Source organism: Chlorocebus sabaeus, chromosome 6 (genome assembly GCF_047675955.1).
Source record: "Chlorocebus sabaeus isolate Y175 chromosome 6, mChlSab1.0.hap1, whole genome shotgun sequence".
In the NCBI taxonomy this organism is placed as follows: domain Eukaryota; kingdom Metazoa; phylum Chordata; class Mammalia; order Primates; family Cercopithecidae; genus Chlorocebus; species Chlorocebus sabaeus.
Window position 1 is genome coordinate 51,724,408 of NC_132909.1, and position 234,427 is coordinate 51,958,834.

A 234,427-nucleotide genomic window follows, 5' to 3' on the forward strand; every position below is an offset into this window, starting at 1 on the left:
CCCGCCTCAGCCTCCCACAGTGCTGGGATTACAGGCGTGAGTCACCGTGCCTGGCCTTTTTTTTTTTTTTTTTTGAGGCGGAGTCTTGCTCTGTCGCCCAGGCTGGAGTGCAGTGGCACTATCTCGGCTCACTGCAAACTCCACCTCCTGGGTTCACGCCATTCTCCTGCCTCAGCCTCCTGGGACTACAGGCGCCTGCCACCACGCCCGGCTAATTTTTTTGTATTTTTAGTAGAGATGGGGTTTCACCGTGTTAGCCAGGATGGTCTCGATCTCCTAACCTCGTGATCCACCCATCTCGGCCTCCCAAAGTGCTGGGATTACAGGCTTGAGCCACCGCGCCCGGCCTTTTTTTTTTTTTTTTTTTTTAATGTAGGGTCTCACTCTTTCTTTTTTTTTTTTTTTTTTTTTTTGAGACGGAGTCTCGCTGTGTCTCCCAGGCTGGAGTGCAGTGGCGCGATCTCGGCTCACTGCAAGCTCCGCCTCCCGGGTTCACGCCATTCTCCCGCCTCAGCCTCCCAAGTAGCTGGGACTACAGGCGCCCGCCACCACGCCCAGCTAGTTTTTTGTATTTTTAGTAGAGACGGGGTTTCACCATGTTAGCCGGGATAGTCTCGATCTCCTGACCTCGTGATCCACCCGCCTCAGCCTCCCAAAGTGCTGGGATTACAGGCTTGAGCCACCGCGCCTGGCCCCTTTTTTTTTTTTTTTTGAGACGGAGTCTTGCACTGTGCCCCAGGCTGGAGTGCAGTGGCGCGATATCGGCTCACTGCAAGCTCCGCCCCCTGGGTTCACGCCATTCTCCTGCCTCAGCCTCCCGAGTAGCTGGGACTACAGGCGCCGCCACCACGCCCGGCTAGTTTTTTGTATTTTTTTTTTAGTAGTGACGGGGTTTCACTGTGTTAGCCAGGATGGTCTCGATCTCCTGACCTTGTGATCCGCCCGCCTCGGCCTCCCAAAGTGCTGGGATTACAGGCTTGAGCCACCGTGCCCGGCCGGGTCTCACTCTTTCACCCACACTGGAGTGCAGTGGTGTGATCTCATCTCACTGCAACCTCCGCCTCCCAGGCTCCAGCGATTCTCCTGCCTCAGCCTCCAGAGTAGCTGGGATTACAGTTGCCAGCCACCCCGCCTGACTAATTTTTTTTTTTTTTTTTTTAGACGGAGTCTCTCTCTCTTGCCAGACTGGAGTGCAGTGGTGTGATCTTGGCTCACTGCAACCTCCATCTCCCAGGTTCAAGCAATTCTCCTGCCTCAGCCTCCTGAGTAGCTGGACTACAGGTGCGTGCCACTACGCCTGGCTAATTTTTTGTATTTTTAGTAGAGATGGGGTTTCACCGTGTTAGCCAGGATGGTCTCAATCTCCTGACCTCATGACCCGCCCACCTCGGCCTCCTGTAGTGGTGGGATTACAGGCGTGAGCCACCATGCTTGACCTAATTTTTGTATTTTTAGTAGAGACAAGGTGTCACCATGTTGGCCAGGCTGGTCTCAAACTGCTGACCTCAGGTGATCCTTATATCTATACCTCGGCCTTCCAAAGTGGTGGGATTACAGGTGTGAGCCACCAGGCCTGGCCAGTACTGGAATGTTAATGACAATTTTATTTTATTTTATTATTATTTTTTTCATGACGGAGTCTCATTCTGTCACCCAGGCTGGAGTGCAGTGGCTCATTGCAACTTCTGTGTCTCAGGTTCAAGTGGTTCTCCTGCCTCGGCCTCCCAAGTAGGGGGGTTTATTCGGCGCACCCCCCCCACCATACCCAGCTAATTTTTGTATTTTTAGTAGAGACGGGGTTTTGCCATGTTGGCCAGGTTGGTGTCAAACTCCTGATCTCAGGTAATCTGCCTGCCTCAGCCTCCCCAAGTGCTGGGATTAGAGGCGTGAGTCACTGTGTCCAACCTTTTTTCTTAATTTTCTTGTAGAGTGGGGTCTCATTATGCTGTCCAGGCTGGTCTCAAATTCCTCAGCTTAAGTGATCCTCCTGCCTCAGACTCTCAAAGTGCTGAGATTACAGGCCTGAGCCACCATGGCTGGCCAAATATTTTAATTTCGAATGATGAAGATTTTTGTTTGTTTGATTGAATATCTGATAGCAAACCAGGTCGTGTAGTCTGCCCTCCTGCTGAGAACTAAAAGAGCTATTCCAGGAAGTTTAATTTTGGCATGATAGGCATTTTGGCTTAGTTGCTTCTTGGTTGAGGGGGATTTCCTGTACATGGTAGAACGTTTAGCAGCTCATTAGATCCCAGTAACACCCCTCCTCCAGTTCTGACAACTAGAAATGTCTCCAGATATTGTGAAATATTTCCAGGGAGGTCAAAATTTCCCCTGCTTGAGAACCAGTGGAGAAAACAAAACATTTAATTAATTAATTAATTTCTTTTTTTTTTTTTTTTTTTTTTTTTTTTTTTTTTTTTTGAGGCGGAGTGTAGCTCTGTCGCCCAGGCTGGAGTGCAGTGGCCGGATCTCAGCTCACTGCAAGCTCCGCCTCCCGGGTTCACGCCATTCTCCGGCCTCAGCCTCCCGAGTAGCTGGGACTACAGGCGCCCGCCACCTCGCCCGGCTAGTTTTTTGTATTTTTTAGTAGAGACGGAGTTTCACCGTGTTAGCCAGGATGGTCTCGATCTCCTGACCTCGTGATCCGCCCGTCTCGGCCTCCCAAAGTGCTTCGATTACAGGCTTGAGCCACCGCGCCCGGCCAATTAATTAATTTCTTTATTTTTTCAGACGGAGTTTCACTCTGTCGCCCAGGCTGGAGTGCAGTGGCGTGATCTTGGTTCACTGCAAACTCCGCCTCCCGAGTTCACGCCATTCTCCTGCCTCAGCCTCCCAAGTAGCTGGGACTACAGGCGCCCGCCACCACGCCCAGCTAATTTTTTGTATTTTTAGTAGAGATGGGGTTTCACAGTGTTAGCCAGGATGGTCTCGATCTCCTGACCTTGTGATCTGTGCGCCTCGGCCTCCCAAAGTGCTGGGATTACAGGCGTGAGCCACCGTGCCAGGCCAAAACATTTAATTTAATATATATTTAATATATTGTTCTTTTTTTGTGGCTTTTCTTTTGAGATGGAGTCTCGTTCTGTTGCCCAGGCTGGAGTGCAGTGGCGGATCTGCAGTCCAACCTAGGTGACAGAGCAAATCTCAGAGAAATGCTTTCTCTTTTTTTGTTTGAGATGGAGTTTCACTCTGTCGCCCAGGCTGGAGTGCAGTGGCGTGATCTTGGTTCACTGCAAGCTCTGCCTCCCGAGTTCACCCCATTCTCCTGCCTTAGCCTCCCGAGTAGCTGGGACTACAGGCGCCCGCCACCACACTCGGCTAATTTTTTGTTGTATTTTTACTAGAGACGGGTTTTCACCGTGTTAGCCAGGATGGTCTCGATCTCCTGACATTGTGATCCACCCGCCTCGGCCTCCCAAAGTGCTGGAATTACAGGCGTGAGCCACCATGCCCGGCCTCTCCCTCTTTCTTTCTTTTTTTTTTTTTTTTTGAGACAAAGTCTTGCTCTGTCGCACAGAATGGTGTCAAAATCCTGGGCTCAAGCGATCCTCCTGCCTTGGCCTCTGAAAGTGCTGGGATTACAGGAATGAGCCACAGCGTCCAGCCTTGCTGTTCTCATGGGTGTGACATGTTATCTCTCCCTCTTTTTTTCTCTTCTTTTTTTTGAGATGGGGTCTCGCTCTGTCACCCAGGCTGGAGTGCAGTGGCGCGATCTCAGTTCACTACAACCTCTGCCTCCTGGGTTCATGCCATTCTCCTGCCTCAGCCTCCCAAGTAGCTGGGATTACAGGCATGTGCCACCACGCCCAGCTAATTTTTGCATTTTTGGTAGAGATGGGGTTTCACCATGTTTGCCAGGCTGGTTGCAAACTCTTTATATCAATTTGAAGTTCAGGGATCCCCAAGACCCTATTTTTTTTTTTTTTTTTTTTTGAGACAGAGTCTGGCTCTGTCGCCCAGGCTGGAGTGCAGTGGCCGGATCTCAGCTCACTGCAAGCTCCGCCTCCCGGGTTTACGCCATTCTCCTGCCTCAGACTCCCGAGTAGCTGGGACTACAGGCGCCGCCACCACGCCCGGCTAGTTTTTTGTATTTTTTAGTAGAGACGGGGTTTCACCGTGTTAGCCAGGCTGGTCTCGATCTCCTGACCTCGTGATCCGCCCGTCTCGGCCTCCCAAAGTGCTGGGATTACAGGCTTGAGCCACCGCGCCCGGCCCCCAAGACCCTATTTAGGGCTGGTAATTTGCTAGAAAGACTCACAGAATTCATTGGAAGCTCTTGGTGCTCACGGTTATGGTTTACTACAGGGAAAGCTACAGATGGGAATCGGCCACAGGAAGAGGCTCACAGGGTAGCATCTAGGATGATTCCAGATGCAGTTTCCAGTAGTCCCCTCTATGGAGCTGTGGAAGCATGAACTCCTCTTGGCAATGATGTGTGATGACATACATGACTCCATACTCACACTCATTGCCAGCCACAGATGCTCACCTTAGCCTTGGTGTTCAGAGTTATATGGGGCTCATCATGTGTACAAATAATGGATTGATTGACTGGCTATAGGTTGATCTCAATCTCCAGGTCAACCGATACCACATGACCCAATTTCCCTATCCTAAACAGTGTCTTCCTCCCTCCCTCTTTCCCTCTCTCTCTCTCTCTCTCTTTCTTTTTGACAGGGTCTCATTCTGTTACTCTCAGGCTGGAGTGCAGTGGCATGATCTCATCTCACTGCAACCTCTGCTTCCCAGGTTCAAGCTATTCTCATGCCTTAGCCTCCCAAGTAGCTGGGATTACAGGCATGAACCACCACACCCAGCTAAATGTTTGTGTGTTTTTTTAGTAGAGATGGGATTTTGTCATGTTGGCCAGGCTGGTCTCAAACTCCTGACCTCAGGTAATCTACCACCTTGGCTTCCCAAAGTGCTGGGATTACAGGTGTGAGCCACTGCGCCCAGCTCCTGCATTTTATTTCTTTTTTTTTTTTTTTTTTTTTTTGAGACGGAGTCTCGCTCTGTCGCCCAGGCTGGAGTGCAGTGGCCGGATCTCAGCTCACTGCAAGCTCCGCCTCCCAGGTTCACGCCATTCTCCTGCCTCAGCCTCCCGAGTAGCTGGGACTACAGGCGCCCGCCACCTCGCCCGGCTAGTTTTTTGTATTTTCAGTAGAGACGGCGTTTCACCATGTTAGCCAGGATGGTCTCGATCTCCTGACCTCGTGATCCGCCCGTCTCGGCCTCCCAAAGTGCTGGGATTACAGGCTTGAGCCACCGCGCCCGGCCTGCATTTTATTTCTTTATTCCTTTTTTTTTTTTTTTTGAGACGGAGTCTCGCTCGTCGCCCAGGCTGGAGTGCAGTGGCCGGATCTCACTGCAAGCTCCGCCTCCCGGGTTTACGCCATTCTCCTGCCTCAGCCTCTGGGAGTAGCTGGGACTACAGGCGCCCGCCACCTCGCCCGGCTAGTTTTTTGTATTTTTTAGTAGAGACAGGGTTTCGCGGTGTTAGCCAGGATGGTCTCTATCTCCTGACCTCGAGATCCACCCGTCTCGGCCTCCCAAAGTGCTGGGATTACAGGCTTGAGCCACCGCGCCCGGCATTCCTTTTTTTTTGAGACGAAGTCTGGCTCTGTCACCCAGGCTGGGATGTGTAGCGGTGCAATCTCGGTTCACTGCAACCTCTGCCTTCTGAGTTCAAGTGATTCTCCTGCCTCAGCCTCCCAAGTAACTGGGATTACAGGTGTGTGCCACCATACCCCGCTAATTTTTTTGTTTTTGTTTTTTGAGATGGAGCTGGAGTGCAGTGGCGCGATCTTGGCTCACTGCAAGCTCCGCCTCCCAGGTTCATGCCATTCTCCTGCCTCAGCCTCCTGAGTAGCTGGGACTACAGGCGCCTGCCACCACGGCCGGCTCATTTTTTTTTTTTTTTTTTTTTTTTTTTTTTTTTTTTTTTTTTAGTAGAGATGGGGTTTTACTGTGTTAACCAGGATGGTCTCGATCTCCTGACTTCATTATCCTCCCGCCTCGGCCTCCCAAAGTGCTGGGATTACAGGCATGAGCCACTGCACCCAACCAACTTTTTTGTATTTTTAGTAGAGACAAGGTTTTGCTATGTTGGCCAGCCTGGTCTTAAACTCCTGACCTTAGGTGATCAGCCCGCTCCAGCCTCCCAAAGTGCTGGGATTACAGGCATGAGCCACTGTGCCCGGCCCCTGCATTTTATTTCAGTGGAAGAATGTCTAACTTAATTTTCCCACAAATGGTTTCCAGATCAACTCTCACTCAGAGCAAACACTAGATCAGGCCTCTGCAAGGAACCACAGATTAGTGCAGCTGGGAAATGGGTAACGCCCACCTGATAGAGAAAGGCGGTTCTTGCTCCCTCTAGTGTTCACCACACACTACAGATGTCCTGCTGTTCCCCTGTAAGGCGACCAGTAATACCTACCATATCAGCTTTGAAATGACCAAGATGTCACTAAGTAGGTGGGTGAATAAACTAACTGGGGTCCATGCAGACAATGGAATATATTCCGTGAGATAATATATTACACTAGAAAAGAACTAGCTGCTCAGAAGGCTGAGGTTGGAGGATCACTTGAGCCCAGGGGTTCGAGACAAGCCTGAGACTACATCTCTATGGGGAAAAAAAAATTAGCTGGGAGTGGTGGCACATGCCTGTAGTCCCAGCTATTCAGAAGGCTGAGGCAGGAGAATCGCTTGAACCCGGCAGGTGGAGGTTGCGTGAGCCGAGATTGCGCCACTGCACTCCAGTCTGGTGACAGAGCGAGACTCCATGTCAAAAAAAAAAAAAAAAAAAATAGTCCAGGCGCAGTGGCTTACGCCTGTAATTTCAGCACTTTGGGAGGCTGAGGCGGGCGGATCACGAGGTCAGGAGATATAGACCATCCTGGCTAACACGGTGAAACCCCGTCTCTACTAAAAAAATACAAAAAACTAGCCGGGCGAGGTGGCGGGTGCCTGTAGTCCCAGCTACTCGGGAGGCTGAGGCAGGAGAATGGCGTGAACCCGGGAGGTGGAGCAGTGAGCCGAGATGCGGCCACTGCACTCCAGCATGGGCGGCAGAGCGAGACTCCGTCTCAAAAAAAAAAAAAAAAAAAAGACAAAATATTAGCCGAGCGTGGTGGCGGGGGGCCTGTAGTCCCAGCTACTAGGGAGGCTGAGGCAGGAGAATGGCCTGAATTCAGGAGGTGGAGCTTGCAATGAGCGGAGATCGTACCCCTGCACTCCAGCCTGGGCAACACAGTGAGACTCTGTATCAAAAAAAAAAAAAAAAAAAAAAAAAGGTCCACAGGTAGCTACCCTGTGTTCACTTTATCTTATGGAAAGTGACAATTTACTGGGCGCCAGATGAATACATAATTGACTATCCCCCTACCTGCTCCTTTTTGGTAGGAATAGGTGAATTACATGTGGATACATTGGGGATACATTACATATATGGATTATGTTACATATGGATACACTACTCTCCCATTTGCCCTCCAGCCCACTTTTCCCCTTTAAATACCGAAGCCTGGGCCGGGCGCGGTGGCTCAAGTCTGTAATCCCAGCACTTTGGGAGGCCGAGACGGGCGAATCACGAGGTCAGGAGATCGAGACCATCCTGGCTAACATGGTGAAACCCCGTCTCTACTAAAAAATACAAAAAACTAGCCAGGCGAGGTGGCGGGCGCCTGTAGTCCCAGCTACTCGGGAGGCTGAGGCAGGAGAATGGCGTAAACCCGGGAGGCGGAGCTTGCAGTGAGCTGAGATCCGGCCACTGCACTCCAGCCTGGGCGACAGAGCCAGACTCCGTCTCAAAAAAATAAAAATAAAAATAAATAAAATAAATACCGAAGCCTTCAAAATAAGTTGTGGAGAAAGACAGATTATGAACTGTTTCTGTGATTCTGTGTTTTTTCTCTTTCTTTTCTTTCCTTCCTTTCCCTCCTTCCCTGCCCCACTCCTTCCTCCCTCCCTCCCTCTCTCTCTGTCGATCTCTTTCTTTCTCTCCCTCTGTTGCCCAGGCTGGAGTGCAATGGTGCGAAGCGATTCTCCTGCCTAAGCCTCCTTAGTAGCTGGGATTACAGGCACCCGCCACCATGCCTGGCTAATTTTTGTATTTTTACTAGAGATGGGGTTTCACCATGTTGGCCAGGCTGGTCTCAAACTCCTGACCTCGGGTTATCTGCTCACCTTGGCCTCCCAATATGCTGCGATTACAGGTGTAAACTACTGCACCTGGCCCTGTGTTTATTTCTTCCAGGCATGTCCTAAACCTTGGCAAAATGAATTTCTAATTTGATGGAGACCTGTCTCAGATACTTCAGATACTATTCATTTTCAAATAATGAATAGCTATTCATAATCATTGCTTTGGGACAGGCGTAGTGGCTCACACCTGTAATCCCAGCATCTTGGGAGGCCGAGGCAGGCAGATCACGAGGTCAAGAGATCGAGGCCATCCTGGCCAACATGCTGAAACTCTGTCTCTACTAAAAATACAAAAATTAGCTGGGCACGGTGGCATGCACCTCTAGTCCCAGCTACTTGAGTCCCAGCTACTTGGGAGGCTGAGGCAGGAGAATCGCTTGAACCTGGGAGGTGGAGTTTGCAGTGAGCCAAGATTGTGCCACTGCACTCCATCCTGGCAACAGAGCGAGACTCCATCTCAAAAAAAAAAAAAAAAAAAAAGAAAAGAAAAAGAAAAAAAATTGTCGCTGTGGCCTGCTACAACATGGAAAAGGAACACAGCATCCTTGTGGCTGCCCTGAGGGAAACCTCAAAAGGCAAGTCTAGGATGTCTTCTATGGATGGCTGTGGATTCCCCAGAAACTCCTTCTGGTAGGACATGGTTGTGAACCAATGTTCTCTGAAAAGGAATTTGGAGGGAATAGATTGTATTCTAGTCAACAGTTTGCAAACTGAAGAGACACAGCATTTGGTGTAAAATGAAGGTGCATTCCAGAGAACAAAGGGAGGGTTCAGTTTTTTTTGTTTGTTTGTTTGTTTTGTTTTTTGTGAGACGGAGTCTGCTCTGCCACCCAGGCTGGAGTGCAGTGGTGCAATCTGAACTCACTGCAACCTCTGCCTCCTGGGTTCAAGCAATTCTCCTGCCTTAGCCTCCGGAGGGTTCAGATTTTATAGCAAAAATTCCAGCCCAGGTTCCCAATCAGGTCTGTTTATGCAAATGAGGGAGTCAAACTTGCCTAGTTCTGATTGGTTGACACATCTGAGTTCTGACTGATTGGTCCAGGAGACCTCTGAATGTCCAAAAGTTAAAACAAAGTTGTGTGTGGCCGGGCGCGGTGGCTCAAGCCTGTAATCCCAGCACTTTGGGAGGCCGAGACGGGCGGATCACGAGGTCAGGCGATCGAGACCATCCTGGCTAACCGGTGAAACCCCGTCTCTACTAAAAAAAATACAAAAAACTAGCCGGGTGAGGTGGCGGGCGCCTGTAGTCCCAGCTACTCGGGAGGCTGAGGCAGGAGAATGGCGTGAACCCGGGAGGCGGAGCTTGCAGTGAGCCGAGATCGCGCCACTGCACTCCAGCCTGGGCGACAGAGCGAGACTCTGTCTCAAAAAAAAAAAAAAAAAAAAAAACCAAGTTGTGAGTTTTGAGGCAACTGAGAATACATGTGTGACCTCTATTCAGCAAATGGTTGCTTGGGTCTATTTAAAATTGACCCCACTCTGCCACTCCAGATCCATCTTGAAGGACTGGCTCTTTCAGGTTTATATTCGTTCACCTGGTGAATCAGTAACAGCATCTGTGAGATGCCTGTGGCTCACCAGCTACAAATAAGATTGCAAGAACAAAAGAACTGGCTTCTTTGCACATCCATTAATGAAACAACTGACCTGGGCATCCATCAAAAGTGATAAAATCGGGCCAGGCACAGTGGCTCACACCTGTAATTCCAGCACTTTGGGAGGGTGAGGCGGGTGGATCACTTGAGGTCAGGAGTTTGAGACCAGCTTGGCCAACATGGTGAAACCCTGTCTCTACTAAAAATACAAAAATTAGCCAGGTGTGGTGGCAGGTGTCTGTAATGTAATCCCTGCTACTCAGGAGGCTGAGGCAGGAGAATCACTTGAACTCAGGATGGGGAGATTGTACTGAGCTGAGATCGTGCCACCACACTCTAGCCTGGGCGACGGAGTGAGACTGTGTCTCAAAAAAAAAAAAAAAAAAAAAGTGGTTCTCTGCAACACATCAAAAGTGTATGCATAGGGAGCACTCTTCTAGGTTAAAAGAGACTTAAGAGGCAGGGAGCAGTGGCTCACGCCTGTAATCCCAGTACTTTGGGAGGCCAACGCGGGTGGATCACGAGGTCAGGAGATCGAGACCATGCTGCCTAACATGGTGAAACTCCATCTCTACTAAAAATACAAAAAAAAATTAGCCCAGCATGGTAGCAGGCGCCTGTAGTCCCAGCTACTCAGCAGGCTGAGGCAGGAGAATGGCGTGAACCCAGGAGGCGGGCGGCGCATGCAGTGAGCCGAGATCACACCACTGCACTCCAGCCTAGGCGACAGAGCCAGACTCCGTCTTTTTTTTTTTTTTTTTGAGATGGAGTCTCGCTCTGTCTCCCAGGCTGGAGTGCAGTGGCCCGATATCGGCTCACTACAACCTCCGCCTCCCAGGTTCAAGCGATTCTCCTGCCTCAGCATCCCGAGTAGCTGGGACAACAGGCATCCGCCACCACTCCTGGCTAATTTTTGTATTTTTAGTAGAGACGGGGTTTCACCATATTGGCCAGGCTGGTCTCGAACTCCTGACCTTGTGATCTGCCCGCCTCGGCCTCCCAAAGTGCTGGGATTATAGGTGTGAGCCACCGCGCCTGGCCCAGACTCCGTCTTTTTTTTAAAAAAAAAAAAGACTTCAGGTTGGGCGCAGTGGCTCACACCTGCAATCCCAGAACTTTGGGAGGTCAAGGAGGGAGGATCACCTGAGGTCAGGAGTTAGAGACCAGCCTGGCCAACTTGACAAAACCCCATCTCTACTGCAAATACAAAAATTAGCTGGGTGTGGTGGTGGGCGCCTGTAATCTCAGCTACTCAAAAGGTTGAGGCAGGGAGAATCACTTGAACCCAGGAGGCAGAGGATGCAATGAGCTGAGATTGTGCCACTGTACTCCAGTCTGCACGACAGAGTGAGACTCCGTCTTAAAAAAAAGGAGATACTGAAAAGTCACAACAACCAGATACAATATGTGGATTTTGGATCATGAATGAAACAAACTAAGTGTAAAAGGACACTTGAGATCCGCAGGGAAATGCAATATCAGATGATACCACATACTAATTGTGGACTTTGAGAGGTGTGACAATGCTAGTGTCATGATATAAGAAAATGAAATTATAGGCTGGACGTGGTGGCTCACGCCTGTAATCCCAGCACTTTGAGAGGCCAAAGGGGGCAGATAACCTGAGGTCAGGAATTCGAGACCAGCCTGACCAATATGGTGAAACCCCCGTCTCTACTAAAAATACAAAAATTAGCTGGGCATGGTGGTGGGCACCTGTAGTCCCAACTACTCAGGAGGCTGAGACAGGAGAATTGCTTGAACCCGGGAGGCGGAGGTTGCAGTGAGCCGAGATCACACCACTGCACTCCAGCCTGGGCGACAGAGCAAGAATCTGTATCAAAAATAAAAGAAAAGAAAGGAAAAGAAAATGAAATTATAGGGGTAAGATGACAGGATATCTGGGATTTGCTTTAAACTACTTTGGTTGTCAGCAGTCATATTTGGGACCAAAGAAAAAAAAAAGAACTTCTATTGGCTGGGTGTGGTGGTTCATGTCTATAATCCCACCACTTTCCAAACATTGCTTGAGGCCAGGAGTTCAAGATCAGCATAGTCAACTGCAGCCTCAACTTCTCCAGCTCAGGTGATCCTCCCACCTCAGCCTCCCAAGTAGCTGGGACTACGGGCACACACCACCACATCTGGCTAGTTTTTATATTTTTTTGTAGAGACAGAGTCTCACTATGTTGCCCAGACTGGTCTCAAACTTCTAGGCTCAAGTAATCTGCCCCTCTCAGCCTCACAAAGTGCTGGGATTACAGGTGTAAGCCAGGGCACACCCAGCTCATCTTACACGTATTGTCTGATGTCTCATGTCTCCCTAAAATGTATAAAAGTGAACTATGCCCCAACCACCTTGGGCACATGTTCTCAGGATCTCCTGAGGGCTGTGTCACAGGCCATTGGTTACTCATATTTGGCTCAGAATAAATATCTCCAAATATTTTCAGAGTCTGGGCCTGGTGCAGTGGCTCACGCCTGTAATCCCAGCACTTTGGGAGGCCGAGGTGGGTGGATCAGCTGAGGTTGGGAGTTTGAGAGCAGCCTCACCAACATGGAGAAACCCCATCTCTACTAAAAATACAAAACATTAGCCAGGTATGGTGGCACATGCCTGTAATCCCAGCTACTTGGGAGGCTGAGGCAGGAGAATCGTTTGAACCCGGGAGGCGGAGGTTGCGGTGAGCCAAGATGGCACCATTGCACTCCAGCCTGGGCAACAAGAGCAAAACTCCGTCTCAAAAAACAAAACAAAACAAAACAAAACAAAAATTCAGAGTCTGAATCTTTTTGCGGACATAACTAGGTCAAGGTGCAGGTTCCAGAGATGAAGGTGGCCCCTTCCTGGGGCCTTGACTTCTGCCATCATCTATCCAATTCCAAGGCGCAGTAAACAGGTGCAAGTAGAAGCTGCAAGACTTCCACTTGCTGCTGAACCAGCCATTCCCACGGGGCTAAGTAAGGCAGGGCGGAGCCAGCCACGTTCTGTCTCCAAACTAAGTCTCTGATGCCCTCTGCTGGTCTTTCTAATCACAACCGTGGGAAACATACTTTTTTTTGTTGTTGTTAAGATAGAGTCTTGCTCTGTCTCCCAGGCTGGAGTGCAATGGCACCGTCTTGGCTCACTGCAACCTCCACCTCCCAGGTTCAAGTGATTATCATGCCTCAGCCTCCTGAATAGCAGGGATTACAGGCGCCCACCACCATGCCCAGCTATTTTTTATATTTTTAGTAAAGACAGGGTTTTGTCAAGTTGGTCAGGCTGGTCTTGAACTTCTGACCTCATGTGATCCTCCAGCCTCGGCCTCCCAAAGTGCTGGGATTACAGGCATGAGTCACCACACTTGGCCAAAAGATACTTTTCAAAGGACGTGCTGGAGGACAACTCCTGGGCTAGGCTGGAAAGCAGAAATAATTAAAGCTAACCAAGAATATTTTATTTCTTTGGAAGGCTGAAGCAGGATAATCACTTGAGCCCAGGAGTTTGAGATCAGCCTGGGCAACATAGTGAGATCTCATCTCTACAAATAACTTAAAAAATTAGCCGGTGTGGTGGTGTGTGTCTGTGGCCCCAGTAGCTTGGGAGGCTGAGGTGGGAGGATTGCTTGAACCCAAGAGGTCGAGGCTGCAATGAGCCGTTACTGTACTCCAGCCTGTGTGACAGAGTGAAATCCTATCTCCAGATCATGCCCCCCCACGCCCCCACCTTTTTTTCAAGGGAGAACTCGGGTCGGGTGCAGTGACGCCCACCTGTAATCCAGCACTCTGGGAGGCCAAGGTGGGATCATTTGAGCTCAGGAGTTCAAGAACAGCCTGGGCGACAAAGAGAAACCCCATCTCTATAAAAACATACACAAAAGTTAGCTGGGCATGGTGGCTCTCACCTGTAGTCTCTGCTACTTGGGAGCCTGAGGTGGGTGGACAGCTTGAGTCCAAGGAGGTCGAGGTTGCAGTGAGCCGAGATTGCACCACCGCACTCCACCCTGGGCGAGAGAGTGAGACCATCTCAGAAAACAAGGTGTGGGGGAGAACTCGGAAATGTTCATATTAGATTCAGCTGTCGCTTGGATCTGAGAAGGAAGCGTGCCTTGGCTCTGTCCTATTAGATGTTGGGCCCTCCCTAAACAGTGGCTCTGCACCACTAGGCAGGGTGCGTCAGCCCCTCTGCAACCACTTAGGAAGGTCACGGCATGGATTCAGAGCCATAATCATCTCCACACAGCCACACCACGGACTGTGAATGCCTACTCTGTACCAAGTGCTTTAGTGACCTTTTACATTTTTCTGACAAGCCCACACTTAAGAGATAAGGAGCTCGGCCAGGCACGGTGGCTCAAGCCTGTAATCCCAGCACTTTGGGAGGCCGAGATGGGTGGATCACAAGGTCAGGAGATCGAGACCATCCTGGCTAACACGGTGAAACCCTGTCTCTACTAAAAAATACAAAAAACTAGCCAGGCGAGGTGGCGGGCGCCTGTAGTCCCAGCTACTCGGGAGGCTGAGGCAGGAGAATGGCGTAAACCCAGGAGGCGGAGCTTGCAGTGAGCTGAGATCTGGCCACTGCACTCCAGCCTGGGTGACAGAGCGAGACTCCATCTCAAAAAAAAAAAAAAAAGAGGTAAGGAGCCCAAAGCAAGAAGTGACTTCACTCACAAAGCAAGGAAGTATAAAAGCTGAGTTCCAAACTCTGGCTTTAAAGCCCACTTATCCCTCCTGTCCTCTGCCTTACACCAGAGCATGAGCTAAAGTACAGTAAGACTCTCCTCTAGGAAAGGCTGACCCTGGGACCAAAGCCAAGACACAAAGCCTTCAGGCTGCCCAAGCTCCACAATTCCTACCAACAGAGCCGACCACTGCCCTCAGCTTCACAGCTCCCAGCAGCTTCAGATGATCTTCCTGGAACACACCCTGGCGAGAAGTCCAAAGTGGCATTTAATAACTGACTCAAGCAATGATGGTGTGGACCCTTTCCAATACTTCTGATCAGTGAGAAACAAGTGCCTTTGATGACAATACATCTTAAAACCCTTCCCTGAAGTTGGCTAATGTCTAACAGAGGGCAGATTTGGGGCCAGAGATTTTTGGAATGTAATGGTGTAGGGATAGTATTTAGTTAGTATCATTTCAATGTCTTTTGTTTCCTTTCTTTTTTGGGGGATAGAGGGGAGACAGGGTCTCACTACGTGGCCCAGGATGAAGTGCAGCGGCATGACCAAGCTCATTGCAGCCTCAAACTCCTGGGCTTAAGGGATCCTCTCACCTCAGCCTCGCAAGTAGCTGGGACCACAGGCATGCGCCGTCTCACCTGGCTTTTAAAGTTATTATTTATTTATTTATTTATTGAGATGGAGTTTTGATCTTGTTGCCCAGGCTGGAGTGCAATGGCGTGATCTCGGCTCACTGCAACCTCCCGGGTTCAAGCAATTCTCCTGCCTCAGCCTCCTGAGTGGCTAGAATTACAGGCATGTGCCACCACGCCCGGCTAATTTTGTGCTTTTAGTAGAGACGGGGTTTCTCCACGTTGGTCAGGCTGGTCTCGAACTCCCAACCTCAGGTGATCTGCCCACCTCGGCCTCCCAAAGTGCTGGGCATGAGCCACCACACCCAGCCTACATATGTATTTCTATATCCAATTATTATTTATGGCAAGTGATAGCAGTATTTAACAATTTCTGAGAAGAATTATTAGGATCAAAGATAGTCCACAAGTTTGAGGATTAAGTCACAGTTGGGAGTTACAGTTTGAATCTTGGTTCTGCCACAGCCTTGGAAAAATAAATTTTCTGAACCTCAGCTTTTCCTCTGTAATGCAAAGTGAGATGCTGACTTAAATTAATACCTGTTCAACCCACTCATTATGAATGCAAGGGTCAAATGCCAAAACTTGAAAGTAGCAAACACACAAAAACAAGTACCACAACAAAGACAGTTGTTTTATCACCTGGCTTTATTAACTTGCCACAGGCCACTGAGGTAGCATCACTCCCTTAATACTTCAGTTTTATGTTATTTCTTTTCTTTTTTTTTTTTGTGAAGGAGTCGCACTCGGTTGCCTAGACTGGAATGCAGTGGTGTGATCTTGGCTCACTGTAACCTCCGCCTCCCAGGTTCAAGTGATTCTCTTGCCTCAGCCTCCCGAGTAGCTGGGATTACAGGCCTGTGCCACCATGCCCAGCTAATTTTTGTTAGACGGGGTTTCACCATGTTGGCCAGGATGATCTCGAGTTCTTGACCTTGTGATCTACCTGTCTTGGCCTCCCAAAGTGTTGGGATCACAGGCGTGGGCCACCGAACCCAGCCTTATTTTTTCTTTATTAATTTATTTGAGACAGGGGCTTGCTCTGTTACCCAGGCTGGAGTGCAGTGGTGCAATCTCAGCTCACTGCGGCCTGAAACTCCCAGGCTCAAGCAATTCTTCCACCTCAGCCTCCTGAGTAGTTGTTAGTACAGGTATGTACCACCATACCCAGCTAATTTGTGTGTATTTTGTAGAGACAGGGTTTCACCATGTCGCCTAGGCTGGTCTCAAAATTTCTGGACTCAAGCGATCATCCCACTTCAGCCTCCCAAAGTGTTGGAGTTACAGGCATGAGCCACGGGCCAGCCATAAATTACACTTAGAAAAGAAAAGTATTGGCTCAGTGCAGTGGCTCACGCCTGTAATCCCAGCACTTTGGGAGGCCGAGGTGGGAGGATCACTCGAGGTCAGGAGTTTGAGACCAGCCTGGCCAACATGGTGAAACCCCATCTCTACTAAAAATACAAAAATTAGCTGGGCATCATGGCACATGCCTGTAATCCGAGCTACCCAGGAGGCTGAGGCAAGAGAATAGCTTGAACCCAGGAGGCAGAGGTTGCAGTGAGCCGAAATCGTGCCACTGCACTCTAGCCTGGGTGTCTGAGTGAGACTCTGTCTCAACAACAACAAAAATACAATTTACCATAACCTAGCTAAGTACCAGCTGTGTACACTAACTTATTTCTTTTCACAGAATCCTGTGTTTCAGGGTTACTGAAGTACAACATAACCAGAATCTATGATTCCATATAGATTTCCAGACCAGAAAATGCTTTATCCTTCCAAGCCACCTCCAGTAACTTATAATACTCATCTGGTAAAACCAGGTTGTTTTTGCAAGAAACTTCCCTGTAACATCCCAATAGTCACGACACTGTCAATTCCCCGGTTTTGTATTTTTAATAGGGATGAGGGTCGGGCGTGGTGGCTCACGTCTGTAATCCCAGCACTTTGGGAGGCCGAGGTGGGCGGATCACCTGAGGTCAGGAGTTTGAGACCAGCCTGACCAATGTGATGAAATCCCATCTCTACTAAAAAATACGAAAATTAGCCAGGCATGGTGGCATGAGCCTGTAATCCCAGCTACTCAGGAGGCTGAGACAGGAGAATTGCTTGAACCCAGGAAGCGGTGGTTGGGGTGAGCCGAGATCGTGCCATTGCACTCCAGCCTAGGTAACAAGAGCAAAACTCTGTCTCCAAAAAACCAGTCTCTATTATTTTTAAAATTTTCTTTAAGACTATATTTAAAAATAAAAACTTTAAAAAAACGAAAATGTTATTTTATTTTTTTGAGACGGAGTCTCACTCTTGTCACCCAGGCAGGAGTGCAGTGGTGCAATCTCCGCTCACTGCAAGCTCTACCTCCCGGATTCACGCCATTCTCCTGCCTCAGCCTCCTGAGTAGCTGGGACTACAGGCGCCCGCCACCATGCCCGGCTGATTTTTTGCATTTTTAGTAGAGACGGGGTTTCACCATGCTAGCCAGGATGGTCTCGATCTCCTGATGTCGTGATTCACCTGCCTCGGCCTCCCAAAATGCTGGGATTACAGGCTTGAGCCACCATGCCCAGCCACTTATTTTACTTTTTGAGACAAAGAGTTTCACTCTGTTGTCCAGGCTGGAGTGCAGTGGCACCATCATGGCTCAATGCAGCATTGAACTCCCAGGCTCAGGTGATCCTCCCACCTCAGCCTTCCAACTAGCTGGGACTACAGACATGGTCCCCTATGTCTGGCTAATTTTTCTATGTATATATATTTTCAATTCTCATTCAACACCTTTGGTAAATTTTTGTATTTTTTGTAGAGACGGGGTTTCACCATATTGCCCAGGCTGGTGTTGAACTCCTAGGCTCAAGTGATTCGCCTGCTTTACCCTTCCAAATATTTTAGTTTTTGAGAAAGGTCTCACTATGTTGCCTAAACTGGTCTTGAACTCCTGATCTCAAGCAATCCTCCTACCTCAGCCTCCCAAAGAGCTGGGAATGGCAAAAATGTTACTTATCAAAATGAAAGGCCGGGTGTGGTGGTTCACTCCTATAATCCCAGCACTTTGGGAGTGCGAGGCAGGTGGATCACCTGAGGTCAGGAGTTCAAGACCAGCCTGGCTAACACAGGGAAACCCCATCTCTACTAAAAATACAACAATTTGCCGGGCATGTTAGCACATGCCTGTAATCACAGTTACTCCGGAGGCTGAGGCAGGAGAATCGCTTGAACCTGGGAGGCAGAGGTTGCAGTGAGCCGAGATGGCGCCACTGCACTCCAGCCGGGGAGACAGAGCAAGACCCTGTCTCAAAAAAACAAAAACAAACAAAAAAAAGGAAAACAAAACGAAACGAAAGAGAACAGATCACAGAATAAAAACATTTCAGCTCAAATTTTATTTAGTTAATTATTATTCTTTTTTGTAGCGACGGAGTCTTGCTATGTTACTCGGGCTGGCCTCAAGCGATCCTCTTGCCTCAATTTGGAAAATGCTGGGATTACAGACGTGCATCACCACGCCAGGCCACAACCCAAACTTTAAAAAGAGAATCTAAGTGGTCTTAGAAGAGTTTGCAAGTCACCTGACCAGTGTGGTACCTCCTTAAGGAGGGCCTCTGAGGCCCAATGAAAAAGGCTTATATAAAAGGCTTATGACCAGCTCTGCCGGTGATGAACAGGTGTCAAGTCGTTCTGCTGTCCCAACTCCTGGACCAAAGTGGCTCGGAATTAGCTTCAGCTAATAAAGAACAAAGACGGGGGGCAGAAAGGCTCCCCAAACTTGCGCAAATCCAGTGAGAAAACACTTTGCACATCATCTGTCTCAGTTGTTCTGCAGGTGAGGCACACTCACAGCTGCACTACCCCAGGCAAGCAGTTTGCCAGGACTCGGGGACCTCAGGGTTTCATCTCGGGGCCTCCGCCTGCACCAGCGAGTGGGCCTGGCTCAGGGCGAGCCTGTCCTTTTTTTCCTTCTGCAAGACCTGCTCCTCCCACAGCGCCTGGTCCACCTGATCGTCGGTGAGCACGACAGGCTTGTACTTCTCATCGAAGAGCCGCTCGTTGGTCTCGGAATGCAGCTGCTGGGGCCCGACCACGCGCAAATGCGCCGGCAGGTGCAGGAATTCGTCGTCGTTGATGTCGCAGTCACGCATCCGGGCCCCTAGCACCCACCAGCGACCCACAAAGCCCACGTCCAGGACCCGGCCGGGGAAGTCGGTCCAGCGGGGCTGCAGGTAGCGGCAGCGCGCCTGGTAGAGGCTGGCCTGGGCGTCGAAGGGCGCCTCGTACACCAGGGAGCAGAGCCCTAGGTTGACGTGGCGCAGGCGGCCACGGCCCCGCAGCCAGAGCAGCCGCTGCACGAAGGTTTCGGACTCGCGGTTGCGGGTGGCCGGCGCCAGCAGCAGGAGGGTCCCCGACGCCTCCAGCAGCGCCTCCTCGAAAGCACCCTCGCTCGGCGCCAGCGTGAAGCAGGCCGCCGCGCCGCCCAGCAGCCCCACATACACGGCCGCGCGCCCCGGCCGGGCACTAGCCTCCGCCGCCGCGTCCCTGCAGGCCTCGGCGTAGTCCCGGAGCAGCGCGCGGGCCCAGGACCCTGAGGGGAGAGGAGCGCGGTTAAGAGTGATCCGGCAGCGGCGGCCACCCACCCTGCCGCCTTCCGCCGCTACTTACCCAGCCGCGCCCACACTCCCGGCTTCGCCGCTGCAGCGCCGCCCGCCTCTGCGCGGCGCCGGGACCAAAATCTCCTCAGAGCCGCCGCGGCCATCCTCTTCCGTCTTGGGGGTCCTTGCTCCGGGAAGAAACTCTTGATACCCGAAGTTAAAAGCCCGGGAGGCTCTTCTGCGCAAGCGCCAACTTTACCGGAAGTGGCTTCCCAGCGGGAAAGGATAGAAAGAGGACCGGCGCCGGATGTTGCTGTCCGGTCCGAGTCGGGTAGACCCTGACGGGTAGGCCAGCTGCGCAGTCGCAGAGAGCCCCAGCCACGCCGGCCCAGGTGGCCTCCGGTGAGGAGGGCGGAGCGCACCTGTGGCGACGGGGCGACGAGTTCAAGCCTCCGTGGGTGCAGCTGGCCGCCAGGTAGGGCTGAGGGCCGAGGGACCGGCGTGGGGGCGTGGGGGGAGCGTGCCTGACCGGTCTCTGTCCTCAGCGAGGGATGCGGAGACGCCCCTGAATGACCATGGCATCGGCTGACGAGCTGACCTTCCACGGTGAGTGCGGCCCCGACGAGGCCGGATCTCCTACTCCCGCCCCTTGCCAGAACCTCCCCCCCATGCGGCTTCCAACTTCTCTACCCCGAACCCTAGGCGGCTGTGAACCCTGACCCAGGAGTGAGACCCATCCCTGACCCGAACCCCGCCCCCGCCCTGAACTCAGACCTCAAACCCGAGCCTCATGTCTCCAGACCCTGACCCCATCCCAGGGCCAACCCTAAGTTGCAGTTCCACTTTAGGAGGAAGGGAACAGACGCCCTCCGGATGCCTCCAAACTGAGGAAGTTGGGCCCCACCTTGGGGGAGATCAATGGCTCAGCAGAGCCTCCGCCACCAGATGAGCATTGACTTGGCTGGAGCCCAGTCGAATTCTTTCCACCCCTCAAGCGTGCGTATGTCCCATGTCCCTGCTCCACAGAATTCGAGGAGGCCACTAATCTTCTGGCTGAGACCCCAGATGCAGCCACAACCAGCAGAAGTGATCAGCTGACCCCACAAGGGCACGTGGCTGTGGCCGTGGGCTCAGGTGGCAGCTATGGAGCCGAGGATGAGGTGGAGGAGGAGAGTGACAAGGCCGCGGTGAGTCCCTGTGTCCTGCCTCTGTGCAGCTCCCGGCTGATCCACGCTGTCGGGGCAGGCGCTGAATGCCCGCAATGTGCAGCTCCTGCAGGAGAAGCAGCAGCAGCAGCCCGGATTCTGGACCTTCAGCTACTATCAGAGCTTCTTTGACGTGGACACCTCACAGGTCAGGCCTGGGGAGGCAGGTGAGGTGGGGCTCAGAGTTACGCTCAGGGTTCAGTCACACTTTCCCTGGGCAGGGTGCTGGTGATGGCGAGTGCGGGTGAAGGAACTGTGGTGCTCTCAAAGGGTTATGGTGGGACTGGTTATGGATCGGGACTGTAGGAACACAGGGGACACACACAATCTCGTGGGTTAGAGAAAGACCTCGTGGAGGACGTGAGGAATTGGCTGAAACCTAAAGGAGAAGGAACGCTTCCCAGGGAATGGGGGAGGGGAGCTGAAGTATGTTCCAGGCAAAGGGAACAGCATATGCAGAAGATCAAAGATGGGCTGGGGGCAGTAGCTCCCGCCTGTAATCCCAGCACTTCCGGGGACCGAGGTGGGCAGATCACCTGAGCTCAGGGGTTCAAGACCAGCCTGGCTAACATGGTGAAACCCCATCTCTACTAAAAATACAACAAAATCAGCCAGGCTTGGTGGCAAGGCCCTGTAATCCCAGCTACTCTGGAGGCTGAGGCAGGAGAATCGCTTGAACCTGCGAGGCAGAGGTTGCAGTGAGCTGAGATCACGCCAGTGCACTCCAGCCTGGGCAAAAAGAGTGAAACTCGTCTCAAAAAAAAGAAATAAATAAAATAAAAATACAAACATTAGACCGGGCGTGGTGGCTCACACCTGTAATCCCAGCACTTTGAGAGGCCAAGGCAGGCAGATCACGAGGTCAAGAGATCGAGACCATCCTGGCTAACACGGTGAAACCCCGTCTCTACTAAAAATACAAACAAATTAGGGCATGGGTGCAGGCGCCTGTAGTCCCAGCTACTTGGGAGGCTGAGGCAGGAGAATGGCGTGAACTCGGGAGGCGGAGCTTGCAGTGAGCCAAGATGGCGCCACTGCACTCCAGCCTGGGCGACAGAGTGAGACTCTGTCTCAAACAAAACAAAACAAAACAAAAATACTAAAATTAGCCAGGTGCAGTGGTTGGGCATCTGTAATCCTAGCACTTTGGGATGCCGAAGTGGTGGATCACTTGAGGTCAGGAGTTGGAGACCAGCCTGGCCAACATGGTGAAACCCCATCTCTACTAAAAATACAAAAATTAGCCAGGCATGGTGGTGCATGGCCTGTAGTCCCAGCTACTCAGGAGGCTGAGGCACGAGAATCGCTTGAATCTGGGAGGCGGAGGTGGCAGTGAGCCAAGATCATGCCACCGCATTCCAGCCGGGAGGACAGAGTGACACTCTATCTCAAAAAGAAAAAGGGGGCTGGGGCTGGGCGCAGTGGCTCACGCCTGTAATCCCAGCACTTTGGGAGGCTGAGGCGGGAGGATCACAAGGTCAGGAGATCGAGACCATCCTGGCTAAAACGGTGAAACCCCGTCTCTACTAAAAATACAAAAAATTAGCTGGGCATGGTGGCGGGCGCCTGTAGTCACTGCTACTTGGGAGGCTGAGGCAGGAGAATGGCGTGAACCCGGGAGGCGGAGCTCACAGTGAGCTGAGATGGCGCCACTGCACTCCACCCTGGGTGACAGAGCAAGACTCCATCTCAAAACAAAAAAAAGAGGGGGCTGGGCACGGTGGCTCACACCTGTAATCCCAGTACTTTGGGAGGCTGAGGTGGGCATATTACCTGAGGTCAGGAGTTCGAGACCAGCCTGGTCAACATGGCAAAACCCTGTCTCTACTAAAAATACAAAAATTAGTCGGGCGTGGTGGCACACGCCTGTAATTCCAGCTACTCAGGTGGCTGAGCCAGGAGAGTTGCTTGAGCCCAGGAGGCAGAGGTTGCAGTGAGCAGAGATCGTGTCACTGCGCTCTATCCAGCCTGGCCGACAGAGTGAGACTCTGTCTAAAAAAAGAAAAAAAAGAGGGAAAGGCTGAGTTCTTTCAGGTTGGGCATGGAGACAGGAGGTTGGAGGTCAGCAGGAAGGAGTCTCTCAGGACAAGGGAGAAGCTCCTGGCAGGCCTCCATCCTTGACCTCGGCCTTGCCCCCAGGTCCTGAACCGGATCAAAGGCTCACTGCTGCCCCGGCCTGGCCACAACTTTGTGCGGCACCATCTGCGGAATCGGCCGGATCTGTATGGTGAGTGAGGTGCATTTGGTTCCTTGATGCATCACTCAACAAATGTGGCCTGAGTTGCAGACACCAGTGTACAGCTGAGGACAAATCAGTCACTCAGAGAGTGTGACTTACCTGCTGTTCAGGGAGACAGACATGAAGGACTGCAGAGGATGGCGGGTAGAGAGCATATAGGAGGAGCGGCCTTGCTGTTTTGCAGGGTGCAGCAGGGCAGGCCTCCCTGAGCAGGGTGAGGGAATGAGCCTTGTTGGCAACGGGAGGGGTAGGGGAGACCTAGGAAAAGAGGGTTCCAGAAACAGCATAAGCTTCATGGCAGGAACTTGCATGAACTGCAGGGCGGCATTACCACTGGAGTAAATGAGCTGCAGGGAGGTCACAGGTGGGGGGACTCTGACTGTGCCCCCCATCCTCAGGCCCCTTCTGGATCTGTGCCACGTTGGCCTTCGTCTTGGCTGTCACTGGCAACCTGACGCTGGTGCTGGCCCAGAGGAGAGACCCCTCCATCCACTACAGCCCCCAGTTCCACAAGGGTAAGCAGGCGGGCAGGACCAATGCCTGGCAGGGCCCCGGGGGGCAGGGGGTGACTGCTCACCTTGCCCCCAGTGACCGTGGCAGGCATCAGCATCTACTGCTACGCGTGGCTGGTGCCCCTGGCCCTGTGGGGTTTTCTGCGGTGGCGCAAGGGTGTCCGGGAGCGCATGGGGCCCTACACCTTCCTGGAGACCGTGTGCGTCTACGGCTACTCCCTCTTTGTCTTCATCCCCATGGTGGTGAGTGTGGCCTGGCGCGGAGTGGGTCGTGGCTGTGTGGGGACACTGGCATGGTCACCTGCTGCCTCATCCCCATGGTGGTGAGGGTGGCCTGGTGCGGAGTGGGTGGTGGCTGTGGAGACTGGCATGGTCACCTGCTGCCTCATTCCCATGGTGGTGAGGGTGGCCTGGTGCGGAGTGGGTGGTGGCTGTGGGGACTGGCATGGTCACCTGCTGCCTCATTTCCATGGTGGTGAGGGTGGCCTGGCGCGGAGTGGGTGGTGGCTGTGGGGACTGGCATGGTCACCTGCTGCCTCATTCCCATGGTGGTGAGGTGGCCTGGTGTGGAGTGGGTGGTGGCTGTGGGGACTGGCATGGTCATCTGCTGCCGTGTTGCTCCCAGGTCCTGTGGCTCATCCCTGTGCCTTGGCTGCAGTGGCTCTTTGGGGCACTGGCCCTGGGACTGTCGGCCACCGGGCTGGTATTCACCCTCTGGCCTGTGGTCCGTGAGGACACCAGGCTGGTGGCCATGGTGCTGCTGTCTGCGGTTGTGCTGCTCCATGCACTCCTGGCCGTGGGCTGTAAGGTACAGGTCTGGGGTGGCCACAGGTGTACCTCAAGTGGGGCTGAGGGGCTGGGGGGGCGTGGGCTGGCCCTGCCTCTGACCCCAGGGGTCTTGTGCAGTTGTACTTCTTCCAGTCGCTGCCTCCGGAGAACGTGGCTCCTCCACCCCAAATCACATCTCGGCCCTCAAACATCCCACTGCCCCCTACCCTGCCGCAGTCCATGGCCCCCTCCTAGAAAGGCCCGGGTCCCACAGGTAAGGACTGTTCCCAGCTGGGCTAAGGGGGCTGCCCTCCCACCCCCAGTCAAGGTGAGAGGTTCTGGGGACACTCCCAGACAATTCTTTCTTTCAGGCAGCACCTAAGTGGACCAGCCCCTCTGCCTGTCCTGCCCCCCAGATGATGACTGAAGGCTCCCTTGACACCTTGAGATGACTCTGCTACTTTCCAGACTTTTCTTACAAAGCAAACACTTTTATTTTCTATGCAAAGGTGATTCAGAGAATTTATATAAAGGCGGGAGAGGGGCAGCCGAGCAGGGAGCTTTGGGACAGGGCTGGGGCCCCCATATCCCCCTGGGCCACCTGCTTTCCCTCCCATGGCTCCCCTGGAACAGGAGAGAGAGCCAAGGGGGCGCCCCAGCCTGGACAGCACCCGCTCCTGCCTGGGTGCACACATGGCGGGCCTGGGTCCGGGCCTGAGCTCCAGCATCTGAGTTTGGGGGTGTCAGAAACAGGGGAGCAGAAGGAGAAGAAAACTGCCTGTGCTGTAACACGTTTCCTTGTTTATTTTTTCTTTCTTTTTCTTTTTTTTTTTTTCTGGAGGGAGAGGTCCCTGCAAGGTCCCTTCCCAGGCAGGGGAGGGATGGAAATGCCGTCACAGTAGTAGGGACTGGAGCGTCTACAAGGATGGAGGGGAGCTACTCAGGCCTAACATTAGCTACAAGGAAAAAGGACGCCTTCCGTGACAGATCTTTGAGGTGTCTGTGTCTGCCCCAAGTGGCCGGCAGTGGCCTTCCCTCCGGGCCCAAGGCCTGCAGCCACCTGCTTTAACTCTGGGTGGGGGGAGCTGGGGGGACTGCAGGGGCTCGGGGACAGGACAGCAGCAAGAGGCAGGGGCCGAGGACGGAGGCCTTCCCGACAGTGGGGTGGGTTGTACATTCAAGTGTGAGGTGAACCCTTTGGTGGGGAGGGGGCCCCTGAAGCCTCAGCGGGGCCACCCCTCCCCGCGGCGCCTCTGAGTCTAGGGAGAGGGGCTGCTGGCTCGGCCCGGCCGGCCTGGCTTCACAGAGGGTCTGCGGATTGACACTGGTTCTTTTCGTAAAAAAATAAAATTAAAAAAAGCAGCATGTCACGTTCGTTGTGACCAAGGCCTGGTCGTCAAAGGGGAGGCCCCGCCTGGCCAGGCTACCTTCCCACTGGAGACAGGCAGGGGAACAGGTGCTAAGGGAACTGGCAGGCAGGGCTGGCAGGCCCCATGGCGCCTGTTCTAACAGATGACAATCCCAGGTCAGGGTGGAGCGGGCAGGAGGGGGACGAGGGCTCCCACGACATGATTTTGTGTAAAATATGGCAGCGACACACGCTCAGGGCTGGGAGGTGGGGGTTAGGGTGGGGATGGCGGCAACATCGTGTAAAAAAGTGTCCCAGTTCCCATAGCAAAGAGGGCTGTGACCGGGTGTTCGGGCTTCTCCAGTACAAGGGGGAAAGCCGCCCGGCGGGGGGGCGGGCGGGGACATCATTTGGTTTCCTGGTGCTGTCAGTCCGCGGGGCAGGCCCCTAGCTCCCGTAGTGCATGGTGTTGGTCGGGATGGACATGGGCGACGCCATGGAGATGGCAGGGCCGCCCATGGTGAACTGGCTGTTGACTGCATAGTGGGCACTGGTGCCGCCACCACCGCTGCCCTGGGCGCCAGAGGACCCTGTGGGGCAGGCGATGGCAGTGAGGGGCTGCCCTGGCCCACCCAGCCCCCAGGCAGAGTCACAGAGAGAAAGGGCAGGCAAGAGGGCAGGCGGGCGGCCGGACAGAGGATGGCGACTCACACGCTAGCTCGGCCCCCACGGGCCCTGCCCCCGCCACCCTCATTACCTTGGACAATCCCCGTGCTCATTATGGAGCCCATCCGGGAGTGGGTGTGATTGACAATCCCTGTGTTGGCTGCGCAGCAAGAGGGAGGAAAGAAGGAAGGGAGACGGCGTCACCGCCCCCAGCCACCCAGCCCATGCGCAGCAGCAGGCTGCAGAGCGAGGCAGAGAGGACGGAGGGCCTCGGCCGAGAGCCCCCTGGAAGAGGAAAAGGCGAAAGGACCAAGCACAGGCCAACCCTGGTTGCCACAGGCCCTTCCCGGCCTCTGGGCAGTCCTGGGCACGGCTCTCTGCTGACCCTGGCCCTGGGGGACACTCACCTAAAGGAATCAGGTTGTTGTGGCCCACGCTGGAGCCACTGGCAATAACACTGCTCAGGTCATAGGCGGTCGGCATCCCTGTGCCCAGAGAGGGAGACGTCAGGGCTGGAGGCAGAGGGGCCAGGCCTGCGGCGAGGGCAGCCTCCCAGGTTGGCTGGGCATTGGGGCGTGCCCTGCTCACCTGCCACGGCCATCCCGCTGCTGAGGTTGTAGGTGCTGCCTGTGTTCCACATGTTTTCCGAGGGAGATGTGTAGTGGGAGCCGGGTGGGGGTGAGGGTGTCGTGCCCGTGTATCTGTGGCAGAGACAGAGCCATGGGCAGGGGCAAGGGGGCTGCAGGGCCGGGGCGCCCCCGCCCCATGCAGGAAGGGTGCCCCTCCTACCTGAAGAAGGGGTTTTTCAGATCCAGGAGGTTACTGGACTTAGAGCCGGTCTGGTCCACCTGGGCCACAATACTGATGTCGTAGCTCTGTCTGTGGAGAGGGTGCAGGCCGAGGCGTGAGTGGCTGGGCAGATGGACCCCTGCCCCCCACCACCAGCCCCAGGGAGCAGTCACACCTCTTGTTGGCAATAAGCAGACATGTCCCTGAGAGCGTGTCCCCTGCCTTGGCGAACAGTGGTGACTGGAACAGGCACCGCACCTGGTACCAGTGAGTCAGGGGCTCTGTCGGGGCTGTGGACAGCCACACGGTCATTCTGTGGAGCAGGGACAGGCACGTACTTGACTGGGCCAGCGCCATCACTGGAGCCACCACCTTGTATGCCTTGAGTCCTCCCCAAGCACCTGCCCCCTCTGCCAGGGACCCCCTGGGACGGGCTGGCCCCCAGGCATTCCCAGACACATACATGAGCAGGCATACATGTACACACGAGGGACCTGCAGCCGCGAGATCCCTACTCACCCTGACATGTGCCAAGAGACAGACCCAGGCCCATGAGGGACAGACACTGGGAACACAGGGCACACAGGACACACACACCCCCCACCCACAACAGTCTCTTGCTCTGAGACAGGCTCTCACTCCCACTGGAAGGGATGGTGGAACCTGGAGCCACGTTCCACCCTCCCAGGCAGGTTGCAGCTGCAGGAAGCCCTGGGAGTGGGGAGGAGGCAGCATGGGCTGCTCTGCGGCACTCACATGGAGCCGATGAAAGCAACGTCAAACCAGAAAGCCAGGCCATGGACCAGCCCTGAATGCAGCATGTGGAATTTGAATGGGATTTCTATCCTGGAAGGCAAAGGGCAGTGGCTGCTGGGGAAGCCAGACAGGCGCTGCCAAGAGAGAAGAGGGGGTGCCAGGTGCAGAGGCCCGGGGCCCCCGCCCACCACCTGCCCTGGGACGGCAGGATGTCGGTGGCCCTGACCTTCGGCCTGAGACAGGCCTGGGAGGATGGAGTGTGGGTGCCGGTACCTGTGCAAATCTCCTTCTTTGGCTTCTAAGAAGTTCACCGTGTACTTGACAGACTTGGCCATCAGGATTCGGATGTCAAATGTGTCCTGGGAGAGACAACAGGTGTGACCTGGCATCTGGTGCCAGGGCCGACATGGAAGGGGAGAGCCCTGCCCCTCCCCCTAGGTCTAGCCACGGCTTCTAGGCTGTGCAGCTAAAACTAGCTTGCTCTTCTCAGACACGCTGCGAGGAGGGTGAACTGGCACAACGCCACCAAGGGCAATTAGGTGACAGCTCTCAAAATGACAAGTGTTTATCCACATAAAAGATTTGGCACTACAGGAATTTAACCTCCAGATATATGAATACATCAACAAACTTACATGTATAATTACAGATTGTCCGTGGTAGCGACACACTGGAAACCATCTAATTAAACCAATGATGGCTCACCCATCAAAGACCATGCAGACGTGAGAATGAAGAGGCTCTTTATGAACAGATGGGGAAAGATCTCCAAGCTAAATCATTAAGCAAGTTAACCAAAAAAGCAAGTTAAAGAACTAAGTGCTAGGCGGATGTGGAATTGCATGCCTGTAACTCCAGCTACTCAGGAGGCTGAGGCAGGAGGATTGCTTAAGCCCAAGACTGTGAATCAAGCCTGGGAAACACAGGGAGACCCTGTCTCTTAAAAACATAATCAACAACAACACTGTTGCTGCTGTCCACTCCCAGCGATGTTTATATCTGACTAACACACCTGCCATGAACTATGTCAACCAGAAAAAATATAAAAAAACAATAAACCAGTTGTTGGAAGCACTGGTGACCAACCAGAGCAGCCAGGACTTTGGGGATCAAGCTCCTGGAAAGGAGGGAAGTGCCGTTTCTGGAGGGAGCCCTTTCTGGCCTCTGCCTTTCCCCATGGGGAGGGCAGAAAACGGCCACCTCGACCTTTCAGCAGCTTCCCTGGGTGGGGAAAGCAAAATGGGAGCTCAAGGTTACCAAGGCAGCTTGGACTCAAGGGGCCGTGATGTCAAAGCAAAGGGAAATAAGTGCAGGAGGGCGAGGTGGGTGGTGCACACTCAGTGCACTTGTGAAATTGGCCAACTCCTGAGCTTCAAGTGGGGCAGGGCATCAGAGGCTAAGACACCAAGCAGAAAGCTGCTAATAAGAGGCTTAAGGCCAGGTGCAGTGGCTTACGCCTATAATCCGAGCACTTCGGGAGGCCGAGGCGGGCGGATCACCTGAGGTCAGGAGTTCAAGACTAGCCTGGGTAACACAGTAAGGCCCCACGTCTACAAAAAATAAATTGGCTGGGCATGGTGGCTCACTCCTATAGTCCCAGCTACTTGGGAGGCTGAGGCAGGAGGATCACTTGTATCTGGGAGGTCGAGGCTGAAGTAAGCCATGAAGTGATTGAGCCACTGTACTCCAGCCTTCGGAACGGAGTGAGACCCTGTTTCAAAAAACAACAATAAAACCTAACGGGTGGTTCAGCAGCATATTGGTAAGGAGGCTAACCACTGGGCTTGCATTAAGAGTACTGAGGGCTATACCTTGAAGCAGCCGCTTCTCAAACTGTGGTCCCTTCCAAGGCACCCTCATAATAATACAAAATTTTCATAATACCACCAAAATATTTCCTGCTTTTTTCACTCATTCACTCCCCAGTGATATCACAAAAGACTGAACACACTGGGCATAGTGGCTCATGCCTGTGATCCCAGCACTTTGGGAGGCCTAGGTGGGTGGATCACCTGAGGTTAGGAATTCAAGACCAGCCTGGCCAACATGGTCCAAACCCCATCTCTACTAAAATTACAAAAATTAGGCGGGTGTGGTGGTGCATGCCTGTAGTCCCAGCTACTCAGCAGGCTTAAGGGAGAGAATTGCTTGAACCCTGGAGGCGGAGGTTGCAGTGAGCCAAGATTGCGCCACTGCACACACCAGCCTGGGTGAAAGAGCTAGACTCTGTCTCAAAAAAAAAAAAAATATGGGGGACAGGGCTGGGTGTGGTGGCTCACATCTATAATCCCAGCATTTTGGGAGGCCAAGGCAGGTGGATCACCTAAGGTCAGGAGTTTCAGATCAGCCTGGCCAACATAGCAAAACCCCATCTCTACTAAAATTACAAAAAATTAGCTGGGAGTGGTGGCAAGAGACTGTAATCCCAGCTACTCAGGAGGCTGAGAATTGCTTGAGCCCGGGAAGTGGGGGTTGCAGTGAGCTGAGATCATGCCACAGCACTCCAGCCTGGGCAACAGAGCAAGATTCCGTCTCAAAAAAAAAAAAAAAAGAAAATGGATGGAAAAGACAGAAAAGAGTATAAGAATCATCTGAGATATGGTGAAAAGGTCCACTGCACATATAATCGGAATCCCAGAAGGAGAAAGAGAATGGGGCAGAGGTAGTGTTTAAAGAGAGATTATCCAAGATTGTCCAAGAGTTTCCCAAAACAAATGAAAAACATCAAGAGCAGGGAGAAAACAGAATAAACGGAACCTTTTTTTTTTTTTATTTTGAGACAGAGTCTCACTCTGTTACCCAGGCTGGAGTGCAGTGGCGCGATCTCGGCTCACTGCAAGCTCCGCCTCCCAGGTTCACGCCATTCTCCTGCCTCAGCCTCCCAAATAGCTGGGACTACAGGCGTCCCCAGCACGCCTGACTAATTTGTTTTGTTATTTTTAGTAGAGACGGGGTTTCACCCTGTTAGCCAGAATGGTCTCGATCTCCTGACCTCATGATCCACCTGCCTCGGCCTCCCAAAATGTTGGGAATACAGGCATGAGTCACCGCGTCCGGCCCAGAACTTATTTTTTTAAAGGAAGGCAAAAAAGTAAAGAAACAGGTCAGATTAATAGAAAAATAAAAGATCATAGATTTATACCCACACAAGTTTATTAAATGTAAATGGTCTAAATATTCTAAAAGACAAAAATGTTCAATCTTGTTTAAAAAAAAAAACTCAAGACCCAATTGTATGCTACTTACAAAAAATAAATCTTTTTTTTTTTTTTGAGACGGAGTCTCGCTCTGTCGCCCAGGCTGGAGTGCAGTGGCGTGATCTCGGCTCACTTCAACCTCTGCCTCCCAGGTTCATGCCATTCTCCTGCCTCAGCCTCCCGAGTAGCTGGGACTATAGGACCCCACCACCACGTCCGGCTAATTTTTTGTATTTTTAGTAGAGACGGGGTTTCACCGTGTTGGTCTCAATCTCCTAACCTTGTGATCTGCCCAGCTCGGCCTCCCAAAGTGCTGGGATTACAGGCGTGAGCCACCATGCCCAACTTTTTTTTCCTTTTGATTTCTGAATCATGGATGTATCAAAAATCTCAAGTAAAATCAATCAATAAATCACATCAGCTCACCAAGGATAAATTCATCTAGTAACGATTCTTTTTTATTTCTACTATTTTAATTTTAAGAATAGTGATGGAGGCCGGGCGCGGTGGCTCAAGCCTGTAATCCCAGCGCTTTGGGAGGCCGAGACGGGCGGATCATGAGGTCAGGAGATCAAGACCATCCTGGCTAACCCGGTGAAACCCCGTCTCTAGTAAAAAATACAAAAAAATAGCCGGGCGAGGTGGCGAGCGTCTGTAGTCCCAGCTACTCGGGAGGCTGAGGCAGGAAAATGGCGTAAACCCGGGAGGCGGAGCTTGCAGTGAGCTGAGATCCGGCCACTGCACTCCAGCCTGGGCGACAGAGCGAGACTCCGTCTCAAAAAAAAAAAAAAAAAAAAAAAAAAAAAGAATAGTGATGGTGTCTCTGTGTTGCCCAGGCTGATCTTGAACTCCTGAGCCTAAATGCCCCTCCTGCCTTAGCCTCATCTAATAATGGTCCGCATGTATTGCATGTTTGCTGTATGCTAAGTGTCTACATGTATTGACATTTTTGGCCCAAATCTTTGTGAGAGAGCTCTGTGCAGGGCAGAGGAGAGGGCTCAGAGAGGGGTGGTAGCTTCCTGAGGGCTGCAGAGCTGCAGAGCAATGGCAAGTGATCACTGCAGCAGTGCCCTGGAGGCCCTACTCACCACCACAGGCTGCCGGAAATACTCATCCACCGCGGCGCCTCGGAGGGCCGACAGGTCCACTCCATGGAACGATGGCTGGTACCTGTGGACAGGCCCCAGCCCCACAGCAAAGTCAAGGCTGCAGAAGAGGCAGGTGGGGTAGCCCTGCCTTCTCTCCCAGTCAGCCCTCATCTAGCCCAAGCCTTTCAGAAAAAGAGGAGTGGGGGCCCCCGGGGGAGCTGGGCTGTCCCTGAGAAGGCAGGCTGTGGGGCCCAGGCGGGACACCAGGGCACACTCACCAGAAGTTGGCCTTGGTGAACTGCTCCATGTAGAGCTGCTCATCCGTGAAGGGTGCAAGGTGGACGTCACCAATGGTAGGAAACATGTTTCCTGGGAGTGGGGCAGGGAGGGGTGCCGGTGTCAGGTGACGCATCCCACAGTGCCTGGCAGAGCTATCAAAGGACATCAAGACCCCCAACCCTGGGTGCTCCCAGCCTGTCATCCATTCGTTCCTGCATTCCTGTGACAGCAGCACCGAGCGCCTATTCTGATGAGTGTTTCATCACCATCCCGGGCACTTGACCTGCACTAGCTTATGGATTCCACCTGAGACTGGGAGGCCGGTGGCTCATCTTTATGTCCCATTACTAGGCCTGGGAGCTGTGAGGGACCTGCTAGAGCCTCACAGGGAAGCGGGCAGTGCCCAGGATGTGTCCAGGCGCTGCCTCTCAGGCCCTGCCGCCTGTGCACGTATGCAGCCAGGAAAGCAAAGCAAAGTTGCTCTGGACAGAGGGAGGGTGGGCCCCGGGCTACCCCAGCACCACTGGGGACCTCAGTTGAGGCCAAGAGCCGGTGGGGGAAGCTGAATCCACACCATAGGGGCTGCCTAGGTTCTGGCACAGGCACCCAACCGGCAGGGTGGGCCACTTGGCCTGCCTGGTCTGGGCACACAGACTGAGAGGGAAGGGCAGGGCCTCCCTCTGTGACTCAAGGGCAGACGCATGAGTCAGGGCCAGCAGCAGGGAGGCCCAGGGCCCCACAGCCCCGCCTGCCCAAAGGAGCACCTGGCCTCCAGATGTGGGCCCCCCAGCCTGGCAAGCCGGGGGAGGAGGTCCTGAGGTATCAGTGGGACTCTGCTTCCTCCTTACGCCACCAGGCTGTACCTGAGGCAAGAGCTGCGGGGCTGCAGCTGCTGAAACGGGGAGGGAGATGCACATGCTGTGGCTTCTGCCCTGGGGTACCTGGGGGCACCATGGGAAGTGAGCCAGCCTGGAAGGAACCTCTGGCTCCTGCTGACCAGGAGCATGTGACTGGGAGAGGGGAGGACTGCCTTTAACCCCTGGAGCACCCCCCCCAACAGGCTCGGCCTCCCCCGTCCCCACAAGCTGGCTGCTGGGCCGTGGGGGGTGCATGCAGCTGCCCACAGAGCCTGACTCCCGTCTGGCCTCACATCCCGTTAGAAGGGGCCCCCTCTGCTGGGGCTGTCTCCACCCCCACTATCAGGGCAGAAGGGGAGGAGAGTGGGGCCCACAGCCCCTGGAGCAGCCTTGCCTCCCATACTCAACCCGAGACATGGGACATAGCTGTGGGACGCCACTTCCCATCTCCAGGAGCACAGCCAGTCAGGACCCTAGGGCCTGGATCCAGGGAGGGCCAGATGGAAGCTTTCCCCCGCCCCTGCCTGCACAGGCCCTACCAGCCTGCTGCTGCCCACGCTCCATCCCACGGCTGCTACCCTGGCTGGGGACCTGTCCCCTGCCACACACACACAGCTGCTTGCCTGTACAGAAATGCTCAGACACGCATGTACCTAGCATGAGAAGAGCCACAGACACATGCCTCAGGCGTCAGGGCTGCAGAGACCCCAAGACAGATGGGCAGATAGAAACAGTCACGTAGGCCAGGCACAGTGGCTCACGCCTGTAATCCCAGCAGTTTGGGAGGCTGAGGCGGGTGGATCACCTGAGGTCAGGAGTTTGTGACCAGCCTGACCAACATGGTGAAACCCCGTCTCTCCTAAAAATACAAAACTTAGCCGGGCATGGTGGTACATGCCTGTAATCCCAGCTACTCAGGAGGCTGAAGCATGAAAATCGCTTAAACTGGGGAGGTGGAGGTTGCAGTGAGCCGAGATCGCACCACTGCACTCCAGCCTGGGCAACAAAAGTGAAACTCTGTCTCAAAAAAAAGAAACAGTCACCCAGTGACCAGAGGCCATACCCAGAGGCACGGATGGGAAGTGACAGATAGGCTTGCCAGACAGCTACCTCACCTCCTCACACATGTACACCCGCAGCCACACCCCTGCATTTGTACACATGTTCGACCCCCCAACGCCTGGACTGTGAGGAGAACAGGGCTTGGTGGGGAACTGCTGATCACAGAACCTGTCCCAGTCCCCACTCGCAGCCACAGGCTGTCCCGCAGGAGCAGGACATGGGATGGCAGAGGTGCCAGGAGCTCCTCCGTACCCTGTGCGGGCGGGTGGGCAGCTGGGTGTCTGGCTGTGTTTGGGGCCCGGGACTCCAGAAGCCACAGCTGGCTGGAGTGGGGCTGGGGTGGGAGTGTGGGGAAAGCCCAGGCTTCCCTGCACCCTGGGCCACCGACAGCAAGCAGGGAGCTGAAGCACTGACAGCCTGGCTCTGCGGCAGCTAGGGGCTCCACCGAGGGGCCCGGCCTGTGTACCCCCAATGCTCACCGCTGGGCTTCAGGTACTTCTTGGCGTGGAGGTAGCTCTCCAGCATGCGCTCGTTGAAGAGCATGTAGCCCATGGGCTCCGAGATGATGATGTCCACCTGCTCGGGGAGCGACACCTCCTCCACCTTGCCCGGGATGACCACGATGCGGTCTGTCAGGTTGTTACTCTTCACCAAGACCTGCAGGCAGGCAGGGCCGTGTGGGCTTCCCTGCGTCTTCCTGTCGTGGGGCCCTCCCTAGACCACCTCTCAAAGGACAGCCTCCACCTGCACATGGCCATCGGGTCCCCCTCTGCCTCCTTCGCTGGTGCCCCAACCATGGCTGTGATTGGCCATAGCCTGTTAAGAGCTCACTGTGGGCCAGGCACGGTGCCTCATGCCTGCAATCCCAGCAGTTTGGGAGGCCGAGGCAGGCAGATTCCTTGAGCTCATAAGTTGGGAGACTAGTCTGGCCGACATGGCAAAACCCTGTCTCTACTAAAAATACCAAAAAAACACACAAAAAACTGAGACAGATTCTCACTCTGTTGTCCAGGCTGGAGGTAGTGGCGCCATCTCGGCTCACTGCAACCTCTGTCTCCCAGATTCTAGCGATTCTACCACCTCAGCCTCCCGAGTGTCTGGGACTACAGGCACCCACCGCCATGCCCGGCTAATTCTTTGTATTTTTAGTAGAGATGGGGTTTCGCCATGTTGGTCAGGCTGGTCTCAAACTCCTGACCTCAGGTGATCCGCCCGCCTAAGCCTCCCAAAGTGGTAGGATTAGAGGACAGCAGCGTCGGCCATGTGAAGACCTGGAAGGAGTCTGAATGTCACTACAGACACAATGCAGCTAAAGCAACAGCAGCACGGCTGGGCATGGGGGTGCTCTGCAGCTGCAAGACAGAGCAAGGATGGCCCCTCCATGACCCAGGCGACCCCAGATCCATGGGAGAGGCAGAGCAGGGAGAGGAAGGTGCAGCCTCTGCTGCTGTGAGAGGACGCTCACGTCTACAGCCACAGAACAGCTTTGCTCAGACTTTATGGCCGAAGCTCCTCTCTCGTGATGGGGCTGGGGGGTGGGAGCAGGGGTCGGTGAGGACAGCATGCTGTTTGCTCTTTTTTAGCTTTTACATTTTGAACTTTGTGAATGAAGGCTTCAGTGCAAAAAAAAAAAAAGAAAGAAAAAAGAAAACAGGGAAATGACCTGTGCCCCTGACTGCCGGTCATGAGGGGAAATCATCCCAGGCCCTGAAGCCCCTCTCTGCAATGACCGTTTTGGGGACAACAAAGAGATCAAAGCACAGAAGTAACGTCCCCAGCCCCGCGGGGGTTCCCAGGCTTCTCTAGGCTGGGGCCAGCATGGCACTCATGGGTAAGGATGAGGCTGGGTGGGCACCAGCGGGCCACTGACCTCGGCGTGCTGGGCCATGGTGCTGGCCTCCACCGCGTAGATTTTCCGTGCTCCAGCTTGGGCGGCAAAAAACGACAGGATCCCAGAGCCACAGCCAACGTCAAGAACGATCTAAGGGAGGAGTGGGAGGTGAGAGCGAGACACAGGAGGTGATGGTGATCGGGAGGTGACAGTGATCATAAGGGATGTGCAAGTTATGAGGCGTCAACACCTGGGTCTGTCTTCACTCTCAGTGTTTGCCCTTTATGGACTCTTGGTCAAAATGAAGCGAGAACTCAAGATGAGCCATGGGCCAGTCCTCTGGGAGAAGCCCTGGGGAAGCTCCCGTTCGGCCCCAACCCTGGGGCCTGCAGGCCTCCGGATCGTCTGGGGCGAGAGGCATGGGCCTCCCCTAGAAGCGCACTGCCAGTTGAAGAGCATTTTTCCAGGACCTCTGCAGTTTCAGCACGGAGGAACGGGCCCGAGGCGTCGGCGGCAACGTCTCCCAGTTCCGTGCTGACTCGTGGTGCCTGGAGAAGCAGCCTGTCTTGGCTGGGGTAGGTGAGCCGCCCAAGCCCCGGGGCCAGCTGGGTTCCCCGCAGGGCTACTGGCTCCTGTGATGGTCACTCATGGCAGAGTCCAGGCCAGGGTCTGGGAGAACACACCACCTGTTCTGGATTTGTGGGATTGCTTCCACACGAGCAGACCAAGGGCAGACATTCCTGGTGGTGACAGGCATGAGCTTTTGAAGGACAAATGTTCTGGGCACGGTGAGTGCCTGCAAGGGAAGCTGGCGTCAGGTGGGAAGGCCTCAGGGTACCGCTCAGAGCTCCAGATGAATCAGAAAATGAATCTCCATCCTCAGGGAGCGGGAAGGGACTTCACCAATAGAGGATGCCCTTCCCAGACCTCAGCGGCCAGGAGGAGGCTCGGGATGACCCAGCCGGGGCCGACACTCCTCCTGTGTCAGGACAACCCCTCCCTGGGGCCCAGGGCCTGCCATCCTCTGGGATGGTAAGCGATGCTAGGGGGGCATGACCCAGATGCTGGATGAGGAAGATCCACGTGGAGAGATCCCCAAAATACTCGGAGGAAAAAAACAGGCTCCCATTAGATTCAAAAGAGAAAACAGGCCGGATGCGGCGGCTCACGCCCGTAATCTCAGCACTTTGGGAGGCTGAGGTGGATGAACTGCTTGAGGCCGGAAGTTTGAGACCAGCCTGGGCAACATGGCAGAACCCCATCTCAACTAAAAATACAAAAATCAGCCAGGCATGGTGGCATATGACTGTAATCCCAGCTACTTGGGTGGCTGAGGCACAAGAACTGCTTAAACCCAGGAGGCGGAGGCTACAGTGAGCTGAGATTGTGCCACTGCACTACAGCCTGGGGGACAGAGTGATAATCTGTCTCAAAAAAACCCCAAAAAACAGAAAGAGAAAACGAAAACTGAGTAAGCCGGGTGTGGTGGCTCATGCCTGTAATCCAAGCATTTTGGGAGACTGAAGTGGGCGGATCACGAGGTCAAGGGATTGAGACCATCCTGGCCACCATGGTGAAACCCCGTCTCTACCAAAAACACAAAAATTAGCTGGGCATGGTGGTAGGCGCCTGTAGTCCCAGCTACTCAGGTGGCTGAGGCAGGAGAATTGCTTGAACCTGGGAGGCAGAGATTGCAGTGAGCCAAAATTATACCACTGCACTTCAGCCTGGGCAACACAGCAAGACTCCATCTCAAAAAAAAAAAAAAAAAAAATTAAAAACTCTGGCAAATGGGATGAGAAGGGACTACATTTCTACCTTTTTTTTTTTTTTTTTTTTTGAGACAGAGTCTTGCTCTCTTGCCCAGGCTGGAGTGCAGTGGCACAATCTCAGTTCATTGCAACCTCTGCCTCCCAGGTTCAAGCGATTCTCCTTCCTCAGCCTCCTGAGTAGCTGGGATTACAGGCGCCTGTCACCACGCCCAGCTAATTTTTGTATTCTATTTTAGTAGAGATGGGCTTTTGCCATGTTGCCCAGGGTGGTCTCAAACTGCTAACCTCAAGTGATCCATCTGCCTCAGCCTCCCAAAGTGCTGGGATTACAGGCGTGAGCCACTGTGCCTGGCTGATTTCTACTTTTGAATACAGACGCTCTGCTCTGCTCTCTCTCTTTAATCATGAGTGCACGTTATTTGGTGATACTAAAAAGCTTATTTATTAATTTTGTTCTTGAGGAAGGGTCTCACGCTGGGGCTTAGCCTGGAGAGCAGTGCCCCAATCACAGCTCACTGCAGTTTCAACCTCCCGGGCTCAAATGATCCTCCTGCCTTGGCCTCCCAAAGTGCTAGGATCACAGAGAGGTGTGAGCTACTCTGCCCAGCTCAATAAAATAATTGTAAAATATACGCTGATGTCTGCATAGGAAAAAATCTGGAAGAAGAGACCTCATACTGAGGGGCAGCAGCTGTCTCGGAGAGAACTGATAGAGGCCTCTCAAGTCTATAACGTACATGCTGTGTTGAGTTTATATATTAAATGCATTTGTTTTTCTTTTTTTTGTGTTTTTTTTAAGAGACAAGAGTCTCGCTGTGGCCCAGGCTGGAGTGCAGTGGTGCAATCATAGCTTACTGAAGCCTCAAACTCCTGGTCTGAAGCGATCCTCCTGCCTCAGCCTCCACAGTAGCTGGGATAAATGCATTTCTAATCTGAGATTTTTGAAGATAAAATCAATGAGCAAAGAAAAAAAAAAAAAAAAAAAAAGGCAGAAGCAGAGAGGTGGGCACATGCACGGGCCGCTCACCTTGTCCTTGAAGTCCGTGTGGTTTTGCAGGATGGCGCGCTGGTAGGTGCCTGTCCGCACGTAGTCCTGCATCATGTTCTGCTGCTGGGACAGGTAGCCATAAAACTGGAACAGAGACACACCAATGGCACGGGGCACATGGTGGCACGAGGCAGTCAAGGCCCTGGCCAGCCCTGTGATAGAGCAAGGGGCCATCTTAGGCACAAACCTCCCTCAGGAGGCCGTGCACCCTCTGCCTGGGCCCCACTAGCAGCTCCAGGAGAGGGAGCAGGAAGCCGGAGGGCAGCCCCCAGGAGGACACCGCCACTATCACTGCAGCCGACGGCAACAGCTGGATGCTGCCTGGACCTGGAAGCCACCCAGGGGAACTCAATATTTGCCACAGGCAGGCTTCTGGCATCGGGGGCCACCTGCCCCATCTTGAGGGCCCCAAAGGAGAAGAGAAGCGGATCGAACAGAGCCCTAGAACTCAGAGCGCCAGGCAGGTGAGGTGTGGTGTCTCTCTGTAAGACAACGGGCGATCGGGAGGCAGCGTGGCACCTGGGCAGGGGCACAGGCTTTGGCATCAGGCAGACCTGGCTTCCCATCTCGGCTCTGTTGCATAATAGCTGTGTGACTTGGAGCAAGTCACTTAACCTCTCTGAGCCTCAGTTTTCTCATCTGTAAAATGGGGACAATAATAGCACTTACCTCCTAGCGTTGTTGGGAGGGTCCAAGTGCTTCTGTGCACGTGACAGCGCTTAGACCAGGGCCTGGCATGCAGGGAGCGCTCAGGGCATTGCAACTGCTCTACCGTTATTCACAACGCCTGTGGCCCTGAGCTCCACCTGTGCTCAGATCCTTCCAGCAACCCTCTCAGGCAGGCACCTGCATCTCCGCTTCACAGATGAGGAAACTGAGGCCCAGCCAGCGGAGGAAACCTGCCCAAGGCTACATGGCCAGTAAGGGACAGAGCCAGGATGGGAACTTGGGTGGGCCTTCCCTGTGCTGCGTGGCCTCCTGCGGGCGGGTGGCAGGGGGGCTGCCGGGGGGAGGCGGCCTGGCTGAGGGCAAGTGTAACCCACCTGGAAGTATTGCACAGCAGAAGACTCCTCCGTCCGCTCGCTGAACACGGACCGCTCCAGGGTGTGGCCCCGGCAGGTTTTCAGGATGTTGTAGAAGGAACAGAAATCTGGAACAGGGAAGCCAAGTCACTGGGGGGCGGTCAGCAACCTGGCATATGGCCATCTGGGAGGGAAGGTTCTGGATGGCCACATGTCCTGACGTTTCTCCCTTGAACATATGGGGCTGGTGATTTCTCTTCCCCGAAAAACAATTTTCCAAGTTTAAAGAAAAGATGAAGGGCAGCCATGCCTGCACCCTGGTGACTGACATGAGAAGAAGACAGGTATCCTGCACGTGGGGCTGGTGTCTGGTGGGAGTGGGCCTGGGGATTCCTCACCAAAGGGCAGCTGGGTGAAGCTCTCTCAAGCACACGCCCACTGGCCTGGGAGTCGAAGCTCTGGCACATAAGCCCAAGTCCACCCAGAAGCTCAGGGCAGCATCTGTGTGGGGGCAGCAGACACTGCAATGTCCAGTAAAAGGGGACTAGACAAACCCCAGGGGCACAGAGAAGCACAGCAGAGGCCAGGCGCAGTGGCTCACGCCTGTAATCCCAGCACTTTGGGAGGCTGAGGTGGGCAGGTAAGTTGTCAGGGTTTTGAGACCAGCCTGGGCAACATAACAAGACCCTGCCACATTAAAAAAACAAAAACAAAAACAAGAAATAGAAAAGGAAAGCAAGGCAGAGAATCACCAATCACTACCCTTCCCCGAGATGCAATGGTATGTGGCCCTTTAAAACAGGCTCTATCTATTTGGCTGGGCACAGTGGTTCTCAACTGTAATCCCAGAACATCGGGAGGCTGAGGCGGGTGGACTACTTGAGCCAAGGAGTTTAAGAGGCCAACCTGGGCAATATAGCAAGACCCTGTCTCTACAAGAAATAATGAGCCAGGCATGGTGGCTCATGCCTGTAATCCTAGCACTTTGGGAGGCTGAGGCGAGTGGATCACTTGAGGTCAGGAGTTCGAGACCAGCCTGGCCAACATGGTGAAACCCTGTCTCTACTAAAAATACAGAAGTTAGCCAGGGGTGGTGGCGGGTGCCTGTAAACCCAGCTACTCAGTAGGCTGAGGTGGGAGAATCGCTTGAACATGGGAGGTGGAGGTTGCAGTGAGCCAAGATTACGCCACTGCACTCCAGCCTCAGCAATGGAGTGGGACTCTGTCTCAAAACTAAACTAAACTAAACTAAACTAAAACAAAAGCTACATTTATTAACATAGAATGATAGCCACTAAATTATATCAAATAAAAAACAAAACAATATTTAAAAGACAATCTCTTTAAAAATTAAAAGACACGGCCGGGCATGGTTGCTCACACATGTAATCCTAGCACTTTGGGAGGCCGAGGCAGGCGGATTACCTGAGGTCAGGAGTTCAAGACCAGCCTGGTCAACATGGTGAAACGCCCCCGTCTCTAGTAAAAATATAAAAAACTAGCCAGGTACAGTGGCATGTGCCTGTAATCCCAGCTACTCAGGGGGCTGAGGCAGGAGAATCGCTTGAACCTGGAAGACGGTGGTTACAGTGAGCCAAGATCACGCCACTGCACTCCAGCCTGGGCGACAGGGCGAGACTCCATCTCAAAAAAAAGTAAAAGACACAGTTTGGGACGAGCAAGTTCTGGAGATGGGTATTAGTGACAGTTGCCCAACAATGTGAATGTGCTGCTTGCTACTAAACTACACACTTTAAAAGGGTTAAAATGACCAAATTTTGTTATGTAGATTTTAGCACAACTTTTAAAAACTGACAGAACTGAAATAAAAAATATTAAAATACAAAGTCTTAAGAATGGAAATGGCTGGGTGTGGTGGCTCACACCTCTAATCCCAGCACTTTGGGAGGCTGAGGCGGGTGGACCACTTGAGGTCAGGAGTTTGAGACCAGCCTGGGCAACATGGAAAGACTCCATGTCAGCTGGGCGCGGAGGCTCACGCCTGTAATCCCAGCACTTTGGGAGGCCGAGGCGGGCGGATCACGAGGCCAGGAGATCAAGATCATCCTGGCTAACACGGTGAAGCCCTGTCTCTATTAAAAATACAACAAATTAGCCGGGCGTGGTGGCGGGCACCTGTAGTCCCAGCTACTCTGGAGGCTGAAGCAGGAGAATGGCATGAACCTGGGAGGCGTAGCTTGCAGTGAGCCGAGATCGTGCCACTGCACTCCAGCCTGGGTGACAGAGCAAGACTCCATCTCAAAAAAAAAAAAGAAAGAAAAACTCTATGTCTGCTATAGTAAAAATACAAAAATTAGCCAGGCGTGGTGGCACACACATGTAGTTCCAGCTACTCGGGAGGCTGAGGCATGAGAATTGCTTGAACCCGGGCACTTCAGCTTGGGCACAGAGTGACACTCTTTCTCCAAAAAAAAAAAAAAAAAAAGGCCGGGTGCAGTGGCTCACATTTGTAATCCCAGCACTTTGGGAGGCTGAGGCGGGCGGCTCACTTGAAGCCAGGAGTTTGAGACCAGCCTGGGCAACACAGTGAAAACCCATCTCTACAAAAAATTAGCCAGGCGTGGCAGCTTCACACAGGTGGCCCTGAGGGCTCAGACTGCCCGAGGTACATCTGGGTCATTGCACAGCCTCCTTGAGACAAGGCGGAGGCTGGCAGTGGCTACGGGTAGGCAGCCTCCCCACCTCCAGCTGTCCCTGCACCAGCCCGTGTCAATCACTGGGCTCACTTCACCTCTCTGGTAAATCAAGCCTGAGGCGGGACCTTCAGACCGTCTCCAGCCCTGGGCATCCTCGACACCTCCACTGCTACTCCAGCTGCATCTACCTGGGGTTCTCCCACCCCTAGTCAGGAATCTTGTGTCTCCCTGTGTCCCCAAGGTGGGTCCGGTTAGGCCCCTCTGGTGGCTTCTCTGTGCCATGAGCAAACTCTTCCTGCCCCTACGACCTCGTCTCACTCCATCCCCTAAACTCCAGTCACAGCTGGCCCAGGGCTGGCCACTGCCAGAAAGACTGGGCCCAGGTGGTCAGGATGGGCTTCTTGGAGGTGGGGACATAAAAGCCAAGCCCCAAAAGACACGAAGGAGCTGGTGAGGGAGGGTCTGGGATCCAGCGTTTCCCCAGGCAGTGGACGGTCCTCTGGACACATCTGCGTGTGGGAATGCGGTTTGGAGGGCAGCGGAGCATTGTCAAGGATGCATGGGCCGCTCCTTAGCCAGGCTCCATGCCCCTGCCCACCAGGGCTCTGGGCGCTCTGGGCTGGTGTCACTGGAGTGGAAGCAGGGGCACATACCGTTGGGTGTGGCGAACTGGATGAGGACGCTGTTGCAGCCCAGGGTGATGATGAAGGACTGCTTGCCCACGCGGCTACACTCTGTCTCTCGGGACACCGAGCACTTAAAGACACACACATCTTCATCTATGAGAGAAGATAGGCTGGCGTGAGCAGTACAGCCCTGTCGGCTGCCTTCTTTTGAGCCCGGGTCCCTGACGCCCTCCTGCTGCCTCCCGTTGGTGCCCCCAGATTCTTCCAGAGTGCCACAAAACCACCCCGGCAGCACTGCCGCGTGCGCCGCCTGCCCAGCCCGCACTGAGGACAAGGGAGCGGCTGATCAGACAGCAGCGATACAGTCTGTGTCCTCAGGATGACCAGGGCTGAGACAGGGAGACGGTGAAGGCTGAGGTGGGCAGACAGAGCCACCAGGCACGGTGCCAACCCACAGGGCCTCAGAGCTGGAGCTGCCTCTGCTCCACTCGGCTGAGCCCTTCTGTTCTTGGATGGGTGCAGTGCAGTGACTGCATGGGGCCAGTGTAGCCAGACTGCCGGGTTCACACCCCACCCATGCCGTTTGTTCACTGTGACACAGGCAGGTCCCTCAGCCTCTCTGGGCCTCGGGTTCTCACCGTCAGATGGGGCTCATGGCAGGGCAGTTGTCTAGTGAATTACGACACTGTCTCCCTGTACCCATCATGATAGCTGTTACTAGTCATTCATTCCACAAACCTGTGGCCACTCCACTCCAGCCAAATGGTGAAACTGAGCGATGCCAGGAACGGGCCGGCCCAATCAGGCACTGTGCCCCCGCCTGCCATACTACAGTGGGACAGATGCCTCATCTGTAGTATTCTTGGCAAAAATGTTTGACCTAGTCCCATCTTCAAGGGACAACAGAAAACGACAGGTTGTTGGGCAGGCTACAGGACAACCAGGCTGGTCTCCTCCAACAGGCCAGTGTCAGGAAAGACCAAAACGGTGGGAGCTATTCCAGAGTACAGGAGACAAGAAAGGGGGGAGTGCCCAATGCGATGCAAAGTGGGACCCTGGGCTGAAGCCGCATGAAAAATGTTTTAAAAAGTTATAAAGGACAACTGGGGAGACCGGACCCACACCTCTAATCCCAGCACTTTGGGAGGCCAAGGCAGGAGGATCACTTGAACCCATGAGTTGGAGATCAGACTGGGCAGCATAGCAAGACCCTGTCTCTACAAAAAAATTTTAAAATTAGGCAAGCGTGGTGGCGTGTGCCTGTTGTCTTAGGGACTCAGGAGGCCGAGATGGAAGGATCACTTGAGCCTGGGAGGTTGAGGCTGCAGTGAGCCATGACTGTGCCACTGCATTCCAGCCTGGGTGACAGAGCAAGACCCTGTCTCAAAAAAATAAATAAAGGACAACTGGGGAGCTGGACAGAGTAGCCCCCACCTGTGGTCCCAGCTACTTGGGAGGCTGAGGTGGGAGGATTGCTTGAGCCCAGGAGGTTGAGGCTGCAGTGAGCTATGATGGTGCCACTGCACTCTATCTAGTCTAGGCAACAGAAGTGAGATCCTACTTTAAAAAAAAAAAAAAAAAAAAAAAAAGACAACTAGGAAAATGTGAGTGTGGAATACATATGCCATAATTTTAAGTTACTTGGATGTGACAATGGCATTGTGGTTTTGTAGAGAAATGCCTTTGTTCTTAGAAAACAAATGTGGAAGGATTTATGGCAAATTCCCATGACATCAGCAGCTTGCTTTTCAATAGCCCATCACAACAACAACAACGTGAGTGCAAATGTGGTAAAAGTGTTCCCAATCACCCTGAATAGCCAAAACAATCCTGAAAAAGAATGAAGCTGGAGGATTCCCATGTCTCAATTTCAAATTTTACTATGAAGGTACAGTAATGTAAACAGTGTAGTGGTACTGGCAAAAGAATGGAGACACACAGATCAATGGAACAGAATCAGAGTCCAGAAATAAACCCTTACACTTATCCTCAATTGATTTTTGACAAAGATTCCAAGAACATTCAATGGGGAAAGAATAGTGCCTTCAATAAACACTGCTAAGAAAACTGGATAATCACAGAGAAAAGAATGAAGTTAAACTCCTACCTCACACCATATACAAATAAAACAGAACTCAAATGGAGCAATGACCTAAACAAAAGAGCTAAAACTAGAAAACTCTTAGGAGAACTATTTGCAAATCATCTATTGCTAAGTATTTAGTGTCCAGAATATATAAAAAAACTCTTTTAGGGTCAGGCCTGGTGGCTAACACCTGTAATCCCAGTATTGTGGGAGGCGGGCAGATCACTAGAACCCAGGAGTTTAAGACCAGCCTGGGCAACATGGTGAAATCCCGTCTCTACCAAAAATATATAAATATTAAGTCAGGTGTAGTGGCGTGTGCCTGTAGTCCCAACTACTTGGGAGGCTGAGGTGGGAGAATCACCTGAGCCCAGGAAGTTGACACTGCAGCAAGCGGAGATGGCAACACTGCACTCTGGACTGGGTGACAAGAAAAAGACCCTGTCTCAAAAAAAAAAAAAAAAAAAAAGGTTGGGCACGGTGGCTCACACCTGTAATCCCAGCACTTTGGGAGGCCAAGGTGGGTGGATCACGAGGTCAGGAGATTGAGATCATCCTGGCTAACACGGTGAAATCCTGTCTCTACTAAAAATACAAAAAAATAATAAAATAAAATAAAATTGGCTGGGCACGGTGGCTCATGCCTGTAATCCCAGCACTTTGGGAGGTCAAGGCAGGCGGATCACGAGATTGAGACCATCCTGGCTAACACGGTGAAACCCCGTCTCCACTAAAAAAATACAAAAAAAAAACTAGCCGGGCGAGGTGGCGGGTGCCTGTAGTCCCAGCTACTCGGGAGGCTGAGGCAGGAGAATGGCGTAAACCCGGGAGGCAGAGCTTGCAGTGAGCTGAGATCCTGAAATGGTCTCGATCTCCTGACCTCGTGATCCGCCCGTCTCGGCCTCCCAAAGTGCTGGGATTACAGGCTTGAGCCACCGTGCCCAGCCACAACAATTATTTTTTATCTCATTTTATTATGTTTTTATTTTTTGAGATGGAGTCTCACTCCATTGCCCAGCCTGGAGTGCAGTGGCACAATCTTGGCTTGCTGTGACCTCTGCCTCCCAGATTCTAGGGATTCTCCTGCTTCAGCCTCCCGAGTAGTGGGGGAACTACAGGTGTGCGCCACCACATCCAGCTTATTTTTGTACGGTCAGGCTGGTCTCGAGCTCCTGAGCTCAAGTGATCTGTCTGCCTCAGCATCCCAAGGTGCTGGGATTACAGCGGTGAGCCACTGTGCCTGGCTTAAATATATTTTTGAGACAGATTCTTGATCTGTTACCCAGGCTGGAGTGCAGCAGCACTATCTTGGCTCACTGCAACCTCCGCCTCCTGAGTAGCTGGGTTCAAGCGACTCTTGTGCCTCAGCCTCCTGAGTAGCTGGGATTACAGACATGCATCATCACACCCACTAATTTTTGTATTTTTGGTAGAGATGGGGTTTTGTCGTGTTGGCCAGGCTGGTCTCAAAGTCCTAGCCTCATGTGATCTGTCTGCCTCGGCATCTCAAACTGCTGGGATTACAGGCATGAACCACTGGGCTGGGCCAAGAACTTTTTAAACTCAACAACAAAGAGATAGCCAGGGCTGGGCACAGGCTCATGCCTGTAATCCCAGCACTTTGGGAGGCCAAGATGGGAGGATAACTTGAGGCCAGGAGTTCAACCTCAGCCTGGGCAACATAGCAAGACCCCATATCTACAAAAAAAAATAAAATTAGCTGGGCATGGTGGTGCATGCCTGAGATCCCAGCTACACAGGAGGCTGAGATGGAAGGATTGCTTGAGCCTGGGAGCTCAAGGCTGCAGTGAGCTATGATTCTGCCTGTGAACAGCCACTGCACTCCGGCCTGGGCAACATAGCAAGACTCCATCTCTTTAAAAAAGCAAAAACAAATGCCAGGCGCGGTGGCTCACGCCTGTAATCCCAGCACTTTGGGAAGCCTAGGCGGGCAGTTTACGAGGTCAGGAGATCGAGACCATCCTGGCTAACATGGTGAAAAATGGATCTCTACTAAAAATACAAAAAAATTAGCCGGGCGTGGAGGCGTGTGCCTGTAGTCCCAGTTGCTGGGGAGACTGAGGCAGGAGAATGGCGTGAACCCAGGAGGCGGAGCCGGCAGTGAGCTGAGATTGCACCACTGCACTCCAGCTTGGGTGACAGAGCAAGACTTCATCTCAAAACAAACAAACAAACAAACAGCTGGCCAAGCGCAGTGGCTCATGCTTGTAATCCCAGCACTTTGGAAGGCAGAGGCAGGCAGATCACCTGAGGTCAGGAGCTCAAGACCAGCATGGCCAACATGGAGAAACGCCATCTCTACTGAAAACACAAAAATTAGCCAGACGTGATGGCGCGTGCCTGTAGTCCTGGCTACTCAGGAGGCTGAGGCAGGCAGAATTGCTTGAATCAGGGAGGTGGAGGTTGCAGTGAGCTGAGATAGCACCACTGCACTTTAGCTTGGGCAACAGAGCAAAGACTCCGTTTCAAAAAAAAAAAAAAAAGGCCAGGCACGGTGGCTCATGCCTGTAATCCCAGCACTTTGGGACGCCGAGGCGGGCGGATCACGAGGTCAGGAGATCAAGACTATCCTGGCTAACACGGTGAAACCCCGTCTCTACTAAAAATTAAAAAAATTAGCCAGGGGTGGTGGCAGGCGCCTGTAGTCCCAGCTACTAGGAAGGTTGAGGCAGGAGAATGGCGTGAACCCGGGAGGCGGAGCTTGTAGTGAGCCGAGATCGTGCCACTGCACTCCACCCTGGGCGACAGAGCGGGACTCCGTCTCAAAACAAAAACAAAAGCAAAACAAAACAAAACAAAACAAAACCAACAGATACTCGTATGCAAGCATTCATAGCAGTACTTATTCACGACAGACAAAAGATAGAAATACAACCCAAATGCCCATAAACTGACAAACAGATAAAACACGGTTTATTATAAAATGAAACATTATTCAGCCATAAAAATAAAGGAAGCACTGAGCCATGCTACAACATGAATGAATATCAGAAACATCACACCGAAAGAAGCCAGACACAAATGATTCTATTTGTATGAAATATTCACAGAAGGCACGGTGCTGGTGGCTGAGAGCTAGGAGAAGGCAGGAATGGGGAGCAACTGCTTAACGGATGTGGGGTCTCCTTTTGGGGTGATGACAATATTTTGGGAGTAGACAGAGGCGATTGTTATGCAACATTGTAAAAGAGTTGATTTCATGTTATAAAATAACAGCTCTTGACCTCCCAGGCTCAAGTCATCCTCCCACCTCAGCCCCCCGGGTAGCTGGAACTTCACGCGCATGTCACCACCCCTGACTAATTTTGTTTATTTTTTTGTAGAGATGAGGTTCTTACTATGTTGCCCAGGCTGGTCTGAAACTCCTGGGATTCATGTGATCCTCCCACCTTGGCCTCCAAAGTGTTGGGATTACAGGTGTGATTTTGCTTCAATAGACAAAGAAAAATGGGCCAGTGTGGTAGCTCACGCCTATAATTCCAGCACTTTGGGAGGTGGGCAGATCACTTGAACCCAGGAGTTTGAGACACGCCTGTCCAACATGGCAAAACCCTGTGCTCCCAGCTGTAAGTGGGTCCCAGGAAGGCACATCCAACCTTGGCAAGGTGCCCACGTTCATAACCGTCCTGGGGCAGGAGATACTGTCGATCTGTTGGCCATGCCTGGGCGACAGCAAGTGGGCACAGGGAGGCCTGTTTACCAAGCAGCCTAGCAACCCAACCAGTTGCCTGAGGCGCCCCTCTCTGACCTGGCGCCGGGCAGGCAACTACAGGACCTGTGGCCAAGTAAAGCCTGGCTGTGCCCAGCCAGGGCTGGGGCTGGGCTTGGGCCAAAGATGCCGGGGCTGAGGGCAAGTGGATCGCTTCATCACAGCAGCAGCTGCTGAAGCCCACGGAGCCAGCAGCTTCTCAAAGTCACAGCTCTATCCCCAGGTTAGTCTCTGGCATACAGAAGACACCTGGGAAATACTGACAAACCAAAAAAAAAAAAAAGAAAAAAGAAAAACAACAAGCTAGACCATGTTCCTCCCTTTGTTGGGGAGACACCTGAGCTTCTGAGCTCTGTGCCCATCATTCCTCATGGCTGTCCCCGCCTTGGCCCCCCCCCCTCACAGACATACTCAGCCCTCTAGTCCCTACATGGGCCAGGCCCCAGGCCTCTGCACATGCCGTTCCCACTTTCTCCCTTCCTCTCCCCTCCCTCTGCTACAATGGGCCCAGTGGGCCATTGCACACCTGGCCCAGGGTCACCTGTGAGCAGGCAGAGAATGCACAGCCTGTCTCCTGGCTCGTGAACCGCACCCCAGGAGGAGGGCAGGAGGGAGCCTTGGGGCCCGGGACGCACAGGCGTCTGGATCCAGCAGTGGCGATTCAGTGCCCACCACAGATGCAGCCCTGCCCATGGGAAACTCACTGTGGCATCCTCTCAAGGCCAGTAACCACCTCCCAAAGCAGCCATTCTGCTGGGGAGGAGCAGTATGGGAACCGCGGAAGGGGGCAGGACCCCAGGATTCAGAAAGGCCCTCTGTGTTGGCCTCTAGAGACTAATCCAAAAAGCACCACTGTTGCCGCATCAGCCGGCGCACATTGGGGACTGTGTGCACGTGGCCAGGAGAGGTAGGGGACAGGCTGCAGGGCTAGCAGGCAAGGGTGACCAAAAAGCAGACTCTGGAGCCAGGAGGCTGTGGTGACTTCAGGCCAATTGAGGCTAGGCCACAGCTGGGGTATGTGTTTGTTTTTTTTTTTGAGAAGACGTCTCACTCTGTCGCCCAGGCTGGAGTGCAATGGCACAATCTCAGCTCGCCACAACGTCCATCTCTCAGGTTCCAGTGATTCTCCTGCCTCAGCCTCCCGAGTAGCTGGGATTACAGGCGTGCACCACCACACCCGGCTAATTTTTGTATTTTTAGTAGAGACAGGGTTTCACCATGTTGACCAGGCTGATCTTGAACTCCTGATCTCAGGTGATTCGCCCACCTCGTCCTCCCAAAGTGCCGAGATCACAGGTGTGAGCCACTGTGCCTGGCCCAGAGCTAGGATTTTTTTACCCTGCAGTAAAAGGAACGGGACTGGGATCTTCTGGTGGAGTCTCCAATGGGGAACGTGAAGAACACGAACCTGGACTGAGTGTTATGCTTCGGCCACCCCTGGACCCACCCTGCAGCTACTCGCTGGCCTGCCACGCTTACTCGGCCCTGATGAAGCTGTGGGGCCAAGGGAGGAGGGGCTGGAATTGCAGGGAAGGGGGTAGAAAAACTGCCCCATCTTTGAGGCAGCCTTTCTTGCTCCCCAGGAAGCAGCCCCCCACCATGTGAATCCAGGTCACAAACCCCCAGTTGCCATGAGCCAGGCCTGCCCACACCCTGCGGAGGCTGGGATGTCACATGATGTAAGAGTGACAACACTCTAAGGGCCAGGCTCTGTTCCAGTGCCTTATGTCTAACCCGTTTCCTCTTCTCATCACCCCTGGGAGTATCTACTCTCACTATGCCCTTATTTGCTCAGAGAGGTTAAGTATCTTGCTCAAGGTCACACAGCAAGAGTGGCCGAGGTGACTGGCACTGGCATCCCCATTCCTCACCAATGCACCAGCCGACATCTCTGCGCTTCCTAGAGCAGGGTTTGGCTGACTTTCTGTGTAAAGGACCAGACAGTAAATATTGTGTGCTTCCTGGGGAATCTGATCTCTGCTACAATGATTCTATTCTGCCTTGCAGCAGACAATATGTAAACAAATGAGCATGGCTGTGTGCCCATAAAGCTTTATTTGCAAAACCCAGCAGGATTACAAGTGCAGAGCAGAGGCTGGATCCTCAGCGTCCTCGCCACCCACTTCCTTATTTGCTCACCAGGCAGTGGGCAATGGAGACACGCTCCCCATCCTAGAGGCGGTGAGGACAGCCGAGTGGCAGACTGACAGGGATCCCCAGGTGGTGGACTCTGTAGGTGGCACCTGACCCAGCCTGGGAAGGAGACTGGGGACAGATCTGCCAGTGAGGGGAAGAGCACAGGGAAGACAGGGAAACAGGGGTGGCAAAGACAGTGTGCAGTGAGCCCTGGGATGTTGCTGGGACAGACCCCCGTGCAAGGTGGGTTGATGTGGGTAGGGGCACTGTGGAGGGACTGCAAGAGGCCCCAATGGATTGGTGGCTCAGCTCTGGACAGCACTGGGAGGGACCTTGCGCAGGGTGGGGAGAGACCCACCGCCACACAGGATGAGGCAGGAGCCAAGGGCTATGGCTGGCCAGGTAGGAGGCAATGGAGGTGAGGAAGAGGGCAGCTCTTGGGGGAGCAGCTGCTGTTCCCCACCTGCCTTAGAGTCAGCACCCTGCACATCCCCTCCTTATTGGCCTCCCAGGGCAGCACAATCTGGGGACTCTAAGGTACAGCGACTCCCTAGCCCCAGACTTAAACAAAATGCACTAGAGAATGGTGGGCGGGGCAGCAGCAGCTCCACGGCAGCCCTGGGTCCCACCCAGCATGCAGGAGGGTCTTGGAAGAACAGGGAGACGTCACTCAAAGGTCTCACTGAGCAAATGGTACCGGGGGACGTACCATGCCTCAGTCATCTCCCAGTCCACCCTTCAAGCCGCACAGTGTCTAACACAACCCGCCTGCTGTGCTCTTGCCTCACACCGCCCCATGGTTCCCCAGCACCTTCTGGAACCAGCCCTCTACCAGTGTCCGCAGTCTCACTGCTGCCCCCTGGGTCACTCCAGCCAAACCTTGCTGGCCTTCAACACTCCCTCCCAGTCAAGATCATGGGCAGAGGTTCTCTCTGGCCTCTGATGATCCTTAGAGATCACCCTCCCGCCTTCCCCTGCTTCCCTGTCACCTCCTCCTAGAGGTCCTCCAGCATTTTCCAGACAGGCCCTCATTGCCTGGCAGCTCCTTATTTAATGCCTACCTGACAGCCCCACAAAGCGCAGATGCAGGGCTCTGGGCATGACCCACACAGTACCTAGCACACAAGGGGCACTCATGGGTACCAACCAGAATGCCCTCCCCGGGATAGGGGTAGGGGAGGCCCAGCCTCTTCCCTAAGCACAGGGGGCAGTGGGTGCAGGGGTCCAGGTGTCTAGGTCAGAATGCTAGCCTGCCCTCACCGTGAGCACGGCCTTGACTGGGGAAGTGGATTCACCATGCAGAGAGGTTTAGCATCAGGTGGCCACACAGCAGCACTGTCTATTCACCTCCTGCCCCTCCCCCTTGCTTCCAGAAAGCAATGGAACAAGCAGGGGATCCTTGGGCCCCTGAGGCTCGTTAGACCTGGGTCAGGGGGACCTGGAGTCCCTTAGAACTTCCCATCCCTAGGCTGGGCACAGTGGTTTGCACCTGTAATCCCAGCACTTTGGGAGGCCAAGCCACGTGGATCGCTTGAGGCTAGGAGTTTGAGACTAGTCCGGCCAACATGGTGAAACCTCATCTGTACCAAAAATACAAAAATCAGCCAGGAGTGGTGGTAGGCGCCTGTAATCCCAGCTACTTGGGAGGCTGAGGCAGGAGAATAATCTGAACCTGGGAGGCGGAGGTTGCAGTGAGCAGAAATCATGCCACTGCACTCCAGCCTGGGTGACAGAGCAAGACTCTCTCAAAAAGAAAAAAAAAGAGAACCTCCCATGCCATTGTGACATCAGGGCCACATTCTTTGGCAGACAGAGAACAAGGAGGCCGGCTGGGAACGGTGGCTCATGCCTGTAATCCTAACACTTTGGAAAGCCGAGGCGGGAGGATCACTTGAGCCCAGGAGTTTGAGATCAGCCTGGGCAACACAGTGAGACCCCATCTCCTACAAATAATAATAAAAAAATGAGCTGAGCATGGTGGTGTGCACCTGTAGTCCCAACCATGTGAGAAGCTGCGGAAGGAAAATCCCTTGAGCCTGGGAGGTCAAAGCTGCAGTGAGCTGAGATTGTGCCACTGTACTCCAGCCTGGGCAATAGAGTGAGACCCTATTTTAAGAAAAAAAAAAAGAGAGAGAGAGAAAACACAAGGAGGTGGAGGGCAAGAAGAAAAGCAGCAGCACCAGCTGGGGGGAGAAAGGCCACATTTCAAGCTCTTGCATCTCCAGGGGGAACACAACTGTAGCCACCAAATGGAGGCATAATTAAAGCTATTTATCTCAGTGGACCTGGGGCGGGGGAGTAGCTGGTGGCTGTAGAAGCCGTCGTCCAAATGGTACATCTTTTATTAAATCGCCTCCTGCTGCTAAAGATGACATGGGCTCTTCACCTTCCAGAGGAAAATATTCCCGATCAAAGGAGGAGAGTTAGGTAAAAAGAGGGAGACACCCCCCCGCCCCGTGGCCAACTCCCATCCCACAGGCACAGAAAAAAACATGCTTTCCGAAGCCCACTCGGCTGGCATCTCTTTGCTCAGCCTGCTCCGCCCGGACCACACGCAGGCACAGAGGACCTGGCGGTGAACCAGAGAGCCACCCCCGGCCCTCCCATGATGGGAGTCCACAGTGGGAGGCAGACAGCACCCAGCAGGGCAGTGAGGAGACGGACAACAGAAACTGGCAGTAAGTGCTGAAAGGAGGGAAAGCACGGGAGCTGACGCACGCGGACCGGGCCCAATTCAGATCCAGGCAGACTGGGGAGGAGGCGACACCTGAGCCAGGCCCCACTGCCCTGGCGGCGGTGACCTTGTTTCCACACTGTGGGCACCAGAAGCTTCCCCTGGTCCTGTGTGGCTTGGCGCCCATGTGCCCAAGAGGCAGCAGAGATGACCCAGCAGGGAGGGACTGAAAGGATAAAGGATGGGCTTTGGCATCAAGGAGGACTTGGGTGTATCAGGGAGGGGCTGGGTTCAGGGCCGAACCCTCTGTTCTCCAGCCCTGACCTCGGCTTCCTCATCTATCCAATGGCCACCCTGACACATCCCAAAAGGGTGAGGTGACATAACCCATGTGGAGGGCCTGGCAGCCCGGCCCCAGGGCACCGTCCTGGAACTTCACTAGGTCAGAGCCCACGTGCAGCAGGGCCCCGCAGGGCTTGGATCCCCTGAACTAGCAGCTGCCTTCACCCCTGGCCTCAGGAACCCCATCTATAAAATGGGCACAATGGCCGGGCGCGGTGGCTCACGCCTGTAATCCCAGCCCTTTGGGAGGCCAAGTCAGGCAGCTCACAAGGTCAGGAGATCAAGACCAGCCTGGCTAACACGGTGAAACCCCATCTCTACTAAAAATACAAAACAATTAGCCGGGCATGGTGGCGAGCACCTGTAGCTACTCAGGAGGCTGAGGCAGGAGAATCGCTTGAACCCAGAAGGCAGAGGTTGCAGTGAGCAGAGATTGTGCCATAGCACTCCAGCCTGTACAACAAAAGCAAAACTCTGCCTCAAAAAATAAAATAAAATAGGCACAAAATAGGAATGAAAACTCCTCCCTGCAGTGAGGATTCCCAGGTAATGGAGGGAGCGGTAGGTGTTAAGTACTTCATAAACAAGAGCAGCTGCTGTTACCATCATCGGCAACAGATCAATGCCAGCCTCGGAAGAGAATCCCAAACCCCAGAACCCTAGCCCGGCCTGGCCTCCCTCTCCTGCCGTAACCTGAGTCGGATCCTCCAATGTCGTCCGGAATCCCAAACCCCAGAACCCTAGCCCGGCCTGGCCTCCCTCTCCTGCCGTAACCTGAGTCGGATCCTCCGATGTCGTCCTCAGAGAAGCTCTGGAGCAGTTGTTCCACGGTGCTGCCCAGCCCCGGGTATCTGAGGACCATGAGGTCACCCTGGGCTCCTCTGGCCCAACCCTGGCCTCTGGGCGAATCCCAACCCTGCTCCAGCACTGGAGCTGGGTGTCCAGGAGCCCTGCAGCCATGGCTCTGAATGGGCACTGCCCCAGCACATCAGAGCTATGTCTGAGCAACTGATCAAAAACTTCCGGCCCCGAAATCCCTTTGCAGGGCCTTATGTATGCTACAAGCTGTACTTGCAGAGATATACCTAGATCTGAATGCGCCCAAAGCAGAAAACTGAAACAGTCATGGATTAATGAAAGAATGAGTAAAGGAAGATGTGGGAAATTAAAAGAAATTGATTTCCATCTGTACACACTGACGTGTTAAATGACCAAGCCACAAGGTAAAGGACAGACAGAGTGGTGTAAAACCTATGCACCACAGGTGTAGAGATGGGTGGGGAAGGGACAGAGGGAGGGGCGGCTGTGCACTCTGTATTCATGGGGCTTGTCTGGAAACACAATAAAGTGACTTCAGTGCTGCCTCTGGGAAGCAAGTCATACTTTTCAATCCGCACCCTCCTCTGCCATTGTGTGAACGTGTATAACGTGAAGCCCAGTAGGTTCGAGGAGAGATTTATACATGCACGCTTGTATGTGCCTGAAAAACCAAAGGTCACGGGCAGTGCGGAGGGAAGGAGAGACTGACTTTTCATGTTACACCCTCCTGAGTGGTTTGAATTTCTCCCTTGTACATCAAAGATAGCCAGACAAAAGGTAATGGCGAAGGCTGGGGGCAGGAGCGCCGGCGTCTACGCAAGTTGTCTGGGCCCCTCCCTAGAGTGGACAGGCCGGACGGGGAACCACCCCCGCAACATCCTTTTGGACGCTGCTGGCTGGGGGAGGGGAGTGGGAACAGGCCCTGAGCCTCTTCTGTGACCCAGCTGGAGGCTGGCGGACAGCCCTGCTTTCCTCAGCTTGGAATCTCCCAGAGCAAGCCCTGCACCCACCCCGCAGCCCTCAGTGGGTGTGATGGAGGTGGGGCGGTCAGCCCAAGGGCAGCGGGGCTCCCTGACCTGCATTCCAGTAAGGGAGGCTTCCCAAACGAGCCAGGAGCAGTAAGATTCAGGTTTGAACCTGAGCTCTGCCACCTGTAAGTAAGGGACCATCACCTCCCGACACCTCAGCTTTAGCGTCTAGAAAAATAAAATAACATGTGGTTCAGTGGGGAGCCATGAGGACGAATCCACCCATGCCTGGCCCAAGACCCATGGGCACACAGTAGTGTGGCATTGGCACAAAACACCAGTCTTAGTCCCTGTGTCCCCAGAGTGCTCCAGTTCAAAGCAAAGGGTCAAGAGAAGGAGTCATGGAGACAGTTCTGGACACAAGGCCATGTCAGGCCCAGAACAGGTGTCTGGCCCTGTCCCCCAGGTGGCCACCCTGGGACCCAACCCATCTGGCACGTGGCTGACAGAGAATCAGCTTCACACACTGCTTGGGAACACTCCTCATTTTTGGTCTCCCTCTGTCACCCAGGCTGGAGTGCAATGGCCCGCCCAGTCACAGCACACTGCAGCCTCGACCTCCTGTGCTCAAGAAGCAATCCACCCACCTCCGCCTCCTAAGCAGCTGGGACTTCAGGTAGAATAGAGCTATACCAGGGGAAAAAAATACACACACATATATATGTGTGTGTGTGTGTATATATATGTGTATGTGTGTATGCATATGTACACATGTGTATATATGCATGTATGTGTGTATATATGCATGTATGTGTATATATATGTGTGTATATATGTGTATACATACGTAAATAAAACAAAGTAGCTGGGACCACAGGTATGTACTACCACACAAAACTAATTTTTAGGCTGGGTGCAGTGGCTCACACCTGTAATCCCTGCACTTCGGGAACATCTGAGGCCAGGAGTTCGAGACCAGCCTGGCCAACATGGAGAAACCCTGTCTCTACTAAAAATACAAAAAAAATATTAGCCAGGCGTGGTGGCGCACACCTGTAGTCCCAGCTACTCGGGAGGCTGAGGTGGAAGAATCCCTTGAACTGGGGAGGCGGAGCTTGCACCAAGCCGAGATTGTGCCACTGCACTCCAGCCTGGGTGACAGAGCGAGACTCCGTCTCAAAAAAAAAAATTCTGAAATTGCGCAGTGACAACACGCTGGGAGGCGTGTGGGCAGGGTTAAGAGGCGGCCACCTAGGGGAGAGAGGTGTCTACGGGTGTCCTGTTGGCATCTCAGGTAGGCCAAGGCCTCCATGGTGCCCCCAAGCACTATTTGGGGCAGCTGCCCTTTCTCCCTGCCCTGGGCTGCCAGGTCAGATCTCAGGAGATGGAGCACTCAATGCGCGCCCCATCTAGGTGGGCTCTGGAGAAAGCCCCCTGAACTGAGGACACCCAAACCTCATAAATCACCGTGGAGATTCTTGAGTCAAAGGCCTGGGGGGCACTCAGTAGGGGGCTCCCTCTAAAGGCTGGTCCCCAAGCTCCACCTTCAGGGGCTGACAGCTTCCCCCTGTAGTCCTGGCCTGCGGGCAACAGTCCCTTCAGTTGCGGGGTGTGCGAAGGGCAACCCTAGGAATAGAAGGCCAAGACAAAGAAAGAGCTTGGTTTTTCTGAAAAAGACAAGGGGCACCCCCTTCATTGGGAGCTATTACATGCAAATGTCTCCGGCATCCATGCTAATCAGCTGCCACCGCCGGGGCTTTGTGCACTACAAAAGAGACAGCAGATGTGAGCTGGGGTTCCACAGCCCCAGAAAGCGCAGGAGCTTAGCGGATAATTATGAAAAGCACGGGGTTGGTTGGGGGGGTCACAGTGCAAAGCCACAAAACCGGCCTGCACCAGTCCCCCTTGCTCCACACGCTGTCTGCTGGGCCAGCTCACCCAGTCTTTCTTCTCCTGTGGGCCAAGACTTTGAAGCTGTGATTTATGGAGCCCCAGGAAGCACTCCTAGGTGTTGGCTATGCAAGGCCTTGGTTAGTGCTCAAACCACCCTCCAGGTCGACCTTAGTCCTATTTTTAAGAGGGGAAACCAAGGAACAGAGTGATGACAGGCTCCAGGTGGCTCAGCTAGGGACCCAGACGCTGGTCCAAAGACAGCCAAACTCCATCCCAGTCTCCACAGAGTCCAGTCGGGAGGTACTGGGGGCCAGGCTCAGGGGACCAGGTTCCACCTGTGCTCTGGGCCTGGGCAATGCCAGGCCAGGCTAGTTGACCCCTGAGCCTCACCACTACAAGGAGGCAATGGAGCCTGCTGCCTGGCGCTAAAAAGGGTCCATCACATTGTGACACTTGGCAGGAGCTGGGCCGCAGCTCTCTATGGGGACTAGGCCAGCAGGAGAAGCCCTTTGCAGAGAGGACACCCACAGTGGCCTGGAAGGTAGGGTTGAATGAGGCGTGTCATGGAGCAGCAAGAAAACCCCAGGTTGCTGAGGGGGATCATCTCCCAGAGCGACTGGGACCCTCCACACCCTGGCTTTCATTGTCAAGGACAGAGAGCTCAGTGCAGCAAGCTGGGCTGCCGCCTGCCTTCAGGCGGATCAAAGGGCCTCACCCAGAGGAGGGGGTGCAAGCGGGCGCTCCAGAGAGGCTGGGGCAGAGGCAGCCTCCAGTGGAGGAAACTGCAGTTGGGTCACGGAGAAGCTGCCCTGGTCTGAGGCCCACTTGAAGTCCCTGCCTAGTGCACATCTTGAAAGAGTGTGAGTCAGAGCATGTTGGCACATGCCTGTAATCCCAGTGCTTTGGGAGGCCGAGGCAGAGAGATGGCTTGGGACCACAAGTTTGAGACCAGACTGGGTGACAAAGCGAGACCCCATTTCTACAAAAAGTAAAAGATTAAAAAAATAAAGAATAAGGAAAGGTTTTGACCATCAGCCAGAGAAACAGGATGTCCTGGGCCACAAAGCTGCAGGAAGGGCCTCTGCCAGGCCCCAGGGCGCCCAGGAGCCCTTCTGGCCCCACCGAGGCTCAGAGAACAGTATGTTTGGGTTAGGAGGCCGCCTTCCGCCCCAGGACCTGCAGGCTGCTTCACCAGATGTGATTCCAGATGTGGCACAGCCGAGGGGGCAGACACTACCGACGCCACAAAGAAATCAGACACAAGGCAGGAACCAGGGCAGACGGGAGACTGGCTTTGGTGAGCTCTGGAAGAGGTCGCCATGGCCAACACGGTGACACAGGACAAGGACCAGGAGCAGGGGTGAGCCTTGGACAGGCACTTCCTCCATGGCCTTGTGCTGCCCTGTGGAGGAGTCAGAGACTGGGAGAAGTGGCAGGAGGGGCTGCAGGGCTGATGGCCAAGTGAAAGGCTCAGGGCCAAACCGGGGTTCACATCCCAACTCTGCCACCAAACTTTTAGTGCCTCAGTTTCCTCTTATAAAAATTAGGGAGTGAGCTGGGCATGGTGGTGCCCCCCTGGAGTCCCAGCTCCTCGGGACACTGAGGGATGAGGATCATTTGAAGCCAGGAATTTGAGACCAGCCTGGGCAAAATATTGTGACCCCATATATATATTTTTTTCTTTTTCTTTCTTTCTTTCTTTCTTTATTCTTTTGAGATGGAATCTCATTCTATCACCCAGGCTGGAGTGCAGTGGAGCAATCTTGGCTCACTGCAACCTCCGCCGCCCGGGTTTAAGTGATTCTCCTGCCTCAGACTCCCGAGTAGCTGGGATTACAGGTGCCTGCCACTGCACCTGGCTAAATTTTTTTGTATTTTTTTAGTAGAGATGGGGTTTCACCATCTTGGCCAGGCTGGTCTTGAACTCCCAACCTTGTGATCCACCTGCCTCGGCCTCCCAAAGTGCTGGGATTACAGGTGTGAGCCATTGCGCCCGGCCCTCATCTCTAAACAAAAAAAAAAAAAAAAAAAAAAAAAAAGATTAAAAAAAGATAAAAGATAAAAATGAGGGAGTGGGCGGGGCATGATGACTCATATCTGTAATCCCAGCACTTTAGGTGGTCGAGGTGGGAGGACTGCGTGAGCCCAGGAGTTGGAGAGCATCCTAGGCAACACAGTGAGACCCCATCTCTACAAGAAATACCAAAATTAGGCCGGGCACAGTGGCTCACGCCTGTAATCCCAGCTACAGGCTGGGAGGTTGAGGTTGCAGTGAGCTGTGTTCACACCACTGCACTCCAGCCTGGGCAACACAGCAAGACCCTGTCTCAAAAAAAAAAAAAAAAAAGAAAGGAAAGAAAGGAAGGAAAGAAAGAAAGAGAGAGAGACAGAGAGAGAAATAAATAAATAAATAAATAAATAAATGAGGGAGTGAGCTGTAGCTGCTGCGGCTCCCTGTGGGGAGCTGTCCTGATAGCAAAACCAGTCAGTGGACATGAAGCTCCTGGAACCAGGCCTGCCTGGCTTGTCACTCGTGCTCAGCAAACGTTAGCTATGGTAGTGCCTGGTAGCACCAATAAGCAGGACTTGGAGTGTGTGAGGGGGACTAAGAACCGAGCATCCCATCACCCCCTATCTAGGGGCTCCAGGGCTCAGAGGCAGAGCCAGGCTCCTTCAGAGGGTCCCTCAAGGGCACAGGATGGAAATCTGGAAGCTCCAGCCTATCTTCGCCTTCCTGTCCTGTTCAAGGAAGAATGTGGCAAATTCTCTGGAATGTCCCTCCTCAGTCTGCACGAGGCCCCCCAGTCTTTATTTATTCAAATGCCCCCAGCCCAGGATGGGTAACAAGAGCATCCCGCTTTCATGAGAGCACTGATTGGCCAGGGGCAGTCCTCGCCAGGAGGAGCACCCATGCCCACACCGCCAGGCAGGTTTTCTATACGTAAAACCACTATGCTTGCACATGTGTAACACATCCGGCAAAATGAACCCCGGCTCCGAGAACACAATTAGCGGGAGAAAGACCTGCCAACGACTTAAAAGAAAAACAGCTCAGACCCGCGCCTGCCAAGGCTAATGAATAGCTTTAAAGAGACAGACAAAAAGGAAGAATAAAAGGGGGTTCTCCTGGCAGGGGTTGGGGGGCACAGAGACCCCCAAACAAGTCTGGACCTGTTTACAAGAATGCCCCGCCTGGCAGCAGGGGACAAACGATGAGAGGAACAGACAGGGAAAGAGGGGCTGTCCCACTGAACAAAACCTACCCAGAGGGGAACAAGTTCCATGTCTGGTTTTGGGTGGTGGTGACGTGAGTGTCCGTAATTGTCAGAAGCCTCAAACAGAACAACTAAGGCCTGGGCGTCTGTGTGTACTGACTAAACAATGATTAAAATAAATAAGCGGCCGGGCGTGGTGGCTCACGTCTGTAATCCCAGCACTTTGGAAGGCCAAGGCGGGTGGATCATCTGAGGTCAGGAGTTTGAGACCAGCCTGGCCAACATGGTGAAACCCTATCTCTACTAAAAATCCAAAAATTAGGCAGGCGTGGTGGTGCGTGTCTGTGATCCCAGCTACTTGGGAGGCTCAGGCAGGAGAATCACTTGAACCTGGGAGGTGGAGGTTGCAGTGAGCCAAGATCATGCTACTGCACTCTAGCCTGGGGGACAGAGCAAGACTCTGTCTCAAAAAAATAATAATAATAAAAATAAAACAATAAAATAAAGAAGTGATGCAGAGAATCTATACCAGAGGAGACACAGGAGGGGCCCAGAATCTCCAGACCCAACTGCTTCAGTCCTGGGTTAGGCCTGTTCTCCATTTCCTTCATTTAACTGTTTTTCAGGGAACAAAAGGCAGGTACAGGGTGAGGGGGGCAATTGCGGACTCCAGATTCCTCAACCAAAAGTCATAGTCGTGTAGTGTCAAAGCAGCAGGCTAGGCTGGGCACAGTGACTCAGGCCTGTAATCCTAGATCTTTGGGAGGCCAAAGAGGGGAGGATTGCTTATGTCCAGGAGTTTGAGACCAGCCTGGACAACATACGGAGACCCCATCTCTACATTTTTTTTTTTTTTGAGATGGAGTTTTGCTCTTGTTGCCCAGGCTGGAGTGCAATGGCGTGATCTCGGGTCACCACAACCTCCATCTCCTGGGTTCAAGAGATTCTCCTGCCTCAGCCTCCCGAGTAGCTGGGATTATAGGCACATGCCACCATACCCAGCTAATTTTTGTATTTTTAGTAGAGGCGGGGGTTTCACCATGTTGGCCAGGCTGGTCTTGAACTCCTGACCACAAGGGATTCACCTGCCTCAGCCTCCCAAAGTGCTGGGATTATAGGTGTGAGCCACCACACCCAGCCAATTTTTTAAAAATATTAGCCAGCTGTGGTGGCGCATACTTGTAGCCCCAGCTACTCGGGAGGCTGAGGCAGGAGGATTGCTTGAGCCCAGGATTTAAAGGCTAACAGTGAGCTATGATCACATCAGTGCACTCCAGCCTGGGGAACACAGCAAGACCCTGTCTCTTAAACCAGACAAAAAAGTGGCAGGGTAGGCACCGTGGATTTTCTGGGCAGATCTGGAGGCTGCTGAGAGTCCACCCTGCACAACTCTTGAGACTGAATCGTGAAGCTCCCCAAGCAGGTCACTAGAGTGAGATCAGGAAGCAGATCCGCAAGGTGCCTGAGAAGGCCCCTGGGACAGATAAACGGGGGAAAGGGACTCCTCCTCAATCACTGGGATGAGGGGTACTCGGGCAGGATTCCCAAGGCTAGTCTGTGTCCTATCTACCCCAACAGCTGGCCGCCCTGGGATACATCTTCTCTTCCAGGCCACATAGCAGGCTTAGGAGACCAGGGATTCACCTATGTTGGGTATGGGCCAATCCTCGAAAGCCCCCTCCATTTAACGGCAGGAAACTGAAGGAAGAACCACAGTTTCTTGGACAAGGTCGCAAGGTCACGCCAAGGTGGGGCTCCCATGTATGCTAATCAGGACCGCCTGCAGCCTCTAACCCAGAGAGTGCTGGGCAGCCAGGGACCGCATTCCAGCCAGGAAAGGCAGAGAGCAGCAGGGCTGACCACAGAGACCCTGCAGGCCCCTGGGTCCCCCACCTTTGCAGCTCACCTCTCTCTGACCAGGCCAACCTCTCCCCTACCTCTCCTTAGCTGCCATTCTCTTCAATTTTTCCCTGGGCCACTTCCCCAGCAGAGGAGATGGGGTTCTCTGTCTGCCTTCTCTCTGCTCCCCAAGACTGAGGTCGGGCGTGGTGGCTCATGTCTGTAATCCCAGCACTTTGGGAGGCCAAGACAGGCGGATCCACTTGAGGTCAGGAGTTCGAGGCTAGCCTGGCTAACATGGTGAAACCCCGTCTCTACTAAAAACACAAAAATTAGCCGGGCATGGTGTCACACGCCTGTAGTCCCAGCGACTCGGGAGGCTGAGGCACGAGAATCGCTTGAACCCAGGAGGTGGAGGTTGCAGTGAGCAGAAATCGCTCCACTAGGCTAGGCGCGGTGTCTCACGCCTGTGATCCCAGCACTTTGGGAGGCCGAGGAGGGTGGATCACAAGGTCAGGAGATCGAGACCATCCTGGCTAACATAGGGAAACCCTGTCTCTATTAAAAATACAAAAAAAATTAGCTGGGCGTGGTGGCAGGCAACTGTAGTCCCAGCTACTCGGGAGGCTGAGGCAGGAGAATGGCGTGAACCCTGGAGGCGGAGTTTGCAGTGAGCCGAGATTGCACCACCACACTCCAGCCTGGATGACAGAGCGAGACTCTGTCTCAAAAAAAAAAAGGAAAAAAAAAAAAAAAAGACTGAGAGTGCGCTGGAGACTGGGGTGCTGTGTCTGACTTGGGCACATACAGTCCAGGCAGATGTCTACTCTGGCTTTTCATCGGGGAAGCCACTCACCGAATCCTCCCACCAATAAGGAAGCTGGGGTTCGGGGACACTGAGGCATTTGCCCATGATCGCCCTGCCAGGAAAGCACAGCGGGCCAGAGCACGGCTGGAGCCCAGCCTCCATCACAGGCGTCCCTTGCCTCCCCATCCCCCTCACTGCGTGCCCTTGGCCATGCCAGGCCCACAAGTTCATTCCCAGAGCAGGTCTTCCCTCCTGCAGCGCCAAACGCTATTTTAAGCACTTTACTTCTATCAGCTCACCACTCACAGCAACCCTCTGAGGTAGACTGTCAAGATCCACAACTGATAGCCAAGGAAACTGAGGCACAAAGTGGTCATCGGGATGCTAAGGAGTGGGTCAGGACTTGCCAGCTGGCCCCTGCTAGTGCTCTTACCACAAGCACCACTGTGCCCTCAGCCTCCCTCTAAGCAGAGCCCCTCCTCCAGCATCCTGGAGTCCCTCAGCTCACTTTAAGTGATTGCTGATTTAGCGCTCCTCATGCAATGTCCCCAGGCCCGCAAATGTGGGACCTTGTGTTTATCTTGGGTGTCACCACGTCCCCGGGCTCCTAAAACAGTAACTGGTGCACAGCAGATGCTCGGTGAATTTCTGCTGACCATTTAAAGCTGGTTGGATGGGAGCTACCACGCTATGGAGACCAGCGAGTCCACTTTCGCTGCATGTTTCTGGCTGAATGACTGAAAGGGTGGGTCTCAGTGGGCTGGGAAAGGTCACCGTCCCCCCTGCTTTCTCTGCAGCTCCACTGTCACCTCACCCAAGACCTGCCATCTGGCTGGCCCCTCCCCCACCCCAGCCCTCCAGGAGGCTGCTCTCTGAGGTCACCTATGACCTCCTGATCAGAAATCTAGTGACCGCCCCTTGGCTCCCACTCTGATCCCTCACAGCATCTGACCTTGCTGACCTCTCCTTCCTGCCCTTTCAAAGCTTCTCACCTGTCCCCAGAGAGGTGTCCCGGTCCTGCACAGAGTCCCCCAATCCCTTACCAGCCGGGGCAGTCTTCACTCCCTAATATGGTGCTGTCCTCCAGGGACTGGTACCGTTTCTCAGTCACAGATCCCTCTGAGAAGCTGACTGCAATCAGGGAAGGTTCTGCACAGAAAAATGTGCAGAGAATCCACAGCTATACCATGGTCAGTTTAAAGAGCGCTTACTTGGGGCCAGGCACTCAGGGCAAAGCTTTTCTTTTTTTTCTTCTTTTTTTTTTCTGAGACGGAGTCTCACTCAGTCGCCCAGGCTGGAGTGCAGTGGCGCGATCTCGGCTCACTGCAAGCTCCGCCTCCAGGGTTCACGCCATTCTCCTGCCTCAGCCTCCCGAGTAGCTGGGACTACAGGCGCCCACCGCCACGCCCGGCTAATTTTTTGTATTTTTAGTAGAGACAGGGTTTCACCGCATTAGCCAGGATGGTCTTGATCTCCTGACCTCGTGATCCACCCGTCTCGGCCTCCCAAAGTGCTGGGATTACAGGCGTGAGCCACCGCGCCCGGCCCTTTTTCTTCCTTTTTATATATCATAAATCATCAAGCAAGAAGCATTTTTTTTTTAGAGACAAGGCCTTGCTCTGTTTCCGGGGATGGAGTGCAGTGGTGCGATTACGGCTCACTGTAGCCTCAAGCTCCTGGGCTCAAGCAATCCTCCTGCCTCAGTCTCTGGAGTAGCTGGGATTACAGGCATGTGCCACCATGCCGGCTACAGTTTCTTAAATTATTTTTTAAGAGATACAGTTTCACTGTGTTGCCCTGGCTGGTGGTAAATTCCTGGACTCAAACCACCCTCCTGCCTCGGCCTCCCAAAGTCTGGGATTACAGGCACGAGCCTCTGTGCCCAACTGGGGTGAAGCATCTTACATGTGTTTCCTCCCCTCCATGGAAACCTCCAGGGAGGTGCCACTGTCACCCCCTTTCAGGGAGGGAAAGTGAAGCTCAGAGGCTCATCCAAGGTCACAGCCACCGATTCTTGTCCTTTTACCCCTTTGCAAAACTGTGTCCAATTGTGAAGGGCTCATGGGACCTCCCCCAGGGGCCACCCACAGACCAGATTAAGAATCTGAGCTCTGGAGCCGCAGGTGCCATGACTCACAGCTGTAATCCCAGCTTTCTGGGGGCCAAGGTAGGAGAATCGCTTGAGCCCAGGAGTTTCACATCAGCCTGAGCAACATAGTGACACCCTGTCTCTATAAAAAAAAAAAAAAAAAAAAATTAGCCAGGCACAGTGATGCACGCCTGTGGTCCCAGCCTGTAGAGAGGCTGAGAGTGGGAGAATCCCTTGAGGCTGGGTGTTCAAGGCTGCAGTGAGCTATGATCATGTCACTGCACTCCAGCCTGGATGACACAGCAAGACCCTGTCTCAAAAGAAGAAGAAAAAAATGCTAGCTCTGAGCTGACAGAACTGATGGAAGCCCCTCCCAGCCTCAACTCGCCACCTCGAGCAGCCAGGTGTGCCCTCCATCCTGCCCCTGCTTACGTGGCTGCCTCCCCGGATGTCTCTGCAAACTCACCACCTCCCAGGTTCTCTAGCAGACCTTAGAAGCAGAGCAGGTTTCGGCAGAAAGGAGACACAGCTGCCACAGATCTTCCTGAGCCTCTCCACCTGCTAAATCCAACCTGCTCTGAGGTGTGTGAGGCCTGGCATCTCAAAGTCATCAGCAAGTTCACACCACACTCCAGCTTCTGTTGAAAGGCCTTGCCCTCCCATCTCATCCAGACCCCCCACACAGAGGGCCAGCGCGTGGTGACCAGGAGCTGCTCACAGCACTGGTCACTTTCCATTAAGATTTCACCTGAGGCCAGGCGCAGTGGCTCATGCTGGTAATCCCAGGACTTTGGGAGGCCAAGGTGGGCGGATCACTTAAGTTCAAGACCAGCCTGGCCAAAAGGGTGAGACCCCCATGTCTACTAAAAATACAAAAATTATCTGGGTGTGGTTGCACGCACTTGTAATCCTAGCTACTCGGGAGTCCGAGGCAGGAGAATGGTTTGAACCTGGGAGGCTAGAGGTTGCAGTGACACGAGATTAAGCCCCTGCACTCCAGCCTGGGTGACAGGGTGGGAATCCATCTCCAAAAAAAAAACAAAAAAATCCTCGATTTAGACCCAGCCCTGTTTCTACTTATAGCCCCTACACTCCTCACAGGGGACCCTGTGCTCCAAGCCAGGTGGCTGTCTCCAGCCCTGGCCCACTCGAGCACCTCTCCATAACCTCTCCAGAAACGTCCTTCCCAACATTCTGGCCAGGTCCAGATCCTACCCACTGTGGCCAAGGTGACTCCCCGTATGTTCTCCCTTTGTCCATGGAAACTGGAACCCTAAATTCAGCTGAGCACATGGCCGCTCAGACTGAAAACTACATTTCCCAGGATCCCTTGCAACTGGCAGTGGTCATGTGACTACATTCTAGCCAACAAAATGAAAGCAGAACCACCTTGAATCAGCTACCGGGAACCTTTCTTAAACACCTGGATGTGACCTTTGCACCCTTTCTCCTTTGTCCCTTCCTGTGTCCTGCTGTCTGGAAGCCAGGGTGTAATGGCAGGACTCCAGCAGCTATGCTGAAACATGAGGACAAGACCTCACCTTAAGAATGGTGGAGGATGGCCCGGGGCAGTGGCCTGTAATCCTAGCACTTTGGGAAGCCGAGGTGGGTGGACTGCCTGAGGTCAGGAGTTTGAGAACAGCATGGCCAACATGGCGATACCCCGTCTCTACTAAAAATACAAAAATTAGCCAGGCGTGGTGGCACGTGCCTGTAGTCCCAGCTACCTGGGTGGCGGAGGCAGGAGAATCGCTTGAACTCGGGAGGCAGAGGTTGCAGTGAGCTGAGATCGTGCCACTGCACTTCAGCCTGGACAATAAGACAGAGTGGACAGAGCGAGACACCACCTTAAAAAAAAAAAAAAAAAAGTGGAGGACCTGGATCTGGGAACTTCCAGGAGCCCAGGAGACTCTGGCACCTGCCAATCTTCACACTTTAGCATGAGAGCACAGAAAATAAAATGTCATCGTGTTTAAGCCTTTGCTACTTTGGGTCTTTGTGGTGAACAGATAAACTGAATCCTGATCACCTTTCCAGTCACTGACCCACTTATATATGCAGTTCAGGTGGGCATCCAGTCGCCCTGAATGGCAAAGCCATCTCCGCTGCCTGCCAACCACATCACTTTGGCCAGTCAAGTTCTTTCATTTCTGTTTTTCCACTAGTAAAATGGGGTTGGCATCTCTGACCTCGCAGAACTCTTTTTGGAATAAGTGGTAACATACAGTAAGCGCCACAACTGGCACAAGGGGCTCACACGGTTCAGAAGTGTGCTCTATTCGGCCTGAGCGAGTGGGACCCTTCGCACCCCAAACAAAGGATGTTCTGCTTTCTCTTTTGGTTGGGGCCAAGCTCCCCACAGACCCCAACTCCTGCCTGCCTCATTCATTTAACCCAGGGGGCTACAAGCTTTCCCTGCCTTGGGCTAGTGAGTAAATATTTCAGGTTTTGCAGAACACTGTGGTCTCAATTGAATATCGTTGTTTGTGGATTGGGTTTTAGTTTTTCTTTTCCCAAATCAATCTCTCAAAAAACGTAAATGCCTTTCTTAGCTTTGTATAAAAATAGGCCACACTGGGCACAGTGGTTCGTGACTATAATCCCAGCTACTTCTGAGGCTCAGGCAGGAGGAGGATGGTTTGAGGTCAGGGGTTCAGGGCCAGCCTGGGAAACACAGCAAGACCCTGTCTTAATTTAGCCAATTAAGGCAACTGCTTAAATTAGCCAAGGGTGGTGGCATGTGCTTGTAGTCCCAGCTACTTGGGAGGCTGAGGCCAGAGGATCACTTGAGCCCAGGAGTCAGAGGCTGCAGTGAGCTACTAAAATACAAAAAATTAGCTGGGCATGGCAGCATGCGCCTGTAATCCCAGCTAATCGGGAGGCTGAGACAGGAGAATCGCTTGAACCTGGGAGGCAGAGGTTGCAGTGAGCTGAGATCGTGCCACTGCATTCCAGCCTGGGCGACAGAGCAAGACTCCATCTCAAAATAAATAAATAAATAAATACAGGCTGGGAGTGGTGGCTCGCACCTGTAATCCCATCCCAGCATTTGGGGAGGCTGAGGCAGGCAGATTACTTGAGGTCAGGAGTTTGAGGCCAGCCTGGCCAAGATGGTGAAACCCCATCTCTACTAAAAATACAAAAATTAGCCAGGCGTGGTGGCACAGGCTTGTAATCCCAGCTACTCAGGAGGCTGAGGCATGAGAATCGTTTGGACCTGGGAGGTGGAGGTTTCAGTGAGCCAAGACCATGCCATTGCACTCCAGCCTGGGCAACACAGTGAGACTCTGTCTCAATAATAAAATACAAACACAGATTAAAAATGGGCCGCAGGCTCAATTTGGCCCATAGGCCTAATTTACACCACTGCCCTTTCCCTAGCTGCCCCCAAGGTCAAGCATTTGGAGTCAGCACAAGTTTATGCACAGTCTGGTACACGGTAAATGCTCAATAAATGACAATATCCATTAGCAACATGTAGGCACCGCTGAAACACAAATGCCTTTCTGGGGTTACTAACTTTCTCTGTCCCCCAGCTGCCAGGGGGATCCCAGGAGTGTAACCAAAGGAAGTCACAAGGGCCCTCGGTTCAGTGACAGCAGGCCATTCTTCACCTTCTTTAGACAAAGGGTTTTTCTCTGAACTTTCCACCCCCTGGCAGCCCCCCACAAACTGAAGTTGACCCCTGACAGAGCCCAGGCTGCTGTGTAAGCTTCTTAGCCAAGGGGATGGGAGAGTCCAGAGAACCGGCCACACTGACTCGTGCTGACCAAGAAAGAAAACTAACACAGTCATTTCCAGAAAGAGCGCCACGGGGCTGGGGAAGCGAGAGTTTGTTCTGTTCTCTTTCCCGGCACCCCTCCCTGAGAAACTGCCTCCTTTCCAAGGGAGGGCTGCCTATGCCCAGGAACTCCAGAGGCCATGCCAAAGCTTCCTGAAGCCCAGGAAGAACACGCCAAAGGGCCTCCCCCTCTGCCCAGGGAAAATGGCCTGGTGTTGGTAGCTGCCATTTGGCCAATCTCATGGACGTAGGCCAGGGTGACTTCAGATGGCAAGAAGGGCTGGGTAGGGTAACTGTTCACTACAGAGTGACTGATACAGGCCCTTCTGCAGCTGTCACCCTTCCCCTGGAGGGTGCAGACATCAAGGAACGGGGCTGGAAGTCCTCCTCCTCACATGCCTCTCCTGGACCTCCTATGTTAGGTACAGGAGTCCCTCCCATGGCCGGTGAGCCAAGACAGTGGGGCAGCCCTGGAGCAACGGGGCTCCTTCTAGAAAAGCTAGCTCATTCCCATGCCACACCAATGAACACTGCTGTCAGTAACATGGACACAAATGTTTATTGGCTAGGCACCGTGGCTCACGTCTGTAATCCTAGCACTTTGGGAGGCCAAGGCAGGAGGACTGCTTGAGCCCAGGAGTTCAAGACCAGCTTGGGCAAAATAGTGAGACCCCATCGCTAGAAGAAACTTAAAAATCAGCCATGTGTAAGGCTGGTGGCAGTGGCTCACGCCTGTAATCCCAGCACTTTGGGAGGCTGAGGTGGGCGGATCACCTGAGGTCAGGAGTTCAAGACCAGCCTGACCAACATGGAGAAACCCTGTCTCTACTAAAAATACAAAAAAAAATTAACTGTGCATGGTGGTGCATGCCTCTAATCCCTGTAATCCCAGGACTTTGGGAGGCCAAGGCAGGCGAATCACTCGAATCTGGGAGGTGGAGGTTGCAGTGAGCCGAGATTGTGCCACTGCACCCCAGCCTGGGCAACAAGAGCAAAATTCCATCTCAAAAAAAAAAAAAAAAAAAAAAGAAAAAGAAAAAGAAAAAAGAAAAAAGACAGACATCCAAGTTGTAACCCCTGGAATCTGTGAAGGTGACCTTATTAGGAAATAGGGTCTTTGCAGATAAGTATCTTGAGATGAGATCATCCTAGATATAAGTGGGCCCTAAATCCAATCCCCAGCATCCTTATAAGAAAAGAACAGCTGGGGCCAGGCGCAGTGGCTCATGCCTGTAATCCCAGCACTCTGGGAGGCCAAGGTGGGCGGATCACAAGGTCAGGAGATCAAGACCATCCTGGCTAACACGGTGAAATGCCCTCTCTACTAAAAATACAAAGAATTAGCCGGGCGTGGTGGCGGGCGCCTGTAGTCCCAGCTACTCAGGAGGCTGAGGCAGGAGAATGGCGTGAACCCAGGAGACGGAGCTTGCAGTGAGCCAAGCTCGCGCAACTGCATTCCAGCCTGGGCAACAGAGCCAGACTCCGTCTCAAAAAAAGAAAGAAAAAAAAAAGAAAAGAACAGCTGAGGTGGGAGGATCACTTGAGCCTAGGAGTTCGAGACCAGCCTATAACAGAGTGAGACTCCATCTCACTTAAAAAGAAAAAGGACCGGGCACGGTGGCTCACGCCTGTAATCCCAGCACTTTGAGAGGCCGAGGTGGGTGGATCACGAGGTCAGGAGATCCAGACCGTCCTGGCTAGCACAGTGAAACCCCATTTCTACTAAAAATACAAAAAATTAGCTGTGCGTGGTGGCGGGCACCCGTGGTCCCAGCTACTTGGGAGGCTGAGGCAGGAGAATGATGTGAACCCGGGAGGCAGAGCTTGCAGTGAGCCGAGGTCGCACCACTGCACTCCAGCCTGGGTGACAGAGTAAGATTCCGTCTCAAAAAAAAAAAAAAAAAAAAGGAAAGAAGAGGACACAAGACACAGGAGTGAAGATACAGGCAGAGACTGGAGTTTTTTTTGAAGCAAATCAAGCAACAGTTGGAGCCACTGGAATCTGGAAGACGCAAGGATTTTCCCGTAGAACCTCCCCAGGGAGTGTGGCCCTGCTAGTACCGTGATTTCAGAGTTCTGGCCATGAACTGAGAGAGACTCCATTCCTGTTGTCTTAAACCATAAATGTGTCATAATTTGTCATGGCAGCCATGGGAAATTAATACACCCAGCACCGATCACCTCCAACTCCAGAACTCATGCTTTTTTTTTTTTTTTTGAGACAGGATCTCGCTCTGTCACCCAGGCTGACATGCAATGGTGCGATCTCAGTTCACTGTAACCTCTGCTTCCCTGGTTCAAGCGATCCTCCCACCTCAGCCTCTGGAGTAGCTGGGACCACAGGCGCAGGGACCAGCACATCTGGCTAATTTTTGTATTTTTAGTAGAGACGAGGTTTTGCCATGTTGGCCAAGCTGGTCTCAATCTCTTGACCTCAAGTGATTCGCCTGCCTCAACCTCTCAAAGTGCTGGGATTATAGGTGTGAGCCACCACGCCTGGCCAAGAACCCATGCTTTTTATCTCCATGCCAATGTTACTTAAGGATAAAGAGGGGCGGTGTGGTGGCTGATGCCTGTAATTCCAGGACTATGGGAGGCCAAGGAGGGAGGATCACTTGAGCCCAGGAGTTTGATACTGGCCTGGCCAACACAGTGAAAACCGTTTCTCTACAAAAACTACGAAAGATTAGCTGGGTGTGGCACACGCCTGTGGTCCCAGCTATTGGGGAGGCTGAGGTATGAGGATCACTTGAGCCCTGGAGGTCAAGGCTGCAGTGAGCTGAGACTGTACCACAGCACTCCAGTCTTAGCAATGGAGTGAGGCCTTGTCTCAAAAAAAAAAAAAAAAAGAAAGAAAAAAAGGAAAAAGTGGGAAAAAAATTCTTTCAGACCCCTAAAGATATATCATCTGGGACTGAGGATCTCTGAGGAATGTGGACTTTCTCCTTTTTATGAATGCTTCTGGTCAGGTGGGGTGGCTCACACCTGTAATCCCAGCATTCCGGGAGGCAGGAAGATCACTTGAGCTCAGAAGTTGGAGAGCAGCCTGGGCAACACAGTGACATAGCGAAACCTTGTCTCTAATAACAAAAAATGTTTCAGTTACCTCTATAAAACCAAAATTGTTCCTAAAAAAAATTTTTTTTTTGAGACGGAGTCTTGCTCTGTCTCCCAGGCTGGAGTGCAATAGCATGATCTCAGCTCATTGCAACCTCCGCCTCCCAGGTTCAAGTGATTCTCCTGCCTCTGCCTCCCAAGTAGCTGGGACTACATGCCACCATGCCTGGCTAAGTTTTGTATTTTTAGTAGAGACTGGGTTTCACCATGTTGGCCAAGCTGGTCTCGAACTCCTGACCTCAAGTGATCCTCCCACCGTAGCTTCCCAAAGTGCTGAGCCACCGCGCTTGGTCCTAAAAAAATTTTTTAAAGCTTTATTTTAAAATGATAGCCAACTCTCCCGGAACTCCTTTGAGGCTAAGCCCTGGGACCCTAGTTTTAGAAACGCTGCACCACTTTGTTCTGTTCAGGACAGAGTTGGCTACCAATGCTTGCCCAGTGAATAGGTTTTGCTTATGATCTGGGGTTCTGCTGAGCTGAGTGTCTGCCTAGAACTCTGAAATACCCTCCTTGCCCTCTCCTCATCTGGGCCAAGAAGACCCAGGTTCTGCCCCAGCAAAAAGGGATGGCACCCTCGGGTGGCAGACACAACTCCTTCAGTCCACGTTTTCAAAGTCGAGGTGCAGGGAAAACCCAGTGTGAACGGACTGCTCCTCGGGCTTTCCTTTAATCGGGCTGTTCCCAAAGTGGCAAAAAATTCACACAGGACCCAAGCCAGCTAGAGGCCTCCTGAGGGGTTCCCCGGGGCATCAGTGCAAGAAGCTCCGAGAGACAAAGCCAAATGACACAGAGTAGCAAAATGTGAACTAGGAATCAAAGAAAACAGATAAGAAAAGGAGTAACAAGAAGAATGAACTACAAAGACTGGGAGCGGGGGTGGGGGGTGCTGGCAAACACATTTGTGATTTTCTTTCCCCCATAGTGAAATGTCAGTTTTGAAAGCAGCTTCGGAAAATGTAACCAGCTTCTCACATCCCCCAAAAGAAGACGGGAGGAGGCTGTTACCCCTTGCTTCGAAGCCCGGCATCAGGAAGGGGCCCGTCCCGTCCACGTTTCCACGAGGAGCTCATCCTGCGTCTCCCACCGTCCTCGCATAGGCCCTCTCCCCAGGTCCCGAAGTTTCCCACTCAGGGGTCCTGAACACCACGCCTCGCACAGCGGTGGAACTCGGTCCTACCGGGCGCCCCAGACCAGCGAACACTTTCCGACCGTCCCGAGCTATCCAGGGGGTCCCCAGAGGGATCCCGGGCCGCCCACGCCCCACCCTCCTCCCTGCAGAGGCGGCCACACCCGCCCCCGAGGCACCCACCTCTCCCGCACCCCGGGCCTCCCTCCCCCACGCTTAAGCCCCCACGCCTGGTGTCCTCCAAATTCCCCTTCCACTCAGAGCCCCCCACTTCCTGCCCACCCATCCCTCCCAAATCTCTGGCCCCTCACTCCCCATTTCGCGCTTCCCTGCTCACTCTGGGCACCTCGCCCCTCCAGCCACCAAGCACGCCCTCTTTTCTCTGTCCCCTGGCACCGACCCTCCACGCTCCCTCCCTGCGGGCCACCGGCTCGGCCCCAGGGACCCCACGCCAGGCCCCCGCGCTCAGGGCCCCTCCCCGCCGGCCCCCGCCCCGGGCCGGCCTCGTGCGCAGCCCCGGCCCTGCGCCCGCCCCGGGGCCCCGTACTCACGGCTGTAGAGGGCGATGCCCGCCGCGTCCGGGCCAGCGCGCACCTCGAGGCGCAGCGCCTGCTGCTCCGCGTGCCGCTGGATCTCGCCGTTCGCGTCGCCGATGGTGAGGAGGCGGGCGCCGGGGAACACGGACACGGCCGCGCAGGGCCCCGCGCCGCCCGGGACCGCCGGCCCCGCGCCGCCCGCGCCCGGCCCCACCGCCGCCGCCGCCGCTGCCATCTTAGATCCGGCTCCAGGCCCCGCCGCCGCCGCCGCTGCGCCCGGGCCCAGGCCGCCGCCGCTGCCGCCGCCGCTACCGCCGCCGCTGCCGCCGCCGCCGCCGTGCAGGCCGAGGCCGAGGCCGAGCCGGGCAGCGCCGCCTGCCGGCCACGCGCCGCCTCACCGCCGCCGCTGCCGCCGCCACCGTCGCCGCGACCCGGCCCCGTGGCGCAGCGCCCCCTGCTGGCCGCCCTCGGCGCGGGGAGCTAGTGAGCGAGCGAGAGGGCGCCCCGTGGGGCGGGACCGGCCTCGCCCCGCCCCGCGAGAACGGTCGCCGCTTTGTGAGGTGGCTCCACCGCCCAGGAACTGCGGGGCGGGAGGGTACGTCGGGGGCGGTGCTCGGACGCGAGGACACGCCCCTCGGAGGACTGGGCCCGCCCCCAGGCTGGCGCCTCATTAACGGCTGCTTTCGAGTGAGGCGGTGCTGGGATGGCGGGGGCGGTGCTCGGTCGCGCGAACACGCCCTGGGCCCCGCCCCGCAGGAGCAGCCGCGCTTCGTGATGCGGCTTCCCTGCCCCGACATGGACACTCCCCTGAGACCGGGCCCCGCCCCTCGCGCCCTCCCGGCTTTGTGAGGCAGCCCGCAGGGAGGCGGGGCCCAGCCGCGACGAGGCCCCGCCCCCGTACCTGCCCGCGCCCTCCCACCCGGACTCGCTTTGTCAGGCGCCCCGCTCTGGGGACGGGCGGGGGAAAAGGCGTGGCCAGCGCCCGGGACACGCCCCCACCCCTTGGCCCCAACCTTTTACCCCGGCCCCGCGCACCGACCATTTCCGATGAGCCCTGGCCTCCAGGCGCAACCTGAGCCGGGTTGAAAGGACCCCTCCCCGACATTGGACCGATCCTCCTCCCTTCCCCATCATCTCTGCCCACACTCCCTTCTTAATCCTTAATGTTTGTCTCCTTTCGCACAAGATATCCTTTGACCTCCTCCCCACTGAGCCCCTCCTCCAACACTGCTGAGTCCAGCCGGGTCAGGCGCAGGGCCCCTCTCCCACCACACAAACCCGTCTTCTCTCCGCATCCCCCTTCATTTTGGGTGACTCCATCCCTTTTGGGCGATACAGTGGGCTTGGGCCACTTCCCAGCGCCCCAGCTTTAACTCTTCCCTAGACCTCATTTACGCCTCATTCTTTTTTTTCTTTTTTTGAGACGGAGTCTCGCTCTGTCGCCCAGGCTGCAATGCAATGGCTCCATCTCGGCTCACTGCAACGTCCACCTCCTGGGTTCAGGTGATTCTCCTGCCTCAGCCTCCCGAGTAGCTGGTACTACAGGCATGCTTTACCACGCCCAGGAATTTTTTAATTTTTAGTAGAGAGGGGGTTTCACCATGTTGGTCAGGCTGGTCTTCAACTCCTGACTTCAGGTGATCTGCCCGTCTCGGCCTCCCAAAGTGCTGAGACTACAAGCATGAGCCACTGTGCACGGCCCCTTTTGTTTTTTGAGACAGGGTCTCATTGTGTTGCCCAGGCTGGAGTGCAGTGGTGCCATCACAGCTTACTGCAGCCTCGACCTCCTGGGCTCAAGCAATCCTCCCGCCTCGGCCTCCCAAAGTGCTGGAATTATAGGTGTGAGCCACTGCGAGGGGCCCTCATTCTCCTTCATGTCCCTCCACCCCTACACCCTTGTCATTCCACCTCTTAAACCCTCTAATCCAAGTACTGTTGCAGAGACCCCAGCATGGCACTGCTGCACTCCCCACACCCCTAGGAGCTTCCGCACACACCACCCTGACTGCCCCTGAGAGATGCTTCAAATTTGGTGAATTCAGGCATGCCCCACCCCCCAGCCATCCAACCATGGGATCCAGAGGTCCCCAGCTTGAAGGATTCCACTCCATAGAGGCCTGGGAACACCTTGACCCATGTTATAATTAATAACTTAAGCAAGCCAGCAGGCAGACACACAACACACCCAAGGGCACCCTATGCTCAAAAACCCAGCAGGGAAGGGAGGAATTCCAGGGGTGTGCAGAGACCTGAGACCTCTTATGGCCCAGCTGGGGGACAAGAAGGGGTCCTGACATCTTCTCTGGTGGTCCTGAGGAGCTGAAGGTCGAGAGGGGAACTTCCTGTTGTCTGTCCAGTGCCAGGCCCATGCCTGTGTTCCCTTTCCCACTCCTCTGTGATGAAAATCCCCTTCCTTTCCTCTGTGCAATTCCCTGAGAAAGCAGCCGACAGAGTCCCCCAAGAAGTAGCTGGAAGGACCTCAGGTCCCCGAATGCCTGGAGACAGGAGGGGGCCCCCAGACCTCAGCCTCACTGGCAGGCCCGGAAAGTGCTGAATTCCGGGATCTCAGGTGAGGAGGATGTAGAAGTGGGTCTCTTCCGGGTCCTGGAGTTGCTGGGGGTGGCAGTGGTGCCTGAGTGATCATCCAAGGTGGCCGGGTCTTCTTCTGGCATAGTTTTCTTTGTCAACGGAAGAAGAAACACAGAAGTGGGTGATTTGGGGTTTCAGGATCTAGGGTTTCTCCATATTCTGAGCCTGAGACTCTGCCCAGCAGGTCTCCTCTCATCCTGCCTCCACCCACACCCACCTGTCCTGGTCTTCCCTTCTCCTGCCTTCCTCTCTGCTAAATTGGGGACCAGAGAGCCTGGATTCAAACCCCAGTTCCATCACTTTATAACAGTGTAACCTCAGTTGTGTGGCTTAACCCCTCTATACCTCAGTTTCCCCTTCTGCAAAATGGGGAGAATGCTAGTACCCACCACTTCCTAGCGATTCTCTTGCCTAAGCCTCCCAAGTAGCTGGGATTACAGGCGTGTGCCACTATGCCCAGCTAAGGGCTGCTATGAGGCTTAAAAAAGTAAAACAGATAAAGCAAATGGCACATCATAAGCTCTTTGCTAAGTGAACACAACTGTTAACATTATCTCCTCTGTTGGGCGTGGTGGCTCACGCCTGTAATCCTAGCACTTTGGGAGACCAAGGCAGGTGGATCACCTGAGGTCAGGAGTTCGAGACCAGCCTGGCCAACACGGTGAAACTCTCTCAGAAAAATACAAAAATTAGCCGGGTGTGGTGGTACAGGCCTGTAATCCCAGCTACTCAAGGCTGAGGCAGGAGAATCGCTTGAACCTGGGAGGTAAAGGGTGCAGTGAGCCGAGATCCTGGCACTCCACTCAGCCTAGGGAACAGAGTGAGATTTTGTCTCAAAAAATAAATAAATAAATAATAAATAATATTGGCCTGGCGCAGTGGCTCACGCCTGTAATCCCAGCACTTTGGGAGGCCGAGGCAGGCAGATCACGAGGTCAGGAGATCGAGACCATCCTGGCTAACACGGTAAAACCCCCCTCTACTAAAAATACAAAAAATTAGCCAGGCGTGGTGGCAGACACTTGTAGTCCCAGCTACTTGGGAGACTAAGGCAGGAGAATGGTGTGAACCCGGGAGGCAGAGCTTGCAGTGAGCTGAGATCACGCCTCTGCACTACAGCCTGGCTGACACAGCGAGACTCTGTCTCAAAAAAAAAAAAAATAATAATAATAATAATAATAAAAAATAAATAAGCCCAGGCGTGGTGGCTCATGCCTGTAATCCCAGCACTTTGGGAGGCCAACGTGGGCGGATCACAAGGTCAGGAGTTCGAGACCAGCCCGGCCAACGTAGTGAAACCCCGTCTCTACTAAAAATACAAAAAATTAGCCGGGCGTAGTGGCAAGCACCTGTAGTCCCAGCTACTCAGAAGGCTGAGGCAGGAGAATGGCTTGAATCCGGGAGGCGGAGGTTGCAGTGAGCTGAGATCACACTATTACACTCCAGCCTGGGTGACAGAACGAGACTCCGTCTCCAAAAAAACAAATAAATAAATAATAAAAATAAAATAAAATAAATAAATAATATTATCTCCTCTTCCCTTCCCATTTTGGGCAAAACATTCCTCAAAAGTCTACCACCTCTTCTGCCTTGGAAGTTTCTGACTCTGATCCTAGTTAAGGAGAGATGAACTTCTAGAACTGAAGCTACTCAGTTGACATCAGTCTGGGGGTTCCACCCACAGTCCTGTTCCTCCCAAGCTGGGTGACCCTAGGCCCATTATCAGCCTCAGTGTCCTTGTTTGTAAAAAGAAAATAGTGGATCCCACCTGAAAGGGTGTTACAAAGTTGTATATCAGATACCTTCAGCAAGGTAATGGGGAAAGCTAGAGACAGGTCAGCTGCTGCCTTATCATTTCAGCCAACAACAAAGCTGTATAAGGCTTCAAAAGGAAACCAGAAGTCAAAGCAGAGACTCCAAAAGAAATCTGCATACTCATGGTCATGGCAGGGTTCTGCACACTAGCCAAAAGGTGGAAACAACCCAAGTGTCCGTCAACAAAACTTGGTGCATCCATACAATAGAATATGATTCCTTTTTAAAGGAAGAACAGGCCGGCAAATCCCAGCACTTTGGGAGGTCGAGGCGGGAGGATCACCTGAGGTCAGGAGTTGGAGACCAGCCTGGCCAACACGGTGAAACCCTGTCTCTACTAAAAATACAAAAATAAACCGGGCGTGGTGGCAGGCACCTGTAATCCCAGCTACTCGGGAGGTTGAGGCAGGAGAATCGCTTGAGCTTGGGAGGCGGAGGTTGCGGTGATTCGAGATCATACCACTGCACTCCAGTCTGGGCAACAGAGTGAGAACCGTGTCTCAAAAAAAAGAAAAAAAAAAAAAAAAGGAAGAACTTTTTTTTTTTTTTTTGAGATGGAGTTTCACTCTTGAACCCAGGAGGCAGAGGTTGCAGCAAGCCAAGAGCACACCACTGGGCAACAAAGTGAAACTGTATGTTAAAAAAAAAAAGACATCCCAGCACTTTGGGAGGCCAATGCAGGTGGATCATTTGAGGTCAGGAATTCAAGACTAGCCTGACAAACATGGTGAAACCCCATTTCTACTAAAAATACAAAAGAAAAAAATTAGTGGGGCGTGCTGGTGCTCGCTTGTAATCCCAGCCACTCGGGAGGCTGAGGCAGGAGAATCGCTTGAACCCAGGAAGTTGAGGTTGCAGTGAGCCAAGATGACGCCACTACACTCCAGCCTGGCTACAGAACGAGAGTCCGTCTCAAAAAAAAAAAAAAAAAAAAAAATTAGCCAGGCATGGTGGCAGGTGCCTATAATCCCAGCTACTTGGGAGGCTGAGGCAGGAGAACCACTTGAACCCAGGAGGTGGAGGTTGCAGTGAGCCGAGATCATGCCACCCTTTACTCCAGCCTGGACAAAAGAACAAAACTCTATCTCAAAAAATTAATAAATAAAATAAAATTTAAAAATAAAAATAGGCCGGGTGCGGTGGCTCAAGCCTGTAATCCCAGCACTTTGAGAGGCCGAGACGGGCGGATCATGAGGTCAGGAGATCAAGACCATCCTGGCGAACACAGTGAAACCCCGTCTCTACTAAAAAAATACAAAAAACTAGTAGGGTGAGGTGGCGGACGCCTGTAGTCCCAGCTACTAGGGAGGCTGAGGCAGGAGAATGGCGTAAACCCGGGAGGCGGAGCTTGCAGTGAGCTGAGATCCAGCCACAGCACTCCAGCCTGGGCAACAGAGCGAGACTCCATCTCAACAACAACAACAACAAAATAAATAAATAAAATAAAAATAAGAAAAATAAATAAATAAAAAGAAGAAAAATAAATAAATAAATAAATAAAAATAAATTAGCCGGGCATGGTGGTGGATGCCTGTGGTCCCAGCTACTCAGGAGGCTGAGGCTGGAGGATCTTTTGAGCCCAAGTGATTAAGGCTGCAGTGAGCTATGATGGTGCCACTGCGCACTGCAGCCTAGGAGACAGAGCAAGACCCTGTCTCAAAAAAAAATTGGCAGGGTTGGTAGATGAAGGTACAGATCCACCTCTGCGTGTGTTTACCACATGCGGCTGCTAACAGTGGTTACCTGCATGTCTGCAGAAAGGAATACCAATGGATGAAGAGGCGTGACTTAGTAAGAAAACTTTATTGTATATTTTGACAGGTGAATGTTTTTCATACTGGCATTTTTTGTTTGTTTGAGACAAAGTCTTGCTCTGTCACCCAGGCTGGAGTGCAGTGATGCAATAATAGCTCACGGCAGACTCAACCTCCCAGGCTCAAGCAATCTTCCCACCTCAGCCTCTTAAAGTGATGGGATTACAGGCATGAGCTACCACGCCTCGTCCTTAAGAAAAAAACAAAAAACAAGTAAACAACAAATAAAAGGCTGGGCACGGTCACTCACGCCTGTAATCCCAGCACTTTGGGAGACCAAGGCAGGTGGATCACCTGAGGTCGGGAGTTGGAGACCAGCCTGGCCAACATAGTGAAAAGCCATCCCTACTAAAAATAGAAAAATTAGCCAGGCGTGGTGGCAGGCACCTGTAATCCCAGCTACTCAGGAAGCAGAGGCAGGAGAATCGCTTGAATCCAGGAGGCGGAGGTTGCAGTGAGCCGAGATCATGCCACTGCCCTCCAGCCTGGGTGACAGAGCAAGACTCCATCTCAACAAACAAACAAACAAACAAAAATAAATAAATAAAAACTACCTCAAAAAGTGGGGGGGGGGCGCATCACCAGTCTGGTGTTCTGCACAGTGTGGATTCTCATGGAAACATTTAAATCGAGCCCTGCCTGCCGGGTTTTTCTTATGGCCTCAGGATTTATTCTGGAAGCAAAGAACTCAGAGGGCTGCATGGGCCCATGCCAAGCCCCCTTCCTTCCTGCCATCTGTATCCCGGGCACTCCTAGTCTATCTCTAGAACTGACCTCTCTCCGGAACTGCAGACTCCCCTCTCCATCTGCTCCCAGGCCGTGGACGACTCTACGCTCCTGATCCTCCAAGTCTCGCCCTCCTTGGCCTCCCTCTTCTCCTTTGGCCCCCTCATCAAAAACCAGCTCTGTGCTTTCTCTCCCCTAACCTGCATCTGATCACTTCTTCGAACTCCACTGCCAACATTTTGGGCCAAACCACCCACCCCTTGGTGCACCCTTGGCCCTGCTCTTCCGTCTCCAGGCTCCTGCCTTCCCCTGATCCCTGCTTTCCCCAAATCTGTCCTCCCTGCAGAAGCCACCAGAGGGCGCCTGTATGCACCCCAATCCGGTCCCCTCCCTCCTATACTGGGAACCCTCCCAGGCTCCCAGCTCAATAGCAGTCAAGTCAAAGCTCCCCATGGGGTCCCCTCCGACTCCTCACTCCACCCCAGCTTCCTGGGCTGTGCCAAAAATGTGTCGTCAGCCTGGATCAATCATCCCCAATCTTCCCCACCTCCTGCTTGTCACCCATCTCAGACTTTACTGATCTCCTGTCTAAAGCAGCTTCCGCAGCCAGCCAGCACGGTGACTCACGCCTGTAATCCCAGCACTTTGAGAGGCCGAGGCGGGTGGATCACCTGAGGTCAAGAGTTTGAGACCAGCCTGGCCAGCATGGTGAAACCCCGTCGCTACTAAAAATACAAAAATCAGCTGGGTGTGGTAGCCCGTGCTTGTGATCCCAGCTACCTGGGAGGCTGAGGCATGAGAATCACTTGAACCCGGGATTCGGGAGTTGTGTGAGCCAAGATCACGCCACTGCGCTCCAGCCTGGGCAACAGAGCTAGACTCCGTCTCGAAAAAATAAAAAAAAATTCCTCCCCTCTGCTTTTGGGGGGTATTGTTCCCCAACATCACACAGTGTCAGAGCTGAGATTTAAACCTGGGTCTGTAGGACTCTCTGCACAGCTACATTTTGGGGTAATCTTGGCATATTTACTTTTTTATTTTTATTTGTTTCTTTGTTTGAGAGGGAGTTTTGCTCTTGTAGTCCAGGCTGGAGGGCAATGGCTCAACCTTGGCTCACTGCTACCTCCACCTCCTGGGTCCAAGTGATTCCCCTGTCTCAGCCTCCCAAGTAGTTGAGATTACAAGCATGCACCACCACGCCCGGCTAATTTTTTGTATTTAGCAGAGATGAGGTTTCACGATATTGGTCAGGCTGGTCTCAAACTCCTGACCCACCCGCTTTGGCCTTCCAAAGTGCTGGGATTACAGGCGTGAGCCCACCATGCCCAGCAACTTCACTTTCTTTATACCCAGAGGGAACTGATCACAGCATGCATCAGATTGTCACAAGTCTCCATGAATAACCTGAGAGAGGCCACCAGGTCACCCGGAATCTTCTGTCACCATTCTGAGGGGCAGTAAAGACTGAGACCAAAGGCAGCACTGACCAGCCCAGGACATACCCCCAAGAGGCCTGCCTGTGGCCACACAACAGCCTGACGTTACCACCTTCAATCCCCACACCCCCTGGGATTTTTCAGAGCCAAAGCGTGGCTCACCGAGTCCCTGTTTAGTGATTCTGGGCTTTTCCTTGCCCCCCGCAGCTTAGAGACAGCAGGTCAACTTAGCCTCGTGGTGCCCCTTGAGCCCACCCCATTCTCCAGGTAGGAAGGTCAGCAGAAAACTGGTTCCAAGAAAAAGAACCACTCACCGCGGAGACGGTAAACAGGGAGTTATCGAAGGACATGTCTGAAACAGAAAGAGAAAGAAAACCCAGGATTGGGGACCAGTTGTAACTTCCCTGCTCCCTGCCATCCCCGCCCACGGGGAAGCAATTAGGGTCCATCTCCCAGCATCCTCTGTGGCGCCCTTTCAACCCATTCTGCATGGTGAACTGTTCACAGCTACAAACGGAACCTAGTCCTTCTACACACAGCCTTCCTAGGGGGGATCTCACTGCCCTGGAGAAAATGGGAATCTTATCTCAGGCCTTCCAGAAGGAGCACCTGCCAGCTCCTCCTCCTCCCCAGGCTCTCCTCCAATTGCTCCATCACCCATTTTTTTGTTTTTTTTTTCTCGTTTTTGAGAAGGAGTCTCACTCTGTTGCCCAGGCTGGAGTGCAATGGCGCAATCTCGGCTCACTGCAATTTCTACCTCCTGGGTTCAAATGATTGTCCTGCCTCAGCGTCCTAAATAGCTGGGATTACAGGCATGCACCACAACACCCAGCTAATTTTTATATTTTTAGTAGAGATTGGGATTCACCATGTTGGCCAGGCTGGTCTCGAACTCCTGGCACCAAGAGATCTGCCTGCCTCGGCCTCCCAAAGTGCCGGGATTAGAGGTGGGAGTCACCGCACCTGGCCTCCATCACCCATTCTTGTAGGTCTCTGCTTAAACATCACTTCTAGCCAGGTGAGGTGGCTCACGGCTGTAATCCCAATGCTTTGGAAGGCCAAGGAGGGAGGATCACTTGAGCCCAGGAGTTCAAGACCAGCCTAGGCAACACAATTCTTTGTCTCTAGAAAAAAAAATTTAAAAAGTAGCTGAATGTGGTGGTGTGTACCTGTGGTCCCAGCTACTCAGGAGGCTGAGAGGGGAAGATCACTTCAGCCTAGGAGGTCAAGGCTGCAGTGAGCTATGATTGAGCCACTGTGCTCCTGTCTGGGTAACAGAGCAAGACTCTGTGACAAAAACAACAACAAAAAACAGGCCCGGGCGCGATGGCTCATGCCTGTAACTGCCTGTAATCTCAGCACTTTGGGAAGCTGAGGTGGGTAGATACCTGAGGTCATGAGTTCGAGACCTGCCAGGCCAACATGGTGACACTCTACCTCTACTAAAAATACAAAAATTAGCTGGGCATGGTGACTCACGCCTGTAATCCCAGCTACTCGAGAGGCTGGGGCAGGAAAATCGCTTGAACCCGGGAGGCAGAGGTTACAGTGAGCTGAGATCAGGCCACTGCACTCCAACCTGGGCAACACAGCTAGACTCTGTCTCAGAAAAAAGAAGGCCGGGCGCAGTGGCTCACGCCTGTAATCCCAGCACTTTGGGAGGCCGAGGCGGGTAGATCACCTGAGGTCGGGAGTTCGAGACCAGCCTGACCAACATGGAGAAACCCCGTCTCTACTAAAAATACAAAAATTAGCTGGGCGTGGTGGCGCATGCCTATAATCCCAGCTACTAGGGAGGCTGAGGCAGGAGAACTGCTTGATCCTGGGAGGCGGAGGTTGTGGTGAGCCGAGATTGTGCCATTGCACTCCAGCCTGGGCAACAAGAGTGAAACTCCGCCTCAAAAAAAAAAAAGCAAAGCATCACTTCCTTAGGGGACCACCTGCCTTGTCCCAGACACAGTCTGGTGCTACCATGGGCTGTTCCCCATTGGAGAATGGGCTTGTGCACAGAGCGTACATCTGTCTTGGTTATAAAAGGACCCTCCCAGACCTCAGCACACAGGAAGTGCTCAATAAATGTGTGTGTCAGACCAGGAATGAAATACAGAGAATACATTTCTCTGCTTAGGGTGCCTTCAAGAGAACATCCTATGTGACAGACTGGCTGCCTCTCACCCCCTTGGGGAAGCTGGCAGAATGACATGTTCTGGAAGGCAAGTGTGGCCCCGGAGTCCCCGAGATAGACACGGTCCTTTCCCCATGGAGTTGGCTGTCCAGCAGAGGAAATGAGTATTAAATATGCAAGCACCCAATGATCACTTAATTCTGTTTCATTTTTGTTTCTTTCTTCCTTTTTTTGAGGTTCATTTTTGTTTCTTTCTTCCTTTTTTTGAGGCAGAGTCTTGCTCTGTCACCAGGCTGGAGTGCAGTGGTGCCATCTTGGCTCACTGCAACCTCTGCCTCCTGGGTTCAAGCGATTCTCCTGTCTTAGCCTCCCAAGCAGCTGGGATTACAGGCACGCGCCACCATGCCCAGCTAATTTTCGTATTTTTAGTAGAGACAGGGTTTCACCACGTTGGCCAGGATGGTGTCGATCTCCTGACCTTGTGATCCGCCTGCCTCAGCATCCCAAAGTGTTGGGATTACAGGCGTGAGCCACCACACCAGGCCACCTAATTGTATTTCTACCAAGGGGTAAGAAGAATGGTTGGTCCTGGGGTTCTGTAAGTAGCAGGCACAGACCCTGTCTAGGGAGTCAGGGAAGGCTTCCCAGAAGAGGTGACCTTTAGGTTAAGTTAAAGGAGAGAAGGTGAGAACCCAGGGGAAGAGGTGGTGAGGGTGTGTTTTGACCCTAAAGGGAACAAGCAGTCACAGAAATTTGATTGGCGTGTGATGAGGTCTGATGGCATTTGGAGGTGTAATCCTTTCCCCACCGGAGTCAGGAGTGTGGAGGCACAGACCTGTGCTGTCGAAGTTAATCTGGGCCCAGCAGGATTCTCGATCTCTGCAAAGGAATTCAGGAGAAAGTGACAGGGACCAGGGTTGCCCCTTGAGTCAGGAGGCTTGATTGGGAAAGCTCTAGCCCCAAACCACAACCAAAACATAGCCTTTGCTCCCCACCCACTGACCGATGGGTCTTCCTCACAGAAAAGCAGTAACATCCTGATTTCTGGAGCTGTCACACTGTAGGACAGCCCCTCGGCCGGGGAAAGAAAAAAAACATGGAAATTCTCTTGGGCCAGGTGCGGGGGCTCACACCTGTAATCCCAGCACTTTGGGAGGCCGAGGCAGGGGGATCACTTGAGGTCAGGAGTTCAAGACCAGCCTGGACAACATGGTGAAACCCTATCTCTACTAAAAAATACAAAAATTAGCCAGGTGTGGTGGTGCATGCCTGTAGTCCCAGCTACTCCAGAGTCTGAGGCAGGAGTATCTCTTGAACCTGGGAGGTGGAGGTTGCAGTGAGCTGAGATTACGCCACTGCACTCCAGTCTGGGTGACAGAGTGAGACTCCGTCTAAAAAAAAAATACATATATATATTCTTCTGGGTAGAAGGTCCACAGCCAGGTGAAGCTGGGATTCAATCTCCAGAGCAGGTCTTTACCACCAGGCAGCAGGATGTCTCCCCACTCTCAGAGGAGAGAAACTAAGGCCAGGGCCAGTTAGGACATCCTGGCGCCCAGGAACCTGGGCCATCGCCTATGGTGCAATTGGGCATCGCACAACCCCAGGGGCATTTTTTTTTTTTTTTTTTTTTTTTTTGAGACGGAGTCTCGCTCTGTCACCCAGGCTGGAGTGCAGTAGTGCGATCTCCACCCACTGCAAGCTCCACCTCCTGGGTTCACGCCATTCTCCTGCCTCAGCCTCCCGTGTAGCTGGGACTACAGGTGCCCGCCACCACGCCCGGCTAATTTTTGTATTTTTAGTAGAGACGGAGTTTCACTGTATTAGCCAGGATGGTCTCGATCTCCTGACCTCGTGATCTGCCCGTCTCGGCCTCCCAAAGTGCTGGGATTACAGGCGTGAGTCATGGCACCCGGTCACCCAGGGGCATTCTTTAGAAACTGCTTGTGGGTATCTAGAGTGATTGTGACCATTTTCTAGCAGCTGGGGGTAAAGGGGTATGGGGAAGGGCCTCTCCCTGGGCAAACTGCTCACTCTGTGACTCAGCGCTGAGCCTCAGTCCTCTCTTCTGTAAAACAGGGCTATTCATAGAGCCTGTTTCCAGGGCTGCCATAAGGATAAGGAGCTCCAGCTTCAGAGAGTCCTAGCACAGTCCTCCAGCACACAGGAGGCACTTAATAAATGGCACCTGTTCCCATTATGCAGCATGCCCACCAGGAGGCGCTGTTTGTGGGGGGGGGCGTGGAGTGCCCACCCCGCCAGGGAAGTGTCCATCTATCCCCAAACCACCCCTCTGTGGGTCTCCAGGGATGATCTCACCTTTTCTTCTGTAAATTTTTGAGTTTAACTGGAACAAAAAAGAAATGAGCATGTGTTAGATTTTGGTCCTAACTATATCCAGCAATTTCTTTTTTTTTTTTTTTCTTAAGACAGAGTCTCACTTTGTCACCCAGGCTGGAGTGCAGTGGCTCAGTCTTGGCTCACTGCAACCTCTGCCTCCTGGATTTAAGCGATTCTCCTGCCTCAGCCTCCCGAGTAGCTGGGACTACAAGTGCGCACCACCAGGCCCAGCTATTTTTGTATTTTAGTAGAGGTTTCGTCATTTTGGCCAGACTCGTCTCGAACTCCTGACCTCGAGTGATCCACCCGCCTCGGCCTTCCAAAGTGCTGGGATTACAGGCATGAGCCACCCCGCCTGGCCTGGAAGGCCTCAGATTTTTGTTTTTTGTTTTGTTTTTCGAGATGGAGTCTCGTTCTGTTGCCCAAGCTGGAGTGCAGTGGTGTGATCTCGACTCACTGCAACCTCCACCTCCTGGGTTCAAGCAATTCTTCTGCCTCAGCCTCCCATGTAGCTGGGACTACAGGTACACATCACCACGCTCGGCTAATTTTTGTGTTTTCAGTAGAGATGGGGTTTCACCATATTGCCCAGGCTGGTCTCAAACTCCTGACCTTGTGATCTGCCCACCTTGGCCTCCCAAAGTGCTGGGCCATCCTGGACAACATGGTGAAACCCTGTCTCCACTAAAAATACAAAAGTTAGCTGGGTGTGGTGGCACGCGCCTGTAGTCCCAGCTACTCGGGAAGCTGATGCTTGAGAATCGCTTGAACCTAGGAGGCGGAGGTTGCAGTGAGCCAAGATCGTGCCACTGCACTCCAGCCTGGCAATAGAGCAAGTGAGTCGAGATCACCTCACTGCACTCAAGCCTGGGTCACAGGGTGAGACTCCATCTCAAAATACACACACACACACACACACATAATTTGGTTGGGCATGCTGGCACATGCCTGTAATCCTAGCATTTTGGGAGGCTGAAGCAGGAGGTTCACTCGAGCCCAGGAGTTCAAGACCAACCTGGGCAACATAGCAAGACCCTATCTCAACAACAAAAAAAATTTTTTTTTTGAGACGGAGTTTTGCTCGTTACCCAAGCTGGAGTGCAATGGCACAATCTTAGCTCACCGCAACCGCCACGTCCTGGGTTCAAGTGATTCTCCTGCCTCAGCCTCCCGAGTAGCTGGGATTACAGGCATGCGCCACCACGCCCAACTAATTTTGTATTTTTAGTAGAGATAGGGTTTCTCCATGTTGGTCAGGCTGGTACTGAACTCCCAACCTCAGGTGATCTGCCCGCCTTGGCCTCCCAAAGTGCTGGGATTACAGGTGTGAACCACCACACCCAGTCAACAAAAAATATTTTTAAAAAATTAGCTGGGTGTGGTAGTGTGTGCCTGTGGTCCCAGAACTTTTGGGAGGCTGAGGTGGGAGGATTGCTTGAACCCAGGCATTACCCAGCCTGGGCAACATAGCAAGACCCTGTCTTAAAAAAAATAAATAATTAGCTGCATGTGGTGGTACGCACCTGTGGTCCCAGCTACTTTGGAGGCTGAGGCAGGAGAACTGCTTGAGCCCAGGAGGTCAAGGATGCAGCGAGCTATGATCCTGCCATTGCACTCCAGCCTGGGTGACAGAGCAAGTCTCCAAATACAAAATTTTTAGGCCAGGGACTGTGGCTCACGCCTGTAATCCCAACACTTTGGGAGGCCGAGGCGGGCAGATCACCTGAGGTCAGGAGTTCAAGACCAGCTTGGGCAACATGGCGAAACCCCATCTCTACTAAAAATACAAACATTGGCCAAGCATGGTAGTGCACACCTGTAATCCCAGGTACTTGAGAGGCTGAGGCAGGAGAATCGCTTGAACCTCGAAGGCGGAGGTTGCAGTGAGCCGAGATCGCACCACTGCACTCCAGCCTGGGCAACAGAGCGAGACTCTGCCTGAGAAGAAAAATAATAAATAAATAAATAAATATTTTTAAAAGGGGTGTGATGAACAAATTATTGAACCTGAAAACAAAATGGTATGAGTTGTGAGTGTAAGCACATTTTCACGTTCCAGAAGTTGTCAACTGGCAACTTGTGCGTCAGGCTTTCTTTGCATGCTGTTACCTCTTCTGACCACCAGGGCAATAGCCACCAGCCCAGCGAGGAGGAAGATGGCACCAGCCAGGCTCAGGGAGAGCACCAAGATCCAAGTGGGCACTGGAGGAAAATCAGAAAAGAGAGTGGGCAGGTCAGTACCATCTCTCCAGGTAACCTTTAAGTAGCCAGCCCTTACCCCATAACCCCCAACCAAAGAACATGAATGTAGATGGACCCAAGAGACTTAGCAAACTTTGTGTCTGGCCAATTAGCATATCCCTCACTCCTGGCTATTATGATTGGTTCAGGATGAGCACGTAACCCAAGTGGAGCCAATGAGAGCTAAGTCTGGGACTTTGGAGGTACCACTGGGAAAAGAGTTTTACTCCTCTGCCTAGCATCCCATAGGATAGATCTCTTAAGCCAGGAGCGGTGATTCATGCATGTAATCCCAACATTGTGGGAGCCTAAGGCAGGTGGATTACTTGAGGCCAGGAGCTCAAGACCAGTCTAGCCACAGGGAAATTCCGTCTATATTAAAAACATAAAGGCCGGGCGCGGTGGCTCAAGCCTGTAATCCCAGCACTTTGGGAGGCCAAGACGGGCGGATCATGAGGTCAGGGTATCGAGACCATCCTGGCTAACATGGTGAAACCTCGTCTCTACTAAAAAATACAAAAAATTAGCCGGGCGAGGTGGCAGGCGCCTGTAGTCCCAGCTACTCGGGAGGCTGAGGCAGGAGAATGGCGTGAACCCAGGAGGCGGAGCTTGCAGTGAGCTGAGATCTGGCCACTGCACTCCAGCCTGGGCGAGTGAGCGACACTCCGTCTCAAAACAACAACAACAACAAAAAAAAAACATAAATAATTGGCCAGGCGCAGTGGCTCACGCCTGTAATCCCTGCACTTTGGGAGGCCAAGGCAGGCGGATCACAAAGTCAGGAGACTGAGACCATTCTGGCTAACACTGAATCCCCGTCTCTAATAAAAATACAAAAAAATTAGCCAGGCGTGCTGGCATGTGCCTGTAGTCCCACTTACTCAGGAGGCTGAGGCAGGAGAATTGCTTGAATTCAGGAGGCAGAGGTTGCAGTGAGCTGAGATCGTGCCACTGAACTCCAGCCTGGGTGACAGAGCAAGACTCGGTCTCGAAAACAAACAAAACAAAAACAACAAAACCCCACAAATAATTAGCCAGGTGTGGTGCACGCCTGTAATTCCAGGTACTTGGGAGGCTGAGGCACAAGAATAGGTTGAACCCAGGAGGTGGAGGTTGCAGTGAGCTGAGATCGTGCCACTGCACTTCAGCCTGGGTGACATAGAGAGACCCCGCCCTGTCTGAAGAAACAAACAAAAAAAGAGATGGCTGGGCATGGTGGCTCATGCCTGTAATCCCAGCACTTTGGGAGGCTGAGGAGGGTGGATCACCTGAGGTCAGGAGTTCGAGATCAACCTGGCCAACACAGTGAAACCCCATCTCTACTAAAAATACAAAAATTAGCCGGGTGTGGTGGCAAGTGCCTGTGTTTAACCTAAAAGGCGGAGGCTGCAGTGAGTTGAGATTGCACCACTGCCTTCCAGTCCGAGTGACAGAGCCAGAATCTGTCTCAAAAAAAAAAAGAGAGAACATATATCTGAAGCTTCAGGGCACAATCTTGCCACCGTGAGGGGGAGAAACAACCTGAGAATAAGACAGAAGAGGAGCTGAGAAGGCAAATGCTTTGTGTCATTTTTCAGCACCTGGATCCAGCCACATCTGAAGTCAGCCATGTTAACTGACTTCAGCTCAGTGAACCAACAAATCCCCTCTTGTTGGTAGAGCCAGTGTGAGTCAGGTTTTTATTAGTTGCAGTCTGGGTGCCAGTGGCCAGATGACATCCACCCCCAGCCCAACGGCAGACCCTGAGATCCACCCAGAAGCTAGTCACACAGGCATGGGAGTGGCAGTTCCAGAGTCACCTTCTCAGCACAGGACTTGGCTTCCCCTTCCTGGAGAAAGAGGAGATGCCCCGACCCCAAGGGAGGTGAGGAGCTAAGCCAGGAGGGGGAAGAAGACAGACGCTTGGTGTTCTCACAATGTCAGCCTTGTTCATTGATACACCTGGGGCAGAAGGGGTGTTGTCAGCTCCCTACTCCAAGACCACAAGGCCAAGGTGAGAGAAGGAGGCCTTTGATCGAGGAGCCCAAGGCCGGGAAGGACAGAGAACTGCTCTGTCATAGCTGCGTCTTGGCCTCCGCTGGCAACAAGATTCTTTTTTGCAGTGAAAAAATTCTTTTTAAAAGTTTTTTGGGCCAGGTGTAGTGGGGCTCATGCCTGTAATCCCAGCACTTTGGGAGGCCGACATGGGCAGATCACTTGAGGTCAGGAGTTCAAGACCACCCTGGCCAACATGGTGAAACCCCATCTCTACTAAAAAATACAAAAATTAGCAGGGTGGTTGGCGCCTGAAGTCCCAGCTACTCGGGAGGCTGAGGCAGGAGAATCGCTTGAGCCTTGGAGGCAGAGGTTGCAGTGAGCTGAGATCGGGCCACTGCACTTCAGCCTGGGCAACAGAGTAACACTCTGTGTCAGACATTAAAAAAAAAAAAAAAATGTTTTTATAGACAGGGTCTCCGTCTGTCACCCAGACTGGAGTGCAGTGGTGCGATCATGGCTCACAATATCCTCTACCTCCCCGGCTTAAGTGATCACCTGCCTCAGCCTACCAGCACGTGCCATCAGGCCCTGCTAATTAAAAAAAAAAAAAAAATTAGCCGGACACGGTAGCTCACACCTGTAATCTCAGCACCTTGGGAGGCCGAGGTAGGTGGATCACCAGATCAGGAGATCAAGATCATCCTGGCTAACACTGTGAAACCCCTTCTTACTAAAACAAAAAACAAAAAACAAAAAACAAAAAACAAAAAATTAGCCGGGCATGGTGGCTCACGCCTGTTTAATTCCAGCACTTTGTGAGGCCAAGGAGGGTGGATCACCTGAGGTCAGGAGTTTTGAGACCAGCCTGGCCAACATGGTGAAACCCCATCTCTACTAAAATACAAAAATTAGCTGGGCATGGTGGTATATGCCTGTAATCCCAGCTACTAGGGAGCCTGAGGCAGAATTGCTTGAACCTCGGAGGTAGAGGCTGCAGTGAGCCAGGATCACACCACTGCACTCCAGCCTGGGCGACAGAGTCTCCAAAAAAATAAAAATAAAAAAATTGGCCGGAGCCAGGTGTGCGGTGGCTCACGTAATTCCAGTATTTTAGGAGGCTGGGTGGCAGGATCACTTGAGCCCAGGAGTTTGAGACTAACCTGGGCAACATAGTGAGTCCCCCTGTCTTTACAAAAAATAGAAATATTAGCCAAGCATGGTGGTGCAAGGCTGTAGTCCCAGCTACTAGGGAGACTGAGAAGGGAGGATTGATTGAGCCCAGGAAGTGGAGGCTGCAGTGAGCTGTGATTGCGCCACTGCACTCTAGCCTGGTCAACAATGCAAGACCCCTATCTTAAAAAAAAATAAATTTTTTTTTTTTTTTTTGTAGAGACAGGGTCTCACTATGTTGCCCAGGCTGATCTTGAACTCCTTGGCTAAAAGAATCCTCCCGCCTCAGCCTCTCAAAGTCCTGGGCTTACAGGCGTGGGTCACTGCACCCAGCCAGGAAAGTTCTGACTGATGGTAACACAGAAGGCTATCGAGGGCTCCTCCCTCCTGCTTCTTGACCCATAACCCATGCCCAGCCTCCTCACTCAGAGATCAGAAAAGGACATCAGCCCTGCTGGGGTTCCCGTCTCACTCGGGTGAAAAGCTAAAATCCTTGCTGTGGTCTATCAGGCCCCCAACGTTCCTCCTGGTGAACTCCCTGCCCCACCTCTCCCTATTTTCTTCCTGTTCACCATCCTTCAGCCATCCTGGGCTCCTCAGACACACCAGGGAAGCTTCAGCCTCGTGGCCTTTGCACAGCCTGTATCCTCTGCCTGCAACACGTGCCCCAGATATCCACGTGGTTGGCTCCTCCTCATCATTCAGTTCTTTGCTCAAATGCCACCTCCTCAGAGAGGGCTTCCCTGATTGCAATACTCTACTTCAGAGTCCAGAGGGCTGACCATTAGAACATTGGGCCAGTCGCCCTACTCTACTTCAAATAATGACATCCTCACCCAGGTGGATTTTATTTGGTGCCCTGCTGGCAGGTTGAATATATGTTGGATTTCATGTTTGTCATCTGTCCTCATCTGCCTGGAATGTCAGCTGCAGGAGGGCAAGACCAAGGACAGTTCCTGGTGCATAGTAAGTGTTCAGAAGCCTTATGTGGCTCATGCTGGGCATAGTGACTCACATCTGTAATCCCAGCTACTCTGGAGGCTGAGGTGGGAGGATCACTTGAGGTTAAGAGTTCAAGACTAGCCTGGTCAACATCTTTTTTTTTTTTTTTTTTTTTTTTTGAGACAGAATCTTGCTCTGTCGCCCATGCTGGAGTGCAATGGCACTGTCTTGGCTCACTGTAACCTGTGCCTTCCAGGTTCAAATGATCATCCTGCCTCAGCATCCCAAGCCGCTGGGATTATACACGCACACCACCATGCCCAGCTAATTTCTGTATTTTCAGTAGAGATAGGGTTTCACCACGTTGGTCAGGCTGGTCTTAAGCTCTGACCTCAGGTGATCCACCTACCTCAACGTCCTAAAGTATTGGGATTACAAGCATGAGCCACCATGTCCAGATTAGAGGGGAAAAAGATGGATGAGATGGTTAGGTGGTTTTCACCATGTTTTCCTCTTTTTTATTTTTATTTTTTGAGACATAGTCTTGCTCTGTTTCCCAGGCTGGAGTGCAGTGGAGCAATCTCGGCTCACTGCAGACTCCACCTCCCGGGTTCAAGCGATTCTCCTGCCTCAGCCTCCTGAGTAACTGGGACTACAGGCAGGAGCCACCATGCCCAGTTAATTTTTGTATTTTTAGTAGAGACAGGGTTTCACCATGTTGGCCAGGATGGTCTCAATCTCTTGACCTCGTGATCCACCTGCCTCAGCCTCCCAAAGCGCTGGGATTTCAGGTGTGAAACCATGCCCAGCCTTTTGTCTCTCCTTCTAAGAGAACTCCTGGGAATGAGACAGGGTGACAGCAGTGGGATGTTTGGAAACCCACGCCCAAGACATGTCCGGCCCTGGTCAACATTTTGAGACCCTCATCTCTAAAATAACTTTTTTAAATTAGCTGGGCATGGTGATGCATACCTGTAGTCCCAGCTACTTAGGAGGCTGAGGTGGGAGGATCACTTGAGGACAGGAATTTGAGGATGAAGTGAGCTATGATTGTGCCATTGCCCTCTAGTCTGGACAACCTTGTCTCATTAAAAAAAAAAAAAAAAAAAAAAGCCAGGTGCAGTGGCTCATGCCTGTAATTCCAGTACTTTGGGAGGCCGAGGCGGGAAGATCATGAGGTCAGGAGTTCGAGACTGGCCTGGCCAACATGGTGAAACCCCGTCTTTCCTAAAAATACAAAAATTAGCTGGGCATGGTGGCACACACCTGTAATCCCAGCTACTCAGGAGGCTGAGGCAGGAGTCTTGCTTGAACCAGGAGGCGGAGGCTGCAGTGAGCCAAGATCACGCCATTGCACTCTAGCCTGGGCAACAAGAGCAAAACTCCGTCTTGGGGGGAAAAAAAAAGTATGTGGCCAAGAGTGGAAATAATGTAGGTCACGGAGGTGTAATTCATGGTTTTTGGAAGGCAATGGCATCCCAGACTAGCTACATGTTACATGTCTACAAGCTGTACCTCCTGTGCCTCAGTTTCCTTATCTGCAAAATGGGAAGAATCACAGCAACAATTTTGGTACCATGAGGGAGATGGGCTACCTGACAATAAGACAGAGAACAATGTGGAGCGGAGATGGGGCAAATGGTTCCTGACGGCTTTCAGCACCTGGATCTAGCCATACCTGAAGTTGACCCTGTGAGCTGACTTCAGCTCAGTGAACCAACAAATCCCCTTTTGGGCTGGCTGAGAAGATGGAAAAAGGAAAGGCGAGTAAGTCCTGGCAGGGTGTAAGCCTGGCTTTTTCTGGGAAGGTCTCTGAGCCAACAGTACATAAGAGAGGTCTGTGTGGGAAAATGAAGCCCCTGGCAGTGAGATCCCATAGAATGGCCTTACCTGGAAAGGAGATGTTCACGGGTTCGCTGAGGTCTGACAGCTGGGGCTGGCTGAGCTCGCCTAACACTCCATACTGGCAGTGGAAGGGTTCCCCTGGAGCCTCGCTGCTGCTGCCATTCAGGTTAAATGTCACCCCGTGCTGGTCTCCGTGGGCCTGCAGGATCTGGACCACCTGCCCCCCTCGATACAGTGTGAAATTCGCCCCCGGGAAGTTCCCAGGGGCCACGCATGCAATGTGGATGGGGTCCTCTTGGTTGCTTGGGTGCGGGGGCACCAGCCGGATGGACGGTCGTGGGATCGCCAAGGAGCCTGCGATGCAGACGGTAAGGTGAGTGGGTGCGTGGTGAGAGTGGAGGCTGACCTGGCTTTGTGGTCTCCGGCAAGTAGATCACCCACACTCAGCCTTGTGTTTTCTGTGAGTTGGGAGGCTAGTGACCCTACCCCACACTGCCTGGCACATGGTGACAGCTCCCTGTAGTTGAATTAATTTTCATTTTTCATTTTTTTTTTTGAGACAGAGTCTCACTCAGTCGCCCAGGCTGGAGTGCAGTGGTGCGATCTCGGCTCACTGCAAGCTCCGCCTCCCGGGTTTACGCCATTCTCCTGCCTCAGCCTCCTGAGTAGCTGGGACTACAGGCGCCCGCCACGTCGCCCGGCTAGTTTTTTGTATTTTTAGTAGAGACGGGGTTTCACCGTGTTAGCCAGGATGGTCTCGATCTCCTGATCTCGTGATCCGCCCGCCTCAGCCTCCCAAAGTACTGGGATTACAGGTGTGAGCCGCCGCGTTTTTCATTTTTCTTTGAGTCGGAGTCTTACGCTGCCAGCAGGATGGAATGCACTAGTATGATCTTGGCTCACTGCAGCCTCCACCTCCCGGATTCAAGTGATCCTCCAGCCTCCCAAGTAGCTATGATTGCAGGCATGTGGCACTACGTCTGGCCAATTTTTATATTTTTAGTAGAGATGGGGTTTCACAATATTGGCCAGGCTGGTCTCGAACTCCAGACCTCATGAGATCCACCCACCTTGGCCTCCCAAAGTGCTGGGATTACAGGCGTGAGCTACCATGCCTGGCCATCAATTTTCAGTAATAGCATTGGTTATTACACAGCAACACAACTATACCCTTATTACTTTATTTTTATTTAATTTATTTACTATTTATTTAGAGACAAAATCTTGCTTTGTTGCCCAGGCTGGAGTACAGTGGCCTCAGCCTCCTGAGTACCTGGGACTACGTGCCACCACGCCCAGCTAATTTTTATAATTTTAGTAGAGACGGGGTTTCACCATGTTGGCCAGGCTGGTGAACCTGGCTAGCTAATTTTGCTTATTTTGTATAGAGATGGGATCTCACTATGTTGCCCAGATCCTCACCTCAAGCGATCCTCCCACCTTGGCCTCCCATGAGCTGAGTCCCGAGTGGTGAGGAAGGACCCATTTGGAGAGCTGGGGAAGGGCATTGCAGCAGAGGGAACAGCATAGGCAAAGGTCCAGGGGATGGAAGGGGCATGGGGGTGTTTAAGGAGGAGCAAACGCCAGATGCAGTGGCTCATGACTGTAATCCCAGCACTTTGGGAGGCCAAGGTGGGAGGATTGCTTGAGCCCAGGAATTTGTGACTAGCCTGGGGAACACAGTGAGATCCTGTCTCTATCTAAAAATAAAAATTAAAATTAAAAAACGAGCAACAAGGAGGCTATCATGGCAGGAAGGAGGAGGTGAGTGAGGGGGGTGGCAGGAGCGGGAGGGGATGAGTGATGGGGAGGGCAGGAGAAGGAAGGGCAGAGGACTTTTATCTTCTTTTCCAGGCTGGGGTGAGGAATATGGATTTTGGAGCACAGCTTCCTGCAGGATGAAGTTTCCTAGGGACCCATCTCTCTCCTGACTGCCCACAGGCTTCTGAACAGAGTGTCTGGCCAGGTTGAGGTCTACACAAACCCTCCCTCATCCGGCCTTCAACCCCCACCCACCCCTGCCACACTGATATCCCCCTAGGTAGACCCTCCTCCTGCCCCAGCACTCAAGGAGCCTTCGGAGACCAAGCGGGGCTGAGTCATGGGGTGTGGGCACAGTTGACTCCAGAGGGGTGATATTTCTGATATTCGTAAACTTGGGGGTGATGAGGAGCCTAACAAGAAAAAAGCAACACTGCTGGAGAATTTCCAAGGCTCACGGGCAAACCCATCTGCCCAGGGCTCAGCCTCCTCGATGCCCTCAGAACGGCAGCCCCTGCACTGGTTTCTGCCCCCAGAGCGGCCAGGTGGACAGGGGATGGGGGGAAAGGCGTGGGGGATCTGAAAGGGGGGCTTCAGACTCACCAACTGCAAGAAGCAAGATGGTCCAGGGCATCTCTCCCCCGCGTTTGGCTGGGAAATCCGGCAGAGGCCAGAGGGGCCCAAGGCTCCCTGCCAGCTCCTCCTGTGAGGCCAGATCGGGGAAAGGAGAACCAGGGCTGATTCTCAAGCTGAGAGTTTCCTCACTGGCAGGAAGTTGCACACACAGGCTTGAGCACTGAAAGGGACTCTCTCCTCTCCCCACCCCTTCCCCAAACATACATCAGACCCGGGCACCTCTCTGGCCGCTGATCTGCAGATTAGAGGGGAAAAAATGGATGAGATGGTTAGGTGGTTTTCACCATTTTTTCCTCTTTTTTTTATTTTTATTTTTGAGACAGAGTCTTGCTCTGTTGCCCAGGCTGGAGTGCAGTGGAGCAATCTCGGCTCAACGCAGACTCTGCCTCCCAGGTTCGAGCTATTCTCCTGCCTCAGCCTCCTGAGTAGCTGGGACTACAGGCAGGAGCCACCACGCCCAGCTAATTTTTGTATTTTTAGTAGACACAGGGTTTCACCATGTTGGCCAGGATGGTCTCGATCTCTTGACCTCGTGATCCACCTGCCTCAGCCTCCGAAACTACTGGGATTTCAGGAGTAAGACACCATGCCCAGCCTTTTGTCTCTCCTTCTAAGAGAACTCCTGGGAATGAGACAGGGTGACAGCAGTGGGATGTTTGGAAACCCACACCCAAGACACAAACCATAGCCTAACCAGCGCCAACATTTAAACAAATATGGACAGGAGTGGGAGGACATGGTGGTTAGGGCTTGGCCTCTTCGACCTCAGGCATGGCTTACCTCCTTTAAGCCTTCAGTATACTGTTCTGCAGAATGGGGCTAAGAGTAGTAGACATTAGGCCAGACATGGTGGCTCACGCCTGTAATCTCAACACTTTGGGAGGCCGAGGTGGGCAGATCACCTGAGGTCAGGAGGTCAAGACCAGCCTAACATGGTGAAACCCCATCTCTACTAAATACAAAAAATTAGCCGGGCATGGTGGCACACACCTGTAATCCCAGCTACTTGGGAGGCTGAGGCAGGAAAATTGCTTGAACCCAGGAGGCGGAGGCTGTGGTGAGCTGAGATTGCATCACTGCACTCCAGCCTGGGCAACAAGAGTGAAACTCCATCTCAAAAAAAAAAAAGAGTAGTGGACATTAGATTCAAAGAACCTGTAGTAGGAAATGCAATGCCTAGTGGGTAGTGAGTGCTCACAAAGTAAAGTTACAGGGAGGAAAAAGGCTCAGAAGTTTGATTAGCCAGGTGAAAGGGAATTCCAGTTCCAGATCAGTTCTGGATATAGTTTGTGATAGAGTTCACAGGATAAACTGCCTCCTGTTTACAGCCCAGAAACTTCCAAGTTTCTCTTACTACTGGGTTTGCATTTATCTTTTTAAACATTTCTGTTCAAGCCAATCGGGTTTGCTTGGGGGTTTGGACCCAAGAAGGACATGGCATGTGGTCATCAAACACCAAAATGCATCATTAGAGTGAACTTTTTTCTTTGGCCACAGAAAGCTCATTCCAACCTTAGGGCCTTTGCACACACTATTTCCCTGGCCTGGAATACAATTCTATCAACCTGGTCAAATCCTGCTTCTCCCTCAGATCTCAGTTTAAATATCACTTCTGGGAAAACTTTCCAGGCCCCTCTGGACTTAGAACAATCCCCCAGGTAAATTCTTCCACAGTGCCCTGTAATATTCCTTTATTGCAATTGTCATGCTTGTATCTTCAAGGAATTTGTTCATCTAAGTTGTCAAATGTATTGGTGTAACGTTGTTCATATCCCCTTACTATCCTTTTAATGTCTGTAGGGTCTGTAGTAATGTTCTTTCTTTCATTCCTGACAACAAAAATTAGTGAAATCTCCTTGTCTCTTATCGGTCTTGCTAGGAGCTAATCATTGTTACTGATCTTTTCAAAGTGCCACAGTTTGGCTTTGTTGTTTCATTTTCTATTTTCTATTTTATTGCCTTTTGACTTGATTTTATTCTTTTCTTTTTTCTGGTTACCTTACGTTCAATTGGCTCTTCTTTTCCTAGCTCATGTTTTGTTTTTAATTTGTTTTTATTTTCTTTTTTTTGAGACAGAGTCTTGCTCTGTCACCCAGGCTGGAGTGCAGTGGCACAATCTGGGCTCACTGCAACCTCCACCTCCTGAGTTCACGCCATTCTCCTACCTCAGCCTCCCGAGTAGCTGGGACTATAGGCGCTCGCCACTACACCCGGCTAATTTTTTGTATTCTTTAGTAGAGATGGGGTTTCATTGTGTTAGCCAGGATGGTCTCAATCTCCTGACCTCGTAATCCACCCACCTCTGCCTCCTAAAGTGCTGGGATTAAAGGCGTGAGCCACCACATCCGGCCTGTTTTTAATTTAAACTTCACCTGCAGAAATTTGTATTAATACCTTCTTTTAATTTTTTTTTTTTTTTTTTTTTTGAGACGGAGTCTCGCTCTGTCACCCAGGCTGGAGTGCAGTGGCGCAATCTCGGCTCACTGCAAGCTCCGCCTCCCGGGTTCACGCCATTCTCCTACCTCAGCCTCCCGAGTAGCTGGGACTACAGGCGCCCGCCACTGCGCCCGGCTAATTTTTTTCTATTTTTTAGTAGAGACGGGGTTTCACCATGGTCTCGATCTCCTGACCTTGTGATCCGCCCGCCTCGGCCTCCCAAAGTGCTGGGATTACAGGCGTGAGCCACCGCGCCCGGCCATTAATAACTTCTTAAGATGGATGCTTATATAAACTCTTTTTATTTAAAAATAATTTTTTTTGAGACAGGGTCTTGCTCTATTGCCCAGGCTACAGTGCGGCAGCATGATCATGACACACTGCAGTCTCAACCTGCTGGGCTCAAGAGATCATCCCATCTCAGCCTCCTGAGTAGCTGGGACTACAGGTGTCCACCACCACACCTGGCTAATTAAAAAAATATGTTTGTAGAGACAGGTCCCATTATGTTACCCAGCCTGATCTTGAACTTCTGGGCTCAAGCAATCCTCCTGCCGCAGCCTCCCAAAGTGTGGGATTACAGGCAGCTCATTAACTTTAAACCTATCTTTTTTTTTTTTTTTTTTTTTTTTTTTGAGACGGAGTCTTGCTCTGTCGCCCGGGCTGGAGTGCAGTGACCGGATCTCAGCTCACTGCAAGCTCCGCCTCCCAGGTTCACGCCATTCTCCTGCCTCAGCCTCCCGAGTAGCTGGGACTACAGGCGCCCGCCACCTCGCCCGGCTAGTTTTTTGTGTTTTTAGTAGAGACGGGGTTTCACTGTGTTAGCCAGGATGGTCTCGATTTCCTGACCTCGTGATCCGCCCGTCTCGGCCTCCCAAAGTGCTGGGATTACAGGTTTCTTTTTTTTTTTTTTTTATGGAGTCTCACTCTGTCGCCCAGGCTGGAGTGCAGTGGCCAGATCTCAGATCACTGCAAGCTCCGCCTCCCGGGTTCACACCATTCTCCTGCCTCAACCTCCTGAGTAGCTGGGACAACAGGCGCCTGCCACCATGCCTGGCTAATTTTTTGCATTTTTAGTAGAGACAGGGTTTCACTATGTTAGCCAGGGTGGTCTCGATCTCCTGACCTTGTGACCCGCCTGCCTCGGCCTCCCAAAGTGCTGGGATTACAGGCGTGAGCCACCATGTCTGGCCTTTCTTTCTAAACAGAGACAGGGTCTTGCTATGTTGCCAAGGCTGATCATGAACTCCTGAGCTCAAGCAATCCTCCTACCTTGGCCTCCAAAAGTGCTGGGATTACAGGTGTGAGCCACCACACCTGGCCTTTATAATTTTTCTCTTCTTTTTTTTTTTGAGACAGAGTCTTGCTCTGTCACCCAGGCTGGAGTGCGGTGGTGCGATCTCGTCTCACTGCAAACTCTGCCTCCCAGGTTCATTCTCCTGCTTCACCCTTCTGAGTAGCGTGAATTACATGCACGCCACCACGCCTGGCTAATTTTTGTATTTTTAGTAGACACAGGGTTTCACCATGTTGGTCAGGCTGGTCTTAAACTCCTGACCTCATGATCTGCCCACCTCAGCCTCCCAAAGTGCTGGGATTACAGGGGTGAGCCACCACGTGCAGCCTTTTTTTTTTTTTTTTTAAAGACAGGGTCTTAGTTTGTCACCCAGGCTGGAGTGCAGCGGCGCAATCTTGGTTGCATTGCAATCTCCACCTTCTGAGTTTAAGTGATTCTCCTGCCTCAGTCTCCTAAGTAGCTGGGATTACAGGTGTGCGTCACTATGGCTGGCTAATTTTTGGATTTTTTAGTAGAGACCGTGTTTCACCATGTTGGCCAGTCTGGTTTTGAACTCCTGACCTCAAATGATCCGCCCACCTCCCGAAGTGCTGGGATTATAGGCATGAGCCACCATGCCCAGACTTCATGATATCTTAGCACAGCTTTCCTCCTCCTCTGGGAACACAGGGATGGGGTCTGTGTTGTCACCTGCAGTGCTGCAGTGTCCCGTGTCTCCCACCATGCTTGGCATATCATAAATATTTCTCAATCATCTGACCTGACAGCAGAAAAAAAAAAAAAAAAAAAAATCCATTCAAGCCACTTCTGTGGCTGTACGGTGGAGGTACAGGAGATGGAGTTAAGAAAGATTCCTGGCTTATTTTTTCCATCAACTGAGTACTGAGCATTATCCTGTTCCCAGAATTGTGCCAGAGACATTAGGATGTGTTGTGGGAAGTTAGGGACCCTGAATGGAGGGACCAGCCGGACCCATGGCAGAGGAACATGAATTGTGAAGATTTCATTTTAATATGGACATTTATCACTTCCCTAATAATACTCTTATAATTTCTTATGCCTGTCTTTACCTCAATCTCTGAACATAAATTGTGAAGATTTCATGGACATTTATCAGTTCCCAAATAATACTCCTATAAAATTTCTTGGCCGGGCGCGGTGGCTCAAGCCTGTAATCCCAGCACTTTGGGAGGCCGAGACGGGCGGATCACGAGGTCAGGAGATCAAGACCATCCTGGCTAACCCGGTGAAACCCCGTCTCTACGAAAAAATACAAAAATCTAGCCGGGCGAGGTGGCAGGCGCCTGTAGTCCCAGCTACTCGGGAGGCTGAGGCAGGAGAATGGCGTGAACCCGGGAGGCGGAGCTTGCAGTGAGCTGAGATCCGGCCACTGCACTCCAGCCTGGGCGACAGAGCGAAACTCCGCCTCAAAAAAAAAAAAAAAAAATTTCTTATGCCTGTCTTACTTTGATCTCTTAATCCTGTTATCTTCATAAGCCGAGGATGTACGAGTCACCTCAGGACCCTGTGATGATTGTGTTCATTGGACAATCTGATTGTAAAACATGTTTGAACAGTATGAAATCTGATTGTACTTTGGGAGGCCGAGACGGGTGGATCACGAGGTCAGGAGATCGAGACCATCCTGGCTAACACGATGAAACCCCGTCTCTACTAAAAAATACAAAAAACTAGCCGGGCGATGTGGCGGACGCCTGTAGTCCCAGCTACTCGGGAGGCTGAGTCAGGAGAATGGCGTGAACCCGGGAGGCGGAGCTTGCAGTGAGCTGAGATCCGGCCACTGCACTCCAGCCTGGGTGACAGAGCGAGACTCCGTCTCAAAAAAAAAAAAAAAAAAAAAAGAAATCTGATTGTAAAACGTGTGTTTGAACAATATGAAATGAGTGCACCTTGAAAAAGAACAGAGTAACAGCAATTTTAGGAAACAAGGCAAGACAACCATAAGGTCTGACTGCCTGTGGGGTTGGGCAAAAAGAGTCATAGTTTTCTTCTTGCAGAGAGCTTATAAACGGATGTGCAACTAAGAGAGATATTGCTAAATTCTTTTCCTAGCAAGGAATATAATATAATGACCCTAGGAAAAGAACTGCATTCCTAGGGGGAGGTCTATAAACGGCCGCTCTGGGAGTGTCTGTCTTACGTGGTTGAGACAAGGACTGAAATATGTCCTGGTCTCCTGCAGTACCCTCAGGCTTATTAGGACCGGGAAATTCCAGCCTGGTAAATTTTGGTTAGACCGGTTCTCTGCTCTCGAACCCTGTTTTCTGTTAAGATGTTTATCAAGACAATATGTGCACTGCTGAACACAGACCCTTATCAGGAGTTTCTGCTTTTGTCTTTGCCCTTTGAAGCATGTGATCTTTGTGACCTACTCCCTGTTCATACACCTCCTCCCCTTTTAAAGTCCTTAACAAAAACCTGCTGGTTTTGTGACTCAGGTGGGCATCATGGTCCTACTGATATGTGATGTCACTCCTGGAGGCCCAGCTGTAAAATTCTTCTCTTTGTACTCTTTCTCTTTATTTCTCAGCCAGCTGACACTTAGGGAAAATAGAAAGAACCTATGATGAAATATTGGGGGTGGGTTCCCCCCATATGGTGAATGAAAATGGCTCCTGCCCTCAAGGAACTCAGTGTTCAAGAAGAGTCAGACAAGAAGACAACGAGAGTCCAGTGGTGAAGTGCAGTAACAAAGGCAGTGGCCGAGGGGGCTCAACCCAGCTACAGCAGGGTCAGGGAAGGCTTCTGATTGATATTGATAACAGCAGGAGGCAGACAAATGCCTAGGCAGATAGGGGCGGGTCCCTGGTGAAACCCCACCTCCAAGTCAAAGACAGTTTAAAGCCTGAAAGCCAAGCTACAAGTCAAATCCAGACACTGGACAGAGAACCTGTCTTCTATTGGTGTGCTTTCCTCCGATTGATTGATCCCCACCCTTCACCTAGTTTGCATATGCCTATGCTTTTCTAATTGGTTTTCTACACTGTTGTGCCCACCTTTGAGTGGTGTCTTCACTTTAACCTTTTGTGCACACTCACAATCCAATCAGCACACACTCCCCACATTCTGAGTCCATACAAAGCCCTGGACCCAGCAACACTGAAAGAGAAACCACACCCCCACATCTCCTCTTCGCTGAGAGCTGTTCTGTCGCTCAAAAAAATTCTCCTCCATCAGCCAGGCATGGTGGCTCATGCCTGTAATCCCGGCACTTTGGGAGGCCAAGGAAGGTGGATCATGAGGTCAGGAAATCGAGACCATCCTGGCTAACATGGTAAAACCCCGTCTCTACTAAAAAAAATACAAAAAATTAGCTGGGCATGGTGGCAGGCACCTGTAGTACCAGCTACTTGGGAGGCTGAGGCAGGAGAATGATGTGAACCCGGGAGGTGGAGCTTGCAGTGAGCTGAGATAGTGCCACTGCACTCCAGCCTGGGTGACAGCAAGACTCTGTCTCAAAAAAAAAAAAAAAAAATTCTGCTCTCATCCTCACCCTTCAATTGTCAGCATCTCCTCATTCTTCTTGGATGCAGGACAAAAGCTTGAGAACTGCTGAATGTAGGTACAAACTATAACACAGGTGGGCTGAGGGGACAGGGTGCCTCCAGTGTCAGGCCCCCACAGGTGGTTGGGGGCATTGCCGGCCATAGATGTCCCCGGTTGGCAAAGTGGCTGAGAAACATCCTGAGTCAATATGGTGCAGGAATCTACAACCTGGAATTCTGGTTTTTGTTTTTTTTTTGAGACAGGGTTTCTCTCTGTTGCACAGGCTGGAGTGCAGTAGGGCAATCGTAGGGCAATCATGGCTCACTGCAGCCTCAACTTTCTGAGTTCAAGTGATCCTCCTACATCAGGTTCCTGTGTTGCTGGGACTACAGGCATGTGCCACCATGCCCAGCTAATTAAAAATTTTTTTTTTGTAGAGATGGGATCTCACTACGCTGCCCAGCCTAGTCGGGAACTCCTGGGCTCAAGAGATCCTCCCAACTTGGCCGCCCATTGTGCTGGGATTACAGGTATGAGCCACTCCACCTGGCTGTGACAGTGTCTGTGTTATTAACTGTCAGAGGCTCAGTAAATATTTGGTGAATAATTAGGGAGGAGAGTTTTTGGTTTTGTTTACTCAAGGGACATAAATCGCCCATTCAGACCCCAGAGGCCAGTGAGAATGGCGGAGTGGGGAGCTCTGGGCACCTGTCCTTGTGTAGAAACATTGAAAAACCATACAAAAAGGCCAGGCGCGGTGGCTCAAGCCTGTAATCCCAGCACTTTGGGAGGCCAAGACGGGCGGATCACAAGGTCAGGAGATCGAGACCATCCTGGCTAACACGGTGAAACCCCGTCTCTACTAAAAATACAAAAAACTAGCCGGGCGAGGTGGCGGGCGTCTGTAGTCCCAGCTACTCGGGAGGCTGAGGCAGGAGAATGGCGTGAACCTGGGAGGCGGAGCTTGCAGTGAGCTGAGATCCGGCCGCTGCACTCCAGTCTGGGCGACAAAGCGAGACTCTGTCTCAACAAAAAAAAAAAAAAAAAAAAGAAAAAGAAAAAACATACAAAAATTAGCCGGGCATGGGTGGTGGGCACCTGTAATCCCAGCTACTTGGGAGGCTAAGGCAGAAAATTGCTTGAACCCAGGATGCAGAAGTTGCAGTGAGCCGGGATTGCGCCACTGCACTCCAGCCTGGGCAACAGAGAGAGACTCTGTCTCAGAAAAAAAAAAAAAGAACAGAACAGAAAAGAAAAGAAAAAACGGGGTGGGAAAACCTGTCAGAATCAACTTTTATCTGAGCTCTAGTATTAAGTAAAAGCTACTGGAGACCATTGTTTCAGACTAAGTTTCTGCACTAAGCCCCAACAGAGAAGACTAAAAATCAAAAAGGAGTCACTTCTGCTAAAGTTCTACATCACCAAACTGAAACTGAGCTGTTTTCTGACCTTCCTCATGACTGTTGCTGGATTCTAGAGTCTATGATCACAAATAAGGCCAATTGAGATCTTTAACCGAATTAGTTGTAATTTAGTTGTAATTCTGTCCTTTGACACTAGAAAATCAAGGTTGTTTTTGTTTTTGTTTTGAGAGGGAATCTTGCTCTATCACCCAGGCCGGAGTGCAATGGCACGATCTCGGCTCACTTCAATCTGCACCTCTCGGGTTCAGGTGATTCTCCTGTCTCAGCCTCCCAAGTCGCTGGGATTACAGGCGTGCGCCACCGCACCCGACTAATTTTTGTATTTTTAGTAGAGACGGGGTTTCATCATGTTGGCCAGGCAGGTCTCGAACTCCTGACCTCAGGTTATCTGCCCTCCTCGGCCTCCCAAAATGCTGGGATTACAGGCATGAGCCCCCACGCCCAGCCAGAAAATCCAGGTTTGTGCCAAACAAGCGAACACTCAATTGAGAAAAAGGCACCTTGAATATGGGAGGAAAGCTCCGGGGTGTTTTTACCTGCCTTTGACCCATGTCCTTCGCCAGCACTGCAGAAGCCTTGAAGACAGCAGCCTATGTTCCCAGTCCTGGTTCCTGTGGAACCAGGGGGTAGCAGAGCAGCCCCCATTTGCAAAGAAGTCACGTGTCACATGACATTCCTATCAGTGATGGGTCACATACACAATGCTGCTCTCATGGGTGACCTTACCATATTTTTACTGTATTATTCTATGTTTAGATACACAAATACATTGTTACTGTTACCTACAAAATTCAGTACAGGAACATGCTATACAGGTTTGAATCATAGAAACAACAGGCCATGCCTTATAGCCTAAAATATATATATAATATATATAAATTTATATATATAATATATGCAATATATATTTATAATTATATATGATATATACTCTATATATATGAATATATATATGAGAGACAGGGTCTCACTCTGTCACCCAGGCTGGAGTGCTGTGGTGTGATCACCACACCACAGTGCTGTGGTACAGCCAGGACCTCCTGGGATCAGGCGATCCTCCCACCTCAGCCTCCTAAGTAATTGGGACTACAGGCGCACACCACCATACCCGGCTAATTTTTGTAGTTTTTGTAGTCTCGTGTTTTTGCCATGTTGCCCAGGCTGTTCTCAACTCCTGGACGGAAGCGATCTGCCTGCCTCAGCCTCCCAAAATGGTGGGATTTGCCTCAGCCTCCCAAAATGGTGGGATTGCAAGCATGAGCCACCAAGCCCAGCCACCGTTTTTTTGTTGTTGTTTATTTTTGAGATGGAGTTTCACTCTTGTTGCCCAGGCTGGAGTACAATGGCCGAGATCGTGCCCTCCGCCTCTCAGGTTTAAGCGATTGTCCTGCCTCAGCCTTCCGGAGTAGCTGGGATTACTGGCATGCGTCACCACGCCCAGCTAATTTTGTATTTTTAGTAGAGGTGGGGTTTCTCCATGTTGGTCAGGCTGGTCTCAAACTCTCGACCTTGGGTGATCCGCCCACCTCAGCCTCCCAAAGTGCTGGGATTACAGGCATAAGCCACAGTGCCTGGCCTTTTTTTTTTTTTTTCTTTTTTTACAGTATCCCCATTGGTAAGCCAGGCATGACTATATTGCATTGGTCTGTTCTAATATGTCCAGAAGCTACAGAAGGATTGACTCAAGGCGTTTGTCTTCAACTCAGAATGTGTTCCTTGTAAACACTGTAGAGGGAAGGAAGAACCCACACCCACCTGGAACAAAAAATTGCGATGGAAGAAAACCACAGATGCACCAAAGCCTGGGTGGAAAGCTGCGGAGAATGTTTCTGTGGCCAATGAGAGCCTTCTAAAGTACCCATATATACTGAAGAATTTATTTATTTAATAATTTTGAAACGGAGTCTTGCTCTGTCGCCCAGGCTGGAATGCAGTGGCATGATCTCAGCTCACTCCAACCTCCACCTCCTGGGTTCAAGCAATTCTCCTGCCTCAGTCTCCTGAGTAGCTGGGACTACAGACACGTGCCACCATGCCCAGCTAATTTTTGCATTTTTAGTAGAGACAGGGTTTCACCATGTTTGCCAGGCTGGTCTCAAACTCCTGACCTCAGGTGATCCGCCTGCCTCAGCCTCTCAAGATGCTGGGATTACAGGCATGAGCCACCGTGTCTGGCTTATACCAAAGAATTTAGAAAGCAATGTGCATGCCCCTCAAAGTCACTAAACTGTCACCTCTGGCTGATCTCTAGGCTTACCATGAGCAGGAAGTAAAGGCTGAGGTGGAGTTGTTAGCATCCTGTTTAAGCCCTGGAGTATCCCTTCATAGATCTGCAGACACTGGGAGAGGGCATATTTAGTTTAATTAATTATTTTTCAAGACAGAGTCTCGGTCTGTTGCCCAGGCTGGAGTGTAATGGCACAATCTCAGCTCACTGCAACCTTCGCCTCCAGGGTTCAAGCGATTCTCCTGCCTCAGCCTCCCGAGTAGCTGGGGCTACAGGCACGCACCACTATGCCCAGCTATAATTTTTTTTTTTTCTTTTTTTTTTTTGAGATGGACTCTCGCCCTGTAGCCCAGGCTGGAATGCAGTGGTGCGATCTCGGCTCACTGCAAGCTCCGCCTCCTGGGTTCACACCATTCTCCTGCTTCAGCCTCCCAAATAACTGGGACTACAGGTATGTGCCACCATGCCCAGCTAATTTTTTTGTATTTTTAATAGTGACGGGATTTCACCATGTTAGCCAGGATGGTTTTGATCTCCTGACCTCGTGATCCGCCCACCTCGACCTCCCAATGTGCTGGGATTACAGGTGTGAGCCACCGCACCCAACCAATTTTTGTATTTCTAGTAGAGATGGGGTTTCACCATGTTGGCCAGGCTGGTCTCAAACTCCTGACCTCAAGTGATCCGCCCACCTTGGCTTCCCAAAGTGCTGGGATTACAGGTGTGAGCCACTGCGCCTGGTGAGAGGGTATTTTTTCATCTGTGTTTATGAAACAGGGTCTCACTGTCACCCAGGCTGGAGTGTAGTGGGCCAATCATGGTTCACTGCAGCCTTGAACTCCTGAACTCAAGTGAGCCTCTCACCTCTGCCTCCTGAGTAGCTAGGACTACAGGTGCACGCCACTGCAACTGGCTAATTTTTTTATTACTTTGTAAAGATGGTGGTGGGAGAGGGAGAGTCTATGTTGCCAAGGCCGGTCTCAAACTCCTTGGCTCAAGCGATCCTCTTGCTTCAGCCTCCCAAAGTGCTGGGATTACAAGCATGAGCGCCCAGCCAGAGAAGTTTTTTGTTTCACTTTTCTATCTTTTCCTCTCTGTAGTATGTATTAAGAAAACCTCCTACAACAAAAAGACAACCCAATTTTTAAACGGGCAAAATACATGAATGGATATCTTTCCAAAGAATATATACATATACATATGACCAAGAAGCAGATAAAAAGATGCTCAGCCTAGGCCGGGCGCGGTGGCTCACACCTGTAATCCCAGCACTTTGGGAGCCCGAGATGGGCGGATCACGAGGTCAGGAGATTGAGACCATCCTGGCTAACACGGTGAAACCCCATCTCTTCTAAATATACAAAAAATTAGCCGGGCATGGTGGCGGGTGCCTGTAGTCCCAGCTACTCGGGAGGCAGAGCTTACAGTGAGCCGAGATCATGCCACTGCACTCCAGCCTGGGCAACAGAGGAAGACTTCGTTTCAAAAAAAAAAAAAAAAGAGGCTCAACCTTACTAGTCATTTGGGAGATGCACATACACTAGTTTGGCTATAATAAAAAAACAAAAACAAAAACAAAAACAAAACAAAACAGAGCCAGGCACAGTGGCCCACGTCTGTAATCCCAGCACTTTAGGAGGCTGAGGTGGGTAGATCACTTGAGGTCAGGAGTTTGAGACCAGCTTGGCCAACATGGCAAAAACCAGTCTCTAGGCTGGGCACAATGGCTCATGCCTGCAATCCCAGCACTTTGGGAGGCTTATGAAGGCAGATCACAAGGTTAAGAGATTGAGAACATCCTGGCCAACACGGTGAAACCCTGTCTCTACTAAAAATACAAAAATTAGCTGGGTGTGGTGGCGCATGCCCACAGTCCCAGCTACTCAGGAGGCTGAGGCAGAAGAATCACTTGAACCTGGGAGGCAGAGGTTGCAGTGAGCCAAGATCGCATCACCACACTCCAGCCTGGCAATAGAGGAAGACTCCGTCTCAAAAAAACAGAAACAAAATCTGTCTCTATTATAAATACAAAAATTAGCTGGGCGTGGTGGTACATGCCTGTAATCCCAGCTACTTGGGAGGTTGAGGCAGGAGAATCGCTTGAACCTGGGAGATGGAGATTGCAGTTACTGCACTCCCGCCAAACTGATGAAGACTCTGTCTCAAAAACAAAACAAAACAAAACAAAACAAAAACAAAATGGAAAATAACAAGTGTTGGTGACGATGTGGAGAAACTGGAACCCTCATACAAGGTTGGTAGGAATGGAAGACAGCACAGCCACTCTGAAAAACACTTTGGTTGTTCCTCAAAAAATTAAACATAGACATACCATAGGATCAAGCAATTCCACTGCAAGATCTATTCCCCAAATAACTGAATGCAGGTAATCAAATACACATACATACATGTTAACAGCAGCTGTACTCACAATAGCTAAAAGCTTGAAATAACCCTACTGTCCATCAATAATGAATGGCTGAAGAAATTGTGAGGCTAGGCACAGTGACTCACAACTGTAATCTCAGTGCTTTGGGCACTGAGGCAGGAGAATCACTTAAGCCCAGGAGTTAAAGACCAGCCTGGGTAACACAGGGAGACCTCTTCTCTCCAGAGAAAAATAATTAGCCACATGTGGTGGCGTGCACCTGTAGTTCCAGCTACTTGGGAGGCTGAGGTGGATCATTTGAGCCTGGGAAGCGGAGGGAGCTGTGATCACACCACTGCCCTCCAGCTTGAGTGACATAGCGAGACTGTCTCAACAAAAAAAAAGAAGGAAAGAAAAATCAATTGTGGTATGTGCATACAACAGAATACTACTCAGCCATAAAAAGGACCATACATGGTCTAACCCTAGAAACATGCCAAGTAAAAGTAGTTCAATACAAATGGTGACACATTGTCTGCTTCTACTCATATGAAATATCCAGAACAGGCAAATCCCTAGAGGCCAAAAGTACATGGCTGGTTGCCAGAGACTGGGGGCAAAGTGGAATGAGGAGTTCACACAGAAGACTAGAAAGAAATTATTTAGGCAAACAGTTAGGGCAAAGAATCCTCAGCAGAGTTTTTTTTTTTTTTTTTTGAGACGGAGTCTCGCTCTATCGTCCAGGCTGGAGTGCAGTGGTGTGATCTTGGCTCACTGCAAGATCTGCCTCCCGGGTTCACGCCATTCTCCTGCCTCAGCCTCCCGTGTAGCTGGGACTACAGGCGCCCGCCACCACGCCAGGCTAATTTCTTTTCTTTTCTTTTTTTTTTTTTTGAGACGGAGTCTCGCTCTGTCGCCCAGGCTGGAGTGTAGTGGCCGGATCTCAGCTCACTGCAAGCTCCGCCTCCCGGGTTCCTGTCATTCTCCTGCCTCAGCCTCCCGAGTAGCTGGGACTACAGGCGCCCGCCACCTCGCCCAGCTAGTTTTTTGTATTTTTTAGTAGAGACGGGGTTTCACCGTGTTAGCCAGGATGGTCTCGATCTCCTGACCTCGTGATCCGCCCGCCTCGGCCTCCCAAAGTGCTGGGATTACAGGCTTGAGCCACCGCGCCCAGCCTATTTTCTTTTCATACTTTTAGTAGAGATGGTGTTTCACCGTGTTAGCCAGGATGGTTACAATCTCCTGACCTTGCGATCCACCCACCTCGGCCTCTCAAAGTGCTGGGATTACAGGCGTGAAGAATTTCTTAATTCTAACAGAAAGTAGCCCCCTAAATAATTTCTTTTCTAATAAAGAGCAGCCTGGAAACTCAAGCTGCAAACATAGATTTGGAAGATAGCTGGAAGCTTGCATGTGGGAATGCTGGTAGCTGCACCAACAGAAAAGGGGTACCTGGGAGCCAGGCATATCCAACACGGAGGCTCCATCTCCCCTTTTTTTCTACCACGTATACAGGAACTAAGAAATGGGCAACATGCGGCTGGGCAAGGTGGCTCACATCAGTAATCCCAGCACTTTGGGAGGTAGAGGTGGGCAGATCACCTAAGGTCAGGAGTCGAGACCAGCCTGGCCAAGTGGTGAAATCCTGTCTCTACTAAAAGTACAAAAAATGAGTCGGGCATGCTGGCAGGCGCCTGTAATCCCAGCTACTTGGGAGGCTGAGGCAGGAGAATCCCTTGAACCCAGGAGGCGGAGGTTGCAGTGAGCCTAAATCACGCCATTGCACTACAGCCTGGGTGACAGGGCGAGACTGTCTCAAAAAAAAAAAAAAAAAAAAAAGAAAAGAAAAGAAATGAGCAATGTGGCACAGCTCCAGGTAGAGACCCCAGCTGCATAATGAAAGATTAGCAGATACCAGAAATTCGCACCCTATGCAAACGGCACACTTATTCTAACCAGTTTTTCAGCCCCTATGTAAATCAGGCTCTGCCTCCTCACCAGCTCATCTATAAAACCTCTGCATTTTGCTGTGGACCAGCAACCATTTTTCTGGGACCCCTCTCTGTAGCAGAGAGTTATTTTCGCCATTGCCTATTAAACTTTCGTTCTCAACCTCACTCTTTTTGTGTCCCGGTCCTTGTTCTCCACGGCTGTGAGACAACAAACCTTGGGTGTGACTCAAGACAACGAGGCCGTTTCAGAATCACTGCTTAATGGGTACCGGGATCCTTACTGGGCCGACGAAAATGGAACTACACAGAAGTCACTACACAACATTGGAATGTACTAAATGCCACTGAATTGCTAATTTTAAAATAGTTATTTTTATTTTTTTGACACGGAGTCTTGCTCTGTCACCCAGGCGGGAGTGCAGTGGCAGATCTTGGCTCACTGCAAGCTGCACCTCCCGTGTTCACACCATTCTCCTGCCACAGCCTCCTGAGTACCTGGGACTACAGACGCCTGCCACCATGCCCGGCTAATTTTTTGTATTTTTGGTAGAGACGGGGTTTCATCGTGTCAACCAGGATGGTCTTGATCTCCTGACCTTGTGATCCGCCTGCCTCAGCCTCCCAAAAGTGTTGAGATTACAGGCGTGAGCCACCACACCCGACCTTAAAATGGTTAATTTTATGCAATGTGAATTTTACTGTATTTTTTAAATATCAATTTTAGTAATCCCAACAGTTTGGGAGGGTGAGGAGGCAGGTGGATGGCTTGAGTCCAAGAGTCTGAGACCAGCCCGGGCAACATAGGGACATCTCATCTCTACAAAAAATTAGGCATGTGGTCCGAGCTACTCAGGATGTTGAGCCGGGAGAATCACTTGAGCCCAGGAGGTCGAGATTGCAGTAAGCCATGATGGCCTCACTACATTCTAGTCTGGGTAACACAGCAAGACCCTGTCTTAAAAAAAAAAAATCCAGCTGGGCACAGTGGCTCACGCCTGTAATCCCAGCACTTTGGGAGGCCAAGGTGGACGGATCACAAGGTCAGAAGATTGAGACCATCCTGGCTAACACGGTGAAACCCCGTCTCTACTAAAAATGCAAAAAATTAGCCGAGTGTGGTGACACGTGCCTGTAGTCTCAGCTACTCGGAAGACTGGGGCAGGAGAACCCAGGAGGTGGAAGTTGTAGTGAGCTGAGATCACACCACCGCACTCTAGCCTGGGCAGCAGAGGGAGACTCCGTCTCAAAAGAAAAAAAAAGGAATCATCCATTCTCCACTATTATTTCAAATTGTCCAAGCAGTGAGTGTAAATGATAGAAAAACTTGGAGTGAAAAGGAATACCAAACTGACATTACAAAGAGCTACTTCCCCAAATTTTCCAAATGCAGGAAACTGCTGACAATAGCCAGCTGTATTTGAGGGGTCTTTGTCATCACCTGCCAACCTTTTCAGGGTTTATCTTTGACGACTAAACATTTCCGTGTACACAGTTTATGTTTAGATGGGAACCAAATAACAGATTATTATTTACTAAGGGCCCGTGACATGCCACGCACTGTGGAGGTAAGCACTCAACAAGCATTTCACTTATCCTTAAGACAGCCCAGTAGGGTAGACCTATTTATCCTCATTTTGCAAAAGAGGAAACTGACGCTCAACAGAGGGACTGTCTCAAGTAATGGGTGGGGCAGGAGTTGAAATGTAGCTCCCAGTTCGACGCCACGTTCGACGCCTGAAGCAATGTGGGAGAATCGCAAGGTGGCTCCCAGTCCCACACTCTCCTCACCTCTTCCTACCTGGGCTGTGGTTTTTCTGACCCGATTCTACTGTAATGGCTCTGTTTACCTGCTGGCCCTTGAGGTGCATGGTGTGGCCACACCCCTCCACTGTCTATAAGCCAGGAAAGTGCTAAATATGAACCAAGCCTCATCTCAATTCTCACAGCCGGCCTATAGGGTGGTCGTTCCATCACTCCCGACTTACGAGGAAACTGATACGCTGATGCTTCTAAGGCTCAAAAGGCGTCGAACCTGGAGCCACGCTCCCAGAGCAAGCAAAACACGACGCCACAGGTTATCTCCGCCCCGCCCCCCAGCTGAGCCTTTTTATAAGCGAGCCCTACGGGTCGCGTACAGGGCCACGCCTAGTCCCTATTTTTGGGTCCACTCCACCCCGTCGATCCTGCCAAAGCTGGTCTCGCGCGGCGCACTGTGGGAAAACCGCGGGGAGGTGCCTAAAGCGGACCCTGCCGCCTCTAACTTTAGTTGTCTTAGCTACTGCCTACAAAAGATGCGCCATTGTGGCACTTATTTTTGTAATTTTCCTCCACCAGCGGCCGAGACGAGAGCCGAAGCCTTTGAAAAAAATATTCCTAGACGGTTGTATTTCCGGGCGCATCAGGCATTCATTCGGGCAGCCTGTCCCTCCGGAGGGGTCCTTCACTCCTGGCACCTCTGGTTACGGACAACGTACAGAAGCGACTGCCAATGAGCTCCGCTGAGTAGGACAGGGGCAGGGCTAGCGCTTAAAGGAGCCGCGACCCCTTTGCAGACCAGAGGGTGACCCGGATGATGGCGGCCGGCGCGGCCTTAGCCCTGGCCTTGTGGCTACTAATGCCACCAGTGGGGGTGGGAGGGGCCGGGCCCCCGCCAATCCAGGACGGTGAGTTCACGTTCCTGTTGCCGGCGGGGAGGAAGCAATGTTTCTACCAGTCCGCGCCGGCCAACGCAAGCCTCGAGACCGAATACCAGGTAGAGGGTCGCGAGCTGGGCAGCCAGCGGAGTCAGGGAGAGGGGGCGTGGCCAAGCGGCCGGGGCGAGGCGCGCTTTAGGAGGAAGGCGGAGGAGTCCGTGCTTGGGAGCGCGGGGGCGGAGCTAGCAAGAGATGGACAGATGGGGCGGGGACGGTGTGTGGGAGCGGAAGGGGAGGGAGTAATAAGGCAGGGCTAGAGTGAGAGATCGAGTGGGCGGGGCCAACCATAAGTATAGGGAGCCTCTGAGGACAGGATTCTCGCTGGTGGGCGTGGCGATAGTGCTGATAGGTCGACTATGGGGACGTTTCCGACACATGCCTTTCTTGGGAATTAGACTAAGGAAAAAGGCTGGGCCTATCCTCTTTCGGAGGCGGAGCCAAGCGGGGGCGTGGTCAGGTAAGCTTCCATTAAGGACTTTTGATAGGTGCGTGGTCAGCTGAGAGTATGGACCCCAAGCTGTCATATCAATGAGGGTAGAGGCAAGGGGCGCAGCCACTGGGACAGGTGGGGGCGGGACCGGTTGTGGGTATGCCACCGTTCAGGTAAGCCCTTGGTGGTCTGTACTGATCAGTGTTGGTTCAGCAGTAGCCCTCTTTGGCAGGCGCCCTTGGCCTACCGCTAGCCCTCCACCCACTCTTACCTGTCCCCCAGGTGATCGGAGGTGCTGGGCTGGACGTGGACTTCACGCTGGAGAGCCCTCAGGGCGTGCTGTTGGTCAGCGAGTCCCGCAAGGCTGATGGGGTACACACGTGAGTTCAGTCCTGATGCCTTCCTGGGTTCAGTTACAGCCCTGCCCCTCCCAGGCGGCCTCAGGTTACCGCCCTGACTGCCCCAGAGTCGGCTGGCCGGCCACCCTGGTTCATGTTTGTGTGTCTGTCTGCCCAGCGTGGAGCCAACGGAGGCCGGGGACTACAAGCTGTGCTTTGACAACTCCTTCAGCACCATCTCCGAGAAGCTGGTGTTCTTTGAATTGATCTTTGACAGCCTCCAGGATGACGAGGAGGTCGAAGGATGGGCAGAGGCTGTGGAGCCCGAGGAGATGCTGGATGTTAAAATGGAGGACATCAAGGTGTGTCCCGGGTGCACTGAGGCCACTCCTTCCAGATCTCTAGGATTCATCTGGGGCGCCCCCCTTGGGCTGACCTAGCCTCCCCTCCGAAGTGGTACCCCCAACTGAATTATAGTAACAGTAGCAGCTCTTAAAATAAGTAGTTCATTTCAGGCCAGGCGCGGTGGCTCACGCCTGTAATCCCAGCACTTTGGAAGGCTGAGGTGAGTGGATCACCTGAGGTCAGGAGTTCGAGACCAGCCCGGCCAACATGGTGAAACCCCACCTCTACTAAAAATATAAAAATTAGCTGGGTGTGGTGGCGGGTGCCTGTAATCCCAGCTACTCAGGAGGCCGAGGCAGGAGAATCACTTGAACTCAGGAGGTGGAGGTTGCAGTGAGTTGAGATCACGCCACTGCACTCCAGCTGGGGCAATAAGAGCGAAACTCCGTCTCAAAAAAAAAAAAAAAAAGTTCATTTCTAGGTGTAAACCCTGGTGTAAAGGTTTAAGGAACTCATATCATAAATAACTTCATACTGTAAAACTCTATAACCACCTTGTGAAGTAGACCCCGTGCTCAAATCATCCCTATTTTACAGGTGGGAAAAGTGAGATACAGGATGGCTGAGCAACTCATGGCCACACAGACGAACTAGTAGAGTTGGTATTGAACCCACGCTGGTTTCAGCAACTATTCTCTTAACCACAAGCAAATATGTTCTGTACATTTATTAGTATTTTAAGTAACTACTTCTTTATTTTCTTTTTTTAATTTAATTTTTTTTTTTTTTTTTTGAGACGGAGTCTCGCTCTGTCACCCAGGCTGGAGTGCAGTGGCGCAATCTCGGCTCACTGCAAGCTCCGCCTCCCGGGTTCACGCCATTCTCCTACCTCAGCCTCCCGAGTAGCTGGGACTACAGGCGCCCGCCACTGCGCCCGGCTAATTTTTTTCTATTTTTTAGTAGAGACGGGGTTTCACCATGGTCTCGATCTCCTGACCTTGTGATCCGCCCGCCTCGGCCTCCCAAAGTGCTGGGATTACAAGCGTGAGCCACCGCGCCTGGCCTACTTCTTTATTTTCAAACAGATCTCTCTTGGTCACCCAGGCTGGATTGCAGTGGTACGATCTCAGCTCACTGCAACCTCTGCCTCCCAGGTTCAAGCAGTTCTCCTGCCTCAGCCTCTGGAGTAGCTGCACTACCACGCCTGACTAATTTTTGTGTTTTTAGTAGAGACAGGGTTTCACCATGTTGGCCAGACTGGTCTCAAACTCCTGACCTCAGGGGATCTGTCCACCTTGGCCTCCCAAAGTTCTGGGATTACAGGTGTGAGCTACGGCGAGGCAAGGTCTTGCTGTGTCACTCAGGCTGGAGTGCAGTGGTGTGATCATAGCCCATCGCAGCCTCCAACTCCTGGGCTCAAGCAATCCTGCCACCTCAGTGAGACTACAGGTGTGCACCACCATGCCTAATTTTTTGTTTTCTGTAGAGACGAGGTTTCACCATGCTGGCCAGGGTGGTCTTGAACTCCTGGGTTTAAATGATCCTCCTGTCTTGGTCTGTTTGCATTACACATGTAATCTTGCCTCAGCCTCCTGAATAGCTGGGATTAGTTGCGCATCACCACCCCTGGCTGATTTTTTGTAGAGATGGGGTTTTGCAATGTAGCCCAGGCTGGCTTCAAACTCCTGGGCTCAAGCGATCCTCCCACCTCAACCTTCCAAAGTGCTGGGATTACAGGCATGAGCCACCATGCTCGTCCTTGTGCATTTATTTAGGCATGAAATTTTCACAGCAGCTTGGAAGCTTATAGAAGAGGAAACAGGCTCAGATAGGTTAATTAAGTTGCTCATGGTCACACAGCCAGTGAGTGGCAGGGCGAGGATTTGAACTTAGCCTGAACAAGTCTGTGTTTGCAGCTGTACCTTCCTGGGCTAATACAGCCTCCCTCCATATCTCCCGGTTTTTTTGGTCTCTGGTTCCCGATGGGCGGAGGGAGGCCTGACCCTTCCCCTCCCTCTGCCCCGCAGGAGTCCATTGAGACCATGCGGACCCGGCTGGAGCGCAGCATCCAGATGCTGACGCTACTTCGGGCCTTCGAGGCACGTGACCGCAACCTGCAAGAGGGCAACTTGGAGCGGGTCAACTTCTGGTCAGCTGTCAACGTGGCGGTGCTGCTGCTGGTGGCCGTGCTGCAGGTCTGCACACTCAAGCGCTTCTTCCAGGACAAGCGCCCGGTGCCCACGTAGCCCCTGCCACGGAAGGAAGAACGGGACGAAGGAGGGGTAGCGGGGTGTGTGTGTATGAGACTTGGGGATCCCTCCCCAATTTTAGTTTCCTGCCAAAACGGGTGTGTGCAGTCGGGGCCTGTAGTCTGGCCCCGTGAGTCTCCTTCCGTCCTCAGTGGGCAGGGAACACCTCTGGCTTGCAGAAGGGACGGCTCAGCGGCTGCACCGACGGTCCTGGAAATCTCACATGGTGGGCACTGCAGCGTTGGAACGTGAGCCTCAGATTTCCTGGCCCCTCTACTGTAAATGTGCCTTAGCCTAAGCCTTCCAGCCTGTGTTACCGTTGCCTGGTGCGGGGCAGGGCCTAACAAGGAAAGCTGGGCCCTCCAAGCCAGGCTGAGGTCTGGTAACAGAATGCCAGGAAGGGGGCCTGGAAGACCACCTGCCTGGGCCCCTTTTCCTGCAGGGCCCCACACAGGCATGAGGGATGGCCCGGCCAAAGTCTAGGCAGAAGCCTCCTGGAACAAAGGGTGGTGTGGCCTGGGCATCGGAGTCAATAAATTATGGTCAGAAAATCACAGAGCCTGCTGACTGGGGCTCAGGGACACCAGCTAGGACAGACCGGCCCCCGAAGGGGGCAGCCAGACAGGCGGGAGGGGCTTCCCACGAAGCTCAGAAGAAAGGTCTTGCGGGAGCCGATGGAGGTGGTCGCCTGGCACAAGAGAAAAATCAGAAAGCAAAGTTTAACTGAGTCCCAGTTGGGCCACAAGGCCTGGGCTTCCCCATGAGAGGGTGAGAGAAGCAGGGCCTGAGGGTAGGAAGTGGGTGGAGCACTGGGGTCCCAGCTTCACCAGGCAGCAGCCAGGCCTGTGCACATGGGGGTGTGTGGGGCATCAGAGAACATCTGCTCCCACTCCTCCCGTGCTAAGGAAAGTAAAAGCTCTCGCCTGTATCCAGTGGCTTCCTCTGAAAGGCGACACCCAGGAAAGCAGAGCCCTCAGGGAGGTGTGAGGCGCTTATGTTTGCAGGGACCTGGGCGTCCTTATGGGAGGCCTGATGGGGGAGGTGGCGCCCACGTCCCCAGCCCGAACACTAACACAAGAGGCCCACACAGCAGCCACCAGCAGCGTCTTCCCTTTATTTTAGTTTATTAATAGGATACAGAGTGCAGGCACTTACAGTGGTCAAACCGAGCGAGGAGTGGGTGAGGTCTGCTCAGAGAGAGGCCGCCCAGGGCCCACCCCATCAGGGAGGCATGGGTGGGAGCTGAGAGGCCCCCAAGGCCCCCCCCCCCCACCACCCACATAGCCCAAGCCCAGCCACCCTGGGGGACCCAGGAGGAGGAGGAGGAGAGGAGTAGGGCAAGGCTGGCCCGGGCCAACGGCTCCGGGCCTAGCAAAGGCACCTCTGGCAGCCGAGGCTGGGCCGGGCTCAGGCTGCGTGGTTAATATGGCCAGGAAGGACTATGTACACCTCAGGCCTGGCAGCCGGGCACTACTGAACCCACTGGGCCAGGCTTGCCGCTGGGGAGCTCCTGCTAATGAGAAGTTTATATACCCCTGCACCCCAGCAAGGCCTGGGGACATAGGCACCCTTGGTGCCCCCAATTCTAGAAGGCCTGCCCTACATGGGCCTTCCCAGCCCGAGAAGACCCTGGCAGAGTCCCCCCAAGGCTGGACCCCTCATTCAGGATGGCGTCAAGGGTTCAGATCCCCCTCTGCCACCCTGAGACTCCATCCCCCAAAGTGCATCACCCCAGCGCCCCCTGCCTGGAGCTCCAGGGCCCCTTTGCGCAGTGCGGTGTCCAGCCACGCATGGGGGCCGGCCCTGGACCGGGGCCAGCGTTAAGGAAGAGGCCAGGGCTGCCCACTGGGAGCCTGGTCCCGGCATAGGGGCGGCAGAGGGCCCCAGACCACCGAAGCTCCGGCGCCGCGGGTGCGTGAGGCCCCCCCAAGAGCACGCCCCCCTCGAGGCCTAGTCGAGCAGGGATGGCTCGGCTGGGCGGATAATGGTGGGCCGGCTGGGCGCAGCAGGGGGTCTTCTGCTGCAAAGAGAATAAAGACAGGTGGGGAGGGGGAGGCGGCAGTGAGGCCGTGAGCAGGAGGCAGGCCTGGGTTGAGGACCCAGCCCCCACCCACACACCACCCCACGGTGTTCACCAGACTGACCTCCGCAAGCCACCAAGGCGTTGGGGAGGAGTGCCAAACCCAGGCATCGACTCGCCTGCTGTTTGACCCTCGGTGAGGCCCCTGCCCTCCCTGGGCCTCAGCTTCCCCACTGGAGAAGTGGGGAGAATAAAGCCTGGCCCACGGGGTAGGCTGAGGCAGGCAGGGGTAGGAAGGAGAAGGAGGTAAACAGTGGGAGGAGATGCCCAGCGTGAGGGTTCCCCAGCTGCCTGGTGGCGCACCCCAGTGGGCAGAGGGCAAGCTGGAAGCTACTCTGAGACACTGAACAAGCCTCTTGACCTATCTGGGCCTGTTTTCCTGTGAGCCAAACAGGGATGAGGGCGATTCCTCCACTCTAGCAGCTGGGCACGTGGTGAGAGCTCACTTGGAGGAAGTAAGACAGGAGGACAGACCCCAGGGTGCAGGCAGTTGGGGTGGAGGGCAGAGGGTCAGCCTTACCTGGGTACTCCTGGGGGGATCCCTGGGGGGATCCGAACAGGCCGAGATGGGATCTGAGGTGGGGCTGGGAAGAGGTCATTGTTGGCAAACATGCTCTGGGGTCCAGGCCGGGATGGGATTGGGGGCGCTGAGAAGGAGGCTGCTGCCCCCACAGGCACAGGAATCAGGGGGGGCCCTGGAGTGGGGCCCCTCACCGCTGGGGGCCGGCCGGGGGGGTGTATGCTGGACACCGGTCGGCGCTGTGGAGTGGGGCTGTGAGGAAGGAGAGGCTGTGAGCTACAGATACAGATGGAGTAGGAGCCCCCGCCATGCCACTGTGGCTGCCAGAACTTGAGGTGGGGGCTGGCTGGGGGGGACAGTGCAGGTGCAGTGGGATCCTCCCACCCCAACCTGAGCGCTAGTCCCACCTTCCCTTGCCCTCGGCCCCCAAGGACTCCTGTTGCCCTCTGACCTCATCCCCACAGCCCCCACACGGCCAGACACTTCGCACTCACAGGGCCCCCTCAGGCCTTGGGCCTGGGATCCACCCTCACAGACAAAGACACTTCCAGAGTCCTCCAGATCAAGCCCTAATGCCTCCAGGGGCCGTGGAACCTGCAAGCCCTGTCCAGACACCCAGGTTCCCTCCTGGGCCTCCGCACCTGCTGCCTGCAGGCCTGGATACGATGTCCTCCCCCTAGGGAACGCCATGGTTCCCCAAGGGCTCTGCAGGGCAGCCCCCTCTGAGGTTCCCTGCCCGACGGCCTCAATGGACAACTCAGGGGCGGCGGCAGCTCTGGCCACGCCTTGCATTTGCCCCTCCAGAGCCTCCCATCTGCCCTTCTCTGTGATTGAGGAGGCTCGTCTCTCTCCTGTGGCTGCTGTCCCTCCAGCCTCTTACCCCGGCTTCCATTTGGGCTGTGCCGATGGAAGACGCCCGCAGAGGCAGGCAGGGTATTCATTCACAAGGTCCTGCCCTAGAGCTGCGGGGCTGGCTGGCCCCCATACCCTTTCTCTCCCTTCTCCGGCCGCAGCAGGGCAGCAGCTCCCACAGTGCCCAGCCCTGGGTGCCACCCCTTCTCCTGCCCACCCTTGGGTTGTGTCCTGTTTCCTGCCAGGACCCTGCAGGACACACAGGAAGGCCAGGAACCTGCAGGCCGAATGCTTGAGGGCAGGGGAACCAGGATTCCGGACCTGTGGCTGCTGGCGCTCTGGAGCCAGGTGTCGTCGACGGGCGGGGGTACGGGCGTGGACACGGTGCTGGTGCTGATGTCGCCGATGATGTTGAGCGCCTCCTTGAGGGCATGGTACATGCGCAGCATGTCGTCCCGCCGCTGTGCTTGGTCGGCCGACTCCTCCATGAGGCTGCTCTGGTCCGCTGAGGAGTATAGGTAGGCCAGAAGCTCGTGGTGGATGAAGGCCTTCGTCTGTGGGCAGGGGTTGGGGAGGGTCAGGCTTGCACATCACCCAACCCAGAACCCACAGTGATTGCTGGAAAAACATCTCCCACAGGGCGGGGCCACCCCCAGACTTTTTTGCAATTCTCCTGCTTCAGCCTCCCGAGTAGCTGGGACCACAGGTGCGTGACACCATGCTTGGCTAATTTTTGTAATTTTTGTAGAGATGGGGTTTCACCATGTGGCCCAGGCTGATTATGAGATTCTTATTCAACTTACTTCTAGTATCTTGCCTCTTCTATTGATATCTTTTCTCCTGTTTTAGCTTATTTATTTATTTATTTCCTTAACCTTGGCAGAATAATCCTGTTATATCTTTTTTTTTTTTTTTTGAGATGGAGTCTCGCTCTGTCGCCCAGGCTGGAGTGCAGTGACGCGATCTCAGCTCACTGCAACCTCTGCCTCCCGGGTTCATGCCATTCTCCTGCCTCAGCCTCCCAAGTAGCTGGGACCACAGGCACCTGCCACCACGCCCAGCTAATTTTTTTTGTATTTTTAGTAGAGACGGGGTTTTACCGTGTTAGCCAGGATGGTCTCGATCTCCTGACCTCATGATCCGCCCGCCTCAGCCTCCCAAAGTGCTGGGATGACAGGCGTGACCTACCGCGCCCGGCCTCATTTTTGTATTTTTAGTAGAGGTGGGGTTTCACCATTTTGGCTAGGCTGAGTCTTGAACTCCTGACCTCAAGTGATCCGCCTGCCTTGGCCTCCCAAAGTGCTGGGATTACAGGCCTGAGGCACCGCACTCAGCTGCCTCCTTCTCATTTTTAGTTCTCCACTCACATTGTTGATCATGAGGTGCATGATGGTCTTTGGCATGAGGTCGCGGATGGACTTGTTGATAATGGCCACGTACGAGTCCACCAGGTTGCGAATGGTCTCCACCTGCCGCTCCAGTTGGGGGTCCATGGAGAAGGTGTTCTCCTGGGCTCCGTCCTCATTTTCTGCCTGCAAGTGGGAGGGGAGGTGCTGAGGGGTGACTGTGGCCTGGGGCAAGTCCTGGTTCTCTGGAAACCATCTGCTCTATTGTCCGACCAATAACTGACCCCAGGCTGGCCCCTGACAGCCCCACTGGTACCAGGTAGGCCTGCCTGCCCCGGGCCAGAGCTGCCCAAACAATGGGGTGACGCTGGCTGATGCTGGGGTGGATCCCCTCACCTGGGTATTGGAACATCGTTTTTTTTTTTTTTTTTTTGTTTTTTTTTTTGACACAGTCTTGCTATGTCACCCAGACTGCAGTGCAGTGGCACAAACACGGCTCACCACAGCCTCGACCTCCCGGGTACAGCTCAAGTGATCCTCCCACCTCAGCCCCCTGGAGTAGATGGGATTACAGGGGTGCGCCACCACACCTGCGTATGTTTGTATTTTTTGGAGAGACAGGGTTTTGCAACATTGCCCAGGCTGCTCTCGAACTCCTGGGTTCAAAGGATCTGCCCGCATCGCCTCCCAAAGTGTTGGGATTACAGGTGTGAGCCATCACACCCAACCTTAGGACATTTTATTTTATTTTTGAGATGGAGTCTCGCTCTGTTGCCCAGGCTGGAGTGCAATAGCACGATCTCAGCTCAATGCAACCTCCACCTCCCGGGTTTAGGCGATCTCCTGACTGAGCCTCCCAAGTAACTGGAATTACAGGCATGTGCCACCATGCCCAGCTACTTTTTGTAGTTTTAGTAGAGACGGGGTTTCACCATGTTGGCCAGGCTGGTCTCGAACTCCTGAGCTCAAATGATCTGCCCGCCTCAGCCTCCCAAAGTGCTGGGATTACAGGCGCGAACCATCCAGCGCGCCCGGCAAGACATTTTAATATTGGGGCCGAGGGTGGCGATGTTCACTCCACCTCAGGATGGAGGGGAAAAGAGAGGAGAACAAAGAAGGTGGTACCCCGTCCCCTGCGTGCCCTGGTCACTGGCTTCCGTGAGGGAACATTCTGGGCCCTGATGACAAAGTATCTTCAAGTTCTCCTTTGCTTGCTCAAGTGGGCATCTGCTACATGATTTCAGAGACTCCTGGCTAACATGGCCTGAAAATGACCTGTCCTGGGGAAAGCCAGCTCTGCTTCCTCTCCCAGGTGGGGGCTGCTGGGCCGCCGCTGCACAGAGCGGCTCCTCACCTGGTCCTTCTCAGGGTAGACGCCGGCTCGGAGGAACGAGGCCTTCCAGCTGTCCACGTCCTCCTGGGAGTCACAGGCCAGCTCGATCTGCCGCAGGTCCTTGTAGACGTTTCTGCGGGGGGAGGGAGAGGAGCAGGCTTGACCCTGCCATGGGTCTGGCAGACCACCGGGAGGAGTGGGCTCTAGGGGTCTTTCTGACTGATCAGGAACCCAAACCCAACCCAGGCTTCACCCGGTCATGCCGAGGGATCACTGTGAGTGATGCCTACACAGAAGAGCACTGTGCACAAGCTCAGCAAGTGTCTGTGTTTCTTTATTTCTGTTGGATTAGCTGACTCTTCTCCTTTCCTAGGCCCCCAGAAGTGGGCATGTGACCCTTGACACCCACTGTAGCTGTGAAGCTCCCACTGGGGCATTTTCAGGAAAGCCCAGAACAGCACTGTCCACCAGAAATTTATTATTATCATTATTATTATTATTATTATTGAGACGGAGTTTCACTCTTGTTGCCCAGGCTGGAGTGCAATGGCGCTATCTTGGCTCACCGCAACCTCCACCTTTCAGGTTCAAGGGATTCTCCTGCCTCAGCCTCCCAAGTACCTGGGATTACAGGCATGCGCCACCACTACTGGCTAATTTTTGTATTTTTAGTAGAGACAGGGTTTCTCCATGTTGATCAGGCTGGTCTCGAATTCCTGACCTCAGGTGTTTCGCCTACCTCGGCCTCCCAAAGTGCTGGGATTACAGGCATGAGCCACCTCACCCGGCTGTGTGTTTTTTTAAAAAAAAATTTTGGCTGGGCACAGGGGCTCACGCCTGTAATCCCAACACTTTGGGAGGCCGAGGCAGGAGGATCAACTGAGGTCAGAAGTTTGAGACCAGCCTGGCCAACATGGTGAAACCCCGTCAATACTAAAATAAAAAAAAATTAGCCAGGAGTGGTGGCACATTCCTGTAGTCCCAGCTACTTGGGAGGCTGAGGCAGAAGAATCACTTAAACCTGGGAGGTGGAGGTGAGGTTGCAGTGAGCCGAGATTGTGCCACTGTCTCCAGCCTGGGCGACAGAGTGAGACTTCGTGTCAAAACAAAACAAAACAAAAAAATTTTTGTAAAGGTTAGGCATGGTGGTTCACACCTGTAATTCCTGCACTTTGGGAGTATGAGACAGGGGGATTGCTTGAGCTCAGAAGCTGGAGACCAGCCTGAGCAACACAGAAAGATCCCCATATCTACAGAAAATACAAAAATTAGCTGGGCATGGTGGCGTGCACCTGTAGTCCCAGCTACTTGGGAGGCTGAAGTGGGAGGATCACTTAAGCATGGGAGGTGGAGGCTGCAATGAGCTGAGATCACGCCACTGCACTCCAGCCTGGGTGACAGAGCAAGACTCCGTCTCAAAAAAAAAAAAAAAAAAAAAAAAAAAAAAAAAAAGAACCAGGGTCTCAAAGCTGGGAGATAAATGGAATGGATGCTAAACAATGCTTGCAGATGGTGGTCTATAGGCCAGGCCCTGTGCCACATGCCACGCATGTTTTCCTGTCCCACATGCCGGTGTGGTTGAGACAGCCAAGCTGCCCCCAAAGTCTTTAAGTGAGACTTGGGTTTGTGGTCAGCAAGTGGCTGCCCTGAAACGACCTCTGGATGGGGTTGTGAGGGGAGAGGCATGCCCTTGTAGTTCCTCCTGTCTTCCTTTCTGCTGCTGCCTGGAACATCATCACAATGGCCGGAGCCTGGGCAGCCATTTTGGGCAAAGAAGTAGAAGTCAGGGTTTTGGGCCAGGCATGGTGGCTCATGCCTGTCATCCCAGCACTTTGGGAGGCCGAGGTGGGTGGATCACTTGAGGTCGGGAGTTTGAGACCAGCTTGACCAATATGGAGAAACTCTGTCTCTACTAAAAATAAAAAATTATCCAGGCATGGTAGTGGATGCCTGTAATCCCAGCTACTCGGGAGGCTGAGACAGGAGAATCGCTTGAACCCAGGAGGCAGAGGTTGTGGTGAGCTGAGATCGCACCATTGCACTCCAGCCTGGGCAACAAAAGTGAAACTCTGTTTCAAAAAAAAAAAAAAAGAGTCAGGATTTCGTGGCAGGACTGTCCTACCGCAGAGCTCGGGTTCTGCACACCAGGTGGAATCCTGAGGAACATGCAGGGCCTGGATCCCGATCCCTGTGGAGCTGCTCCGCTTTGCCTGGGATACTAAAGTCTGAACTCGATTTACATAAAAAACCATCAACCATCTATCTTGTTTTTGCAGCTATTACTCTGGGTTTCCTGAACCTGCTCTTAAAAGATGTGTCAGGTAATATCGTCACCCTCCCTGTAGAGGAGGCACACGGCTCAGGGACCTGGGACAGCTGCCAGGTGCCATACAGCCAGGAGCAAGCCTAGAAGAGCTATGAAGGTTTTCAGGGCCAGCTAGTGGACAAATGGATCTCAGAGCTTTAGGCCAGCCAGAGCAAAGCAGGAGGGAACCAGGAGACTCAGCTGGAGTTGGTGGGTGTAGCCTAGCAGTCATCAAGGAGGTGCTGGGGCCAGCAGGGAGGATGTCAGTGCCTGCCTACGGGTCTCAGGATACCACCGGGCCTTTGCTGACAGCTAAGCCCTGACTCAGGTGGGCCCTGCTTCCTGGATGAGCACGATTGTGTTGAGCATGGGAGGAGCCCTCCTGCCAGCCGGGTCTCTTCCTGAGAGCAGTGTCTCTGCTAAAGTCTCCAGCCACTGCTTCATGGGACAGATGTACTGTGAGCTTCCTGGGGCCTCCCATTCTCCAGCTTCACTCTCCTGGGAGCTCATCTGGTTTCATCCCTTGAAATACCGTCTACGCGATGGTGATTGCCCAGTTCACATCCCAGACTGGAGCTCGTTCCTGGACGTCACACTCCTCGATCTATCCAGGTGCCTGCCTGATGCGCCCTCTCCCTTGGCATGGACTAAACGGAGCTCTTGGCTGTCTCCAGGTCTACCCTGCCGCTGCCTTCCCCACCTCGGCCAATGGCAGCAGCCGGGCAGTGCCGGAGCTCAGGCCCAGGTACTCAGGGTCACCATCAGTGCCTTTCTCTCTCATATCCATGCCCACCAGGGCTCTGCCTGACTCTTCTACCCAGAATCTGCACCCTTCTTCCCTATGGGGTGTGGCCCCATCATCGCCCACTTGGACGACGCAGTGGCCTTTGCCCTGGTCCCCGGTCTCCCACCCTCTCATACTGTTTCCCTCTCAGCCACCAGAGGGCGCCTGCAAGCACCTGAGCCAGGTCCTGGTTACCCTGTGCTCAGAACTCTCCATGTTCCCACCTGACTTGGACCCTGCCTTCATCCTCATCTCTGCCCAGAGAGGTCACCTCTGACCCAGCACCGGAAGCATCCCTGGCATTTGCTGTTTCTCACCCGACTCCCTTTCTAGAAGTTCGGTCCCAAGGGCAGGGGCTGCTGACAGCCAGGTGCTCAGTGAAGGCTGTGGAGTGTGAAAGAGGCCGTTGGTCTTCACCCCGAGCCCTCCCCGGGACCCTGGGGCCCTCACCTCTGCTCCGTGTTGAAGATGGCGAACACGTGCTTGTTGGACATGAAGCCCTTCTCCACGTCACGTATCTTGAGGTTGTCCAGAGGCAGCATGTACTTCTTCTCTTTCTCCTGAGGGTGGACGGAAAAGAGTCACCCTGTGCTGTCCATGTGACAACTCAGGATGCCCCAGGCCAGAGCGTGCAGCATGCGCCACCACCAGCCCCAGGGGCTTCGTAATGCTGGTCGCTGCTGTGGATGAGCCCATCTGCCAGCCCCTCCCCGTCCGTCACTCTGTCCCAGCCACGCTGCCCTCCATGATGCTCCCTGAGTATCCCAGGTGGGTTCCTACCCCAGGGCCTTTGGACGACCCAGGCCACTGCCTGATCCAGACACCTGCATGGCTCCCTCTTGCCCTAACTCCACCCGCACCTTCCCCACTTCCACCCTCCTTTCCCCTCACACAACACATCACGTATTCTGCGCTTGCTGACCTAGGTGCCTGACTGCCTGTGCTTATTGACCTAGATGGCTGACTGCCACTGGACTGACTCAGTTTCTCCTGTTGAGTTCACTGCTGACATATGGCTGACTGCATGTGCAACAAAACCACCCCTCACCTTGCGTGGAGTGAGTGGAACTTTTATCTGGGCTCCATCTTTGAAACGAGCCTAGGAGTGTTACCTCTGTGATGCCATTTTACAGAGGTGAAGACTGAGGCAGAGAGGAGCAGGGCTGAGATTTCAACCTTGGCCGCTTTAGGACATCTCAGGGCTGGATAGCTGATGCCTGGGCCAGGTGCTGCAGAAGTCTTACTCCCTTTTTTTATTATTATTATTATCATTATTTTAATAGAGATGGGGTCTCACTATGTTGCCCAGGCTGGTCTTAAACTCCTGGGTTCAAGCGAGCCTCTCAAAGTGCTGGGATTACAGGTGTGCGCCACCGCACCTGGCCCTATCACTTGCTTTCGAAGGATGGCCGTGTTCAGGAAGCACCAACCAAGTGCCGGGTATGGCTGCCCAAAATGCTAGGGGGGCAGCTCAGAGGAGCCTGGCCCCTCAGCCACGGGCAAGGGGCTGGCCAGTCACGGAGCTGGGGATGGCACCCTGGAGCCCCATGCTCACCCAGTGACATGTGTGCCCACCCACCACAGCAGTAGCTCTTGGGGACCCATGCCATGCACTGCTTCGTCTCAGTTCACGGATCCCTCCCAGCTCAGAGAGGGAAGCTGGCTGCCCAAGGCCACATGGCAGGCAGCGCAAGCCACAGCAGGACTTCAGAGGCCAGGTCCCTGTGACCCAAAGCCCAGTCCTCTCCACAGTGCCCCTGGCCTTTCTTCTCCCTGGGCCATCTCTGGAAACTCCTCTCATGTCCCCTCACTGTGCTGCCCCAGCACAAAGCCTAACCTGCCTGCCGCCTCCAAGTTTAAGAGCAGCCACAGTGACTGTGGAGAAGGTGGCTGGGGCTCCCTGGAAAGTGGGGGCCGGCTGGGAGAGTCAGGACTTTGCAAGGGGAGCCAGGATGAAGCAGTGGGCTTGGCACATGGGCTCAGTCTCAAGGCGTCAGGAGCTCAGCATGGTTGAGGTGATGCCAGCCCTGCCCTTTCCTGGCCGTGTGCCCTTAGGCAAGCCACTTCCACCATCCCCCCATCTGCACCTCGGTTTCCTCATCTGTCCAAGGAGGACGGAGGAGCTCGGTGCCCGCTGCAGAGCTGGTGCCCATAAGCACCCGGGATTTTCTTTGGTTGCTCTTGTGAGTGGCTCCAGAATTAGCCTTCTAGGCAAGGAAGCAGCAGGGCAGAGCATAGGAAGAGGGGCCCAGCGGCCGTGGAGGGAGCAGAGCGTAGAAGAGCGGCCCGGTGGCCATGGAGGGAGGGACGCCGCTGCAGACCCAAGGGAGGGAGGGTGTTGAAGAAGGCCCGTACCCCCCATCCCAGGCAAGGTTGGGTAACACAGGGCCTGAGTCCCTCCTGCTTCTCAGGGAAGAGTTTTGGGGGCTTTAGAAGGGGCCAGGGGAGGGGGCTCTGCAGAAGCCCTGCCCCCCGCCCGGACGTTTGCCCAAGGGCCTTTGCTGCCCTGACTCTATCGTGTCATGCGGCCGGAAGCATCCGTCCAGCGGGGCCAAGTAACTGAGTCACAGGCCATTCCAGCTAACGCCACATCTGGAACTGTTTACAGAGTGCGATTCTGCCCAGAAAGCAGTGGCCGCCTTCCTGGGGCTGCCGGCACGCACACTCGCACACGCACACACGCGCGCACACACACACACACAGAGGCATGTGTGCGCCCCTCCTCCCCACCCCCGACCCCCAGAGAGTCAGACTTTCTCCTGAGCCCAGAAGCCACGATCCCAAACCCTGCCTCCTGCCTCCGCCTCCCCCACTCTTTAGGATTTCCTGAAAACCCAGAACTTTCTCCAGATGCAAGCCGGCCCCAGCCTTGCCACGTCAGAAGGGACAGAGCGGATCGTCTCGGGAGGAGTGGTGGTTTCCCTGGCTGCTCAGAGGTGCTCAGGCACGGCCTGGCCTGGTGGCTCCAGCGTCTGCCTGGGGGGTTCTGCGGGATGGACAGCCGGCCTCGCCAACCCAGTGTTCAGACTACCTGTTCAGGAGGCTCTCAACGTGTACAGTAGTCTGCACATTGGTTAGGCTGGGCTTGGGTGAGCGGCGCGTCGAGACAGGCCCCCCAAACTCGCCGGCAGGTGAGTCTCATTTTCCACCACCCCGTTTCCCACTGCGGTGAAGCCTGACATAGAAGATTCGAGGGCCTAGGTGGGAGAAGAGGTGCTGGGGAAAGGCAGAGGGAGCCCTGAGGCCGGCCGAGGGGTTGGGGGCCCTGGCCCTATCAGTCCGCCATCCCCACCCCATGGCTGTAAACGTCTTCTCGTTTAATCTTTAAATAAAGAGATACTGATATCTTGCGTCTCACTGAGGCATCTAAGAGGGTGGCCTGATCCTCAGGGGTGGCTGCCACGTGTGTGACTCCAAGGGTCCCTGCTGGGATCCTAACTTGGGTGGTGGTGGGGGACAGGTTCCATGGCTACCCCCTCCTGACTAGAGCCTGCTTTGTGTCTGGGGCGCACACAGGGCCCCTTTCATGGGTCGGCTGTTTCTCATTACGGCCGGTGCCCGGCCCTTCTCCCACCGCTGCTCCAGACTCCAATCTGGGGCTCCACAGGAGGGTCGGGGGCTCTGGCTTTCAACCCTGAGATGAGGAAAACACAAAGGCCCCCTCATGTGAGAGAAGAGATCTGAAAACTAGACTTGCAGTGCTGCCAGGCAGAGAGCTGGCAGGGTAAGGTTCAGGCCCAGAGGCTCCTCCAGGGCTCGCCGCCCCAGGCCTGGCACTCCCATCCAGGGGACCCTGGAAGGTCCCCACAGCCCTAAGCTGAAAGGCAGGGGACCAGCTCTCAGCCGGCCCAACAGCCCACACGCCACAGCGCAGGCTGCTTTCTGACTGCAAGGCGGAAAGAGCGGAGGAAAAGTGAAAGGCACCCCACCCCACCCCGGCCATTTTGAGGAGCCATCCAATCCGGACACGTGAGTTCCTGGAGGAGCGTGAGGCGGGGAGAAGGCTGCAGACCACGCCTGGCCCCATACTCCTCCCGCATCCCAACCCCATGAGGTTCGCTGGATCTGAGGTTCTGGAAGGTTCCACATGGACCCCAGAAATGCTTGCATGGTGGTTCAGCAGACTCCACCACCCTGGGTTAAGAAATAGCACCCCAGAGTCCCACAGAGGCCTCAGGGCTCCTGAGGCTTCAGGAACATTCCAGAGATGAGCGTCTGGTCTCGTGTGGAGTGGGATGACCCTTTCACCCCAGCGCCCTCAGTCAAGGGGACATCAGGCCTGGGCTGTGGCGGCGGTGTCTGGATGTCGGGCTGGGGTGTCCCTCAGGTCAGGGAGCATGGGCCTGCAGACGTGCACTGGAGAAGCGTCCACCCCAGAGGGGACCCTCCCCGGCTCCCCAACATGGGGCAAGTCACTGCTCAGAGCCTTAGACAGGGGTGACCACAGAGCCACCCGAATGGCAAGCATGAGGGTTTCCTCACGGGGAGCAGGGTTCTCCTCAAGTGTGACCTCAGTGGGCTCTCTTAGCCAATGAGCCCAGCACAGAGCAGGGGTTCACAGCCACGAGGCCCTCCTCTCTTTGCTCCTTCCTGGGGCCAGCCGGGGCCCTCCAACCTGCCTTCTCTCTAAGCCTGGAACTTCCAAGCCAAGTCCTGCCTGTCCTGGGGCTGAGGTGGCTGCCAGCAAGCCCCCAGTCGGGGGTACTCCCAAAGGGCATTCCCTCAAACCCAAGGGGAAGCCAGGCAGGCAGGGTGGCTCCAGGGGCCTCAGGCAACCCCAGCCTCTCCACTGAGGTTGCCTGGACTGAGATGGTGGCTGTGCCATCCCAGGGACCATGGGGACTGGCCAGCTGGCCCTGCACCTGACACAGCCTCCAGCTCCTCCTCTGTGCACTGGGGGTAGGTGGGTAGGTTCCCTCCTACAGAGAGGAGCTGGGAGGACTTGATACTGGTAGCCACCAGGACAAAACCTGGGACACATGCGGTGAGCCAAGCACAGTGCTGGGCTCAAGTACCAGAACTCCCCCACTGGCTCCTGCAGCCCAGAGGGGACAGGCCACAGTCCTGACTTTATAGGTGGGGAGACGAGACACGAAGGGTTGATGCCACTCAATCGATATCCTGGTGAATTCTAGGTGTCAAGCCCCAGCTGTCACGCTCAGAAACAACCAATATCCACTTCCTTCTTAGAAAGTGCTGGAACTGTTAGCTGGACTCACAGTTCCCACACACAGAGGCCCTTCTTCCCCTTCTTCGGGCTGCTAGAGGTTACATGGTGATGAGCATGGGGCAGCCATTTTAAACTATGAAGGGAGCCCTGTGTTAAGGTGGCAACAGGAGAGGCAGAGCCAGGCCCTGGACAGCCTCGCAGCACAGGATCACCAAGCTCACTGAGACGTGAGCAAGAAAGAGACTTCATCTCTTTAAGTGCCTTCGTTTTGGGCCTCTATTACAGACGCAAATCCACTGCCCACGTAACACAGCCATGGCTCACGGGACAGCCTGCGGTCTTCTCCCGGAGCAACCAGGACACTGAGAGAAACACAGCTCCCTTTGCCAGGGACTCTTGAAAGCCAACCTGGACCTCATCAGAGTAGCAACAAGCTGTCACACAGAAGTGGCTTCCCTTCCAGGCCACTAAGCCATGGTTACGTCAAGAGAATTAAGCAAGAAATGGGTTGATCAGGGCCATAAAAGAGAATGAGATCCTGTCATTTGCAGCCACATGAATGGAACTGGAGGCCATTATGTGAAGTGAAATAAGCCAGGCACAAAAAGACAAATCTTGCATGTTGTCATTCATACATGGGAGGTAAAAAAAGGTAGAAGAGGGGATCTCCCAGAGGTGGAGAGTAGAAGGATAAATACTAGAGGCTGGGAAAGGTGGGGATAGGTAAGGGGTAAAGAGAGGTGGGCTAATGGGTACAAATATACAGTTAGAGAAAAGGCATTAACTTCTATTGTTCAACAGCAAAGTAGGGTGACCGCAGTTAAGACTATAGTTAACAATTGTCTGGTGGTTTTTTTTTTTTTTTTTTTTGAGATAGAGTTTCATTCTTGTTGCCCAGGCTGGAGTGCAATGACACAATCTCAGCTCACCGAAACCATGCCTCCCAGGTTCAAGCGATTCTCCCACCTCAGCTTCCCAAGTAGCTGGGATTACTAGTATGTGCCACCACGGCAGGCTAATTTTGTATTTTTAGTAGAGACGGGGTTTCTCCATGTTGGTCAGGCTGGTCTTGAACTCCTGACCTCAGGTGATCCACCCGCCTTGGCCTCCCAAAGTGCTGGGATTAAAGGCGTGAGCCACCGCACCCAGCCTTCTTTTTTTTTTTTGAGACGGAGTCTCTCACTCTGTCACCCAGGCTGGAGTGCGGTGGCGCGATCTCAGCTCACTGCAACCTCAACCTCCCCGGTTCCAGTGATTCTCTTGCCTCAGCCTCCCAAGTAGCTAGGATTATAGGTGCCTGATACCACACTTGGCTAATTTTTGTATTTTTAGTAGAGAAGGGACTTCACCATGTTGGCCAGGCTGGTCTCGAACACCTGACCCCAGGTGATCCACCCACCTCAGCCTCCCAGAGTGCTGAGATTACAGGCATGAGCCACCATGCCCAGCCAACAATGTATTGTCTGTTTCTTCTTCTTTTTTTTTTTTTTTTTTTGAGATGGAGTCTCACTCTGTCGCCCAGGCTGGAGTGCAGTGGCTGGATCTCAGCTCACTGCAAGCTCCGCCTCCTGGGTTTACGCCATTCTCCTGCCTCAGCCTCCCGAGTAGCTGGGACTACATTAGCTGGGACTACAGGCGCCCGCCACCTCGCCCGGCTAGTTTTTTGTATTTTTTAGTAGAGACGGGGTTTCACCGTGTTAGCCAGGATGGTCTCGATTTCCTGACCTCGTGATCCGCCCTTCTTGGCCTCCCAAAGTGCTGGGATTACAGGCTTGAGCCACTGTGCCCAGCCATTTTTTTTTTTTTTTTTTTTGAGACAGGGTCTTACTCTGTGGCCCAGGCTGGAGTGCAGTGGTGCGATCACAGCTCACTACAGCCTCCATCTCCTGGGCTCAAGTGACTGACCCTCCCACTTCAGCCTCCTGGGTAGCTGGGACTACAAGTATTCGCCACTATGCCCAGCTAATTTTGAGTTTTAAGAGACAGGGTGATGCTATGTTGCTCAAACTGGTCTTGAACACCTGAACTTAGGCCATCCTCCCACCTTGGCCTCCCAAAGTGCTGGGATTATAGGCCTGAGGCACCATGCCCGGCCTTGTATATTTCATAGCAGTTAGAAGAGAGGACCTGAACTGTTCTGAACACAGGGAAATGAGGAATTCCAAAGTGACAGATGCCACAAACACCCTGCCGTGAGCACTACATACTCTGTGCATCTAATAAAACATCACAGGGACCCCATAAATATGTCAAATGTTATGTATCTTTTTTTACACAGGACAATCAGGAGGGATGCTGGGTCAGCGTGGAGAGCAGGGGCCGGTCGGCAGTGTCCTTGCTTGAGGCCTGCCCCCTCACTCGCAGTGAACGAGTCCCTCCCATGACTTAGCACTCAACACTGCTCCCTGCAGTCACCATCACCCAGGGGCCTCTCCACTTCCTTCCCATAATGACGAGCATGTGGGGATCGTTCTGCACACTGTGGCCAAGCACCGCACAGTGGGCAGGGACCATTCCAGCCCACTTCGCAGATAGAAAAACCGAGGCCCAGAGAGGCAAAGGGCCTGACTGAGCCTGTAAGTGATGGAGCCCCTGGAGGCTGGCTGCATGCCCCATGGGGGCCAGCTACAATGTGAGTCTTTTGGCACATGGTGGCTGCTCTCCAGCCCTGGGTTATTGTTGTGTTTTGTTTGTTTGTTTGCTTGCTTGTTTGAGACGGAGTCTCGCTCTGTTGCCCAGGCTAGAGTGCAGTGTGCAACCTCCGCCTCCCGGGTTCAAGCGATTCTCCTGCCTCAGCCTCCTGAGTAGCTGCAATTACAGGCATGTGCCACCACTCCTGGTTAATTTTTGTATTTTTAGTAGAGACAGGGTTTCATCATGTTGGTCAGGCTGATCTCAAACTCCTGACCTCGTGATCCGGCTGCCTTGGCCTCCCAAAGTGCTAGGATTATAAGCAGGAGCCACTGTGCATGGCGGGTTATGGTCCTAGTGGTGACTCTGGGGCCGAGTGGTGCAGTGACTGAATGAGTTCTGCCCAGAGGGAGCGCCCACCCGTTCTTCCTTGGCTGCCCCACCTCCCCCAGCAGCCCTGCTCCCGCCTGCCACTCACCTCCTCATCCTTGTACCAGGACAGCGACTCTGCAGTCAGCACAAACCAGTACTCCTTGGAGCCCCCCTTCATCAGGCTGATGTTGTTGATGGTCAACCAGCCCCTGCGGATCACCTGGGGGGAAGCGCGCAGCTTAGCGGAGAACCTTGCTCTGCGCCCCAGCCATCCCCCAGCGCAGCAGCCACGCCCACAGCTCAGTGGGAAGCCGGGGACTGTGATAGACACCTCCAGCCCCGAAGCCCAGGAAACCCAGTTCCACCCTGTGCCAAGCATGTCCAGCTGGAAACCAACATGGGGTGCCACCTGGGCAGGTGGGCAGATTCACTGGGTCAGGGGCTGAGGGGGACAGAGTCACGGAGGCCTGACGGAAAGGGGTCCACAGGAGGAGTCCCTAGGGCTTGTGTGTGGGGTTGTGGCAAATGAAATGTGACATCTGAGGAACTGCACTTGTTTGCGTGAGATAAGCTTCCAAGGGTGGCATCCACACAGAGGGCTAGGGTCAAAGGTGTGAGCCCAGGGGCCCTCTCCAAGCACACTGAAGGAGCGTGGCTCATGTCCCAAGCTGGCTACAAACCTGGTGGTCGTCCTTTTTACTGACACATCAGGGTTCTGGGCTGGGAGACCCCATGGATGGGGATCATGTGGCTGTAGGTGTCATCTGAGTGGGGGTCAGAACCCAGGCCTGTGCAGGGACTCACCTGACAGCTAACGGCAGGCAGCCTGGGGGCTGTGCTCCCACGCTCCCTGGCCGCTGGAGGCATGTGTGGGCCAGAGCCCCCCACCCGACTCAGGACAGGGGCCCTGGGAACTGCGGGAAGCACACAGAGGCACGCACAGGGCGGCCTGGGACCCAGGCACTGACAGACTTGGCCAAGCTACAAAGGGTGGGCTGAGCATGGCCACGGACAGCTGCGAAGGGCTAGCGTGCGCCCCCTGGGGCAGGGCATGGCAGGGCATGGCATGACAGGAGTGCCAGAGATGGGGTCTCCAGGAATCCGTCTGGGGCCCAGATGCTGTCCTAGTCGGGGCAGTCCTCTGGAGGGGCTTCATCCGGACTACCCCGACCCACCCCAGGCCTGTCATTCTGAACAGGGCCACCAGCCCACAGTTGCGGTGGCTCCTTGGTGGCTGGATGTGAGTGCTAAGCCCCAGGTGGCCATGAAGACAGAGGTGGCTAAAGAGTACCCAGGGACCCCTGGACCATGCAGAAGTCACTGCCTAGGCTGGGGACAGCATGAGATGCCACCGGGTGCCCCTTGTTAAGGCCAAGGGTACGGACTTCTCCCTCCGTAGGATGAGCAGACAGGACTCTCACAGTTGTTTGGAGCAGGCAGTGACCCCTGGCATCTGGTCATTCACAGGCTGCCTGGTGGTGGGTGAGGGGGCTGAGGCAAGCAGCCCCTGTGAGGTCACAGCATCCCCTCTGGGAGTGCAGTGACGAGCTCTTCCTGGTCTGCCCAGGAGGTCCTGGTGTTAGCATCAGGCCTGGCATTCTGGGAATGCCGCCATTCACCCGGGGGAGCGGGGTGGGTGCACTGCCTTTTCTCAGTCCAGGGCTGGGCACAGAACGAGGGCTTAGTAGGCCCTGGTTCCGTGATTGAATGACAACCAGGTGAGGGAAAACAGGGAGAGAGGCTGTCAGCGCCCCCCCAGATAAATGTGAGGCCTCCATACTCCTAGGCCTGGCCCGGATCCCAAGGAGAGGGATGTGCCCACGTACCCCTCGGTGGCCTGGCTCTCCTGCCTCCAGCCGGGCTTAGTGTTGCTCAGAGCTGGAGGACAGGGCCCATGCTATGCTTTGGGGTACATGGCCACAGGGCCAGGGCACTGATTGGGGCCATGCTGGGGATGGCACACTGAGCCTCGGGGCAGGAGGTCTGGCAGAAGCCCTGAGGTGCCCTTCTCCACATGGGTTCAGAGACAAAATCCCACCCCAGGGAGCTGCAAGCTGTGGGTGGCGAACACAGGCACTGTCAGCCATCCACAACTTGTGACCCAGAGAAAAGGGAGGGGCCAGGCCTCAGCAGAAAGTCAGGTTTGCATCCAAGGGACACATCCCAATGGGACTGGGCTTAGAAGGAAGTGGGGGTGGGAGAGACAGAAGAGGCTGCAGGCCGTCGCGGGCTGGGGTGCACAGTGACAGGCAGGCAGGCACATGGGGCAGCGTGGGCGGCAGGGCAGGCAGGGGGTGGCAGAGCAGGGATCCCCTGGCAGGCTGCTCCAGCCTCTTTCCTGGGTGAAGGTCCTGCCCCGAGTCTCCCGGGTAGAGATGGAAACCACAGCTGGGAGACCCAGAGGCCACGGCCACACTCATGACAGGGCTGGGCTATGTGGCCTCTGGTAGGAAAAGAGGAACGCCTAACCTCTTGGGGTGCAAGGGAGAAGCAGGTTCCTGGCCTTGGCCTGTCAAATTCAAGGGGACTGGGGGAAATAGGTGAGGAACCTGAAAACCACAAGCCCAAGGCCAACTGATTCCTCCCGTCACTGCCCCCACCCATGGCCGTATCTGCACCACCCAGGCCCTGGGAGCAGCAAGGCCCTGGCAGAAGATCAGCTCAGCTACAAGAAAGACCCTGGGATTGCCAGAAGATCCCTGCTAGAGGGCAGTGGCAGGGATGACCAGTGCCTTGGTGGCTGGCAGTGGGAAAATGTCCAGCAAAAGTGAGCCCCTGCTAGGACTGGAGGCCCAGACTGTGCTGTCCAAGTGTGAGAGCCGGGCTGAGGCCAGCTGCCTAGAGGCGAGCTCCTTGAACTGGGCTCAGCTCTCAGATATGAGTAGCAGGCTGCTTCCCACTGGGCTGGGCTGGACTGGGTCTCACGCCCATCTCACACCCCACACTGAGCCCCAGCTGAGAGCTCTGCACAAAGGAAGGAGGTGTTACCCACAGCAGGGACGGACAGCAAATATGATTCATCTTGGGGGTCATGTCAATCAACTGGTACGAGATACCTGGAGCACTGTGGTGAGAATTCTGAGCGTGGCAGGAAACGGTGCTAGGATCAATTAGTGTTGCCTGTCACAGGCAAAGGATAGGAGAAAGGGATAAGTGCAACAGAAGAGTCTCATCAATTTATCTGGAGGACAAGAGGCAGCATATAGGAAAGGGGCTCCTGATTGACTAGTCATGCCTGCCATGTGTAGAGAAGAGGGTATCATATGGGGAAAAAAACAATACCTTGATAACTTAGCCACATCTGCTATAGAACAGGAATGCTGGCAAGTTTATTTGGAAAGAATGCCAGGATCGATTAGCAATGTCTGCCATGGGCATGTGCTAGAGGAGCGGCACAAGGCAAAGAATGCAACTAGCCATGTCTGCCATGCGCACAAGAGGGGAAGATTTCTGCCATGTGGAAAAATATGCTCTGATCCATGAGTGACATCTGCATAGGAGAGAGAAGGAGGAGGGGCAGTGCCAAGAATGAATTCTGGTCTGGCTTAAGCGAGATCTTCCACAGTCAGGGATATGAGGGGAGGCAGGGGCAGTGTATAAGTATTTGCCATCCCTGACCTACAGGAAACCAGGAAAACCCACCAGGAACTGGCTGCAGGAGTGCGCCTTCAAGGGTGGCGGTTCAGTTAGTGCCTGTGTGAGTCAACTTACACCCAGGGCAACGCGCAGTCCAGCGCCGGCTGCGGCATGGGGTTTCCAGGTTAGCTTGATTTTTAGTATTTTTGTTATTTGGAGAGGATGGGGAACAGGGAATGTTAAGGGGTGGGCGGGGTCTCCATCACCACTAGATTCTCTAACGTTTGCTACCACACTAAGCATGTACTTACCAGGATCTCCCCCTTTGAATATGCAAAGTTAGGGTTGTGGGTGAATCAGGGAAGAGCAGGCAGAGGAAAAGAGATGGAAGGGACGTGAAGGGGACAAAGAAAAAGCAGGAAAAGCACAAAAACAGGAGAAGAGAAGATCAGGGGAAAAAACAGCAAAAGAAAAAAATTACATGCTATTAATCATATTCATGGTGTTAATATTTAATTCATTATCATCTCAAGAAACAAAAAGCAACAACATATGTATTACCTACGGCAAGCGCAAAAATAAATCATGCAATGGTTACGTTCCTCCTTCCAGTAGGCTCTATGATCGTGCAAGGTACACGGCGGAGTCCCCGCCCCCACCCCTGCCCAATGGGGAGAAGGGAGGGACATAGGCAGAAATTTTGCAAAGATTATGGGTTTCCTTTTTTTTCTTTTTTTTGAGATGGAGTCTCGCTCGGCCGCCCAGGCCAGATTGCAGTGGTGTGATCTCGGCTCACCATAACCACCATCTCCTGGTTTCAAGTGATTCTCCTGTCTCAGTCTACCAAGTAGCTGGGATTACAGGCACCCACCATCATGCCCGGCTAATTTTTTGTATTTTAGTAGAGACGGGATTTCACCATGTTGGCCAGGCTGGTCTCTAACTCTTTTTTTTTTTTTTTTTCCTGAGATGGAATCTCACTCTGTTTTCCAGGCTGGAGTGCAGTGGCACAATCGCAGCTCACTGCAAGCTCCGCCTCTTGGGTTCACGCCATTCTCCTGCCTCATCCTCCCGAGTAGCTGGGACTATAGGAGCCCGCCACCACGCCCAGCTAATTTTTGTATTTTTAGTAGAGATAGGGTTTTGCCATGTTAGCCAGGCTGGTCTCAAACTCCTGAGCTCAGGCAATCCACCCGCCTCGGCCTCCTAAAGTGCTGGAATTACAGGTGTGAGCCATTGTGCCCGGCCTATTATTAATTTTTAAGACGAGGTTGCATTGTATTGCCCTGGATGGTCATAAACTGCTGGGCTCAAGTGATCCTCCCGCCTTGGCCTCCTAAGTAGCTGGGGTGATAGGCATGAACCACCACACCCAGCTCATTTTTAAATATTATTTGTAGAGACAGGGTCTTTCTGTGTTGCCCAGGCTGGTCTCAAACTCCTAGCCTCAAGTGATCCTCCCACCTCGGCCTCCCAACATGCTGGCATTACAGGCGTGAACTACCATGCCCAGCCAAGAGTCAAGTTCTAACCCTGGCCTTGGATGGCACATAGGGTCTTTTGGGTGGGTAAAATGTGCCCACTAGGCCCTGCCAGAGTGTCGACTCTTAGACCATCTCCCAGAAGTATCTATTCCTAAGTGGCCTCCAGAGGACGAGAGAGCAGATGGCCTGGTACTGAGGCTGTGGAAACGCTTTCCACAGGCCGAGCTCCATCACTGGGGCTGGGCTGTCATTTAGTGTCCTCCCACCCCCCACGGTAGAGTGGCAGGCTGCAGAGGGGTGTGCTACCTGATTGGGGATGGCTCTCTTCTTGTTCAGCTGCGTGCTCCGCTGCTGGGCACTGAAATCAAAGAACAGACAGGGTTCATGTGGACAGGACGCTGAGGGGGAAGAAGGGCAAGAGGCGCATGTGGCCATTCTCTCCCTGGGGACCAAGTGAGCAGGCAGAGGCGGAGGCAGAGAGAAGCCCCCTGCACACAAGGAGCTGCACAAGGGAAATGGCCTGGGCATATGGAACAAGAAAATGTATCTGGTTCGATTGAGGCTTCTTAGGCCCTCAGCTCAGCCGACTTACTAAAGTGTTGGTTACTTCCAGATGTCACTAGAATCCTGGAGTTGCTAAGAGGAATTGTGAGAAGGTGTTGCCTAAGATGAGTGCAGTGGCGCGATCACAGCTCACTGCAGCCTTGACCTCCCAGGCTCAAGTAACTCCCCTGCCTCGTCTCCCGGGTAGCTGGAACCAAAGGTGCACACCACCATGCTCAGCTAATTTTTGATTTTTTATAGAGATTTTTTATATTTCACTATGTTGCCCAGGCTGGTCTTAAATTCCTAGACTCAAGGGATCCACCTGGCTCCACTTCCCAAAGTGCTGGGATTACTGGCATGAGCCACTGCGCCCGGCCTTTCTTCCTACTCTTCTCATGATTTGATCCCAACACCAGCCTGTAAGTGGCTCTAACCACAGAGCCATCCAGTCCTAGACATCAGAGTGTGGGACAGCTGCTGGCCATGAAACGGCACGTATCTTGCACGACTCCTGACCCAAATTTAGAGGACATCCAAGGTCGACAGGGTGTGTTTCTATAAGGTTCCTATGCAGCCACAATCCCAGATCTCTTTTCTTTATCCATCCTCCTTCCTGGCTAGTTCATGCCAGCATAGACAAAACCCACTATATTTTATATGTGGACACCTACTCCACCACCTTACGGTTCTAATATATTTTCTACTCTGACAATCATAAGATCACTTGCAAACAACGTACATCTCCTGTTACTTATCCATCACATTTTCTTATTGCTTTCGCTGAAACTTGCAGAACAATATGGAGAAGCAAATCAGCTTGGTCACTTTCCTGACCACCTTGGGGGTTTTGTTTTAAAGTGTAAGTTGGTTGTAGGATAAGGGAGAAAGTAGGCTTCTGTTTCTAGATCAGAAAAGGCTGGAAAACTAAGAACTGGAAAACTAAGAACAAAGGCAGAATTTTATCCAGTGTTATCCCCAACATTCAATAAGTTTATTATAGGGCTTCTCATCTGGGCTGTTTATTATTTATTTTTGAGACAGAGTCTCACTCTGTCATCCAGGCTGGAGAGCCTTGGTGTGATAATGACTCACTACCTTCCCAGGCTCAGGTCATTCTCCCACCTCAACCTCCTGAGTAGCTGAGATTATGCACCACCATCACGCCCAGTTAATTTTTGTATTTTTTTTAATAAAGACAGGGTTTCACCATGTTGCCCAGGCTGGTCTCAAACTCCTGGGTTCCAGCGATCCACCCACCTTGGCCTCCTGCAAAGTGCTGGGATTACAGGCATGAGCCACTGCGCCAGGCCTGGGCCCCGTTTATAATATTTTATTTGGAGGGTAATGGGAAGTCCAGAACATCCAAGCACAAGAAGGATTTTGATCAGCAGCATCTGAAGGAGGTGGCACTGAGCTGAGCCAACCTTCACAGTGATGGCTGGGTGACAAGTGATGCCCCAGAGGTGCTTTAAGGGCCTCCTGGCTCCCACCCTTGCTAGGGCTCCCTCAAATAGCAGCCCACAAGGTGGCCCCTCTCCTGAGCCTGGACCTAATCGGAAGCATCCTGGTGTCTTGGGGGAAAATCCAGAATCCTCCCCTGGACCTGCAGGGCCCTCCTGATGACAGGGCCTGGCCTCTGGCTCTCTTACCTCCACCTGCCTGGTCTTGTAGCCGTCCTTCCCTAGGTTCAATTCTCTGGGGTGCCCCCTGCATCACCTGACTTCTTCAGGAAGATCTCTCCAGGCCACATCCCTGGCTCCCCTTTCCCACAGCCTATACCCTACCCTCTCTTCCTACTCTCATCGTCCTCGTGACGCTTTGCTTAAAGACTCCACCTCCCCAGCCTGCAGGCTCTGAAACAGCAGGGGCTGCAGCTGGTGCGGTCAAGGTCCTGGCCCGGAGCCCCAACGCTGGCCCTGGCTCTTCAGCACCCCATAGCTCTTCAGCGGGCCCCAGGGACGTCCCACCCAGGGCTGGGGCCACCCGGCCAGGGCGTACCCGTTCACACACCAGGGCAAAGGCACACAGCAGGCAATACCCACCAGGTCACCAGCTGCTCAGTATAGTAACAGCTGGGGTAAGTGGGAAGGCCCAGGAATCCAGAGGAAAGAGTGGAGTGGTCAAAGGAAAAACAGGAGAGATTGTGAGAAGGAACTGTGGATGAAGTGTGAGAAGCAGAGACATCAAGGTGAGGAAAACAGCAGCAAACCAAAGATGGGGACCAGCGCTGTGAGCCCATACACACCTGTCAGCCGGGAGCACAGGGCTCCCCACAGGCAGGGGAGGCCCAGTCAGGGCCCTCAGCTCATCTCTAGGAGGGGTTTTGATGAGGCCCTCATTCCTTTCTTTGCCTTCCTCCTTTCTCCTCACCTACCTGGTGCCCAGCACAGAACAGGTCCTCAATCAGCTTTGTCAGGTGCACCAATAAACGTTCTATCCGGTAACCACATAGCCTGAGATTTGGCTCTAGAGGCCCTCCCCTAGGAAGCCTGCCTGGCCCGTCAAGGCAAGGCCCAACGGCTGCCCTCTGGACCTCGACAGGCCCCGCACGGCCCCACCCAGCACACTACGCCGTAACGGCCTGTGTCCCTGTTGGTTCCCTGCATGGGGCCTTCCTCTGAGGGTGGGGAGCTGGGTGTGGGTTTGCCCACTGCTCTGTCACAGGGCCTCGCGAGAGAGCATACCAGCGGCACCAGCCAGCCAGCCTCAGGCAGGAAGGCCTGCGTGAGCCTCCCCAACAATCTGAGTGAGGCCCAGGCGCGCCGAGGGACTGAAGGAATCGGCAGGTGATGCCTGAGACCACTGGCACTGATAGCGACATCCTGCTGAAATCAGAGCTCCCTGATCTGGGCCCTCATCTAGGTGCCATGGAAAGTTCTGGTTTAAATCTACAGTGTACGCCTTGAAGCGAGGGAGACCCCAGGCAGCAGTTCCCAAAGAGCAGCTTCTGGAGCCCTGAGCCCATGAGATGCTGTCCATGAAGGGGCAGAGTCTGGGAAAAGCTGCCCACTGGTCGCTAAAGGCTCTGATAAGTCCTGTGGGAGAGAGGGTGCAGCAGCTGGCTGGCTTCGCCCTCTCCCTGCAGGTCTGACCATAGCGCTGCCCTCTCCCGAAACTAACCACAGGGATGCCCCACAAAAGGCGCGTTGGTTTGGGACAGTGGACCACTATCAGCCCAGGAGAGTGTCCAGATATTCTCAGGTGGCTCTGCCTTCACCCCAGGACCCCCGATAGAGACTGTCTGACCCCCGCCCTCTCAGAGAATTCCAACTCGATCACCTCCTCGGATCTGAGAGTAAGGACTGGTGCCGCCCGACCAGCCACTGTCTCCGAAAGTACCTACTTGGCAAACCCGATGAAGTCCTCGTGGTTCGTGTTGATGTAGGACTGCTCAATGTCGATCAGCAGAAGAATCTGGGGGAAAGCGGGGGTCACTGTGAGGACAGGGCCAAGCCTGGTAAGCGGGGGTGGCGACAGGAGCATTTCCTGGTCTTGCCAGCAGGGAAGGCGTGCGAACCAGGAGGCTTCTCAGACAGGAGAACAGGGGGCTGGCGTCACACTCCCCACACCCTCACAGGCAAGAAAGCCTGGGACAACAGAGCATAGCCAGGCAGCCCAATGGGCCAGTCACAGGCAGGGCCACTGTCCCCAAGGTCTGGAGTCCTGATTGAGCCACTAACTGGCCTGGGTCTCACGTTACTGACCTGTGGAATGGGGTGACAGGAGGCCCAACTGCAAAGGGTTTAATAAGGTGCAGTCTTTGTTTTTTTTTTTCTTCAAGACTCACTCTGTCGCCCAAGCTGGAGTGCAGTGGCACGATCTGGGCTCAATGCAACCTCTGCCTCCTGGGTTCAAGCGATTCTCCTGCCTCAGCCTTCCAAGTGACTGGGATTACAGGCGCCTGCCATCACGCCCAGCTAATTGTTGCATTTTCAGTAGAGACAGGGTTTCACTGACTTGGCCAGGCTGGTCTCCAACTCCTGACCTCATGATCCACCCGCCTTGGCCTCTCAAAGTGCTGGGATTACAAGCCTGAGCCACTGCGCCTGGTTTTTTTTTTTTTTTTTTTTTGAGAGAAGAACTTACTGTGTCTCCCAGGCTGGAGTGCAGTAGAACAATCATAGCCTCAAACGCCTGGGCTGAAGCAACACCCCTGCCTCAGCCTCCCAAGATGCTGGGGCCGCAGGCATGTGCCACCACACCTGGCTGATTTTCCTTTTGTTTTTTTGTTTTTGTTTTTTTTTGTTGAGGCAGGGTCTCACTATGTTGCCCAGACTGGTCCTGAACTCCTAGGCTCAAGTGATCCTCCTGCCTCGGCCTCCCAAAGTGCTGGGATTACAGGTGTGAGCCACTGCAAGCCACTGCCTTATAAAGTCTTTTTTTCTTCTTCTCTTTTTTTTTTTGGGAGACAGAGTCTCACTGTGTCACCCAGGCTGGAGTGTAATGGTGCAATCTCTGCTCATTGCAACCTCCATCTCATGGTTTCAAGCAATTCTCCTGCCTCAGGGTCCCAAGTAACTGGGACTACAGGCACACACTGCACCAGCCGGCTAATTTTTTATATTTTAGTAGAGACGGGTTTTCACCATGTTGCCCAGGTTGGTCTTGAACTCCTGAGCTCAGGCAATCCGCCCACCTTGGCTTCCCAAAGTGCTAGGATTATAGGCGTGGGCCACCATGCCCGGCCTGTAAAGTCTTTAGCGCCTGGTGTGTTCAAAGTGCTGCATTAAAACTGTGAAGCTAATTTGGCCAACTATGAACACTAAAATAAAACACACACGTGTGTGCACACATGCACACACACACACACACATTTAAGCTAGAAAGGTAAAGTCTCAGGTAAAGAGCAGGGCTTGCGAGTCCACTGCATTTGCTGAAACTCTCCCTCCCTCATGTTTCTTGTCCTTTGCCCAGGATGAAGTTGGTCTATGGGAACCATGGATCCAGGCAGCTCACTGGCTTGGCTCCCATTCACAACACGCCAGGCTGCTGGGGAGGAGGGGCTCGGATGCTCCTCACTGGACTCCCCTGGCCCTGGGCCAGTCACTTCCCCTCACTGCACCTTCAAGTTTCCGAGAATAAAGTAGGGCAAGGCACCCGGACTTGTTGGCCCGCTGGAAAATGCCAGGGTGCTCCGTCTGTGGGAGCAAGTGTGGCTGGTTTAATAAGGCCTGAGTCTTCTCAACCCAGCGCTCTCAGATCTGGCCCGGGAGCATGGCAGGTGAGCACCAGGGGCTGTGGAAGGGCCAGCAGCATTCTCACTAATAGTAACAACAAAAAGAATCAGACTCTTCCAGACTTTTGGTACAATTTCCAAGCTACAGCAGCTCTGAGGCATAGGCGCATCGGTGCCCTGAGGGAGCAATTGGCCAAATCAAAACTGGGCGCCTCTCCGCAGGACGAATGAGCCGATTTCATCCCCATCAACGGCAAGCGGAGAAGGACCATTTTAAACACAGTGACATAACAAGCAAGGGCTTAATTAAGCTCTGGTTTCAACAAACAGTTGTAAAAAGAACACAGAGGACAACTGAGAGAAAGTGACTCAAAACAGATTCAGAGGCCGGGCGCGGTGGCTCAAGCCTGTAATCCCAGCACTTTGGGAGGCCGAGACGGGCGGATCACAAGGTCAGGAGATCGAGACCATCCTGGCTATCACGGTGAAACCCCGTCTCTACTAAAAATACAAAAAATTAGCCGGGCGCGGTGGTGGGCGCCTGTAGTCCCAGCTACTTGGGAGGCTGAGGCAGGAGAATGGCGTGAACCCGGGAGGCGGAGCTTGCAGTGAGCTGAGATCCGGCCACTGTACTCCAGCCTGGGCGGCAGAGCGAGACTCCTTCTCAAAAAAAAAAAAAAAAAAAAAAACCAGATCCAGAAGCGGTGGCTCACACCTGTCATCCTAGCACTTTGCGGGGCCGAGGCAGGCGGATCACTTGAGGTCGGGAGTTCAAGACCAGCCTGGCCAACATGGCAAAATCCCATCTCTACTAAAAATACAAAAATTATCCAAGTGTGATGGCTCACTCCTGTAATCCCAGCTACTTGGGAAGCTGAGGCTGCGGAAGAGTGTAAGGATGGCCCAGTGCTTAGTGGGTGACAGTCTCAGCTGCTGGGGGAGGCAGCGACTTCGCGTGTGTGCTTGCAAGCCTTTGCAAGAAAGTGTTAAATGCTGAAACAGAAAAAGCAGGCTGGGTGTGGTAGCTCATGCCTATAATCCCAGCACTTTGGGAGGCTGAGGCGGGCAGATTGCCTGAGGTCAGGAGTTCAAGACCAGCCTGGCCAACATGGTGAAAATCTGTCTCTACTAAAAATACAAAAATTAGGTGGGTGTAGTGGCATATGCCTGTAGTCCTGGCTACTTGGGAGGCTGAGGCATGAGAATCACTTGAACCTGGGAAGTGGAGGTGGCAGTGAGTCGAGATCGTGCCACTGCACCCCAGCCTGGACGACAGAGCAAAACTCTGTCTCAAACACACACACACACCCACACACACACACACACCCCCCCACACCACAGAAAGCATCCCAAACACCCTCCAGCAGGCAAGTGGAGGCCCATGCTGTGCTCCATCCATTCCCGGGAAGACTGCTTAGTGATCAAGGCAGCAAACTGCAGATACAACAACAGGCTTGGCTCCCAAATGCACGACGCCGAGGGGAGGGAGGGAGGGAGGGAGGGAAGAAGGGAGGCAGGAAGGGAGTCAAGAGTCAATGGGCCTCACACTGTGGGAGTCCACTGGAAAGACTATAGGATAGGGAGCGGACTGGTGGTGGCCAGGGCCTGGGGATTTCCTTTGCTGCTGCTTTTTTTAAGAGACAGGGTCTCGCTCTTTCTCCCAGGCTGGAGAGCAATGGCACGACCATAACTTACTGAAGCCTTGATCTTGTGGGCTCAAGGGATCCTCCCACCTCAGCCTCCGAAGGAGCTGGGACCACAGGCATGTGCCACCATGCCTGGCTAATTTTTTTATGTTTTTGTAGAGACAAGGTCTTGCTGTGTTGCCCAGGTTGGTCTCGAACTCCTGGGCTCAATCTATCCTCCTGCCTGAGACTCCCTAAGTGCTGGATTATAGGCATGAGTTACTACACCCAGCCTGGCCTGTGGATTTTTGAGGGGTTGACTACAAAGAGGCATAGGGACAGGGATTTTAGGAGGTGATAGAACCGCTCCGTATCTTGATTGAGGTGAGGGTTACTTTGCCATATGCTGCTGTCAGCACGCACAGAACAGTACACTTGACATTTACTGTATGTAAATTATACCCAATAAAGAAGACAAAAGGCCAGTACCTGGTCCTTGGTTCTCCCCTCCCGTTCCCGGATGTAAGTGGTGACGATTCGCTCTGTCTCCTCTCGTAACCGGGGGTAGGAACTAAGCTGGGGGAACAAGCAGAGTGGCCGCGTTGGCGGGGTCCTCGTGGCACGGGAAGCAACACGAATCACACAGATAAAAAATGTGGAGGGGGGTGGGGAATGAGATATGAGGGGGCCCACCGAGCCCACACCTTGCTCCTGGCCCCCAGTGAGTCCAGCTGGGAGCTAAGAGCAGAAGAGTGGGGGCGCTGTGGACCGGAGAGAGCAGGAGAGCAGAGCTGCTTTTCCAGCCAGCGGCCAGGAGGCAGGAGGCGGCATGAAAGCAGAAAAGCAGGGACATGTTTGCCACCCAGGGCTTCAGGGCACCCCCCTCCTGCCCAGCACTGGGTGAGAGCAGGAACCCTGAAGGGCCTCGCCAGCATGAGTGAGTAGCGTCTGCTCTAGAATGGTAAGGGGGGCGTCTGGGCCATCAGCCTCGGTGGGAACTCCTTGCAGAGAACCACTCCTGATCGCTGTATCTGTGGCACCCACTCCCCAAATGCACCCACCTCCCCAGGCTTCATCTGCAACACCAACTTAACCAGACCTCATGCACAGGGGAGTGCCATCTTCTGCAGTCTGGGTCAAGCCCATGCGTTGGGGAAAATGGAAAGGTTACTCTCAGGTGGCCTAGACCATGAGAACACGCAGGGCTACACTGATGATGTGTTTCCTGTGTTCTGCTGTTTTGGTGCTGGCTGGGAAACCCCTTTCTTATGGGTTCCAGGAAAGGGCACTGCTTAGTAAATGCGATGCGTTCGGCACCATCAAAGGCTGACCGCCCCCAAGGGCAGCCACAGCGCGTGTGCGATGCCACTGCCCCCATTCCATCTGCCAATGCAACGTGGCGACATCTCAAAGTGACAACTGGTACGGGGAAGGGGGTTCCTGCTGAGGCTGAATTTTCCAGATGCTCGGGTTGAGACTAACACATGGAGGGGGAGGAAGGGGATAAACGCGGAGGTGAGAACGAAACCTGTTACCTTCTCGGCACACTTTTTAATGACCGTGGCCAGCTCTGAGACCACGAGATCAACACACTTCAAACTCGGCTCTTTGAGTTTTACAATCTGTTTTTTCACAATGGCTTCAAAGGCCATGTCGGGGGTGAAGAGCCCCGTCCTGGGTCATGCGGAGGGCAGGACGAGGCAGAAAGACACCCAGGGACAGTGCAGGCCACACACGCAGGACAGGAGACAGAGAGAAGAGAAGAAACGAGAGTCATCTGATTAGTCCATGCACGGGGGAGCCTGCGCCCGCATTTGCCCCGGAAGCTGCTTCGGATCAAAGAGGTCTGGGGTTTGGGGGTGTGGGCTCGGTCTGGGGTGTAGTTACAGAAGGGCCACGGGGGGTTGTCATTGCACAGACAGACAGCCAAGGTGTGCGGAGGCCTCTAACGTTCATGTCCATGACACCTGGCTCTAGGATGAGTATTTTCCAACCTGTTTGGGCTGTTTTCCCCCTCCCTTTTCTAATCGAAGAAGCTTAAGCAGCAAATGTGGGCTTTTCCAGACTGAGAACAGACGGGCTCAAGCAGAAATTCCCTGGAAACCCAGAGCGCTGGGGACACTGTGGTCGCGCAAGCACAGACTGCCCACTGGGAGGCATTTCAGCTGCTTGGCCAAAGCGTGCTGCCCTGGGAACCAGGCCCGCGGCATTGGAGCGGGTTGGGGGAGCCCAGCGTGTCCTGCCGAATGGAGGCAGTGGCTCATCGAGGGCGCATAGAGGCACTGTGACTGAGTGGATCCAAAAATGGGCTGCCCCTGGGGGACAGTATGGGGTGCAGGGTGTGGCAGGGGCACTTAGGAGCCCAGCTGGCTCTCATTATGTCGCTGGCATTCAGGCCTTTCCCGGAGCTGAGGGACAGAGAAGTCGGTGGCTTCAGGGAAATCTGAGAATGCCGGGCATTGGTCAAGAAGGGGCGACAGCCAGGGAGCTTCAAGGAGCTCAGCCTCCAGCAGTTGACGCGGGGGGTCCCTCTCTGCTTCCCAGGAGGCAGCAAAGCAACAGCCCAGTGAAACCCCAATTTCATCAGACACATGCTAGGCTTGGTATCAGGGTCCCAGGGACAACTGTGCATCTATCTGGCCAGTCCAGGAGGCCTGGCACTCCCCTGTTGGGCCCAGGCTGACATGCTCCTGTCCCAGCCTCTGGGGAGAGGCCAAGTTCACGGACACGAAGCGATATGGGGAGAAAAGGCACTAGTGGGGGCCAATGAGGCGCTGGGAGCCTGATACCAAACCCCCATACCCCCGTTTCCACAAGGTCAGGAGTCACCCTGCCGAGGGAGCAATACCTTACTGGTACACTGCCTAACTGTATTGATTAGCTCCTGGATAACCAGGTCGACACATTTCAGACAGGGCTCTTTCAGCTTGACGACCTGCTTTTTCACAATGGCCTCGAATGCCAAGTCCGGGGTGAAAAGCCCAGTCCTGAAACCATCCAGACCCGGGGGCAGGGGAGATAAGTCAGAGAGAAACAAAGCATGGTCAGCAATTTCATTGGCCCTGGCTGGGTCCCCAACAAGGAACGAAGGTTGCGTCATGTGTGGGGCCGGATGCCTGAGTCCACTGCCCGGAAACCCTCAGGGTGACCCGAGGACCCCACGGCGATGGAAGGGCAGACACCTGCAGCGACTACCTTTGTTAGAATAAGGAGGGAACCCAAGAGGCTCACAAGGAACCCGTGATGGGGACTCATGCTGGCTTCCCAAAACCCTGATTCAGTGCCGCCCCACCCCTCCCCAGGCACACCTGCAATGAGCTTTCTTAGTTTAGCATGAGGTTCACACCAACCGACAGGGCAGGAACCAAGCCCTATTTGATCAGGAGCCACAGACAGCCCTGAAGCCTACGACAGAGGCAGGACTGAGACACATCCACCCTCACGTGCCCTTGGAGACCCATAGGGAGGGGCTCACAGCTACTGAAAACCATCCAAGAGCCCTCTTAAGGCCTAACGATTAGGGGCTCAGAGGTTTGGGCAACCTAATTAGTGGGGGGTGGCACCGCGGAGAGGAAGAGACAGTGGTGACTCTCCTCGTGGAACTTGCCTGACTCCATGGATGTTCTTAATGGCGTAGCTGATCTCCCGTCGTAAGTCCTTCTCGTCAAACTCCATCTGAGAAGAGAAACCAAGCACATGCGTGGAGGAACCTGGGGCGCCCCCACGGCAGGCATGCATCTGGGGAACATTCTCTCCCATGTGCGAATGTATTCACAAGGCGGAATATTTAACTCGTCGAAATTTTACCAAAAAATTGAAAACTGGCCAGATACAGTGGCTCACACCTGTAATCTCAGCACTTTGGGAGGCCAAGGCAGGCAGATGGCTTGAGCCCAGGAGTTTCAGACCAGCCTGGGCCACATAGTGAGACCCCATCTCTACTAAAAATACAAAAATTGGCCAGGTGGACTGGTGCACGTCTATAGTCCCAGCTACTTGGGAGGCTGAGGTGGGAGGATCATCCAAGCCCAGGAGGTCGAAGCTACAGTGAGCTGTGATTGCACCACTGCACTCCAGCCTGGGTGGAAGAGCAAGACCCTGTCTCAAAAAAATAAAAACAAACAAATTAATTAAAACCCAGTTTCAGAAAGCATGACATGAAACCAACACTCTCGGCCGGGCGCGGTGGCTCAAGCCTGTAATCCCAGCACTTTGGGAGGCCGAGATGGGTGGATCACGAGGTCAGGAGATCGAGACCATCCTGGCTAACACGGTGAAACCCCGTCTCTAGTGAAAAATACAAAAAATTAGCCGGGCAAAGTGGCGGGTGCCTGTAGTCCCAGCTACTCGGGAGGCTGAGGCAGGAGAATGGCGTGAACCCGGGAGGCGGAGCTTGCAGTGAGCTGAGATCCGGCCACTGCACTCCAGCCTGGGCGACAGAGCCAGACTCCGTCTCAAAAAAAAAAAAAAAAAAAAAAAAAAAAAAAAAAAAAAAAAAAGAAACCAACACTCTCATTATATTGGTGGGAATATACATTCATGTGAACTTAGATTTTTCAGACTATCAGTATGCACTACTTACCACACCTGGTTTTTTCTTTTTTTTTTTTTTTTTTTAAGATAGGGTCTGGCTCTGTCACTGAGGCTGGAGTGTGGTGGTGCGATCTTGGCTCACTGCTGCATCCTCTGCCTCCTGGGTTCAAGTGATTCTCCTACCTCAGCCTCCCAAGAAGCTGGGACTACAGGCACATGCCACCACACCTGGATAATTTTTGTATTTTTAGTAGAGATGGGGTTTCACCATGTTGCCAGGTTGGTCTTGAACTCCTGGGCTCAAATGATCAGCCCCCCTTGGCATCCCACAGATTACAGGCGTGAGCCACTGCATTTGGTCTTGCTCCTCTGATTTTAAAAAAACTACTGTTTTTTTTTTTTAATAAAAAAAATTTTTAAATGCTATGTGCTTATTGTAAACAGTATAAAACTTCAAGCAAATCACAAAAAAAAAAAAAAAAAAAAAAAGAGGAAAAAGAAGTCCTAAATCCTAGCGCCCAGGGCTGACATTTTTGCAAACATCCTTGCAAATACAAAGAAACACTTGTAGACATCCGTGTTCAGTTTCATACATAAGGATGCTGTATGTATCAGCTGAGTGCTATATTGCACATGCTGGCTCCAATGCCTATTTTCTTCCTTTCTTCAATGACATGCTAGGGCCATCTTCTCATGTAAATTTATCTGTATTTTCTATGTATTTTGCAAAGAATGTACATTGGCTTTTGTCAGAGGAAAAACACAGGGGTTTTCACATTGTTCTACCCCAAACCTCAAAGCTTAGTGTTGGGAAAGGAAGGCCATGGGGCATCTCATCCAGGCCACACCCTGCCCACCACAGGTTCAGGCCTAGAGGTAGGAGCTTGAGACCTTATTGCCTGGGAGGAGGCCTGACTGGAGGCCAGCAGGAAGGTGCCTGACCAAAGACAGGAGGGCCCAGCCCCCGGGGCGCTACCTTCACCAGCTCAAATGGGAACCGCTCGTGGAAGATGCGATTGATTCGGGCGCCCCCGGAGAGCTCCAGTGTGTCCACCTGATCTCCTGAGCCCTCGATCCTCTTCTCAAAATCCACCCCAAACTGCTGGACCATCCTATGAGGAAAAGGAAAAGGCAAGCATCAAAGCAGAGGTTTCCACACTGCTCTGGAATGATGTTCCAAGTCAAGCCAAGGTTTACTGTTCTTTTATCATTCTTCAGCAGCAAAATGTCTTCTGTCTATGTTAAAACAAATAAACCAAATTCAAGAGCTCCCAATGGCAAATGCTGGCTACGAGTCAGACTCAAGCTAAGCTTGTTTCGATTATTCACCCATTCAATCAAAGAAGGCCCACTTATTCCTCCCACTTTGCAGAAGACAGGAGAGTTCAGGAGTCAAAGCTCAGCACCTCTGCCCTAATTTGCAGGATGCAACTTGATTTGCAGGATGCTGGGAAGGAAAGGTAGCCACTTCTGCACAATTCAGGTACTTCTGCAGGTTCCTGCCACCTCCCAGCCTGCTGGGCTTGGTCCTACCCCACTGATGGGATGTAAGGCCTTGGACAGGATTTTGTCCCTCTAAGCCTCGATTCCTCATCTCCAAAATGCATTGAGGGTAAACATCTACCTCCTTCGTGGGGACTGAAGATGTTTCTAGATCCCATTACCTCCAAGAAGTCACTGATCCTAAAATGCACTGTTATTTTGTGTGTCCGCAAAAAAAGAAAAAATGCTGCCACGAATGGTGATTCTGCAGACACCTGGTTTCACACAAGTTAAAATGCTTTCTTGGCCGAGTGCGGTGGCCCACGCCTGTAATACTAGCACTTTAGGATGCTGAGGTGAGAAGGTGAGAGGAGGGCTTTAGTTTGGGAGTTCGAGACCACCCTGGGCAACATAGTAAGACCTCATTTTATTAAAAACAAACAAACAAACAAAAAACGCTGGACACGGTGGCTCACGCCTACAATACCAGCACTTTGGGAGGCTGAGGCAGGCAGATCACCTGAGCCCAGGAGTTTGAGACCAGCCTGGATAACATGGCAAAACCTCATCTCTACTGAAAATACAAAAACGAGCCAGGTGTGGTGGTGCATGCCTCTAGTCCTGGTTAACTGGGAGGCTGAGGCAGGGGAACCGCTTGAACCTGGGCGGCGGAGGATGCAGTGAGCCAAGATTGTACCACTGCACTCCAGCCTGGGCGAGACAGAGTGAAACCCTGTCTCAAAAAAAAAAAAAAAAAAAGAAAGAAAACTGTTCTTGGTAAATTGCTTAGACTGGGCCTGGCCCTTAAAAAGAGTCTCTCAGCATTGCTTATTGGCACCGTGAATAGTATAAAAGATGATCTTGTTCGCGTTTTAGTTTTCCTAAGCGTTCCTAATTGCTCTCCCTAGTGTACTGGGCTGTCTCCCCTCATCAGTTTCACCCCCGAAATTGATGATCTACTGAAGTACCTGGAGACTTGCCCCTAAAGGGGAGCTGCTCAATGGTGACCACTGCCAGGGCCACCAAGGCTGGGCTGCCAAAGAAAGAGGGGGTCTCCCTTCATACCCCAAGTGGAAGAGGCAAGCACAAGCTGCCCAGATTCCCAAAATCTCTTTCCTCACATGAAGCAAAGGGTGCGCACATTTAATTTCCTTCCAGGACACACACGAAGGCCTACATTCATGCTTCACCTGGAATGGGGAATTTGTTTTTGTTTGCGTTTTTTTTGAGATGGAGTCTCACTCTATCGCCCAGGCTGGAGTGCAGTGGCGCAATCTCGGCTCACTGCAACCTCCGTCTCCTGGGTTCGAGCGATTCTCCCGCCTCAGCCTCCCCAGTAGCTGGGATTGCATGTGCCCGCCACCACGCCCAGCTGATTTTTGTGTTTTTAGGATAAATGGGGTTTCAGCATGTTGGCCAGGCTGGTCTCAGTCTCCTGACCTCAAGTGATCTGCCCGTCCTGGCCTCCCAAAGTGCTGGGATTACAAGCGTGAGCCACCGCACCTGGCCTGGAATGGAGAATTTGAATTGTGGACCAAACCAGGACCAAGGTCGGCAAAGGTACAGCACTCAACTAATGACAGACAACAGACTGGGGAGGGGTTTGGGCAAGGATGGAGACTCTGGAGACCTGCTCTCAGCCACAGGGGACAAAGCATACCTGGGCACCAGCCTCCTGGGGGCCCTGGAGGTGATTTATGGGCCCAACCCTTGCTGCACAATCAGAGTATTCTGGACAATTGTGACTGGCTGGTAGGTGTCCCATGGAATTCTGGTTTAATCCTGCCCCCCTGTACCTCGGAATGTGCTCTTAGTAACATAGTGAGACTTTGTCTCTACAAAAATAGAAAAATTAGCCAGGCACGGTGGCGCACACCTGTATTATTCCCAGCTACTCAGGAGACTGTGGTGGGAGGATCACCTGACCCCAAGTGGTGAGCCAGGATTGCACCACTGCACTCTAGCGTGGGCAACAAGGCAAGACCGTTTCAAAAACAAACACATGAGGGCCGGGCGTGGTAGCTCATGCCTACAATCCCAGCACTTAGGGAGGCCGAGGTGGGCAGATCACCTGAGGTCAGGAGTTCGACACCAGCCTGGCCAACACGGTGAAACCCCTGTCTCTACTAAAAATACAAAAATTCGCTGGGCATGGTGGCGCATGCCTGTAATCCCAGCTACTCAGGAGGCTGAGACAGGATAATTGCTTGAACCTGGGAGGTTGCAGTGAGCTGAGATCATGCCACTGAGCTTCAGCCTGGGTGACAGAGCAAGACTCCATCTCAGGAAAAAACAACAACAACAACAAACCACCAAATACATAAATAAAATAAAATGAAAAAATTGCCTGTAATCCCAGCACTTTGGGAGGCCGAGGTGGGCGGATCACAAGGTCAGGAGATCGAGACTACGGTGACACCCTACCTCTACTAAAAAAAATACAAAAAATTAGCTGGGCGCGGTGGAGGGTGCCTGTAGTCCCAGCTACTTGGGAGGCTGAGGCAGGAGAATGGCAGGAACCCAGGAGGCGGAGCTTGCAGTGAGCCGAGATCGCGCCACTGCACTCCAGCCAGGGGGAGAGAGCGAGACTCCGTCTCAAAAAAAAAAAAAAACAAAATGAAAAAATCAATTTTAAACACGTACGTACGTTCCTTAACCCCTCTGCTGGGGTCTTTGCCCTGCAGGAATCCTCGCCTGTACAGTCACAGATGAACTTACAAGCATCTGTTAATGCAAAAAAAACAAGCAAACCCCTGGGTGTCCCCTATGGGCATTGAGATACATGAACAGTCTGTGGGCCGCGCCAGGCGGAGACAGAAGGCTCCAGGCTTTGCTTTAACAAGAAGAGAAAAGCCAAGTGCAGAATTCAGGGGCTGGGGGATGTCTATTACCGTAATTTCCGTTCTCTTGTAAGGCACGAACCGAGAAAGACCGCCCATGTCTGCATGAGGACTTTGGACCCTGAGATAAAATGCTAAATCGAGAAGGCTCAGCTCTTGAGAGGGGACGCAGATAACAGTGGCACTTCTCCATGGTGATGTCAAAACTACCTGGGCAGGGAAGGCCCTGCAAGGCACTGGTTACAAATGACGTAACATGCTAAGCCCCAGGGGACAGGCACTGTTTGTGACGGGCATTCCCTGGCCCAGTCCTGCCACAGGCTTAAAAAATAGCATTTAACTTTATTTATTTACTTATTTATTTTTGAGATGGAGTCTTGCTCTGTCTGCTCAGGCTGGAGCGCAGTGGTGTGATCTTGGCTCACTGCAACCTCTGCCTCCCAGGTTCAAGTGATCGTCCTGCCTTAGCCTCCCAAGTAGCTGGGACTACAGGCGCCCACCACCATGCCTCGCTAATTTTTGTATTTTTTTCATAGAGACAGGGTTTTACCATGTTGGTCAGGGTGGTCTTGAACTCCTGACCTCAAGTGATCCACCCACTTATGCCTCTCAAAGTGCTGGGAATACAGGCGTGAACCATCGTGCCCAGCCTAATTTTTTTTTTTTTTTAAATTTCATACGGACAGGATCTCACTTTGTTGCTCAGGCTGGTCTCAAACTCCTGGCTTCAAGCAATCCTCCTGCCTTGGCATCCCCACGTGCTGGGATTACAGGCACCTTGTAATCTGCCAGTTTGTCCCCATGGCCATGTGAGATGACAGGTGCTATGACCCTCACTTTAGAGGTGTAGAAAATGAGGCTCAGAGAGGTCCTGTCACCTGCCTGTGGTCACCCATCAGGCCCAGGTCCTCCCTCAGGCTGAATCCTCCACAACAACACTTCCTTCAGTCCAGTAGGCTGAATCCTGTGGTTTTGGGTTTTTTTTTTTTGAGACGGAGTCTTGCTCTGTCACCCAGGCTGGAGGGTGGTGGCACGATCTCGGCTCACTGCAACATCCACCTCCCGGGTTCAAGCGATTCTCCTGCCTCAGCCTCCCGAGTAGCTAGAATTACAGGGATGCACCACCATGCCTGGCTATGAATCTCCTCTTGAAGCCTGCAAAGGGCCACTATCTGCTGTGTCAAGGATGTCTGAGCATAAAAGCACTCTGGTCCCTGAGCCCACGACCATGCACTGCTGCCTGGCAGAGGGGGTGGGGGGATGCCAGGGCTGTGATGGCCAGAGGAGGCAGTGTCCTCCTGCTGTCCCTGTGGGAAGTGCCTCATGCATGGTACCATCTGCAGTATGAGCTACCCAAGAGTCCCTGTCACCTGCTCTGGTCCAGCTGTTCCAGTGTCTCAGGGACCCTTACAGGCCCAAAGCCAAAAGGTCAGAGGCAGAAGAGTCCCCGAGTGAGAATTTGGGATTGTGGGGGCACACCTGCTCCCAAACCTCACAGCTAGGCAGCTGCACCAACCAAGTCACGGGGCGGATCTTAAGAGCCCAAGCCGGAGAGGGAACTAACCCAAGGTCTGACTCCTACCCTCTCTCCCATGTCTCTTCTCCCACTACAGCCAGGGAAGCCTGTGAGCACCTGAGTCAGCCCTGACCCTCCTGCGCTCAGAACCGTCCACGGCTCCCACCTCACTCACAGCAAAAGCCAGTGTCCTCCATGAGGTCCCACAAGGCCCTGCACAGCTGCTCCTTCACCTCCTCCCCGTCCCCTCACTCACTCCATCCAGCCACACGGTCCTCCTCTGACATGCCCGACCCAGTCCTGCCCCAGGGCCTGTGCACTGGCCGGGCTTCATCCCACATGGCTCCCTCCCTCACCTGCTTCAGGTCTTCGCCTGACACTCAACTTCTTCTTTTTTTTTTTGAGACAGAGGCTTACTCTGTTGCCCAGGCTGATGTGCAGTGATGTGTCCTCAGCTCACTGAAACCTCTGCCTCTTGGGTTCAAGCGATTCTCTTGCCTCAGTCTCCCAAGTAGCTGGGATTACAGGAGAATGCCACCATGCCCGGCCAATTTTTGTATTTTCAGAAGAGACAGGGTTTCACCACGTTGGCCAAGCTGGTCTTGAACTCCAGACCTCAAGTGATCCTCTCGCCTCAGCCTCACAAAACGTTGGGATTACAGGCATGAGCCACCATGCCTGGCCAACGCTCACTTTCTTTTTTTTGTTGGAGATGGAGTCTTGCCCTATCACCCAGGTTGGAGTGCAATGGCGTGATCTCGGCTCACTGCAACCTCCGCTCCAGGGTTCAAGCAATTCTCCTGCCTCAGCCTCTTGAGTAGCTAGGATTACAGGCATGCACCACCATGCCTGGCTAATTTTGCAATTTTATTTATTTATTTATTTATTTATTTATTTATTTATTTATTTATTTATTTTGAGACGGAGTCTCGCTCTGTCGCCCAGGCTGGAGTGCAGTGGCGGGATCTCGGCTCTCTGCAAGCTCCGCCTCCCGGGTTCACGCCATTTTCCTGCCTCAGCCTCCCGAGTAGCTGGGACTACAGGCGCCCACCACCACGCCCAGCTAATTTTTTTGTATTTTTAGTAGAGACGGGGTTTCACCATGTTAGCCAGGATGGTCTCGATCTCCTGACCTTGTGATCCGCCCGCCTCAGCCTCCCAAAGTGCTGGGATTACAGGCGTGAGCCACCGCGCCCAGCCTATTTATTTATTTTTGAGACGGAGTCTCGCTCTGATGCCCAGGCTGGAGTGCAGTGGCGCAATCTCGGCTCACTGCAAGCTCCACCTCCTGGGTTCATGCCATTCTCCTGCCTCAGCCTCCCGAGTAGCTGGGACCACAGGCGCCCACCACCACGCTCAGCTAATTTTTTGTAATTTTTTTAGTAGAGATGGGGTTTCACCGCATTAGCCAGGATGGTCTTGATCTCCTGACCTTGTGATCCGCCCGTCTCGCCCTCCCAAAGTGCTGGGATTACAGGCGTGAGCCACCGCACCCGGCCGGCCAACGCTCCCCTTCTAAAGGAGGCTGTTCCCGACGACTCCCACACTGGCACCACTTTCATAATTTGACATTTAAATTAACACACTATACATTTTCTTTCTTATTTTTTGTCCCATTCGTCCCACTTCCCCCCATTCTGAGTACTCCAGGGGGCAGGGATGGACACCTGTCCCGTCCACTGGGGCGACTGCCGTACTTAGGATGGAGCCTGGCACGCAGAAGGCTTGCAGCGAGTGTCTGCTGAATAAATGAGTGGACGAGTGATGAGTGGTGCCCAGTCTAGGGGGCGCTGTGGTGGATAGAAGGCAGGAGCCAGGCTGGTGGGGGGGGTGGGTGCCAGGTACGTACTGCAGCAGGGCTTTGGTTTTGCGGGTAGGGTCGTCGGGCCGGAAGTTCTTGTACTCCTCCACCTCCTTCTCCAGGGACAGTAGCTGGCTCTGTAGTTTGCTACGCAGGGCCGGCAGCGACTCCCGGATGTGGTTGGTCAGTTGCTGCAGGAGAGAGGTCAGAGATCAGAAGGGGTGGCATAGGCAGGGGACCAGGGGGTGGCAGGCACACTCCCTCGACCAAGGGCCAACGCCAGGGTGCCACTATGAGGCCAGCACACCACACAGCCTTGAGACAGCAACAGATACATCAAGCCACAGACACACTCGTGTCTGGGAAAGGAGACGGTACAGAGCTGCTCATGAGTGTAAGAGGCTACAAACAGCCCGTGGGGCTGACATCAAGGCACTGGGCATATCAATGCCTCGGGGACATGCAAATGCTTGCAAGGACAGTCCATCCAGACCACAGAACACGGGTGCCAATGAACACACACGGGGACAGGCCCTACAAACTAAGACGGAAAGATCTCCCCTGAAAAGCAGCAGAACGCACTTAAGATGACCTCCCTGCCTGCATCTGCATCTACAGAGAGAAGCAAGAAAGATTCAAAATAGGCCGGGCGCTGTGGCTCACGCCTGTAATCCCAGCACTTTGGGAGGCCGAGGTGGGAGGATCACGAGGTCAGGAGATTGAGACCATCCTGGTCAACACGGTGAAACCCCGTCTCTACTAAAAATACAAAAAATTAGCCGGGCGCGGTGGCCGGCGCCTGTAGTCCCAGCTACTCGGGAGGCTGAGGCAGGAGAATGGCGTGAACCCGGGAGGCGGAGCTTGCAGTGAGCCGAGATGGCGCCACTGCACTCCAGCCTGGGTGACAGAGCGAGACTCCGTCTCAGAAAAAAAAAAAAAAAAAAGATTCAAAATAGACAAATGTGGGCCAGGCGCTGTGGCACACACCTGTAATCCCAGCACTCTGGGAGGCTGAGGCAGAAGCATCACTTAAGATCAAGAGTTTGAGACCAGCCTGGCCAACACAATGAAACCCTGTTTCTACCAAAAAATACAAAAATTATCTGGGTGTGGTGGTGGGCATCTGTAGTCTCAGCTACTCGGGAGGCTGAGAAAGAACTCGGGAGGTGGAGGTTGCCGTGGGCCGAGATCACACCATGGCACTCTATCTAGCCTGAGTGACAGATTAAAAAAACAAAATTTTTTTTAATTTAAAAATTTAAAAGAAAAAAAAAAAGAAAAACAAAGCCATAAAATCAGCCTATACTTGAAAAGTGTAAAGCAGAGTTCTGCCATCTGTCCTACAATAGAGAAGAATTTAGAAAGTGTTCATCAAGGCTGGGTGCAGTGGCTTGCGCCTGTAATCCCAGCACTTGGGGAGGCTGAGACAGATCACTCGAGGATAGGAGTTTGAGATCAACCCAGGCAATATGGTGAGACCTTCTCTCTACAAAAAATAAAAAACTTTTAAAACTTAGCTGAGTGTGGCAGCACACACCTATAGTCCCAGCTACTCAGGAGGCTAAGGCAAAAGGATCGCTTGAGTACAGAAGGCTGAAGATGCAATGAGCCATGTTTGTGTCACTGCAATCCAGCCTGGACAACCGAGTAAAATGCATCAAAAAGCCTGGACAACAGAGAAAAATCATCAAAAACACCGGGCATGGGCCAGGGGCGGTGGCTCATGCCTATTATCCCAGCACTTTGGGAGGCCAAGGTGGGCAGATCACGAGGTCAGGAGATCGAGACCATCCTGGCTAACACGGTGAAACCCCATCTCCACTAAAAAAAAAAAAAAAAATTAGCCGGGCATGGTGGCAGGTGACTATAGTCCCAGCTATTCAGGAGGCTGAGGCAGGAGAATGGCGTGAACCCGAGAGGTGGAGCTTGCAGTGAGCCGAGACTGCACCACTGCACTCCAGCCTGGGAGAGAGGGAGACTCCATCTTGGGGCTGGGGGCGAGAAATAAAAAAGGCCAGGCTGGGTACAGTGGCTCACGCCTGTAATTCCAGCACTTTGGGAGTCTGAGGCGGGTGGATAACCTGAGATCAAGAGATGGAGACCAGGCTGGCAAATGTGATGAAACCCCGTCTCTGCTAAAAATACAAAAGTTAGTTAAGTGTGGTGGTGCACACCTGTAATCCCAGCTACTTGGGAGGCTGAGGCACGAGAAATCACTTGAACCTGGGAGGTGGAGGTTGGAGTGAGCTGAGATCACACCACTGCACTCCAGCCCGGGCAACACAGTGAGGCTCTATCTCAAAAAAAAAAAAAATTCATCAAAAAAATAAAAATAAAATAAAAAGTGTCCAGCGAGCTAGAAAAGAGGCATGAAGGAACCTCACATCTATGGCATGGAGCTAGTGGGGTACCCCAAAGATCTCCTTGACCAGGGATCCCTGCCCTGCAGCCCTGGCCATGGACCCCCGTCTGTGTGGGCTGCCTAGAAAGGCAGGGAGCTACGCTGGCCTTCCCTTGGTCTCTGACAGGATACTACTGCACTGAAGCTGTGAGCAAATGGAGAGGAAGGGGCACTGCTGCTCTGGGAAGCACCCACGTGAAAGGGGGCTGAGCCCCCTCCAGGCTCCCTGGCGGCCACCTGGGCTTTTCGCTGCTGGCTCTCAGGAGGACCCAGCCAGCTGTGGAGTTTTACTTCCCTTCCTCTCCCTACTCCCATTTGCAGGCAGACCCCAGCTTCCTCTCCTGGTGGGGCCCCTCCCTCTAGACACTGACTTCCCTCTTTGCTCTCCTGAGCTGCCTTCTTTGGGTGGCTCTTTTCCCCGGCCCCTGCCCCTACTGGATTCTTGATCGTGCATTTATCTGGTGGTTTGTTTGGTGTCAGTCTCCCTCATTAGAATTATGCCTTCCACAAGGACAGGAACCTGCTCTCGTGTGGACACTGCGTGCCCCGATATGTGCGTGAAAAGATGACTCCTGGAGTGCTGCTGAGGCCCTGCTGCCATCCTGGAAGGTGCTGGAAAACAGCACAGAGGAACATCTTGCCCCTGCTACCACGCACTGGCCGACTGTATAGCTTTTTTTTTTTTTTTTTTTTTTGAGACGGAGTCTCGCTGTGTCACCCTGGCTGGAGTGCAGTGACGCAATCTCGGCTCACTGCAAGCTCCGCCTCCCGGGTTCCCGCCATTCTCCTGCCTCAGCCTCCGAGTAGCTGGGACTACAGGCGCCCGCCACCACGCCCGGCTAGTTTTTTGTATTTTTAGTAGAGACGGGGTTTCACCATGTTAGCCAGGATGGTCTCGATCTCCTGACCTCGTGATCCACCCGCCTCGGCCTCCCAAAGTGCTGGGATTACAGGCTTGAGCCACCGCGCCCGGCCCTGTATAGCTTTTAATACCATTTCTGTTTATGCACCCTGTGAATATATTACTTATAAGAAGAGAACGATAGGCCAGGCACGGTGGCTCATGCTTGTAATCTCAACACTTCGGGAGGCTGACGCAGGTGGATCACTTGAGCTCAGGAGTTTGAGACCAGCCTGGCCAACATGGTGAAACTCCATCTCTACTAAAAATACAAAAATTAGCCGGGTGTGGTGGCACATGCTTGTAATCCCAGCTACTCAGGAGGCTGAGGCAGGAGAATCGCTTGAACCTGGGAGTTGGAGGTTGGAGTGAGCCAAGATCATGCCACTGCACTCTAGCTTAGGTGATGGAGTGAGACTCCGTCTCCCAAAAAAAAAAAAATAATAATAATAAATAAAAACATTATTAACCCCGTCACCAATCCCACTCAATGCATACAATCTTCTGGGTAAATGACTGAATAATTACAATGGTAATTAAAATATTGGTAATAACAGCGATGGTTGTAATAGTAGCAGCACCAAGTCACTGAACATCTGCTTTTCACCAGACCCTAAATCAAGTACATTGCTTTTATTTAGTTATTTAATTTTTTGAAACAGGGTCTCACTCTATTGCCCAGGCTGGAATGCAGTGGCACGAAATAGCTCACTGAAGTCTTGATTTTCCAGGCTCAAGTGATCCTCCTGCCTCAGCCTCCTGAGTACCTGGGACTACAGGCATATGCCACCATGCTTAGCTAATTTTTTCTATTTTTCCTAGAGACAGGATCTCCATATGTTGCCCAGACTGGTCTCGAGCTCCTAGGCTCAAGTGATCCTCCTGCCTTGGCTTCCCAAAGTGCTGGGATTACAGGCATGAGCCACTGCACCTGGCCAAGTACATTTATTACAGCACAAATAAATGTGGACTGAACCTATTTTGCTAAAACAACTGCTGCTCTAGCCTGAAACAAGTGCCAGTGAGGACTGCAGCTATTGTGCAGTGCACAGCCTACGCCACTGCACACTACTCTGCAAACCCTTGCAGTACCTGATTCAGCGTCTTCTGCAGATGCGGCGTGCCCATGCGGTCAGCCATGTGCCGGTAGGCCGGGTGGGAGAGGAAGAACTTCCTCTCAGCTGCCAGCGCTGCACGGATGTCCTTCTTGCCCTCAATATCCTTCTGGCTGCGGTTCACCACACCAATGTAACCTGTGGGGAGAGGCAGTCAGGGCAGGGGCAAAGCTAGGTGAGCCAAGTGGACCTGGCACGGGGATGGGCAAGATTCAAGTATAGAGATGGATCCTGTCCCACAAGGCACTCACAGACTATGTCATAACATGTTACTCGGAAACAACACAGGATTGCGAATGCACATGGCAGCTGCGAAGAGGAACGTTAAGTATTTGGAGGAACGAGGGATCACATCCAGCCTGTCTGTGCAGGGACAGAAAAAAGCTTTGGGGCAGATGAAATCTACAAGCTGAGATTCAAAGACAGGTAAGAAAAAAATCTCGGCCGGGCACGGTGGCTCAAGTCTGTCAACCCATCACTTTGGGAGGCCGAGGCGGGTGGATCATGACGTAAGGAGTTCGAGGCCACCCTGGCCAGCATGGTGAAACCCCATCTCTACTAAAAATACAAAAAATTAGCCATGCATGGTGGCGCCTGACTATAGTCCCAGGGACTCGGGAGACTGACGCAGGAGAATTGCTTGAACCCAGCAGGTGGAGGTTGCAGTGAGCCAAGATCATGCAACTGCACTCTAGCCTGGGCGACAGAGCAAGACTCTGAATAAAAAAAATAAAAAATAAAAATCTCAAGGCCAGGTGCGGTGGCTCACACCTGTAATTCCAACACTTCAGGAGGCTGAGGTGGGTGGAACACTTGAGCCCAAGAGATCGAGACCAGCCTGGGTAACATGGCAAAACCCCATCTCTACAGAAATATACAAAAATTAGCGAGGCGTGGTAGCACATGTGTATAGTCCCAGCTACCTGGGAGGCTGAGATGGGAGGATCACCTGAGCCTGGGAGTTCGAGGTTGCAGCAAGCTGTAATCACCCCACTATACTCCAGCCTGGGAAACAGAGCAAGGCATTGTCTCAAAAGAACAAAGAGAAATAACATCTTAAAAACAAGAGCAATAGGGAACAGCTAAAATCCACTATCAAACAAGTATATTTTAAACAGTTGGGTACATCAGGGTATTCATGTCCAGAGAGATCAGTGGAACCGAAAGAAAAGTCCAAAACTATACCGAGAAGGAGGTAGAACTGAAAGTTAACACTTCAATGTATGGGGGAGAAAAGCTGGATAATTCAGTGCATGCTGTTGTAAAGAATCCTAGTGGAATGCCTGTCATTCCACTCCTGGCTAGGTTTTTGTTTCGTAGGCTGTTTTTTTTTTTTTTTTTTTTTTTTTGAGACAGTTTTACTCTCATTGCCCAGGTTGGAGTGCAGTGGCGCAATCTCAGCTCACTGCAACCTCCGCCTCCTGAGTAGCTGGGATTACAGGCGTGCGTCACCACACTCAGCTAATTTTTTTTTTTTCCAGTAGAGACGTGGTTTCACCATGTTGGCCATGCTGGTCTCAAACTCCTGACCTCATGATCTGCCAGCCATGGCCTCCTAAAGTGCTGGAATTACAGGTGTGAGCCACTGCGCCTGGCCTATGCTCCATTTTCTTTGCAGTGGGGTTGTGCATCTTTTCTCTTGAGAAGGGGAGAGGTGCCTGTCATCTATCCTGTAAGGTCTTGTGAGATGTGACTGCTCTTCATCCTCTCCAGATCTCTCTCAGATCCAAGAGGGAGGAGGGAAATGGAGACATGCCAAGGTGAGGTCACAGTAGGAGACCCAAGATCTGAACCTAGATCCCTGTGAAGACAAAATCACCATCACCTGTGTGACAGCACGAAGAAGGAAACAGCAGGGGCCAGCAAAAAGCATCTGGCTTGGATCTGGGTTGATTTACTTATTTAAGAGATGAAGTCTCACCCTGTTGCCCATTCTGCATTGCAGTGGCACGACCATAGCTTACTACAGCTTTGAACTCCTGGGCTCAAGCCATCCTCCCGACTCAGTCTCCTGAGTAGCCGGGAGTACAGGCACATGTACCATCACACACGGATGATATATATATATATATTTTTTTGAGACAGAGTCTCACTTTGTCACCCAGGCTGGAGTACAGTGGCGCAATCTCAGCTCACTACAACCTCCGCCTCCCAGGTTCAAGCGATTCTCATGTCTCAGCCTCTCCAGTAGCTGGGATTACAGGTGTGCACCACCACACCCGGCTAATTCTTTTTTGTATTTTTAGTAGAGACAGGGTTTCATCATGTTGGTCAGGATGGCCTCAAACTCCTGACCTCTGGTGATCCACCCGCCTTGGTCTCCCAAAGTGCTGGGTTTACAGGCATGAGCCACTGTGCCAAGCCTGTATGATTTTTCAAGAGAGAGATGGGGTCTTGCTGTGTTGCCCAGGCTGGTCTCAAACTCTGGGCCTCAAGCCATCCTCCCAACTGTGCTTTCCAAAGTCCTGGGGTTACAGGCATGAGCCACCACGCCTAGCCTGGGTTCCCGTAAAGCAGCAGCAGTTGTGAGTCATTAGTACGCCAGGAAAAAGGGTCCAGTGGGAGGGCTTCTGAAGCCTGAGGTCACAAACCAGGAGCAGGCCTACAAGTGAGCTGAGAGTGGAAGCGCCTTCGTTCTTGGAAGCAGGAAGGAAGGCAGAGAAGGGCAGCTGTGGACATCAGTGAGTCAGGAGGAAGGGGAAGAGGCCCATATCACCAAATCCTCAGCCCAGCTAATACCCACAGACCCCGAAGCCCCTTAGGATCCAAGGTGGAGGCCTAACACTGTCCAAGAGCAGCTGGGTCGGGGTGGTTGTAGTAGGGTGTGGGGTTGGGTAGGGTCTGCTTTCCTCTTTAGTACCAGCAAATCCTCCCCAAACCTCAGCCAGCCACAGATTCGCTTCTCAGCCCCGGATCTTCACAGCCAAACAGGGTTTTGAATTTAGACCTGACCACATTCCCCTGGGATCCGGGGTCGCCTCACCACTCAATGTCTCAGCAGTGCTGGGGGATGGTGGTAACCAAGGTCTGAACTTTTCCCCACATCTATCTCAGACATCAAGGTGGAAAACCCAGGAGTAAAAGAAATGGTCTAAGTGACTGTGGCTAAGCATGAAGGGAAAGGCAGGAGATGCCCGCAGCTTAGAGTAGATCCCAGAGGGCAGGAATGGTTTTAAAAAAACACAAAACAAAGCCGGGCACAGTGGCTCATGCCTTTAATCCCAGCACTTTGGGAGGCCGAGGCGGGTGGATCACATGAGGTCAGGAGTTCGAGACCAGCTTGGCCAACATGGCGAAACCCTGTCTCTACTAAAAACACAAAAATTAGCTGGGTGTGGTGGCGAGGGCCTGTAATCCCAGCTACTCAGGAGGTGGAGGTTGCAGGGAGCTGAGATTGCGCCCCTGTACTCCAGCCTGGGCGACAAGGCAAAAACTCCGTCTCAAAAAAAAAAAAAAAAAAAAAGAAGGAAAAGGAAAGGAAATGTTATAATAGAAAGTAATTTAAAAAATTAATTACAGTTATAAACCCTGGCGAGCTGGGAGCTGCGCAAGATTCATGAGTGGCTGTCTGGGGGAAGTGTGGCTGCGGGTGAGTTTGTTTCCTCTTTCTATACACTTGTTTTCTAATGTTCCAGAAACCAGCAGGTGTTAACTGTGCACTTGAAAAATGAACGCATACAAATCAGAAGAAAAAGATACATATGCTCAAAGGGAAAAGAAAAAAAGCGTTACGGTGAAATAGAGAAGCAGTGACTTCCAAGCAGGCAGAGAACAGGTGCCAGGGTTTCAGTAACGATAAGGACCCCACCCGTCCTCCTGCTTCCCCAGTCCCCACAAAGTCACACCTCTTCTCAACGGGAGCAACTTGTTCTCCAAGACGTCCCTGGCATCGGTGCCCTCGTCCATCAGGTCAAGCTTGGTGATGACACCGATGGTCCGCAGGCCTGAAAGAGCCCAGAGGTCAGAGGTCAGAGGTCAGAGGCTGCCACCAGGAAAGAGCATCGGCAGCTGCAGGCCACCTGGGGTCCATTCAGCCCTGAAATTTCCAGGTCACATCACCTGGGAAAGCCAGAACACCACAGGCCTGGACCCCAGTTTCCCACGTGTTGAATGAAGATGGTCACAGCCCTGATCTCACAGGGAGGTCATAAGGGTGAGCCTGGCACATGGCAAATACTCAACAAATGCTGGCCTTTATTGTCACTTGTGTTATTAAGGACAACCTCTGCAGCTGCAGGCTTGGGGGAAACCTCACGAAAACATGATTCCTGGGCCAGATTTTGATGCTGGACTCTCCAAGTGGCAGCAAAGTCCCAAGGTAACATTTGAGCCTGACGCGACTGTTTCCAGGGCCACCTCTTGCCTGAATGGCTAAAATCCCACTCTGGAAACCATCCCGTCCAATCCCACCTCTCCACAAGTCATTCCAGAGTCAAGGATGTCCTCCTAGCAAAGCCTCACCTCTGCAGGTCAACCGCCCCGACAGGGGCTGCGGCCTGGCTCTGTGCTTACCATGTGTGTTTTATGTGTGGCATGTGCATGAGACACTGGGGACAGATGGAAGCCAGAGTGAGGATCTCTGGTGGGTGCCAACTTGGGCATCAAGGGGGCCACAGCTGTGCCCTCCCTGGGGCCCCTTCCTGCTCACATTCTGCAGTGAGGATTCAGTAGAGGGATCTGATTAGAGGGGCCCCGGGGCGTCAACTCGAAGGGAAATAGATGATCTCACCATGCAAAGACCAGACATTTAACAGTCCTCACATCAGCTATCCGGGTAAGGATTGAAGTTCCCATTCTGACTAAGAGGGGACCGTGTCTCAGGGAGCAGAGTAACAGCTAGACGGGACCTGAGGTCGCATCTGGGCCATGGAGTGCTGGACCCTTCCTTCAGCCCCAGGCTAGCTTCCCACCCTGGCAACATGGGCACTGCCATGTCCAAGGAGGACTGTCCAACTGCCACACAGTGACTTCCCAGGGGATGCCCACCAGCACTGCTGGTTCTCGGAGGAAGTGCTGTGTTCTAGGAGGCCTTTTCCTAAAGTGGCCATGAATCGAAGAGAACGCCAGTGACTTGAAACCAAGGATGCTGGGCATGTCCCATGCTCAAGGCACCTGGAAGAGGGGACTGCTGCCCTGGGTTCAGGGTTACCTTGGGGATCGACCTCCTTGGCCAGCTTGAGGGCGTCGGAATTGGCCAGGTCCATGTTGGCAGGCGTGACGGCCAGAATGAGGCTGCTCTCCCGGCTGATGAACTGTAGGATCATGTCCTTGATCTGGTACTCGATGTCTGGAGGCTGGTCGCCCACGGGCACCTTGGTGATACCCGGGAGGTCGATGAGGGTCAAGTTCAACACTGGGAGGGAAACCAGAGGGAAAGGCACTAAGAGCCAGGAGAGGGGAGGCACAAACAGGCCCGCAGCCACCCAGCTGACTACCAAAGTTCCTGCGCAGGGCTCAGACCTGAGGATGCCGCCTGACACTCCACCTGAACCACACCTTGGATCCAGTAACTCCCCTTCTAGGATCCCATCCTACAGATACCCTCTACCTACTCCATTTCAATGATGCAGTTCTAAATCAGGACAGTTCAGACTGGAATAGATCTAAAGGACTCAATAAATTTCAGCCCATCCATTCAGCCAATACCAAAGAACCATTATGGACAAACACATGAGGCTGGGTGCAGTGGGTCATGTCTGTAATCCCAGCACTTTGGGATGCCGAGGTGGGTTGATCACTTGAGGCCAGGAGTTTGAGACCAGCCTGGCCAACATGGCAAAACCCCATCTGTACTAAATATACAAAAATTAGCCGGGCGTGGTAGCACACACCTGTACTCCCAGCTACTTGGGAGGCTGAGGCATGAGAATCACTTGAACCCAGAAGGTGGAGGTTGCAGTGAGCTGAGATCGTACCACTGCACTCCAGCCTGTGCGACAGAGCAAGACTGTCTCAAAAAAACAAAATCAAAAGACAAATGGATGAGGTCGGGCACGGTGGCTCATGCCTGTAATCCCAGCACTTTGGGAGGCCATGATGGGTAGATCGCTTGAGCTCAGAAGTTCGAAACCAGCCCGGGCAAGTTGTTGAAACCCTATCTCTACCAAAAATGTAAAAAATTAGCCTGGCACAAAGGTGTGCATCTGTTGTCCCAACTACTCAGGAGACTAAGGCGGGAGGATCGCCTGAGCCCAGGAGGAGAAGAAGTGAGCCAAGATCGCACCACTGTAATCCAGCTTGGCCAACAATGTGAAACTCTGTCTCAAAAAAGAATAAAGAAACATTCTGAGAGGCATACAAAAAAAAAAAAAAAAAGCATAGGCTGGGCGTGGTGGCTGACACCTGTAATCCTAGCACTTTGGGAGGCCGAGGAGGGCGGATCACCTGAGGTCGGGAGTTCGAGACTAGCCTGACCAACATGGAGAAACCCTGTCTCTACTAAAAATACAAAATTGGCTGGGTGTGGTGGCGCATGTCTATAATCCCAGCTACTTGGGGGGCTGAGGCAGGAGAATCACTTGAACCTGGGAGATGGAGGTTGCAGTGAGCTGAGATTGTGCCATTGCACTCCAGCCTGGGCAATAAGAGTGAAACTCCATCTCAAAAAAAGCATAAATGATTTTTATGTTATGCTAACAATTTAAGGAAAAGGAATGATAAAGACATACACAATATATACATAGATACAATCACAATTGCTTACACTTATTTTTTTTTAAGATACAGGGTCTTGCTATGTTACCCAGGTGGAGTGCAGTAGCTATTCACAGATTTGATCATAGCTCACTGCAACCTCGACCTCCTGGGCCCACATGACCCTCCTGACTCAGCCTTTCAGGTAGCTTGAATGACAGGTGTGTGAAACCATACCCAGCTCAAGTTTGCATTGTCATCTGAAGAACCTAAAATATGTGTGCAAAACTGGTTGACAAGGTAGGTTTTTGCGATATATCTTTCCGTAATTTTTGAATTCTGAGCCACATGCAGGCATCATTTATTGAAAAACAAATTTTAAAACTTACAAGGAACCCATAGTGGTAGCAATCTGTGCCTCTGGGCCAGAGGATGTCTATGGCCTGGGGCTGCTGTTTGAATGCAGAGTTTTAAAATCAGGATATCTGGCCGGGCAAGGTGGCTCAAGCTTGTAATCCCAGCACTTTGGAAGGTGGATGCAGGCGGATCACCTGAGGTTGGGAGTTCGAGACCAGCCTGGCCAACATGGCGAAACCCCATCTCTACTAAAAATACAAAAAGTAGCTGGGTGGGCTGGGCCTGGTGGCCCACGCCTGCAATCCTAGCACTTTGGGAGACTGAAGTGGGCGGATTGCCTGAGCTCAGGAGTTCAAGACCAGCCTGGGCAACATGGTGAAACCCCGTGTCTACTAAAAATACAAAAAAAAAAAAAAAAAAAATTAGCCAGGCAGGGTGGTACACACTTGTAATCCCAGCCACTCAGGAGGCTGAGGCCAGAGAATCACTTGAACCCGGGAGGTGAAGGTTGCATTGAGTGGACATCGCACCACTACACTCCTGGGCAACAGAGTGAGACTCTGTCTCAAAAAAAAAAAAAAATTGGCCGGATGCGGTAGCTCACGTCTATAATCCCAGCATTTTGGGCGGCCAAGGTGGGCAGATCACAAGGTCAGGAGTTCGAGACAAGCCTGGCCAATATGGTGAAATCCCATCTCCACTAAAAATACAAAAAATTAGCCAGGCGTGGTGGCAGTCACCTCTAGACCCAGCTACTTGGGAGGCTGAGGCAGGAGAGTAGCTTGAACCCGGGAGACAGAGGCTGCAGTGAGCTGAGATCATGCCACTGTAGTCCATCCAGTCTGGGTGACGGAGCGAGACTCCATCTCAAAAAACAAAAAAATGAGCTGGGTGTAGTGATGCATGCCTGTAATCCCAGCTACTTGGGAGGCTGAGGCACAAGAACTGCTCGAACCTGGGAGGTGGAAGTTGCAGCAAACAGAGATCACGCCACTGCACCCCGGCCTAGGCAACAGAGCAAGACTCTGTCTCAAAAGAAAAAAAAAAAATCAGGATATTTTACAGAAGTCTGGTTCTGGTCTCTCTTCAGGCAGCAGGAGATCTGACTGCCTTGAGGCAAGTGGTGGCTGCCCTTGGTAAAAGGGGGAAACAGCTGCAATCACCCACCACTCCCAAACAACTTCCTGGCATGCTCTTTCTTCACGCTGAGACAGAGGTCTGGGTACTACATACCTCGCACCAGTGGGAAGGTACAGATCAGGGGGCTATGTGCGTGTGAATATCAGCTGTTTGTGAATGGGTGACATGAACGACCATGAACGACCGGAAACAGTCAGTGATGGGTCCCCACCCGTGCTGCCTACCGTGTGGCGAGTAGACTCGAAGGTTGATGGGCACTGGGGAGATGCCTTTGTTGGTCCCCGTCACCCTGTCGGTCTCTGCTTCAATCTCCTGCCGGACTTCATCAAAATCTGTAAACTTTTTGGACTTGCAGTGCAAAAACTCGGCATATTCTGGAAAGGGAAGAGAGATGCTGAAAATGAGAAAGAGCTGTGGGCAGGGCGCGCATGGGCGGCAGGGAGAATGCTTTGTTGAACCAAAGTAATGACCCAGGCCGGGCGCGGTGGCTCACGCCTGTAATCCCAGCACTTTGGGAGGCGGAAGCAGGCAGATCACGCGGTCAGGAGACTCAGACCATCCTGGCTAACATGGTGAAACCCCGCCTCTACTAAAAGTACAAAAAATTGGCCAAGCGTGGTGGCACACGCCTGTAGTCCCACCTACTCAAGAAGCTGAGGCAGGATAATTGCTTGAACACGGGAGGTGGAAGTTGCAGTGAGCCGAGACCGCCACTGCACTCCAGCCTGGGTGACACAGCGAGACTCTGTCTCAAACAAACAAACAAACAAACAAACAAAAACCAATAAAATAAAATACAATAAAAAAGAAAATAATGACCCAGTCATTGTCACTCTAGGAATTTAGGAGTGAGAGATTCATTCTCATGACAAGTGTCTTGGGGCAGGCAGGGGTTCCTACAGACTGAATAGACTGAGCCCCTTTCCAGATCCTGACGATTATATTCCCATGTGGCACTTTGCAAACTATTAATATACATCATGACATATTATGAATCCCCAAAAAAAAAAAAAAAATCGACAGGTAGACATGACCAATGACCAAAGTTTCTTTGGTTTCTTTGTTTTGTTTTTTACAGGCAGGATCTTGCTGTGTCACCCAGGCTGGCGTGCAGTGGTGTGATCACAGATCGCTGCAGCCTTGAACTCCTGGGCTCAAGCAGTCCCCCTGCCTCAGCCTCCTAAAGCACTGGGATTACAGGCCTGTGCCACCATGCCCAGCCATTTATTTGTTGATTGATTGATGAACAGAAGAGGAAGTGCCAGGACACATCACCCAGAGAGGGTGAGTCCATTTGATGAAGGTGATGCTGCAGAGCCTCCCTTGCTGTGGGTCCCAGTCAAGGGAGTTCGATGCCTAAGTCCTTGTGGGATCATGATCCACCAGCACATTCCAGCTCCACAAAATCCCCAGGGGTATTTCCCATGGCACTCACTTCTCCTTCTTCCCCAAGGAGCCCACAAGGTATAGGGAAGGGGCACCCCCGCCGACCCCTCAGAGCTGGTCTTGAGTCTTTCCTTCTCCCACTGGCTATTCAAGAGGGTCCCCTACCTAGACACAAACTCCCCAGGAGAAATGCTTTCTGGGCATAACCCTGAGTGCATGTAAGACCTGGGGGTAACTGAAAGCCACAGCGAGACTGAGATGAAGGGGAACAAGATAAGTAACTGACAAGCAGTGTGGGTCTCACCAGGAAACCAGAGAAATCCAGTCCCAAATCACAGATTCAGGACAAAGCAAATATAAAGCATGTTCATCATGGAAGGTGGCTGCCGAGCACACAGGTGTCCACTGTACAAAGCCTTGACGTTTCCAGATGTTCGAATTTTCAGAGTAAAATGTTGGGGAGGGGAAATCCCCAAAGCTCAGAGATCACAGCTACTGTAGTGATGCTAAAAATAAAGGGGAAACGGCTGGGCACAGTGGCTCATGCCTATTATCCAGCACTGTGGGAGGCCGAGGAGGGTGGATCACTCGAGCCCAGGAGTTCAAGACCAGCCTGGGTGACACAGTGAGACCCCATCTCTACAAAAATGTAAAAAATTAGCCAGGCATGTTGGCGTGCACCTGTAGTGCCAGCTACTTGGGAGGCTGATATGGTCTGGCTCTGTGTCCCCACCCAAATCTCATCTTGTAGCTCCCATAATTCCCTCGTGTTGTGGGAGGGACCCAGCAGGAGATTACTGAATCATGGGGGCGGGGCTTTCCTGTGCTATTCTAGTGAGAGCAAATAAGTCTCACGAGATCTGATGGTTTTAAAAATGGGAGTTTCTGCCGGGCGCGGTGGCTCAAGCCTGTAATCCCAGCACTTTGGGAGGCGGAGATGGGTGGATCACGAGGTCAGGAGATCGAGACCATCCTGGCTAACACGGTGAAACCCCGTCTCTACTAAATATTACAAAAAACTAGCCGGGCGAGGTGGCGGGTGCCTGTAGTCCCAGCTACTCGGGAGGCTGAGGCAGGAGAATGGCGTGAACCCGGGAGGCGGAGCTTGCAGTGAGCCGAGATCTGGCCACTGCACTCCAGCCTGGGCGACAGAGCAAGACTCCGTCTCAAAAAAAAAAAAAAAAAAAAAAAATGGGAGTTTCCCTGCAGAAGCTCTCTCACTCTCTTTGTCGGCTGTCATCCACATAAGACGGGACTTGCTCCTCCTTGCCTTCCGCCGTGATCGTGAGGCTTCCCCAGTCCAGCTGTGTGGAACTGTAACTCCACTAAACCTCTTTATTTTATAAATTGTCCAGTCTCAAATATGTCTTTATCAGCAGTGTGAAAATGGACTAATATGAGGCTGAGGTGGGAGGATTGTTTGAGCCCAGGAGCTGGAGGTTGCAGTGAGCTATGATCTATGACCGCACCACTGCATTCCAGCCTGGGCGACAGAGCAAGACACTGTCTGAAAAAGAGAAAAAAAGAAAGGGGTAATAAGTCACACTGGCAAAGAGGTCAGAGACCTGACCCGCCACAGAGATGCAAAGATGTGCACTGCCCTGTCGTTTTTAACAGTAAAAAAAAACGAAAATGGTGTCAACGTCCACCAGGAGGAGACCTGGCAACATGAACAACACAGCCATGCCATAAACTGCCTGAAGCAAAGGCAAAAAGGGAGATGAACGCCCAGCCAGGTCTAGAATTTTCAAGGCAGAAAGAAGAGTGTGAGGAGGTTCACCGTTCCATCATGGCTACCAAAGAAACTACGGTGCTCTGGCCAGGCCCTGCGTGTGGTCCCATAGCACCCCTGACAGGTAGGCATCTCTGAGATCCCCATTTCAAAGATGAAAAAACAGGCCCAGAGAGGTTAAGAGCCTTGGGCAAGTTCCGTGATGGAGCTGGGACTTGGAACCCAGAAATTCTGGCTGCAGGTAGGGGCTCCCAAGCCAGACAGCCTTTGTGAGGCCACCGGAAGTATCTTCACCTCTCTGAACGTCTCTGCAGGGTCAGGCGGAGACTCAGTGGGCTCTGATGACTGAGGACCGTGTCCGGCACAGACACTGGCCACCCAGATCAGGGGCAATGAGGACGTCTGCTGGAGGATTCAGGATCCCCACCCCCACCCCCAGCCTTGCTATCAGCTGACCCGGTTGCCAAGGACAGTTACACTCCAGCCTTCTGGAGGGACAAGGGGAAACACTCAGCCGCTCTTCCTGTAGCAGCCACTAAAAATGGAACAGCTCCCAACCCCCCACAGCAAATCTCAGTTCTCTTCTGGCTCCAGGACCCCAGCTCAGCCCCGAAAGAGACCATCTCCTTTCAAAGAGTGCAGGGGCACATGGCAAGGAAGATGGGCTGGTGGCAAGGACACAAGCCCTCTCCCCAGCAGGCCTCTGCCCACCAAGTGTGGTGTCCACAAAGCCCAGCCCCACCTCCTCCTACTCCCGGGCCTGCCTGGCTACCACCTCTCCCGGGAAGTCTCCCAAGATATCCCTGAATGGGGCATCTTGGTCCCTTCCTCATCAGAGCCAGCTCACTTTGGATTTTATTGATGGGACTAGGACCTGCGGCTGCAGCACCCCAGAGCCCAGCATGTGGAGGCAGCATGCTGTGTGCAGTAATGAGCTCAGTCTGTAGCCAGAGGGCCTGCCCAGGTCTCAGTCTACTGGTCTATAAAATGTACATCATAACAGGCTGTATGAGGACTCAGAGTCAACACCTGCACAGGAAGAGCAGAGCCAGCACAGTTACAGTCTGAGCAGCTGGTGGGCAGAAGGCCCCAAGGAATGATGCGGCAAAGAGAGCACCAGGGGCAGTGGGCGCCATCCTTCCCCCAGCACACACAGGCAGGAGCCCAGAGAGGGCAAGCTACTCTCTCAAGTCACACAGGATCCCCACCTCCTGCAGGTCTCTCTCCCCACAGCAACTGCTCCACCCAGCCCCCTCCTCCCCTGCCTTCGTTTCCCCATAACACTTACTACCATCTGACACAGGGCGAGAAGTCTAATATACAGAGCTTTGCCTTGAATGTCCCATGCCACCAGGGAAGGGACACCCATCTGCCTTGGTCATTGCTGTGTCCCCAAGGGCACAGGCATGCATGTTAGGTGGGAAAACGGAGGTTCTGCCTGCCCAGCTGCCACAGGCTTCAGGGGACATTTACAACCTCTCCTTCCCCCCAGCAAGCTGAATCTAGGTGTCTGACCTGCAAAAGGTTACCCTGGAACCTTAGGCCATCCTCCAATGCAGCGACCAGGAAACGAGCCCGGGAAGGACCACCTGCCTGACCCAAGTCTGCGTGGTCAGGGGCAGCCCCGAGATGGGGCTGGAACCAGGCGGCCAGACCCACACGCTGGGCTTTGGAGCACAGCACCTTCCCTGGTTGTCACAGGCAGGCTGGGAACCAACAGGGGATCAGAGAAGGCAGGGGCTGTTCTTTGTGATCTCTCCTCCTAGATCCTTCTGCTGTCGGCCAACCCCTCCATGTGGGCGAGGATATGGACAGCCGGTGCCAGAAAACCAGGGTTTCTTCCCTAGTGGGTCAATGAGCAACAGAACCACACCAGAGAAAAAGGCACAGGCACCGACCAGGTCCACCCCCGCTGCCTGCCTTTCTTCACAGGGCTCCTTGGCACGGTGGAAGTAAATGCTGAATGCCAGGTCAACAGAGGTTTTCTGTTTGTTTGTTTGTTTGTTTCTTTGTTTTGAGACTGAGTCTTACTCTGTCACCAAAGCTGGAGTGCAGTGGTGCAATCTCAACTCACTGCAACCTCTGCCTCCCAGGTTCAAGCTATTCTCGTACCTCGGCCTCCCAAGTAAGTAACTGGGATTATAGGCACATGCCACCACGCCCGGCTAATTTGTATATTTTTAGTAAAGACGAGGTTTCACCATGTTGGCCAGGCTGGTCCCGAACTCTAGACCTCAGGTGATCTGCCCACCCCGGCCTCCCAAAGTGCTGGGATTACAGGCGTGAGCCATCACGTCCAGCCCAATAGAGGTTTAAAAGCTTCCACCAGGCTGAGCGCAGTGGCCCATGCCTGTAACTCCAGCACTTTGGGAGGCTGAAGTAGGAGAATCATTGGAGGCCAGCCTGGGCAACATAGCAAGATCCGACATCTACAAAAAAATTTAAAAATTAGCTGGGCGTGGTGGCACAAGCCTGTAGTTCCAGCTACCTGGGTGGCGGAGGTGGGAGGATTGCTTGAGCCCAGGAGGTTGAAGCTGCAGTGAGCTGTGATCACACCACTGCACTCCAGCCTGGATGACAAAGGCAGACTGGAGATCCTGTCTCAAAACAACGACAAAAAGAGAAACAGAGAGGAGGGCCTAGCCTGGGGCTCTGGTGCGCTGCATGTGCTCAAGTGCTAGAGATGAGATGATTTTTTTTTTTTTAAACAATCCACTGGCCCAAAGAATCAGTCAGAGGCCTTAACACTGAGTTCCCTGTCAACTTGTCCACGGCAACCGAGGCCCAGCCACCAAGCCACTGAACCAGCCCTGGCTCTGCCTGTCCTGGTCCCTGCCATCAAGCTGCACCCCACAGCCACCCTCCTCCTCAGACAGGGCATTTCCATACCAAAGCCTGTTCCTCCAGTTCCTCGGCAAACTGCAAAGCATTTTGACAGCTCCACACACACCCCCACTGTCACCCGGCACCCTGAGCCAGGAGGGCTCCCCGGGAGGAGGGTCAGCCCGGGCCCCCTCTGAGAGGTTCACAGCTGGCATGTGATCAGGCCCTGGGGACTCCGAGGGACCCAGCCTGGTGCACAGCGGGAATAAAGGATTAAACTGGGCAGTCGTCCCGCAATGACACTGCCAAGGCCAGGGAGTCAGCCGTCCTCGCCCACCGCAGGGCCTCCTAACTATGGGCCCACTGGTTGTACTTGAGGGATTTTCCAGAGAGAAGTTCTGCCTCCCTCCAAGCCTGTGTGCCCCTTCTGAAGCTGGAGCTCTGAGAGAGCAGGGACTTCGTGTGAACCACAGTTCCCCCTAGCATCTTGTATACAGCAGCTGCTTAACTAAAATCCGTGAAAAAAGAATCTGTGTTCTAACCTCGGAGGACGTCACTCCCAGGAACCCCCAACTGGGGCCCCACTGTGCTAAAGAGTCAATCCCCTGCACCTCAGGCCCTTTGAGAAGGTGTCAAGGGAGCCACAAGTGCAAGCTGCCACCTTCTCAGGGTCAGGGGGCCTGGGACATGAAGAAGCAGCCCCTTGCCAGAGGCCACAGTCACCTCTGACCTGGTGACCCTGGAGGTCTTTGGAGCCTCCTGTTTCAAAGGAGCCTGTGGAGCCCCAGAGTGACCGATGGCCCTTGGTCAGAGGATGGCCCTCCCTGTCTTCAAAGCACAGCGGTCACGTGCCCGCTAGCACTGCTTAAGAATTTTGAAACGCCCAGGTCTGGCTGGGAAGACCTGCCTTCAACCCGACACACAAGACAGCAGGGTTTGGGGAGGTGAGGAGAGGGAGCGAGGGAGGAGAGTTTTCGGGGTGCCTCGTGGCTTCACAGCCTAGCGATGCCCAGCTCCGGGTTCCTACCCTTCTCTCGGCACCTCAGTTTCCCCAAAATGCAATGACACAGAACCCAATGCCGGGGCTCCCATACAACTGCGATCAAATCCCACTGGGAGCACACGGGCGGCTCAGAGGTTAGTCTCAGGGAACCTGCAGGGATTGGGCTAGGGTCCCAGTGCTTTGCACACTGGGGCTCTGCCCTGATCTTCTCACCATTCCCCCAGCAAAGAACACAATGACCAGGCTGGCCCTGAAGGCAAGGAGAGGAGATCTGCCTTTCCCAAACCTGGCGTTGGCAGGCGTGACCGGGAGGAACAACTTGGGAATCAGCCACCATCAGGAGACCCTAGCTACCATGCCAGCAGGCAGGATCCAGTCATGCAGGACTTCCAGAGCCTTCAGCAGACCAAGAAGTGGGCCCAGCACACAGCACCTCCCATGCCCATTTAGCCCTCGAGTTCTCTCTAATCCGAGACAATAGGCAAACATCTCCCGGTCCAGGACACATTGTCGCTGGGAAGGTGACAGCCTGAGCAGGCATCCCAGCCAGCCCACAGCCTGACGCACACCAGCTTGATTAACTCTCCAGATACAAGGCTGCAGATGGAATGGCAGAGTGATGGGTCGGGCTCACCAGGGAAGGAGCTTGGAAGAGTAACCCCCATCACTTCCCACCCACTAGGCAAGAAGGGGCACAGCACCAGCCTTTTGAGCTCGCTCACTCAGCCCGTGCCTGTGGAGCACCCGCTCGGCGCCAGGTCCTGTGCTGGGCAGAGCCGATCGGCATGCCTGCCCTTGTGTGCTGGCGCAGAGAGAGACCATTAAGAAAAAACAAGAACAGGATAACTCGTGCTGCCGGGGAAGGAAGGCGGCAAGTGACCAGGTGGGAGTGAGCAGCAGAGACATCGGCACGTAGGGGACAGGGCGTTCCAGGCGGGCAGCACAGCAAGCACAGAGGCCCAGTAGTGGGAACCAGCAAGCTAGGCCTGAGAATCAGGAGGGAGATGGATGGCGTCAGTGGCTGGGGACCAGGAGGAGGTGAGGTCCCAGAGACTGGCAAGGGCCACAAGGCCTTGAGAAGGAGGCTCGATTTGCTTCTGAGGCCAGTGGGAAGCCCTGGAGCCAGGTCCTGACATCTCTTCCCTGGTTCCTGTGAGCACACTAAAGGCCAGTTCAAGGCCAAGGGCGGTGGGAGGGGTGGCTCACAGGGCCTCACTGTGCACATTCCACACAGGAACAGTCCCGGGCACCTAGAGTTTACAGGGCTGCTTCCCAATGAGGGCAGAGTTCACCCACGGGCCACCAAACTTCCTGGTGGCTATGGTCTTAGTAATGTTTAAACTTCTATGGCTAGAAGTTATGGTTCACTGGGGACGGTTGGAATGAGGGCAAGCTGGGCCACACCGGGCATCACGGGAACCAGAGGGGAACACGGGCCACGCCGCGGGGGCCCTGTCTTTGGACATCAGGCCTCACAAAGAGACAGCCATACCACAGCCAATGGGGTGCCATGGCCACGACGGCAGTGCCACCATCACCCCCATTTTATAGATGAAGCCACCAAGGCACAGAAAGGGAAGTCTCTTTACCAAGTCCCGGGCCAGTGAAGGGTGGCAGCCTGGCTCTGAGTTTGGTCACAGAGAGCCAGCTTCCAAAACCTAGGAGCCACATGGTCTGGCGTATACCCCACAAGGCCCCGCCAGCCCAGCAATCACCAATGCCCGCAATGTGTTCATTTTCCTCTCCTGTTAGTAGGGCGCTCTACCTCCCACCCACCTCCCCCAGCCGGGGTGCCTATGCTGCTTAATGCCTTGCCTGGAAGATAGTCTGGACTGCCTGGCATCTGCCAGCACCACCAGGGCCAGGTCCCCATCCCCTCTTGCCTGGCGCCATGCCAGCCTCCCTGCCACTCCCTATCTCCACTCCCTGCTTGCATTCTGGTCCCTGACTGTCCCTCCTGAACATGGCGGCCAATGGTCTCCCCACATCATGCATGCCACCCCAGCTCCCACTGCCCAAATCCTCAACACGCCTGCCAGTCCCAGCCCCTCCTGCCTTCTGGCCCCTCCCCAGCCTCACTGCCTCCCCTCACCGCTTTGCTAATGCTGTTTCCCTACCTAGAATGTTCTGGGTCCCCAATCCCAAGGTGAATCCAACAGACACTCACAGGCTGGGGCTTGGGGGCTGGGGCCACGCCAGGTGCTCACACTGCCTCCCTGGAGATCAGCTAAGGCCTAGCACCGAGTGGGCACCTACTTGGAGCAATAAGAGACTGGAGCCTGGCCAGGCGCAGGGGCTCACCCCTGTCATCCCAGCATTTTGGGAGGCTGAGATGAGAGGATCACTTGAGCCCAGGAGTTCAAGACCAGCCTGGTCAATATAGCAAGACTTCATCTCAATTTAAAAATCTGCCAGGCGCAGTAGCTCATGCCTGCAATCTCAGCCCTTTGGGAGGCCAAGGTGGGCAGATCACTTGAGGCCAGGAGTTCAAGACCAGCCTGGCCAATGTGGTAAAACTCCGTCTCTACTGAAAATACAAAAATTAGCCAGGCTGGCTGGCATGCGCCTATAGTCCCAGCTATTTGGGAGGCTGAGGCAGAAGAATTGCTTGAACCTGGGAGGTGGAGGCTGCAGTGAGCCAAGATCATGCCACTACACCCCAGCCTGGGCCACAGAGCAGGACCTTGTCTCAAACAAACAAACAAACAAAAAACGGAGAGTGAGACTGAAAATGCCATGATCAGGCGGGGCTGAGGGGTGCAAGCTGGGAGGCAGGAAAGAACCCCACCCATGTGGGACACCCTGGAACTCTCTTTTGAATCAGCCCAACAGGATGCAACTATGTATCCACCTCTACCACAGCTGCCACACCCACCCCCCACCTGCCCCCACCCCTTCCAGCACCTACTCCTGCCTCCTCCAGGGCACGGGCCTCAGCACTGGCCCCTGTGGTCCCTTTTCCACCAACAGCCACAGGGATCTGGTCACGTCACACCTTGGCCTAAGGCCACATTCCCCCAAGAGTTGGCTTAAGGGTGGACTTTAAAGACAATGTTCCCATGTGCCCTAAGGCAAGTGGTCAGGAAGCCTCGGCTCCCTCCTCTGTAAGGTGGAGACAGACATCAGGAACCCATCATCGTTCATCCGGGTCAGGCACTGGGCAGGTCTGCGCTCTGTGCTCCCTCCTGGCCAAGGCTCTCTGCCTGCTTCTCTCCCCTCCGCCCCGACATGTATTAAATAACGTGTTCTTCAAGGTTAACAAGGTGGTGTTATTGTCATCACTGTCCAGACAGGAAATACAGTGGCGGTCCCTCCCTAGAAGCCGGGCTGGGAACCTGGGCAGTCTCCGATCCAAACCTAAACCAAGCAGGGCAGGCTCTCCCAGTGGTGTGGCCAGGAACTAGCAGCATCATCAGGGACTCATTAAAAATGCAGTTTGCAGCCGGGCCTGGTGGCTCACGCCTATAATCCCGCACTTCGGGAGGCCGAGGTGGGCAGATCACTTGAGCTCAGGAGTTCCAGACCAGCCTGGCCAACATAGTGAAACTCCGTCTTTACTAAAAACACAAAAAATTAGCCGGGCATGGTAGCTCGCGCTGTAGTCCCAGCTGCTCAGGAGGCTGAGGCACAAGAATCGCTTGAACCTGGAAGGCGGAGGTTGCAGTGAGCCGAGATCACCTGCCACTGTACTCCAGCTTGGGTGACAGAGTGAGACTCCGTTTCAAAAAAATATACACATAGGCCGGGCGCGGTGGCTCAAGCCTATAATCCCAGCACTTTGGGAGGCCGAGACGGGTGGATCACGAGGTCAGGAGATCGAGACCATCCTGGCTAACACAGTGAAACCCCGTCTCTACTAAAAAATATAAAAAAACTAGCCGGGCGAGGTGGCGGGCGCCTGTAGTCCCAGCTACTCGGGAGGCTGAGGCAGGAGAATGGCATAAACCCGGGAGGTACAGCTTGCAGTGAGCTGAGATCCGGCCACTGCACTCCAGCCTGGGTGACTCCAGAGCTAGACTCCGTTTCAAAAAAATATATATATATATACACATAAATAAAATAATAAAATAAAATAAAAATGCAGTTTGCACATCTGACCCCCATCCTGCTCAATGGGAAACAGAAAACGACCAAGACTGATCTCCACAGTGACTTTCAGGACTCTGGGGTTGCCCATTCCTGGCACAGCTGATTGAACGCCTGAACCCAGAGGTGGCAGCCCATTGGCCCATCGGTGGCATACGAAATGGCAGAGCTCATAAAGAGGAGGTGGCGGGCCAATCGGCTGCTGTCTCTCACTGGAGCTACGCCTTCTCGCCAGGTTGGGCGGGACCAGAGGATGAAAGTGAGGAGGCTTGGGAGGCCAAGCTGAGAGCCAGTGTTGAGGTCAGATGTGCCTGGATGCAAGTCCCAGGTCTGGGGCCCGCTGGAAAGGCAGGCAACCTGGCTAAACCTCAGTTTCCCCATCTGTAGAATGGGTGTGTGTGTGTCAGCTGCCTTCCCAGTGTGAGAGTGTTTAAAAGGGCCACAAGGAGACATCAACACTAACTGAGTGTTGAACGCCCAACACTCTAGCCCAAGATCCTTCCCAAGGAGGCCTGAGGGGGTTTCCAGCTGGGATATACACACACCTCATGTCAGCCTCAGGTAGGAAGAATAGAAATACACTGAGACCGGGGAGGCAAAGAACAGGAAAAAATCCACACATAGGTCATACTATATTCAACAGGCTGGGTCTCCCTAAAAGTCAAAGTCTGATTAAAAAGCAATGGTGGCTGGGCGCGGTGGCTCACGCCTGTAATCCCAGCACTTTGGGAGCCCCAGGCGGGCGGATCATGAGGTCAAGAGATCAAGACCAGCCTGACCAACATGGTGAAACTCCATCTCTACCAAAAATACAAAAATTAGCCGGACATGGTGGCACGCACCTGTAGTCCCTGCTACTCGGGAGGCTGAGGCAGGAGAATCGCTTGAACCCAGGAGACAGAGGTTGCAGTGAGCCGAGATCACGCCACTGCATTCCAGCCTGGTGACAGAGCGAGACTTCGTCTCAAAATAAATAAATAAATACATGAAATAAAAAATAAAAAGCAGTGGTGGAGGGCTGGCACGATGGTTCATGCCTATAATCCCAGCACTGTGGGAGGCTCAGGCAGGACAATTGCTTGAGGCCAGGAGTTCAAGACCTGCCTGGGTAACATACTGAGACTCTCATCTCTACAAAAAAAAAATCAGTTGGGTATAGTGGTGTGTGCACCTGTAGTCCTAGCTACCCAAGAGGCTGAGGCAGGCGGATTGCTTGGGCCCAGGAGATCGAGGCTGCAGTGAGCTATGACTACACCACTGCACAGCCTGGCGAACAGAGTGAGATGCTGTCTCTTTTAAAAAAAAAAAAGTGATTATGGGGAGGCTGCTTTAGTGAAAAGAGAAGAAGAGATAACAAAAGAGTATAGGATGGGATTGAGCAGAGCAGCTATAACACCAGCCAGATATCTGGGGGACAACTGGTGACATGCTAAGTAGGGACTGGGATGTGGGTGACATGCAGGAATGACTCCTTCTCTGGGGTATGATTCTGGGACTGTGTAGGCAGGTGTCTTTATTGCACGGGGAGGTGCACTGGGGCGTGAAGGACGGATGTGTCACCATGTCTGCTACTGACTTTGAAAGGGTTCAGCAAAATCGGTTTATCTATGACATATGGAAAGCACACATGGGGCCGGTTCGGTGGCTCACGCCTGTAATGCCAGCACTTTGGGAGGCCGAGGTGGGAGGATCACTTGAGGTCAGGAGTTTAAGACCAGCCTGGCCAACAGGGTGAAACTCTGTCTCTACTAAAAATACAAAAAAATTAGCCAGTCGTGGTGGTGGACGCCTGTAATCCCAGCTACTTGGGAGGCTGAGGCGGGAGAATCGCTGGAACCCAGGAGGCGGAGGTTGCGGTGAGCCGAGATCGCATCACTGTACTACAGCCTGGGTGATAGAGTAAGACTCTGTCAAAAAAAAAAAAAAAAAGAAAAAGAAAGCACACATGGCACCTGGCATGGCATTCTGGTCACAGATGAGGGTTTGCAGTGTGGGTGTGTAAGTGTTCACTGAGCCGTTTTTCAACTTCCTCACACATGTGGAACATGTGAATTCAATGTCCAATGACAGGCCAGGACCCAAGTTCCACCCTCCGCCCCCAGTTCCTCCTGGCCACCACACATCCACATCCACTTCCTGCTGAACCTCAGGCCACCCCACCTTACCTGTTTTTGAGAAGATGAGCTGCAGAATGAGAGGCCGCCGGGTGACGATTCCTGAACCGCGGGGGAGGAAGTCCCTGTGAGGGGGGAAAGGGACAGAAATTACTCACGCGTCCGGATTGAGGGGCAGGAAGTGTGACCGCATGTGGTGGAGCAACTCTGTCTTGCAATTTGGGTGACCTCAGCAAAGGCACCAACCTCGGCTGGGCCCTGGGGAATGCTCTGGTCTTGGAGGGTCCTGAGGCCTGAAGAGCTCAGGAGGGTCTGCATGGAGGGTCATGGTGACCCTTTCCCTCTGGCAGGCTGTGCCCCACCCCTAGCACTCCCAGGGGGCCCATTCCCTGATATGTATTTGTTACATTTCCCCCATACCCAGGAGATCAACACATTTCCCATGTGTTTTAAATCAACACGATGCCACGTGCATATGGGTAAAATACAAGGAAAGTTATTGAAGACAAAATAGGATGTGTTTCATGTCCAGAAAAGTCACATCTACAGAAGCAGAAGGCGGATCAGTGGATACCTGGATGTGGGAACAAGGGGGTGACTGCCAATGCAGGGGAAGGAGCTTTCTGGGGTGATGAAAATGTTCTACATGTGGACTATGGTGATGTTTACTAAAATTAACTGTAAAGGCCTGGACAAGACAGTAAGACCCCATCTCTATAAAAACTAAACTAAACTAAACTAAAATTAGCTGGGTGTGATGGCCCATACCCGTGGTCCCAGCTACTAGAGAGGCTGAGAGAGGAGGATGGCATGAGCCTGGGAGACTGAGGTTGTACTGAGCCACGACTGCACTACCGCACTCCAGCCTGGGCAATAGAGAGAGACTCTGTGTGAAGAAAAAAAAAAAAAAAAAAACAAGGGCTGTAAAATGACTAAAGACCATTAATTCTGAAATAGATCAATTTCGCGGAATGTAAATTACCACTCGATAGAGCTGTTTAAGAAAAATACATATCCTGGCCAGGTGCAGTGGCTCACGCCTGTAATCCCAGCACTTTGGGGAGGCCAAGGCGGGTGGATCACTTGAGGTCAGGAGTTTGAGACCAGCCTGGCCAACATGGCAAAACCCCGTCTCTACTAAAAATACAAAAATTATCCAAGCGTGGTGGCACGTCCCTGTAATCCCAGCTACTCAGGAGGCTGAGGCAGGAGAATCGCTTGAACCCGGGAGGCGGAGGTTGCAGTGAGCTGAGATCATGCCACTGCACTCCAGCCTGGGCAACAGAGCAAGACTCCATCAAGGAAAGAAGGGAAGGGAAGGGAGGGAGGGGAGGGGAGGGAAAGGGAGGGAAGGAGGGGAGGGAGGGAGGGAAGGAGGGAGGGAGGGAGGGAGGGAGGGAGGGAGGAAGGAAGGAAGGAAGGAAGGAAGGAATTCCATGTCTTTCACAATGGAAAAGACTCAGGCACAACCACCCCATAAGACATAGGGAGTAGCCTGCGCCAACTGACAGTGACTACACCAGGATTCCAGCAAGGAGGAAGACAGGAAGACATCCTGTACACTCAGAAAGGAAAACGAAAGCTTCCCAGGGAGCACTGAAGTAGAAACAGTAGGCTCGGGGTACATTAAAGGCTCAAAAGGAAATTCTGTTGTTTCATACAAAATGGTGAAAGGTTCTAGGCACAGTAGGCACAGGGAATTTTTCTTTTTTTTTCTTTTTTTTTGAGACAGAGCTTCGCTCTTGTTGCCCAGGCTGGAGTGCAATGGCTCAATCTCAGCTCACTGCAACCTCTGCCTCTCGGGTTCAAGCGATTCTCCTGCCTCAGCCTCCCAAGTAGCTGGGATTACAGGAATGCATTACCATGCCTGGCTAATTTTTTGTATTTTTAGTAGAGACAGGGTTTCACTGTGTTGGCCAGGCTGGTCTCGAACTCGTCCTCAGGTGATCTGCCCACCTTGGCCTCCCAAAGTGCTGGGTTTACAGGCGTGAGCCACCTCGTCTGGCCGACACAGGGAATTTCAAACAGGTTCCGCACCTCGATGAATGTCTGGATTGTTGAAAATGTGTACAGGACACAGGGCAATTGGTACGGTACAGCTGTGTCCTGCATGGAACGAGACAGAGAGCAGCCTGGGTCCCTGAGTGAGTGCCACTAGCACTACAACCAGGCCCAGTGGCCGGTGGCCCTACCCATGCTGGGAACCCCTGATGGGGGTGCTGGAAGGTTCCAGGAGACCTGTTTCTCAGCTGGGGCTGGGCACTGGAAATTCCTGGGAATGTACTACTCAGTGGGTGGAGTCGGGGGGAGATGTGCTCTTGCCACACACCCTGGACGATGGGTTCCAGCCTGTCAGTCAGGAGGCTGTCCCACCACTTCTGCAGCGCTTCCTCTGGCTGGGTGCAGACACAGCAGTGACTACACAAGTCAGCCCACGCCCTCAAGGGGCTCGCACCCTGGACTGCATGAAAAAAGTGATCCTCATGGGCAACAGGGCTATGAAGGCCCCCACGGGGGTGCTGCTGGCAGAGCAGGGCTGAAGTTTTAGAAGCAGCCTCCAGTGGTCAGCGCTGGGGGGTTGGGGGTGGCGGTGCTGGGGATTACGAGGAGGAGGCTGGTCATCACTGTCAGAGCAAGGCCACCAGCTGGGATTTAGGGATGGATTACAATAAATGTAAGCTTTAGCCAGATTATTAACAAATGTAAGCTTTTAAAACCCTTCTCTGGCTCATGCAGGGGAGAGGGCAGGAGCAAGAGGCAGGTGGGGGTGACAGCTGTGGTTCAGGTGAGTGATATCAGGGGTGAGACCAGGGAGATGGCAGACAGGGGCACGGAGGACAGTGGACAGGCCCTAGGCAGATTCCAGGGTGGTTTGGGAGGTGGATGGTCACAACCTGAGGGCAGGCTGGATGGAGAAGAGCCAGGAGGGTGGGAGGAGGCAAGACAGAGGGGAGCACCGGGCAGACACTTGCAAGGCCCTGGGGGACGGGCTCTGGCATCTGCATCCTGTCTCTGCAGCCACAGGCAGCACAGTCAGCTTTCCAGGCCTGGGATGCTACGGGGTCCTCGAGCCGCACTCCTGAGGATGACAAAGAGCCCAAGGGCCCTGCCAGCCAAGCACTAGGCCTGTCACACCACGTGCCCCAGTTCACACTGATGCCTGAGCTGTACTCCCCTTCCATCAGCCTCCCATTCGGCTGATGACGAGCCTGAGGCACAAAGAGGATATGAGATTTGGACAATGTCACAGCTCATGGCTTGCATGAGGAATGAACCTTTCTCACTGACTCCTGAGCACTTGGGCGGTGCTGGTGACACTGGTGCCAACATTCTGACCGGGTGGGTGCGAGGAAGACACACTGCAGGGGTAAGAGGAGCTGGGGGCTGGGATAATTGGAGAGGGTTCTCTGAGCAGGGGACTGAGGGAGCAAGCTGTATCAATCGGGAGGCGGAGTGAGCAGAGCGAGGGAAACAGCAAGGGGGCTCCCCCATACAGGTGACAGAGACCAAAGTCACCTCTTAGCACAGTGGACACCAGGCTGTCCCAGGGGATTAACCCTATGAACACTACATGTAGCCTTGGCACTGGCCCTCCCAGAGCTCCAGGCCACCTAGTTCACAGGTAGGAACCTGAGAGGCAGGGACACTTGGTATCTTGCACATCAGAGATGCAGCGTCTCAGGTCGGGCATGATGGCTCACGCCTATAATCCCAGCACTTTGGGAGGCCGAGGTGGGTGGATCACTTGAGGTCAGGAGTTTGAGACCAGCCTGGACAACATGGTGAAACCCTGCCTCTACTTAAGATATAAAGATTAACTGGGCGTGGTGGCGCACGCCTGTCGTCCCAGCTACTCGGGAGGCTAAGACACAAGAATTGGCTTGAACCCAGCAGGTGGAGGTTGCAGTGAGCCGAGATCGCACCACTGCACTCCAGCCTGGGTGATACAGTGAGGCTCCATCTCAAAACAGAAACAAAAACCATACAAAATACAAAACAAAACAAAACAAAAAACCGCAGCTAGATGTGGTGGTGGGCGCCTGTAATCGCAACCACTTGGAAGGCTGAGGCAGGAGAATAGTTTGAACCCAGAAGGCAGAGGCTGCAGTGAGCCGAGATCATGCCACTGCACTCCAGCCTGGGGGACAGAGTGACTCCGTCTCAAAAAAAAAAAAAAAGACAAATGCAGCATCTCAGAAACCATGCGGTGCTGGCTAGACACTGAATCACCAGCAGCGGCAGTGACAGCGCGTGCCCCTCACAAAGGTGCCACTGCTCCATCCTTTCAATGACTATTTTTGAAGTGTGCAAATGGAAGATGTCAATGATAAAACAACACAGGAGCAGCATGTAATGCAATCACAGACATCCTGTCTGCTTAGTGTGTCTGACGTTCATTCCTTTTCATGGTCGAATCTGTCCATTGCACTGACATTGCACTGATGGACTACAGTTTGCTCGTCCATTCACCATTGGATGGACATCTGGGGTCTTCCTAGCTTGAATTTATTACAAATAAAGCTGTTCTGAACATTCTCATATGCGCCTTTTGTAGGCACATGTCCTTGTTTCTCTTGCTGAGTCATAGGGTGGACTTGAACTTGAACCGGCAAAGCTAGTCTCTGGAGATAGAAATCAGGGCAGTGGTTCCCTTTCGGGAAATGGACTAGAAGGGGCATGAGGGACTGTCTGACACCATGAAGAAGACTTGTATCTTAATCTAGCCAGTAAGTACCAAAGTACTATCACTTATTAGAAAATCAAAACTTGGAGCACTGGCTCACACCTATAATCCCAGCACTCTGGGAGGCCAAGGTGGGTGGATCACTTGAGGTCAGAAGTTCAAGATCAGCCTGGGCAACATAACGAGCCCCTGTCTCTACAAAAAGCAAAAAGTAATTCGCTGCAGATGGTGGCATTCCCCTGTAGTGTCAGCTACTCGGGAGGCTGAGGCAGGAGAATCACTTGAGCCCAGGAGACTGAGGCTGCAGTGAGCCATGATTTTGCCATTGCACTCCAGCCTGGGCAACAGAGGGAGACTCTGTCTCAAAAAAAAAAAAAAAGAAAAAAAGAAGAAGAAGAAGAAAAGAAAATCAAGGTATATGTTTAAGATGCATGCGATTGGCCGGGTGTAGTGGGTCACGCCTGTAATCCCAGCATTTTGGGAGGCTGAGGCGGGCAGATTATCGAGGTCAGGAGATCAAGACCATCCTGGCCAACATGGTGAAACCCTGTCTCTGCTAAAATACAAAAAATTAGCCAGGTGAGGTGGCGGGTGCCTGTAGTTCCAGCTACTCAGGAGGCTGAGGGAGGAGAATCACTTGAACCTGGAAGGCATAGGTTGCAGCGAGCCAAGATCACGCCCCTGCCCTCCAGCCTGGCAACAGAGCAAGACTCTGTCTCTCAAAAAAAAAAAAATATATATATATATATATATATATATATATATGTGTGTATATATATATATATATGTATATATATATGCGATTAACTATATCTAACTGAAATCTTAGCAAAAGGTCACAAGTCAAAGAGAACATGTTTGTGAAGATTCAGATACAAAAGTACAGGGTAGACAAATTTGCCCACGGAATTGTTACAATCCTGTTAGTTTCTCAATAAGATGAAAAATTCAGCTCTCAAAGAATTTTAAAGCCCAGCGACAGGGGACTAGTTAAATATAAATTACATTCAACCTATATTTTCAAAAAGAAAACATAGATTTTCAATCAGCTTATATATAAGATATATGGCTGGGCATAATGGCTCACACCTGTAATCCCAACACTTTCAGAGGCCGAGGTCGGTGGATCATTTGAGGTCAGGAGTTCGAGACCTACTTGGCTAACATGGTGAAACCCTGTCTCTACTAAAAATACAAAAATTAGCCGGGCATGGTGGTGGGAGCCTTTAATGCCAGCTATTCGGGAGGCTAAGACAGCAGAATCACTTGAACCCGGGAGGCAGAGGTTGGAGTAAGCCAAGATCGCGCCACTGCACCAACCTGGGCAACAAAAAGCTAAAATCCGTCTCAAAAAATAAAATAAAATAAAATAAAATAAGTATATTTACATATAAATTATGGCCTATTCATGCCACAATGCAGCAACAGACACACAAAAAGAAAAAGGCCTGTCCTTTCTAGACATGTAACTCCCTTCTGAGTGTACTAAGTGAGAAAAGAAGAAAAGGTTGGTACTGATCGGTTTTACTGAAGAAAGAAAAGGAAAGGAAGAAGAGAAGGGAAGGGGAAGGGGGAGGGGGGAAGGGAAAGGGAAAGGCGAAGGGGAAGGGGGAGGGGGGAAGGGAAAGGGAAAGGGGAAAGGGAAGGGGAAGGGGAAGGGAAGAGGTACAGAAGAAAGTCTGTACTTTGAGACGAAGACAACCAAAGAGAAACAAAACATGACCTGGGGCGGCTGGGGCCTGGTGGGGAAGGAGCCACGGCATGTTCTCTGACATCTTTGTTTTTTTTTTTTTTTTTTTTTTTTTTGAGACGGAGTCTCTCTCTGTCGCCCAGGCTGGAGTGCAGTGGCCGGATCTCAGCTCACTGCAAGCTCCGCCTCCCGAGTTCATGTCATTCTCCTGCCTCAGCCTCCCGAGTAGCTGGGACTACAGGCGCCCGCCACCTCGCCCGGCTAGTTTTTTTGTAGTTTTAGTAGAGACGGGGTTTCACCGTGTTAGCCAGGATGGTCTCGATCTTCTGACCTCGTGATCCGCCCGTCTCGGCCTCCCAAAGTGCTCTCTGACATCTTTGAATTCCGCATCATACACACGCATTACTGAGTTCAAAACATTAGAGTAGCTAGCTAATAGCTATTCAACACTGACTCTATGCCAAGCAAGGCATTGAGAACTTTTCATGGATTATTAACCTTTTTGTTTTTTTGTTTTGTTTTTAAATAGAGACAGGGTCTTACTCTGTTGCCCTGGCTGGAGTGCAGTGGTAAGGTCACGGCTCACTACAGCCTCCAACTCTAGGGCTCAAGCGATCCTCCCGTCTCAGCCTCCCAAGTAGCTGGGATCATAGGCACCCACCACCACCTTAAGTGTTTTGTTTGTTTGTTTGTTTGCTTTTAAGAGACAGAGTCTCACTGTGTCACCCAGGCTGGAGTGCAATGGAGTCCAAAAGTGCTGGGATTACAGACGTGAGCCACCACACCAGGCCACTTTCATTTTTTTGTAGAGGCAAGGTCTCACTATGTTGTCCAGGCTGGTCTTGAAATCCCTACAATGAACCCCCTGCACCTGCCTATTAACCCATTTAATCATGACAAGATCCATTAAAATGGGTCTGCTGGCTCCATTTTACAGATACAAATGAGACCCAGAGGGTGGGGGCCTGCCCAGGGTCACACAGCATCTGGGGGTGGCATGAAAATGGACTGAAGCCACAGGGCCTGAGCTCTCTAACCACCAGGGCACCTGGCCTTCTGAGCGAACACATCTTAGGCAGACCCTCCAGTAACTCGCAGCTAGGGCCCGGCTTTGAACCTCTGGTGTTTGCCTGTGCTGTCCTGTGACTCTGCTTTGGTTGTGTCTGAGGCGCCAGGCACCGTGAGGACAATGGTGATGCTCCAGACGCCACCAGCGCCCAGCACAGACAAGGGACAATCACAGCTTCAGAACACAGGACGGGAGTGACGCCCAAGAGAACACAGAGAGCTGTGGGCACACGCGGGAGAAGGCGACTTTCTGGGCCTGGGGTACTGGTAGCGTGGGATATGATGAGGTTTCTCCTCAAATAGCCTGATCAGTGTTTTCATTCGTAGTACCCCCCACCACTCTGTTTTGCCTTTTTCCTTTCTGCCTTTGTTAGATGCACAGGCACGCCCCAGTACCAGGCGTTATCAGCACCAGCTCACATTCCTTCCCTTATTTAAAAAGAAGACTAACTTTCTAGCTCACTACAGACACCTCTTCCCCTTCCCTCTCTCTTTTATGTGCCCACCTTATCTAAAAACATTCAAACGTGGCCGGGCACGGTGGCTCACGCCTGTAATCCCAGCACTTTGGGAGGCCAAGGCAGGCGGATCACAAGGTCAGAAGATCGAGACTATGGTGAAACCCCGTCTCTACTAAAAATACAAAAACTTAGCCAGGCACGGTGGCGGGTGCCTGTAGTCCCAGCTACTCAGGAGGCTGAGGCAGGAGAATCGCTTGAACCCGGGAGGTGGAGGCTGCAGTGAGCCGAGATCATGCCACTGCACTCCAGCCTGGGCGACCTGGGTGACAGAGATACTGTCTCAAAAAAACAAAAACAAAAAAAAACATTCAAACGTTTAGCCAACCAAAATTAGCTGAGATGGGGAAAGGGTAGAGGGGCAGGACTTGCATCAGGAATAAAGGCTCTCGTGCCCCTTTGTTCAGGTGCGCTCTCATGGCGACTGGCCAAGGAGAAGCACCCATCTGCGCAGAAGTAAAATTGCTTTGCTAAAAATCCTTTGTTCTAGTGTTCAATTTCCTTAAAATTTTGAGCGTTCTTCTTAACAGTTCTAAGTCAGGCGCAGGAGGGCACAGCCTGGGCGACGGAGACGCAGCTCTCAGGGGAGAGTTTGAGGACGGGGCAGGGCAGGCGCAGAGGGCCTCGCATGCCAGGCTGAGGGTGCCAGGAGCCCTGGGACTCATCCGATTTTGCTTCTAGAAGTTCCCAGACTGCTGCGTCAAAGGGCAGCAACGTTCATCCTCAGCCTGGACTGCCTCCAAAACGAGCCCCCCAGAAATCTCCTAGGAGCTTGGTGAGGAGGGGCCTGGCCCTACGGGTTTTCTGGGACACAGCAGCAGGAGTACTTGGAACCTTCCAGAAACCGCCTCCCAAGCAGCTCTGCCCGGAACACTAACCGGCCACTTAGCGGGAAGTGACTTTCCAGCCCCCGTCACCTACTTCCTCCTCCCTGATCCCATCCGCATTCTGAGAGTAGTAAAAGCTGCCCACTCCCCTCCTCTCCCTTTGCTGCTGCTACGGTGCCCTCCGTGCCCCCAGGCTGTCCCTGCGTCAGTCCCTGTGTGACCCTGGGGGGGCTTCCTGGCCTCTCTGGTCTAGGTTTCCCGGTCACTAAGACAGGGTGACCTTGCCAAGCTCAGAATGATCCCACTCGAATGACATTTCCTCAGGGACTTCTCTCACCCCCATCCATACCTCTGTCCCCTCCTCCCTCCACGCCTCATTTTTCTCTGTAGAACTAACATACATGCTAAATGTCACTTAGCTGCGTTTTGTTCTGGCTCACGCACGGACCCCACACCCCCATCTCAGCTCCCCAAGGCGGGATCCTCCAACATTGTGTCCCCAAAGCATAGAGTAGGGCTGGCACAGAGGAGATACACAGTGAAGTATTTTATTAACTTTTTGGTTTTTTTTTCTTTTTGAGATGGAGTCTTGCTCTGTCACCCGGGCTGGAGTGCAGTGGTGCAATCTCAGCTTACTCCTGCCTCAGCTCCCCAAGCAGCTGGGATTACAGGCGCCCACCACCACACCTGGCTAATTTCTTTGTATTTTTAGTAGAGATGGGGTTTTGCCATTTTGGCCAGGCTGGTCTCGAACTCCTGGCCTCAGGTGATCCGCCTGTCTCAGCCTCCCAAAGTGCTGGGATTACAGGCGTGAACCACCGCACCCAGCCTTATTTATTTTAGAGGTAGGGTCTCACTCTGTGCCCAGGCTGGATCAGCAGCACAATCACAGCTTACTGCAGCCTCAAACTCCAGGGTACAAGCAAACCTCAGTCTTGGCCTCCTGAGTAGCTATGACTACAGGCATGTGCCGCCACGCTTGGCTAATTTGTTTTTTAGAGATGGGGTCTTCCTTCATTGTCCAGTCTGGAGTGCAGTGGCACAATCACACCTCACTGCAGCCTTGAACTCCTGGACCCTAGTGATCCTCCCACCTCAGCCTCCCAAGTACCTGGGAGTGCAGGCACACACCACCATGCCGGCTAATTTTTTTAATTAATTTTTGCAGAGACAGGGTCTTGCTATGTTGCCCAGGCTGGTCTCAAACTTCTGGCCTCACACAATCTTCCCGCATCGGCCTCCCAAAGCACCGGGATTACAGGTGTGAGCCACTGCACCTAGCCTAGTACTACTGTATCATTTCAGTACCTGGCTTCCTATCCATGGGCCCAGGCCGGGCCCCAGGGTCCTGGCCCATCCTCCCACCTTCCCCAGTGACCTTTCTAAAATGAAGATCCTGCCTCCAAGCCTCTCTCTTGCAGAAGCCAAGTGACCGGTCCTAGCCCATTCTGTCCAGTCCTAGTCCCAGTGCTGACCAGGTTCCCCAGCCCCGCCCCCTGCACCTGCCTCCTCTGAGTTCTCTCTGGCACTGCTGGCCTTCAAGCCTTTGAAGTGGCTGTTCCCTCTGCCAGGAAACCCTCCCATAGGCCCTGCCTACCTGGCCATGGGCAGGTGTGATGGCTTGCTGCCCTCCCTCCCAAATACACACCCGTTCCCACTCCCAGCAAAATGGCCTCTGATGGAGGTGTAGTCCTGTGACATGCCAAGACTTCTGCACCTGGCCTGGTCACTGCTAGATCCCCAGCACCTAGAACAGTGCCTGCCAGACAGCAGGTGCTCATTAAGTGTCTGTTGAATGGGCAGGAAGAATCCAGACTGTGGAGCCAGGCAGCCTGGGTTGAAAGTCTAGCTCTGTCCCTCCTGGGCTGTGTGGCCCTGGACAGGTCTCCACTCCTCTCTGGGCACTGACTTGGCCATTCATGAAACGGGAGGACACTTCCTGTCTGCCAAAGAAGGCCTAGCCACCTGCTTGGCCTGGCTCAAGTCACTTCACCCCACCAGAGCGGGTTTCTGAGCTCTAAAGTGGGCCACCTCTCCCTGGAAGGGGGATAAGGGCTCCAGGAAGGTGGTAGGGGACAGGCAGGGAAGGGTGCAGCTGGGAGGTAGCACCCAGCAGCGATGGGAGAGGTGCCAGGTTGAGTCCAGCAGATCAGAAGCCCAGGCTGTTTATTTACCGTCTTTTGAACAAACCACAAGGCCCCACCAGGCGCCTTTTGACTTCCAGCCCCCCATGAGGGTGGGGACGGCTACGTGCAGGAACGATGCAGGCTCAAACCCAGAGCCTTCCTATGGGAGGGAGAGTCAACAGATAAGCCCACAGAGGGTGAGTCAGCAGTGTGGCCCAGAGCCAGCACCCCAGGGCCAGCCACCCCTCACCTGTGTAGCCTGGTACTGTGGCAGGGCCTGGCCAGGACCCTGGGCTGGGATCCCTTCCTTGTCACCATATGCTCAGCATAGTCTCTTTAAGCCTGAATGTGGCTGGGAGGGCTCACGTAACACCACGGCCAGCCCTCAGCATGGCGCTGGCCACAGGAAGAGCCTTCGGCAGGAGCCCGCACTCCAGGGCCTGTTCCCACCCTGGCTTCTTCTCTCAGGACTCTGGTAAGAACCATACAAGGAACGCTGGTCGCCTAATAGGCTGCCTCTAACCCCATCTCAGGCAACATAGCAGCAAATCCTCTGACAACCCCAGAGGGGTTGGAAGTCACAAGGATACCAGACGGGTAGACTGAGGTTCAGTCTCAGGACTTGTCCAGGACGCTCAGCAAAGGAGAAGCAGAGCCAGGACGCGAACATGGGTGGGCCACCAATGAGGCAGACCCGCAGTCACTCGCACCCACCTTGGGGGCTTCTCTGTGGCTCTGCTGGAGAAGTGGGGCTCCACGCCCAGCCTCCTCTGCTCACCTCAGTCCCTGCCTCATCTTTCCAACCATAGCCATTGGTCACCCAGCAAGGACGCCAAGCCTTACAGTGCCCGGCCCACATGGTGTCCTCAGGTAGGCACCACTGCATCCCTGAGGTCACCCCAAAGGGCAGAAAGGGGACACACCCCTCATGAGGCTGCAAACCTGGGGCTCCCCCTGGCCTTCACCCACCCACTTTGTCCAGCCGGGAGTCCTGCTGGCTTGACCTCCACATCAGGCCTGATTCTGCTCAATTCCCTCCACGTCCAAGGCCGTCAGCATGTCCCACTGTCACCTGCACCAGTGCAGTCGCGCCCTTGGTCCCCACCATCTACCTCCCACAAAGCAGTCACAAGGTGCCTGTGCACACCATGTCACTATAAACTCCTCTGTTAAGAGCCCTCCCTGGGCTCCCGCTTCACTTGGAATAAAAGCCAAACTTTTCCCTGCAGCCCCCCAGGCCCTGCCCGACCTGTCCCGTCACCTTCTTGTCCTCACCTCCCCCCTGCTCTCCGTCTTGCTGGCTTTGCTCCAGCCACATACGCCTCCTCCATGTTCCACAAACACACCAGGCACTGTCCTGCCCCAGGGCCTTTGCCCCGGTTGTTCCCTCAGCCTGGAACCTTCTTCCTGCAGCATTCACAGAGCAGGTGGGCAACTCCCAGCGAACTGCACCCTCCCTCCCACCGCCATAGGAAGCTGTTCCCGTTCTTTCACACATCAACCTGCTCAACGCTCAGTGCCACTCACAACTGGCATCTTCTGGGTTCCTGACGTGTTCACCCAGCTGCAGTCTGTCCCTGCCCCCACCTCAACATCCTATTAGAGTGGTAGCCTCATGCGGGCAGGGTCCCGTATCGGCCCCTTCTCTGCTCTCTCCCCAGTACCCAACACACACCCAGGCAGGAGGCAGATGACCAATGCTTGCAGAACAAGGCGCCAAATCTGCCATTTTACAGATGAGGAGACTTCTCGGCTTCCACAATCCACTCCTGGCCTCACTCCTCCTCAACATTCCCAGCCCAGGGGCCCCTCCCTGCTCAGGAATCCTGCAGCTCCCAGCTCAAGGCTCGCCCTTGGCACTCAAGCCGTGGCATCACCTGCTCCCTGGTCTCATCCAAGGGACACGCCAGGCTGGGAGCAAAAGCAGGAGGTGACCTGTGGCAATTCGTGATCGTGGCTCTGGGGACTCTCCAGGCCCAGGCTGGAATCCAGTATTTCCTTTCTGGACAAGATGGGCAGATCGGGTAACCTCTTTGTGCCTCAGTTTTCCGATCTGGTATGTGGGAATGATGCCACCTGCCTCAGAGAGGAGGTGGAAGGGTTTGTGAAGCTCTTACCGTGATACCCAAAAGAGAACATTCACCCCATCCAATCAAAGGAAAACACAGTCTGAGCACAGTGGTTCACGCCTATAATACCAGCACCTTGGCAGGCAATCTCTTGAGCCCAAGAGTTTGAAACCAGCCTGGGCAACATGATGAGACCCTGTCTCTACTATTTTTTTTTTTTTTTTTTTGAGACGGAGTCTTGCTCTGTAGCCCGGGCTGGACTGCAGTGGCCGGATCTCAGCTCACTGCAAGCTCCGCCTCCCGGGTTTACGCCATTCTCCTGCCTCAGCCTCCCAAGTAGCTGGGACTACAGGCGCCCGCCACCTCGCCCGGCTAGTTTTTTGTATTTTTAGTAGAGACGGGGTTTCACCGTGTTAGCCAGGATGGTCTCGATCTCCTGACCTCGTGATCCGCCCATCTCGGCCTCCCAAAGTGCTGGGATTACAGACTTGAGCCACCGCGCCCGGCCCTGTCTCTACTATTTAAAAAAAAAAAAAACAATTGGTGGCTGCAGTGGCTCATGCCTGTAATCCCAGCACTTTGAGGGGCCAAGGCGGGCAGATCACCCAAGGTCAGGAATTTGAAACCAGCTTGGCCAACATGGTGAAACCCTGTCTCTACTAAAAATATGAAAATTAGCCGGGTGTGGTGGTGGGCGCCTATAATCCCAGCTACTCGGGAGGCCGAGGCAGGGAGAATCGCTTGAATCCAGAAGGCGGAGGTTGCAGTGAGCTGAGATCCTGCCATTGCACTCCAGCCTGGGCGACAGAGTAAGACTCCGCCTCAAAAAAAAAAAAAAAAAAAAAAAGCCAGATGCAGTGGCTTGCGCCTATAATCCCAGCACTTTTGGAGGCCGAGGTGGGCGGGTCACCTGAGGTCGGGAGTTTGAGACCAGCCTGACCAACATGGAGAAACCCCCTCTCTACTAAACATACAAAATTAGTCGGGTGTGGTGGCACCTGTAATCTCAGCTGCTCAGGAGGCTGAGGCCGGAGAATCGTTGGACCCCAGGAGGCAGAGGTTGCGGTGAGCCAAGGTCGCACCATTGCACTCCAGCCTGGGCAATAAGAGTGAAACTCCGTCTCAAAAAAAAAAAAAGGAAAACTCGATACACCATAAGAGCATGATCCTCTTCTGCTCATAACCTTTGGCGGTTCCCAAGTGCTCCCCATGGCCCTGTCACCTCCATGCCCTCCTCCCCACCACCCCCTCACTCCTCCCTCCAGCCACATTGGTGGTCAAGAAACAGCAAAAAGGCTGGGCGTGGTGGCTCACACCTGTAATCCCAACACTTTGGGAGGCCAAGGCGGGTGGATCACAAGGTCAAGAGATCAAGACCACCCTGGCCAACACAGTGAAACCCCGTCTCTACTAAAAATACAAAAATTAGCCGGGCGTGGTGGCGGGCGTCTGTAGTCCCAGTTACTCGGGAGGCTGAGGCAGGAGAATGGCGTGAACCCGGGAGGCGGAGCTTGCAGTGAGCTGAGATCGCGCCACTGCACTCTAGCCTGGGTGACAGGGCGAGACTCCGTCTCAAAAATAAATGAATAAATAAAATAAAATAAAATAAAAAGAAACAGCAAGGAGGCCAGACATTCCTGTCGCAGGGCCTTTGCACATGCTGGCCTCCTGCTTGGAAAGACCATCTCATCTCCTCCAAGTATTTCCACAATCCTGGCTACCTCCAGTCACCAAGGACTCAACTCAGATGTCACCTCCTCAGAGAGGTCTGTCTCCTGCTGATGCCCACCTCCCCTTCATGTTGCCCTGTTTTCCTTCTAAACACAGCAGTGCCCACTAGCTGGTACTTTTCTGGTTTATTTGCACCTTTTTTTTCAGAGACAGGATCTCACTCTGTCATCCAGGCTGGAGTGCAGTGATGCAATGATAGCTCACTGCAGCCTCAAACTCCTGGGCTGAAGCGATCCTCCTACCTCGGCCTCCTGAGTAGCTGGGACTACAGGCACTTGCCACCACGCCCAGCTAATTTTTTTTATTTGTGTTTTTCTGTAGTGATGTGCTGCCTAGGCGATCCTCCCACCTCAGCCTCCCAAAGCCTTGGGATTTCAGGCATGCCCAGCCTAATTGTTTATTTATCTAACAGTCCCAACTAGAATATCAACACCTCGAGGGCAGGGGTCTTAAGCACCCTTCCCCCAGCACCCAAAAACATATAGTGCAGTGGTTTGGCAAGGACAGCCGACTCCCTGAGGGCAGTCCTTTGTGGAATGAAAACCGATAATGACTCAAATGTCCACTGGCCGGGAACCGGCTAAATCGATCTTGGGAGCTAGTCCAGGGAGCAATGCAGATTGCAGTGCTCAAGGTCGAGTGCGATGCACGGACCGGATTATACATGGAGGATGACGTCCTCCACTTTGGGTTTTTTTTCTGCACATCCCCATTTCCTGTGTATGGACAGCAGGCTTGGGGTCATGTGAGGTGTGCAAATGGAAAACTTGCTGTTTTATAGTCTCCAACGTGATCTGAATGTCAGGCTTTTATAACTTTTTTATAACTGTGATTGCAGGCCAGTGTTGACCTTGTAACTTTCAGCAGTACTGAGAAACCCCAAAGAAACTGGCTGGCCCAGCAGCATTTTCAAGAGTGATGGGGAAACTGCTCAAATGTGGGGTCCTGGAGCTCGCAACTCCACCCTCCTAGGGGTATCCTCAGTGTCATCCTAACTGCTCACCACTGCAGGGGGTGGCCTGAGTCCCCCACAGCCGGCGCGTGCCAGCTGTGGGACCTTGTTAGCAAAGTCTCTCCCAGCTTGCAGCAGGTGTCCCGCTCTGTAAAACGGGGTGTGGTGAGGACTGGAGAAGACAGTTCCGGCTGCCAGGGCAAAGTGAACGCTCGCTGTGTCTGAAGCCCTTACAGGGTGATCAGCCATGTATGGATTTCCAGCTCTGTACACCCTGAGGGCCCAAGTGAACTAGATGCAGGCAGCTGGCCGCCACCCACAGTATGCATTCCACAGCCAGCCTCCTGGAGCCCCTTCCTTCCAGGGGAGTAGGTAGTGACCTCCAGGCAAACACGTACCAGTTCCCTCCACCCCTGATACTTTCCCAGAGTGATTCGGAGTCAGGCCACAAGGAACTATCCAGGCAGACCCAGTCAACAATGTCACATGTGACAGGAACAGCCCCACCCCACTTCTTGGGAGACTCCGTCCCACCCCCACAGCCCATCTCTCAGCAGATCCTGCCTTGGACATCCAGACCCATACCCTCCTCCTCTGTTTCACCCTAATGTCCTGAGGCCAAGTCTCCCATCTCAGGGCAAAGCCTCCCACTAGGCTCCCTGCCCCCACCCCTGCCCCATAGGCTTGGAAAACTGCAAGTCAGACCACGCTGTGTGCCTGATTTTTAAATAATTTTTTTTTGTTGCTCTAGACAGAGTCTCGCTGTCATCCCAGCTGAAGTGCAGTAGCACGATCTTGGCTCACTGCAACCTCTGCCTCCCGGGCTCAAGTGATTCTCCTGCCTCAGCCTCCTGAGTAGCTGGGACTACAGGTGTGCACTACCACATCCAGCTAATTTTTGTTTGTGGTTTTTTTTTTATTTTTTTTTTGGAAATAGAGTCTCACTCTGTCGCCCAGGTTGGAGGGCAATGGCGTGATCTTGGCTCACTGCAACCTCTGCCTCCCGGGTTCAAGCAATTCTCCTGCCTCAGCCTCCCAAGTAGCTGGGACTACAGGCGCATGCTGCCACACCCGTCTAATTTTTGTATTTTTAGTAGAGACGGGGTTTCGCCAGGCTGGTCTCCAACTCATGGCCTCAGATGATTCGCCTGCCTCAACCTCACAAACTGCTGGGATTACAGGTGTGAGCCACCGCGCCTGGCCGCACGATGTTTTTTCTCAGCCGAGCACCTGTGCTTCCTTCCTACCCCTCGGGCCCCAGCTAGAGCATCAGCTCCACAGGACAGGGATCTCGTCTGTCTTATTCGCTGCCCTGCCTCCAGTACACTATCTGGCACACAGCAGGTGTTCAGCAAATGCTTGCTGCACAGCAAAAGAGGCTGGCATCACGGTCAGGGGTGGTGGCTCACACCTGTAATTCTAGCACTTTAGGAGGCCATGGCAGGCGGATCACCTGAGCTCAGCAGTTCAAGACCAGTCTGGGCAACATGATGAAACCTCATCTCTACAAAAAATTAGCTGGGTGTGGTGGCACACGCCTGTGGTCCCAGCTACTTGAGAGGCTGAGGTGGGAGGATCACTTGAGCCCAGGAGGTTGAGACTGCAGTCAGCAGAGACTGAGCCACTACACCACACCTGCGTGACAGAGGGAGACGAAGGAAGGAAGGAAGGAGGGAAGGAGGGAAGGAGGGAAGGAGGGAAGGAGGGAAGGAGGGAAGGAAGGAAGGAAGGAAGGAAGGAAGGAAGGAAGGAAGGACAGACAGACAAGCTAGCATCTCCAGGACACGGCACCAAGCTCCAGGCTTGGTGGAGGGCCTTCTTCCATCTTCACAGGGCTCTGGCCAACCCTGTTTTGTAGATGGGGAAACTGAGGCTAGGGAGATTAAGTCATCCAGTCTATTGGCACACAGCTAAGAGCAGCCCTCCTGACCAATGAGGCACCAATCCAACCCGCGTCCAATCCCCATCTGCCAGGCACCATCCCAGTCACCACACAGCACTTCCAGGGGCACACAAGAAAAGGAAACCCTGAACTCCAGAGACAGGAAGGCCAGGCTCAGCGTCCTCACAGGGACAACTGAGCAAGATCACTGGGTGAAGGCTCTGCAATCTGGCAGCTCAGCCACAGGCTCACGGCAGGAACTGAATGAGGACTGCCACTTCCCAGCCCTCGGTTTCTCTATGAAATGGGGATAACAGCACCCACACTATGGGGTTGTCAGCAGGACAAACCCAGGGTCTAGCACGCATAAGGCCCTATTCCACAGGACTAGTTCACGAGGGTGACGGGGGTGGGAGGGAAGGATGTCAATGCCTGGCACCACAACAGGCACGGACCCTTCTTCTTGGCACCCCAGCGAAGAGCCCTGGCACAGCCTTTCCTGGTGGGCCTGGCAACATCACTCTAAATCCGCTTCTGATGCAGCATGGCCCTCCCTTGCAGGGTATCCACCCTGAGCACAGCAGACACGCAAGCCTGGGGACCCCCAAGCCTCTGGCAGGAGGGGAAAAACTAGAAATAACCTAAAAATTCAAGTGGGAGAGTGATCGGTGTTAGTGAGACTAGGCTGGACCCAGGAGTACTTGCAGCTATAAAAAAGCACAGGAGCCGGGCGCGGTGGCTCACGCCTGTAACTCCAGCACTTTGGGAGGCCGAGACGGGCGAATCACGAGGTTAGGAGATCGAGACCATCCTGGCTAACACGGTGAAACCCCATCTCTACTCAAAAAATACAAAAATTAGCCGGGCGCGGTGGCAGGCGCCTGTAGTCCCAGCTACACGGGAGGCTGAGGCAGGAGAATGGCGTGAACCTGGGAGGCGGAGCTTGCAGTGAGTGGAGATCGCGCCACTGCACTCCAGCCTGGGCAACAGGGCGAGACTCCGTCTCAAAAAAAAACAAACACAGGACTCTCTCATGATGCTGCAGTCAAGCAAAAACAAAGAAAGAAAAAAACAGAGAAGGAAAAGAAAGAGGGGGAGCGGTCAGGAGGCTGGGGCAGGAGAATGGGGTGAACCCGGGAGGCGGAGCTTGAACCCGGGAGGCGGAGCTTGCCGTGAGCCGAGATTACGCTACTGCATTCCAGCCTGGGCAACAAAAAAGAAAAAAGAAAGAAAGAAACAAACAAAGGGGAGAGGAAAGAGAAAAAAAAGAAAAAAAAGGGAAAATGGAAAAGGGAAAAGGAAAGAAAAGAAAAGAAAGGAAAAGAAAAAGGGAGGGAAGGAGGAAGGAAAAGAGGAAGGTAGAGAGGAAGGGAGGGAGAAGGGAAAAAGCACAGGACAAAAGAAATATTGGCCAATGTGGGGCTGAGCACAGTGGCTCATGCCTGTAATCCCAACACTTTGGGAGGCTAAGATGAGAGGATCACTTGAGCTCAAGAGTTCAAGGCCAGCCCGGTCAATATAGCGATACCCTGCCTCTAGAAAAAAATACAAAAATTAGCCGGGTGTGGCGAACGCCTGTGGTCCCAGCTTCTCAGGAGGCAGAGGTGGGAGGATCATGTGAGCCCAGGAGACAGAAGCTACAGTGAGCTATGATCATGCCACCATGTCCCAACCTGGGAGACAGAGCAAGACCGTGTCTCAAAAAAAAAAAAAAAGAAAGTTGGAGACTTCAATATCCCACTTTCAATAATGGATGGATATCAGCATTGGTATCAGGCGAGAAAAATAATAATAATGGATGGAACAACCAAATAAAAGATAACAAGGAAATAGAAAATATGAAACTAACGAGACCTGACAGATGTGTACAGAACACTCCACCCGAGTAAAATACACATTCTTATCATGTGCACATGGAACATTCTCCAGGATAGACCATATTCGAGGCCAAGCCATAAAACATGACTCAATAATTTTAAAGAGATTGAAATCATACAAAGTAGTTCCTCCAAGCACAGTGAAACGAAGTGAGAAATGAATACAAGAAAGACATTTTGAGAAATTCACAAATACACAGAATTAGCCAGGCATGGTGGTGCGTGCCTGTAACCCCAGGTACTCAGGAGGCTGAGACAGGAGAATCGCTTAAACCTGGGAGGTGGAGGAGGTTGCAGTGAGACGAGATCACGCCATTGCACTCCAGCCTGGGCAACAAGAGCAAGACTCCATCTCAAAAAAAAAAAAAAAAAAAAAAAAAAAAAAAGGAGCCGAGCACGGTGTCTCACGCCTATAATCCCAGCACTTTGGGAGGCTGAGACAGGCGGATCACAAGGTCAGGATATTAAGACGATCCTGGCTAACACGGTGAAACCCTGTCTCTACTAAAAATACAAAAAAAATTAGCCAGCATGGTGGCGGGCGCCTGTAGTCCCAGCTACTGAGGAGGCTGAGGCAGGAGAATGGCGTGAACCCGGGAGGCAGAGCTTGCAGTGAGCTGAGATCGCGCCACTGCACTCCAGCCTGGGTGACAGAGCAAGCCTCTGTCTCAAAAAAAAAGAGATTTCAAATACTTTCAGATTTCAACAATCTTCCACTTCAAGAACCTTGGAAAAGGAGGGTAAACCAAATCCAAAGAGGAAAGAAGGAAATACTTAGAGAAGAAATAGAGACTAAAAAACTGGAGAGAGGAAGTTAACACCACCACAATTTGCTTTTTGACTAAATCAACCAGGTGTGACTGACACACCTTTAGCTAGACTAACCAGGAGAAAAAGAGAGAAGACTCAAATTATGAAAAACAGGAATCAAGAGGGGACATCACTACCAATCTTACAGAAATAACAAAGATGATAAGGGAATACTATTCCAACAAATTAAATACACCCTAGCTGAAATGAACAAATTCCTAGAAAGACCCAAATTACTGAAACTGAGTCAAGAAGACATAGAAAATCTCAATTGACATATCAGAAATTCAATTAGCATTCAAAAAACGTCCCACAAAGAAAAGCCCAGGCCCAGGTGGCTTCGTTGGTGATTTTTTTTTTTTTCTTTTCTTTTTTTTTTTTTGAGAGAGTCTCATTCTGTTGCCCAGGCTGGAGTGCAGTGGAGTGATCTCGGCTCACTGCAACCTTTCTCCCAGGTTCAAGAGATTCTCATGCCTCAGCCACCCAGGGCAGCTGGGATTACAGGCATGTGCCACAACACTCAGCTAATTTTTGTATTTTTAGTAGAGAAGGGGTTTCACCATGTTGGGCAGGCTGGTCTCCAATGCCTGGCCTCAAGTGATCTGCCTGCCTCAGCCTCCCAAAGTGCTGGGATGACAGGCGTGAGCCACTGCAACCGGCCAGCACGGATGAATCTTGAAAACATCATGCTAAATAAACAAAGCCACACACAAAAGGCCACGTACTGTAAGATTCCATTTCTAGGAAATATCCAAAATTGGCAAACACACAGACAAAAAGGACAAGAGTGGCTTCCAGGAGCTGGGGGAGGGAAGAACTGCTTCATAGGTATGGGTTTAGGGGAAATGAAAGTGCTCTGAAATCCGATAGTGGTGCTGGTTACACAACTGTGAATACATTAAAATCCACTGAATAGTATATTTCAAAAGGATTAGGTATTATGGTATGTGAATTATATTTCAGTAAAAATATTTCAGGAAAATAAAACAGTATAGGAGCTCCCCATGTCCCCATGGAAGAACAAGGGAACAGGTCCTTCTTTTTTTTTTTTTTTTTTTTTTTTTTTGAGACAGAGTCTTGCTCTGTCTCCCAGGCTGGAGTGCAGTGGCACAATCTCGGCTCACTCACTGCAAGCTCCGCCTCGCAGGTTCACACCATTCTCCTGCCTCAGCCTCCCGAATAACTGGGACTACAGGTGCCCGCCACTATGCCCGACTAATTTTTTGTATTTTTAGTGGAGACGAGGTTTCGCTGTGTTAGCCAAGATGGTCTTGATCTCTTGACCTTGTGATCCGCCTGCCTCAGCCTCCCAAAGTGCTAGGATTACAGGCATGAGCCACTGCGCCCAGCCTTTTTTTTCTTTTTTTTTCCCCCCGCGATGGAGTTTTGCTCTTGTTGCCCAGGCTGGAGTGCAATGGGGCAATCTCAGCTCACAGCAACCTCCGCCTCCTAGATTCAGGCAATTCTCCTGCCTCAGCCTCCCAAGTAGCTGAAATTACAGGCACCCACCACCATGCCCAGCTAACTTTTTTTGTATTTTTAGTAGAGATGGGGTTTTGCCACGTTGGCCAGGATGGTCCTGAACTCCTGACCTCAGGTGATCCACCTGCTTCAGCCTCCCAAAGTGCTGGGATCACAGGCGTAAGCCCCCACACCGGGCCAGGTCCTTCCTAAAGAGTAACAACTGCTGGCATCCCAAGGAAGGGCCCGGCCTCCAACTGTGGCCAGTCCTCATTCCGCCCTCCTGTAGCCCTGCCTCCCCTGGTTTCTTGGTTTTGTTTTGTCTGTTTTTGTCAATATGAGGTCTCACTGTATTGCCCAGGCTGGTATCAAATTCCTGGGCTCAAGCAATCCTCTGACCTCAGTCTCCCAAAGTGCTGGGACTACAGGTGTGAACCACCATGCCCTGCCACCTCGTGCCCTCTGATCCTGATCTTAATGAAAGTCTCCACTTCCTATTTATTTATTTATTTATTTTGAGATGGAGTCTCACTCTGTCACCCAAGCTGGAGTACAGTGGCGTGATCTTGGCTCACTGCAACCTCCACCTCCCAACCTCAGGTGATCCACCCACCTCGGCCTCCCAAAGTGCTGGGATTACAGGCATGAGCCACTGTGCCCGGCCTACTTCTTTCTGTTGTGTGAGACTAATGCTTATCTCCTCTGCTGGGCCTAACTCCTCTTGGTGGCAACCAGGCCTGTCTGACTCCAGATGGGTGGCAGCTGAGGTCAGAGCCTGGCACAGAGCAGGCTCAGCAGATATTGCTGAGTGAGTCCTGCTCAGTGATTGACAAGTACATCAATGAGTGTATCCAGAGAGGGAGATGGGTGTCCCAATCACCTATCCCATGACAGGCACTGTGCAAGCGACTGGGCCACAGCCAGGGGCATGGCCCTACCATCAGGCACTCCCCTTCCAGTCGGGGGAGACAGAACAAGAAATCAGACAAATAGGCTGGGCATGGTGGCTCACACCTGTAATCCCAGCACTTTGGGAGGCCAAGGCTGGCAGATCACCTGAGGTCAGGAGTTCGAGATCATCCTGGCCAACATAGTGAAACCTTGTCTCTACTAAAAATACAAAAATATATGGTCATGTTGACGTGCACCTGTAATCCCAGCTACTTGGGAGGCTGAGACAGGAGAATCGCTTGAACCCGGAAAGCGGAGGTTGCAGTGAGCCGAGATCGCCACTCCACTCCAGCCTGGGAGACACAGCAAGACTCCAGCTCAAAAAAAAAAAAAAAAAAGAAACCAAACAAATAGGTGGAACAATGACAGGAATGACAAGTGGTTCCAAGAAAAATTAAGCAGGGGAAGGGGACAGAGAGAACAGGGTGGGGCGTTTGAGCAGAGTGGCCAGGGAGAGAGCCTTTTGAGAAGCAGGCTTTTAAGCAAGGCCTTAGAGTGCTGATGAAATGAGCCATAGGGTTATCTTGGGGGAAGGGCAGTGTAGGCAGTGGAAGCAGCATGTGAAAAGGCCCTGAGGTGGGACAGCGCCTCACCTGCTTGAGAACATCATGGAGCCTCAGGGAGGACTTCATTTTTACCCTGAGGGAACTGAGGGCCAGGGAGAATTCCAAGTAGAGGAAGGATATAGGGTCTCCCTCTGTCTCCCAGGCTGGAGTGCAGTGACAGGATCACAGCTCACTCCAGCCTCAAATTACTGGGCTCAAGCAATCCTCCCACCTCAGCCTCCTGAGTAGCTGGGACTATAAGTATACACCACCATGCCTGGCCAAATTTTTTTTTTTTTTTGAGACAGAGTCTCGCTCTGTCGCCCAGGATGGAGTGCGGTGGCACAATTTCAACTCACTGCAACCTCTGCCTCCTGGGTTCCAGTGATTGTCCTGCCTCAGCCTCCTGAGTGGCTGGGATTACAGGCGCGTGCCACCACGCCGGCTAATTTTTTGTATTATTAGTAAAAACGGGGTTTCACCATGTTGGTCAGGCGGGTCTCGAACTCCTGACCTTGTGATCCACCCACCTCGGCCTCCCAAAGTGCTGGGATTACAGGCGTGAGCTACTGCACCCGGCTGTGCCTGGCTAATTTTTAAATGTTTTGTAGAGATGGAGGTCTCACTATGTTGCCCAGGCTGGTCTCGTACTCCTGGGCTCAAGGGATCCTTCCACCTCAGCCTGCCAAAGTGCTGGGATTACAGCATAAGCTTTGGTGCCCAGCTAGGAAGGATATTCTTAACAGGCTCCCTCTGCCCACTGTAGGGAGAACAGCCTGGGGGTGAGGACAAGGTTAAAGGTGCAAGACTGAGGAGGCAGAAACTGTGCGGGTCCTGGGGGAGTAGTGACGGTGGATGGAATAATACACAGTTATAAAAACTAATACCAGCCGGGCGCGGTGGCTCACGCCTGTCATCCCAATACCACTTACACACCAGCCTGGGTGCCAGAGAGGGACTTTGTTTAAAAAAAAAGAAAAAGAACTAATACCGCAGCTTTTCACATACTGATACACAATGATCTTTTCTATGAAATCAACAAGCTGATTCTAAAATATATATGTGGAGGCAAAGGAACTAGACTAGACCAAACAATTTTGAGAAACAAGAACAAAGAGGACTCACATGGCCTGATTTAAAGTCTTACTATAAAGCTCCAGCAATAAAGAAATGAGTGGGTGTGGTGGCTCACACCTCTAACGCTAGCACTGTGGAAGGCTGAGGCAGGAGCATCACAAGCCCAGGAGTTTGAAACCAGCCTAGGCAACATTGTGACACCCCATCTCTATTTTTTTTTTCTTTTTCTTTTTTTTCTTTTTGAGACAGAGTCTCACTCTGTCACCCAGGCTGGAGTGCAACAGCACGATCTTGGCTCACTGCAACCTCCGCCTCCCGGGTTCAAGTGATTCTTCTGCCTCAGCCTCCCAAGTAGCTGGGATTACAGGCACCCGCCACCATGCCCAGCTAAATTTTTTTGTATTTTTAGTAGAGACGGAGTTTCCCCATGTTGGCCAGGCTGGTTTCAAACTCCTGACCTCAAGCGATCCACCTGCCTCCACATCCCAAAGTGTTAGGATTATAGGCGTGAGCCACTGTGCCCAGCCCCCATCTCTATTTAAAAAGAAAGAAATGTGGTTTTGGCCAAAGGACAGAGCCATACATCAACGTCAGAGAATAGACAGTTCAGGATGGACAAATATGGCCAACTAATTCCAGACAAAAGCAACTTTAGGGAGAAGGGATGGTCTTTTCAATAGTGCCAGAAAAGGCCAGGCATAGTGGTTCATACCTGTAATCCCAGCACTTTGGCAGCCAGAGGCAAGAGGATTATTACATCAGCCCAGGAGTTTGAGACTAGCCTGAGCAACACAGCGAGATCCCATCTCTTAAAAAAGAAAAAAAACAATTAGCCGGGCGTTGTAGTGGGCGCTTGTAGTCTTAGCTGCTCAGGAAGCTGAGGCAGGAGAATTGCTTGAACCCGGAAGGTGGAGGTTGCGGTGAGCCAAGATCACACCACTGCACTCCAGCCTAGATGACAGAGCGAGACTACCTCCAAAAAATAAAAATAAAAATAAAATTCTCCATGATCCCAAAGGATAGAGTATGAAAATAAGAAAACTAGTAACTATCCAGTGGGGAAACCTAGCAAGCCTACCTCAGCCAAGAGATCAAGGTCAGCATCACCAGTTATCACTGTCAATAATTTATCAGTCTTGGTATCATATACTCCTGATAAGATTCACAGAAGAGAGAGGCACCTCACCAATGACCTTCTTCCCCAAAACTCACAACCCCACGCTAACCATAAGGAAACACCAGATAAGCCCTCATTGAGGGACATTCCATGACCTATCGAAGTCATAAAAAACAAGGAAGGGCTGAGTTGCTTCCCAGACCAGAAAAAGGCTTAAGGAGATCTGACAACTACATGTAATGTCGGGTCCTAAGACAGGAAAAGGGGTCATTTTCTTTGTTTTTTTTTTTTTTGGTTGTTTTTTTTTTTTTTGAGACGGAGTCTTGCTCTGTAGCCCGGGCTGGAGTGCAGTGGAGTGATCTCGGCTCACTGCAAGCTCCGCCTCCCGGGTTTACGCCATTCTCCTGCCTCAGCCTCCTGAGTAGCTGGGACTACAGGCGCCCGCCACCGCGCCCGGCTAATTTTTTGTATTTTTAGTAGAGACGGGGTTTCACCGTGGTCTCGATCTCCTGACCTTGTGATCCGCCAGCCTTGGCTTTCCAAAGTGCTGGGATTACAGGTGTGAGCCACCACGCCCAGCCCATTTTCTTTGAAAAATAAAATTTCTCACTATATATACTTCCAGAGAGCAAGACCCCCATCTCGATAAAAAAATTTTTTTTTTAATTAGTCTCATATGAGAAAAATTGAAGAAATCTATATATTCTGGCTTTGGGTTTTTTGTTTTGTTTTGTTTTGTTTTTGTTTGTTTGTTTTTTGAGACAAGGTCTGGCTCTGTTGCCCAGGCTGGTGTGCAATGGCACAGCCATCACTCACTGCAGCCTTGACCTCCAGGGCTCAAGTGATCCTCCTGCCTCAGCCTCCAGAGAAGCTGGGACTCCAGGCGAGCACCACAAGGCCAAGCAAAATTTTTTTTTTTTTTTTTTTGACACATAAAGTCTCACCATATTGCCTAGGCTGGTCTAAAACTCCTGGGCTCAAGCAATCCAGCCTCCCAAAGTGCTGGGATTACAGGTGTGAGCCACTGTACCTGGCCTCGCTTTCCTTTTTTTCTTTTTTTGAGACAGTGTCCCACTTTGTCACCCAAGCTGGAGTGCAGGGGCTTGATCTCGGCTCACTGCAACCTCGGCCTCTCAGATTCAAGCAATTCTCCTACCTCAGCCTCCCGAGTGACTGGGACTACAGGTGTATAGGACCACACTTAGACAATTTTTTGTAGATATGGGGTTTTGATATGCTGGTTAGGCTGGTCTCAAACTCTTGGCCTCAAGTCCTCTGCCCACCTTGGCCTCCCAAAGTGCTGGGATTACAGGCGTGAGCCACCACATCTGGCCAGGCCTCACTTAATAGTAGTATACCAAGGTTAATTTCATTTGTTCATTTTTTTTTTTTTTTTTAAGATGGAGTCCCGTTTTGTTGCCCAGGCTGAAGTAGAGTGGCATGATCTCAGCTCACTGTAGCCTCCACCTCCTGGGTTTAAGCGATTCTCCTGCCTCAGCCTCCCAAATAGCTGGGACTACAGGCACATGCCACCACACCTGGCTAATTTTTTGTATTTTTAGTAGAGATGGGATTTCGCTATGTTGGCCAGGCTGGTCTTGAACTCCTGACCTCAAGTGATCCACCTGCCTCGGCCTCCCAGAGTGCTGGGATTACACGCATGAGCCACCATGTCCGGCTTCATTCATTTATTTTTAGAGAAGAGGGTAGGTTGCCCAGGCTGAGCTTTAACTCCTGGACTCAAGCAATCCCCCCGCCTCAGCCTCCTGAGTAGCTAGGTTAATTTCTTGGTTGTAAGAAATGTAAAATTAGACAACACTGATGAAGGATGTACAGGAGCTCTCTGTATTACCTTTGTACTTTCTCTAAATTTGAAACTTATTTATCTTCTCTAAATCTAAAATTATTTCTAGGCAGGGCGTTGTGGCTCGTGCTTACAATCCCAGCACGTTGAGAGGTTGAGGCAGGCAGATTACCTGAGCTCAGGAGTTCAAGACCAACTGGGCAACATGGCAAAACCCTGTCTCTACCGAAAATACAAAAAATTAGCAGGCCATGGTGGTGCACACCTGTGGTCCCAGCTACTTGGGAGGCTGTGGCGGGAGGATCGTTTGAGCCTGGGATGGGGAGGTTGCAGTGAGCCGACATCACGCCACTGCACTCCAACCTGGGTGAAAGAGTGGGACCCCTAAAAAAAAAAAATTATTCCAAAATAAAATGTTCATTAAAAACAAAACAGCCCAGGCGTGGTGGCTCACACCTGTAATCCCAGCACTTGGGGAGGCCAAGGCAGGCAAATCACTCAAGGTCAGGAGTTCAAGACTAGCCTGGCCAACATGGTGAAACCCCATCTCTACTAAAAATAAAAAAAATTAGCCAGGCATGGTATAGATGCCTGTAATTCCAGCTGCTCGGGAGGCTGAGGCAGGAGAATCGCTTGAACCCAGGAGGCGAGGTTGCAGTGAGCCGAGATCGCGCCATTGCACTCCAGCTTGGAGGACAAGAGCAAGACTTGGTCTCAAAAAAAAAAAAAAAAAAAAAAAAACAGAAAACAAAAGCCAAACACCCTTGGAGGCACTAAATATAGCAGGGACTTGGTGCAAGACAGTCACATTCTGTTGAGACTTTGGACTGTGGAGCGGGAGTGTTTGTTTCTAGACTTACAAGCTCACTGGTTGGATGAGTAGGGGGTAGTCACACCTACAAATATTTAAAAAAAAAAAAAAAATCTGGCAAGAGCCATACACTGCTAGAGGTTGTTCCCATGCAAAGGACAGCCTTACTTTGTGCAATTCCAGACAGGGTGAACTGTTTTTTGTTTTTGTTGTTTTTTTTGTTTTTTTAACGAGTAAACAGTTGAATAACTCCTTTAACAGAAAAGAGTTTAAAAATCAAGCTGGTGCAGGCCGGGTGTGGTGGCTCATGCCTGTAATCCCAGCACTCTGGGAGGCTGAGGCGGGTGGATCACCTGAGGTCAGGAGTTCAAGACCAGCCTGGCTATGGTGAAAACCCGTCTCTACTAAAAATACAAAAAATTAGCCAGGCGTGGTGGTGCACACCTATAATCCTAGCTACTCGGGAGGTTGAGGCAGGAGAATCGCTTGAACCCAGGAGATGGAGATTGCAGTGAGCCGAGATTGCACCATTGCACTCCAGCCTGGGCAACAAGAGTGAAACTCTGTCTCAAAAAAAAAAAAAAAAAAATCAAGGCTGTGCATCAATTTTCACCCAGTGCTGGGAACACATTCCAGGTGGGGCCTTCCCACCTCAGAAAGCAGCCTGCCCTGAGCTTCCCAGCACCCTGTGTCAGGCCACAAGGGCAGGCACTGCAGACGCTGGGCTTCCGTCTGACTGGCTTCCGCCCAGACGACGGGGAACTCAGTGTTGCAAGAAAGAGAGATACATCAACCCAAACCACAGGAAGTCTTCCTCAAGCTGAGCCAGTGGCTTGTGGCCTCTCTCAGTCACTGTCCCCTGATGTTGATGTAGAAAAGAACAACCTGGGGGCCAGGCACGGTGGCTCACGCCTGTAATCCCAGCACTTTGGGAGGCCGAGGCATGTGGATCACCTGAGGCCAGGAGTTCGAGACCAGCCTGGCTAACATGGTGAAACCCCGTCTCTACTAAAAATACAAAAAATTAGCCAGGCGTGGTGATGCACACCTGTAATCCCAGCTACTCAGGAGGCTGAGGCAGAAGAATCACTTGAACCCGGGAGGTGGAGGTTGCAGTGAGCTGAGATCATACCATTGTACTCCAGCCTGGGCAACACGGCAAGAATCCGTCTCAAAAAAAAGAAAAAAAAGAAAAAAAGAAAAGAGCCTGGAAAGGCAGTGTCCTGGTGGCTGCAGGATCCTGGCTGCGCAGTCAGCTGGGAGGCCTCCCGGGGGTGGAGGCTGCGACCCTCTAGAAGGACCCTGTGTATCCGTACAAAAGACAGAGGTCTCATGGCCAGGACAGCTGTGTCCCTCCCTGATCCGCCCTGGGGGCTTCCCCCAGGGCTGGCCTGGTTGTGCCAGGGCGTATCACCCGGCAGGCGGGGTCACCCTGGCTGGGGCTGCTCCTGCCCGCTTGACTGGCCCGCCAGGATCGCAGCCCTAAAAGGCTCTCATCACTGCGAAAGTGTGTCACAGGGCGCTCCTCCTTCGTCTGGGCGTGGCGGTGTCACCAGGGCCTGGGACAGCGCTGCTGGCCTCTTGTGTACCGCCCCATATGTCTGCAGTGGGAGTGGGTTCAGATTTATCCAAAGGAGGTCTCTTGTAACAGAAAGAGCAGTGGTGCTTGCCCCTGCCAGGGTCACTGAGCAGCCAGGCAGGAAGCAAAAGTCAGAGGGGGCACCCCGCGGGTTACCATACAGGGCCTTACACCCTGGAAGGGACGCTGCTGGCCCCACCTTACAGCCCTCAAAGCCAACCCAGAGAGACACCCACGCTGCCCAGCCTCAGGGTCTCAGCCTATTACTGTTATTACTCTTTGTAAAGACGGAGCAAATCTCCAGTTGCCACCCTCCTCCAAAGGAAGATGTCCTTGCTTCAGGGTCCCGGCATCCCCAGGCAGGCTATGAGTCTCCAAAACCAAGACCCAGGGCTGTCCTCTGCCTAGCCCCTCCGTGACTGTGCACTGAAATTCACTCAATTCTGGTTTTTAGCTATATATATATATTTTTTCAGACAGGGTCTTGCTCCGTCACCCACGCCGGAGTACAATGGCGCAATCTGGGCTCACTGCAACTTCCACCGCTACCCCAGCTCAAGGGATCCTCGCACCTCGGCCTTCCGAGTAGACCCCAGCTCAAGGGATCCTCGCACCTCGGCCTTCCGAGTAGCTGGGAGTACAGGCATATACTACCACGCCCGCTAATTTTTGTATTTTTGGTAGAGACGAGGTCTCATCAAGTTGCCCAGGCTGGTTCAAACTCCTGAGCTCAAGCCATGTTGCCTCAGCCTCCCATAGTGCTGGGGTTACAGGCGTGGGTCACCACTTCCGATCTTTAGCTACTTTCATTCAACAAATATATGCACATGGCTGGGTGAAGTGGTTCATGTCTGCAATCCCAGCACTTTGGGGGGGCCAACGTGAAAGGATTGCATGAGCCCAGGAGTTTGAGACCAGCCTTGGCAACATAAAGAAACCCCATCTGTACAAAATATTATAAACATTAGTTGGGCATGGTGGCATGTGGTTGTTGTCCCAGGTACTCAGGAGCCTGAGGCAGGAGGATGGCTTGAACCCAGGATGTTGAGGCAGTGAGCTATGACTGTGCCATTGCACTCCAGCCTGGGTGACAGAGTAAGACCTGTTTCAAAAAAAAAAAAAGCACCACCCATAATAGTGCCACGTATTCTCTGTAAGTACCAGCAGGTACCTAAGTACAGAAGCACCAGAGGGGTCTGGCTAGATATACCCTGAAGTGACCATGGTGCTCCCAGGAGGAGCTGGAGGAAGGGACGGGCTGGGCAGTGTGCTCTTCCTCACCTGTAATGGTTTCCCTTTTCCCAAGAACACTGTCTCCACGCTCTACTTGTGTAATTCAAATTTAGAAAAGTCGGCATTCCACGGGCAGTGTCCTAACTCTCATGTGCCTACTGGTCCTTTGCAGTCTGCAGTGGGCACTCAGCTGGTCGGGCCTCTGCACCTGCTGTTTCCCTGCCCTTCGATGGTGTTCCCCCAAGTCCTGGCAGGGCTATTCCACTGCAGGATACCCATCCCAAAAGCCCCACGTGAAGCAGCCCCCTACCGTCATTCCCCCACCCAATGCAGTACAGGGCAAACCGCTTCTCACTCTTCAGAATATTTTTGTTTTTGTTTTTTTTGAGATGGAGCTTCGCTCTTGTTGCCCAGGCTGGAGGGCAGTGGCGTGATCTCGGCTCACTGCAAGCTCTGCCTCCCGGGTTCAAGAGATTCTCCTACCTCAGCCTCCTGAGTAGCTGGCATTACAGGCGCCCGCCACCACGCTCGGCTAATTTTTTGTATTTTTAGTAGAGACGGGGTTTCATCATGTTGGCCAGGCTGGTCTCAAACTCCCACCTCAGCCTTCCAAAGTGTTGGGATTACAGGTGTAAGCCACCACGTACAGCTTTTTTTTTTTTTTTTTTTTTTTTGACACCAGGTCTTGCTATTACCCAGGCTGGAGCGCAGTGATGCAATCATAGCTCAATGTGACCATGAATTCCTGGGCTCAGGAGATCCTCCCACCTCAGCCTGCTAAGTAGCTGGGACACGTACCACCCTGCTCAGCTACTTTTTGTATTTTTGGTAGGGATGGGGTTTCGCCATGCTGGTCAGGCTGGTCTCAGACTCCTGGCTTCAAGTGATCTGCCCGCCTTGGCCTCCCAAAGTGCTGGGATTACAGGCGTGAGCCCCTGTGCCTGCCCCAGAATGTTCTTGCTCATTTAACTGTTCACCTGTCCTGTCCGTACCAGTCCCTGTTGGTTCCCATCAACTGGTGTAGAGTGGTTGCTGCTTACCACATGCCGGTTGGACACACAACCAACAACCTCGATGCATCCCCAAAGCCACAAGTTGCTTGCTCCCTCTGTAATCTCAGCCCAGCCCTCAGATACAAATGCCATGGTGTTCACCATAGCCCTGCTCTCAAGAGCCAGGCCCACACCTTCCCACCCCTGAGGCCCCAGATGTTTGGCTCTAGAGGACCCACATCCAGTTCAATTTCCAGCTCCTGTGTCCTCCCCACTGTGTGACTTCAGGCCAGTCTCCCTCTCTGGCCTCAGTTTCTCTACCTATAAAGCAAGGGATGCTAAGAGCAGCAGCCGCCACCCCTGGGCAGAGAGGACAATGGTCAGATTTTGCACATGTAGCACATGGTGATTCTCCATAAACATTGGCTCTTAAATGTCCAGCAGCAGATGAAACTGAAATAGTCATCCAGCTCCTGGTTCAAGCTACGGGTGACGCCACAGGGGAAAATTTCCCACCACCCAGCAGGGACCTAGTTACCAACATTCACAGAAACCCAAAATGCACCCGGAAACAGGCGCCTTTCCTCTCTCTGCCATCCTGCTTCAGACGCAGGACCACATTTTCCCTTTATTCAGATTGTAGCTAATGCCCTATAAATATCTCATTATTGGCTTGGATTTTTCCAAAGCTTTAACACAATAAGGGCTTAATTACAGCATGTAGTTGGCAACCCCAGTAAATTACGGTTTACATGATGTTCTCACTTTTTTTCAGCAGTCGAGGAGCCTATAATTTCAGCATTTTCATTCAAATCGGGCAGAAGTTTGCCAGATGTGGCTCTGAGCCAAATACAAATGCTGAGAGAGCGCGAGAGCGAGACAGGGTTCCATTCAAAGGCCAGCCTCTACTCCCTAAGCCAACTCTGAAAACTCTAAATCTAATCTAGGCCGGGTGCCATGGCTCATGCCTGTAATCCCAGCACTTTGGGAAGCTGAGGCAGGAGAATCACTTGAGCCCAGGGGTTTGAGACTAGCCTGGGCAAAATGTAACGAGACCCCACCTCTACAAAGAATTTATTAAAATTAGCTGGGGGCAGTGGCGCACATCTATGGTCCCAGCTACTTGGGAGGTTGAAGTGGGAAGATCACTTGAGCCCGGGAAGTTGAGGTTGCTGTGAGCTATGATCAAGCCACTGTATTTCAGCCAACAGAGGCAACAGAGTGAGACCCCGTCTTGAAAAGAAAAGAAAAGAAAAGAGAAAGGGGAAAAAAAAAGAAAAGAAAACCTCCTCTCTAAATCTAGAACTGTCCCCAAGGCCATCTTCCGTCCTCAACCAGAAACAATCCAAGTTATTACCAGGGGATTTCAATGTTATGAACCTATCAAGGGCCGTTATCCCTCAATAAGTAGCTCTGAGAAAGCACTTGGACAGCCTAGAGCGAAGCTTTGGGGAAATCTGTCTTCCTGATTATAAACCTAATCCCCAAACCAGCAAAAACAGACCAAGAATCACATGGGGAGACAATTCACACGTGGGGTTAGGGCAGAGTATGTCTTTCCGGTCTTTTCACTGAGCAAATACAAACAATTGTTTTAAACAAGACAGGATCCCACAGCCCATTTCATCTGGTACCTAACAGGTCTTGTGCAGCTTTCTGGGTCACTAAAGATTCTTCTAGATCCCTCTGAGTAGCGAGTTGATAGTCGGCTTATCTGGCCAAATCCTCTATCATTGGGCTTTTTTTTTTTTTTTTTGAGACAGTCTCGCTCTGTTGCCCAGGCTGGAGTGCAGCGGCGCAATCTCGGCTCACTGCAACGTCCGTCCCCCAGGTTCAAGCAATTCTCCTGCCTCAGTCTCCCGAATAGCTGGGATTACAGGTGCCTGCCACCACCCCCGGCTAATTTTTGTATTCTTAGTAGAGATGAGGTTTCACCATGTTGGCCAGGCTGGTCTCGGACTCCTGACCTCAAGTCATCCGATGCTGGGCATTTTTTCTCCCAATTTCTCACCACCATACACAGAATGGGTGTACATAACTCTCACAGCCAATTATTTGTTTGCAGCCATGATTCCTACTTAGAAAGGAACCAGGAACAACCTCTGGTCGATATTTCAGGATCTGGGGAACAGGGCATGCCTGCGTGTCCTGGTCCTGGCTGTATCCCCAGAGCTAGAACACTGCCTGCACTGATAGGCGCTCCATTTATATCAACACAGTAATGATGAGTTCCTTCTCTTTAAGGAAAAAGAAACTAAGGCCAGGTTCGGTGGCTCACACCTGTAATCCCACCACTTTGGGAGGACAAGGCGGGAGGATTGCTTGGGCCCAGTAGTTTGACACCAGATTGAGCAACAAATTAAGACCCTGTCTCTGCAAAACAAAAACAAATTTTTTCTTTTTTTTTTTTTTGAGACAGAGTCTCACTCTATCTCCAAGCTGGAGTGCAGTGGCGCGATTTCGGCTCACTGCAACCTCCGCCTCCTGGGTTCAAGCGATTATCCTGCCTCAGCCTCCCGAGCAGCTGGGACTACAAGTGAGCGCCACCACGCCTTGCTAATTTTTGGAGTTTTTTTTTTTTTTTTTTTGAGACGGAGTCTTGCTCTGTCGCCCAGGCTGGAGTGCAGTGGCCAGATCTCGGCTCACTGCAAGCTCTGCCTCCCGGGTTCACGCCATTCTCCTGCCTCAGCCTCCCGAGTAGCTGGGACTACAGGCACCCGCCACCTCGCCCGGCTAGTTTTTTGTAATATTTAGTAGAGACGGGGTTTCACCGTGTTAGCCAGGATGGTCTCGATCTCCTGACCTCGTGATCCACCCGTCTCCGCCTCCCAAAGTGCTGGGATTACAGGCTTGAGCCACCGCACCCGGCCCAATTTTTGGAGTTTTAGTAGTGACAGGGTTCCACCATGTTGGCCAGGATGGTCTCGATCTTCTGACTTCGTGATCCGCCCGCCTCGGCCTCCCAAAGTGCTGGGATTACAGGCGTGAGCCACCGCGCCTGGCCAGAGGGGGTACATTTTAAATAGGGAAATTGGTGACATTTGAGCAGAGCCTTGAAGGAGGCAACGAAGCAACCCCTGGAGACTGGGGAAGAGAATCCAGTGCAAAGGTCCTGATGTGGGAGGATGCCCGGAGGCCAGTTTAGCAGCCAGTGGAGGGAGATCAGATCTGGGAGGTATTAGGGTGGAACCAGGACTCTAGCAACACTGGGGGCAAGGGAGGCTGTCTGAGCAGAGGGAAGGAAAGCTGGTAGTGCTGCTACTGTCCCTCTGGACCTGGTCAAGCGGAGGGCTCTCTCCTTGGATTTCCAGCTTTAACTCAATTTTCTCAGTGAGCAGACTCCAAAGGCATGTAGGCACCCCATGCCATTTTTCTTTTAATAAGCAGCAGCTATGCCGGGGATACTAGCATTTCCAGCTGCGTTTTTATTTGGCCTTTGGTGATGTGTCCCTCCAGGGAGATGTGGACGAGCTGCGGGGACACTGCCTGTGCCTTAGTGGGTGCCGCACCTGTGCACATCGCATGCCTGTTGGCTCCTGTCCCTAACAGATGGAGGGGCACGTGATGTGCTCCTTGGGCTGATTTGTCGCTTTAAAGGATCTTATTAGTTTAGAGTCACCTGGAAATGACGTCTTCTGTTTCCAGTGACTTTCCTTCTGGGTAAAGACAAATTGCTTCTTGAAAAGGCCACACATGGCTGGGCGCGGTGGCTCACACCTGTAATCCCAGCATTTTGGGAGGCTGAGGCAGGCAGACCACAAGGCTGGGAGTTGGAGACCAGCCTGGCCAACATAGTGAATCCCCATCTCTACTAAAAATACAAAAATTAGCCGGGTGTGGTGGCGCATGCCTTTAGTCCCAGCTACTTGGGAGGCTGAGGCAGGAGAATCACTTGAACCCAGGAGGCAGAGTTTGCAGTAAGCGGAGATCACGCCATTGCGCTCCAGCCTGGGGGACAGAGTGAGACTCTGTCTCGAAAAAGAAAAAAGAAAAAAGGACCATGCAAGGCTCGGTCAGGGTGGTCTGCAGTGCTGGGCCTGCTGGAATTGGTACAGTCCAGGGGCATCTTCGGGAATATGCAAGGCTTGGTGCTGCCACACACCAAAAGAGTGACCTCACTTCTCTGGGCCTCAGTTTCCTCATGTGGAAAATGGGAACGTGGTGGTCTCTGCCTCCTGGGAGTGGACTGAGAATCACACAGCAAATCGTTGTGAAACAGGCAGCATTTGTGATCTCGCGGGTTGGCTCTTGTCTCCTTTTATCTGGGATCAGGACTCTGATGACAGTTGTAGATTTCTTTTCTCTTGCTCTGTCCCCCAGACTGGAGTACAGTGGCATAATCATGGCTCACTGCAGCCTCCAACTCCTAGGCTCAAGTGATCCTCTCACCTGAGTCTCCTGAGTAGCTGGGACCACAGGCGTGAGCCACCGCACCCTGCTAATCACAAAAATATTTTTTCAGCAGGGCACGGCGGCTCACACCTGTATCCCAACACTTTGGGAGGCCGAGGCGGGTGGATCACGAGGTCAGGAGATGGAGACCATCCTGGCTAACACAGTGAAACCCCGTCTCTACTAAAAATACAAAAAAATTAGCTGGGCATGGTGGTGGGTGCCTGTAGTCCCAGCTACTCAGGAGGCTGAGGCAGGAGAATGGCGTGAACCCGGGAGGCAGAGCTTGCAGTGAGCCGAGATCGCACCACTGCACTCCAGCCTGACAGACAGAGCGGGACTCTGTCTCAAAAATAATAATAAAATAAAATAAAATAAAATGTACCCCCTCCAACTGTGGTCTCTCCCTCATCCTGCTCCCTGAATCATACTTATCACCTTCAACCATGTTTCTCCTTTTTTTTTTTTTTTTTTTTTTTTGAGACGGAGTCTCACTCTGTTGCCCAGGCTGGAGTGCAGTGGCGCGATCTCGGCTCACTGCAAGCTCCGCCTCCTGAGTTCACGCTATTCTCCTGCCTCAGCTTCCGGAGTAGCTGGGACTACAGGCACCCGCCACCACACCCGGCTAATTTTTTTGTCTTTTTTTAGTAGAGACGGGGTTTCACTGTGTTCACCAGGATGGTCTTGATCTCCTGACCTCGTGATCTGCCCGCCTCAGCCTCCCAAAGTACTGGGATTACAGGTGTGAGCCACCGCGCCCGACCTTTTTTTTTTTTTTTGAGACGGAGTCTTGCTGTGTTGCCCAGGCTGGAGTGCAGTGGCCAGATCTCGGCTCACTGCAAGCTCCACCTCCCAGGTTCACTCCATTCTCCTGCCTCAGCCTCCCGAGTAGCTGGGACTACACGTGCCCGCCACCACGCCCAGCTAATTTTTTTGTATTTTTAGTAGAGACGGGGTTTCACCATGTTAGCCAGGATGGTCTCGATCTTCTGACCTTGTGATCCTCCCGCCTCAGCCTCCCAAAGTGCTGGGATTACAGGCATGAGCCACCGCACCCAGCAATTTTTTTTTTTTTTTTTTTTTTGAGACGAGGTCTCGTTCTTTTGCCCAGGCTGGAAGACAGTAGCGTGATCAGAGCTCACTGCAGCCTTGAAATCCCAGGCTCAAGCCATCCGCTGGCCTCAGCCTCCTGAGTAGCTGGGCCTACAGGTGTCACCATGCCCAGCTAATGTTTTTTATTTTTTGTAGAGACGTGGTCTTACTATGTTGCCCAGGCTGGTCTCCAACGACTGGGCTCAAGTGATCCTCCCACCTGGATCCCAAAGAGCTGAGATTGTGGGCCTCAGCCACTGAGCGGCCCATGTTTCTCCTTTATCTGCTTCCTGCTGAAAGGCCAGCTCCTCCAGGGCAGGAGTTCTGGTAACTTGCTCAGGGCCATGTCCAGGCACACAGCAAAAGTGCTCAGGAAACATTTTTCAATGAAGAAACAACACCTAACGTTTTAAGCACTTCTTTCTTCTATGCCAAGCACTCCAAACTGTCTCACTTTATCCCTATTCAGGAAAGGGAAAGAAGTGCTATTGTAACTTGTATTTTAAAGAAGAGGGAGCTGGGCGCTGTGGCTTAACGCCTGTAGTCCCAACAACTTGGGAGGCCAAGGCAGGAAGATCACTTGAGGTCAGGAGTTTCGGACCAGCCTGGCCAACATGGGGAAACCTCACCCCTATCAAAAATACAAAAATTGGCCGGGCGCAGTGGCTCACGCCTGTAATCCCAGCACTTTGGGAGGCCGAGGTGGGCAGATCACGAGGTCAGGAGATCGAGACCATCCTGGCTAACATGGTGAAACCCCGTCTCTACAAAAAATACAAAAAATTAGCTGGGTGTGGTGGCAGGTAGTCCCAGCCACTTGGGAAGCTGAGGCAGGAGAATGGCACGAACCCAGGAGGCGGAGCTTGCAGTGAGCCGAGATCGTGCCATTGCACTCCAGCCTGGGCAACAGAGCAAGACTCAGTCTCAAAAAAAAAAAAGGCCAGACGCGGTGGCTCACGCCTATAATCCCAGCACTTTGGGAGGCCAAGGCGGGCAGATCACAAGGTCAGGAGATCGAGACCACGGTGAAACCTCGTCTCTACTAAAAATACAAAAAAAAATTATCTGGGCGCAGTGGCAGGCGCCTGTAGTCCCAGCTACTCAGGAGGCTGAGGCAGGAGAATGACGTGAACCCGGGAGGCGGAGTTTGCAGTGAACGGAGATCGCACCACTGCACTCCAGCCTGGGGAACAGAGCGAGACTCCATCTCAAAAAAAAAAAACAAACCCAAAAATTAGTAGGGCGCGGTGGCTCACGCCTGTAATCTTAGCACTTTGGCAGACCAAGGCAGGTAGATCACCTGAGGTCGGGAGTTCGAGACCAGCCTGACCAACATGGAAAAACCCCACCTGTACTAAAAATACAAAATTAGTCAGGTGTGGTGGCGCATGCCTGTAATCCCAGCTACTCAGGAGGCTGAGGCAGGAGAATGGCTTGAAACTGGGAGGGGAGGTTACGGTAAGCCAAGATCGTGCCATTGCACTCCAGCCTGGGCAACAAGAGTGAAACTCCATCTCAAAAAAATAAAAAAATAAAAATTAGCTAGGTGCGGTGGCTCGTGACTGTAGTCCCAGCTACTCAGGAGGCTGAGGCAGGAGAATAGCTTGAACTCAGGAGGTGAGATTGCAGTGAGCTGAGATTGCACCACTGCACTCCAGCCTGGGCGGCAAAGCCAGACTCTGTCTCAAAAAAAAAAAAAGAAAAGAAAGAAAGGGAAAGAAGTGCTATTATAACTTGTATTTTAACAAAGGGGAGATTGGGCACAGTGGCTCACACCTGTAATGCCAGCACCTTGGGAGACTGATGCAGGAGGCTCATTTTGAGGCCAGGAGGTCAAGACCAGCCTGGGCAACACAGCAAGGCCCTGTATCTACAAAAAATGAAAAATCAGCCAAGCGTGGTGGCACATGCCTGTAGTCCCAGCTACTTAGGAGGCTGGGAGTTAGGAGAATCGCTTGAGCCCAGGAGGTCAAGGCTGCAGTGAGCAGAGATCGTGCCACTGCACTCTACCCTGGGCGATGGTGTAAGACCCTATCTCAAAAAATAAAAAAAAAGTGGAGGGACTGAGTCCCCTGCCCAAGGTTTCACAGGTATGCAATGACTGGCACCAGGTGACTTTACCTGCCCTATGAGTTGAAACAGATCAATCAGATCTGTCAGCAGCCCTATTCCTAGCTGAGGAAACCAAGGCTCGCAGAGCTAAACCTCACAGGACCAGGCCCATCCTGTGCAATTGGAGCTGGAGGCCTCGGCCTCTTCCTGCCCTTCTCTGGCTCAGGTGTGGTGGCTCGTGACTGTAGTCCTAGCTACTCGGGAGGCTCGGGTGGGGGAATGCCTGACTGAGGCCTTCCCTCTGGCCAGCCCCTGAGGCTAAATGACAAGGGTCAAGAGGGAGCATGCCCTCCTTTCTCCTTAGGGTGAAAGTTCTATCTGCTGGTGCAGGACAGACAAGCCAGGGGTCTCAAACTCAAAGGTTCTAGGGTCAGGAGGCTCCAAGCAAATACGAACTAGGCCTGGGTAAGTGCTAGGAAATAGTGGGGACTGTGGCAGCTGGAGTGGCCACTCTTAGACTTATGGGACAGTGACTGCTGCTTCTGAAATCGAAGTCATTAGTGCCACAAAGTTCAAAGGCTCAGCAAGGCCAGGGAATACTGATTACAACAACAGCAACCATGCCTATAAGACCCGTGTCCTCAACACGCATCACCCATCCAGGCCCCGGGGTACCAGTTACCACCCTCAGCTTATGGAAAAGGAATCTGAGGCCCAGAACACCAAATCCACGTGGCCGAGTCGCACAGCCAAACGTGGTGGAACCAGGCCTTAGACCCACAGCCTGTGCACCACAACTCTAAACTCTATAGATCTGAGTGTCTCAGCACCACAAGAAATCCAGATATTGACTAGAAATCTGACATTGGAAAATCTTATTAAAACAAAAGCTACGCAGGTAAAACAAAAGACCCAGCAGGCAGGCCTTGGCCGCCAGAGCCAGTGATCTGGACCTCCAACTACAGGACTGAACTAACTGGGCTGTTCCCACTCGGACCACATCCTTAGAAAATCCAGGCTCGGCGCAATGGTTCACACCTATAACCCTAGTGCTTTTAGAGGCAGAGGCGGGAGGATCGCTTGAGCCCAGGAGTTCGAGGCTGCAGTGAGCTAGGACTGCACCCCTCCACTCCAAGCTCGGCAACAAAGAGAGACCCTATCTCTTACCAAAAAAAAAAAAAAAGCCTTGTTTGAGCCCCTCATATCCAAAGAAAAGCCTTTTTTACGCCGCCCTCATAAGGTTTAAGTGTGTAACATGAAAGTACTTTCATTCTGGTTAGCTTTTGTCACTGATAGCAAAGGAACCAGCCAGATAAACAACAACAGCCCTATCCATGTAGACCTACTATGTGCCAGGCACTGCATTAGGTAAGCACTTCCTTTTCTTTTCTTTTTTTTGAAACAGGATCTGGTTCTGTCACCCAGGCTGGAGGGTAATGGTGTGATCACAGCTCACCGCAGTCTGGACATCCTGGGCTCAAGCAATCCTCCCAGGGCCAGCCTCGTGAGTTGCTCGGACTACAGGTGTGGGACTACTACCCTACCTGGCTACTTGTTTTATTTTTTGTAGAATGGCGTCTTGTCATGTTACCCAGGCTGGTCTTGAACTCCTGGGGCCCGACTTGGTGGCTCACGCCTGTAATCCCAGCACTTTGGGAGGCCAAGGCGAGAGGATCACTTGAGGTAAGGAGTTCGAGACCAGCCTGGCCAACATGGTGAAACCCCGTCTCTACTAAAAATACAAAAATTAGTTGGGCATGGTAGTGGACGCCTGTAATCCCAGCTACTCGGGAGGCTGAGGCAGGAGAATCGCCTGAACCCGGGAGGCAGAGGTTGCAGTGAGCCAAGATTGCACCACTGCACTCCAGACTAGATGACAGAGCGAGACTCTGTCTCAAAAAAAAAAAAAAAAAACTTGTTTAGGAGTGTCAACCAAGACTTAGAGAAGCCAAGACAACCTGTGCAAGGTCACAAGGCATGTGAAAGAGACAGAGCTTTGCAAACACTGTGGTAGACAGAAGGCAATGCGCCAGAGACAAGGTAGCAAAGGAGGAAATTCGTGCTGCTGGGAGGAAAGCCCCAAGGCTCTGGGATAGCAGACACAAGGCTTTACGCCAGCCTGGTGGCCTTGGGTGAACACAGTCCCTTCTAAGCCTCCCAGCTCAGCTAAGGTGGGGATGATAACACAGCCTCCACCCCACTCCTTACTTGGGATTCAAGATATTGAATCAAGAAAAACATTATCCCTTGACACTGATAAAAACAATAACAATGACAATAATGACAGGAGGAGGATGTTATCATTTGGCAGCCACACCACTACAAATGAGTAGTTCCTGGAATGGAGAAGTGGCCGCCCATCTGGGAGACAAGAAAGGCAAGAGGGGTTGGTGGGAGGGAGAGGTGGCTGCACGGGCTGTTCTCATTCATTTGCTTCCTGAATCCTGGAAACAGCCCAGAGAGTGGAGTCTGCCCACTGGACAGATGGGCACACCGCGGCTTCTCAGGGCTGTCCAGAGAAGGCTACATCCCAGGGCTAGCCACTGAGGCCTGGTCACGCAAGAAGCCCCTTCCCAGGCTCCAAAGGAGGGCCCCCAATTGGCAGGCTGTAGCTGGGAGGCGGGCCCCTGTGCTCTAGCACCCTGAAAGGAATCCTGAAGTAAGGTACCCCCAGGGTCCTCCTTCCAGCTGAGAGGGGAAGTAGGGTTCAAACCTCATCCTTCAGCTCTGTTCTCCCCTCTACCCTCCTGCTACCCACTTCCAGAGGCGTTGGGCCAGACGCTCGGGGTAGTCATGTGCAGAACAGGAGATGGCCAGACAGACAGAAGAATGACGGAAAAGAGGAGCCAGCGCTAGGCAGGGACTAAGCTCTAAGAGTCAGCCTGAGAGAATCAAACAGGGTCCCCTAGGAGTCAGCTAGCCAGTCAGACAGTGGAGGCCAGCTGGTGTCACCCAACAGAGGGACTGCTCAGTGTTAAAGTCTGTGAGGGGCACGGATGGGCGGCCAGACAGCAGAGGTCACCCTTTACAGCTAGCCAGACAGCAGGGGGCTGCCAGGTGGGACTGGACAGATGGACAACCAAATGGTTGTGGCAGGGAAGCTTGCCCAGGACAGAGAGACAGCCAACCAGATGGCGGGGGCAGCTCCAGATACAAGAACAAGCCAGCCAGACCGCAGGGGTCGCCCCAATAGATATCTAGATGGCCGGTTTCACCTCTGATAAACAGACCGAAAGAGCAGAAGAGGGATCTACCCCAGACCCACGGGCAACCAGACGGCAGAGTTCACCCACGAAAGCTGGGACCAGATGGACCGCAGGATTCCAGCACACCTCCGGTCCTACGGCCCCCCGGCCCATAACGCCGCCCCTGGGGCCCAGGCCGGCTCCCGAGCCCCTGCAGCGAGTCCTCTGCCCAGGGCGTCCCACAGGGCCCGCCTCTCCGACCCCGTCCGGTTCCCCGCCGCCGGCACGCAAGCGCCGCAGTTACGCCGGCGGCGCAGGGAGCGCCATTCCCGGTCCGCCCTCCGCGCCCTAGGCCGCCGCCCGCCCGCGATCCCTGCCGCGCCCGCTCACCGGCCCACGAAGTTCTCCAGCACCGAGCTCTTGCCGGCGCTCTGGCCGCCCACCACAGCGATCTGCGGCAGGTCCAGGTGGCAGCTCTGGCCGATGGAGCTGAAGGCGTCCTGCAGCTTGTTGACCAGCGGGATCAGCTCTTCCATCCCGCGGTTGCCCATGGCGCCGGCGGCCCCCGGCCCGAGCGCCCTGCGCTCCCCGCCGCCGCCGACCCTCAACGACCTGGCCCCGCGGCGTCTGTAGCCGTTGCTCCCCGCCCGCCCGGGCCTCGGCAAGACGCCCGCTCCCGGATCGGCCTCACGGTCGCCGCCTCATCCGGTTCTCAGGCTACACCCGACCCAAGCGACCTCCCGCCCCGGTCCCAGGGCTGCGTCCAAATCACTCGCGCCGCACGCGATTGGCCTGCTACGCCGCCACTCGGGCACACTAGTCAATAAAAACGAGGCACAAACCAATGGTTGAGTAAACCTTCCCCCTGAGGATCGTCTTGCTGGTTTATTGGACAAAAGAACCGTCACTGTTGTGCAAAAGCCAATAGCGGCAGAAAGCAAGTTGTCAAGAGAGGAAGGAGGTGTTTCAGAAAAATGCACGTTGGCTCCGCCCATTGGCGAGGTTACACCATCTTATTGGCAGGCAGATGTGCCAGTCGACAATGTGGACCAATGATGTTAGAGATTGAGCTACTACCTAGTTCCCTAAGAATTTCCCATTGGTTCATATAAATATCACTTTGTTGCTCCAGCCAACCAGGCAAAAGAGGGCGGGGTGTAACATCGGAATCTTCACTATGATTGAGAACCATATCTGTCAATCAGAAAAACTCGCGTTCTTCCCTGTGATTGTTGGACGTCTGCAACAGTCTTCTGAAGTACAGGATAGGTCCCACCGTACTCGCTCAAGGGCGACACCTCGTGGTGGGATCCGATGTCTCGATTTTTGAGTTTCCTCGCTCTGGGGAAAACTACAAGTCCCAGAACGCATCTCAGTGCCCAGACTGCAAACCAGCTCTGGGACCAGGGTCCCAATGCACTCTGTAAATGGGTAAGGCCAAGTCATTGCTTCCTAGAGACAGAACGCAGTAAAATCACTCCTCCACGCCTTTGCAAATACTGTGCCCTTTCTGCTCACGCCCGATCTTGACGCCGCTAACGCTCCAAAGTTTTTTCCCCGGCTTCTTCAACTTTAGCAGAGCATGAATCTTTTTTTCTTTTCTCTTTTTGAGACGGGGTTTCACTCTGTCACCCAGGCTAGAGTGCAGTGACGCGATCTTGGCTCACTGCAACCTCCGCCTCCCCAGTTCAAGCAATTCTCCTGCCTCAGCCTCCCAAATAGCTGGGATTACAGGTGCACTCCACCACACCTAGCTAATTTTGTATTTTTAGTAGACAGACAGGGTTTCACCATATTGGCCAGGCTGGTCTCGAACGCCTGGCCTCAAGTGATCTGCCCATCTTGGCCTCCCAAAGTGTTGGGATTACAGGCGTGAGCCACCGCGTCTAGCCAATGAATCTTCCTTTCTTAGAGACTGGGTCTCACTCTGTTGCCCAGGCTGGAGTGCAGTAGTGGACTCATAGCTCAATTCAACAAGCACTCGGGCTCAAACGATCCTCCCGCCTCAGTGTCCCAAGTAGCTGGAACCACAGGCATGCCCTGAGTCAACTATGCCCAGCTAATTATTTTTATTTTATTTTTTATAGAGACAGGGTCTTGCTGTGTTGTCCAGGCTGGTCTCAAACTCCTGGGCCCAAACGACTCTCACAGACCAGCCTCCCAAAAGTGCTAGGATTACATGTGTGAACCCCCCAACTGGCTTTGGATCTTTTTGAATACCCACTAAAACTCAATGAATCCTCTCCTCGTGAAAAGATATGCTATTTTGTAGGCAAAATTGGGGTTCTGGGAACTGGAACTCCTGACAATGGACAGAGACAAATAGGATTTGAAGTGTTTTGATCCCTCTGGAGACAAACAGGATTTGAATTGTTTTGATCCCTCTGGAGACAAATAGGCCAGAGACCAGGAAACCCAGTGAGGAAGCAGGAGCAGGTAAGTGCTCTGACCTGAGGCAGCACAAGTAGTTGGAGAAAGAGGAGAGTGGTTCATGGCATTTGCCTGTTTTGTGACCCAAAACCCCAGGTCTCAAAGAAATAGACAAAAAGGACCAGGTGCGGTGGCTCATGCCTGTAATCCTAGCACTTTGGGAGGCTGAGGCGGGCAGATCACCTGAGGTCAGGTGTTTGAAACCAGCTTGGCTAATATGGTGAAACCCCGTTTCTACTAAAAATACAAAAATTAGCCAGGCGTGGTGGTGCGTGCCTGTAATCCCAGCTACTCCAGAGGCTGAGGCAGGAGAATCGCTTGAACACAGGAGGTGGAAGTTGCGGTGAGCCGAGATCGCACCACTGCACTCCAGCCTGGGCAACAAGAGCAAAATTCCGTCTCAAAAACAAATAAACAAACAAATAAAAAACGTTGAGGAAACTCTTCAAGTACTGAAGTATAAATAATTTGAGATATACTAAGAGGAAGAAACAAGCAAGGTACAGAATTGTGTGTGAAGGATGCTGACATGCAGGAAAACCATATGTACACATGGAAAATTGCTGGAAAATACACAAATTGATAAAAGCAGTTGCACTTTTGATGTGATTTGAATTGTGGATTATATACACGTATTACTTTTTCACTTTTTTTTTTTTTTGAAACGGAGTCTTGCTCTATTGCCCAGGCTGGAGTGCAGTGACGCAATCTCAGTTTACTGCAACCTCTGCCTCCCAGGTTCAGATGATTCTCCTGCCTCAGCCTCTCAAGTAGCTGGGACTACAGGTGCATGCCACCATACCCAGCTAATTTTTGTGTTTTTAGTAGAGACGGGGTTTCACCATGTTGGCCAGGCAGGTCTCAAACTCCTAACCTCAGATGATCCACCCTCCTTGGCCTCCCACAGTGCTGGGATTGCAGGTGTGAGCCACCGCACTTGGACTTTTTTTTCTTTCTTTTTTTGAGATGGAGTCTTGCTCTGTCACCCAGGCTGGAGTATAGTAGTGCGATCTCGGCTCACTGCAACCTCTGAGTCCTGGCTTCAAGCGATTTTCTTGCCTCAGCCTCCAGAGTAGCTGGGATTACAGGCATGTGCCATCACGCCCAGCTATTTTTTGTATTTTTAGTAGAGATGGGGTTTCACCATGTTGGCCAGGCTGGTCTTGAACTCCTGACCTCATGATCTGCCCTCCTTGGCCTCCCAAAGTGCTGGGATTACAGGTGTGAGCCACCACGCCCAACCTTTTTTTTTTTTTTTTTTTTTTTTTTTTTTTTTTTTTGAGATGGAGTCTCGCTGTCTCTCAGGGTGGAGTGCAGTGGTGCAATCTTGGCTCACTGCAACATCCATGTCCTGGGTTCAAGTGATTCTCCTGCCTCAGCCTCCAGAGTAGCTAGGACTACAAGCATGTGCCGCCACATCCAGCAAATGTTTGTATTTTTAGTAGAGATGGGATTTCACTGTGTTGGCTGGGCTGGTCTCAAACTCCTTGACCTCAAGTGATCCGCCCGCCCGCTTGGCCTCCCAAAGTGCTGGGATTATAGGTGTAAGCCACTGCGCCTGGCCTACTTTTTCCATTTCAAAAACTTCATTTTTGAAGAGCACTGGTTTTTGTTTTTGAGACACAGTCTCACTCTGTTGCCCAGCCTGGAGTGCAGTGGTGCAATTGCGGCTCATTACAGCCTCAACCTCCTGAGCTTCAGCGATCCTCCCACCTCAGCTTCCTCAGTAGCTGGGAACACAGATGCACACCACCTGTATTTTTTGTAAAGATGGAGTTTTGTCATGTTGCCCGGGCTGGTGAAGATCACTAGTTCTGTAACTGATCATATCTGGCTTAGATCCTGGACCTGTTTATCTACTGATTAGCATGGTCTGAATATCTATAGACCCGCCCCCTACCCGCTCACCCACCACACCAAGATTAATGTGTGGAAACATAATTCCCCAACATGATGGCAATTGGAGGTGGGGCCTTTGGAAGGCGATTAGGTGATTAGGTGAATGGGATTTGTGCCCTTATGTATTTTTTTTCTTTTCACAAACCTGCTGAGTGTCTCAGTGTGCCCTTATAAAAGAGACCCCAGAGAGCTGCCTTCTACCACGTGAGATTAGAGAAAAGATCGCCATCTAGGAAGTTTGCCCTCAGCAGACATTGAATCTGCTGGTACCTTGATCTTGAATTTCCCAGCCTCTAGAACTGTGATAAATCAATTTCTGTTGTTTATAGCCACCCAGTTGATGGTATTTTGTTATATATAGCAGCCAGAACGGACTAAGAAAGTGACAGTGACCATGTAACTTCATTCCTCTGCACCTCAGTGTCCTCCTCTGTAAAATGGAATACGACTGACTGTATATGCAACATTAAGTTGCAAGAATAATCAACTTGATGATTACAGACCTGGCGTGGCAGCTCCAGATCGAGGCTACAGTGAGCCATGTTTGAACCAATGCACTCCAGCCTGGATGACAAAGCGAGACAGTCTCAAAAAAAAAAAAAAAAAGAGGCTGCGCACTGTGGTTCACGCCTGTAATCACGCTTTGGGAGGC

General features: G+C 52.7%; 6 protein-coding genes across 15 annotated transcripts; 2 read left to right on the top strand and 4 right to left on the bottom strand.

The window, feature by feature from the left end:
* Window positions 1–18,472: 18,472 nt before the first annotated feature.
* On the bottom strand, window positions 18,473–20,013 carry TIMM29 (translocase of inner mitochondrial membrane 29). The gene is made up of 2 exons (XM_007995258.3): window positions 19,765–20,013; window positions 18,473–19,687 (listed from the first exon to the last, which is right to left on the bottom strand). The coding sequence occupies exons 1-2, from the start codon at window positions 19,856–19,858 to the stop codon at window positions 18,999–19,001; spliced, it is 783 nt and encodes a 260-aa protein (XP_007993449.2). The 5' UTR covers window positions 19,859–20,013; the 3' UTR covers window positions 18,473–18,998.
* On the top strand, window positions 20,001–25,780 carry YIPF2 (Yip1 domain family member 2). 2 transcript variants are annotated; one of them, XM_037992398.2, is made up of 10 exons: window positions 20,001–20,169; window positions 20,240–20,300; window positions 20,721–20,881; window positions 20,964–21,047; window positions 23,039–23,126; window positions 23,537–23,653; window positions 23,727–23,893; window positions 24,276–24,458; window positions 24,557–24,692; window positions 24,790–25,780. In XM_037992398.2, exons 2-9 carry the CDS (start codon window positions 20,264–20,266, stop codon window positions 24,671–24,673), a joined length of 954 nt encoding a protein of 317 aa, XP_037848326.1. In that variant the 5' UTR covers window positions 20,001–20,169; window positions 20,240–20,263; the 3' UTR covers window positions 24,674–24,692; window positions 24,790–25,780. The 2 variants fall into 2 exon arrangements, with proteins under 2 accessions (XP_037848326.1, XP_037848325.1); XM_037992397.2 differs by having other exon boundaries at window positions 24,773–24,926.
* CARM1 (coactivator associated arginine methyltransferase 1) lies at window positions 24,889–74,825 on the bottom strand. 2 transcript variants are annotated; one of them, XM_007995261.3, is made up of 16 exons: window positions 74,591–74,825; window positions 43,444–43,569; window positions 40,155–40,261; window positions 39,091–39,195; window positions 36,331–36,441; window positions 34,940–35,117; window positions 32,541–32,631; window positions 32,263–32,344; window positions 28,251–28,336; window positions 27,978–28,067; window positions 27,397–27,534; window positions 27,222–27,311; window positions 27,021–27,133; window positions 26,840–26,917; window positions 26,524–26,592; window positions 25,207–26,356 (listed from the first exon to the last, which is right to left on the bottom strand). In XM_007995261.3, exons 1-16 carry the CDS (start codon window positions 74,808–74,810, stop codon window positions 26,214–26,216), a joined length of 1,827 nt encoding a protein of 608 aa, XP_007993452.2. In that variant the 5' UTR covers window positions 74,811–74,825; the 3' UTR covers window positions 25,207–26,213. The 2 variants fall into 2 exon arrangements, with proteins under 2 accessions (XP_037848324.1, XP_007993452.2); XM_037992396.2 differs by lacking the exon at window positions 26,524–26,592 and having other exon boundaries at window positions 24,889–26,356.
* A 1,872-nt stretch (window positions 74,826–76,697) lies between these two features.
* C6H19orf38 (chromosome 6 C19orf38 homolog) lies at window positions 76,698–98,199 on the bottom strand. The gene is made up of 7 exons (XM_037992460.2): window positions 97,960–98,199; window positions 95,641–95,949; window positions 89,530–89,622; window positions 87,400–87,427; window positions 85,916–85,959; window positions 83,270–83,307; window positions 76,698–77,253 (listed from the first exon to the last, which is right to left on the bottom strand). Exons 1-7 carry the CDS (start codon window positions 98,192–98,194, stop codon window positions 77,104–77,106), a joined length of 897 nt encoding a protein of 298 aa, XP_037848388.1. The 5' UTR covers window positions 98,195–98,199; the 3' UTR covers window positions 76,698–77,103.
* A 17,458-nt stretch (window positions 98,200–115,657) lies between these two features.
* On the top strand, window positions 115,658–119,812 carry TMED1 (transmembrane p24 trafficking protein 1). Its single transcript, XM_007995248.3, has 4 exons — window positions 115,658–115,955; window positions 116,609–116,706; window positions 116,843–117,026; window positions 119,037–119,812. Exons 1-4 carry the CDS (start codon window positions 115,773–115,775, stop codon window positions 119,253–119,255), a joined length of 684 nt encoding a protein of 227 aa, XP_007993439.1. The 5' UTR covers window positions 115,658–115,772; the 3' UTR covers window positions 119,256–119,812.
* DNM2 (dynamin 2) lies at window positions 118,769–230,203 on the bottom strand. 8 transcript variants are annotated; one of them, XM_007995257.3, is made up of 21 exons: window positions 229,837–230,203; window positions 186,973–187,046; window positions 174,002–174,151; window positions 170,797–171,000; window positions 169,493–169,591; window positions 165,625–165,785; window positions 161,279–161,421; window positions 154,568–154,703; window positions 152,666–152,733; window positions 151,907–152,045; window positions 149,548–149,634; window positions 145,601–145,671; window positions 142,018–142,069; window positions 140,539–140,550; window positions 136,758–136,871; window positions 128,929–129,038; window positions 125,411–125,522; window positions 124,078–124,242; window positions 123,032–123,264; window positions 121,859–122,110; window positions 118,769–119,946 (listed from the first exon to the last, which is right to left on the bottom strand). In XM_007995257.3, the coding sequence occupies exons 1-21, from the start codon at window positions 229,995–229,997 to the stop codon at window positions 119,907–119,909; spliced, it is 2,583 nt and encodes an 860-aa protein (XP_007993448.2). In that variant the 5' UTR covers window positions 229,998–230,203; the 3' UTR covers window positions 118,769–119,906. The 8 variants fall into 8 exon arrangements, with proteins under 8 accessions (XP_007993448.2, XP_007993443.1, XP_007993442.1 ...); XM_007995252.3 differs by lacking the exons at window positions 118,769–119,946; window positions 151,907–152,045 and adding exons at window positions 120,353–121,275; window positions 150,594–150,732; XM_007995251.3 differs by lacking the exon at window positions 118,769–119,946 and adding an exon at window positions 120,353–121,275.
* Window positions 230,204–234,427: the final 4,224 nt, after the last annotated feature.

Coding starts and splice junctions, on each gene's coding strand:
- TIMM29 (XM_007995258.3), bottom strand. CDS start 19,858: ATGGCCGCGGCGGCTCTGAGGAGATTTTGGTCCCGGCGCCGCGCAGAG. Junction 19,688..19,764: donor GGGAGTGTGGGCGCGGCTGG/GTAAGTAGCGGC, acceptor CTCTCCCCTCAG/GGTCCTGGGCCCGCGCGCTG.
- YIPF2 (XM_037992398.2), top strand. CDS start 20,264: ATGACCATGGCATCGGCTGACGAGCTGACCTTCCACG. Junction 20,882..20,963: donor AGGAGAGTGACAAGGCCGCG/GTGAGTCCCTGT, acceptor CGCAATGTGCAG/CTCCTGCAGGAGAAGCAGCA. Junction 21,048..23,038: donor TTGACGTGGACACCTCACAG/GTCAGGCCTGGG, acceptor CCTTGCCCCCAG/GTCCTGAACCGGATCAAAGG.
- CARM1 (XM_007995261.3), bottom strand. CDS start 74,810: ATGGCAGCGGCGGCGGCGGCGGTGGGGCCGGGCGCGGGCGGCGCGGGG. Junction 32,345..32,540: donor TTCACCAAGGCCAACTTCTG/GTGAGTGTGCCC, acceptor GCCTGTCCACAG/GTACCAGCCATCGTTCCATG. Junction 27,535..27,977: donor GTTGCTTTCATCGGCTCCAT/GTGAGTGCCGCA, acceptor CCTGCTCCACAG/AATGACCGTGTGGCTGTCCA.
- C6H19orf38 (XM_037992460.2), bottom strand. CDS start 98,194: ATGTTTGGGGAAGGGGTGGGGAGAGGAGAGAGTCCCTTTCAGTGCTCA. Junction 95,950..97,959: donor CATCTTGCTTCTTGCAGTTG/GTGAGTCTGAAG, acceptor TCTGCATCGCAG/GCTCCTTGGCGATCCCACGA. Junction 83,308..85,915: donor GATTAACTTCGACAGCACAG/GTCTGTGCCTCC, acceptor TTTCTGTTTCAG/ACATGTCCTTCGATAACTCC.
- TMED1 (XM_007995248.3), top strand. CDS start 115,773: ATGATGGCGGCCGGCGCGGCCTTAGCCCTGGCCTTGTGGCTACTAATG. Junction 115,956..116,608: donor GCCTCGAGACCGAATACCAG/GTAGAGGGTCGC, acceptor CCTGTCCCCCAG/GTGATCGGAGGTGCTGGGCT. Junction 117,027..119,036: donor TTAAAATGGAGGACATCAAG/GTGTGTCCCGGG, acceptor TCTGCCCCGCAG/GAGTCCATTGAGACCATGCG.
- DNM2 (XM_007995250.3), bottom strand. CDS start 229,997: ATGGGCAACCGCGGGATGGAAGAGCTGATCCCGCTGGTCAACAAGCTG. Junction 174,152..186,972: donor GCTCATCTTCTCAAAAACAG/GTAAGGTGGGGT, acceptor TTCCCTTTCCAG/AATATGCCGAGTTTTTGCAC. Junction 124,243..125,410: donor TCTACCCTGAGAAGGACCAG/GTGAGGAGCCGC, acceptor TCCCACTTGCAG/GCAGAAAATGAGGACGGAGC.